This window comes from Muscardinus avellanarius, assembly GCF_963383645.1.
Source record: "Muscardinus avellanarius genome assembly, chromosome: 7".
Classification (NCBI taxonomy): Eukaryota; Metazoa; Chordata; class Mammalia; order Rodentia; family Gliridae; genus Muscardinus; species Muscardinus avellanarius.
In genome coordinates, this window is record NC_137793.1 from 85,866,110 (window position 1) to 86,131,908 (window position 265,799).

Below are 265,799 nucleotides of genomic sequence, written 5' to 3' on the forward strand. Positions count from 1 at the left end.
AGCTACTTAGACCCTATGCAATTTAGTGAGACCCTGTTTCAAAATAAAGAATAAAAAATGGGTCTGGGGGTGTAGTTCGGAGGTAGAATGCTCCTGGGTTCAATCCGTAGCACCATAAAAATAAATAAATAGCCGGGCGTGGTGGTGTACGCTTGTAATCCCAGCACTTGGAGGCTGAGACAGAAGGATCACGCAGGTTCGAAGCCAGTCTTAGCTACTTAGTGAGGCTTTCAGCAACTTAGTGAGACCCTGTTTTTCAAATAAAATATAAAATAGGTCTGGGAGTATAGCCCAGAGGTAGGAAGCCTCTGGGTTCTACCACCAAAATAAATAAATAAAATAAATAATAAATAAAAATAGGTCTGGGGGTACAGATTGGAGGCAGAATGCTCCTGGGTCCAATCTCCATTACCATAAACAAATAAATACATAAATAAATAGTTAACCAAAATTATAATTACCTTGTATATTGTTAATTAACCCTTCCAATAAGTACTTTAAGGAAGACAGATATAATAGCTTGAGAAACCTACAATTTAGGGGATTTTCCAGCATTATTTATTTGTCATACAATGGAGGAAGATGATCAGACCACCATAAACCATATTGTGCAGGGTGTGGTGGCGCATGCTTGTCATCCCCGGGCTTGGGAGGCGGAGATAGGAGGATCACACAGGTTCGAAGCCAGCCACGTTGGCTTAAGAGACCCTGTTTCCAAATAAAAATATAAAATAGGTCTGGGAGTGTAGCCTGGAGTTAGAAGGGCTTCCAGGAACCCCAGTACCACCACTAATAATAATAATAATAATAATAATAATAATAATAATAAATAAAAAAGAAAAAAAATTAAAAAAATAAATAAACCATATTGTGACCAATGAACTGATGCCGTCCTCACAAACCTTCCCATGCCCCTCCTTCACCAAATTTTGTTTATTTTATTTTTGGTGCTGGGATTGAACCCAGGGGTATTACACCTCTGACTATACTCCCAGTCCTTTGTAATTTTTATTTACATTTCCTATTTTTTATTTTTTGCAGTACTGGGGATTGAACACAGGGGTATTCTACCTTCCAAGCTGCACCCCCAGTTGTTTTATTTTATTTATTTTTTTATCTTGAAACAGGGTCTCACTAAGTTGCAGAAGACCTCACTAAGTTGCTAAGGCTGGCTGTGAATCTGCAATCCTCCTATTTCAGCCTCCCAAGTACTAGAATTACAAGCATGCACCATAATTCCTGGCTCTAATTTTTTAAATTTTGAAACATGGCCTTGCTGAGGCTGTTCTCGAACCTGTAATCCTCTTGTCTCAGCCTTCCAAGTCCTGGGATTACAGGAGAGTGCCACCTCACCTGCATGATTGCCATATTTTCCTCTTTCTTTCTTTCTTTCTTTCTCTTTCTTTCTTTTCAAAACAGGGTCTCACTAAGTTGCAAAGGGCCTCACTAAGTAGCTGAGGCTGTCTGCGAACTGCAATCCTCTGGTCTCAGCCTCCCGAATGCTGGGATTACAAGTATGTTCCATCACGCCCTTTCTTTCTTTCTTTCTTTCTTTCTTTCTTTCTTTCTTTCTTTCTTTCTTTCTTTCTTCTTTCCTTCCTTCCTTCCTTTCTTTTCTTCCTTCCCCTTCTTCCTTCCTTCCTCTCTCTCTCCCTCCCTCCCTTTCTTTTTTTCTCTTTCTCCCTCCTTCCCTCCCTTCCTTTCCTCTTTCTTTCTTTCTTTCCTTTCCTTTCTTCTGTGATACCGGGAATTGAACACAGGGGCATTCTATCTCCAAGCTACACCCCCAGCCTTATTTTATTTTTTATTTTGAAACAGGGTCTCACTAAGTTGTTGAGGCTAGCCTTGAACCTGCGATCCTCCTGTCCTGCCTCCCAAATCCTGGGATTACAGGCAAGCACCACCTCACCTGCTTGACTGCCATATTTTCTGGCACCCATTTCTGAGCAGATTCTCTTCCCCAGAACAACCTCCCCAAATCACTCCTCAGGTGGCCTGGGGTGTCAGCCATATTACCTGAGGGAAGGGACTGTTTTAGAGGAAGTAGTATTGAATGACAGCAGAGAGTCCAGCTGGGAAGGCAGAGGTAGAAGCAGGTGCACGCTCTTCCTCTTAATTCCCCATGTTTCCAGTGGGGTGCCACGTTATGTTAGCTTCCCTCATGCTCGGCACAGACCCCTCAGAGTCCTTTGGAATCATTATGCACAGCACCAAGTTTTTGGTTTTGTTTTTCCCTGCGGTACTGGGAATTGAACCCAAGAGTATTCTACCTCCAGGATACACCCCTAGTCCTTTTTATTTGATTTATTTTGAAACGGTACTACTAAGTTGCCAAGGCTGGCCTTGAACCTGTGATCCTCTTGTCTCAGCCTCTCAAGTATTGGGATTACAGGCATGGACCAATACACCTAGAAGTTTCTTCTAGAAGAAGAGCCATGCTGGGTGTTGTGGCACACACCTGTAATCCCAGTGCTTGGGAGGCTGAGGATAGGAGGATCACAGCTTCATAGCCAGCCTCAGGAAGGAAGGAAGGGTGAGCAGGTTGGGGGTGTAAGCAGCTCAACGACAGAAGACTCCGGAGTTAAATTCCCAGTACCCCCCCCACTGCCACACACACACACACACACACACACACACACACACACACACACTCACACACTACGGTCAGTTTCCTAGGGGCTGCCTTAACAAAGCACCACAAACTGAATGGCTTCAACAAACAGAATTGTCTCGCAGCTCTAGAGGTGCGGAGTCCAATACCAAGGGGTCAACAAGGTTCATCTATCCTGAGGTCTGCAAGAGGAGTCTGTTCTCGGCCTCCCTTCCAGTTCCTAGGTATTTGCTGGCGATCTCTGACGCCCTTGGCTTCTAGAGACATCACCCTGGGCTCGATTTTCTTGTTCATCTGGCATTCTCCCTGTGTGTGCATGTGTCTCTGTCCACTTCCCCTCTATAAGAATGCTGCCACATTGGAGGAGGGACCACCCTAAAGACCTCATCTGCAAAGAACTTATTTCTAAGTGAGATCACATTCAAGCCGGGAGTGATGGCGCCTGTCTGTAATTCCAGAACTTGAGAGGCCAAGACAGGAGGATCACAGGTTCCAGATCAGTCGCAGCAACTTGGTGAGACCCTGTTTCGAAATAAAAAATAAAATAGGGATGGGGCTGGGGCTTGGGGGTAGAACATCCCCTGAGTTCAATCCTTAGCACTGCATACATACAAAAACATAGGTGTTATTAAACTATATTAATGTAAATGATCTATTAGGGAGAAACTTGTATGTCATAGAAGAGAAAGGGTAACAGAAAGCAGATTCCAAAGGGCTGAAAGCCTGGAGGCTTCTTAGATTGTGCTGAGCTTGAAGGTTCAGTTAGTGGGTTCAGATGCAGGTGGATTTGGTGGAGGAAAACTGAGGCTGTTATAATTGGATCTATTTTCTCAGTGAAGTATGAGGCGGGGTCCTAAACCAAGAACGTGTGTTTATGGGAGATACCGGAAGTCTGAAAGAGGAGGCATTGTGAGACTCAAGAGTGTGGGTGAGCCGGGTGTGGTGGCGCATGCTTGTAATCCCCACGCTTGGGAGGCTGAGTCTGGAGGATCGCGGTTCGCGGACAGCCTCAGCTACTTAGAGAGGCCCTCTGCAACTTAGTGCGACCCTGTTTCAAAATAAAGAATAAAAAAATTGGGCAGGGGGTGTAGCTCCGAGATTGAATGCCCCTGGGTTCCACCCCCAGACCCTCAAAAAAAAAAAAAAAAAAAAAGAGTGTGGTTAAAGCAGAGTTATCGGGGAACCGAGGTAGGAGTGCCGGCATTGATGAGATCAGCGATCACTGGCAGGTGGGTCGTAAGCACGCCCGAGTGATTTTCTCTAGCAGAGATTCACAGCATGAGTGCAGGTACGGAATGAGTGTAGTTGGGTTTAATTAACTTAGGGCTGGAATGGTGCCAGAGAAGAATGCTGCGGTAGAGAGGGGCCAGGGAGAAAAGGGTCTTTATAGGGGACAGTTATTTATTTATTTATTTATTTATTTATTTGTGTGTGTGGTACTGGGGGTGGAACCCAGGGGCTTTTCTACCTCCGGGCTATACCCTCAGACCTATTTTATATTTTATTTGGAAACAGGGTCTCACTAAGTTGCTGAGAGCCTCACTAAGTAGCTGAGGCTGGCTTTGAACCTGTGCGATCCTCCTGTCTCAGTCTCCCAAGCACGGGGATTACAAGCGTGTGCCACCACGCCTGGCTCTAGGGGACAGTTTCAATACTGGATCAAGGAAGGAAGTGAAGGAGGGGATGGGCCACAAAGTGCCAATGGCAGTCAGCGGCTGTGGCCTCCGAGGGGTTAAGCAGCTAATAGGGCCATCAGGGCAAGTGAGCTGGAAAGACAGGTTGAGGGATACTTGGAAATCAGATTTTGGAGGTGGTGCCAGCTTTGAAAAATAGGTAAGGCCGGGCGTGGTGGTGCACGGTTGTAATCCCCGCGCTTGGGAGGTAAGACAGGAGGATCTCCCTGGTTCGAAGCCAGCCTTGGAGGCTGGCTTAAGAGACCCTGTTTCCAAATAAAAATATAAAATAGGTCTGGGAGTGTAGCCCGGAGGTAGAAGGGTTTCCAGGAACCCCAGTACCACCAAAAAAAGAAAAAGAAAAAAAAAAGAAAAAAAAGAAAAAGAAAAGCTATCTTTTACCTTGGGCCTGGCAAACTTCTTTTAAAATAAACACAGTGTGAATTGAGGTTTCATTGATCCGGCCAAAGTGCCAGTCAGCTTGCCAGTGCAAAGGCTTCCTGTCTTCACCAACTTGCACGGGGCCATGGCGACATGGCCTTATCGCTGTGTACAGAGCTGCCCTCCCTCCAGCCCTGGCTGGCCGCAGGCTGGTTCAACCTTCACCTTCAGTGAGACTGAGAAGGCAAAGTCACACATTCTTACAGCTTTCAAATGCTTTGTGATTGTACCTTTCCCCCTCTAGAACAGCTTCTAAGGTAAGGAAGACAGTGACTACATAGGAGAGAAGCCCATTCAAATTTCAAGTTAGTTTTTAAGGGCATGTGGTGTCACTCAGTGAAAAAGTGGAATTTATTGGTCATAAAGAAGATGCATTATTTAAAAGTACTTCTCAGCCGGGTGTGGTGGAGCACGCTTGTAATCCCAGCATTTGGGAGGCTGAGACAGGCCAGCCTCAGCTACTTAGTGGTGCCCTTTGCAACTCAGTGAGACCCTGTTTCCAAATAAAGAATAAAAAATAGGGCTGGGTTCCATCCCCAGTACCTCACACAAAAAATACAAAAAGTACTTCTTGCTGGGTGTGGTGAGTGACACATGCCTATAATCCCAGTACTTGGGAGGCTGAGATAGGAGGGTCACAGGTTTGAGGACAGTCTCAGCAACTTAAGGAGACCCTGTTTCAAATTTAAAAATTAAATAGAGCTGGGGTTGTAGCTCAGAGGTAGAATGCCCTAGGTTCGATCTCCAGCACCCCCCCCACCAAATAAATATATATATACATATATACATATATATAAATACATATATATATAAATACACACACACACATATATATATATATTTTCCCTTCCATTCATTCAACAATTATTGGAAACCTGTTTTGTGCCAGTCAACTAATTAGATGAGTCATTTTAAAATTTTTTGGTCTTGGGACCTCATGTTATTTTTTTTTTAAACAGGTGTGCTCCACCACACCTGGCTAAAAGCTTAGAATTATTATGAAAAAAGGTATTTGGCCTTAAGGAACCCCTGAAAGGGTTTCAGAACAGGAGCCTCAAGAGTGCCTAAACCATACTTTGGGAACCCTATCACTTGAAGATCTTAGGCCAGTAGGAACAAACTTTTGCAGGAATGTATATTGCAATGTATTACGCTCTCTAATAAAGTATAATTGTATAAGTGCTGGCAGGGATCAGTTGATTCTGAGGTCAGCAAAGGCTTCAAGCAGAGGTTGACGTCTGAGTTCCTTGAAACTCGAGTAGACAGATAACAGGGAAAAGTGAGGACTTTCCTGGCTGACAAAGGACACCGGGAAAGGCAGGAAACCAGGAGCCCGGATAAGTGCAATGTTCTAGAGTATAACATTTGTGAAGAGAAGCGGTAGGAGGTTACAGAAGTATCCTGGAAGGACAGGCTGAATAGAGCCTTTCTATTTTGCCAGCAGTGTGGAACAATTGAAGATTGTAAAGTAGAACAACATCAGAATATTAGCTAATGTGTGTGCTGCCACTCTGCCTGGGCTAGGCACCGTATTAGGAATCTCCTGTTCTCTCACCAATCTGCTGAATTACAGTATTAACTTCACTTTCAACAGAAGAAACTGTGGCATCCAGAAACTAATTTGCATACTTGGATCTCTTTTTTATTATGAAAACGGACTCCTATCATTAAAACACCTTTCTAAAGTTCTTAGGATTAAGAAACTAATTTTTTTGTTGTTGCGGTGGTGCTGGGATTGAACCTGGGCGACCTAGGAGCATTCTACCTCCAAGCGACACGGCCAGCCAATTTATTTTTTATTTGGAAAAAGGGTCTTGCTAAATTGCTGACAGCCTCCCAAGGTGCTGAGGCTGGCTTGGAACCTGCAATCATACCTCAGCCTCCCAAGTACTGGGATCACAGGTGTGGGGCACCATGCCCGGCTGAAAGTAAATATTTTCAGATATAGATAATAAGGTGTAGACAATAGAAACTGAGGGCCTCTTCACTTCCTAGACGTAGCTGTTCCTTGAATAGGCCCAACAAAGCACAAGAAGTAGCTGGCCTCCCCTTGGCCCCCCAAATAGTTTTCTGCACCCCAAATTCTCATAACTACTATCCTTCCTCTGTAGTAACCCCTTAACTTCAGGGCTATGGAAATATTTCAGGAAAAATAAAGAAATGATTTAAGATCAAACTCGCAAGAGCAAATCAAATACAGCAATTAAAATTACAAGCCAATTTTTTTACCCAAAGGATAAAGGTCAGCTTGGCGTGGTGGGCACATGCCTATAATCCCAGTACTTGGGAAACTGCGACATAAGGAACACAATTTCGAGGCCAGCCTCAGCAAGTGAGGCCCCAATTCTAAATATAAAGTAAAATAGGGCTGGGGGTGTGGCTCAGAGGTAGAATGCCCCTGGGTTCAATCCCTAGTACTATACAAACATAAATAAATAAAAATAACCCCAGTATGGCAGCGCATGCCTGTAATCCCAGTACTTGGGAGGCTGAGACAGGAGGATCACAAGTTTGAGGCCAGCCTCAGCAACTTAGGCCCTCAGCTTCTTAGGACCAATAAAAAAAAAAATAGGGTACGGGTGTAGCTCTGAGGTAGAATGCCATTGGGTTCAATCCCCAGTCACTGCCTCTCCCCACCCCACACACACCCAAACTGAAAAGATAGTGCTGGGTGTAGCTAAGAGACAATCGCCAGTACCAATAAATTAAAAAAAAATAAATAAAAGCCGGTGTGCTGGCATACGCTTGTAATCCCAGGACGATCCCAGGTTCAAAGCCAAGCCTGGGCAATTGAGCGGGGGTCTCAGCAACCTAGTGAGATCCTGTTTCTAAGCCAAAAATAAAATCGGTTTGGGCTGTAGTTTAGAGGGAGAATGCCTCTGGATTCAATCCCTAGTACAAAAAACAAATACACAGCTAAACACGTAATTCAGTAATTAATTTAAAAATAAAAAGTTCTGGAGAGAATTCGCCCGGAAGCTTGAGGCCCCGCCCCTCCTCCGAGTCCTTGGCCTTTACCCCAAAGCGCGGAGGGCGCGGTCTCGGGGCGAGCGGCCGCGCATGCGCAGAGCCCGAGCGGGCTGACGCAACCTCCCGCGTGCGCGCTCCTTTGCGGAGAGTAAGGAAGCCGACGGGGAGCCCGGGCGAGGCCAATCAGCGGCCACCGGAAGTGTGCGGCAAGGCCCGCCCCCCGGGGCTTCTAGGGTGACGCCGGGCGGCGCGCGCAGGTGGCGTAGACGCCGGCGGTCCTCCGTCTCATCCGGTCGGTGTCCGGTGTCCTTTCTCGGCGCCGGCCCTACGGCCATTTTGGGCTTCGCTTTGGTCCGCGCCTGCCAGTCTTTCCCGGCGTCGCGCTGCACTGTGGCTTCGGAACTGTCCGCGTCTCCGGGGGAGTCGCCGCCACTGTCCTATCCATGGTGGAGAGGCCTCGCGCGAACTAGGTCGCCTCCCTCTGCGCCGGGATGGATGTCGCCTCGGTCGTCGCCTCCCGCGCGGGCCGCTCTGCTCAGTTTGCTGCCGCCCGCCGCGGAAGCCGCAGCCCTCTGTGGCTCTCCTGCCGGCGCGGAGATCTACCTGGAGCCCCGACTCGGCCGCTGCGCGAGGCCCAGACTGTGTAGGCCAGCGCGGGATCCCGGTCTTCCCGCGGCTGCCCAGCTCCGCGAACCTACCCGAAAGACTGCCGGAAAGGCGATGGAGTCGGAGACCCTGGGATCGCGGAAACGGTCCGCCCCGCGGGCGGGCTCCTGGTTCCGGCTGCCCTTCTTCGCTCGGCCATCGCAAGTAGGCTCTTCTAAGTTCCCGAGACCTCCTGGCCCGGAAAACCCCGGGGACCCCATACTTGCTTCCTCTGCTCAGCCCAAGGCTCGAACCGGCTACTGGGCGAAGCTGTTTTCCCAGGTCCTTGCACCGCTCCCGATCTTGCTTCAGAAACTGCTGGTTTGGAGCCAGCTTTTCGTTGACTTGATTCCGACCAGATGGCTAGATTTCGCCGGAGGCCACAGCACTTTCAGGGCCTTGAGGGGACGGGAGGAACCAGCCACCTCCAAGGTGCAGAAATCTTTGAGTTCGCTGCAGCATGATTCCTCGGACGACTTGGTTGTCACCCCCTTTGATTGGATAGAGGAGGGGATCCGCCTGCAGTGCTCATCCCCAGACCTAGAGTTGGAATTTAAGGCCAAAGGAAGGGCTTTAGATCCTGCAGCACACGCTTTTCTCCTGGAGCAGCAGCTGTGGGGAGTGGAGCTGTTGCCAAGTAGCCTTCAAACACGTCTGTTTGCCGAACGAGAGCTTGGCTCATCGCCCTCCGGGTCTCTAAACATACAGCGTTTAGGCAATTTCAACGTAGTCTCCTATTTCCTGAACCCCTCCTACCTGGACTGCCTTCCCCAGCTAGAGCTCAGCTGTCAGAACGGCGCTGGAAGTGGCGAGCTGGTTGATTTCCAGACACTAACCCCGGAGAGCAGCTGTCTTTCTGAGGGCCGTTGTCATCCCCAGCCTTTGCGTGCAGAGATCTCTGCAGCTTCATGGCAGGGATGTCCACCTCTTTCTAGAGAAGGCCTGCCCGAAATCCACCATCTTCGAATGAAACGGCTGGAATTCCTTCAGCAGGCCAGCAAGGGTCAAGAGTTACCCACCCCTGACCAAGATAATGGCTACCATAGCCTGGAGGAGGAACACAGCCTTCTCCGGATGGATCTGAAACACTGCACAGCTTACCCAGCACAGTCTGTTCTCCCAGCTGGAGCCACTCCTGGAACCACCCAGGAACCCACCAAGGAAAAAATAGAGTTATTGACTAAAGAGGTTCCATTTGCTCTGGAAAAACAAGGCCCTTCTGGAAGCTGTCCATCTTGTGAGATACCTGTGGATAAAGAGCCTGAGGGGGACCCAATCAATGTAGTTGACTCTGACCTAGAAGATGACCACCTTCCCATTTCTACCAGACCAGCTTGTAGTAACAAATTGATAGATTACATTTTGGGAGGTGCATCCAGTGACTTGGAAACCAGTTCTGATTCAGAAGATGAAGATTGGGAAGAGGAAGCTGAGGATGATGGTTTTGATAGTGATAGCTCATTGTCAGAATCAGACCTTGAACAAGACTCTGAAGGGCTTCACCTTTGGAATTCTTTCTACAGTGTAGATCCTTACAATCCCCAGAACTTTACAGCAACACTTCAGACTGCTGCCAGAATTGTGCCTGGAGATTCTGATGCAGGGAAGAATTTGTCTGATGTAGGGAGTTCTCCCCAGGCTGGGATCCTTCCTGACACCTCTGACAACAGTTCTGAGGAGGAAGATGACTGGGAATCTAGTGCAGATGAGGCAGAGAATCTCAAGCTGTGGAACTCTTTCTGTAATTCTGATGACCCCTACAACCTTTTAAATTTTAAGGCTCCCTTTCAGACATCAGGGAAAAATTGGAACAGCTGTCATGACTCAAAAAGACCATTGGAGTCCACAGTGGCCGTTTCTGAGTGTCACACTTTACTTTCTTGTAAGGTACAACTATTAGGAGGCCAAGAAAATGAATGTTCAGACTTTGTACAGTGTGAAATTCTTTCTGGAGAAAGACACACGCATATGAAAAGAAAAAAGGTTTGTTCAACATGTCTCTTGATTTGTTCTATTTTGATATGGTTTAACAGCATGCCTTTTTTATTTTTTTCTTTGGAGGCATAGTTGTGCATATTTTTGAGAAAGGTTTCTAAGTTCATAGCATTGGAGTGAGAAATGTTCAAATGCCCTTTCTTCCTCTCCTATGTTTCTGTCAAAAGGAAGGTGTCAATATATAGATGTTAGAAGAAAAATGTTATTTTCATTTGGGTTGGTAGCTCTGGGCTGTGCTACTTGCTTCTACTTTTCAGTCTTTTGGATAACAAATATTAAATCTTGTATGTGCATGATTACGGAGGTCCTGTTAGAACCATAGGGTTTTTCAATGATTTTATATCTGGCATTTACTTTGCAAATATTTAATGTTTTATTTGCATGACAATGTCTTTATTTCTGTCCATTAGATCCCAAAGAGATGACATCAAATAGCAAGTCAGAATTACCTGAGTGTTTGCCACAAGAGAAAGCACTAATTTGAGTATTTATTTTTTTTTATTTTTATTTTTTTGTGATGCTAGGGGTTGAACCCAGGGACATTCTACCTCTGAGCTACACCCCCAGCCCTCTTTTATTCTTTATTTTGAAACAGGGTCTCAGTAAGTTGTGGAGGGCCTCACTAAGTCGCTGAAGTGACTTCAAACCTGTGATCCTCCTGTCTCATCCTCCCAAGTACTGGGATTACAAGCATGCACCGCCATGCCCAGCTAGTATCGAAAGTTTTTGACATTACATGGTTTTGATTGGCAGTTAAAAACAATACAGGAAATAATTGCCGTTTTTCTTAAAAAATTAAATACTAGCTGGGCATGATGGTGTAAACCTGTAATCCCTGTAGTTAGGAGGCTGAAACAGAATCACTGCTTCAAGGACAGCCTCAGCAGGTAATGAGACTCGTCACCCCAGTGAGTCCCTGTTTCAAAATAAAAATAAAATAGGGCTCTAGGTGTAGCGCTGAGGTAGAATGCTCTGGGCTGGTCAATCCTCAGTTACACACACACACACACACACACACACACACACACACACACACCCCTATTATCAATGTCCAGTTGTAGGTTAAAAAAGTAAACAATGGTGGTCATTGTTTGGTTTATCTTCAGTAGTTCCTATGCCTCGGCTAATCTTAAAACCTCAGGGAGCATTTTACTCTTTAATTATATTGTAAGTTTAACCTCATTTATGAGAGCTTTTTTGAGTTGTTTTATTCCTTCTTATTGTTTTTTGTTTTTTTGACTGAAGTTACTAATTGAAAAGAATCCTTCAAAACACAAGGTGTCTGTTACTGTAGAGAAAGGATTCCTTTAGTTTTGTGTATTTTCATTCGGAAAGAGTAAGTAGTGGGTGAGTGGGTGAGTTACTAATGACCTCAAATTCTCTAGCATCTGGGAGTTTTAAGTGGATGGTGCCATAATCTGTTGGCTCCAAAATAGCCAGCCTAATTTTTTTTTTTTTTTTTTTTTTTGTATTGAGGATTGAGCCCAGGGGCATTCTGCCTCCAAGCAACACCCCTAGTCCTTTTAACTTTTTTTTGTGTGTGTGGGTTTGGGGGTGGAACCCAAAGGTATTCGACTCTGAGCTACACCCCCTGCCCTATTTTTTACTTTTTACTTTGAAACAGGGTCTCACTAAATTGTGGAGGGCCTCACTAAGTAGCTGAGGCTTGTCAGCGAGCCGCTATCCTCCAGTGTCAGCCTCTGGAATGCTGGGATTACAAGTGTGCACCACCACGCCTGGCTTTTTTTTTTTTTTTTTTAAACAGGATTTCACTAAATTGCTAAGGAGCTTACTAAATTGCTGATGATGTCTCTGATTTTTTTTTTTTTTTTTTTTGCGGGTCTGGGGATGGAACTTTGAACCTGTGATCCTCCTGTCTCATCCTCCCCAAAAATGGGATTACAGGCTTTGCCCACTGCACCTGGCTCCAGTCACTGCACCTGGCTTCAGCCTAATATTTTGAAACTGTTCTTGGGGTAGCAAATATCTTTTATTTTTAAATGTTTCTAAACTTATGTCTGTCCTACAGAAGCAGAATAAGTCATGTTAAAAATTAAATTTTAGCCAGGCATGGTGGCATACACCCTTAATCCCAGGACTTGGGAGGCTAAGGCTTGTGGGTTCAGAGCCAGTCTCAGCAAGTTAGTGAGGCTGTCAGTAACTTAGTGAGACCCTGTTTCCAAATACAAAACAAAATGGGCTAGGGGTGTAGCTTGGAAGGTAGATTGCTCCTGGGTTCAATCCCCAGCACCATACATACAAAAAAAGTAAATTTTAGCCAGGTATAGTAGCACACACCTGTAATCTGAGCAGGGGGATTGAAAGGTCAAAGCCAGCCTAGGGAAACGTAGACCCTGTCACAAAATAAAAAGGGCTTGGAATGTAGTTCAGTGGTAGAACACCCCTGGGTTCACGCTCCAGTACTTTAATTTTAGTTAATACTTTGTAAATGATGTGATAAAAGGCCTTTTCTTTATCCTTTTAATGAACTCCAGACAAAATGAGCTGTTTAGAATGAATAGGCAAGAAACAGAGTGGGGCAGTGGAATGACACTTGGCATCTGGAGACCTGCACTCTCTTCTCTTGAGTGGTTAGGGTCAAGAGATTTGGGGATGCCCGCCAGACCTGGCATGTTTCCGGCTCTCTTGGCCTTTATCCACTCTACTTGCCTGATGGGAAAAATAATATATGTTTATGGATAGTGCAAGATTTACTGTTGATTTTTGCTTTTGTGATGTTGGGAATGGAACCCAGGTCCTTGGTCATGCGAAGCTCAAGCTCTGCTGTGAAGCTCCACCTCCAGTCGAAGTTATTGCAGGATTTAACTCAGATGAGTGTCATACACTTGTAATCCCAGAGAAGCTGACACAGGAGGTTTGAGGCCAGTCTTAGCAATTTAACAAGACTGTTTCAAAATTTAAAAAAAGGGCTGGGGTGTGGTTCAGAGGTAGAATTGAACACCTGGGTCCAATCCTTAGTACCAATAATTTAAGAAGTCACGTCGTACTTTAGCTTGTTTATTAAGTGAATGTGAGACTCCTATGAATTAAAAGCAAAACATAAAGATTATACCTAAATATGGTAAAATTATTTGGCAGCCTTTGACCACCTGTCATTCTTCAGGTACATGAAGAAATAGGTAGTGCCTGATTCTTAGAAAAGGCTTTCAGATCCAGGAGTTTAAAATACCACATGTACTGGTGAGGTAGGTGTGGAACCAGACAGAATCAGTGTTCACATCCGCGTCAATGCTGTGTGATTAGGGCGTCGTTAACCTCTCTTATCTGAATACATATAGGCTCTATCTCAAAGGGTTGATGTGAGGATTAAATGAGAAAAATGGTAAAGTTCTTCAAAAAGAGCCTGGTATATGGTAAACTATGTAAGTGCCTTTTACTATTTGTTTTAGTGACACAATGAATGAATAAGACTAGAATGCAATATCTAGTAAGGTGTTACATACCTGCTAATTGTCCTCTGGGGCATTCTTTAGCCTGATGTAAAGGGAAAGAAAGCAGGCCTCCATGGGATTAGCTGATGTAACTTAAACATGCTTTAAGGTGGGTATTTACTTTTCAAGTTTGTTATCGTAGAAACTTCTTTATTGGGGATTAAATAGAAATTACTAGGAACAAGTAGGGAGTGTTACTCATTACTTGCCATCATGTGTACTATAATATTCACAATTTCACGTACAGGTTGAGCCTCCTTAATCTGAAAATCCAGAACCTGAAACTCACGTCATGCTCAAAAACTTGTGGATTTTGGAGCATTTTGTATTTCAGATAAAGGATACTCAGCCAGTAAAGTCTATACAAATATGCCAAAATCTAAAAAATTCTGAAGTCTGAAATACCTGTGGGCCTAAGCATTTCAGAATAGGAATATCCAATATATATAGTGATAGTATATTGAATACAAAGAAGTGTTCTTTTTTCTTTTTTTTTTGAGGGAGGTCACTGGGATTGAACCCAGGGATATTCTACCTCTGAGCTACACCCCTATTCCTTTTTATTTTGAAATAGGGTCTAACTAAATTGCTGAGGCTGGTCTCAAACTTGAGATGTTCCTGTCTCAATCTCCCAAGTACTGGGATTATAGGCATGTGCCACCATGCCTGCCTTCTCTAATTATAAAAGTAATGCAAAAATAAATTTAAAAATTGGAAAGCATGGAAAAATGAAAAATTTTTTAAAAGAGAAAGGAGTAGAAATAAAAATATTGTTAAAGCCTTTGATGTGATTAAAATATTGGCTTCCAATGATATAGAGGTTAATACTTTGTCATTTGGGAGAAAACTATCACAGAACTAAGGATTCCTTAAGGATTAAAGAATAGCAGGGATTAAGAACAGCAAGAGTTTAAATAGTTCCCCATTTGGATTCATTTTAATGACACCAAAGCCAAGGACTGGAGTTAGGGAGTGGTAAGAGAGAGACTGAGTATGTGTAGATATATAAAAGATAATGAGGCCGGGCATGGTGGCACACGCTTGTAATGCCAGCATTCGTGAGGCTGAGACAGGAGGATCATGGTTCGCTGACAGCCTCGGCTACTTAGCAAGGCCCTTCTCAACTCAGTTGAGACCCTGTTTCAAAAAATAAAATGACTAAAAAATAGGGCTGGAGGTGTAGCTCAGAGGTAAAATGGCCCTGGGTTCCATCCCCAGTACCGGGGCGGGGGAGGGGATATTTGAAAGTTTCGGGCATTTCTTCGCTGTTTTATCCAAATACCATCCTTAAATCCTTTTTTCCTTTAACTTCAAATATAGTTGGAAACAAAGATTTCTGTAAGATATTTGATGTTAAGAGTTAGTTGCCTAAAGGGCTGCTGACCTCAGTACTGATGGACAGATTCTAGAGAGCTAATAAAATGTAATCTTTGTCTTTATAGGTAACCTTCCTTGAAGAAGTTACGGAGTATTACATAAGTGGTGATGAGGATCGCAAAGGACCATGGGAAGAATTTGCAAGGGATGGATGCAGATTCCAGAAACGAATTCAAGAAACAGAAGATGCTATTGGATATTGCTTGACATTTGAGCACAGAGAAAGGATGTTTAATAGACTCCAGGAAACATGGGTCAGAGGACTTAATCTTTTTGAGCAATGTTAAAATCAGTTGACAGTCTGTAGCCCTAGCATACACTACCTCTTACTTAGAGGTTTCTTTTTAAAACAAATATTGTCAGCTGTCCTCTGATTTTTTTTTCTTAAAAGATGTCATGTGGATTGGGTGTGGTGGTATGCACCTGTGATCTCAGTGACTTGGGAGACCAAGGCAAGGGGATCGCAAGTTCAAGGCCAGCCTGTGCAACTCAGTGAAACCTTGTCTCAAAACACAAAAAGGGATTGGGGATGTAGTTAGGGGTAGAGCACTTCTGGGTTCAATTCCTCGGTATACACCAACCACCCACACCCACCCACCCACCCACCCACCCACAAGATATAATTTGGATCCAGTGATCTACCTTTTTTTTTTTTTCTTTTTGCAACATACCCTGGTTAGAAATGTCTAGGTTTGAAACCAGCCCTGATAATGAAGGATATGTGATTTTTAACCCTCCCTTATTTTATTTAGTTGGTGCTTTTTTGTGTGTGGGGAGTGCTGGGGATTGAGCCTAGGGGCATTCTACCTCTGAGCTCCACCCTTTTATTTTTTTATTTTGAAGTGGTCTCACTAAGTTGCAGAGACCCTTGCTAAATTGCTGAGGCTGGCCAAAAATCTGCAATTCTGTCTCGGCCTCCCAGGTACTAGATGGTCGGATGTGTTTTTAAACATCTTTTGCCTGCTTGAGTGAAAGGGGACCTTTGATTTGTCATTTTGCACTTTCAAAACTTATTTTCTTGGAAAACAAAAAAGGACTTAAAGTCCACTTTCAAGTTCTAATTTAAATTGTGTATACTTGTCTAAAATCTTTGGACTCATAATTTTTCAAATACTATAAAATTACTGGACTTTTGTTTTTATTTCAGTTATATAGCCTGTCTACTTTAATGCTTCTATGTATTATCAGCTTAAAAGTACATTATCTTTTCTTTTAAATGACTTTGGTAGAAATAATATGATGTATTTTCCTTTACTACACTGAGTTCTACTTACGATATTTCCAGGACACTGCCACAAGACGTACATGTGTGATACTCTGCTACGTTGCATCTTTCTGCCAAACTTTAGCATCTAGTATATTTGACTTCTTAGTAAATTGTTCTTTGGAGGCCGTTATTGTAGCTCCCAGTTGAATGTTTTCTGTATCTTTCAACAGGTAGAAATTGTAAAACACTCTAGACATATACTTGCACGATAGGTGTTGGTCTCTGTAAGCTGAAAAGCCTAGAATTTTCCTAGGAGGAAGATAGGAGACTTCTCATCTCATCTCAGAGTAACTTGGTTTTGTCGTATGTTTTCACCAGAAAACCAGTGTTAACAATGTCATGCCTCAGCACTGTCACTTTTAAAACCTGTCAGGGTGATGCCATAAACTTGGAACTGGGTAGTCCTGAGTTTGAAATGTAAGGTAAAGTTTCAGTCAATATCCAGGTTTATTGTGTTCTGTTGTAATAATGAGAAAAGCAATGGTAAGGCTTATACTTTTAGGAAAGGATAAACTGTGTTTCACAATTAGAAAGTCATATCTAGCTCAAAGTTTGCTTCTAAGTGAGAGTAATTGAATTGAATTAATTGAATTAATTGAATTAATTGTGCTTGGTTTATTGATGCATCTGTTAGGTTGAAGGAATGTTCATCAGCTCTTTAATGGTCTATTTTTATTCCATGTGCCTCTTACCACAGGTGATAGAAAACATAAGTAGAATAGATGACTATTTAATTTTGGGCTAGTGTAGGGATGAGTGTTTTATTAGAAGTGCTTGCAGGTTTACTACCTCAATTTCTAATCTACCTGGTCATTATTTTATTTCTATCTGGTTTGCTCTAAGAACTGCCTCCAGTGTTTTATATGTGTATATTCACTTACACACTGAGAGTGCAGCACCATGAAGTTGTCACATTTTTGCAGAGCGCTTATTCTGTGTTTTGTTCACCTCCCCTCGAGGTAATCATAGAGAGTGCATTTATGGAGTCCAGTATAATACCGTGAGAACAGGCTAGTTGGGGCACAGGCTGAAAGGCAGGCATCATTTGCCGGAGACTTTGTGACAAGGCACAGACATTCTTTTAAAACCCGACAGACACTGTTTTGTCAGAAGTCCAGCACCTCTGCTAATTTGAAAGTAGAGAGACATTTTTATATTCATTGGACTTTAAAACACTATTACCTTGGAATTCTACCTTCACTACCAAATGAGTAAAAGCTTGGTTACAAAATGTCTCATATAGGGCCTTCCATATATTTAGAAGGGACCAAATGGTAAGGACAGAAGGGACCATTTTAAAATTGCTTTGAAGGAGAAAAAATCCAAGTCCATTTCATCCCAGTCCTAGATGGTAGTGTAACCTCCCCCATCATACAGTCCTGGGAAGACTTAAGTGAACATTTTATACGTTCAAGTCTTGTAATGGTGCTTTAAGTGTCAATGTAGCATGTGAAAGGCTTGTACAGACAGGTAAAATTTCCATTTCTGATTGATGAAATGTGATAACACCTCTTCCTCTGTAACTTGAAATAAAAACTATCAGATTTTATTTTTTTATAATTTAAGGATGTTGAAGTTTAAGATCTAGAAGACTTCTAAATTGGCTTATTCAGATACAGTGATTTAAATGTAACCAGTTTACTGGGATTTTATAGCTAAAATTCTATTTGTATATATAACTTAACTAATCTGTAAATTGTAATAAATATATTTGCAAATATTAAATGTTAAATGATATTTTGGTTCAACTTTATGTTGTATATTTTACATTGGTTTTGGAATTACTGAGCAGGACTTTGAGGGTTAAGTCATTCTTATACAGAAGCATTGTAGGCTTAGAAGGCTGGACAGAGTTCTGTGACATGTAAATTGCACTTCAGCTAACTGAGGGGAGCGACAGTAAGGAGACAAATAGTTGCAGACTGTACCCTAGTAATGGAAAGGAAAATTGGGTTCTTAGAGTATGAAAGTTTTTTATTTGTTTGTTGTTTTTTTTTTTGCGGATCTGGGGATGGAACCCAGGGGCATTCGACCTCCGAGCTATGCCCCTGCACAGTTTTTTATTCTTTAGTTTTGAAACTAAAGTAGCTGAGGCTGTCTGCAAACTGCGATCCTCCAGTCTCAGCCTCCCGAAAGCTGGGATTACAAGTGTGCGCTTGAAAGTCCTTTCTAAGAGACACAAATTCTAAAATTGGCTCTAGCTCTCCAGTTGTGCTACAACAAAAACAATAAACAGGAGTTATTCACAGAAACAGGATTCGTCTGATGGCTTTGCATAGCATTTCTCCTAAGGAACCGAAAAATCTCTCTTTTATGCAGTAATTTACGGAAACAATTTTATAAATCATGCTGTTTTCCTCCTTAGGAAACTGAACAAATGTGATGGTGACATGAGAAAATACCCAAACTTTATTCGGGGGAGGGGAAGGGGGAGGCATTTGGGTTACAAGAAAGCCATTAATGGATTAAAGAATAATAGCAATAGCTTTTTTTGGTATTAGGGATTGAACCCAGAGGCATTCTACCTCCGAGCTACACCCCCCAGCACTATTTTATTTTTCATATGGAAACAGGATCTTGCTAAATTGCTGAGATTAGCTTCAAACCTGCGATCCTCCTGTCACAGTCTCCCAAGTTCTGGGATTACAAGTGTGCGCCACCACAGTGGAAAGCATTTTTTTTTTTTAGACAGAGTCTCACTAGGTTGCTGAGGACCTGGCTAAGTGACTGAGGCTGACCTCGAACCTGTTCTGTGCTTGTGCCGCCATACCTGGCTATTTATTATTTTTATTGTTTTCTGATGTTAGGGATTGAAACCAGGGCCTTCTACATGTTAGACAAGCGCTCCGCCACTGAGCCGCGTCCCCTGCCGTATAGCATTCTTAATTCAAGCATTTTGATCTTCCTAGCTAATGAGGAAAAGTTATTAAGTTGTACTTCTCATCCAGAAAGAAAGAAGACTAACATTTAGTTGGAAAAAGTAGTGGCTAGTTCAAATTGAATTAACAACCTTAGGTTATAATTCTATTCCATTTTGAAATTTAAGCTTTTTTTTTTCCTCTCCAAGACAATACATGAAAAAGCCATGTTTATATCAAGCTAGATTTATTGCCATGCCTATCCTGATATCCTATAGGAAGTGTGCTCTTTTTCTTTTTTGTCTTATAGGAAATTTAAAGCAAATATTTAATTGTTGATCTTAGAAATTTTGATAGTTACATGTGGATTTGGGAATTTGGTAGTCTGGCTGTTCTTTGGAGACTTTGTTTGGACTCGCCTATGTATCTTGAAAATAAAGATAGAAGACAGAAGTGGCAGCACATGCCAGTAATCCCAGAATTTGGGAGGCTGAGACAGGAGAATTGCAGGTTTGAGTCCAGCCTCCACAATTTAGGCCCTCAGCAACTAAGTAAGACAGACCTGTTTGAAAATTTAAAAAATAGGGTAGAGACATAGCTCGGTGATAGAGTGCCCCTGGGTTCAATCTCCAGTACCACAAAAACTTAATATATAAAGAGAAATGTGCCAGGCATGGTGGCGTATGCTTATAATCCCAGCATTTGAGAGGCTGAGATGGGAAGATCACAGTTCCAGGACAACCTCAGCTAGTGAGGCTCTTTACAACTCAGTGAGACCCCGTTTCAAAATGAAGAAAAAATAGGGTTGGGGGTGTAGCTCGGAGGTAGAATACCCCTGAGTTCCATCCCCAGTACTGCAAAAGAAAAAAAAAAAAAAAAAGAAATGTGACCCTGGGTTCAATCTCCAGTATCACAAAAAATAAAGATAGAAATATCTTCATTTTTTCTCATAAAAATGTGTTATTTAAAGCCGGGCATGGTGGCGCACGCTTGTAATCCCAGCATTTGGGAGACTGAGACCAGAGGATCGCAGTTCGCAGACAGCCTCAGCTACTTAGTGAGGCCTTCTGCAACTCAGTGAGACCTGGTTTCAAAATAAAGAATAAAAAAATAGGGCAGTGGGTGTAGCTCAGAGGTCAAATGCCCCTGGGTTCCATGCCCAGACCCCCCAAAAAAGTTTTATTTATATAAGTAGTACAGAAATATACAGGCATTCTTGGTACATTTTTTTTTTAAAAAAAATATGCTGCCTAGGTGCTTTTTATGTTTAAAAGGAAGTATTGATATTTTTTATATAACTGATTAGGACATGTTAGCTGTTTGTAATCTTTCTACATCGATAGTTAGGATCCCCTGCTTATGAACTTGGCTGTGTGCTTTGTAGTCAGTACAAAACACCAGTCTTTCCTGGTTTTGCTTCAGCAGGACTAAAGCTTGCATCAGTCAGTTATGATTTTTTTTTTTTTTTTTTTTTTTTTTTTTGGTGGTACTGGGGTTTCTGGAAGCCCTTCTACCTCCGGGCTACACTCCCAGACCTATTTTTACATTTTTATTTGGAAACAGAGTCTCCTAAGCCAGCGCGGCTGGCTTCGAACCTGCACGATCCTCCTGTTTCTGCCTCCCAAGCGCGGGGATTACAAGCGTGCGCCACCACGCCCGGCCGTCAGTTATGATTTTAATATACAGAGGCAGGACCGAGGCTGTCGCTCGGTGGAAGGGTGCTTGCTAACCATTCACAAGGCCCTGGGTTCAATTCCCAGTACGGAAAAAAGAAAGTATATATACACACACGCACAAAAGTAGCACAGCATGGAGATCTAGAACAACAGTTAAGACAAACAGATCTAACACTGCTCACTTAGGACCCATCGAGGAGGGCCTGTGATGCTTTCAACTAGTATGTTCCGTTTCAAGTTTGACGCCAGGGAACTGGAAGAGAAGCCGTTGTTACAGGTGGAGAGGGGCCTGCAGGTCGAGGGTGGGATTGTGTACTTCTGCGTAAGCAGTTTGAGTTACATCACTGTGTTAACACTGGCAGATCCACCAGGGAAAGGAGGGGAAGTGGTTTGTGGAAAGTGGGTTGTGTAGTCCGTGGGAGGAAGCCCCGGGGAGCCAGGGAGACTGGCAGGCTCTCTGCTGTAAGAGGCAGAGACGTGAACTAGACAAGCGGCAGCTCTGGAGCGATTTTTCAGGGTTTTTTCTTTTGATCTTGTTCCCTTCCTATACTACTACTGTCTTTCCAGTTTCCTTCTGCCTTTTTGGCTGGATATTTTATTTTCAGTATTTTGTAGCTCCTTACCTATGAGGAGGATGAGGAGACACTCATAGCAAAAACACAGTCACAGATACTGTCCTGCAGAAGAAAGAACCTCAGAGATCATGATTGTTGAGAGTTTTGCTCACCAAAATGTTTGTGCTTCTGACAACTTTCTGAAATTCCAAAAATGTCAAAGGAGGAGATGGTAGTAAAACTATTAATACTGTTTAAGTCTTTTATTTTATTTTATTGGTGGAACTGGGGGTGGAACTCAGGGGTTTTCTACCTCTGGGCTATACTCCCAGACCTATTTTATATTTTATTTGGAAACAGGGTCTCACTAAGTTGCTGAGAGCCTCACTAAGTAGCTGAGGCTGGCTTCGAACCTGTGCGATCCTCCTGTCTCAGCCTCCGAAGTGCTGGGATTTACAAGCGTGCGCCACCACGCCCGGCTCTGTATTTTATTTTTTACAGTACTGGAAACTTAACCCAGGAGTACCCTACCACTGAATTACATCCCCACGCTTTTTTTTTTTTTTTTTTTTACTATGAGACAGGCTCTAAGATGCCCAAGTGCCGGAGCCAGCCGGCAAAAGTACGGGTTCCAAAGAGAGGCGTGAGGATGAAGAATTCATCTCTTAAGAATTTGATTCCAAGAATTTTTTTAATTCTAACGTGGGTTTAATTCTAACCAGTTCTTTGTCCAGAATAACCAAAAGTTTCTGCAATGGTGTTAAAATTCAAAGCAAGAAGTTCCAGCAATCATGAGTTGTTACTGAAGACAGTGATCTCCCGTTGTTCCCAAACGGCTGGATGAAGTATGGGATGATCTGGAACGTAAACCCATATTTCAGCCATCAGCATTAATCTGAGAGTCTTCTATTTTTCTTTGATCCATTTGTCACACCAGCTGCTCAGGTATCCACCGTGCATTATCTTCATCCTGTGAAAAAACACAAACATTCCCTCTTCCCCATATTAGAACAGGGGCGGGACCTTTCCAAATTCCTGTACAAGGATCTTTCCATTTTACTAGAGCAAAATTGTTTTTGGAGGATGGATGCCAATATCTGTCTGCTGCTGTGTGACCAGTTTTGTCAGCATTCAAGAAATTAATAACACCTCCTTGACCCGGTTTTGTCGGCATTTAAGAAATCTAATAACACTTCCCTGACCATCAGGGTCTTCAGTAACCAGGAAAACTCTGAATCCCCTAGTATCTTCTCCATTTTCTGCAGCCCAATTTATAGCTGCCTGAAGCAGCAATATTAAAGATAACTCATCTCTATGGTACTGAGCAGCAGTTTCCTCAAGCTGCTCCTCTTTTTCAGTATCTAAAGTATCCTCATCTTTCTTAGGAAGCTTAACACAAAGCATATCTTTTAACATATGTGCAAAAAACGAATTTTTTGATCCACTGTATATTACAACATTTTTTGACCCATTGTATATTACAACTCTTACGTTAGGCGCCTTCGTGTTCTTAGTTTCTCTAGCACAAAGCATCTCTTTTAATTAATCTCTCGTATATTACAATTCCCACGTTTTTCACCGCTACTGCAAATCTTCGAGCGCGCTCCTTTTCTCTTTAGCGGCGTCCTTCACTGGATCCTCAGTTTCAGAATCTCCCTGTACGGGCCACCACCTGCCAGAGCCAGCCGGCAAAAGTATGGGTTCCGAAGAGAGGCGTGAGAATGAAGAATTCAACTCTTAAGAATTTGATTCCAAGAATTTTTTTAATTCTAACGTGGGCGGGGAGGGCAGCCTACTATTTCTACTGGCCGACCCCTGCTCCTGGGTCAATATTTCCTACTGACCGACGACTGCTCCTGGGTCAATATTCTCTATTGGGCCGACTATGGGTTTATTTCTCTAGAGGTATTTATACAGTTACAGGTCAGTCAATATCCTCGTGCTATCACCACCAGAATACAATAAAGACCAACCCAAAGCACATACATTACAGGTAGATTAATCAGTACCCTCGTGCCATCACCACCTGATCTTCTCCCAGACCTTTTACTTTGAACTTTCCATGACCCCAAACCTTGTTGACTCTGGGTGAAGGACAGTCAGCTGAATCAGAAATATTTTTTTAGGGGAAAACCTTCATGGCTTCCCACACTCAAGCTGGCCTGGAACTTGTGATCCTTCTGCCTCAGGTTTCCAAGTCATGGGATTACAGACCCAGTGGAGTTAAGCCCATTTTCTTAATTTTTTTTTTTTTAATATTGGCTCTGAAGGCAAAAACCAAAGAGGAGTCCCAAAAGAATTTTGAAAAAGACTCATGGGGATGTATGTTCTGAAATGATTGTTTTAAAAACAAATTTCATCATGAAAAGACTTGGCCCCTCCTTGGGTCTCAAGTATCACCTTCAAGAGACAGCTTGGAGTCCCCTCTTTGGTCTCAGATATCACCTCCAAGAGACACCCTATTCCCCAACCTGTCTTTTCCTTCTCACATTACCACTTAAAGTCACATTCACCCTGACTCAATCAACTAGATAACATTTTTAGTTGTTTCTTGTCTATTCCCACCTTCAGTAGTCTGTAAACTTCCTAAGAGTAGAGATCTTGTTATGAGCCAGAGCCTTGTTGTAGTCAATAAATACTTATTAAATGAGTTTATAACTTTCTTAAAGTCACCTTTTTATTTTATTTATTTTGGTACTGAGAATTGAACCTGGGTCTCTGAGCTACATCCCCCAGCCTTGATTTTTTTTAAACAGGGTCGCACTAAGTAAGTTGCTAGGGCTAACCTCGAACCTTTAATCCTCCTGTCTCAGCCTCCCAAGTTCAGAATTACAGGCCTATACCACCACACCCAGCTTTTAAGTCACTCTCACATAGCTTCTATTGAAGTTTCATAAACACAACCATGTCTGATCAGAAACAAATGTGTCTGTAGATGATATAAACTCACAGAACTTAAAGGTCCTTAGAGAGAAAGCTACAGCAAGCTCTAACTAAATTTGTAGAATGTAATTACAAGTTTCACTGCAGCTGGGGATATCACATCAATTAATTTGAGTGTCATTAATAGACTGCATGTTAATTTATGAATTTAATATGTGAGCAAATCAGCTGAGGCCTTTCTTTTTCAGAATTACATATTAATGCACTAGAGTATTTTTACCGCACCAAAGGGGTTTAAGTTCTACTTTTTGACTAGAGATTGGCTTTGGGTTCCCAGCCATTCTCTCTTGAATCCGCCAGATGGCGCCACTGCCCACGTGGGGCGTCTGACGGAAGACTGCCTGCTGTGGAGTATGCGATGGCCACGGCTCCTTGGAGGTCTTTCAGTACCCGGGCAAGCTGGAAGGCTGCCCAGTCCTGCCCATCCCTGCCCATCCCAGGCCTGCCTGGCCCATTGTGACTCTACTTTTTTGTGGTAACTCCCCAGAAGTGGGGGCTGTTCTCTATGGGAGGACCAAGATTTCTATTTGAACTCAAAACAAATGAACTGATTCTTCCTCAGCTCCGTGAATTGAGGGAGGTGATTCCGGAGATGGGGGGAGATCTAAGAGGCGGACAGAAGGGGATTTGCTGGGCTTTGTGGATTAGATTGTTGCTTTATCTCCCGGGTTTGCTCAGCATTCCTTTTGCTATTGCATTCCTTTGTGTCTGGGCGCAGTCGCTTCAGTGGGAGGAGGGAGAAGGTGCCATATTGTTTCTCTGCATGGAAAATCACTGTGATGGTCTGGAGGGGAGGAAGCCTCGGGAACCACTGGGCTGGGGTTTCCTTCCGGGAGCTCACAGCCAAGGCCAGGTAAATATCTAGGACTGCCCTTTGGTAGCTTGGTATTGACTCCACAGAGCAGGCCTAGGCGAGGCGGTCCCCAGCTACTTCCAGGTGTGCAGAAAGGAAGGCGGCGGTATTTGCATTTGATTTCCCTCAGCTGCCTCCACGGGGGCACTGGGTGGGAGCAGAGCGGGAACGTTGTCAGCTTGTTACTGTGGTACTTTGACTTGGTAGGGACGGTGAGAGTTTATTTCTCTCCCTCTAGAAATTTTCATAGGGGTTTTTTCTTGTTTTTGTTTGTTTGGGGCATTCTACCTCCGAATTCTACACCCCCAGCCCCTTTATTTTTTATTTTGAAACAGGGTCTTGCTAAATTACTGAGTCTGACCTTGAACCTACAACCCTCCTGTCTCCGCCTCCCAAGTACTGGGATTCCAGGCAAGAGCCACCACACCCAGCTACTTATTCTTATTTTGAAACAGGGTCTCACTAAGTTGTTGAGGCAAGCTTCAACCCCGCAATCTTCCTGTCTTGCCTCCCAAGTACTGAGATTACAGTGAGCACCACCTCGCCTGCTTGACTGCCATATTTTCCGGCACCCATTTCTGAGCAGATTTCCTTCCCCAGAACAACCTTCCCAAATCCATTGGCCTGGGGTGCCAGCCAGTATTGTCTGAGGGACGGTGATGAGGTAGTGTTGAATGACAGCAGAGAGTCCAGCTGGGAAGGCAAAGGTGGGAGAAGCAGGCGCACGCTCTTCCCGCGAATCCCCCGTGTTTCCAGTGGGATGGCACGTTACGTTAACTTCCCTCGGGGTCCTTTGGAGATTTCTACCTTCCTGAGCAGGTCTCCTCTCCCCTCTGAAGGCTTCCCTGGTGATGACTCCATCTTCATATCTAGGGAGTTCTTCATCTTGCTTTCATCATCACAGCGCCCTGTGCACCTTTTATCCCGGTCATATCTTACTGAATTGTCATGAGGGTTTGCTGTTCCATTTCCTCCTGTACACTGTGACTTCTTTGGGGGTCACAAAGCACAGTAGGTCTTCAGCACAATGACCAGAATATATTATGTGTACAATATACTTTGCCTTTTTGTTGTTGTTGTTTGTTTGTTACTGGGGATGGAAACCTGGGGCATTCTATTTCTGAACAACACCCCTAACCCTATTTTTTATTTTAATTTTTGAAGCAGGACCTCACTAGGTTGATGAGAGTCTCACTACTTGCTGATGCTGTTTCTCAGACCTTTGATCTTCCTGTCTCAGCCTCCCAACTACTGGGATTGCAAGCATGTGCCGCCACACTGGGTTTACAATACACTTTTCTTTAATGCAAGTTTCCATCTTCATAGCCTCCTTCTTCTTCCTCCCACTACAACATAATTTATATACAGTAAATTTTACCACCTTTAAGTGTAAAGTTCAATGAGATTTGATAAACATGTAGCTATGTGCACACTATCACAATCAAACTTTCCATCACCCACAAATGTTCAGCATACTTTTTGGTATACACTCCCCAACTTGTGATCCTCCTGTCTCAGCCTCCCACTGAGATTACAGGTGTGTGTCACCACACCCAGCTAACACTTATTGTTTCGTTTTGAGATCCCTGATATTTTAGGGAGGTGATTTTATTCAGTTTTACATTTGATTTGAGGGGACTCCTGGGGATTGAACCCAGGGGCACTCAATCTCCAAGCTATACCCCCAGCCTTTTTTATTTTAAAATAAAAGTTGCTGAGGCTAGTTTCAAACCCATGATTCTCCTGTCTCAATCCCAAGTAGTACTGGGATGAAAAGTGTGTGCCACCATGCTTGGAGATCAATATATATATATATATATATATATATATATATATATATATATATATTTAAAATATATATTTTTTGGGGGAATGGAACTCAGAGACCTTCTACCTCCAGGCTATGCTTCCAGACCTATTTTATATTTTATTTGGAAACAGGGTTCTCACTAAGTTGCTGAGAGCCTCACTAAGTAGCTGAGGCTGGCTTCCATCCTGCGTGATCCTCCTGTCTCAGCCTCCCAAGTACTGGGATTACAAGCGTGCACCACCACACTCAGCCTTTATATTTGTTTTTGATGAGAAGGATTTGAGAATCTCTTCATGCCACCATGGCTAGAAGTCTGTCCGTCTTTTAAACTTTAACCTATCTACATCTTTATACTTCTTTATTTTTTAAAATTTTTTGTGGGGCTAGAGATTGAACCCAGGGACATTCTACCTTTAAGCTACACCCCCAGTCATACTTAATTTTTTTTTTTTTTTTTTTTTTTTTGCGGGTCTGGGGATGGAACTCAGGGGTATTCGACTTCCGAGATATACCCCCTGTCCTATTTTTTATTCTTAATTTTTTTTGAAACAGGGTCTCACTAAGTAGCTGAGGCTGTCTGCAAACTGCGATCCTCTGTTCTCAGCCTCCCGAATGCTGGGATTACAAGCGTGCGCCACCACGCTCGGCTCATTTTTTATTTTGAAACAGAGTATTGCTAGGTTGCTGAGAGGTTTTTTTTTTTTTTTTTTTTTTTTTAAGTTGGTGAGACTGTCTTCAAACCTGTAATCCTCCTGTTTTAGTCTCCCAGGTACAGGGATTACAGGTGTGTGCCACCACATCCAGAACTATCTACCGTTTTTTTTGTGTGTGGTACTGGGAATGGAACCCAGGGGCTTTCTACCTCTGGGATACACTCCCAAGCCTATTTTATATTTTATTTGGAAACAGAATCTCACTAAGTTGCTGAGAGCCTCACTAAGTAGCTGAGGCTGGCTTCGAACTTGCGCGATCCTCCTGTCTCAGCCTCCCAAGTACTGGAATCACAAGCGTGCGCCACCATGCCTGGCTCAAAATATCTGCCTTTTAATTGGGAATATTTATACCATTTACAATTAATATAAGTATTGATAGAGTCAAGTTTAAATACAGTCTCTTGCTTTTTGTTTCCTATATGTCTCATCTGCTTGCATACCTTTTCTCCTCTTTTCCTGCTTTCTTTTAAATTGAGTACTTTTTGATGATTCCATTTTATCTTCACGATTGGCTTATTACCTATACCTCTTTATTTTGATTTTAGTGAGCTATGTACATTTAAATACATAGCTTTAGGCTGGGTATGGTGGAGCCAGGTTCCCCTGGGATCCATCCCCAGCACCACATACACACATGGGGGCACATGCATGCACATGCACACACACACACATGCACACACACACACACGCACACACACACGCACACACACATGCACACACAAACGCGCGCACACACGCGCACACACACGCATGCACACACGCACACACACACTGCTTTAACTCATCACATTCACAGTATATTTAAAGAACACATTAACGATATACTATTTCATATATAATATCTTATAGAAGGCACTGTAGTATATCTTTTGTGTTTACAGAAATTCTAATACATTGCTATTATTTCTGCTTTCAAGAGTCACTGGTATTTTCACTGGGCATGGTGATACACTCCTGTACTCAGGCGGCTGAGTGTATTTTACATTGTTGAGGACAGCAATCAACAACCTAGTGAGACCTTGTTTTATAACAACATAAAAAAAGGGCTGATGCTGTCATTTGAAAATAGAATGACCCTGAGTTCAAACCCCAGTACCACAAAATAAAACAAGTTAATGCAGCACCTGTCTCTTCAAGTTAACTGTTTCAGGAACACATTTACCTTTTCCCGTAACAAATTCTAGTCATGCTGTTGGGATTATGTGCACGTGTGGTGCTTTGGAGTTCCGCACTGGCCTGACACCTGCCTTTGACTCTGACCTTCTCGTCACTCCTGGCTGTGACTCCATAGTATTTACCAGGGCAAACATTTTCCTTTGCATACTCCATTTAGAAGGACATTTGACAGATCAGTCCTCTCTGCTTTCCTTTCTAGGGCTCTTTCAAGTGCTGTGAAGAGAACCTAGGCATGAGTCCAGAAAAACCAAACTAGGGTTCCAGCTTTCCATAGCTACCACTGTGTGCCCTGAGTAAATTACTTGAATCTTAGGAGGCCATCTGCATTTTTTTTTTTTATACTGAGGATGGAACCCAAGGGTGTTCTACCTCTGAGCTATACCCCCAGCCCAGGGACAGCCTACCTTTGAGCTACACCCCAAATCCTATTTTACTTTTTATTTTGAAACAGAATCTCGCTAAGTTGCTGAGAGCCTCATTAAGTTGCTGAGGCTGGCCTTAAACCTGAGATCCTCCATCTCAGTCTACCAAGTACTGGGATTACAGGTGTGCGCCATCACCCCTGGTTTTATTTTTTTGTTCTGAAACAGAGTCTAAGTTGCTGAGACTGGCCTCAAACTGCAATCCTCCTGTCTCAGCCTTCCAAGTACTGAAATTACAGGAGTGTGCCACTACACCCTGCCATCCATAAATTTGAATAGTATACCTCAGAATAGTTGGGAGGATTAAATTAGATAACATATGAAAAATGTTTAATACTATCTTTGGCATATAATATCAAACATGTAAAGTTGGGGGCACAGTGGTACGCACTTGTAGTCCCAGGCTAAGGCAGGAGGATTGCAGGTTTGAGGTCAGCCCCAGCAATTTGTGAGGCCCTCTGCAAATTAATGAGACCCTGTTTCAAAATAAAGAATAAAATAGGGCTGGAGGTATAGCTCAGAGGTAGAATGTCCCTGAGTTCAATCCCCAGTACTCCCCTCAAAAATTAAACATGTAGTGTATCTGTATATTATGAGATATAAGGATCTTCCAGTTTACATGCTGAGGGACTGGAAACATGGTATCCTACCCAAGCTATGCAACTAGGGAATGGCAGAGAAAGGAGTCAAGCCCAGCCTGGCGCCAGAGCCCAGGCCTTTAGTACAATGGTTCACTCTTTTTCTCAGTAAATGTTAATTCTGTCTCCTTGGATTAGATGGAATGAGAGTGGGACTTTGTAACAATTAGTACTGTTAGCCTGGCATAGCGGTGCACTGCACCCTTGTAATCCCAGTATGTGGGAGGCTGAGAAAGGAGGATGGCAGATTTGAAACCAGCCTCAGCAACTTAGTAAGGCCCTCTGCAACTTAATAAGACCCTGTTTTCAAATAAGAAATAAAGCCAGGCATGGTGGCATATGCTTGTCATCTCAGCATTTAGGAGGCTGAGACAGGAGGATCGCGGTTCACAGACAGAATCAGCTACTTAGGCCCTTTGCAACTCAGTGAGACCCTGTTTCAAAATAAAGAATAAGCCGGGCGTGGTGGCGCACGCTTGTAATCCCAGCATTTGGGAGGCTGAGACCTGGAGGATCACGGTTCGCGGACAGCCTCAGCTACTTAGTGAGGCCCTCTGCAACTCAGTGAGACCTGGTTTCAAAATAAATAATAAAATAGGGCAGGGGGTGTAGCTCGGAGGTCAAATGCCCCTGGGTTCCATCCCCAGACTGACACACACACAAAAAAAAAAAGAATAAAAAATTGGGCTAGGGGTGTAGCTTGGAGGTAGAATGCCCCTGGGTTCCATCCCTAATACTGCTCCCCCCAAAAAAAGAGAAGAAATAAAATTGGACTGCATGTATAACTTGGAGGTAGAATGCCTCTGGGTTCAATCTTCAGTACCAAAAAAAAAAAGGAATACTGTTGATCAGGTGGATATTGGGGCAATGGGGTAGAGGAAGGTAGCGAGGCAAAGAACATCTAAGAAGGAAAAACAGAGGTGTAGAAGTACTGATCGGGGATGTACGCCTGTAACCCCCATAATTGGGAGGCTGAGACAGGAGGAATACAGTGATTTAGCAAGACTCTACTAACCTAGTAAGGCCTTGTTTCAAAGTAAAAAATAAAAAGAGCTAGGGGTGTAGCCTGGAAGTAGAATGCCCCTGGTTCAATCCAAAGTACTCAATACACACACACACACACACACACACACACACACACATACACGCACACATTGGAGGATAGGGCTTGTTAAGGTCTAAGTGATAGAGTACTCTGAATGCCATGCTAAGAATTTTACCTTAATGTGATAAACCATAAGGGATGTGACATGGTGAGAATAGTTCTTTTTTTTTTTTTTTTTTGGTGGTACTAGGGGTGGAACCCAGAGGCCTTCTACCTCCGGGCTATACTCCCAGACCTTTTTTATATTTTATTTGGAAACAGGGTCTCGCTAAGTTGCTGAGAGCCTCACTAAGGCTGAGGCTGGCTTTGAACTCGTGCGATCCTCCTGTCTCAGCCCCCCAAGCACGGGGATTACATGCGTGCGCCACCATGCCCGGCTTTTTTTTTTCTTTAATATACTTTTATTTGTGGGTGTGGAGATGGAACCCAGGGTCATTCAACCTCTGAGCTACACCTCCTGCCCTATTTTTTATTCTTTATTTTGAAACAGGGTCTCATTAAGTTGCAGAGGCCTCTCTAAGTAGCTGAGGCTGTCCGCGAACCGCGATCCTCCAGTCTCAGCCTCCCGAATGCTGGGATTACAAGTGTGCGCCGCCACGCCCGGCTCTGTCATAAACTTTTATTAGTGCACTGTAGCTTTGCGTCATGATGTAGTTCAGAGTGTTGGTGACGTACACGCACACAGTGCTTGGTCATCATTCCCCAGCTCCTCCCCTTCTCCATACATGATATTGAGATTGGCATTGACAATTTTTTTTTTTTTTTTTTGCGGTACTAGGGATGGAACCCAGGGGCATTCTACCTCTGAGCTACACCCCTGCCCTATATTTTATTCTTTATTTTGAAAAGGGTCTCACTGAGTTGCAGAGGGCCTCACTAAGTAGATGAGGCTGTTTGCAAACCTCGATCCCCCTGTCTCAGCCTCCCAAATGCCGGGATTACAAGCATGAGCCACCACGCCTGGCTGCCATTGATAATTTCACATATGTATATAACATCAATGAAGTGTTTCCTTAATTAATTCTCCTTCCCTGCACCACCGCGCTCCCTGAGACCCCTTCATCGCTCCACTGGGGCTTCTCCATTGTCTGATGTTCCTTTTGTATCTCTATTACTCTTGAGCTTCATAGATAACTTCATATGAGAGAAAACACATGTGTTTTGTGTGACTGGCTTATCTCATTTAACGGGCTGTTCTCCAGGTCTCTCCATTTTTCTGCAAATGACAATTTTATTCTTTCTGGCTGAGTTGAATGCCATTGTGAATATACCCCATAACTTTATAATTCATTTGTCTATTGATAGACAACAGACCCTAGGTTGGGTCCATGGCTTGGCTATTGTGAATTGTGCAGCTATAAACGTGTACACGTGTGTATCCTATAATACAGAAGGTTTCTTCAGAATAGCTCTTGGATCATTTGGCTGAACCGAGGAGCAGCTAGAATAGGAGATGGGGTAGGATGTGCTTGTCCCAGTGTAGGTTTGAAGTCATGCGCTCAGCCAAAGTGGTGCTGAGGCCTGGAAGGGGAATCACAGAGATGCCATTGTTGGCAGGATTTGGTGGCTTCTTAGATAATGGAGGAGTCACAAGTGATTTACTCTGCTTGGTGACACTGAGGGACATGTTGTTATTAATTAAGATACGGAATTATGGAAGAGTAGGTGGTGGAGGTGGATGAAAGAGTTCTGTTTTTTAGAGGCAACTGGCCGTTTTTCAAATATACTCCCTTTTTTCTATGTGTAGGAAGCAGTGAGGAGGGCCACGTGGGCAAGATTTTCTAGGTTAGTCTCCGGAGACGAAGGAAAGAAGGGAAGGGCTGAAGTCAAGATAGGTGGAATTTGCAGACCAGAGGCAAATTCGGGGCTATTTCCCTAAGATAAAAATAGTCTAGGGACCTGGGGCTTGGATCACACTTTGCTCCCCACAGAGTCCCCCACCAGCCTCTCTTACCTCTCCTTTCCCCAAGTCCAAGCTTGGCTGCAAAGCAGGTAACTCTTCAAGGAATTGTAGAGAGTAGAGCCTGGATCATATGGGACTGAAGATGGAGGGCCCTTCCTGAACTTTTGGACTCCTGGTACCTCCTATGACACTAGAGGTTGCAGAGAGACTCAGTAACAGTCGAGATCGAATCTATTGCCGCCCAGAGGGATGGGACCCATAGCAGACCCCCTTTTACTTAAGAAAATAAAAGAATATGACATTTCCTACTCCACAACAGAGTCATCATCGTTAGGTATAATTTAGCTTAAAAGGTCAGTGCACAGACTCCACAAGATCCAGGTATCAGTTGGTAAGGCAGACCTAATGCCTAGCGCGGAGCTGGGTTGCCTCTCATTAATTTGTTCATTCAGTATAATTTATGAGCAGAGCAGGAGGCCCTGTTCTATATGCTGAATATTTATTTACTCAGCAAATATTTACTGAGCACTTACTGTGTGCCAGGCTCTGGGCTAAGTGTCTTGAACACAGATTAGAACGAGACTGGCAGGGGCTCTGCTCTCAAGGAGCTTACAGGTTAGCAGGGAAAGTAAAAAACAGAACAAAACACAAAACAAAAATAATTAACAAAAAGGCTTCTGGTGGTGATGTATGCCAGAACAGAGTGATGGGACAGGGAGGAACTTGGGGTGACTTGGGGTACAGCGAGAGGGAAGGTCTCCTGAGTGGTAGGAGCGGGTAGATAAGGAGAGGACCAGGGGGGAAGGAATAGAAGGATGCGGCTAAGCCATAATAAACAAGGGACAAGAACTATGAGTTAATTGGGGCTTGGTGGCACCCCCCTGTAATCTCAGAACTTGAGAGGCTGAAACAGGAGGACTACAGGTTCAAGGCCAGCCTCAGCAATTTAGTGAGGCCTTGTTTCAAAGTAAAAAATGATAAGGGCTGGGGATGTAGACTGTTCCTGGGTTTAATTATTGCCAGTAACACACACACACACACACACACACACACACACACACTATGAAATGACATTGGTCAGGCAAATGGGCCAGATCATGTGGGGCCTACGGGAAGGAAAGTTAGATTCATTCTAAGTGTCATTGGAGGATTTTATCTGGTGCAGATGTGGGATACTATAATGATATTTTTTCTTTGAAAAGTCCCTTCAGCCATTATAATGGGCCAAACAAGGAGGAAGGGAGGCCAGATGAACAGGGCTGTTGACCATGGCATAGGCAGGACATGCGGGAGGCGTGGACCAGGTAGCAGTGGACATTTGAGGTATAAGTGGAGGGAAATCCACTTGGGTAGATGTAGAAGGAAGGGGACAGGAAGGACTCTACAGAGTCCCCCAGGTAGGATGACTGATGATCCCAGGTAGGATGACCGATGATCCCAGGTAGGATGACCGATGATCCCAGGTAGGATGACCGATGATCTCAGGTAGGATGACCGATGATTCCAGGTAGGATGACCGATGATCCCAGGTAGGATGACCGATGATCTCAGGTAGGATGACCGATGATCCCAGGTAGGATGACCGATGATACCAGGTAGGATGACCAATGATCTCAGTTGCTTGACACTGAGAGATTTCCTAGGGCATGGATTCGCAAGGCTAAAACCAGGATAAGTCCTAGACAAACCAAGACAGCTCCTAGGTTTGGGGGCCAAGCAGTGGGGTAGGCAGTTGACGGTACTGTCACTGGAGGGAAAGAGAGAGAGACAGAGATAGAGACAGACAGACAGGCACACACACACACACACACACACACACACACACACACACACACTCAGGGAGAACAGATTTGGAGATGTGAACCACATATTCTATTTTGGCTATTTATTTATTTATTTATTTATTTATTTATTTATTTATTTTGGTGGTACTGGGGTTCCTGGAAACCCTTCTACCTCTGGGCTACACTCCCAGACCTATTTTTATATATTTTAATTTGGAAACAGGGTCTCTTAAGCCAGTGTGGCTGGCTTCAAACCTGCGCGATCCTCCTGTCTCTGCCTCCCAAGCGCGGGGATTACAAGCGTGCGCCACCACCCCTGGCTGTTTTGGCCATGTTAAGTTTGAGATGCGTGTCCAACAGCCATGTGGAGATGGAGTAGGCAATCAGATGCACACACATCTGAAGCCGGAGGTGGGGAGGGGATCAGATTTAGGTAGGGATCTGAAAGCCACTGATATCCAGATGGTATTGAAAACAACAGGGAAAGCCAGGTGCAGTGACACGTATCTGTAATCCCAGGACTTGGATCACAGGTTCGAGGTCAGCCTCAACAACTTAGTAAGACCCTGTTTCGAAATAAAAAATGAAATAAGACTAAGGGTGTAGACTAGAGGTAGAATATCTGTGGATTCAGTCTCCAGCACCAAAGGAAAAGGAATGAAGGGGAGATTGCCTAGGAAGAGTAAGTAAATGAAGCCGAAAGGGCCAAGGGTGGAGATGAGATTCAGTGTGGAGAGGTTTGGTAGAGGAGAAGCAGTTACCCAAGAAATTAAGAAGGAATAGTGAGTGATGTGGGAGGTGACCTGGGAGAACATCAAGTCGCTGAGGGCCAGAGAACAATGAGTTTCCTGAAGAGGGAGTGGACAGCCGTGCCAGATACTGCTGAGGAAAATGAAGATGAGGAAGTCTATTTAAGCGTCGCTGCAAGGCGTGGTGGCACATGCCTACAATCCCAGCTGTTTGGAGGCAGAGGCAGGAGAATCATAAGTTCAAGGCTAGCCTCGCCACTTAGTGAGGCCTCTCAAAATAAAAAGGACTGGAGTGTGGCTCAGTGGAAGAGTGCTTGCTTAGCAGGCGTAGAGGCTCTGGATTTGATCCCCAACATCTCCCAAAATAAACAAACAAAGACCAAAACTAACAAAGAAAAAGAGTACCTGTGCTCCCAGGAGCTTCAGTGTGGCAGGAGATGAGCAGCTGCGCTCTCACCTGGGGAGGAACTGCTGCCCAGGGACAGCTCCTTCCTGTTCCATTTGGAAGGAGAATTGAGTTTGTTTGTTTGTTTGTTTGTTTTTGTGGTGCTGGGGATTAAGCCCAGAGGCATTCTACTTCTAAGCTACACCCTAGCCCTATTTTATTTTTTCTTTGTAAACAGGGTCTAAGTTGCTGAGGCTGGCTTTGAACCTGCAATCCTCTGTCTCAGCCTCCCAAGTACCTAAAACTGGAAAATGGAGAAAGATCTCCAGGCCACGCAGCCACTAGCACAAAGACACAGGTGTGGACCACTAGTGTTCAGGACAGCTAGGGCCTCGTGGAGGTATGAAGGGCAGGGACAGGTTGGGCAGAGCTATCAAATCCATCCAAGATGTCTCCCGGGTTGAGAATTAAGATGTGTTGGATTTAGCAACCTGGAAGTGCTAATCTTTGCTGGAATAGTGCTGGCCATTTTCAAGGAACTGTGGCGACAGAAACCAGATTGTGGGTAACTAGGAGATAAAGAATAAGATGCTGAGTGCATAAATCACTCCTGTAAGAAACTTCAAAAAAAATAAACTCAAAGTGAAAAGAGGGAGAGTAGGTGATATGGCTGCGAGGGGTAGAGATAGGACTAGGATTGGGTGAGGGTTTTGCTCTTTTGTTTTTTGGTGTGTGTGGTACTGGGGATCGAACCCAGGGCCATTCTACCTCCAGTCCTACTTTCTTCTTTCTTTCTTTCTTTCTTTCTTTCTTTCTTTCTTTCTTTCTTTCTTTCTTTCTTTTTCTTCTTTTTTTGGTGGTACTGGGGTTCCTGGAAGCCCTTCTACCTCCGGGCTACACTCCCAGACCTATTTTTACATTTTTATTTGGAAACAGGGTCTCCTAAGCCAGCGCACGCGGCTGGCTTCGAACCTGCACGATCCTCCTGTCTCTGCCTCCCAAGCGCGGGGATTACAAGTGTGCGCCACCATGCCCGTCTTATTTTTTTCTTTTGAAATAGGGTCTCACTAAGGGTCTCACTAAGTTGCCAAGGGCCTCTGTAAGTTACTGAGGCTGGCTTTGAATCTGTGATCCTCCTGTTTCAGCCTCTCAAGTACTCTGGTAACAGATGTGCACCACCATTCCTGGATGTTGTATATTCTTTAATGGTAGAATTGTGTGTGTTAGGGGTATTAAGGATCAAACCCAGGGCTTTACACGTGCTAGGCATTCACTCTACCACTGAGCTACACTCTCAGCAACTGGTAGAAAGATTGGTCTTAGTTATAGGCTTGAGGAAAAGAACAGAGAGGGAGAGAGAGAGAGAAAGAGAGAGAGAGAGAGAGAGAGAGAGAGAGAGAGAGAGAGAGAGAATATAGGGGAGAGAAGATAATATAATTGGTGGAACAAAATTTCCTAGGAGCTGGTCAGTGATGGGTACTCACAGGGATGGGAACAAATACAAAGCTTAGCGTAGCTATGGATAAGTGGGCAGGCAGAGGACAGGCAGAGGACAGGCAGGTAGAAATGGAGATGAAGTCATTGGCAGCGGGCACGGGGAGACTAAAGTCAAGGTGTAACTGATTAAAGCTGTGGCACTTGGAGGATTGAACCCAGGGATATTCTACCTCTGAGCTACAACCAAACCCTTCATATTCTGGTTTGAAACAAGGTCTTGCTAGGTTGCTGAGAGTCTTGGTACATTATTAAGGCTGTCCTCCCACCTGAGATCCTTCTGTCACGGCCTCCCAAGTTGGGATTTTAGGTAAGCACCGCCCGACCTGGCTGTTCTTTTCTGATGTCTTTTTTACTTTCTCTTGGAATAATGATGAGGTCAGCTGCTGAGAGTGACTGTAGCCACAGCAAGAAGTATGAGGAAGGCCGGAGAGTGCAAATTTATTTGGGTGTCAATTTGTTTCATCCCACAGTGGCTTGGCATGTCATTTTTCTGGGCATAGGAGCAAAAAAGTGGGCAGATTAATCCAGAGTGGTGCTTTGCAGTGTGGTTACAGCTGAGGACAAAAATGTAGTGTGGGGAAGAAGTGATAGGTGTGCACTGAGCCGGTCATGCAGGGGTGAAATAATGCTATCAAGGCTTTGGTTGATAGAGTAGGAGGAAACTCAAGGGTCTTAAGGGGAGCTGGGCATGGTGGCACACACCTGTCATTGCAGTACTTGGGAGGCTGAGACAAGAGGCTCACAGGTTCAAGGCCAGCCTTAGCAACTTCAAGAGACCCTCAGCAAATGAGTGAGACTCTGTTTCAAAATAAAAAGTAAAATAGAGCTGGGGGTGTAGCTCAGAAGTAGAACACCCCCAGGTTTGATTCCTAGTACCAAAAATAAAGAAACAAAAATAATGGTACTGTAGGAAGGCAAGAAAAAGAAAGGCGTGAGGGTGTTAGGACGACCGAGGGTTTGATTGAAGAGTGGGACAGTAGAGTTTATGTTTTCCAAAGAGTTTATGTGTATGATTTCCAGGGCAAATCTGAGTGGTGTGGAAGTCCGATGTGTGAATGGCCTGGGGTGTGAGTAGCTCATGTGAGGCTGGGACAGTGGATCGTTCAGTGCCCTCAGCACTGAAATCGCCCAGACTAAAGGGGAGAAACAGGCAGGAGAGGAAGGTGTGGGGTTTGGAGCCCAGCTCTTTGATGAATGTGGAGGACTGAGCAGCGGCCAGTGTTGGCAGCGACAGAGGACATGAAGCTGGAACCATTTCTACATAGTGACGGAGACATAATGGTGCCTCATAAGTTGATTGAACTAAACTGAACCCAAGCAAGTGCTGTGTTAGTTCCAGGAAATGCTAAAGTCAGCACCAGCTGCCATTTTCTAGAAAAAAAAAAAACCTAGGACAGATGTTAAAATCGGCACAGAAAGAGCATCGCCTACCTACGCTGGAGAGCCAAGGAGAGACCCAGAGAAGACATCAGCAAGTTGGCGATGGGGCCCTTCTCAGGGCTCCACCTGGCCCAAATCTCTTGCTCTGACTGTTTTGGTCCTCCCCTCCCCCTTTGGAGAGCTGCCAGTGCCAGCTCTCTGCTTCAGGACACTGTCCTGGCAGAAAAAGTCAGCCAGCCATCTTGGGCTGGCGTCATTCCCAGGAGGAGCAGGAGCAGAGGCTCCGAAAGAGAGAGAGCTGAAGGAAGCACATTTGTAGGGTGCGCTTCCCTCGGGTGAGCAAGGGCTCATTAGCCAAAACCATCATCTTCCCAGGCCCCTGCTCAGACCAACTTAAAAATAACCTGAGCCGCCTCTCCACCCTTGCACGCGGGAGTACAAGTCGCTTCCTGCTCAGACAGAACCCACCCTGACCTCAGCCCTTCCAGGACGTAAGCGTTGCTGCGTCTCATGGGGGATGTGACTACACCCACCTTCCCGGACACCGCGCTCTCCTTCCACCTCACCAGCTCGTTATTGAGACTCCTCTGCAAGTTCCCTCTCATTAACTTGACATCTAAACGTTGGAGCACCCCAGTTCTCAGCCCTTGATCTCCGCCTCCTCCCTTCCTATAGTCATTTCCTTGGGGTAGGAAGGGAGTGCTCCTCATGGCTCTCATACCATCCAGCCACTGACAAATATTAAATGCATGTCTGTCCTCCTGAGACCAGCCCTACGCTCCTGTGTCTGGTTGCCAATGTGGCATCTCTGGGCAGATGGCGTATGGGCGGGTGTCACCTCTGCAGGCTCACAGTTCCTCTCTCCTGCCGCACCTACTGTCCGTCCTCTCCTTCTAGTTACTCAGGCCCACTCCTTGCAGTTATCTAACTGTCCCCTTCTGCTCAGAGCCCAATTATTGTCCGTCAGATAAGTTCTGCTCACCAAAGACAACCAGAATCTGACCATTTCTTATGGCCTCTCCCCGCAACGTCCTGAACCAAGCCCTCTTCGAGTCTTGCTTGGATTCTTGCAGTAGCCTCCTCCCTGGAATCTGCTTCCACCCTATTCCAAACAACAGCCAAAATGAGCCCCTAAAAAACACTGTCATGGCCGGGCGTGGTGGCGCACGCTTGTAACCCCCGCGCTTGGGAGGCAGAGACAGGAGGATCACGCAGGTTCGAAGCCAGCCGCACGTGCTGGCTTAGGAGACCCTGTTTCCAAATAAAAATGTAAAAATAGGTCTGGGAGTGTAGCCCGGAGGTAGAAGGGCTTCCAGGAACCCCAGTACCACAAAAAAACAAACAAATAAAACACTGTCATGAAGATCATGTGCTCCTCTACTCCTTCCCATCCATTAGGACATGGTGGTGCATGTCTGTTATCCCAGTATTTGGGAGGCTGAGACAGGAGGATCGCAGGTTTCAAGGGTAGCCTCAGCAACTTAGTGAGACCCTGTTTCAAAAAAATAAATAAATAAATAAGCCGGGCATGGTGGTGCATGCTTGTAATTTCAACATTTGGGAAACTGACACCAGAAGATCCAGGTTCATAATCAGCCTCAGCTACTTAGTGAGGCTCTCTGCAACTTAGCAAGACCCTGTTTCAAAGTAAAGAATAAAACGTAGGGCTGGGGGTGGAGCTTGGAGGTAGAATGCCCCTGGGTTCAATCCCCAGCATGACTAAATAAATAAATAAATAAATAAATAAATAAAGGGACTGGGGTGCACCTCAGAGGTAGAATGCCCTTGGGTTCAATCCCTAGTACCGTAAAAGCAAACACACAAACACACTAACCTGGGCTGAGCTGGCCTCAATCCACCTCTCCATCGCCTGCTTTTCTCTCTTTGCTGGCCTCCTGCAGCCACGCTGGCCTCCGTGCTGTTTGTCAGCGCTTGGAGGACACTCCTGCCTCCAGCCCCTTTGCACTTTCTGTATCCTCTGCCTACCACCTGCTTCCTCAGCGGCCACAGCTTTGCTCTCTCTCTCTTCCTTTAAGCCTGTGTTCAAATGCCATTCTCTTAGTGATGCCTTTCCTAACCACCCTATATAAAATACACACGATAAGATAGCAGCAGCCTCTGTTCTCCTTCGGCACCCTCTCCCTTTCTCCTCATAGCTTCAACACCTTCTAAGACTACATACTTATTAAACGTGGATTTCCCAAGAGCAGGGATATTGCTTTATTGGCTCTTGAGTCTCCTGTACTTAGAATAGTACCTGACATGCAGAAGGACCCAATAATTATCTATGGAGCAAATGTAACTAATTCAGCTGTTTGTGGGAAAACTGCAGAATTCTACAATCCCAGGGTGCCATGAAGACAACAGTTTGTTTTAAATAGCAAAACCCTCTTCTTTGAAGCCCAGCTTCAGGCGAGGAGTGTGTCTGGCCGTTGCGTATTTATGCAGTCACATCCCTAACGCGGGCAGAGGTGGTTGTCGCCTTTCTTTCCTTTGCTTCCTGCTTCCTGTAAGAAAATCAGCCAGGCTGGTGACCTAGCCTGCAGGTAAACATAGCTATTAAACAGCAGCACTCAGAAAAAAAAATCACTGATGGTTTAATCTCGTGTAGAACAGAAGGATATGTTATGGTCATATAACTGTGTCAGTCTCTTGGCCAATTATGTTTCAATTTTAGAGCAAAGGTCTCCAAATGGAGCTTTCTACCGGTCAGGTTCCCCCCATCCCCCATGGTACTGGGGATTGAACCCAGGACAGTCTACCTTCAAGCTATACCTCCAGCCTGTTTTTTATTTTTATTTTTATTCTGAAACAGGGTCTTGCAAAGTTGTTGAGCGTCTCACTACTGGCTGAGGCTGTCCTTGCACCTGCAATCCTTTGGTGTCAGCCTACCAAGTACTTGGATTATAAGCATGTACCACCATGTCTGGCTACTGCTCAGGTGTTTAGGGTGAGTCCTAGTCCTAACTCTACTGCAGAATTGCCACAACTCTGGGTGTTTCCCTGGAGTTCTCTAGTATCCTCTATGGGAAAAAATGTGAGCTTTGACCATCCAGACTCTTTGGATCTAAAATTGTGGTTTTCTTGAAAGAGAAGGGCTTCCATTCCGGAGTCAGCAGAAACTCTTGTGATTCTTGCATGGACTCTCCCAGCACACAAAAGAAACAGGTGTGTTTTTACTGTGACCTTTGTCTTGGCTGGGACTTTTTCAGCTGTTGGGGGGGAGAAACACAACTCAAATTGTCTAGAGCAAATAAAAGATATTTATTTGTACCCATGACTGGAAATCCCCACAGCTGATGGGATATATGGAGGCCCTGATCTCCATCATCTGGCTCCAACTCTCCTGTGTCAGTTTCACTTTCCGGTTGCTTCCCCCCCGCCCGCCCCCGCCATGAAGACCCCAGCAGCATCAAAATGACACCTGCCGGCTTCAAATCCAAGAGAAAAAGGGTGGGCTGTGGATGCAGCTCAGTGGTAGAGCACTTGCCTGGCATGCAGGTGGCCCTGGGTTCCATCTCTAGCAAAACACACACACACACACACACACACACACACACACACACACACACACACACACACGCTCCTGTATTTAATTATATGTGCAAAGACCTTTTCCCAAAGAAGGTAACATTCATAGGTTCCAAAGATTTGCCTCTGGGAGGAGGACACATTTTCTAGCCCATCACAGGTAGCAAACCAGAAGCAAAACAATACTTATGTGACAAATCTAAGACCTCAAAATGTATAAAGGAATCGGAAAAAACCTCTAAAGATTATGGATATATTTTAACGACATGCTTTGTGGATTTGTTTTGTTTTATTCTTTTTGTTGTACTGAGGGCTGAACTCAGGCTCATTCTACCTCTGAACTACACCCCCTAGTTCTATTTTATTTTTTACTTTGAATCAGGATCTCTTTAAGCTGCAGAGGGCTTCACAAAGTTGCTGAGGCTGGCCGTGAACCTGCAACCCTCCTATCTCAGCCTCCCAAGTAATTACAAGTGTACGCCACTGCGTCCAGCTTTGTGGCCTTTTAAAGAAGTAAAATAGCATTTAATCCAGGTGTTGTGCTGCGCTGCAGCGATCCCAGTACTTGGGAGGCTGAAACAAGAGAATTGCAGGTTCCAGGTTAGCCTGAACAACTTTTCAAGACCCTCAGCAACGTAGCAAGATGCTATTTCAAAAAATAAAAAGACACCAGGTGTGGTGACGCACGCTTGTAATCCCCGCGCTTGGGAGGCTGAGACAGGAGGATTGCACAGGTTCGAAGCCAGCCTCAGCTACTTGGTGAGGCTCTCAGCAACTTAGTGAGACCCTGTTTCCAAATAAAGTATAAAATAGGTCTGGGAGTGTAGCCCGGAGGTAGAAAGGCTCTGGGTTCCACCCCCAGTACCACACACAAAAAAAATAAAAATAAAAAATAAATAAAAAGAGCTGTAGGTGTAGCTCAGAGATAGAATGCCCCTAGATTTAATTTCCAGTGCCACACAAAAACAAAACAAACAAAAAATATTTGGTATGGGTCTGGGGAACAATTAAATTTACGACTTGATTGTTAAGCATGTAAGATTTTCATTTTATCTTATCAACCCCCCTCCTTCTTCCAGGCAATTGTTGAGCCAGGAGCTGTTTTTAGCTGAGTTTTATATTCTTCTTCTGCATATCTGTGGCTCTTTTGCTAAAATGTCATTGCTAGTTATATCAATGTTGTGATGGATAAACAAGAACTAGAATATTAAAAGTTACTACTACAGTTAGAAAAAGATTTTCAAACTTGATTTTTTATTTCAAATGAGAAAAAATAAATCAAAATATCCCACCACTGACCTTTTCTTGTTTAGGTGAATGTTTGTAGGAAGCCCAGGCTAGATTAGCGGTTAAACAAGACAGCAATGCGGAGGTCCACAGGAGCCCCTACTCCTCCAAGAAGACAGGGGTCACACGTGTTTTCAAACACATATCATGCTGTCCCCTACTTCCACCCACATGTAGCTGCCCTTACTGGTTGCTCAGGTTGGACTGGACTCCCAGTCCCAGCCCTGCTTGCTGGTATTTTCCCTTGAGGCATCTTGGCAAAGATTCTCGTGGTTTAGATCTCCGGATATCACAGGGCTGGGCAGGTGGCTGTGCTATCAGTGGGATGAGTCTTACAGGTGTTTCACAAGGCTGGGACTGGTCCTGGCAAGGAGTCTGCTCCCTCGAGCCTCCATCGTTTCCCATTTAGGGAACTAAGGGGCACCAAGGGCCTCATCTATTCTTTTCAAATGTGGCTGGAAGCTGGACACAGTGATGGAGGCCTGTCATCCCAGTACTTGGGAGGCTGAGGGAGGAGGATCACGGGTTCCAGGCCAGCCTCAGCAACTTAGTGAGACTCTCAGCAACTTATCAAGACCCTGTTTCAAAGCAAAAATAAATAAATAAATAAATAAATAAGTAAATAAATAAATAAATAAAATCAGGGGCATAACTTGGAGGTAGGATGCCTCTGGGTTCAATCCTCTGTCTGTCTGTCTGTCTGTCTCTCTCTCTCTCACACACACACACCTTTGATTTATTGTCAAATGCAGCTTTCTCTACTAGAAATGCGTAGAATCTTGGAAGGGAGAGACAAGTTGTGTACTATGGGTTTCTGCTCTGTTTCTGCCTCTTCTGCATCTGGAAAATGGACTCAGACCTGGCAGCGGGGAACCAGCCTGTGTATGTTGGCAGATTTAATTTCTAGTGGTGGAGGCAGAATGATGTAATGGAAAGAGCCCGGGCCTGGGACATTAGCGGGCAGATCCTTCTCAGCCACCACCTTGCTCGGTGACCTCGACCGGCCCCTTCTCCGCTCCTCAGTTTCCAATCTTTAAGACAATAGGACGGGACTAGATGTCCTCTGATACATCTTCTAGGTTCACAACCCCTCTGATTATATATGCTGCACCTTCCAGGTTAATGGCTTGGAATATCTGGAAAGGCTCCCTGGCTATTTATTTTTTCCAGAAAGCTCTCCCCCACACACCTGGCCATTGCTGATGGTTAAATTCCCCATGCCCCTGAATAAAGTCCCAAAGTACAGGATTACGGCTGAAGCGAAGAGTAGCTCCCAGGTGTGACCGTATCCGGCAGTCATCAAACATTACTTGTGTACTCTGGGCAGGTGCTGGGTTATAATATAAAGGTGAGTAAGATGGAGCCCCTGCCTGGAGGAGGAGCACAGAGGCAGTGACGGAGACGGAGAAGTAAATCAATCACTGCATTACAGTGTGATAAATGTCACTACAGGATTATTCACAAGGCACCACGACACACAGAAGACATAAAAATCTGGGGCGGAGTCCAGAATAGCTTCCTGGTGGCGCATGGACAGACACTAAAAGGACGAGTAGGAGTTGTCTCATAGAAGGGGGATCAAGTCCCTTAGAATGATCACACAAAAAATACCTTCACTTCACAGATACTTTGCAATGGTCCCGAGACACACTGCTGCCTTTAAAGATAGGCATCTCAAACCTGGGTGTGGCAGTGCATGCCTGTAATATTAGCACTTGGGAGGCTGAGAGAGGAGGATCATGGGTTCAAGCCCAGCCTCGGCAACTTAGCAAGGTCCTAAGCAACTTGGTGAGACTCTGTTTCAAAATAAAAAAATAAAATAAGGCTGGGGGTGTTGCTCAGAGGTAGAAAGCCCCTGGGTTCCATCCCCAGTACCCCTTCCCCACACACACTTCTCCCATTGCTTAATTAATTATTTCTTTGAGCCTGGCACAACAATTAAAACAGTGGGCACCTAATGGGATCTCCAGGAGCAGGTGCTGAGTATGTTGGGCATGTGGGATGGACACCAGCTTTGATACAGATCCAGAGACGGTAGCACTACCGTCTCTGGTGATACTTTGATTTTTATATCCTGGTACTGAACGCTTGCAACCTGCGTTCTGTACACGGACACCCCAACACACCACACAGACACCCCACCCCACCACGCACACACCCTGGCAGTCTTTCCTTTTTCCTTTTCCACTTCTGGTGCCAGTTAGGGGGAATGGAGTGTAAGGGTTTGAAAGCTGTATATTTCTATGTGTTTGTTAGTTTGTTTAAACTGGGGATTGAACCCGGGTCCTTCTACCTCTGAGCTACACCCCCTAGCCCTACTTACTTATTTATTTATTTATTTATTTATTTATTTATTTATTTTACCTAATCCCAGCAGGCTTCTCAGAGGAGGTGCTCAGAAGCAAAAGTAAGGAAGCAGCTTGAGCTGAGCTAGGTTGGCTTCTCAGCCAGGAGAGGCTCCAGGGCCCCTCGGCTCCCCCGGCGCGCCAGCCTTGGGTGCATCTGACCTTTGTTCGGGCGCTAACCCCCCACCCAGTAGAAGCAGGTTTGGCCTCCTGCGGACACGTCGCGCAGGTGGTGACTCAAGGCTCGGGTCTGGGTGGCCGCGCTCGGCTGCGCTCACCTGCGGCGGCGGCGGCGGCGGGCCCCGCCCCTGGCCTGGGCTCGGTGCGGGATGCGATCGCGCCGACACCGGGGCTCGCTCACTGCAACCTGCTCCCTCCCGAGGCTCCGAGGCTCCGAGGCTGGCGGGCAGCGGCGAGCCGCAGGGGCCGGGGCCGGGGCCGGGACGCGGACGCACGCCTCCCGCTGCCCGCTGCAGCCCGGGCGGGAGGAGCGTCGTAATTACTCTCCGCGCTAATTGCCCGTCATTAAAGTTCTGGAGACGGTCGGAAGAGGAGCTGGGAGGTGGTGTCTGGGGCTGCGGCTGCCGGCCCCGCCAGGGTTAAGCGCTCCGGGTTCCCCGCCGCCCGGCTCGCGGCCAGCTCGCCTCCAGCGAGGCCCGAGTCGCTGCCAGGGACCCCGGAGGTGCGCGGCCAGCCCGGCGGACCGCGCCGACCCTCCCCCGCCGCCCCGCGGCCGAGAGCGGGGGCGCCGGCCGGGGCTGCGGGGACACCGCGATGGCCGATGAGATTGACTGGCTGGACTTGCCCGGCCGGTGGACCTACGGAGTAGACGGCGGTGGGAGGATCTTCTTCATCAAGTACGTAGGTCTCTCTCTCTCTCCCCCCTCCCTCCCTCTTTTTTTTTCCCTTTTCTTTCTTTCCCTCGTTTGTTTTCTTTAAAGTTTTCCAACTTGAAAGGTGGCAGGGCTGGGGGTAGGCTGGAGGGCGGAGGGAAAGGGTAGCCGGAACAACGGGCATGACTAATAAGTTTATCACGATGCCTGTTTGAATGAGTCTCCCGCCTTTTCCTCAATGGGGCAAAGTCCAGCAGAGGCCAGGCAGGGCAGGGCAGGGAGGTGCTGGCCTTTCCCCGGCTCCCCTGACCACAGGGCCCTGCGGGGGAGGGCTAGGCCAGTGCCCAGCCTGGAGTTCCTTCAGCTACGGGCCAAAGGTGGATCTCTGTCATGTCCCCCCACCCGGACTTTCCTGCGGGAGACCCCACATACCAGCCTCAACCTACCACCCAGTTCCTGGCGCTTCCCAGACTCAGTGTCCCCAGGTCAGCAGCCTTCCTCTGCTTTTTTCCCAGACTACTCGAGGGGCAGTAGAAGGTAGATGCCCACTGTCTGTGCAGTGTTCTTTAGGGAAGAGAGCAGCTTTGCTACTGTCAGTAATATATCTGCACTGGTATATTAATTTCATAAACCAAAATGGCTGTGGCCTAATCTCATTATAACAAAGTGGCCCCACTTGGCTCGCTTCTCCCAGACTCATCTTTTGCCAGCATAGAATTCTCCCAATGATAGAGCAGGTCTAGAAGCACAGCATTCTGGACCTTTATCTGCACTTGACAAGCGTCCCCTTCCTCCAGAGAGTGCTCACAGAGCCTTGGAGCTGAGAGGAGTCCTGAAGCAGCCCCTGCTTAAGCCAGGTCAAGCCCCTGGTCTAGAAGGGGCAGCCAGGTCCGGAGAGGCCAAGAGTGCTCGGCTAAGATAAAGCCACTAGTTAGTTCCCAGGAGCTGGGGCTCGGCCTGGCATCTGCAGACTCCAGTGCCCCACTTTCCCTGATACCAGACTGCCTTTGCGGGAGCCCCGGGGCAGGTAGAGTTTTCCCTTTGGTATTTCTCAGTAGCCACACTTGCTTAAGTCCTTTCTTCTGTAATTATCACCACATTATCATAATTGATGCTGTCATTATCCTAGAAATTAACTTCAGGAAAGTTTTTTACCTTAGGTCAGGTTCTTAAATAACAGAACTTCTCTAGGATTAAAACTGGAGAAGCCAGGGGTGGTGGTGAACATTCGTCACCCCAGTACTTGGGAGGCTGAGACAAGAGGAAGGCAGTTCATGGCCAGCCTCAGCTACTGAGAGGGGTCCTCTGCACCTCAGTGAAACCCTGTTTCCAAATAAAGAATAAAAAATCAGATTGGGGCTGCAGCTCAGAGGTAGAATGCCCCTGGGTTCCATCCCCAGTACTTGAAAAATAAATAAATAAAGCAGGCAAGCAAGCTGGAGTCCCCTCAGTGGCTGCAGACTTTAGAGACCATCCAGGACTCATGGAGGCTGGGTGTGATGGGTCCAGTGTGACGGGCTCCTGCCTGTGGTCCCAGGTACCCTGGAGGCTGAGGCGAGAGGATCAGTCGAGCCCAGGAACTTGAAGCCAGCCAGGGCAACATAATGAGACCCAGTGTGGGGAAAAACAACAACAAATATCGTCTAAGGAAGTTACTAAAGAGGCTGATTCCTGAGTGCTCCGTTTGGAGATTCCTATTGAGAAGATCTGGGGCAGGACCTGAGCTCCAGAATCCCAGCGAGCCTCTCAGGCCTTCTGACGAAGCGGCCATTTGGCTCCTCTCCCCAGCTCCTGATGGCCTTCTCGCTTCTTTTGGTCTTTATTCTGCAAACACATGTGGAGCGTTTCTTATCTGCCGCAGTGCTAGGCACTGGAGAAAAAAGCAATAAGCTGCAGGTTTTCCCTCTAAGGTAGTAGGAAGAAAGCACAAATACTTGGGAAACAACAAGAGACATTCTAGAGGCATGTATTTGCCCAAGGCTGTAGAAACAAGACAGGGGAGCACAGCACGTGCTGCGCTGGGCCAGGGAGGAGAGCAAAAGGGCCCTCGGTAGCTGGGGAAGGGCAGCACTGATGGGCGTGGGCACAGAGTGGGCACATGGGCGTGGGCACAGAGTGGGCACGGCGCCTCTAAAGCCATTCCTGGGGCTCCGTAGAGATGCATAGGGCTGCTGGGGGGCTGCAGAGGACACGGCTGGAAAGTAGGAAGGCGCAGCTTTCGAGGGGTTTGAACGTGATCCTTTACAGGATAAGACCCCAAAGGAGACTTCAGACAAGGGCTTGACTTGTCACATCTGTGTTCTGAACAATCCCTCTGGTAGCTCAAGGGATGATGATTTGAGGGGGAGGAACTCGAGGTCTGGAAAGTGATTGGGAAGCAGTTGTGAGGGAGTTGTCAGCTGATGGGACTGAATTAGAGTAGGGAGAAGGGGGTAGAGGGAAAGAGAGAAGGGAGAACCCTTTAGGAACCGGATAGAGTGTCTGTCTACTGCTGAACATTGGGGAGGGCAAAGAGAGCGCTCAGAATTTCTAGCTTGAGTTTGGCAGGGAGCAGGAGCAGGAGAAGAGGAGCCTGTTTTAGGGGGAGTGCAGGTTTAGCAAGGAGATACTGAGTTTGAGGTCCCGAGGGACATCTGGGGGTGAAGCCTGGGGGACTGCTGGAGCGAGCAGGCTGGGCTGGAGACAATCCTCAGAGTCACCGTGCAGAGGGGGCAGAGCATACGAGGGAGAAGATGGGAGGGCAGCTGGATAGTGCCAGCGTTTAAGGACATGTTAGCAGAAGAAAGGCCGGGTGGAGGAGGAGGACGAGGGGTGACAGAGGGCAGCAGCACCAGGCCAGAGTGCTGCCCCGGGAGGCAAGGAAGAGAGGGTTTGAGCAGGAGGAAGGAAGGAGTAGTAGACAGTGTTGAGTGCCCCAGGAAGACCAGATGGGCCCAAGACTGGAAGTGTCTCCTAGGTTCTGGAATGTTGGGGGCAGGCAAGTGTCTTTAGTGTAAAGAGGTTTCAGGGAAGGGCTGGGAGGCAGGAAGTAGAGAAAGCTGGGAGGGACTCATTTCCAGGAGGGATGTGGGTCAAGGAGGAGAGGGGTTTGAGACAAGAAGTTGGAGGGGAGGTGGCATTGACAGGGAGGGGAAAGAAGAGGGAAAGCGATGGAGCCTGTGGTGAGGACAACGGTGGCGATGCGAGTCTGGGAAGCTAGGTAGAATGAGGAGAGATAGGACAAGATGGGGCCACAGCCCTAGCACAGCAGTTAGCCTTACATGGGAGAAGGCTACGCATCTCCAGTGCAGAGAACAGGATTGAAAGATGGATGAGGATATGGGGAGGGTGGTTGGATGTATCAGGGAAACCTATGAAGCTCAGATGGGTGTGGTAGTGCACCGCTGTAATTTTAGTACTTGAGATGCTGAGACAGGAGGATCACAGGTTCGAGGCTAGCCTCAGTAACTCAGTGAGACCCTCAGTAACTTAGCAGGGCCTTGTTTCAAAGTAAAAATAAAATAGGGATGGTGGGTGTAGCTAAAGATAGAATGTCCCTGGGTTCAAACAGCAGTAAGTGACAGGGAAGTCACACACACACACACACACACACACACACACACACACACGATAAACTCAGCTATTAAGAGTGGAGGGATCTTAAGGGGGATGGTGGTGGTAGTGACAGGTCTGGAAATGAGACTGATGGGAAAGCCATTCTGCAAATGGCAACTGACCAGAGACTGAAGAAGATTCTAGATGGCACTCAGGGCCCAGCTGAGCTTGGACACTGTGTGGCTTTGTAGTGACACCAGTCCTCCCAGGTCCTGTTCCCCCATCAGCCCAGTGCTGGTGTGGCGACGGCCTGTGGCTGCATTGTTCGTGGCCAGGGGAGAATAAGGGAGAAAGAGGGCTGTGGTGGGAAGTGGATGGTGTGATGGGGTTGTCCAGGGCATCCCTCTGGGCTGGAGGTGGCTGGGAAGTCTGAGGGAGCCAACAATGTGAGAGAAAAGCATGGTCAGGCACTGGAAAATCTTAGAACAAAGTCAGTTGTGGTGGTGCAGACCTTAATCCCAGTACTTGGGAGGCTGAGACAGGAGGTTCTCAGGTTCGAGACCAGCCTCAGCAACTTAAACATAAAAAATTTCAATACAAATTTTTTTTTGTGTGGGTCTGGGGATGGAACCCAGGAGCATTTGACCTCTGAACTCCACCTCCTGCCCTATTTTTTATTCTTTATTTTGAAATAGGGTCTCACTAAGTTGCGGAGGGCCTCACTAAGTAGCTGAAGTTTTCCGAGAAAACGTTCCTCTGGTCTCAGCCTCCTGAATGCTGGGATTACAAGCATGCATCATCACACCCAGCTTATAAAATATTTTTTTAAAAAGGGCTTGGGCCGGGCATGGTGGCGCATGCTTGTAATCCCAGCATTTGGGAGGCTGAGACAGGAGGGTTGCAGTTTGCAGGCAGCCTCAGCTACTTAAGTGAGGCCCTTTGCAAATTAGTGTGACCCTGTTTCAAAATAAAGAATAATTTAAAAATAGGGCTGGGGATGTAGGTTTGAGGTAGAATGGCCCTGGGTTCCATCCCTAGCAATGAAAAAAAAAAAAAAAAGAAAAAAAAAAAAAGAAGCCAGGCGTAGTGGCACACACTTGTAATCTCAGCATTTGGGAGGCTGAGACAGGAAGATCAGGTTCGCAGAAGGCCTCAGCTACTTAGTGAGGGCTTCTGCAAATTAGTGAGACCCTGTTTCAAAATAAAGAATAAAAAAAATACACCGGGCGTGGTGGCGCATGCTTGTAATCCCCGCGCTTGGGAGGCAGAGACAGGAGGATCATGCAGGTACGAAGCCAGCCGTGCGCGCTGGCTTAGGAGACCCCGTTTCCAAATAAAAATGTAAAATAGGTCTGGGAATGTAGCCCGGAGGTAGAAGGGCTTCCAGGAACCCCAGTACCACCAAAAAAAAAAAAAAAAAAAAAAAAGAAATAGGGCTAGAGTGTAGCTCAGAGGTAGAATGCTCCTGGGTTCCATTCCCAGTACCTCCCCCCCACACACACAGGGCTTGGGGTGTAGTCCAGAGGTAGAACAACCCTGGATTCAATCCCCAGTACCAAAAATTAAAAATAAAATTAAAAAACAAGAAAAAAATTGTCAGGACAGCTGAAAAGCAGACGTTAGGGGCTGAGGACATTGGCTGACTTTCACGCAGCCGTCCCCTTCCTCTGCTACCTCTCCACTGCATCCCAGGACCAAAGTTCAGACCAGAGGCCTTGTAGTGAGACATCTTTCCCAATGGCTCCCAGTGGCTCACTAGAACTGTGACTCTGGTTCTTCTTGGCTCATCAGAGGGGTGGGACAGCTGAGAAATCTTTTCCTGTATCGGATGTCTAATCTTGGAGAAAAGTTAATGGAGTCAAGAGAGGAAAAGGGCCTATGTCTACATAGTGTACACAAAAGCTTATAGCAGCTTTATATATAATGACCCCCCTAGTGGAAAACAACCTGTATGTCCATCAACAGGTGAATGGATGGACACACTGGTGTATCCTACAGTGGAATACTACTCAGCAATAAAACGGAATGAAATACTGACACGTGCTACATGGAAGCTGGAAGGAAGAAAGGGCAAAGAAGTCTAGCATGCACTATTCCATTCAAAAGTGCAAACAAACCTTTAGTGATAACAGATTGGTGTTGTGGGGGAGGGGGCCAGGAGAGCTAAGGGGAAGAATTACAAATGGCACAGAAAAAGTTTGGGGGTGCTTCCTGCTGGGTCATATCTGGCTCTGGAAAATCTATGTCACTTGAATGATGGGGCTCAAGAAATATCGATGGGTTCTTGTGCCCAATAGATATGGAGCCCAGAGGGCCTGCGCTATTGGGGATCCTGCCCTGCTGGCCATTAGGTGTTAGAAAGAGTTTGGGATTTGTGGGGGCAGGCCTAGGCCTGAATTCTGGTGTCATCACTTACTGGTGTGACCTCAGACAAATCACTTAACTTCTCTGGACCTCGGTCGTATAATCTGTAGTTTCTAACATGAGCAAATGTCGTAAATGAAGACCTTGTTTGCAGATGCTGAGGTCTCGTTCTGCAGCCTCCTCTGGTCCTCATCCATCAGAGGAGCGGCCAGTGGGGGACCCTCCTTGCCGCCCCTACCTGGCTTCCACAGTCACCTCTGGTGCAGCCTCTTCTCTGAGGGCTTCACGCTCCCTTCCTTAACCCTTCCAGGGAGCGCCTCTTGTCTGGGATGGCTCCATGCCTCCCGGGCATCACCAGAGCTGGGATTGCAGCTCCTGTGCATTGTATTGCAACCATTCCTTTCTGCATCTGTTTCCTGGGTGGGTTATAAATTCTTCGAGGCCAGGGATCAGACATTGTTCAGCTCTGAATCCTCAGGGCCTGCTCTGCAGATAGGGTGTGAATGTGAATGAACACAGGGCCTGGCTTGGCTGGTCAGGCCACGTGCATCTGGAGACAGGAGCCCACCAGAGAAGCCTTTCTTGAACCTGACCTTTTCTTATTGGTCCTTCCATAGTGATGAGGAGAAATCAACCAGCTGGCTGCACCCTGGTACGGAATCACCTATCCAGAGTGGATACTCCTCCAGCCCAGGTAAGGAGCCCATCTGCCCAGCTCTGCGCCAACTTCCCCTTCCCCATGGAGAAACCTTTGGGCCACCTGGGCATTTTGCAGGATGTCAGTGCTCATGTCCAGGTCTCTCCAAGCCTCCACCTCCACCATTTCTGTCTGGGCAGACCTTAGAGGACATGCTTGTAATCCCAGCACTTGGGAGGCTGAGACAGGAGGATCGCACAGGTTCAAAACCAGCCCCAGCTACTTAGTGAGGCTTTCAGCAACTTAGTGAGACCCTTTTTCCAAATACAATATAAAAATGGATCTGGGAGTATAGCCCGAAGGTAGAAAGCCTCTGGGTTCCACCCCCAGTACCACACACAAAAAAATAAAAATTAAAAAAAATTAAAAATAAAGAAAGTCCCCTCCAACCCGGGCATGGTGGCACACACCTGTAATTCCAGCACTTGAGAGACTGAGGCAGAATTACAGACTTGAGGCCAGCCTCGGAAACTTAGTGAGACCTTGTTTCAAAATAAAAAATAAAATAAAGCTGGGGGTGTAGCTTGGAGGTAGAATGCTACTGGGTTTAATCCACACTATAAAAAAGAAAGAAAGGGAGAGAGGGAGGGAGGGGAAAGAGGAGGAAGGGAGAAAGGTGCAAAGAAAGAAAGGAAAAGAGAAAAAAAAAAGAAAAAGCTCCCTCTATCCGAGGCCCCCAGCCGGGGCAGCCCCCACCGCGTCCCCTGTGCTCGCCATGACTCTTCTCCATCTGCTCTGCCCAGTGCAGCCACCACTAGCCCCATGTGGCTAACGGGCAATGGAAATATGGCTAGTGCTACTAAAGATCTGGATTTTTTAAAAATCAATTTAAATGTAAATATCCCTTTGTGGCCAGTAGGAATTCCCTCCTGCTGGGAAGAAACTTAACATAGAAGAAGAGGGGCCAAGCTGACCCTGACCTTACTGGGAAAGGAGGGACATGCACAGGCCAGCAGGACACACGAAACAGACACTAAAAAGGGTTTGGTGTAGCCGGGAGTGGTGGCTCACACTTGTAATCCCCGCGCTTGGGAGGCTGAGACAGGAAGATCACACAGGTTCGAAGCCAGCCTCAGCCACTTAGCGAGGCTCTCAGCAACTTAGTGAGACCCTGTTTCCAAATAAAATATAAAAATAGGTCTGGGAGTATAGCCCGGGAGTAGAAAGCCTCTGGGTTCCACCCCCAGTACCACCAAAAAAAAAAAAAAAGGGGGGGGGGGTTTGGTGTATCCAGGCATGGTAGCACACGCTTATAATATCAGTACCTGGGAGGCCGAGACGGGGATCACAGGTGTGGGGCCAGCTTCAGCTACTTAGCGGAGCCGTCAGCAAGTTAGGGAGACCTTGTTTCCAAATAAAAATAAAATAGAGTTGGGGGTGTAGCTCAGGTAGAATGCCCCTGAATTCAATCCCCAGCATCATAAGAAAAAAACGGGGCGGGGGGGGGAGAGGTCTGGCCTGAAAGGCAGTGTGGAGACACCAGGCATCAGCACCAGGGTAACTTCAAAGGAGCCACAGGCCAAGCACCCAGAGGCCAGTGGGAGGAGGGGTGTGGACCACGTGTAGGGAAATCTCCCTTCTCCTCCTCCACCTGAGGGACAGCCAGGATGGGTTTCAGGAGCCTGGTCACTCGCGGGGCACAGCCGGTCCTGCTGGACACAGCAGGTAGGGTTTCCACTTGCCCGGAACCTATTTCTTTTAGCTTCTTTGCTGGAATCATCATGTTTGGGAGCTGGAAGACTCCATGGAGTCCAACCCCTTTCTTTTAGGGGAGGAAAGCTGAAGAGCAGAGGAGGTACCTGGCTGAGGCCTCCTGGCTAAGGAGCCCAGTGGCCCTGCGCTTCAATGGAGACGCTCTGGGAGGAGAGGCCCCACTCCCACCTTGGCTCTGTTCGCCATCCGCGGTCTCCTGAGTGGTAGCTCTGTTCTCCTAGGACTTAGCTTCTGCTCCTGTAACTGGGAGAGGGTTATGAACCTCATAAGGAGGAGGCCAGGGCTGCACAGAAAGGGAGGTGACTGCTGCTGTTACTGCCACCACCATCTTTGAGTGTGTATAAGGTACTGGGGATTAAACCCAGGGGCATTCTACTCCGAGCTACACCCCCAGCCCTATTTCTTATTCTTTATTTTGAAACAAGATCTCACTAAGTTGCAGAAGGCCTCACTAAGTTGCTGAGGCTGGCTAAGAACCTGCAATCCTCCTGTCTCAGCCTCCCAAGTACTGGATTACAAGCGTGCACCACCATGCCGGCTGTCTTGTCTTTGAACCTGAGGCTGGTCTCCTGCCACCTGTCTGGGGCTTTTTGTCCCAGGACCTCAGGTCGTTGCTGCCTTCAGGCTCTCAGGTGCCCACGGTGGAGTCTGTCGTCACTCAGGGGAGGGCTGGAAGATGAACAGCCATTTCTTTCCTGCTCAGCCAACTGGTCACTTAAGGCCAGGAAGGGGTTAAGATGCCCCAAGGCTTGCCGGGCGGGCAGCTGCCTCCATGGGCACACCGCCTGGACAGGAATATAAGCGCTCTTGGTGTTGCCCGGGCAGAGAGGGCAGTGTGGAGGGAAGTTGCTAGAAAAAGGCAGGGGACAAAATCCACCTTGGCTTCTTTCCCAGGCACCTCACAGTAGCAGGATTATTTATGATTCTGACCCAATGGGGATCCCTCTGCTTGGGGAGGCTGCCAATCCACGCCCTTCTGAATGGGAACGTCCTCCCGCAGGGACAGGGGGGACAAGCAGCATTCATGGAGACGCACAGAGGAGAGAGTGTGGGCTCTGGAGGCAGTAGACCAGCAGCGTGTCCTGGCCCGGGCATTTTCTGGGTGACCTCAAGCAAGTTGATTAACCTGTCTAGGCCTCAGTTTCCTCATCTGTAAACATGTCTGGGCGGATACCTGTGTTGTGGAATGGAGCTCCGTGGATTAATGCGCTAGCACAGGTAACATGCAGGGCTCAGAGGAAGGATGCGCTGCACCACATGGCAGTGCTCATTATTTTTCTGGGCTGAGTCTTGGGCAGAACCTGGGCTCACTAGCTGCCGTTCTGCTGAAGCAGCAGCTGCAGCAGCAGCAGCAATAATTATGGATAAATACAAACAAATAAATACAAATGAGTAAAATAGATGAAGAAAAACCAAACAGGCCACGTTACAGAACCCAGGCCATGCTCTCTGTAACCTGTGCCCCATAGCAATAAGATGGCAGAGACGCTCAGACCAACAGAGAATGGCTGTGTGTCTTGTAAAACCTCAGAAACCCAAGACAGGTATTTGGGCTGATCCAGAAGGTGGTAGTGATTGTCATGAGAATCCCTCCTGTTTTCCAGTGTCATCCAGGGGGCTCATGCACGCCCAAAAGGAATTAACTTAGCCAGTTCCCTATCTACCTCTACCTCTGACTGAGAGCCCCTCTCCCTCTCTCTCTCTCTCTCTCTCTCTCTCTCTCTCTCTCTCTCTCTCTCTCTCTCCCCCCCCCCCTGGGGATTGAACCCAGGGGTGCTCTACCTCTGAGCTGCACCCCCAGTCCTTTTTATTTTTTAAATTTTTAGATTTTTATTTATTTTTTGGTGGTACTAGGGATGGGACACAGGGGACTTCTACCTCCGGGCTACACTCCCAGACCCATTTTATATTTTTATTTGGAAACAGGGTCTCACTAAGTTGCTGAGAGCCTCACTGAGGCTTTGAACCTGCGGGATCCTCCTGTCTCAGCCTCCCAGGTACTGGGATTACAAGCATGCGCCACCACGCCTGGCTATTTTTTATTTTGAGATACAGTCTCGCTAAGTTCCCCAGGCTGGCTTTGAACTTGTGATCCTCCTGCCTCAGTTTATCAAGTAGCTGGAATTACAGGAGCATAATGCCAGCCAGATGGTAGATTCTCTGGGGTTCTCAAAAGCCTCCTCCTCTGCCAGGGAGTGGAGGGGGCCTATGTGCGGGAAGCTGGGACAAGGCCAAATGGCTGTTTTGGAGGGTGTGCAGGGTGCCCCACGGGCTGCTCTTTGGAGGTGGAGAGCTGCGCCTACCTGGGGATGGCTGGGCACCTCCCCGCCAAGGTCAGCTCCCCCCTCCAGCCAGCCCTTGCCTCTCAGACTCTGTAATGCTCCTCTCTCAGCATCTCCATGGATACGCTTTTGACAGAGATGCTATTGAAAATTAAAAAGCCAACCTCTCCATTTCTGGACTGATTTCCCCGGCCCTTGCTGTCTGGTCCAGGTTCTGGAGCAGCAGTCTGTAGGTTGTAGCACTGGCCTGGGATCTGGAGACCTGGGTCTCAGTTCAATCTCAGGTGCTATTTACCTGTGAGTCCAGGGTGAGTGGCCTGCCCATGGCTCCAGCTTCGATGTCTGTGTTATAAGGGGGCTGGTAGTATGATCCCGAGGACCCGTCCAGGACAACTACCTGTGTGCTCACTGCCATGTCTGGGTGCTGGCCCAGGACCTGGCCAATGCAGATGCCCAGACAAGGTTTGTTGAGTGAATGTGTGATCCCATCAGGCAACTGTCCCTTGAATCACTTAGCTTATTTACTTGGCCATTGTCAGAGGATGTCACACCCACGGCCACATATCTCATTATTTGCTGGAAACTCAGGTGCTAGAAATAATAAGCAAAAGAAGGGGAACGGGTCTCTCTGAATGCTGCGGCTTGTCTGTGAACCTTCCGCCTCAGGGGGGCTGAGCTGGAGGAGACGCTGGTTCCACACCTTCTCATTCTGTGATTTGGCTTCCTCCAGGTCTGCCCAAGGGCTGGGAGACGGATTCCACCCCGGAAGGAGCAGTGTACTTCATCAAGTGAGTGGGACACCGTTTCCTTTCTGATCTCTGTCGTCGCTCCTGCCTGGTCCTTGTCTCTGATGTCACCTGGGACATCTCTGGGTCTGTGGATGTCTAGGGAGTGCCGAGCCCTCGAATTCTGCGGGTAGAGGCGTCTGTTTATGTTGGCCTGGGCGCTGGCCCTCCACGTCAGTGCAGAGAGCTTTCTGAGGTGGGGTGGGTGGAGCACTGGGCTGGGCTGTATCGGTGAGAAGGAGATGGCTCAGCCAGATGGAGGAGACTCTTCTAGACACCCCAGCCAATGGTTAAGAGGAAGGGAATGGAGCGGCGCACGAGGCAGACAGATGCGGAGTTGTCGGGAGGGCAGGCGTGGAGGGCGCCCCCAGGCCCCCTGTTCTTGGTCTCCTGGATGGGGCACCTGGGATCCTGGGCTGGAGGTGTGTGTGAGTCCTCTGAGGGGTTGGCCAGGCCCCTGGGGGCTGGAGCAGTCCTGAGTTTTACAGCTGAAGCGGACCTTGGGAGCAGGCCCTGGATCTCACGGGGACGCACAGGCCCCTGTTCCCTGAGCTGGGTGGTCCACAGCTACCCACTGGGACTCGTTCCCTTCGTCTCAGCCGTCTCCAACCAGGCTGGGTCCTGACTCCCTTCTCATGGGTGAGGCTCGGCATGCTCAGGCCTGTGGGCTCCCCGCCTGGTCCGGCCCCCAACCTGTAAGGGTGGCAGAGCCGCTGCCTGGCTGGCTGAAGCCCTGGCACCGCCAGAGGGAGCTGCAGCTCTGCCCTGGAAAGAGAACACTGGTCTATCCCCTTTCCCTCCAGCAAGGTCTTCTCTGGAATCCTCATCCACCACCAATACCATGAGTTTTTTTGTTTTTTGTTTTTGTTTTTGTTTTTTTAATTCCTCTGTCTCAGGACCAGCCATATTCTGTGTGTATGTGTGTGTTGTGTTGCTGGGGACCAAACCCAGGGCCTTGTACATGCTAGGCAAATGCTGAGCTACAAGACCAGCTGTGTGTGTGTGTGTGTGTGTGTGTGTGTGTGTGTGTGTGTGTGTGTGTGTGTTGCTAGTGATGGAAACTAGGGCTTCCTGAATACTTGGTAGATGCTTTATCATGGAGAGACACCTTTTCCCCAGCCATATCCTTAAAACAAAAATGGAAACCTTTTTAAGCCAGGAGTGGTGGCATGCCCGTAATTCAGTACTTGGGAATATGAGACAAGAGGATCACAGGTTTGAGGCCAGTGCTTGTGAACATAGGGAGACCCTGTTTTAAAATAAAAAAGAAAATAGGGCTGAGGTATAGGTCAGAGATAGAGCATCCATGGGTTCAATCCCTAACAATACACACACACACACACACACACACACACACACACACACACGTGAAAACCTTTTGATACAGTATTTGTTTTGGAAACTGTTCTTCTAATACATGGCTCCTACAGCCTGAGCTTTTCCTAAAACTGAATCCAAGTTCTCCTTGCTTCAGTTAAGGACTATTTCTTCTTTTCTCCTTATAGAAGAACCTCTTACTATTTCTCAAGATACATTTGAATCTTGAGATGGTTTACTAAGCACTTTTTCACAGTTGTTACCCGATTTCATCCTTCCTTAAAAACTTACCTGAGGTGGCCTGGTCCCACCCACCTGCCTGGACTCCTCTCCCACAACTGGCCAGCTGTTCTGACTTTTGGTATTCCTTCCTTCCATTCTGTGGAGTCCAGCCCCACCTCAGGACCTTTGCACATGCTGTTCCTTTTGCCTGAAAGCATTTTCATCCTATTTCCACCCATCTGGCTCCTATTTGTCAGTTGGTCCAGTGTCATCTCCTTAGGCCTTTCTTCATGACTCCCTCTGAGGTTTCCCACCTCCCTTTGGGTTTCTTTTTATTGTATTGAACACTACCTGGAACTTTTATTGGGGGGGGGTCTGGGGATGGAACCCAGGAGCACTCAACCTCCGAACTACACCACCTGCCCTATTTTTTATTCTTTATTTTGAAACAGGGTCTCACTAAATTGCAGAAGACCTCATTAAGTCGCTGAGGCAGTCCGAGAACCGCGATCTTCCTGTCTCAGCCTCCTGAATGCAGGGATTACAAGCGTGTACCACCATGCCTGGCCTACCTGGAACTTTAACAAATGCATTTGTAAGCCAGTGTGGTGGCAAACACATATATTCCCAGTACTTGGGAAGCAGAGACAGGAAGGTCGCAGGTTCAAGGCCAGCCTCAGCAATTTAGTGAAACCCTATTTCAAAATAAAAGTATAAAATAGAGCTGGGAGTATAGCGCAGAGGTAGAATGCCCCTGGGTTCAATTCTCAGTACTGGAAAAAAAAACAAAGCAAAACAAAAAGCACTGAGCTGGCAGTGGAGCTCAGAAGTAGACACATACACACGCACGCTCACGCGCGCACGCACGCACACACACACGTTTACTTTTTCCCAACTGGCATGTTGTCTTTGAGAGCAGATTCTGGCTAATTTTGTCTTCTAGTCCACGTTAGGAATCTAATATTTGCAGAAATGAATGAATGAATGAATGAATAGCATTCAGAGGTAAAGGACAGAAGCATAATTAATTCCTGCTTCAGCCACCAACTGGGGGCGTGCTCCCGAGACGCCCACCCGCCCCATTGGTCAGAACTCTCCTCACTGTCCTGGGCCTGCTCCGTGGTTGCCGGAGACCTCTGCTCTCCCAGCCCCAGCCTGGGATCCCTCTCTCCTCCACACCTCCCAGCCCCCATTGGACACCCACTTGGCCATGTGTGTCTCCAGACCTGGTGGCCATTCTGTGTGTCAGCAGCAACAGCGGCCACTCAGAGCCAAGTGCTGTACCACGGGATCTGGTTGAGTCCTTGCAACTCTGTTAGAAGGAGCTACTGTCATCCTGGTCTTGGAAAATGAGAAAATAGCCTAAGCAGGGCGTGGTAGCGCACGCTTGTAATCCCAGCATTTGGGAGGCTGAGACAGAAGGATTGTGGTTCGTGGCCAGCCTTGGCTACTTAGTGAGGCCCTTTGCAACTCAGTGAGACCCTGTTTCAGAATAAAGAATGAAAAATAGAGCTGAGGGTATAGCTTGGGGTGGAAGGCCCCTGGGTTCCATCCCCAGTACTGCAAAAAAAAAAAAAAAGAAAGAAAGAAAGAAAAGAAAAGAAAAAAGAAAGAAAGAAAGAAAGAAGGAAAATAAAAGAAAAGAAAAGGAAAAGAAAAAGAAAATAGCTCTACATGGTAAGTAACTTGTTCAGTGTCGCGAAGCTGGTAGGAACCAGGCTGGGAGACAGTGAGTGTCCGCGTGGTTTCCCAGGCTGCACTTTTAGCATGATGCCACAGCCTCCTCGGGGCCTGGACGAGGGAGCCTCTGTACTCTCCTGAGCCCGTGAGTTCTTGAATGACCAACCCAGCCCATCTTATTTTCAGTTTCTCGCAGAATCAGATCCCACCCAGGTTTATGACATTTTTCAGGTGGGTGAATTTAAAACTCTGAGGACCCCAGATGTGGATCCCAAGAGGTAATAATAAAAGTCAGATATCCAGACAACTTGGGGAGCTATATTTTTTTCTTCTTGTAGGGATGCATCAAATTTGAATGAGCCAACACCAACATTCTCTTGGGATCAAACAAGTGTAGTTGTGTGTTAGTGAGCTGTTTCCTTCATGGTGTTTGGGAGGTGATTCTTATGGTACCCAGAATGGACATGTGCCTGCAGTTTTGAAAGTGTTATTTACCAGGAAGAGGGTGTGGGGAGAGAAGAAAAAGTAAAAGGTTGGGTAGAACCCATTGCTGGCCTTGTGCACGTGTGACATGATTCCACTAGAGGGCACCAGAGCACGCATGATTGGCCCGAGCAGGCCTTTAAGGGGTTGGCTCGGTGGGAACCCACAGACTCACTCCCTAGGCTGACAGGGCCTTGCAGGAGCTGAGCTGCCACACCTCAACCACTGTGCGCCTGGTGGACTTCTTTCTGAATCTTAAAGATCCTGCTATGGAACATCTTATCCCCGACCACTGGAAATTCTCTTCTTGGCCCTCATCTCCTTCCCTTGTTCCCCGCTCCAGCAGCCCATGTGAGTCTTTCCTATTCTGTCCCTAAGAGCATGTCTGTCTGTCTGTCTCTGTCTGTCTGTCTGTCTGTCTGTCTGTCTGTCTGTCTGTCGTCTGTCTCTCCAGAGTCAGCAGGGAGGGCGACATGGCTGGGAGGTCTTGCAGAGGCACACCCAGCCCTGTCGCTTCTTCCTTGTTCTGATGTGAATGCCTCCTCCAAGAAGGTGCCAGGATGCGCAGGCAGCCCTCCACCCACACCTAGGGAGCATCGTGAGCCGCTCAGCATCAGGCCAGGGGGTCCCAGGGGGAGAGGTGGGGGTGCTCAGGGGCTGGGTAGTGAGATGCAGGGGACCCCTGTGAGGCTGGGCTGGGTCACAGAGAGTCTCTTCAAACCCCATGCTGTACCTGGTACAGTGGCCCTACCAGCCCTGACCTCAGAAAGACAGCGGGCATGCCAGGACAGTAAAGAATGAGACAGCCCAGGAGAAAAGGGACCGAATGGGCTGAGATTCAGGGAGACCCCATTTCAAGTGAGGAACACCAAGCTGGCCAGAGGCCCTGGGTTAGCGAGGGGTAGAGCTGGGGCTGGCTCCCAGAAAGCTCCATTGCTGGGCTCCCTTTTAGAAGGTGGGAGGCCTGTGTGGATAAGGCCCCAGGGCGAGGAAGGTGCTAATGGACAGTAAGTCGTCATGGGGTGGGAGAGTGTGTGCTGTTCTGCAAGACCTCAGCCCTTGCATCTTTGCTTGGAAAGCATTTAAACAGGAAGTACAAAAGGGGTCTATAAAAGGTTTTTATTTTATTTTATTTTATTTTATTTTAGTGTGTTGATGAGGATGGAACCCAAAGGCATTCTACCTCTGAGCTACAACCCCAGCCCTGTCTTATTTTTTATTCAGGGAGTTTATTTAGATAGTATGTGATAAAGGCCACGGAGAAAACGGGGTAGGGGTCATGCTCCAGAGGGAAATGTCTGAAGCTGGCTGTTTTCTGGGGTTAAAAGCAATCTGGGTTGGGAGGCTGAGACAGGAGCATTGCAGGTTCGAAGCCAGTCTCAGCAGCTTAGTGAGGGTCCCAGCAACTTAGAAAGACCATTTTCCAGATAAACTATAAAAAATAGGTCTGGGGTGTGTCCTGGAGGAAGAAGGCACCTGAGTTCCCTCCCCTGTACTGCAAAATAAATAAATAAATAAATAAATAAATAAATAAATAAAGCAAGCAGCCTGAGTGCTGGGCATGGCATGGTGGGGCACACTTGCAATCCCAATACTTGAGAGGCTGAGACAGGAAGATTGCAGGTTTGAGGATAGCCTCAGCAACTTAGTGAGGCCCTCCACAACTTAGTGAGACTGATTCCAAATAAAAAATAAAATAGGGATAGGGATCTCAGCAATAGAATGCCCCTAGGTTCAATTCCTAGTGTGCGTGCACACACACACACACACACACACACACACGTACACACACACATAGGCAGCCTGGGGCAAAGAGGTTATGCGGCAGAGTCTGGAGTGGTGTGTTTCCGGGAGTGGAAAGCAGTGTGGTGTTTTTCACGTATTGGGTTTTACTCCCTCTGGACTCCTCTGGACCCTTTTTTATCAGAAGTATTACATTTGGGAAGACTGACTGACCTGTGTTGTTTCTCCCCCTTCCCACGGGGAGGAGGTCCAAGTAAGTGAGGCTTTGCCGTGGGCTTCAGGTCTCAGCTGACCCTCTCAGGAAATGTCTAGCTAGCCACCTAACAGGGTCCCCCAGTCAGTGGCCACCAGAGCCTGGGCACTTGTAGGATATTCAGGTTTCAGAGACTAACTAGGGATCAAGAGGTGAGACTGCGCCCATTGAGCAGAGGCAGGACTGCAGAGAAGCTTTCTTTAGACTCCATTCTCCCCGGCATCTCCTCCTCCTCAACACGTCCTGCATCCACATCCTCTGGGCTGACAGGAAAAGAACAGAGCTTTGGCAAAAAGAGTGTGCCCCCTCCACTTGGCCTCACCTGTCCTTGCTGGAACCTGGGGACCCCCGTGCTGCATCTCCCAGGACTCCCCAACGTGAAGGCACGGTGCCCACGCCAATCCCCGATTCCCCATTTGGCCTCAGGTGGCCCCGGAGCCCCCAGGCCCTGCAGGAGTATTGTCTGGCTAGTCTTCTGCAGCCCTTGCCCTCTGTCTGCAGCGAGGAAGCTGCCCAGCAGGCCCGTCTGTCGACTCTCTTCCCACGCCTGAGGATCATGTGGGAGGGGGCTGAAGTCCTGTCCCCTTCCCCACTTCCAGGGGACTGAGGCTCTCCAGTCCTGCTCTACTTCACCAGTTCCTCAAGGCCAAGGACCCTCAAGAGTCCCCCCGCCCCACGTTCTTGGCTGTCTGGAGGCAGACTCTTCCCGCCTGGACTGGGCAGCCTTGCCAGGTCCTGGAGAGCCAGGGCAGGGGAGTTGGGTTTAATCGGTCCCGCCAGGAGCTGGGCCCTCACTCACAGCTCCCCTGCCCCTTCGAGCCAGTGGCTTCCCCAGGGCCAGAGAGGGTGCTCAGCAGTTCAGCAGGGCTGGGGAGGGGGATAGCTAAGGGCCCCTCTCCCGTGAGAGCTGCTGGGCCAGCTGTCCTGACCTGACTTCCCAGCTCTGCCCTGCCTCAGAAGGAACAGTGGTCCCTTCAGCACCTCTCCAGCCACTGACTTCACTCCACTCTTGTGTGGGGTGCTGGGGTGTGGCTCCGACCCCAACTAACCTCCTACCCCAACTAACCAGGCTCCTCCTGAGCTCTGGGAAAGAAGGCATCTCCTTCTGAAGCAGATTTTTTACAAAGAATAGAACTCTGATTGGTAAAAACGATACTTATACCAGATCATGGTAAGAGATTCACTTGTATTTGAGTGAACCGAGGCTTGATTTTTTTTTTTTTATCGAGTCATTCTATTGGCGAATAAAAAGGGTAGAATTGCCATGCAGGTGGGGCCTGGTGGACACCCCTCAGCTTCTTGGCACATTTCTGTGTATTCAGACGCGACCCCGGGAGGTCACGGGGCTGGCCTCCAGCTCGGGGTCTCAGGGGCAGACAGGCCTGAGTCCAGTGAACCTGTTTTACCTGAAGACCCTCCATTTTCTTCCCATCTGTGGAATCTGTCTCTGTTGTGCTTGTCCGTCACCACAGAGATGTGCAGAGAGGGAAACTGAGGCAGGTGGGGAGTGAGTCAGAGAGAGACTCTTTGTCTGCAGCAGTAACCATGCTGCGGTCCCCATTGTCTGATGGTCTTTTGTCTCTGACCATCAATGTGCAGAACCCAGGTGCCCCTGGCTTGGCGGTCACCCTCATTCAAGGTCACTGGGTGCCAACTGGGCTGAGGACCAGGAGGTCCTGGCTCCTGGCAATGGGCTCCAACCCTCTCTAAATGTTATTTCTTTAAATTCAAGTGTTGGAGGAGGGGAAAGGAGGCCCCAAGGCCCCAGCCAGGCTCTTATAAGCCCTGAGCCATGCCCCTCTCTGGGGTGGGCAGTCAGCGCTGAAAGGCCACCAGAGGCCGCCGGGTGCGCCGGGTCCCTGGGCAGCTCTGGCTCCCTGCAGCTGTTGTGGGAGGGCTCTGATGATGCAGCGTATCCAATGCTGGCCCACATCCCCGTTGGGGGGCAGTCTTGTCCCTGTGGTGGGAGGCCAGGGAGGCTGGGCTGAACCCACCCCATCCTCTCCCTGGTGGGTCGGGCTGCGAGGGTGGTTAGCAGCTTGTCGCTGGTGTGGATGGAGTTAAACCTTTATCGGGGGACTATTTACTTCTGATCCTAAGTGACAGCTTGGGGAGAGAGAGTCACGTGGCACCAAAATCCCCGCGGGAGCCGATGGAGCATGCCCAGCTGCTTCTGCCTGGGAAAGATGCTGGGTCCTGCAGTAACCACAACAGCATCCTCTCCCTGCGCCAGGGCCCTGCCAGCCGGAGAGATGACTGATTAGATCAGATTAGATCCAGGGCCCTGCTCTTCGGAAGGGGCCCCCGGGGCGGGGGAGGAGGACCCCAGCTGGCCTGAGCTGGGGGAGGGGCGCCTTAGAGCTCGCAGAGGTAGCGCTATCCCCTATCTGCGCACTGGAACACACCTCCAAAGCAAGCCAGCAAGCCGGTGAGTCTGTTTTGATGCATCAGAGAGATGAGGCGGGAGGAGGAAGGTTGGGCTCGGGTTGGAGCTGGCAACCGCCAGCCTGCTGGGAGCTGGGCTGCCTTCCCCACCCCTCATCCTTGGCAGCGTTACTTAGGGATCTCGGATGCTGAGAATGCTAATTATAGTCCTCTCCATGCCCCCAGCCCCCTCCAGAATCCCTGTCAGCGCCTATGCTGCCCTTTGAATTGATTGCATCTGAATCGCATCTTCGGGGAGGGTAGCTTTGGGGCCCGACCTCCTGGGGTCCAGCTGGGCCCCCAGCCTGGCTAGGGTGGTGGAGGAGGCAGCCCCACCCTGCTTCTAGAGCAGAAGGATGAGACGCAGCAGGAAGGGGGACGTGTGGGGTGGCCCAGGGGTTGGGCTCAGGTCAGCCCCAGGGACTCACCTTCCTGGGTGGAAGGGGTCAGAGTATTTCTTTCTCATGGGTCACAGGCTGGGACCTGGGGCCACAGAGACTCAGATTCCTAGGGGCTTCAGAGGGCAGCGTCTAAGACTCAGTGGGGAGCTCCTGAAGGAGTTGGAGTCTGGAACATGCCCAGAGTGGTGTACAGTCGGACCGGCTGCCCCCAGCCGAGAACCCCAGGATTATTGTGTGAGAAGCCCCGGAAGGGAGGGGAGAATGGTGGGGAACTGGCCAGAGAGGGGTGAGGGTTGCTGGGGTGAAGGGGCCAGGAAGGGGATAGAGAAGGAGGATGAAGAGGCTACTGGGAGAAGCCCTTGGAGACCGCCGGCAGGGGAAGAGGAAGCAGAGTCAGGATGGAGGGAGAGCTGGCATGCAGGGGGCCGGCCTGAGGCAGGGGTGGGGAGGGTGAGCTGCAGGAGGTGGTGGGGTGGAGGACTCAGTGCAGTGTCCCAGGAGGTGTGGCCTTTAGGGCTGGACAGCTCTTCTCAAATCCCTCTAGACCCCTGGCCCGCCATCTGGCAGCTCGGGCAGCTTGGGCTGTGAGCTGCACCAAGGGTCTCCCGAGTGCAGGGGGAGCCCTGGGTGGCATGTCTGCCTGAGCCCCTGTCCAGATGGCTGCGGGGACAGTGCAGGTGCCTGCCCTACAAAACCCCGAAGCTGCTGTGGGGGACCGTGGAGTGGAGTTGGGAGGTTTCTGTGTGCTCTGCTGGTCCAGTCTCCAGCTTCCACCTCAGAGCATCTGCAGTTTAGCCAGGGCAGGAGATGACAGATCCTGTTGGTGGAGAGGGTAGGAGCGAGGGGCCACAGAGAACCGGTCCAGACGGCGGCCCCAGGCTCGGGCCTGTCTCCTGGCGGTGGTGGCAGGAGGGGCCCAGGACTCCTGCCTGGCATGGCCACGGGGCTTTCCTTACGGAAACAAGCGGGCTTCTGTGTCTCCACACAACGGTATGGAGAGCTGGGCCACAGATATGAATTATTAAAAGTCCTCGGTTTCCCAATCACCAGCGAGGTGATAAATGTGTTAGTGTGTGTAATTAATCCTGGCGGGCTCTGCACGGGCTGGAGACAAAGGGGACTTTTTTTTTTTTTTTTTGCATTGGGGCAGGACGCATTACATAGATAATTGCTTTGAGTGTGTCTGCCTGGATTATTGAGTTGGATTCTTCCTGCTTGGTGTAAATGAAGTAATTACTGAGGAAGGCGGCGAGCCGGGCAGCCTGCCCTGGCTCCTGGGCTGACATCACAGCCCAGCCCTGCCGCAGCCCAGGGCTCGGCAGAGGGAGCTGTGGTGGCCCAGACAGGGTTGAAGTGTCAGCCTGTGCCCAGCAACCTGCGGGGCTGCATGCCAGTCTCCTGGCTGGCCTGTGTGCACTCGGTGAGATCATGAGGGGGGGGATCTCTGCACGTCCACGTGGCCCCCAGGCGGGGTTGGGAGGGAGGTCAGAGCTAGGGACTGGGAGGACCTAGCTTGCTGCCTGCCGCAGGGCTCAGCTGATGAGCGCTCTGGGACTGGCTTGGTAAGTGACATGAGCTCTGCAGCCCAGTCTCCAAATAACTAGAAAACTCTTAAGAGTGAGCTTTACTTGGGAAATTAGAATTTAAAGTGGGAAGCAGAAGGAAAGCTGATTCCCTTGGTTCAGGTAGGGTTCAGCTCAATACGGCACCTGGAGATCATCTCAGCCAGCCTCCTTCCAAGCCCAGACGAGCCTCAGCCAGCCTCCCTTGGGGAATCCCAGCGACAGGGAGCTCAGCACCTTCCTGCAGGCAGGTCATTCTTCACTTGTGGCCCCCAAATCTGCCCTGGTCTAAGTTCCATCCGCATGGATCAAGTCAGTCCTGTCTTTCCCTTAGTGATAAAAATGGCTTTCTTGTCAGCCAGGCTCCCATACTTGGGAGGCTGAGACAGGAGGGCCACAGGTGTGAAGCCAGCTTTGACATCTTAACAAGGCCCTCCGCAACTTAGTGAGACCGTTTCCAAATAAGAAGTAAAATTGGGCTGGGGGTTTATAAATCAGGCTGGGGGTTTATCTTAGAGGTCAAATGCCTCTGGGTTCAATGCCCAGTGTGGGCGCGCACACACACACACACACACACACACACAGATGGCTTTCTCCTTAAAGTAGCAACTAAGAGTCAGCACGTAGAGGCGATGAACGTGTTCTACATGGCCATTTCTGTTTTAGACACTGGGTTGTTGGCCTCATTTTTCTTTTACAAATAATTTAATACAAACATATTTGTTCATTAAGTTTTTTTTTATGATTTCCTTAGGACAAATCCCAAGATAGCCTGGTGCAGTGGTATATGCCTGTAATCCCATTACACACACAAACACACACACACACACACACACACACACACACACACACACACACACCATGTAGAAAAACACATTAAAAAAAGTTTAAAATTACTCATTCTCTCAGACTTGGTATATAATCCTAACATTTTTGGTATATTTATTTTTATGAATATATACACAGACATGTGACTAGATTAATTATCACAATATACATATACATATCATTATTTTTGTGTGTGTGGGTTTGGGGATGGAACCCAGAGGCATTTGACCTCCGAGCTACACCCCTTGCCCTATTTTTTATTCTTTATTTTGAAACCGGGTCTCACTGAGTTGCAAAGGCCTCACTTAAGTAGCTGAGGCTGTCCACAAACCACGATCCTCCTGTCTCAGCCTCCCAAATACTGGGATTACAAGTGTGCGCCACCATGCCTGGCTTATCATTAAAAATTTGAACCAGATGTATATTGTTGTCATATAAGCATTTCTTTCTCTCTTTCTTTCTTTTTCTTTTCTTTTCTTTTTTTTATTCTTTATTTTGAAACAGGATCTCACTGAGTTGCAAAGGGCCTCACTAAATAGCTGAGGCTGTCCACAAACTGTGATCCTCTTGTCTCAGCTTCCTGAATGCTGGGGTTACAAGTGGCGCCACCATGCCTGGCCATTTTTTCTATGTAATTAATTTTTTTTTCTTTTCTTTCCTGATACTGAGGATCAAATCCAGGGGCAGTCTACCACTGAGCTACTTTTAATTTTTAATTTTTTAAATTTTGAAACAGAATCCGTCTAAGTCACTAGCACTGACCTTGAACCTGTGATCCTCCTATCTCAGCCTCTCAAGTACTGGGATTACAGGTGTGTGTCACCACACCTGGCTCATTAAATATTTTTTTACAACATCATTTTAAAGTAGCTGCCTATGGGCTGGGAATATAGCTTAGTGGTAGGAAGAGTGCTTGCCTAACATGAGAAAGTAGCTTCTTAGTATTTCATTAGATAAATATTTACTTTTTCGTGGTGCTGGGAATTGAACCTAGAGCCCTGCACATGCCAGGCAGACACTGAGCCATAGCTGCAGCCCTATGTTTTTTTGTCTTATTTTGTTTGTTCATTTATTTTTGTAGTGTTGGGGATGAACCCCAGAGCCTGGATCATGCTAGGCAATTGCTCTTCCACTGAACTATACTCTTGGCCCTGTTTGTTTATTTATTTTTATTGTTATATTAAATTAGCTAATTTCTCTTTTTTACTTTTATAAACAATGTTACAACAAACATATAAATATCTGAATCATTATACATGTCAAGAGTTCTCTTCCTTGGGTTACATTTCTCGAAGTGGAATTGTTGCATTTTTTTTTAGTAGTTAGACATATTTTGCCAAATTTCCTTGTTCAAAAGAAGTGGTTTACATCCCCAGTGGTTGTGTATGAGAGTGCATTTTGTGTCCCAAGTACCAGCATTGAGCACTAACTTTTTGCATGGCTTTAACTCCTTGTTCTTCATTGCTTCAATCCCTTTATTTGATTAGTAGTAAGGTTTAACATTTTAAAAAAGCACGAAGAGCCAGGCGTGGTGGCGCACGCTTGTAATCCCAGCATTTGGGAGGCTGAGACAGGAGGATTGCTGTTTGTGACCAGCCTCATCTACTTAGTGAGGCCCTCTGCAACTCAATGAGACCCTGTTTCAAAAATAAAAAATAAAAATATCAGGCTGGTGGTGTACCTCGGAGGTAGAATGCCTCTGAGTTCAATCGCCAGCACCACGCACATGCACACACAAAAATGAACCATGAAGAGCCCATATGTACACCAATATGTAATATATTCATTTAACAAACACATTTATTTATTTATTTATTTATTTATTTATTTATTGTACTTGGGGTGGAACCCAGAGGCTTTCTACCTCCAGGCTATACTCCCAGACCTATTTTATACTTTATTTGGAAACAGGGTCTCACTAAGTTGCTGAGAGCCTCACTAAGTAGCTGAGGCTGGCTTTGAACCTACGCGATCCTCCTGTCTCAGCCTCCCAAGCGCTGGGATTACAAGCGTGTGCCACCACGCCTGGCAAGACTGGCTTTTCTTGCACTTTGGTGCAAGATCCAAGTTGACTTTGGTACAAGATCCCAATTGTGGGGTCAAATTGAGGTTGAATCAGGGCTCTGCCACTTACTTAATAGGACTGGGACCATGATTTGGTTTCTCTATTTCTGCTTCTGGAAAATGGATATCACGTTACCCATCTTAGTTTTCTTGGAAAGATAGATGAAGTCATATATGTAAAGGATGTAGAATAGTGCCAAGAAGAAAGTGATGTGTGTGCTTGTTGATTTGTATGAGAAGCATACATCTCTGAAGTCAGGTGCGATGATCTCCCTCCCTCCAGACCTCTCAAGTCCCCTTTTCAAGGCTCAATACTCCAGTGTTCCTCCAATTGCCCTCCTTCCTCCCTCAAGCTTTCCTGGTGCCTCTACACCGGGCATGGTCTTGCTGTCCCCGAGTGTGGTGAGGTGACTGCTCCATTTCCAGAACATCTACTTCCTCCAGAATGATCCCTGGGATGTCACTCCTGGACCTTCCTCTGGCAGGTGCATGGATAAAGGGAGTTTGGCTCCTGTAGCATCCTCTGGCTTGTGGGGCGGGCCACTGCAGCCCAGCTGTCCGCTTCTGCCCACCCTGCCCCAAACACTGCCTCGTACACATCCTTTCTCCATCCTCCCCTGTCAAATCTGTGCACAGGCTTTCTCATTCCCGTGATCCCTCTGTGCACCTTGCAAGGTAATACAAGCTGAGCTGATAAACTAACTCTGGTATGTGTGTTAGTAAGACAGAATTTGAAGAAAGAAGGCTTACCTGGAATTTGAAGATGTGGACTCAAACCCTGGACCAAATTTGCTGTATAACTTGTAGCAAGTCAATCTCTTTGAGCCTTTGTTTCCTAGTCTGACAGCTGGGGTTTGTGGTTAGTAGCTCTACCCACCTACCTCACTGATAGCCAGATGATTTATACGTGTGGAAGGGTTTTGTAAACTACAGTGATCACACAACTGCCAGTTATTGAATAGTGTATACCAAAAGGCAAGCACTTCCACTCAATGGCCATACAGATGCCAAGTAGGCTGGTGAGACATGTGTTCATGGCAGGTGGCACTGAGGGCGACTGTCAAATCCTCTTGGTCATCCATGTGGTCTCTTTTGGCCTCTATTGTGCGAATTCAGGAAGCAGAGCGGGCGCTGGTGCTGATCTGGTGATAAACACACGTGGCCCCAAGGCTCCAGGCTGGTTCGTCCGCCTTGGTTTCAGCTGTGTCTTCCTGGGAGTTTCCGAGCTTCAGGGAGATGGCCTGGAGCCCTTGGAGGACGTGAGGCTACCTGAGCTTTGGCAACACCATGTCCACCCAGTCTGGCTCATCATTACCTAAGAAGAACTTGCATCCATAATTACAGACACCAATTTGCTTTTAATTAGCCAACTGCTTGCAATTAAACTGTTAAATTCAACCAGGCCTTGGGTGGCAAGGTCATTTTTCTGATTTTTCTTGGTTCTTAGGCCCTCAAGAACATCAGTGGCTATCCAAAGACTGCAGGCAAAGCCTGCTTACTTTATCCCAAACTGGGGCTGCCTGTCTGGAGCACTGTAGAGGCTGGTGTTGGAAGAGAAACCTGCTTTGGTTGGTGGTAGGCCAGGGTATGGTGATGGGGTGCAGTGCTCAGACTTGTCGGAGCCACAGTGAGCTATAGAACCCAGGTTCCTTCCTTCTAATTCCAGTGTCTTTCCCCTTCTGGTCCTGCTTCTTCATCTCCAAAATGAGATTGAGCTGGACACAATGGCACATGCTTGTAATCCCAGTACTTGGGAGGCTGAGACAGAAGGATCTCAGGTTCAAAGGCAGCCTCAGTCACTTACCGAAATGCTTAGTAACTTGGCAAGTCCGTTTCAAAATGAAAAATTAAAAAAGGACTGGGGGTGTAGCTCAGGGGTGGAACGCGCCTGGGTTCATCTCTGGCACTAATAAATAAAGAAAAAGGGACCGATCATTCTTGCCCTGTCCTCCTGACTGAGAGTCAAGAGAATCAATGTTGGAAGTGGGTGTGAATAGAAAGTAATGCGGCACCAAGTTCCTCAATCACATGTGAGTGAAAAGCTCTTCGGCCTTATCCCCGTGCCCCCAACGTCCTTGGCCACGAGTTCCTGGCCCCCCTGTACCCTCTCAGTCAGCCCTGTGCTCTCCAGTAATTCTCAATTCCATTATCTCCTCATCTGCCCATGCTCCCCACACTGCGAGCGAGCCGAGGGCAGGACCTAGCATGTGATAGGTGCTCAATACACACTGGCTGGCTAGCTGTAGTGTGGGCACGAGGGGTTTCAGCTGCAAGGAACAGACACCGAGAAAGCCTTTGGGGGCAGCAGGAGGGGGGCACTGACTCTGTTCTCCGTGGCCTCCCTCCTCTCTCCACTGTGCTCTTCCAGGGCAAGAGGTGGTCCGATTTGTCTTGTTTGTATTGGGGATGTTTGGCGCAGCCCCAGGCGTGAGATAGTGGTTTGATAACTTTTTTTTTTTTTTTTTTTGACTGACTGAATGAGATGGGGTCGTGTAGTACATGGAGCACAGAATTCAGAGTCAATGGATAGGGCTTGGAATCCTGGCCCTACTGCTTTGTTTTGAGGACTATTTAGTGTGTGCTTATTATGTGCCAGGCAGATCCTAGGCTGCAAAAATAAATTTTGATTTTTATTCTTTTTTTTGTGGTACTAGGAATGGAACCCAGGGGCTTTCTACCTCCAGGTTATACCCCCAACCCTATTTTATTTTTTTATTTTGAAACAGGGTCTCCCTAGGTTGCTGAGAACCTCACTTAAGTTGCAGAGGCTGACTGCAAACCTACGAGCCTCCAGTCTCAGCCTCCCAAGTACTGGGATTACAAGCATGTGCCACTACGCCTGGCTCTATGAGACAGATGCTACATATTGGTGGTTAAGAAAGAGACAGGTTCTCTTGGAAGGGTCAGGAAAAGATTTCCAAGGCAGAAGCCTTACACTGGGTCTCACTGGTTTGGGAAAGTGACTTAACTTTCTGGGTCTCAGTTCCATAAGCTACATGCGAGGAGACTAAAGTCTCCTTCAGAGAGGTGAGGACAAAATGAAATACAATAACATGAATTAAACATCTGACACTGAGTAATCACTTAATAAATGTTCAGAATGTTTCCTTAAAGCCAGGTCAAGTGGTAGCTTGGAGGGGGAGGGGCAGGAGCCAGCAGCTCCAGGAATTTCTGGAGGCCTGTCCATACCCTTCATTCTAGCTCTGTGACCTTGAAAAAGATCCCTTAACTCTCTAGATCCAAGTTGCTGTGTCTGCCAAGTAAGATGATATGTTTGTTATGTGGATCAGTTGAGAAACTTCACATGAAGGACCTAGAACATGTTAAGCATCATAATTACTAGAAAATATTACATTAGCTCTTTTTGGAGGGTCCTAGGGATGGAACCCAGAGGGAATCTACCTCTTAACTGCAGCCCACCACCCCCAGCCCTGTTTTATTTTCATTTTGAAACAGAGTCTCACAGAGTTGCTGAGGGCCTTGCCAAGTTGCTGAATTGGCCTTGAACCTGCACTCCTCCCGTCTCGGCCTCCCAAGTATTAGGATTACAGATATGTTCTGCTATGCCTGGCCTTAGCTCTTCTTTGATTATTATCAATGTATTTCATGGAAAGACTACATCTGTATGCAGAGACACGCACGTTGTATGCGTATTGATGGAAGGGAGGAGGGGGGTGAGGGCCCAGGTTAGGCGGAGTGACAGCCAGTGCTTGCTACGTTGGTGATACCTTCCTTAAGAAGAAAGGATGTTGAAGAGGTTGGAGGGATCGGGTTTGGGGACAGAACCAGGGAGGTCAGCTCGTGGTTCCATGCTCCAAGCTGAGCAAGCCTGCTTCATGAGAAACTAAGAGGTCCCCTGACAGCAGCAACTTAATTCCCTCAGGCATGTAGGCCTTCTGGCCTGGGCCAGTCCTGCCAGCAACATCCCAGCTGCTCTGTAGCCTGGCTGGTCCCCTGACCTTCCCATGCAAGGCAGCCTGGCGGCCATGCTGGGTTACCATGGTAATTGGCAGCCTCCCAGCTGGGTTGCCCCGGTAACCAGTTAGCTGGTATTTGGGAGAGGGGGTGGTGATCTGGGGGTAATCAGCCTCAAAGGAGACAGAGAAGGACAAGGGCAGGACAAGAAAGAAGACAAATTTCAGATGCCCCCAGCACAGCCTTCTCCTCTCTCCCTCAGGGGACTGGGAAAGCCAGAGAAAGGCAGGTAGGAAAAGATGCTGTGTTGCTTCCGCCCTGTGTGTGTTTCCCAGTATATCATGGCTGATGCAGGATGTTTGGAAGATTTGATGGGTGGGGGGAGAGCTCTCCTTAGCAGGGAGAGTGACAGCCAGGTCCCAGGGGAGAGCCACGCACCATCCAAACCAGAGCTCAGCCCCGGCCCCCTTCTCTTCCCCTGGTCCGTGTAACCTCTGTGAACTTTAGTTTCCTCGTCTGTAGAATGGAGGGGCTGATAGGGACCTCCAGGGCCATTGTCTGCACTGTCCGAGGTGGCCTCCCTCTTCTCCTTCCACGCTGCTTTTCTCTTTGCAAAGTGGATGCCCTCCAAGCCCATGGATGGCTTGTGCAGGAGGACCAGCCTGGTCGGAGCCCAGCCCGAGGCAGGGGTGGGATGTGTGGAGAACTTAGAGACCTGGCTCTTATTCCGAGTTTATGGCCCCATCTGCCGAGGGCAGAGAGCAAGTGCCACCGGAGAGAACCTTTGCAGGAAAGTTTGAAAAGACAGAATTGTAACTGTTGACTCAACCTGGAGAAATGCCCTGTCCTTATGATCCGTGACACACTGGCTTCCTGGGGGCAGTGTTGTCTGGGCTGGTTTCTCTAAAGGTAGTCTTGACTCTGCAGCTTGATTCACACCCACTGCTGAGTCACTTTTTTTCAGCTGGAGCGAGAGAGAGAGAGAGAGAGAGAGAGAGAGAGAGAGAGAGAGAGAGAGAGAGAGAGAGAGAGAGAGAGAGAGAAGATAGAAAAACGCCTCAGGCTTTCTCTGGCCTCCTGCAGCTCACCTTACTTACCTGTTGGATGCTTACAGCTCCCAACTGCAAGGTAACTGAGGCTCAAGGTCACACTTGCCCAGGTCACAGAGGCAGCAGGTTGTAGCCAAGGCCCAAACAGGGTGTCTGTCATTCAGGCTCACAGTCGGCCCCTTCGTTTCCCCAATCTGCTGCCCAGTTTGATTCTTGCTGTGAGAATAATTTTTATAGAGAGAGAATCAGAGATCTAAAGATACAAAAGGACCTGTCCTGGTCACCTCAAAATTAAGGGCCTGGCCGGGCGTGGTGGCGCACACTTATAATCCCAGAGCTCGGGAAGCTGAGACAGGAGGATCGCGCAGGTTCGAAGCCAGCCTAAGCTACTGAGTGAGGCTCTCAGCAACTTAGTGAGACCCTGTTTTCAAAATAAATTATAAAAAATAGGGCTGGGGTGTAGCCTGGAGGTAGAAAGCCCCTGGGTTTCACCCCCTAGTACCAGAAAAATAAACAAATAAATAAATAAGGGCCTGGAGCCACGCTGGGAACTCAGGTGCCTCTTGTCTGTTGTGTCACGGACTGGGACCAGGCTGGGTGCTGAGGGTGTGTGTGGAAGAGGAGGCGTCAGGGGAGTAAGTTGAGGCTGGGGAAGTGAGGGGGCTGCTGCGTGAGGCGAACCCCTCCAGACAACTAGACTTCCTGTCAGGGTCCTGGGGCCCTGCCCAATTGTCTCAGGTTTCTGGGAGTTGTTTCTGAAAGAAAAACCTTAAATCAGTCCCCAGAGAAGCCAGTTTACTGTCAGACTCTGGTAGGACAAGCGAGATGTAGTCAGCAGGAGACCGCCAAGTGTGGTCGCAACTGTGGCTGCCTTCTCTGGGGGAGACCTTTTCTCTGGGGGAGACCTTGGTGCCCAGAGGCCCAGGTGAGCAGTGGCTGGAGGAGGAGGGGTGGAATGATTCTAGAATATCAATACTTATCGCGATGGAAAGGGGGCCTGAGGTAAGAATCAGCACACAGAGGAATGTGAGCTACTTGGCGGGTCCGTCCTTCCTTCCTTCCTTCCTTCCTTCCTTCCTTCCTTCCTTCCTTCCTTCCTCTTTTGACACTGGGGATTGAACCCAGAAGCTCTCTACCACTGAGCTACATCCCAGTCTTTTTTTTTCTTTTTCTTTTTCTTTTTGTGGCACTGGGGATTGAACCCAGGGGAATTCTACTTTGGAGCTACACCCCAGCCCTATTTTTTATTTTGAAACAGGGTCTCACTAAGTTGTGGAGGGGCTCACTAAGTAGCTGAGGCTGTCCTCAAATCATGATCCTCCTGTCTCAGCTTCCCAAGTACTGGATTATAAACATGTGCCACCATGCCTGGCCCCCTGCCACTTTTATTTTTTATTTTGAGACAGTGTCTCTCTAAGTTACCCAGGCTGGCCTCAAACCTGCCATCCTCCTGCCTCAGCCTCCCAAGTAGCAGGGATTATTACAGGCGTGGGCCACACGAGGCCTGGCACCTGGTTCCGTTTTCAACCACATGGTGTGCGTTTACTTGGTTTCTCAGTAGGTCTCTCAGGACCTGACTTGTCTGTGTGTGCATGCGTGTGTGTGTGTGCGTGCGTGCGTGTGTGCGTGTGTGTGTGTGTTTGTGTGTGTGTCTGGGTGGGGGTACTCAGTAGATGGTGCCCTCCCTCCCTTCCCTCAGGGACTTTGCCCTTTGCAGCAAACAGAAGGGACTAGGCGTTTCCAGCCAGAGGCATTTCCTCCTCGCCAGGGTGTCTCCCGTTCAGCTTCAGCTGCCCGGCACTGCAGTGGGGCAGTGAGACCCTGTTTCAAAAATAAAGAATGAAAAAAATAGAGCTGGGGGTGTAGCTCGGAGGTAGAATGTCCCTGGGTTCCATCCCCAGTACCGCAAACAATAACAACAACAAACAAACAAACAAACAAAACAGGGTCTTATTAGGTTGCTGAGCATTGCTATGTTGCTGAAGCCATCTGTCCTCAAACCTATACTCCTTCTGTCTCAGCCTCCCAAGTCCTGGGATTACAGGCATGCACCACCACACCCAGCTCTTATTAAGCCATATTTTTAAAGTGACCTTTCATTGACTGAAAAAGCTGGTTGGAAATAGAAGCTGTTCTGTAATATTCTAAGACATCTACACATGTCTTTCTGTCTGATAAGTTTGTATCTTCCCACAGCAATTAGCATAACTGCATAATAAGTGTCAAAATATGCAGTTCTTGATAAACCCCTTCCCTTCCCCTTCCCAGGCTTGGGGATGGGCTGACTTACACGGGGTGAGAGCACTCTGGATATCCTGCTCTCATATCCATCCTTTCCTGGGCTGGCATTTCAGATACGTCTTCATCTCTGAGCCAGGACCGCTGTTTCCCCATCCCTGGCTGAAGCTCTGCGGGGTAGAGTGGGAGTCACGTTTCATCTTCCTTCTCTGCCTTCCTCCTCGGGGACACCGCTTTGCCACTCACTGACCTCGGGGGGGGGGGGGGTGCTCGGATGATGTAGACAAGGTGCTGGTCCACAGGAGAACTTGGGGTGGGAAAGGCTGAGCCTCTTCCAACCCTTTTGTAAATGACTCTCTCTACCTTTAATATTTCTTCGAGAAGGAGCGAGCTATTTTCAGCCAGCTTAGAGGAGCGTGTCACTCCCACAAGAATCTCTTGAGGTAACAGGTCAGGAGAACAAGGAGGTGTCAGCAGCACCTCATTTGCATATTTCCCACAATCCTTTCTATGGCTCAATTTATAGGCATCCTGGTCAGGTTTAAGCCTGGTCATTGCTGTCCCTTTCTCTCCATTGCATGCACCAGAATCAGTGCCCCAAGGGTCACGGTCTGTCTTTCTAGGTAGAGGGTCCGAGGCAGGAGAGGGGTTTAGACTCTCAGCCTTGGAAGTCATCTTTCCCTTGGCTCAACTTTCCTCTCAAGTAGCCATCGCCTTCCCAGAGTCCAGGCCCCTGGCCAGCCCCCGCCCTCTCACTCTGCCCCGTGCAGCGGCTTTTCCCCTGCTGGACAGCTTAGCTTAGACTTGAATCTCTTCTGATCACGGAACTTGGACATTCCCTGTAACTTCCACACTTTGCTTCTAGTTCAAGGTTCCAGGCCTCCTTTTCTGGGCTCCCCTGTTTGTCCTCATTTCAAGAGTCAGATAAGTGTCGGGAGAACATATAATGCAGTGAGAAAATACGGCCTGTGGCCTCTGACTGCTTGGGTTCGCATCATATTTGCTAGCTGTGTGACCCTACTTATAATCCTTAACCTCTGCTAGCCTCAGTTTACCCATCTGCACTCTGTGAGTGATGATGGTACTTACCTCAAAAGGTTGTTGAGAGTTAGTGAATTGGTAAATGTAAAAAGCTTAGAGCCGGGCAGGCGTGGTGGCGTACGCTTGCAATCCCAGCATTCGGGAGGCTGAGACAGGAGGGTCGCGGTTCGCTGACATCATCAGCTACTACTTAGTGAGGCCCTCTGCAACTCAGTGAGATCCTGTTTCAAAATAAAGAATAAAGGCCGGACGTGGTGGCGTGCACTTGTAATCCCCGCACTTGGGAGGCAGAGACAAGAGGATCGCGCAGGTTCGAAGCCAGCTGTTCTAAGCCAGCCATGCTGGCTTAAGAGACCCTGTTTTCAAATAATAAAAAAAAGTATAAAATAGTCTGGGAGGTAGAAGGGTTTCCAGGAACCCCAGTATCACCAAAAATAAATAAATAAATAAATAAAATAAAAAATAGGGCTAGGGATGTAGGTTTGAGGTAGAATGCCCTGGGTTCTATCTCCAGTACTGGAAAACAAAACAAAAACAAAAACAAAAACAAACTTAAAACAGTGCCTGGCAACTAAGTACATACATGGTAGCTTTAAATTCTCTCTCTCGGTCTCTTTTGCAGTATAGGGGATTGAACTCAGGGGCATTCAAGGTACACCTACCCCCAGGCTTTTTTATTTTTAATTTTTAATTTTTTTTATTTTTGGTGGTACTGGGGGTGGAACCCAGAGGCTTTTTACCTCCGGGCTATACTCCCAGACCTTTTTTTTTTTTTTTTTTTTTTGGAAACAGGGTCTCCCTAAGTTGCTGAGAGCCTCACTAAGTAGCTGAGGCTGGCTTCGAACCCGTGCGATCCTCCTGTCTCAGCCTCCCAAGTGCAGGGATTACAAGTGTGCACCACCACACCCGGCTATTTTTAATTTTTTAAAATCTTTTTGATGCTAGAGATTGAACCTAGGGGCATTCTACCTCCAAACTATACCCCAGTCTTTCTTTCTTTCTTTCTTTCTTTCTTTCTTTCTTTCTTTCTTTCTTTCTTTCTGGTACTAGGGATGAAATGTAGGGGCTTTCTACCTCTGGGCTACACCTCCAGACCTATTTTATTTGGAAACAGGGTCTAAATTGTTGAGAGCCTCACTAAGCTGCTGAGGTTGGCTTCAAACCTGTGATCCTCCTGCCTCAGCCTCCCAGGTACCGGGATTACAAGTGTGCGCCACCATGTTCAGCTTTTATTTTTATTTTGAAACAGGGTCATGCTAAGGGTTAGGTTGCTGAGAGCCTCACTAACCTGCTGAGGCTGGCTTCAAATCTGCAAGCCTCCTGTCTCAGCCTCCCAAGTACTGGGATTACAGGCATGAGCCACCACACCTGGTTTCCCCAGCACTTTTTTTTTTTTTTCTTTAAAACAGGGTCTCACAAACCGGGCATGGTGGCACATGCTTGTAATCCCAGCATTCGGGAGGCTGAGACAGGAGGATCACGGTTCGTGGCCAGCTTCAGCTACTTAGAGAGGCCCTTTGCAACTCAGTGAGACCCTGTTTCAAAATAAAGAATAAAAAGTAGGGCTCGGGGTATAGCTCGGAGGTAGAATGTCTCTGGGTTCCATCCCCAGACCCGCAAAAAGAAAAAACAAAACAAAAACCAGGGTCTCACTAGGTTGCTAAGAGTCTCACTACACTCCTGTGAGACTCCCAAGTACTGGGATCACCACCACACCTGGCTTAGTTTTTCTCTTAAAATAAGCAGTCTAGAATTGGACACAGTAGTGGGACTCTGATGCCTTCCAATATTTCCATTATATCAGACCAAGTTTGCAAATCACTGGTGTTTGAATGAAGTTTGTTGTACTGAAACCCCCAGCTTATTTTCTCTTGGATGGCTGTTGGCCTTAGATCTCCCTCCCTATCCTACATAAAAGACATGATCTGAGTTAGAGGGCAGCTTGGTGTCAAGGGAAGCCCAGAGCCTCCCTTCACGTGGGTCCCAAACACGGCGAGCCCTCGCCGGTGCAGTTGAGGCCTTTCCACAATGCTACTCTGTGATCTGGCGTTCTCGTTGAGAAACCTCCTGACCCAAACTGAGCTGCGCTGAAATTCTGCTCCCCATGGGTCTGCTTTCTCTTTCATGGGCCTCTTCCACTCTTCTCTGCTCACTGGCTGCATTTGCTTATCAAGCGCGCCGAGTGCGTACTGTCAGACCTTCCGCACCTCCAGTTCTAGTCCCTCCACTTCTCAAAGTTTCCCGGCTTTAGGTGAAAGGACACGGGCGCTCCATGTTGTGTCCAGAAGGCGGGCTTCATGGCGGCTGCTGAGGCGAAGCCCTTGCTCTTCCTGGCCCAGGAGCAGCTGCATCACTTGGGAGCTTGTTAGAAATGTGGAATCTCAGGCCTCACCAGACCTAGGGAACCAGAATCATTGTTTTAACATGATCCCCTAGGCAATGCATATGCATATTTAAATTTGAGAAACAGGAGTCTAATTATTCAACTAGAGGGGAGTGGAAGTCTTTCCAAGGTTTTTTTTTTTTTTTTTTTTTTTTTCTTTCTTGATGGTGTTGGGAATTAAACTTAGTGCCTTGCTAAGCAAGTGCTGTATTACTGAGCAACACCCCCTAGACCTCTTCCAAGGTCTTGAAATCAGTCCTGCTGACTGGGTTCTTGGGGGACAGACATAACACTGTTTCCAGAATATCTGACGACAATCTCCCTGTTAACCTCTTAGAATGCCCATCATCAAGATTTTACAAAACACTCACACATTCATGTTTAAATTTTTGGCACTGAGAATTGAACCCAGGGACATTCTACCTCTAAGCTACACCTCCTGCCCAATCTTATTTTTTATTTTGAAACAGGGTCTCACTAAGTTGCAGAGGGCCTCACTAAGTTGCTGAGGCTGGCCTTGAACCTGTGATCCTCCACTGTCAGCCTCCCAGATACTGGAATTATAAGCATCTGCCACCACACCCAGCTTTACTCACACATTAAAAAAAAAAAAAAAAAAAAAAAAAAAACTAGATTGTGGTTTTCCCCCATTTTATTAGTAATATGTTTCTGAGCATGTTTCAGACCTCTGGGTTCTATAAACAAATGGAACATTTGTTTTTCAATGTTGAGCTGGGCGTTGTAGTGGTAGCAGGATCACAGACAGGGTCAAGGCCAGCCTCAGCATCTAGCCAGACTCTGGAAATTAAAAATAAAATAGGTCAGCCAGGTGTGGTGGTGCACGCTTGTAATCCCAGCATTCAGGAGGCTGAGACCAGAGGATCGCAGTTTGTGGACAGCCTCAGCTACTTATGAGGCCCTCCGCAACTTAGTGAGACCCTGTTTCAAAATAAAGAATAAAAAATAGGGCAGGGGGTGTAGCTTGGAGGTCAAATCCCCCTGGGTTCCATCCCCAGACCCGCAAAAAAATAAAATAAATAAAATAGGTCTGGGTGTATAATTTAGAAGTGGAAAGTCCCTGGGTTCAATTCCAAGTTCCAAAAAAAATTTTTTTTCAACGTTGATTTTACTTTTCTGATACATTTCATTGGGTAAAATCCCAGGCCCAAGGAAGGGATGGGACAGATGATAGGGACACAGCAGAGAGGGGCCTCCTGCATCTCAGCAGCACAGCGGGAGCTGAATGTTAGAACACAAATCCACCTATTTGCTGACCCATAGCAAGGAGACAGACTCCAGTGGAACAGACCCCTGCAGCGCACCATGCAAGTTCTGTCAGTCACTCCTGCAGGATGGGATTCCAGAGCCCCACACTACAACCAAAGGTCTGGTTCTAGCTCCAGCTCTGCTCCTGGCCAGCTTTGTCACCTTCTGAAAATTATACTCTGACTCCTGGTTCTCCGCTTGGCATAGAGGACTCTGGAGTCATTCGTATCCCCTCTGGTGCTTTAAAGAAATGTTCTTTCCCTCCTTGAAAAAAAAACGGATCCGGTTGGTTGGTGGTAGGTACCCAGGCATCCTATGGGTCCAGGATTGAGACCCACTGGATCACAATCTGCCTCTCTGGTCTCAGAGGAAGCCACAGTCTCCGGGGCCTCTTGTCCTGTGGCCTGCATCTCCGTGGCTGGGGTCCCTGACAGGAGACAGGCCTGTCTTGGCGCAGCACCATGGCTAGGTACCGGGCGAGCTAGGCAGGACTGTAGGGCACCCCTGTCTTCTCCAAGTGCCTGGAGAGGAGTTGGGATTCCTCCTATCAGCGGCTTGCTCTCTGTCCTTCTGAGGACAGGCGATCATCTCTGACGTCTCTGGCATTGTCTCCATCTCTCCGTGTCTGAGCTTGCTGCTTAGGAAGAGGCTAGGGAGTCAGCCAAGATGGCGCCTTGTCTGATTCCTCTCTTTGCCCCTCCTCTCTCTCTCCTGTAGCTCAGAGATGAGAGTCCCTCTGAGGCCTTTTCTTGCCTCTCTTTCCCTCTATTCCCTGCTGCAGACTGAGCTGCTCTCGGGACCATGAGCACATCCAGACCCCTCTGACTTGGCATGCGGGGTCAAAGCACCAACGTGCCCAGCATGGCTCGTTCGCAGCAAGCCTGGCTTCTACCCTGGGGCCCAGGATGTCTCTGTGAGCATCCTGGGATAGGAGTGTGCCAGGATGTGTGTTATCTCCTCTTATCCCTTTTCTCCGTGCAGTTGCTGTGGGGACCGGCAGTGTCTCTACAGTGGGCTTGGTAATTGGCGCTTCAGCTGGCTGATTGACTCTAATGCGGGTGAACATTTATTTACCCCAGCAGCCGCCTCTCAGACAGCCGTTAATTGCAGGCACGAGACAGAGACAATAATTATGGGATAACGGGTGGCTTTTGTATAGGTCCTTCTCTTTGCTCTGTGTCAGCAAACATGGCAGGTTTGTTTTCTAACATTCAGCTTCCCCACTGCGAAAATGTGGCAGCCCCCTCCCCACTCACTCCATCTCTGTCTTCCTGCCCATCCTGTCCCTTCCCCCTGCCCTGGGCCCCGGGTTTTACCCAAATTCCCTGGGTGACAGAGAGAATGTTCATCTTCCAAAATATCATCTCCTAATTCTCATGCAGCCATGACTCCATTTTTAGAGTTTGTGAGGTTGTATTGGTAGCTATATTTAGTTTATATTTTTGACATAGTGTGTCCTTATGTTGCTCAGCTCCTGGATTCAAGTGATCCTCCTGCCTCAGCCTCCTAAGTAGCTGGGACTATAAGTGCATGCCATCTTGTCCCACTGAAGAACTTCTTCCTCTTTTTTTTTTTTTTTTTTTCCTTTTCTATTTTGTAGTGCTGGGGGATAGAACCCACAGCCTAATCAAGCACTTTATCACCAAGCTACATTTCCTGAATTGGTACTTTTCAAAGTACCTTTAAAAAAAGGTTAAGTAGCTAAGTGTGGCAGTGCATGCTTGTAACCCCAGTACTTAGGAGGCTGAGACAGGAGGATTACAGGTTCAAGGCCAGCCTCAACAACTTAGTGAGACCCTGTTTCAAAATAAAAAATAAAACTGAGCTGGGGGTAGAGCTCAGAGGTAAAATGCCCCTGAGTTCAATCCCTAGTACCACACACACACAAAGGATAAGTAAATATTAAACTATATGCCTATTCTGCATGTCCTTCTAATCTTCCTTAATGTTTTTACATACTTATAATTAGTGTGTAGCTATTGTCCTGTCATGCATTTCTTTTTTATTTAGTGTTTTTTTTTATACAAACACTCCCAGCTATGACAATGGCCTATGAATTCGTCATCTTAAATTGCTATAAATAATTCTGTCATGTTACTGCATTACTGTAGTGCTCTTTTCTTATTACCAAGAATTTGGGTGGTTTCCAATTTGCTACTATTATGAATAGCTCTGTTCTAAACATCTTTATGTATACTGATTTCTTCCCCAGTTATTTCCCTGGGGGTAAATCGAATTATGAGTTGTATTGATCTGGCATCGTGCTGGGAAGAGGTGAGAGACTGGAGAGCTGGTGGTTACTGGGAGAGTTTTGTGGATTCTTTCTTCCATCACACAACTCCTTCCCTTTTCCCCATCCATTTTTAGTATGATCCTCGCTCCAAATTTTCTAATAACAACCTAGGTTAGTGAGATAGAAGCTCGGCAAGGTTAGCAGAGACTTGTCTCCAGTTAACTACTGCTGTGAAACAGATCAGCCAGAATACGGCAGCTGAGAACAAGGTCAGCGAGACTCAGGGAGCTGGTCCTTGCCTGGGTCCTCTCCTGACCTTGCAGTCACCTGAAGGCTGCACTAGCTGGACAGCCACACGCCTGGGAGGTGATGCTGGCTGTCGGCCTGTCAACCTAAGCAGGTGCCTCTCCAGGGGGCTCAGGCTTCTCAGCAAGGCAGTGGTTCTGAAAGGGAGTGTCTCAAGAGCGCATCCTGGAGCCGGACTCAGTGGTGCACGCGGCTGGGAATGTAGGTTGGAGGTAGAATGTCCCTGAATCCCCAGTACCAAAAAAAGAAGCATTCTTGGCTAGTATGTAGCTCAGTAGTAGAGCACCTGCCTAGCATGTGCCAGGTCTGTATTCAGTCCCCACCAACACACACACACACACACACACACACACACACACACACACACACACACAGCATTCCAAGACTCTCAAGTGGAAACTTGAAGGCTTCTTATGTCCTTGCCTCAGGGTCAAGGAGTCCTATCTGTTATGTTCTGCTAGTCAAACTCAGAACCCCCCAGATGCAAGGGGGGGGGGGATAAGCCCCACCCTTTGATGGGGGCAGCCATCTTTGATCCTTCAGGAGTCCGCTAAGAGGCCCCACCCCTTCACAGCTCTGCTTGCCCAGCTTGCCCTCGTCCACTCAGCTCGCCCAGCATCCCGCACGCCATGAAGTCATGTGACCTCAGCCCCTTCCCTGCTGCCCACTGAAGCCAGAGCTCTCCTCCTACCTGCCTCCTCCCCCTCCTCAGTTCCCAAGGCTCCCTGTCTTTGTCTGCCTGGTCTTACATGATTTTTATCACACATTACCAGTTATTCCTGGGCTTAGCATGCTTGGGTGCAAACTCCTGAAGGCAAGGATTCTGTCGCAATCTTCTTGTTAAGCTCTACACCCCGCCCAAGTAAAGTGCCTGGCATAAAAGAGGGCTTCCTTAAATCCCTCCTCCCACCCCGCTGTTGCAAACATTTAACACTTCACTATCTATTGAACTAATGGGTAAGCTGTGTGTGTGTGTGTGTGTGTGTGTGTGTGTGTGTGTGTGTGTGTGTTTGCGGTACTAGAGATGGAACCCAGGAGCATTCTACCTCCGAGCGACACCCCCTGCCCTATTTTTTATTCTTTATTTTGAAACAGGGTCTCACTGAGTTGCAAAGGGGCTCACCAAGTAGCTGAGGCTGTCAGCGAACCGCGATCCTCCTGTCTCAGCCTCCCGAATGCTGGGATTACAAGCGTGCGCCACCACGCCCGGATCCTTGATGTGTGTTTGCTCACTAACAACCACATAACTACTCTGGGACGCGCTTCCCAGCTGCTCTACCCTTGCCCTGGAACTCGGGGGAGGTTGGGCTGGGGACTCCTTCCTCTGGCTCCCCCCACCATGACAGGCCTCCCTGTTCTTTTGTAATCACAGTGCAGACTGCCAGGTCTCCAGCGACCCAGGCTTGTCCCCTAGAGCCGCGAGCAGGGGACTCCGCCCTCCCACAGTAATTGCTTTTGTTTGCTCTTTCAAAATTAATTCCAACAAGAGCTCCTTAGTTCTCTTTCTTTTTCCTCATCTTCATACTCACAGATGTCTTCATCTCTTAGTTCCATTTCCATTTTCTGTCCCAAAGCATTCGGGGGCCACCCCCATTCAAAATGATGCTGGGGTGCTGGTGTCCCGCGGGGTGAGCAAGGATAAGGGCTAGGAAGGCCACAGCAGCCATTGTAAGGCTTCCTTGGTGCAGCTGGGTGGAGCCGACCTGTCTGTCCTCCCACAGCCCTTCCCTCTTATTTCCGTGGCTCTAGCCTCTGCACTCTCTGGCTCCAGACACTGGAAAGAAAGGGAGTTGCTGTCTACTTTTAGGCGTCCCCGGGTCTGGTCTGGTCGCCTGTCCCTTTGTAGCCCAGCTCTATGCCAGCTCTGTCTCTCCAGCCTGGCTGCTAATATAGCACCCCAGGGCCAGAGTCGCTGAAGGAAGAAGAGGCTGGAGTATTTTCCTTAACTCATCTTGTTGGGGTGAGTCCTCAGCTCAGGAACTCAGGGTCTGCAGGGTCCTTGGCTAATGTGACAGAAAAGAATTTCAGCACACGCCAGTTAGAGACAAGACAGAGGTTTATTTGGGGAAAAGGGGAGGAAATACACATTCAAGAGAGAATGCGGGCCACCTCAAGATGAGGAAGACCTTTTGGGGAGTTCAGGGTTCTCTTCTTATAGGGGACTTTCGTGAGGGGTGGGCTAGAGAAGGTATGTGAGGAAGAGCTCAGTCCGGTAGTCCCAAGGCGGTTTATGGTGGGCAGGTGGTCTGGCAGCCTTAGGGTGGATGAGCTCAGTCCAGTAGTCCCGAGGCGTTTCCTGATGGTCTGTGGTCTGGTCAGCCTTAGGGTGAATGATCTTGGGTTGATTGGGGTCCTCATTAGTTGATTGATGGATAAGTTAGCATATCCTAAATTATAGGTTTTCTTGGAAATATTGTTAACTCTAGGATCTACAGGTTTCCCAAGAATTTCTGGGAAAGTCAGGCCTGGGAAAGAGAACTGGTTTGTGGACTAGAGGCTGAAGCATTTCACTCCAGGTTCTTATATTCAAGTTATATTTTACTTTTCCTTCCTGTCTGTCTCCTTTCTACCTGCTTATTTCTTCTATCGCACATCAGTCTCACACCCTGCCCTCCAAAGTTCCAGACCAAGAAGTCCCAGATCCAGAAGGAGGCGAATGTCTTAACATCCCTTCCTCCCTGCCGTCAGGTGCAGCCTCCCTCCGGGCTGGTCCTCTGGTGGCGCAGCAGGGCCCGGGCAGGGCAGCAGGAGCGATCCTCCTAGGAGGTCGCTACAGACCCAGCTTCTCTATCATTCTGGTCCAGCTCCGTCACTCTGGGCTCAGGCCGTTCCTAGCTTTTGTGATTCTGTCCCAGTCGGGTCATTGACCTGAGGCCTGGAGTTTGACAAAGCTTCCAGTACAGAAAAGCATTTCCTGTGTCTATGGGGATTTGCAAATACATGTCCTTTATGTTTACAAACCCATGGGGAGAAGGAGAGGGGGACAGTATGCCAGCTGGCCCAGCACATGACTCTGAATCAGGTCTCCCTGCACACACCTGTCCACACATCCCTGCATGAGGTCTGCGCTGAGTACCTCAGCCAGAAGTGGCCTCTCCTGCTGCTGAATTTCTGTGCCACTGAAGACTCAAGTGTCATGCATGGTGATCCATGCCTTCAGATTTGCTCTGTAGAGTGGTAATGGAGGATCGTCTTGGATCAATACATTGGAGCTGGATTATAAAAGGCCTCACCTTTCTTTCTTTACTTTTTTTTTTTTTTTTTTTTTGGTGGTACTGGGGTTCCTGGAAACCCTTCTACCTCCGGGTTACACTACCAGACCTATTTGGAAACAGGGTCTCTTAAGCCAGTGCGGCTGGCTTCAAACCTGTGCCATCCTCCTGTCTCCGCCTCCCAAGCGCGGGGAAAGGCCTCACCATTCAAGAGAAGAAGTTACCCTAGAGATAGCTGAGAAGCTCTCCAGGTCTGTGAACCAGGGTATGACCAAACTGTTACTTGGAAAAAGCAGGTTGACCACGGGCTCTGTCATCTGCAGGACAATGGGACAGGGAGGACAGGGTCCAGGCAGGCGCTGGGCTTTGGTTGATCTGTGGTCTACTACAGGTTTCCTAAGTGGGCAATACTGCCCCCATCAGATGCTGGAACAAAATACAGATATATAAAGTTATGTAAATTTGTCATTGTATCTTTCTGTTTATTTGCTTAAAGAAGGCAGACTGGGGGAGCCATTGGGTAATTTTTCTCTGGAAAGGGAGAGGTAAGCCAATAAGTTTGGGGATCTCTGGTAGTAGCATCACAGATAGGTATTAGGGGTTTATGATCACATGCAGAACTATTTTGGGGGCTCAGAATGGGGCTGACAGTTTAAGTCTTAGGGTAAACAGATGGTAACTGGAGACAGGGGGTGGGGCTTAAGAGATAGGGGACCTGTTAGGCACAAAAGGTCCCCTTAGAAGGACCTTCTTGACTTTAAAGAGAAGTTTACACTGAGCCACCCCAAATGGAAGAGCTTTGGCCCCAGATATCTTGGAAATACCTCGTGTGTGTGTGTGTGTGTGTGTGTGTGTGTGTGTGTATGTGATGTGTGATACTGGGGATTGAACTCAGGGGAATTCTACATTCTACTTTCAGCCCTATTTTATTTATTTATTTATTTATTTATTTGTACTGGGATGGAACCCAGGGGCCTTTTACCTCCAGGCTACACCTCCAGACCTATTTTATATTTTATTTGGAAACAGGGTCTCACTAAGTTGCCGAGGGCCTCGCTAAGCTGCTGAGGCTGGCTTCAAACTTGCAATCCTCCTGTCTCCCAAGTGCTGGGATTACAAGCATTTGTCACCACACTCAGCTTCTTATTTAATTTTTCATTTGGAAACAGGTCTCGCTAAGTCGCTGAGGCTGGCCACAAACCTATGATCCTTTTGTCTCAGCCTCCCAAGTCCTGTGACTACAGGTGTGTACCACCTTGCTCAGCTCTGGAGGCTCCTCTTGAAGGGGACCTGGCAGACTTCTTTGCTGGCCATCGACTTAGCAGAGATGAGGTGGCACGGAACAGGCCGTGGTAAAAAGAGCAGGTCTGACCTGCCCACATCTCCTGTGCCCAAGTCCCTCGTGTAGGGTTCAGAACAGCCTGCCTTTCCACTTCCTAGGGGATCAACATTTAACTGCCCAGGCAGGAACAGGAAGTGGGTGGCTCCTGCCCGTCTGCTTTCTCTCAAGGGCACTTTGTTTGGTTCTGGGGATTGAACCCAGCGGCTCTCCACCACTGAGCTATATCCTAACCCTAATACGTAAATATATGTACCAAGGATTGAACCCAGGGACATTCTACCTCTGAGTTACACCCCCAGCCCTATTTTACCTTTTTTTCTTTTGAAATAGGGTCTCACTAAGTTGTGGAGAGCCTCTCTAAGTTGCTTAGGCTGGCTTCAAACCTGCAGTCCTCCTGTCTCAGCCTCCCAAGTACTGGGATCATAAGCACATGCCACCACCTCCGGCTCCAACTCTATATTTTATTTTGAGACAGGGTCTAAGTTGCCTGGGCTTGCCTTCAACTTAAATTCCTCCTGTTTCAACCTCTTGAGTTGCTGGGGTTACAGGCATGTGCCACCACATCTGGTGGCACTTTTGTTTTTGCTCATTAAAACTGGTTCTAACTTCTTGTTACTGCCAGTCCTGGAGCTGGGGTCTGTGTGTGTTCCCCACTATCTTCTTGTCTTAACCCAGGTGCTCTGGCAAAGAACAGAGAAGGGCACAGCTGCCCAGTACAGCCTAAATAAGCCTCTGAAAGAGGGGATCCCCCTTCAGACTCAAATCCTGAAGTGCAGCCTCCCTCCCTGCCTGCCTTCCAGAGCTGCCTTCTCTACAGCCTGTCTCTGCTGGGGAAGGAAGAGAGGGGCTTAGACCAAAGGGGCAGCCTGGTGTCTGTACAGTTAAGTGGGACTGTCTGCAGTGCTGGGCTGAGGCCAAGCTAAACGCCCCCTGCTCCACTGCCCATCCATCCTGCTTTCCTGACCTGGCTTGGAATGGGGATGGAGTGATATTGGGTATCATCTGTTGATCAGAACTTGGGAGGCCAAGGGGAAGGAACCATTCAGCAGGGAAGTGCCTCTGTCCATTTCCTGGGTAGGTGACCTCATCAAGACCAAGCCAGGCAGTGGTTCACACCTGTAATCCCAGTGGCTTGAGAGGCTAAGCCAGGAGGATCACACATTCAAGGTCAACTTGAGCAATTTGGTGGTAACCCTCCCTGTCTCAAAATAAGAAATAAAAAGGGCTGGGGATGTAGCTCAGTGGTAGAGTGCCCTTGAGTTCAGTCTCTTAATACTGCTAAAGAAAGAAGAAAGAAAGAAAGAAAGAAAGAAAGAAAGAAAGAAAGAAAGAAAGAAAAGGCAAGGCCAAGTCTCTGGGAGGGAGGGATGGAGAAGGGGAGATGTCAGGTAGTTTCAGCAGGATAGGAGGAATGAGTTCTGGTGATCTCACACAGCCTGGTGACTATAGTTAATGATAATGTCCTGTGTATTTCAAAACTGTTAGATGAGTGGATTTAAATCTTCTTACTACAAAGAAACGATATGAATGTAAAGTGATGGAGATGATTTTCTCACTCCACAATTCAGACATGTATCAAAACAGCATCACACTGCACCCTATAAATATGAATGGTGATTATTTTTCCATTACAAAGAAAAAGACTAAGTCCAGACTGGTTGGCCTGGAATCTGCCTCGATGGTGGTCTTACGGGGATCTCAAGTGTATTTCACAGTTAATTAGAAAATTGGAAGGGGTTCCTCTCAACGCGAAGATCTGAGATTTCACTGAGAAGGAGACAAGGGGAGCCTCACCTCTCCGTCTTGTCGCCTGCTCCCTCTGAGATGGAGGGTCAGCTCTGCCGTCTGGCCAGTTCTCTAGCCCAGGAGTACATTGGCCTCAGAAGGGCTTTCCTAGGCTTCTGAGCCTGAGCACGATGGGTCTGCACTGAGTGTTCCCTCCAGCCCCCCAGGCCTGCAGTGGGGCAGGATCTGAGGGTGGCGCTCTCTGTCCCCCTCCCACTGTATTGCTTTTGGTCTTTTTGTGTCCAAGACAAGAGAAATAGCTCATGACTGGATCTCCTCAGAACTCATCAACCTCAGAGGGACCTTACCACTTTATTTATTTTCTTTTTTCATACTGGGAATTGAATGATGTTCTATCTCTGCGCTGTAGCCCCAGCCCTTATTTATATATTTATATATTTATATATTTATATATTTATTTATTTATTTATTGGGGATTGAGCCCAGAGGTGTTTTACCTCTGTGTTATACCCCCAGTCTTTTTTACTTTTCGTTTTTGAAACAGGGTACCTGTAGGTTGCAGTAGGGCTCTCTTAAATTGCTGAGGATTCTCCTGTTTCCACCTCCCAAGTACTAGGATCACTGGCCATCACCTCACCATGCCTGGCTGGGAACTTACCATTTTAAACAGGCTCATTAGGAAGACTTGTCAATGATCAGGAGCAAAATGATTGGACATTTCTAGGTTTTTGTTTTGTTCTGCAGTGCTGGGGATGGAAGCCAAGGGCCTCGTGCATACTAGGCAAGCACTCTACTACTGAGCTACACCCCTGGCCCAATATTTCTTGCTTTTAAGGGAGTTTATTGCCAGTGAAACCCTGAGTGGAGGCCCCTGAATACTCAGTGATAATGCAACACTAACTCTGTGTAGACTGTGAGAATGAGCTGTCCCCAGAACGCTGGAGAGTACAGGGCCCGGGATGCTCTTCCATGGGGTTGGAGCAGGGCTGCACCTTGCTGGCAGGCTGGGGCTGGGGGGCTACTGCCAAGAGGTCTGAGAGCCAAGCTCAGGTGAGGAGAGGCCTGGCTTCCTGTGTGGCTCTGGCTCCTCCCTAAGGATGTGTAACTTGAGATAATTCACTGCCCCCTCTGGGCCCTGGCTCTTTATATCAGCTGAGAAACAGGGACCATAATATAGGGCTTCCTCCTTTGGGTTATTGAAGGTACAGTGGAAAGTAGACAGCATGTATAAAGCGCTAGCCAAAGGTGGTTTATTTATATGGTTATTGTTCTTAGGAGAAGCAGACAACTCCCAGAGTCCTGGGAGGCCAAAGAAGGTGCCACTGGGGTGTGAACTGCCTGCTCTTCCAAGCCCTAGAGGGCTCAAGAAAAACAAATCCCAGGCCAGACCTTCTCTCCTCTGTCCCATCTTCCTCCCCCTTCTTCCTCACTCTGTTCAACAGGCCAGTTTTTATTTCTCTCTCTTGAAGAAGCTGGGGGCTCTGGCTCCCTGGGCAGGGTGCCCGAGGCCTGGGGACCTGGGTATTCTCTGGCTGGCTTTGCTATTTGCCTAATCCTTATATGGTGGAGGCATCACAGAGCCTGACAGAAACCTGCCTCCTCCTTTCGCGGTGGAGTGGGTCTTCTTTACGATAATGATACCCCGTGTTTATGGGGCGTCGCGGCTGCTCCTCCCCTGCACACTCCCAGGGTTCGGGGTGGGGGGGTGGAGGGGCAGGCCGAGGGAGAGGGTCACAGCAACTCTGTGACTGAGGCTCCAGGCATTTGGTGACGTGCCTTGAGGTCACACAGGAAGTGGCAGAGTCAGGATTTGAGTTTCAGAGTCTGGACCTCCACCAGGATTAGCTGCAAGGTCGCTTGACTTGCTGGATACCTCCTTAGTGGCCACTTGCCTGCCTTTGCTGGAGGTGAATTCGGACCTCTGGCCCTGTGATTCCTGACGAATACAGAGAGTAGGGAGTTGGGAAGTGGACATGACCCAGAGGCTGCTGTGCCCTGGTCATCTTGTGACTGCCCTGCATGGGCATGAATATGGAACGAGTACCTTGGTTGAATACCAAGTGAACCCTCTGTCCCTTACAGCAGCATGCCCCAAAAGGGCGGGCTCCTGGCAGGCTGCTTTGATTGGCCCCTTGCTCTGGGGTGGAGCCTCTCTCCTGGGTAGAGAGGCTCCACCCCCCAAAGCAGGTGAATTTGTGCACTTGTCTCCCTTCCCGGACAGGGCAGGCTGCTAGGAGGGGGCAAGGGAGTCTTAGAGCGCACAGTGTGCCTGTGCCCTGAGCCCTGCACATCCATCCCAAGGTAAGGGCAGGCTCACTTTGAGCAGGCGGGCTGCGGGGTGTGGGAGCAGAGTGGGCTGTCGCTGGCTTGTCAGTTCAGTTTATATGTTCTGGGTACTTCTCTGACTCTCCCCCTCTATCTTTCACTCCTTACTGTTACTTTTGTTCTTCTTTTTTTTTCCTTCTTTTTCCTTCCTTTTACTCAGTTAGGTACCTGGCAGATTTGAGCTCTGAGATGTGCCAGGTTCGGTACTCTCTCCTGTTTTGTCCCTTGGCAAGGACCCCTCCGGATACCCCATGATCCTCTTCTTCCTTAGGTTTCTCCGTCGCCTCCTCTCTCAGGCCTCTTTCTCTAGAATACTCTTTCTTCCCTCCCATGAGCTCTGTGATCAGCAGCACCAGGAAGTGCTAAGGGCGGGAACAGCCTGGGAAGTGCCAGCTGTTTGCCCAAGGTGGGGTTGGCCGCTGCCTGGCCGTCTGGGCTGGGGCCGGAGCGTGGCCTGGTTCTTCCTACACCTTCTGCCGTCTCCCCTCCTCCGTCTTCTCTCTCTGGCCACTGGCAGAGGCAGAGAGGAGACAGAATGTACCAGCCAGCTTCTACAGAAGCTACTTTGCTGAGATGCTCCTTCTTTTCCAACCCCACGTCAGGAGAGCTGGACTCTGCCTGGGCCTGAGGATGCTCTGAGAGCCAGTGTGGTCCAGGGAGGAGGAGTGCTGGACTTCTCCTAGCAAGATAACGCAGCTCCACTAGAATCTCACGGTGGGGCCTTGGGAGGGTCGCTTTCTTTGGCATACACATTGGCCTCCCTCAAAGGCCTGGTGGATGGAGCTGTAGACAGCAGAGGGTCCATTCGTTGCAGTGATTCTTCTGGAAAGGGACATGCAGCCTGGGCTCCTCCTCACTGGTGCCCCGGGGCCAGTGCTGGTGGCTTGGCTGGCTCTGAGGAATTTGCTGCATATGACCATAGTAAAGAACATGGAAGATCTAACATATTTTAAAGAGATTTTCATCATAGACTGTTTCAAACACATGCCAGACTAGAGAGAATAACGCAATAACCCAAAATGATTAAACCCTAAGCTTTAATCCTTTTGAAGTGGTCTCATGGCCTAAAATCTTATTTTAGAATTATCTCCAGTTCTTTTTGCCCTCTAATTATTTTGAAAAAAAAAAATAACCTAGAGGGCTCATCATCTCATTTCTAAAGAAAAGGACTTATAAGCAAAATGACAAAATATCCTTATTACGCCTTAACAAAATTAACACTTCCTTAAAATAAATAAACTATCCTGTTAGCATTTGTATCTCCCAGGTTATCATGTTAACTTTTCCTGGTTTTCTTTTTAATTTGGATAAAAATCCGGCCCATATATCACCATGAGACGCATCCTCGTCGTGTGGTGAAGCATGATCTGCTCTCTCGGTATTTCCTGCAAATGTAGTTCGATGCAGAGCCGGGTCACATTTAGATTTCTTTACTTACCTGGGGGACTGGGGCAAGAATCTGTTGTTGAGTGCGTGATGATCAGGGGCACATGATGTCAGTGTTTTCTCTCTCTTTGTGAACCCAGGAGCGTTGATGCTCACCACCTAGACCCATTAATTTATTACAGGCTAATTGCCTATTAATTACTCCCTCTAATGAGATGCTGTTTCTTTGATCTCACGGTAAGTGATCTCTTGCTGTGGAAAGAGGCTCTCTTCTCTGGGAGGTCCCTGTGGAGGCCCAGGCCACAGGCAATGGGGTTGCCCACTCCCACCCTTCTTGTCTCTCAGCGACTCCACAAATGCCAGTTTTGGGGTCCTAGAAAGAGCGCTTAGCTTCACCATTCAGTCACGTTTCAAATCTGTGCCGAGGGAGGGAGGCAAAGCGGAGACATTCTAAGTCACTTCTATTTAACTCTAAACTGTGGTTCAGTCATATTTAACCAGATTAATGCTCAGACACAAAGCTTCCCTGATTGAACCCTCTATTGACCCCCCCTGCCTCTTTCTGCTATCACTGACCTAGTAAAAACTCTTTCTATTTGCATAATAGTTTATAGTTTACTAAGCAGTCACACACCTAAGATAAAGCCCAGCAGAGAGGCTGGGGTGGGAGCAGGCTTTAAGGTCAGCTTGCTTGGGTCTGGACTGTCCTCCTGCCACTTTCTGGTGGTTTGGCCTTGGGCAAGTTAGCTAACTTCTCTACCTACTTTAGAGGGTTATTATGACTACTGAATCAGATTAGTAAATAAAGAGCTTGGTGCAGTGCATGGGATGTAGTATGTTCTTAATATGTCTTTGCTATTTTGAATGTTTTATTTATTTATTTATTTATTTATTTATTTATTGTGGTACTGGAGGTGGAACCCAGGGGCTTTCTACCTCCAGGCTATACTCCCAGACCTATTTTATATTTTATTTGAAAAGAGAGTCTCACTAAGTTGCTGAGAGTCTCAATAAGTAGCTGAGCCTGGCTTCGAACCTGTGTGATTCTCCTGTCTCAGCTTCCCACTACTGGAATTACAAGTGTGCGCCACCACGCCTGGCTCTAATGATCTACTTATAACAATCCAGTATGTAACTGTAAGAGCCTGCAGACCTGTACAAGAACAGCACAGTGGCAGACTATTGAAAGTTAACTGGAGTTGGGTGTGGTGACACACAGCTCTAATCCCAGCGTGTGGGAGGCTGAAACAGGAGGATCACGGGTTTGGGACAGCTTCAGCAACCTAGTGAAAACTTGTTTCAAAATTTAAAGACTGAAAAAAATAAAGACAAAAATAAAAAGGTGCTTTGGGTATAGCTTGGAGATAGAATGCCCCTGGGTTCAATCCCCCCATACTTCCCCCAAGAAGAGCTGACTATTTCTGATAGACATGGAACTATTACTTTTCTCGTATCCATCAATAAGGAGATCTGAGCAGCATTTAATATCAGTGACTCTGACCATGGTCAGGAAAATAGCCAGGGCTCCAGCTCTAAATCTGAGGGCGATGAAGGTGTGTGTAGAGGAGTTAGGAGGCTTGCTCTCAGGACACAGCAAGTCAAAGATGATATGCCTAAAATGGGAAAGGAAAGCCGGCCACCGGCGCTCCGGTAGCTGCTCTGTCCTTAGGAATGGGAACAGGCAGGAGGCAGAGGACCCGGGCTTTGGCTGAGACCCGCTCTTGTATTTTTCCCTTTCAGAGGCCTGGGCTGTGTCTTGCCCTTGAGGAGGGCCCCCTGAGGCCTGGGGACTAGAGAGCCAGGTGGACGTGGCTCCTCCCCGGGAGCTGGCTCCCCTGGGGCCTGGCTCAGCTGCTTGCCCATCTGCCCATACAGATCTGAGATGGAAATCTGCAGTGAGACAATTAGACACAACAGCCCGCCTGGGCAGAGGAGGAAGCCTACTTATGAGGTGCCAATCAGCCACGAGCTCCCAGCGCTCTCCTGGGCCTAAGTGGGCCAGAGCCTCCCAGCTGGAAAGGCTCTGAGAAGGGGCCTGGAGGCATCACAGTCCCTTTGCTGGGTGCCAGCTCCTCACTGTTGAGTCCCTGCGCCTCCGTGTGCTGGCCGTAGAGATGTAAGGCACCCTTGTGGTGCCTTGAGGAGGAGGCAGTGAGGCTCGAAGCCAAATATAAATAGGGAGGCGGCTTACCCCCAGGTGGGAAGGAGAGGAGTATGTGCAGATGAAAAGGCACGAGTGTACACTTAGCTCCTCTGTCCCTCAGAGGAGGCCCGGCCCCTTCTAGGGCCAGAGAGAAATCAGTCCTGAAAAGTCAGGATGAGCAAAACCCAAGGAGGGGCAGGAGAACACAGGACCCCAAAAGATACCAGGTTCCCGACTCCCCGCTCATGGCTCTGTGGCCGTCTGCCCGCTCCGCCCCCACTCGTGAGAGCCACAGGGGTGCGCAGACAAAGGACTGCTCCCGGGGAGGAGCCACGTCCACCTGGCTCTCTAGTCCCCAGGCCTCAGGGGGCCCTCCTCCAGGGCAAGACACAGCCCAGGCCTCTGAAAGGGAAAATAAAAAGGGAAAATAAATAGGGAGGCTGGGCATCCGGGAAAAAGGGGTGCCACTTTCTTGGGCATCTCGGGAGGGAGCGTGTGCGCACTGAACAAGACACGAAGCTTATTTCCATTTTTCTGGGCTCCTGCCAGTGAACCCTCCAGCTGCTGCTTTTGCAGGGCGCTCGGCCTTGTGACTCAGGCATGTGAGCGGAGGGTGGCAGAGGTGCTTCTCCCCAGTCTCTCCCTTCACCCCAGGCTGAGGAAGTGGAGGAAGAGGCCAGGGAGATGCAGAGGCCCAAGTAGCTGCTTTGCCCAAGTTTCCTGCTTCCTGGACAGTTCCCTGCCTAAGCAGAGAGCACCAGGGTTGTGCAATGCGCAGATCCTGTTTACTTATTTATTTGTGCTACTGGAGATGCAACCCCAAGGGTGTTCTACTTCTGAGCTATTCCCCCCGCTGTATTTTACTTCTTATTTTGAAACAAGGTCTCGCTAAGTTGCTGAGGCTGGCCTTGAACCTGCAGACCTTCTGTCTCAGCCTCCCAAGTACTGGGAGTGCAGGTTGCACCACTGTGCCTGGAAGCAATGAGCAAATCGTTGACCCGCTTCAACCATCTGAGAAGGAGGGAGCCAGAATCGGGGTGATGAGGAGAGTGAACGTTGAATGGGGACAACTTGAACTCTCTCCTGAGTCCCAGCCCCCGTACCTAGCTCAGCCCCAGAACACAGAAGGCCTTCATACTGAATTGAGTTGCATTGTATTGGATGGATGAATGAATGAGTGAATGAATGTACCAGCCAAGGAGAAGGAGAAAGGGTTCAATTATATTTCTCCTTTGACCCTTGTACTTCTCCAGCCTGATCGTGCAGGCTCAGGCAGCAAAAGACATTTGCCAGCCATGCGTGTGTGTTGAGGTAATCCTTGACGGTGGCGTGGAGCGCGGCTTTGTGAATCTGGGGCTCCGAGCTGCTTTTCCTTTGTCTGCACACCCCTGTGGCTCTCACGAGTGGGGGCGGAGCGGGCAGACGGCCACAGAGCCATGAGCGGGGAGTCGGGAACCTGGTATCTTTTGGGGTCCTGTGTTCTCCTGCCCCTCCTTGGGTTTTGCTCATCCTGACTTTTCAGGACTGATTTCTCTCTGGCCCTAGAAGGGGCCGGGCCTCCTCTGAGGGACAGAGGAGCTAAGTGTACACTCGTGCCTTCTCATCTGCACAAACTCAAGAGCTCAGTTGGAGCCGGGCTCTGTTTCAGCTGGCAGGAAGGGGGCATGGAACTAGAGCTGCCCGCGGCCGAGGAGAAAGTCGGCCACAGCAGGACTGGACATGTTCCGTGCTCAGAGCCGGCTTTGCAAAGCAGCTTAGCAGAAAATTAAGTGGACTCAGGCCAGGGGGAGCACGGGGCAGTGTTGGGCTCCCTAGGAGAGGTCTGGGGGGCGAGGAGCAGGGCTCACCGCGTCTAAGGGTCTATGTGGTCAAGGCAGCCCAGTGGTGTCAGCAGTAGCCTAGATAGCTGTTACTGCGTCTCCTCAGGCCTGTCTTGTGAACCTGCTCACCCAGGTCACTGAGATTCTTGCAGAACTAAGCTGTTGTGGGACAGCCCAATCGGTGTCCTGCTCCATCGCTTCCTCTGAGCTTGTTCACAGGCTGCTCTAACAACCACCAAAAAGGGACTTCCTCAGAGCTCAGAGTCCTGAGCACCTGCAGTTGTTTCTAAAGATATTTGTTTTCTGGCTAGGAAAGCCAACCCATCCATCCCTGTCAGGCGGGGGCTCGTACACGGTACGTGTGCTGAGGGCCACTGGGATGGGCAGCTGGGCACCTGGCCTTCCAGCCCTGGAACCTGAGCTCTCCATGTTTCTGAACATGAAGATCTCATATGGTGCCTTTGTCAAAGTAGAAACTTTATCTACTTGTAAGTCCTTTGATAGGGCTCAATGTTTTTTTGTTTGTTTGTTTTTTGTTTTTTAGTACTGGGGATGAAAACCGGGGACATTCTACCTCTGAGCTACACCACCAGCCTTATTTTTTATTTTTTATTTTGAAATAGGATCTCACTAAACAAAGGGCCTCACTGACTAGCTGAGGCTGTCCGCAAACCGCAATCCTTCTGTGTCAGCCTCCCAAATGGTGGGATTACAAGCGTTTGCCACCACGCCTGGCTCGATAGAGAGGCTAATTTGACCCACTTTGTTTAGGACTTTTCCTGCTTTTAGCACTGAATATATATTCTGGGAACCTCTCAAGTTTCAGGAAAATGAAGACACCATCTCCCTAGGATTCCCAGTTGCTTTCAACCTAACACCAAAGGATGAAGATGTATACTGAGGATGCAATAGTGTTTTATTTATTTATTTATTTACTTACTTATTTATTTGTTTGTTTGTTTGTTTTGGGATTGAACCCAGGGACATTTTACTTTTGAACTAAACCTTCAGACCTATTTTATTTTATTTTTTGTTTTGAAACAGGTTCTTGCTAAGTTGCTGAAGGCCTCGCTAAGTGGCTGAGGCTAGCCTGGAACCTGCAATCCTCCTATCTCAGCCTTCCAAGTACTAGGATTATAGGCATGAGCCACTATGCCCAGGTACAATAGCATTTTAATAAATGGAGAAACTGAAGTCTATGCAAACTTTGGTAAACTGCTGGCCTTAGGTCGTATAGAAATACTGGGATCAGAATTGACTTCAAATTTAGCATCCTTACACAAAACCTTCAGCCTTTGCAATTTCTGGGATAATCTCTTCACTCCAAACCGTTTATTCTACATTTTACTCCTCAGTGAACTAACTTTCTTTCTTTCTTTCTTTCTTTCTTTCTTTCTTTCTTTCTTTTTTTTTTCTGTCCTGGGGTTCTTTTTTTTTTTTTTTTTTTTTTTTTTTTTCTATCCTGGGGATTGAACCCAGAGGCACTCTACCTACAAGCTACACTTTCAGCCTTTTAATTTTTCATTTTGAAACAGGGTCTCACTAGGTTACTGAAGCTGGCCTCGAGCCTACAATCCTCCTGTCTCAGCCTCCCAAGTAATGGGATTACAGGCATGTGCCACCACGCCTAGTTCCAATGAAGGTTTTTCTCAGAGAAACTCAGTCTCAGAGAAGATTATTTCTTGTTCTCTGTGCTTGGCTCCTTTCTTTGTCTTATTGATGGTGAGTCTCTCTTGTCTCAGCATCAGCTGCCTCTCTACTGGGGGTCAAAAAGTAGCCAGAGCCGAGTTTCTCACTGCCTGGCTCCGCCCTTCCCATCCCACCCTATCCTATCCCATAAAGGGGTTATTCACAGAAGGCTCCTTTCTTCATCCTATTTATAAATCTTTACAGTGTGTCTTTGTCCCTAGTGATAAACACTGTGCTACCCCCCTTAATCCTTCTTCCTATTTCAGCTTTTGAGATACTAAAAATTTCCTTCCATCTTCTCCCCTTCAAAATCCACAGCTCTAGAGGCTGAGGCTGGGGCTCAGTGGTAGAGCACTTGCTTGGCATCACGAGGTCCTGGGTTTCATCCCCAGCATTGCAAAAAGAAAGAAAAAATGTCACCAGTCCCACCTCTGCCTGGCAGTCTCATTCAGAGAGAAGAATCCCCCGCATGGGACAGGTCTGTGGGTGGCAAGGGCTCTGGAAAGTGGACTCTGAAGAGGACTCGGGAGCCTCTGCAGCAGAAGCACATCGCCATGGGCTAGGTTTCCATACTGCTCGTGAGAGCTGGGCATGACTCACGTGGACCCTTGGGCTCAGGGCGGGAGATCATAGCTCTGTGTGCTGGAAGTCAGAATCCAGCAATGCCCTGCAGCAGCAGCCGGTGCACTGAACTTGGCGGCCGCAGCCCAAGCGCAGCTTTGGAGTCAGCCTGCCGGGCTTCCATCCCGGGCCTGCCGCCTGTCTTTGAGCAGGATATTTACTGAACGTCACTTTGTCTCCGTTTCTTCATCTCAAGAGGCGGCTAACAATTGTCATCTTAAAAGGTAGTTGTGAGGATTAAGTGAGCTGCAATTAGAATGATGCCCGACATAAGTACTCAATAAACAGGTGGCTTATATCCTCTGCCATTTGTACCTGTAGGAAGATCTTCATTCATTTGACAAATAGTACTGAGTCTACCATGGTCTAGGAATACAAGAATAATCATGTCGAGGCTTCCTAGTTATGCAAGCATTTTTGCTCGTGTGGGTGCGGTGCTGGGGATTTAATCCAGAGGGGTTCCATCACTGAGCTACACCCCTAGTTCTTTTGATTTCTTTTATTTTGAAACAAGATCTTGCTCAGTTATCACACACGGGCCTCGAACCTGTGATCATCCTTGTCTTAGCCTTCCAAGTGCCAAATCATAAGCGTGAGCTGCAGCGCCAGGCTGTGCGAGCATTTTATAGCACCCTCTATTTTCACATCAGCTTTCTTTCTCAGTGTTCACTTGGCAGAGATAGTGAGTGAGAAACAGGATGTCACGCTGGTCCCTTCCAGCTCTCTGCGGTCCTGGTTTGCATGGTGTTGGGGACCAGGGGACCAGAATTCTATGGGTGGCCTCACTGGCCACAGGCTGGGAGTCCTTACACAGGTGGCTGCATTTTCCTGGGCTCAATGTTCTCATATTTCAGATGGAAGAATTTCTGTCCATCCCACTTCGTAGAGGTGCTATGTAGATAAAAAAGAGAACCCTGCCAAAGCACTGCACAGAAGCAAAAGTTCCATGTAAAAGGCAAGTGTTGAACCGGGCGTGGTGGCGCACGCTTGTAATCCCCGCGCTTGGGAGGCTGAGACAGGAGGATCGCACAGGTTCGAAGCCAGCCTCAGCTACTTAGTGAGGCTCTTAGTAACTTAGTGAGACCCTGTTTCCAAATAAAATATAAAATAGGTGTAGCCCAGAGGTAGAAAGCCCCTGGGTTCCATCCCCAGTACCCCCCCAAAAGGCAAGTGTTGGGGTGAAACAAAGAGGAGACAGTTCTTGGGAGAGTGCCCAGTGCAGAGCTGTAAGAGGGTCTGCAGGTCACTAACATGGCACAAGCTGCCCGAGGGCCCTGGAAGTCCAGCACCAACCACCGACTTGGTTCATAGTAGATGCACCATGAAGGCCTGGCACACGGCGGCGTATACCTTAGATAATGCTCTGCAGATGAGCACATTCCTCATAAATGATTCCAACCATTGCAGTACAGGGGAGGGGCATTAAGCTCCCAAGAAATGCAAAGCGAAGGCAAGATCAGGTGCAGCCTGGTCTATCAGGGAGGGATTCTGGGAAGAGATGGTTTAGATTTAGAATGGGAAGCAGAACTTGTGTCGGTGAGTCAACACTCGGCAGGATGGATGGACCTGGGCAAAATCCCTGGGGCCGCTTGGCTCCGCTGCGGGGAGAAGAAAGGAAAGAACAGAGAAAGGACTGGAGTGTTCGTGGGCTGCAGCCACAGCCGGGTGTTGAGGGAGGGCGGTGCTCGATGCGGTATGGAGGCGCAGGTTGGGGAAGTGTGACTGTGGTTGGTGGGGCAGAGACCCCAGGAGACTGTTACCTGCTGTCTCCCTGCCAAGGGAAGAACGCGCCGGTTCAGAGCCACATAATAGCGACCCGGTGGGACCATCTGCCCAGCAGCCAGCCTCTGTCATGCACTAATGGCACTCTGAAGTGACAAAGGCTGAATGTCAAGAGTCGATGTGCCAGCCCGCCGCCTCCCTCCAGGGGCAGGGTGAGCTGGCCTGGCTCCCTAGAGGTCTGGGAACTCTCTTACAATGGGAAAGGAGGGGATGGAGAATTTCCAGGAGATGCCTGGGAAGCTAGAACTAAAGCCATGCAGTTCAGAGCTTGTGGTTAATAGATCATTATTTCTTCCTTTTAAACAAGAAGTCTGAGCACACCTAAGTGTTCACTAATGGTGCATTTAAGCCAGGCAGCATGAGGCTGAGGTCTGATGGTCAGACAGAACTGAGGCCCCATGTAAGTGCTTCTGCCTACTGTGCGGTTTTAAGCAAGTTTCTTAACCTCTCTGGGCACCACTTTTCTTTTTTTTTTTTTAATCTATAAAGTCAGAGTCACAAAGGCTTTTGCCAAGGAGTTAATTTGAGGATTAAAATATTGAGAACAGTGCCTATAGCACATGGAAAAGTGCCCAGTAGGTGGGGTGGTTTACGTTTTAGTTTCTTTTTCCCCAATACTCTTTAGACTTCTGCCTACGGAGAGGGGGCAGAGCAGGCCCTGCAGAGCCCCAGGCAGCTCCTGACCACAGCAGGCCGGCCGCCCCGTGTCTGCACCGTCCCAAGCACTGGGCACACCGAGGCGAGACCGCCCTTCTCCCCAGCACCCTACACACAGAGCCGACATTTATTCAATGTTTGTTGAATGAAAGATGAATTTGACACGGTCTTTTTCCTTTAGAGTCCAGCGGAGGAGACAGGCCTGTAAACAGAGGAAACATAAGAATAGACGCAGGCAGAGTTCTTTGCGGAGACAGACGAGGGCGGGTGCAGGGCAGAGGGGACTTCACGCAGGCAGGCGGTGAGATGCGTGGGGATGCCTGGGAACTGGAGCCCACGGAACACTTCTTTTTTTTTTTTTTTTTTTTTTTGGTGGTACTGGGGGTGGAACCCAGAGGCTTTCTACCTCTGGGCTATACTCCCAGACCTTTTTTTATATATTTTATTTGGAAACAGGGTCTCACTAAGTTGCTGAAAGCCTCACTAAGTAGCTGAGGCTGGCTTCGAACCCGTGTGATCCTCCTGTCTCAGCCTCCCAAGCGCAGGGATTACAAGCGTGCGCCACCACGCCCGGCATTCACATTCACGGAACACTTCTGGGGCTGGGGGAGGAGGCCTGAAGGCGGGCCAGCTCTCCCCGGGAGTTTGGAGTTCACCCTTTGAAGGTTGTGAGCAGGTGTGAGTCAGTCAGTTCTCTTCCTCTCCTTGCCCCCACCCTCCTGTCTCTAGGAGCAGCGTGACCTGGGGATGGGAGGCCGTGGCCTGCCGGGGCACAGAGCACCTTAGGCCTGGGGTCAGATGAGCCATCACTACCCTTGGCTGCCATCGAGTGGTGCTTTATGGTGGGGACAGTCCTAACCGTATCACTTGGCTCCTTCTGGCCTCGTGGGCAGCCCTGGCCTCCGGTGGACAGTAAGCAGCCCACACTCTGTCTTGCAACAACAGCTTTGTCTATTTAAAGAGCCCAGTGCAATTGAGCCTACCCCCAACCCCCAGTTCTTTGGCACAAAGGAGAAGCCACAAGATCCCCTGGAGCAGCTCCCTTCTTCGCTTCCAGGTGCCTGGCTGCCTGGCATGTGCCAGATTTGGCTTAAGGACTTGTTTTTCTAAAGAGATGGGCAGGATTTGCAGAGAGCAGTGGTGTTATTTGGGTTTTAGGAGGAAGTCAAGAACCTTCTCTGCCCCCTCCCCGCCAAGCCCCCTTCTCGCTCCCAGTGCCTGGGCCAACACAGCAGGTTACAAACCCCCATCAAAGCTCACCTCACGCCAACAGTGACTCAAGTAGCAGCGATGGGCCATGTGGGCGGAGGTGGGGATCTGACACTTCCAGAAGGGGGGGAGCAGCAGCGGCGGGCCTTGCGGGGTTCAGTACCACGGGGCTGATGGGAACATCTCCCTACCTCCTCGCCCCGGGGGAAATTCCAGAGGGAAGCAAGCGGCGAAGTTAGGGTGTCTAGTTGCTTTCCTGAGTCATGCCAGCACAGGGCCTGCTGGAGCCCCTTCCTATAGAAGTCACACCTTCCTCCGCCTTCCAGCCTCCGCAGGGAGGCTGAGCCTGTGTGCGTGGTGGGTCCAGGCTCCTAGCTCAGACTCCTGCTGGCACCAGAGACAGGACGCCCAAAGCTCGCCTGTGCTCTGGGGTTGGGGCTCTGTGGCGGGGCTTCTGGGCTGCTGTGCCCCAAAGTAAGTTCCGTGGTCCAGGGTGGGCGGAGCCTCCACTTGATGGCTGAGGTTTGAGGGGGGTGGCAGGGCCCAAGGGCAGGAGGCAGCAGGCTCCTCACTCACTTTTCTGAGGTGGAAAGGGGTGAGGATGATGAGCAATGGGCCTCGGCACCTGGGGTCCTGGGGAGGCCACCCGGCCCCTCCATAGCTGGAGGGGACTCTGTAACAAGTGCTCTTGTTGTGGACTTTGGGAGGGCAGCGTGTGTCTACTAGTTCCAGTTAGAGTTAGACCAGCAGAGGCCATATGCTGTGTTCTGGTGTGTGTGTGTGTGTGTGTGTGTGTGTGTGTGTGTGTGCGCGCGTGTATGTGTGTGTTGCTGGGGATTGAACCCAGAGACGTTTTACCTCTGAACCTCACCTCCACCCCTATTTTATTTTTAGTTGGATACAGGGTCTCCCTAAGTTGCTGAGAGTCTAAGTTGCCCAGGCTGGCTCTGAACTGGAGATCCTCCTGTTTCAGCCTCCAAGTACTGGATTACAGGCATGTACCACCACACCCAGCTTATTCTGTGCCTTTGATTTGAGATGACCAGTATCTCCTGGTGCCTGTTGGCCCTCTCTCTCTCCTCAACCTTTCTCCTTTTTCTCTGTCTCTCTCCTCATTCCCGCCTTCCTTTCTTCTCTTCTCTCTCCCTCAACTTTCTTTTATGTCTGTATTTCTTCCCCCAAACATTTGTTGAGAAGCATTCCAGGACTGTGAAGATGTATAGAACATAGCTGCTGTCCTGGAGAAGCTCAGGGAGAGACAAAGAGCTGCCATTGTAGGGCCCTGAGAGCCACCCAGAAATACTCTTGACTTAACAGAAAAATTCAGAGGAGGGAAGGACAGCGAGTGAGGCCTTACAAGAGAATCTGACCGTAACAAGGCTCTCCTCCCCTTGCTTGTATCACACAGTGTGTGACAACGAACATGTCCTTACCTTCTCTTGATCTCAGTTTCCCCATTTGTTAAAAAAAAATGTTCGAGAAGCCGGGCGTGGTGGCGCACGCTTGTAATCCCAGTGTTTGGGAGGCTGAGACAGGAGGATCGCACGGGTTCGAAGCCAGCCTCAGCTACTTAGTGAGGCTCTCAGCAACTTAGTGAGACCCTGTTTCAAAATAAAATAGAAAATAGGTCTGGGAGTATAGCCCTGAGATAGAAAGACCCTGGGTTCCACCCCAGTACCACCAAAAAAATAATAATAATAATAATAATAAAATAAAAATAAAAATAAAAATAAAAAAATGTTTGAGGCTTGCCACAGACTGAGAAGATTCCAAGAGCAGACATGGGTTTATCCAGTCGGAGGAGGGGCTGGTCTGCTGTGGTTCCAGAGGAGGTGAATAAGGGCGTGAATAAGGGCGTGGGAATTTCAGGGAGAGGACGTATAAAGCTAACAGGATGGAAGGCCCACTCCTCCTCTTGCTCCTAGTGCTTTGAGATTTTCAGTAGCAAGCAAGATACAAAGACTACAGTGCCTCTTGGGAGGGGAGAGCGATTCCACTATCACAACCTGCTGTCTTCCTCCTCCTCCCCTCCCGTGACAAGGACCAATGGGGTTCGATGCACCGTGTGGTCAATTCCAGGGGCAGACAGCACCTTGCACTGCTGGTGCTTTGCATTGATGTTACGGTGGGAAGGAAGCCAGAGCAGACTGGGAGCTCGAGAGAGAAGCCAGGGACCAGGAGGGGCGTGACATCCCAATCTTCCATCCACCTGCCCTCGCTCCCTTGAGAACTCACAGAGTGGCCCCCGGCTTAAAACGGGAGATTCTTGCTCTCCTAATATCTCTGGACTATGGAGAAGATAAACAGACATGAGCAGAAAGAACCCGAGTCTTCCAGAATGAAGGGCATCGGAGAAGTGTACGTCCTCTAGTGGAGTCTGCACTGCCCAGATTACTCAAACACTTAGTGCGTTGTGTGGTTATGACCTCTGTTAACCAAGTTCATTATCTCCAACTATGGAAGCACAGCTCTCTGGACTTTATGTCAGGGCCTTACAGGTATCATTTCCTGAACTGGAGCCATTAGGAAACAATGTTGCTTGTATGCAGGGAAATGCATCAGATGACTGTGCAGGTATGACTGTATCACTTTGAATCTCACTAGGATATATAATTACAATGCACCCATAAAAGTATATAAAAAAGAAAATTACATTGCTTGGGTCTGAGGGGAAGGCCTCTGAAGCCGCCTCCGTCATCGACAAGGCCACCTTCTCTTAGGTGCAGGGGAAAAGTTGGCAGCAAGACACGCTGCGGTCCAGTGGTGCCAAGGCCAACTCTGGGCGGCAGGGTTTCAGGCCCGGCCCTGCGGCTGCTTAGCCGCGCACCACCTCCACCTCTCTGCGCGTCGGTCTCCTCGCTTGTACAGCAGGGATAGTAACACCCACCCCACTGGCTCGTGTATGGAGGAAGTGAGCGGATGTGCCCAGGGCTCAGCACCGCGCTCCCTGACGCCGCAGCAGCTTGGTCTGGCCCCTGTTCCTCAGATCGCCTTTGCCATGTTCTCTAAAGCCAGACACTTGTGAAACCTTCTGGGCAGTGGGAATTTGACTCTATGCAAACAGAGACTTCTTAGCCTCTCCCATGTGGTGGCTTTCAGTTTTTCTCTCCATTGTATGGAGAGATATTTGCCTTGTAGGTGATGATATTGTGTGTAAGTGCACACGCCCAACCATGGCAGATACTTTTCCAAATGCTCTGTGTCTATGAACTGATACAGTCCTCGCCACAACCATATGAAGGGGACACTGCTATTGCCCCCATTTTTTTTTTTTTTTTTTTTTGTACTGTGAGACCTAGAAAGCCTAAGAGGTTGAGTCAGGATTCGTGTGTGTGTGTGTGTGTGTGTGTGTGTGTGTGTGTGTGTGTTTATGTGTTAAAAGCATCACAAAATAGCCGGGTGCAATGGCCCAGTCAGAAAATAAGACTTATTTGTACCAAGTGTAGTGGATATTAATGTTTTCTATTTTGTTCCATTAAATTAAAAATATGTCGATTATGATTTACTAATTTCCCAATCCATAGATGAGGCAAAAACCAGTTTGAAGCTGGGCATGGTGGCACATGCTTATAATCCCAGTACTTGGGAGGCTGAGACAGGAGGATCACAGTTTGTGGTCAGTTTCAGCTACTTAGTGAGGCCCTCCAAAACTTAGTGAGACCCTGTTTCAAAATGAAGAATAAAAAATAGGGCTGGGGGTGTAGCTTGGAGGTAGAATGCCCCTGGGTTCCATCCCCAGTACCCCCCCCCAACCCAGTTTGAAGGACACTGTCCTACAGAGGCCACTTGGAGAGTTTGTGGTGTGTGTGTGTGTGTGTGTATGTGTGTGTGTGTGTGTGTGTGTGTGTGTGTGTATGTGTGTGTGTTGGGGAGAGAGTTGGGGACCCCTGAGAAGATAGCAGAAGTGCAGTTTAAGCCTGTTTTTTTTTTTTTTTTTTTTTTTTTAGCAGCAGAAAGAGAGGACCTATGGAAGAGTGGGGGCTGCTGGGAGATGTGCAGGAGGGTTCTGGGGTGTGCAGGGCCAGGAGCTAGAGGCTGCAGTTTGACCCTGGCATTAAGCCTGGCCACAGGGACGTTGCTGGTCCTCATTTTATCCCTTTCAACTTGGAGCCCGTGCCTGGAATTGAGGACTGGGGCAGGAAGTTCCTAAGGCTATTTATTTATTTATTTATTTATTTATTTATTTTTGAGTGCTGAGGATTGAATCCAGGGGCATTCTACGTCCAAGCTTTCTATTTTTAAATTTTAAAACAGGGCCTTGCTAAGTTGCTGAGGCTGGCCTTGAACTTGGGATCCTCCTGTCTCAGCCTCCCAAGTAGTAGGATTATAAGTGGCACATACCTGTAATCTCTCATGGGGCCTCTTTATGAACCGTCCCGTCAGTCATACCGTAGGTTTTGCTTTTAGGTTTATCTTTCTGACTCTGAAGAGAGGCTTTAAGGTTGAGAGGCATGGGGTTGGTCCCTGCTCAGAAGAGACTGCAAAGCGGGTCTATGTCAGCTGCCGGCCCCAAGCTGAGGATGGGATTCTCTGCTCACCAGGGAGATGTTTGGGAGAGGCGACCAAGAGGCCGCTTCTCCTCTAGGGCTCACCATTTGCTGCCTCTGTTCTGCAGCTGCAGGTGTTCACTGGTGGAGCCTGGCAGGCAGATCCCAGCCTGGGGTATCCTAAGGCCCAGGGTGAGGGGGTGAGGACGGGGCTTCCTTCCACCGAGCGGTCGTACTGTTCTCACCTAGCCAGTCCCATGCCTATACTGACATCTAGGCAGCCATGGGGCTAAATTGGTAAATCATTTCTCCGGTGGAAAATGGCTTTAAATCCCAGTTGTCCAGATAAAAGTTAAACCAAGGATTGAGAAGCTAGGAAAAATGTAAATCCTCCGTCTGTCTCAAATGGGTTAGCTAAGCTCTGTCCTTTCTGGCCCAGGGAGGAAGGACTAGCCCCGCTCAGGAGGCTGCGGCAGCTCTGGGTGTTGTCGAGGGAACCCCACAGCCCTGGTCGGGAGCAAGCGGCTGCGAGAGGCTGGGTACCCCCAGGCTGGTCCAGGCAGAGCATTTCTCTAGCGTGACCTCCAGCCGTCTTTCACCCAGCTGCCTTCCAGCCCAGCTTGGGTTTCTCCTGGGGCTGGGAGTGCTCCCACGCCCACCCTCTGCATCCTGTGTCAGGAAGGCCAGGTTCTGCCCCACGCGGGGCCTCTCTCTCCTCCCCGCATCAGTCCCCATGTTTCTTTTCATAGTGTAAAAAGTTAGGAAAATATTTTTCAGACCTATAGCTGCTCCTGAAGGATCTCAGCCGCTTCCCGTTGGAAGCGAGCCTTCAAAGACCGTGCTATCTGCTGATCCAGGAGAAAATATTGACTGAGCAGGGGCTACTTTGCATAATATGGGTTATGGGGCTCCACAGTCTGGACCCCCAAATCCGAGAATAAATGAGATTATAAATTCAGAGCATTTTCAACAGTGCACACAACAAACACATTAAGCAATCACTTTCCTTTTTTTTTTTTTTTTTGGTGGTAATGGGGATGGAACCCAGGTGCCTTCTACCTCCGGGCTACACTCCCAGACCTATTTTATATTTTTATTTGGAAACAGGGTCTCTTACGCCAGCGCGGCTGGCTTCCAACCAGCGTGATCCTCCTGTCTCAGCCTCCCAAGTGCGGGGATTACAAGCGTGCGCCACCACGCCCGACAAGCAATCACTTTCTACTGTTATCAGTATTATGTGGTGTTGTGTGTGTGTGTGTGTGTGTGTGTGTGTGTGTGTGTGTGTATTGAGCTACACTCCCAGCCTACTTTTTATTTATTTATTTATTTATTTATTTTGAATTTTGAAACAGGATCTTGCTAAGCGGACAGTCTTACTAAGTTGCAGAGGCTAGCCTCAAACCTGTGGTCCTCCTGTCTCAGCCTCCTAGGCTTGCACCACCACACCCAGCTCACTATTACTTTTTGACCAGACGGTGCTCTCCTACCTCTCCTCTGTGGTCTCTTTGTCATACCCACCTCCTCCTCTTGGATGCTGCTTCCCCCACCCCCACCCCCACCCCCCCCTGCCCGTTCCTGCTGTCCTCGCCTGGACTGCCTCTCCTGGGAGGAGAGCTCCGGTGGTATATTTTGTCTGGATCCTGTTTCTAGGTTGGGGGCTCCTTCCTGTGGGTACTCAGGACGTTTCATGGAATGGAGACTGATGTGGCCTCTTTGTCAGGGAGGGGCTTTCTGCCGGCTGAGGCTTCCCGGAAGAAGTGGCATTGCTCTCAGCCTCCAGCTGGGGGCCACTCTGGGACATTAGGATTCTGGAGACTTCTGGGATGGAGCTGAGGAATCCTTGGGTTATAAGATGATTGGGTGGGGAGGCGCTGAGCTTTGGGATCCACGGAGATGGGAGTTGAGTGGAAGGCAGGGAAGGGGCCACCACTGAGAATCTCTGAACAAGAAGGATGACATGATGTAAACCTGGATTAAGTCACACCCCACAGAAACAAAATTAGCTTCAGATTTGAAGCCCACAGGCAGTGTTCTAAACTTCAGTGCTTCTTGGTGTCTTACCTAAGTCTTTCCTGATGTCATTAAAGCCTCATTTGTCTCATAGGAGTTGGAAAGCAGTCGGACAGGGCCCCGTGATTGCAAAGAAAAGTCACACTCCCATTTCTGCCAGGAAGAACCTAAGCGTCGTGGTGGCATGGGAGCGCGTGCCAGGGTCTGGGCCAAGCTGGGGAGCTGCAGGGCACGCAAGGGCACTGGGCCTACACTGATACCTCTCGGGGCGTGGGTTTGGGGTAACCGGAGCCCCTGTGGAATTGGAAGCCCTGGACTTGTCCCTGAGGTGCTTGACCCCTCCTCGGGACCAGCGCTGGCACACGTGCTGCCCCTTTGAAGAGCTCCTACGTATCAGGCGTCTTGTCTCTCTCCTGCTCTGCCGCAGGGAGGCCTCTGAACAGGGAGATAAGGAGAGAGGTAGGACTTGATCAGGAAGGGGCACGGGAGCAGGGGAGCAGGGCTTCGCTCCTTTTCACCCCAGCTCTGTGAAGTCTGCCAGGAGCTGGGGGCGGGGGCAGCAGGTGTCTGTTCCCCTTAGGTCAGCTGGGCTAGGCTGTCCCCAGGCTAGGGGGAAGCGGTGGCCAGTGTCCCGTCGGTCTTGTCCTTCCTGGGGCCTCTGTGTTGGCTCTCGGCTCATTCCCGTCTCACATCATTTGCAGAAAGGTTGGATGGAATTTCAGAAACCTCAGTCTCTAAAACAGAAAGCCTTTTCTCGAACAGGGAATGTCTCCCCCCCCCCAGGCTTCCCTGGCAAGTGGAACATTCCATTGACAGGGTGAAGCAGGAACAGGTGAGCCCGCTGCAGTTGAGAGGACACAGTTGGAGAGTGTGGCTGAGCCGCATCCGCCGCCCGCCTGCTGCCACCTCTGCCATGTCTCATGTCTGTTTAAGGCCACCTCGCATCCTGTGTCCTGACCCCAAAACACCAGGACAGGGAGCCAGGGCTCTGGGACACCTCAAGAGTCCAGGTAAGAGGACATCCTCTCAGAAAGTTGACTCTGCCCCTTATATCTGGGAACCTTCGCTTGCCCACCTGGCAGGGCTCCTGCGTCCCACAGTTCTGGGGTGCTGTTTACAGTGTGCTCTACAGGAACAGCACCCCCTGGGGTGTGCAGAGGCTGGGAAGTCTGTGCTAGCAGATAAGTTGGAGGCAGAATCGGACACTTTTCTGTGTTCTAGGCAAACAATAGGGACCTTTCCAGGGAGGGAGTTGCCTGTAAGAGGATCCCCAAAGTGGATGCTCAGTGGGGTGGTTTGAACAGGTTTCTGCATTTGCTGCTGATTGCTTAATTAGACACCTACATGGTGTTCCCTGGTAATGACCACGTCTCCCAGGGAGATGACAGATAAAAGGGTGGGTAGCGTCGGGGTGCCAGGTGAAGGTCTCCAGGACAGCCACCCGAGGATGAGGGTGTGGTGCACCACACAGCGTGACTCCCCCGCAGTACAGACTGTGGACTGTTAAGGAGGGTGGGCGCTGAAAAGAGACGCAGTGGGCTCGGGCTCGGGTTCTGTCCCCAGTGTTAACTTGCTCTGTGAGCTCCAAACTCCTGGCTGCTCTTTGCCCTCTTGAGAAATGGGGATGTCATCTCCTCTGTCCAGGGACTCATGGAGCCAGGAGCCCGGGAGTGGGCGTATTTTGGGTGGTAGGTACATGGGATGTTATGCAACTAGGTGTTTTCCGGGCACCCTGCAGATGGGGTTGGGAGGAGAGGCAGGTGGCGAGCTGGGGCAATAGCGTGGAGTGTGTCTCTGCGACTGTGGACTCCAACTGGACAAGTCAGGAGCCCTTCTGGGATTTGAAGCTGAGTTTTGGAAAATAGACTAAAGGCCCTGCTGCAGATGTCACGGAGCTTCTCAGAGCGTGCACTCGAGACACACCGATGCCGGGCCTTTCTGTTGTTTGTGATTCTTCTTGCCCACCCCCAGCCTGTCTTCCTAGGCCTGGGGTTGTTGGGATATGGGGCAGGGTCTCTTCCCTAGCCTCCCTGGCCTCCTCTTATATGAGCCAGCCAAATATTTACCAAAAAGCAGGGCTGCCCAAAAAGGTGCCGACACCCGGGTAAATGTTGTATTTGTGCTGCCCAAACAATGGCACGCTTCACGGGCTCCTCAATGGGACAGCCCATCGCAACGCCCGGAGTCAGGCCCTGCAAAGGCGGGCTGGGGAGACGCAGGGCTGGCGTGATGTGTGGACCAGGGAGGGCCAGGCTGTCCTGGGAGCATGGGACACTGAAGCCCTGGTCTTGTGTCCTCCATCATGGGAAGGCATGAATGCTTCATGAGGGCAGAAACTAGCAAAGCCCTGTAGGCTCTCAGGCTCTTTTTCTCTTCCATGTTTTTCTGATGGAAATAGCCACATCAGGGGCCGGATGAGGTTGGTGGGAATGATCGACTCTCCCAGAAGCTTTTGAACTGTAATGAAAAGACTTTTTTTTGGTGCTGGGGGTTGAACCCAGAGGCATTCTACCTCTGAGTTACACCCTCAGCCCTATTTTACTTCTTATTTTGAAACAGGGTCTCGCTAAGTTGCAGAGGGCCTCACTAAGTTGCTGAGGCTGGCTGCGAACCTCCTGTCTCAGTACTGGATTTACAAGCGTGCACCACCAGGCCCTGCTAAGACTTACATTTTGAAGTTGGGCAGGCCTAGCTCTGAATTTTGACTTTGCCTTGTAGTCACATGACAACTCAGCTAACTCCTCTAATCTCTAGTTTCTTGTGCTGTAAAATGGGACTCCTACCACCTAATGCATGGAGTTCCCGTGAGAATCAAATTAAGAAAATATGTGTAAAGTACCTATCCACCTGGTACTACCTTAGTGCCTAGTATATGAAGTGAGGTTAGGCTGGGCGTGGTGACACATGCTTGTAATCCCAGCATTTGGGAGGCTGAGACAGGAGGAGGATCGCGGTTTGCGGACAGCCTCATCTACTTAGTGAGGCCCTTTGCAACTTAGTGAGATCCTGTTTCAAAAAAATAAAAAATAGGCTGGGCGTGGTGGCACAGGCTTATAATCCCCGCGCTTGGGAGGCGGAGACAGGAGGATCACACAGGTTCGTAGTCAGCCTCGCTGGCTTAAGAGCCACTGTTTCCAAATAAATAAAAAATATAAAATAGGTCTGGGAGTGTAGCCCGGAGGTAGAAGGGCTTCTAGGAACCCCAGTACCACCAAAAAATAAATACATAAATACATAAATACATAAATAAATAAATAAATAATCGGGCTGGGAGTGTAGCTCCAGGTAGAATGCCCCTGGGTTTTATTCCCAGTACTGAAAAAAAAAAAAAAAAAAAGAAAAAAGTGAGGTTAAGTAGGGGGGTGTGGTGGTGCATACCTGTAATCTCAGTACTTGGAAGGCTGAGACAGGAGGATCACAGGTTTGAGGACAGCCTCAGCAATTCAGTGAGGCTCCTATTAACTTAGCGAGATTCTGTTTCCAATTAAAAATAAAAAGGCCTGGGAGTATAGCTGGGAGGTAGAATGACCCTGGGTTCAATCCCTGGTATCCCCCCCCCACCAAAAAAAAAAAAAAAAGAATTGAGGGCAAGGAGTGGGCTGGGGCCAGAGGAAACACTTTGGCATGAGGGGCTCAGTTAGATCTCAGGATGTATTTTCTTTTTTTTTTTTTTTTTTTTTTTGGTGGTACTGGGGTTCCTGGAAGCCCTTCTACCTCCGGGCTACACTCCCAGACCTATTTTATATTTTTGAAACAGGGTCTCTTACGCCAAGGCTTCGAACCTGCGCGATCCTCCTGTCTCCGCCTCCCAAGCGCGGGGATTACAAGCGTGCGCCACCACGCCCGGCTCAGGATGTATTTTCTAAGTTTCAAGATTTTAGGTTCCACATGGCCATGGATGATTATAAAATTCCCTTTTATAAAGAAATAAAATGATTCTTTTCACAGCATAACCCGAGTGCTTTCATGTTGGGAAGCCAGAAAAGGAACTATATTCAATTTCAGTCAATAAACATTTTTGAGCAAAGGTATTTTCAGTTCCCAAGAGTCAGTGATTTTTGTGTCTTTAAAAACCCTTTGAACATCTTGGAAGGAAGAAATATTTGAGAACTCTATTATATTTGGCAGTTTTCATTAGTTTTTTGTTACCCTCTCAGGAAGTCTTAATCTGTTTAGTTTCAGAACTAGATACAATGGGTGGATATAGAAAAGCTTTCTAACAGCACGCTTTAGTAATGGCAGGGGTACTTTCCAAACTGGTGAGCGTCCTGTCCCTGTCCAAGCAGCATGTGGCCCTTTAGCCTTATCTTTCACAGTTAGTGGAAGGGCTCTTCCTGCATTTCACCAGAGGACAGACCGCTTAGCGCTGAGGCCATTCCCCAATGCAGGAGGCTCTCATTACCGAAATCCCCAGCTGAGTTTGGGGTGAGGGGCTCCCTTTCTTGTAGGCTAAAGCACCAAGGTTGGAGTTAGGAAAAAATTCCCCCTGACTTCCCTTTCCAAAGCAAAGCCCCTTTTCTTCGGATCCGGTTTCTGTACCTTTCCTCTCCCCGGTTGTTCTTGACTGTGATCTTTTTCCAAAGGCTCTGAGTTTTTCTCGCCCTGTTGCATGCGCGTCTCAGAACCAGCTTCTTCTGGGTGGCTCTTCACCCTGTGTTCCTGACTGTCTTTAGCAGGATGGGAGATTGGAATCAAGCAAGCCATACTGCATTCCTACAAGGGACAAGTGTAGGAGTCAAGTGGAAAGGCAAGGGATTGCAATAAAAAGTCCAGTCCTTCAAGAGCTTCTGTCTCTTTTCTGGAACTGAGCTTTCCTCAGGTATAAGGCAGGGAGGGAGTGAGGCTGCTGTGGATGCCTGAGCAGCACAGACAACAGAGTTGCAGGAGACTTGCAGGTGGTCGGCAGTAAAGTGCTTGGGTGAAGTGGGCCCGCGACTTTTGGACCTGATGCTGTTGAGGTGAGAGGCTGGCAAGGGCAGGAATCAAAACTAACCTGGTAGTTTTAAGCCCATCTTCCCAAGAGATTTAATATTAACACCGATGGAAATAAGCACAGAGCTGGGGGGTCCACTAATTGTTCTTAACATGGTTAGATTATAGTATTCAAATAGTACAGAAAAGTATCCAGTGAGAGCCCCTCCTGCCTGTCTGATCTACCCCACATCCCTACCTGGAGGTGGTCACTGGACCAGTGTCCACTGCGTCTTTCCTGCCAACTATGAAAACTGGGCCCACCACCAATTTGTGGGGGGGAGCTATGAATAAAAGAATAAATTCAGTATTTTTAACAATGTTTCTCTCATTTAGAAAACAATAGACTTTTTTTTTTTTTTTTTGGTAATGGGGGATGAATTCAGGTGCATTTTACCTTGGAGCCACAACCCCCAATGTTTTTTTTGTTTTTTTTAGTGGTCCTGGAGGTATACCCCAGGGGCTTTTCTACCTCTGGGCTATACTCCCAGACCTATTTTATACTTTATTTGGAAACAGGGTCTCATTAAGAACTTGCTGAGAGCCTCACTTGCTGAGGCTGGCTTCAAACCTGTACGATCCTCCTGTCTCAGCCTCCTAAGCGCTGGGATTACAAGCGTGTGCCACCATGCCTGGCAAACCCCCAATGTTTAAAAAACCCCTTTTTTTTTGTGGTACTGGGGTTTCTGGAAACCCTTCTACCTCCGGGCTACACTCCCAGACCTATAGACCTATTTTTATATTTTTATTTGGAAACAGGGTCTCTTAAGCCAGAAAGGCTGGCTTCGAACCTGCGCGATACTCCTGTCTCCGCCTCCCAAGTGCGGGGATTACAAGCGTGCGCCACCATGCCTGGCAAACATTTTTTTTTTTAATTTTGTAAGAGTCTCACTAAGTTGCTGAGGCTGACCATGAACCTGCGATCCTCCTGTCTCAGCCTCCCATGTACTTGAATTACACGCATGTGCCACCATGCTTGGCAATAATACACATTTTTAGCTCTTAATTTTGGAAATAATTAAACAAAAATTTGTGTATAGTACAGTGTATTTCCTTAGCACTATCTAGGTCCATAGGGATATATATATATATATATATATATATATATATATATATATATATATTTTTTTTTTTTTTTTTTTACTTTTTGTGGTGGGGCATTGAACTCACCAGGGGCATTTCTGTCTCTGAGCTACAGCCCTAACCCTATATATTTTTAAATTTGGTAACAGGATCTCCCTAACTTGCTGAGAATCTCGATAAGTTGCTGAGGCTGACCTTGAACCTGTGATCTCCTGATTCAGCTCCCAAATACTGGAATTACAGGCATATGCCACCACACCTGACTCTAGGTTTATAATATTTTACATATTGATTTGTTTGTTCATGCACACTCTCCATATTATATATAATGCATATCTATACATAAGTACACACACATGCACACATATACCACCACCTAATTTTGTATGACCTAGGAGCTAAGGATGGTGTTTTTTAAAATTTATTTATTTTTTATTTTTGTGGTACTGGAAATTGAACCCAGGGGCATCCAACTTCTTAGTTACGCCCCCATCCCTACATTATTTTAATTTTGAAACAGAGTCTCGCTAAATTGATGAGAGTCTCACTACTTGCTGAAGCTGTCCTTGAACCTGCCATCCTCCTGTCTCAGTCTCAAAAGTACTGGGATTACAGGCATGAGCCACCAAACCCAGCTTGTGGTTATATTTTAAATAGTTGAAGAAAGTCAAACAAAGCCGGGCGTGGTGGCACACGCTTGTAATCCCAGCATTTGGGAGGCTGAGACAGGAGGATTGCAGTTCGCAGACAGCCTCAACTACCCAGTGAGGCCCTCTGCAACTTAGTGAGACCCTGTTTCAAAATAAAGAATAAAAAATAGGGCAGTGGGTGTAGCTCGGAGGCCAAATGCCCCTGGGTTCCATCACCAGACACCCCCCCCACACACACACACACAAAAGAAGTCATTAGAAGAATATTGCTCTGTGATACGTGAAAATCATATGGCATTCAAAGTTTAGCATTCGTGGGGGTGCTCCACAACCACGCATGGTCACGCGCGTGCGCATTGGTATACCTGTCCTCGCGCTCCACAACCACGCATGGTCACGCGTGCGCGTTGGTGTACCTGTCCTCTGCGGCTGCTTTTGCACCACAGTGCAGAGCAGAGCAGTTGCCACAGAGGACTCATGAAGCCGAGGATCCCCGCTATCTCACCCTTACCTAAGAAGTCTGTTCTAGGCAAACGTGACCATATTGGTAGTTATAAATTATTTAACCTGCTGGGCGTGGTGGCGCGCCCTTGTGATCCCAATGCTTAGGAGGTTGAGACAAGAGGATCACAGGTTTCCAGACAGCCTTAGCTACTTAGTGAAGCCCTCTGCAATTCAGTGAGACCCTGTTTCAAAATAAAGAATAAGAAAAATAGGATTGGGGGTGTAGCTCGGAGGTAGAATGCCCCCCGGTTCCATCCCCAGCACCACAATAATTAATTAATAATTAATTTAGCCTAAATGGTCACAGACTAAACGCTGCCTTCATTCGCTGCCTTGGAGTCAGTGCCAGGGCGGCACGGTGATATCTGTGGTTGGTGGGTGGTCAGTCTCAGTTTTATTCTAGATGGCCGGGTACAAGGAGAAGACTGGTAATCCAAAGACTGGTTGGTCCTCCTGGAAACGTTCCGTCGGTGATTGGGCTCATGGGATGAGGCGTGGAGGCGGGGGACAGAGATGTGAGGGGCAGCTGCAGGGAGGTCTTCAGTGTGAACGCCTGTGACATTGGCCTGTAGATAAAGATTTCCCTCAATAGAAACAAAGCACTGCATCCTGAACACTGTTCAGAGTAAACCATGGAGGTTAATAGTCGGATTGGCAGAAAGGCAATGAAGGAGAAGCATTAAACCAACCCCCAGGAAACAGTAAATACTGAAGGCAATTTACAGTTCTCTTTTTGTGTCAGAAATAATTGGGAAAAAGGAAGTGTTAGCTGGGCCTGGTGGCACATGCCCATGACCCCAGTACTTAGGAGGCTGAGACAAGAGGGTCACAGGTTCACAGGACTCTCAGCAACCTTTGAGACCCTGCTGCAAAACACAACAGCAACCATGGCAAAAAGGGCTGTGGTGGGTATAGCTTGAAGGTAGATTGCCTCTGGGTCTAACCCCCAAGACCGGAAGGAAGGAAGAGAAAGAAAAAGGGAAAGAAGGAAGGAAGGAAGGGAAGGAAATGAAAAAAGAAAGGGAAAGAAGGAAGGAAGGGAGGGAGGGAGGGAGGGAAGGAAATGAAAAAAGAAAGGGAAAGAAGGAAGGAAGGAAGGCAGGAAAGAAAGGAAGAAAGAGAGAGAGAAAGAAAGAAGAAAGCAAAGATTGTACATGCCCATAATCCTCATATTTGAGAAGCTGAGTGAGACAGGCGGATGGCAGGTTCACTGAGGCCCTGTACGCATCACCTTATTTGACCAGTATTCTCCGAGGTGACATTACCTCCGAGGAGAGCCTGGGACTCAGGGAGGTTAAGGGGCTTTTTTCTCACAGTGATTTGAGTGTGTGTCTGGTTGCGTTCAAGCGTGACGTTGGAAGCCTGACATCCCGGGTACAGCTAAGGTGCCAAGTGGCACTGGGAGTCACTCCCAGCTTTGCCAGCCAGTTTCGTCGTCCTGGCCTCAGCTCTCTTGTCAGCAAAAGGAGGCCGTTGTCACCGTGACTGCCGCCGTCCATTCCGTCCTCACCTAGCCGGTTTCTGAATGGAAACATAAGGGAGAGGACCACCTCTCCCTTATGTGATTTGCAGAAGATGGGAAGACGGGAGGAGGGAAAAGCAGGTTTAGCAAATTGTGTTTTAAGACCCAGTTATCTGAACCTGATCCTTAGGAGACTATTATTTCTTGCTATGGAGGAAGAGTTTTCAAATCTCGTGCCTAGGCTGGGAACTTGCCCATCTCTCTCCTTGCCAGGACCCTGAGAGCCACTGAAGTACTTGGACTTGGACTGCTGGCGGGGGTTGGGGCTGGGAGAGCGGAGGACGCGCCTGGCAGGTCCCGTCCCTGTCCCTGCATTCAGGAGGAGCCGCAGCCAGGGGCCTCTCTGATGCTGGGAGTGAGGGCGTGAGCCATCAGTAGGATGGGGGTGTGAGCGTGTTTGTGGAGGACCCGGCCAACCTGCAGTTTCAGATTTCAAACCCAGCTTTATTGGGAGACTCTCCCTGGGTTTTCGGTCAGTGTGGAGCGGGGAGAGAGCTTGCTGGAAGGCTGGGGACATTTTTCGCAGGTTCTCTCAGAATCTCTCAGAAGGAAGGAGTCGCCTTCCTTCTCACAGGAGCTGGTCTCTCCACTGGCTGTTTTCTCGCCTCCTGAGTTTCGCTTCTTCCCTTCACAGTCAGCGGTCTGCAGAGCCCTTGCTGGGTTCTGATTTTCAGCATGAAAGGTAAAACCAGGGCTGCTGGGGATCTCGGCTAGGAAGAACTGGGGCTACCTGAACCTTTTGTGGAAAAGACCAGAAAGAAAGATAGACAGGCACAGAGGAGCATGTCTCATTAAGAGGGGAGAGAGAGAGAGAGAGAGAGAGAGAGAGAGAGAGAGAGAGAGAGAGAGAGAGGAGTTGGAGGGATTGCCTTTCATAATTGGAATGCAAATCTCCTTTTCCCTCTTCTTCTTGTGCTTTTTTATCTCGTCTTTCTCTGCTAGCAAATAAGAATATCCCTTAAAATCTCTGTCTTCCTTGGGGTCTCCCATCTAAAAGTTAAAGAAGCTAGACACTGACCTGTCTGTAATCTCAGCTACTCAGGAGGCTGAGGCAGGAAGATCACAAGTTCAAGGGCAGCATGCCTTCACTTAGCAAAACCCTGTCTCAAGATAAAAATAAAAAAGGCTGGGGGAGTAGCGGAGTACTAGAGTACACTTGGGTTCAATGCAGTGGTAGAGTGAGTGCCCCTGGGTTAATCCCCAGTATCACCAAAAAAAAAATGGGGGGGGGGGAGAAAGGTGGGAGGGGAGAGAAATTTTTTAATTTCTCTAATTTCTGGAATGGAATGTGAATTTTCTTCCCTTGGGGGTAAGGGGTTTTAGAGGGAACTTAGAGGCTTGGGTCTGTTCTGGGACACGTGTAGAGGACTCAGGCCTTTAGAGTGAGCTCTGGGCTTTGCAGGCACTTGGTATACTTCTGGTAAAGCTGACTGTAATCATGGATCTCCTTTGCAGTTAGCCTGAACCAGCCTAAGGCATCAAAGCTGGGAGAGACAAGTACCAGGAACACTTTCTCCTCAGTGCTGAGGACTGCGGGCAGGAGGCCAACGCCTCGGGTGGGTGGGGCTGGCATTCTGCCACAAAACAGAAATTTGGGTGGGGAGGTGATTGGTGGGTGGCGGACAGGCAGGAGAGGCTGGCCGGACACCACTCCGTCTTCTGGGGGCTTGTATTATCAGTTGCAAGCATGCGATCTGAGAACCAACCCACACGGGGGTGTGGGGGGATGTGGGTGGGCAGCCTGGCCTAGCTGCCAAGACCCCTTTGAGCAGGGACTAGCCCGTGGCAGCACATGCTGTGAGGCTGAATCCGACAGGAATGGTGGGTGGGCTGGGATGAATGGGACTCAGTGAGAGGCTGGAGGTGGTTTTTGAGAAGCAGATTTGGGGTGGTGAGATATGCATTGGAAGGGGATTGTCCTGGAGAGAGCTAGAAGCAGGACATGGGGTGTTTGGAAAGGAATTAAAAAGGGGGCTAGGGAGCCCTAGACTCTGATGCATTCCAAAATTGCAGCCAGTCAAGAGATCTCAACTCTCTGTAGAAATGTAATCCATAATAGGTGAAAAAACCAGGGTTTGCCTACTGACTTCTGAATATAATGAGATACATGTATGGAAAGCATTTGGGCTGGGCAGAGGCTTAAGTAAAGACACCGTGTGTGTGTGTGTGTGTGTGTGTGTGTGTGTGTGTTTTCCTGGGGATTGAACCTCGAGGCATTCTACCTTCGAGCTATACCTTCAGCCCTTTTATTTTCTATTTTTTGTTTTGAAACGTTGTATTGCTAGGTTGCTGAGAGTCCCACTAGTCGCTGAAGCTGGTCTTGAACCTGTGATTCTCCTGGCTCAAGCCACCACGCCCAACTAAAAACACATTTTGAACATAAGAAATCAGGTAGTAGAGTTAAATTTGGTAGGCAATCACACAACTACTGGTTAGACAATATAATTAATAGGTCGTAAAGTCTGCTTAATTTTGAAACTTTTGGCATTAAAAAATTATATCACCAACTAATTTCAAATAGAATTTCTAGCATCATCGCATATTTGGTAGGGGTGCTGCGTATAATTTTGGCCAATGGATAATAAACACTGCATTGGATTTGGAGCCTTTAGAGGTGGGCAGGAGGCACTTTGTGGGCAGGAGGCACTTTGCCCGCAGGATCTCACAGTCTAACTGCAGTCCTGTAAGGAAGATGGGAAGAATGTTATTCCTGCAGTACACATGAGGAAACGGGCCAAAAGATGCTGCTCTGGTTATTCAGTAGAAGAGCAAGGATTAGAAATAAGAGCCAGCTCCTCACCCAGTGTGCCACAGTACCAGCGATAGTTCCCTCTACCCCATGACACTACTATATATTTGTTCCTCTACCTGGTCATCTTCGTGTTTTATCCATCAGACAAACGAGACAGAAGCAATAATCTATGAAAGGCAGAGTAGAAACGCTGTGCCCTGGGGTAGAGCTGGTCCTCCCCGAGATCCTAATTACACAATTGAGTGGCATCAGTGGGTCCACGCCTGTCAGAGTGGGCAGTTGATATTCTCTACCGCTCACCACAAGCCCTCATTTTATCTCTTGGATTTTTCTCTTCTTTTTTCAGGAAATTATTTAATTAGCAAAGTATAGAAAACAAAGCAAATGGTATCTGCATTTCCCTCACTTCAACAACAACATCATCATCATCATCATCTTTTTCCCCCCTTCTCCTTCTCCTTCTCTTCCTCCTCCTCCTCCTCCTTCTTCATCTTCTTATTATTTTTACAGTTCTGGGGATATAACCTAGGGCCTCATAGTTGCTAGATAAGCACTTTACCACTGAACTATATCCTCTGTTCTCAGATAATTCCTGACTTGAGGCAAATTTTATTCCTCTTTTTTTCCTCCTGAATTATTCTCTCCTTAATTATTTAAACAGATAAGGTACAATAAGATTCAGAGGCTCTCAGAAACTTGGGAGGTCTATTAAGGAGAAAGACGCTCACTGAACACTCGATATATAGAATAACCAACATTTGTTGGTGCATTGTAATCAACAGAGTGTCTTTACATAAGCAAAGATGGTATACTTACTGGTTTTCTCCTCCCTTCTATATGTGTCCAGCTCTGGTTCCCTGGGAATGTCTAAATCCTCAAAGACTAGAATCTTTCTCTCAATTTTTAGGCCCAAGCTAAAATGGGCATAGGTGGCCGAGTGTGGTGGCACACGCTTGTAATCCCAGCATTTGGGAGGCTGAGACTGGAGGATCGCGGTTTGAGGACTGCCTCAGATATTTAGTGAGGCCCTCCACAACTTAGTGAGACCCTGTTTCAAAATAAGGAATAAAAAATAGGGCCGGGGGTGTAGCTCAGAGGTCAAATACCCCTGGCTTCCATCCCCAGACCCGCAAAAAATAAAATAAAATAAATAAATAAATAAATAAATAAATAAAATAAAATAAAATGGGCATAGGTCCTCTGGCTCAGTAATGCCCCATTTTGACTTGTGGCCGAGTTTTTCAACAGTCTGAGACAAAATAAGGGAAGTAGGGGAAATGTACAGGTTTTTTTTTTTTTCCCCCAGAAAGTAAAGTGTTTTCAGTTTAAAGGACTTCCTTGGTGGTAGGAGATGTTCTAAAATATTCGGTTACAGCTCTCTGATTCTTTTTATAAGCCGATGATGAGAATAGATGGTAGTCAGGCCTTTAAATGTCCTTATTTGGCAAAATAAAAAGTTGGCAACCTTATCTTGGTTCCTCAAATTTCATTTCTTGACATTTTGTTGGTCCATGAAATCCAAAAATTTTGCCTCTAGAATCTTCTCCAAAAAGACTCCCTGATAAGCCCTCTTTGGGGCAGATTCCTGAATATTTGGATTCTGACCTTGTTACCATGACTCTTTCCCTGTGGGACGTCAGAACGTGAGTTCACATTGCGGCTTGGCTTCTCCAGTCTGAAGCTTTGAGAGAGTCCTACTTCTTGAGAAATCCATTAGTGAAGAGACATTCCCTTACTTCTTCTTCCACTATGCCAATACCAGGGACCAGAGACTTCCTTCTGAGAGGATATGAGCCTAGAATTTGCCAGTTTCCATTCCCACGGTCATTGGTGATGGAATTGATGGAAGTCATTTTCTATCCTTTGAAAAAACTGAGAGGATGTGTAGATTGTATTTTAGGGACTGCATGATATGTATTTTACATTTAGGGTCATGGTAACCAGTGCTAATTGTTAAGAAATATCCCCCCCAATCTCTCTTCCTCTCCTCTCCTCTCCCCCCCCCCCCTGTGTATTATAGGGAATTGAACCTAGGGCATTCATTCTTCCTCTGAGCTTAAAAACTCAGCTCTTTTTATTTTTTATCTTGAAAGAGGGTTTTGGTAAATTGCTGAGGCTAGCCGCTAACCTGCGACCTTCCTGTCTCAGCCTCCCAAGTCCTAGGATTATGGTGTGTGCTACTGTTCTTGACTCAGAAACACTTCTTTAGGTAAGCAAGAGGCAAGAGCATTTAAAAATCTCAGTATCAGCCGGGCGTGGTGGCGCACACTTGTAATCCCAGCATTCGGGAGGCTGAGACAGGAAGATCCGGGTTCGTGGCCAGCCTCACCTACTTAGTGAGGTTCTTTGCAACTCACTGAGACCCTGTTTCAAAATAAAGAATAAGCTGGGTGCTGTGGCTCAAGCTTGAAACCCCAGCATTCAGGAGACTGAGACCGGAGGATCGGGGTTCATGAACAGCACCAGCTACTCAGCGAGGCCCTTCTCAACTCAGACTGTTTCCAAAAAAAAAAAAAAAAAAAAAAAAGACTTAAAAATAGGGCTTGGGGTGTAGCTCGGAGGTTCCATCTCCAGTACCAAAAAAAAAAAAAAAAGAATAAAAAATAAATCTCAGTGTCAGGCTTTGAAGTGTTGTGTCTTCTTTAGCTCTTGAGAGTATAGGTTAGAGTTTTTCTAGATTGAGAGGCTGGAGTTGTCTTCTTTCTGAGGACTCAGACTGGAATTGCAACAGATAAAGGGATTCCCGAGGCGCATCCCCAGTGCCAGAACCAGAGACACATGGTTGGTGTGTACATATATGCAGACTTGCATGAGCAAAATTTTTTAGGGGAAAACTAGTTTGAAACAACCCTGCAAATTGAACCAGCTGTTCTTTTTTTTTTTTTTTTTTTTTTTTTTCTTTTCTTTTTGTGGCACTGGGTGTGGAACTCAGGGGCTTTTCTTCCTATGGGCTATACTCCCAGACCTATTTTATACTTTATTTGGAAACAGGGTCTCACTAAGTTGCTGAGAGCCTCACTAAGTAGCTGAGGCTGGCTTTGAACCTGTGCGGTCCTCCTGTCTCAGCCTCCCAAGCGCGGGGATTCCTGGCTCTTTTAGCTGTTCTTTTTTGAGGTTTACTCCTGGGCCCTTTTTTTCTGAAACCAAATCTCCAAGAGCTAATTTTTCACCCCATTTCTATGCTCTGAAACAAAGAGTCCTACTGGCCCAGGAAAGCAGTTGAGATTCCTAAGTTAGGAAGGTTGTTAAGTTTGGGGGGAACAGTCCTTCAAGCTATCCTGGGGTAGAGAGGAGCACTGGGCTGTGACCTGGAACACCATGCTCAGGTGCTGGAGCCTAAACCTGTGACTGATGACAAACACCGTGTAAACTAGCTGAGGGGAAACCAAATGAAAAAGCATGAAGAAGCTCACTCAGAGCTTCTGCCACTCGTCAGGTGTGGTGGTGCACGCCTATACCTCTAGCTACTTGGGAGGCTGAGGCAGGAGGATCACACATTTGGAACTATTCCAGGCAACTTAGTGAGAGTCTATTTCAAAATAAATTTTTAAAAAAGGATTGGAATGTAGCTCAGTGGTGGATCACTTGTTCAACATGTGTAAGGCCCTGAGTTCAACCTCCAGCACTATAAAAACAACCACAGAAAACTCTGCCACCTGAGGAACTTTGGCACATTGGCCCCCGTAGACTCTCCCTGGCCCGTCTGATGGTCCACCTGGCTTCAGGTAGGCGAACCATGGTGACAGGCAGTGGCTCTTTCAGCCTGACTCTAGTTACCTCCTTCGGTGGCTTTCTCCAAGCAGGTCTTGATGAGAATTTTCTCCCAACTTTGAATAGATCTAGGATAGAGAATCAGGGAGACCAGCCAATTCCTTGTGATTAGAATCTCATCTGAGATATTCAAGCCCGAGGGTAGGGGGCAGAAAATGTTCACCACTAGGCATGGCTTTTTCTGAATGCAAAGGTCAACAAGGACGCGACTGGGATCCTTAAAGACATCAGTCTTTATCAGGGATCATCTGTGGAAAGCAGTATTTAGTGTCTGGGGCTAGCTTCGTCTCTACTTCATTTGTGGTCTTGGGCGACTCAGTCCTGGCCTCTCTCCTGGTCTCAGATGCTGCCATCTGTAGGGTCAGGGGGTTATGTTATTCGATTCTGCATGCCTTGGCTCTCCATTTGGCAGTGAGGACTCTCCAAGAATTTCAGGTAGACTTCACCTTCCCCAGAGCAGGAGTTTACTAGCTCTGTCAGAATTGCAGGCCTGCTGTATGTTGGCTGAAGAAGTGGTTCAAGGAGGCAGGATGGAGCCAGGTGCCCGGCAGGTCGGGGATTAGGACTGAGAAGCCTGCTGGGATGACTGTGCCTCAGAGGGGGTTGAGTCAGTAGCAATCATCCGTAAATGCCCCAAGCGTATGAGTAGAGCCAAGAGACCTGAGAAAGGCAATTGCCCAACATCGTTCACTGTTATTGACCAGGGCGGTTTTCCCATTTTAAAAGCCTCCTGGGGCCATGAGATGGCATCGGAAGAAACACGCCAAACCCGTTCCACCGTATGTTGTGAGTGTCCGTCCCCTGCCACCCCAGAGTGTCCCGTTGTCGTCATCCCCTGGCACTCGGGGTTTTTCCTTCCTTGGTCCAAGACCCTTGCAAACTCAGCTCCCCCCTTACTTCTGTCTGCGGCTGGGTGGTTTATTCCTCTGTGGAAATGTAGGCGGTGTGAATGAAGCGGTGGTGGGGCGGGGAGAGGGCTGGGAGCGCAGTGAGGTGGGAAGTTTGGAGGCATCTTTGGAATCTCCAGGCATGTCTATACCTGAGGTCCAACCAAATAACAACACATCACATCTACCAGCCCTGCACAGGGTAGACAAGCGGCAAATTTTATGGGTTGGTCTTTGGATTTTCTCCCCTGCACCCTGCCAACTTGCATTCCAGGGAGCCGGTGCCAGGATGTAGGAACCCAGAGACCCTCCCCAGGTTGGTGATGAGGCAAGGGTTTGCAATGGCTGTCAGATTTTTTTTTTTTTTTTTTTTTTTAGGTGCTGAGGATTGAACCCAGGAGCATTCTACCTCCAAGTTATACCTATTAGTTATTTATTTATTTTGTGATGCTGGAGATAGAATCCAGGGGCATTCTACCTCTGAGCGACACCCCCAGCCATATTTTTGATTCTTTATTTTAAAACAGTGTCTCACTGAGTTGCAAAGGGCCTCAGTAAGTAGCTGAGGCTGGCTGTGAACTGTGATCCTCCCGTCTCAGTCTCCCAAATGCTGGGATTGCAAGCGTGCGCCACCGCGCCCGGCTTTTACCTATTTTATTTTTTATTTGGAAACAGGGTCCTGCTAGGTTGCTGAGAGTCTTGCTAAGTTTATAAGGCTGGTCTTGAACCTATGATCCTCCTGCTTCAGCCTCCCAAGTACTGGGATTCCAGGCATGTGTCGCAGCATCTTTAGCTTTAACAACTCTGGTAGCTGTCCTGAATTCCCTGTCTCAGGGCCTGAGAGGTAGTTATATCACTGCACACTTCATTATCTGAAACTCGTGGGGCCTGTGGATTTTAGAACAGTCGCGCGGCACATACTGTGTGTTACATAAAACCTCCAGCAGGGACCGGAGCGGCTCCATGGTGGAGCACTTTAATAATGCTGCAGTAAGATTTATCTAAAGAGTCACACAAATGGGATAAACAAAGACTCTGAAGAGTCTCATGCCAGCTCAGGTCATGATTTGCTGCCAAATAGGGTCAGGTCTGGTTGGGTTTTGCTGCCAGTTAAGTTAGAGGAGGAAAAAAAAAAAACACTTTGTTTTCAGATGTGGGTTTTGGAACGCTATGAAAGAATTGTGGTTCCATATTGCCTCATGTAATCTTACAAGGTTGGAATTAGTCTTCCCATTTTACAGATGAGGAAGCCCTAGATCCCCTCTAGGGCTCAGAGAGGATCAGTAACTTGTCCAGTGCTATTCAGCTGGCCAGCGGCCAAGCTGTAGCTGTGATTCCAGCCCGGCTCTGTCAGCCTGCAGAGTCAGGCTCTTCCCTCCGAGGCATGGGACCCGAGCTTTTAGCAATGAGTCAAAGAGAGCGGTAATCCCCGCGCTTGGGAGTCAGAGACAGGAGGATCGCGCAGGTTCGAAGCCAGCCGTGGTGCGTGCTGCCTTAGGAGACCCTGTTTCCAAATAAAAATGTAAAAATAGGTCTGGGAGTGTAGCCCGGAGGTAGAAGGGCTTCTAGGAACCCCAGTACCACCAAAAAAAAAAAAAAAAAAGAGAGCGGAGAGTGTGGGTGGAGAGCTCTGACGCCGGCCTCTTCCCTGCTTGGGAGGCGCTTTCTGCATGTTTGATGGAGACCATTTATTGGCTTGCTCTTATTTATACATTGACTTGTGAGATCCTAGTAGACTAAAAGCTCAGATGAGAGGAAGCTAAAGTTCAGCTAACTTTGTGGCTTGTAAGAAGACTCCAGCTGGCTCTGTGGGGGCTGTGAAAGCCAAGAACAGATGGGGTCAAGTTGGGTTTAGCGAGGGGAGCATCATCCTCAGTGGAAATAAACTCTGTGCAAAACTGATGAAGGCCCGTTGCTTCCTGCTTCCCCACCCAGCCCCTGGCTCGAGACGTCTTGCTCTGAGTACAGACCATCTGGAGAGGAGGACTGTCCGCAAGGATCATAATACCCTGGATAGATGAGAGTGATCTGCAGCTTGAAATGGGGGAATTCAATTAGGGGCTCTCAGTGGTCTTCATTAGTGATGTGAAAAAACCATGAGAGGAAGTGCTAATTCAATCTGCTGCAGAAACACCAAGCTTTTAACACTCATTGGAGAGATGGACGCTGGCCTGTGGTCTGGGCAATGGCACAGATAACCTCCCTCTCCTCTCTTTCCTCTAAGTGCTGTCAGATGGTGACTGCCATGTCTGGATCACGTCTAAGTCAGGCACGATTTGGACTCCATATGCAGGCGCGCCTATTCATGGTGCTCCTCTGTGATGAGGCTATTGTCAGTGAACTCTAAGCAGTGTTAGGGCCAGCAGATGCAGAGGGGGAGTGGCCTGTGCTGTGTCCTTCACTAGGAAGAGCACCCATTAGAAAGGGTGGTGGGTTAGTTGCCATAGGAACAGGGAGCATCTGCCTTAGCCAACTAGAGAACAGATGGGGGGGTGGGATGTGGGGAGGATCTTCTTAAAGAGACCATTAGCTCCTGGAATCAGAGCCAGGGAAGTAGACTTTCCTAAAGAAGACTGGAGGGACAGATTGGACCAGTTGGCCTGAAAGAATTGTGAGGCTCTGAGATAGTAGGATCCACGTACTTCTGAAAGTACAGGAGAAAGGAGGCAAGACTTTCTCTCTCTTTCACAATAGCTGTCTTCTGGGGATATGTCTCAAGGCTGGCCACCAGCTCAGTGCTCCGAGTCCTTTGACTAGCAGGAGTCAATGATAATGTGCATATAAGTCTTCCTTAGAGGCTCTGCTTCACCATCATGGCCACGCCCACTTCTGTTGCCGGCTCCCTCTTCAGTGCGCCAGGAGCTTTTCCCCACTGTAGTAGTGGACTTACCAGCATCCTCTGACCCTCACCTTTAGCTAAGACTCCCAGCACTCCTAGGTCTTTTCTTTCTTGCTCCTGTTGGACTTCTGTTTCTCCTACATACCAACATGTATGCCATGTCTAGATGACTTCTAGGTCCTCCAGAAGTCACCTGGTCCCTCCCTGGTATTAGTTGGGATTCCTGGGTACAAGTTACTGAAACTACTCAGAACATCTTAAGTTCCAAAGGAGATTTCATTGTAAAGGTACTGGAATGTTTCTCAGAGCTCAAGGTCAGAGAAATGGCTGGACCGTAGGAATGAACTAGAACCAAGAAGCCAACAGCCACAGGTATGGCCTTCGTGCCTCTGTGCCTTCGTGCCTCTGTGTGCTGGTTCATCCCTTTCTCACACTATAGATTTCTGGAAGATGGAAGACTGTCTTCCCATATACATGTGTCCAGTAGAGTCACTTGGAAAGGATTGGTTTCTCTTTTCCCTCAATCCCAGTTTTTATTTCTGGGGATGAGATTTGAAGGACTTTGGTTGAGCTGAGAACAGGTGAGTAACATGCCAGGTAACCAAGACAGCAGCAGCAGGTTTTAGGAATATGGTTATTACCATGGTAACTGTGGATGCTGAATGGGGACAGTTTCTAGAAAACAGACTCTAAGCCAAAGGAATTTGGAACCAGGCATGGTGGTGCACAACTTTAATCCCAATACTTGAGAGGCTGAGACAGAAAGATTGCAGATTTGAGGCCAGCTTCAGCAACTAGTGAGGCCCTCAGAAATTTAGTGAGATCTTGTTTGAAAATAAAAATAAAAATAGGAGCTGGGTGTGGTGGTGCATGCTTGTAATCCCAGCATTCGGGAGGCTGAGACAGGTGGATCGTAGTTTGCAGACAGCCTCTACTACTTAGGGAGGCCCTTTGCAACTCAGCGAAACCCTGTTTTAAAATAAAGTACAAAAAAAAAGGGCTCTGGGTGTAGCTTGGAGGTAGAATGCCCCTGGGTTCTATCCCCAGTACCGCAAAAAACAAACAAACAAAAAAAATTTAAATAGGGCTGGGTGATATAGCTCAGAGGTAGAATACCCCTTTTAATCCACAGTGCCATTAAATGAATGAATGGATGGATCTGGCCTAGAGAGTTTACATAGCTCTAGCCTCTCTTGATCAGCTCTTTCCCTGCCTGACCATGAGCACTGGCCTCGTGGGCAGCATTGCAGAATGATAGAGGGAGCCCTGGACACGGCTGTCATTGCCATTCCCTGTGGGTGCAAAAGGATGGAACCTGGACCTTAAGGACCATTCAGTTCACCACCCTACTCCCTGGCAAAACTCTATCCTTCTAGAAAAGTCCTTCATGACAGATTGTATTGTTGCACCAGACACTAGGGAGTCTGCAGCTCAGAGCTTCCCAGTTGGAAAGCTCATCACTTTTGTTTTCTGAACTCAGTTTTTTTTTTGTAATATAATTGGATCTACCCATAGTCCCTCATTCCATCTTGGGCTCCTGAGGAGGACCGAGGCCCCCTGTCTTATTTAGGTTAGAATCAAATCAGTGAATATAGAATTGTTTATGCATGAGAAGACAGATGTTTGGGCCAGGGAGATTGAATTTGAAATCTTTTCTTGCTGGCTGGTGCTCCTCATCTAAAGAAATCCCAGAGAAGAGGCAAGCATTTGACCACAAGCAGAAATGGCAGAGAATGTTCTTCTAGATTTCTCTTTCCCAGCTTACAAGCTCCATGAAGCCAGAGCCAACTTTGGGCCACAAGAAAGGTATGGAGGTTTAGGCAAGTAAGGAGGGGGCAGTTATGAGGGATAGGAGGGCAGAAAGGGGTCCCAGAGCTAGACCAAGATGCCATCTTTCTTCTCTTACCTATACCAGTGGACCTTGGGGCGGGGGTGGGGGGCTGGCTGGGTAGCACAGACCTGCAAAGAATCCCAAGTCCCTTTTGGTCTTTGATAATGAACAAGTCACAGCTAGCAATGTAGCAGGGGCTGGATTTCAGCTTCTATGTTTCTGGTGGTCCTGTGACCTGGGAGGCTAAGATGACTGTGACCATGAACTGTGTGACAGGCATTGTTTAAAGCATTTTATGTGTACGAAGTTAGTAAATCTTCACGACAAATTCTACAAGGCAAAAACTACTATTCCCCTCTTGTTGCGGATGGAGAAAGTGAGGCAGGGAGAGGTGGAATAACCTGCCTAAAGTCCCAGTGCTGGCAAGGAGCACAGCAGGATAGGGATTTTGGTGATCTGGCCCTCCTTCTCCCTGTCTGATGGGGGAGGAAGCCCCTCTCCCAGGTGAGTCGGGAGGAAGCCCTTCCTCCAGGCCTAGGGACTTGTCCTTTGCAGCTATGTGCTGAGCTCCTGGCCTTTGCTATAGTAGAAGTTCTTATTAGAAAGAGAAAAATTGGAGAGGAAGATTAATCTTTGTTCTGAGATCTTCAACAAGAGAAAAACAATTTACATTTAGAGGAAACGTGTGTTCTGCTACCAGAAGGCCGGGCTTAATGGTTCAATGGAGCACCACAGACACATGTCGTGAAAGCAGGGGACTTTTTATAGGAAAAAAGATGTGTTAGTTGGTCAGTGACTTTCTCCATCTGAATCTGTCCTTTTTTTTTTTTTTTGGTGTGTGTGGTACTGGTGATTGAGCCCCAGGACATTCTACCTCTGAGCTACACCCCAGCCCTATTTTTATTCTTTATTTTGAAACAAGGTCTCACTAAGTTGCTGAGGACCTCACTCAGTAGCTGAGGCTGGCTGCAAACCTGAGAGCCTCCTGTCTCAGCCTGCCAAGTACTGAGATTACCAGTGCGAGCCACCACGCCCGGCTGAATCTGTCTTTATCTCTACCTTGGCCCTAAATGGTTTGGCTTTCTCTCAGTGGAGCTGGCCGCTGGGCTCTCTGGGAGAAACCCAGAGGAGTCCAGGGTGGTAATGGCCATATGCCTACCCCCCCCCCCCCAAGCTTCTAGGGTGCTGTGCCCTTTTGCTTCATGCCTTGCTTCTGCTCATCTCCACCACCTGTAAGCAGACACGCAGCAGGAGTCCTGGGGCCGGAGGGGCCGTGGGGGGAGGTAGGGGCCTCTTGTAGACCTAGCCCTTCCCTGGAGCTAGCGAGGTGGAGTGTCTGCGTGGAGCAGCAGGAAGGCTGCAGAAGCCCAGGAGCTGGACTATTTCTGTAACACAGAACACATCTGCAGCCAGCCACAGAGGAGGTCAAACTCTGGGCACTGAGCTGGAATGCACGGCGGCCAGGCAGTGGGGAGAGCTGCGGTTCTGCTTTCTGGCAGCTTGAAGGGCTCCGCTGAGCCCTTTGAGGACGGTGGGGCTACTGGCAGCCGACTTGTGCATAGTAGAGAGGGACTCCGCCCTGGTGGCGAGGGCACCCGCGCTTGCCTGCTTGCGTGTGTTAGGTGGGGTGTTGGGGAGGGGCACCCAAAATCCAAAGGAAGGAGATAGAGGAATCTAATTCCAAGGTGTGGGGTTCTAACTCATGCTCTGTGCCATTAAAAAAACAATCAGGTCAGGCACAGAACTGTGTGAGAGGAAAGAGAAATAGTGCTGAAGCAGGGCCAAGAAGCTCAGTGTGAATGTGGCGGCGTTCACACATGCAGAGAGGGCATTTGTGGTGGCACACGCTTTTAATCCCAGAGTTTGGGAGGCTGAGACAGGAGGATCGCACAGGTTCGAAGCCAGCTTCAGCTACGTACTGAGGCCCTCCCCAACTTAGTGAGACCCTGTTTCCAAATAAAATATAAAATAGGTCTGGGAGTGTAGCCTGGAGGCAGAGAGCCCCTGGGTTCCATCCCTAGTGCCATACAAAAATAATAAATAAATAAAATATAATAAAAAATAGGGCTGGGTGTAGCTCAGAGGTAGAACACTCTGGGCTCCATCCCCAGTGCTGGGGGGGGGAAATGGAAAAGAAAAGAAAAGAAATGTAGAGAGGGGCAAGTTGACAGGAAGCAAGGGGCTCAGAGTCTGGGTCCCTCACTGCACCAGACCCTCCAGGATTATGACACAAAAATTTACATTTATAATTTTGTTTTTGTGGTACTGGAATTGAACCCAGGGACATTCTACCTCTGAGCCATACCCCGGCCCTTTTTATTTTTTGTCTTAAAACAAGGTCTTGCTAAGTTGTTGAGGGTCTTGCTATGTTGTTAAGGCTAGCCTCAAACTTGTGATCTTCCTAGCTTAACCGCCCGAGTATTGGGATTACAGCTCTGGGCCACCACACCCAGGTAGGTATATAGTCTTTTTCTTAACAGGGACCCAAACTGCATTAACTTTGGGCCTCATAAAACCTGGATTTGCCCCTGCCTCCTTTACACCGACACCCCACCCCACCTCTCCCTCCTCCTCTACACAGCCCTTCCCTCTCCACGGGCTCACCCTCATCCCCTCATGAGTGCGCGTATGGTTTGGGACTTCATGAGTAGCTGTTTATAGTTAGAAAATTGCCCTGTCACAGAAGGACCTTGTGGCCACATCTGGCTGCCGCTTGACCTCCAGCCACCCTGCCCATGGCCTGGCCCTCTCCAGCCCCCTGGACACACGATCCAGGCATTTATCCTCCTTCCCCGTGCTGTGGGGCTACAGCAGGATCAACCCTCCAACGTGGGGAGAGGGTCTCAGGTGAGAAATTAGCCCTCAAAGAAACGTTCCCTGAAGAATCGCAGCTCCCAGGACCCAGTGTTCTCTTTTGTTCTCTCATTTACTCTAGGGACAGAGCCATTCCCTCTCTCATGTCCTGCGGGCCCCAAGGGAACAGACCTCGCCCACATGGTGCAGCTGGGTGGTGCAGTGTGAACGCTAGAGCTTGGGACTTTGTGGTCAGTTCTTCTGCCCAGTGGTGATACTCCAAGAATTGACTTGCATTTCAATGTCTAAGTAAGATATGACACAGAAGGAAGAGGAGGAGGAGGAAAAAAACAAAAGCCCAACTCCCTGTTCAAAGGAAGCTAGGGAGCTGGGCGTGGTGGTACACACTTGTGATCCTAGTACCTGGGAGGCTGAGACAGGAAGATCACAGGTTCACAACCAACCTCAGTTACTTAGTGAGGTCCACTGCAACTTAGTGAGACCCTGTTTCAAAATAAAGAATTAAAAAATAGTACCAGGCATGGTGGCGCACGCTTGTAATCCCTGCGCTTGGGAGGCAGAGACAGGAGGATCCTGCAGGTTTGACGCCAGCCGCACTGGCTTAAGAGACCCTGTTTCCAAAAAAATAAAAAAGTATAAAATAGGTCTAGGAGTGTAGCCCGGAGGTAGAAGGCCTTCCAGGAACTTCAGTACCACCAATAAATAAATAAATAAATAAATAAATAAATAAATAAATAAATAAACAAACAAACAAACAAACAAATAAATACTAAAATTAAAAATAGGGCTAGGGGTGTAGCTTGGAGTAGAATGCTCCTGGGTTCAATTTCCAGTACCAAAAAAACCAACAATAACAATGGATGCTAGGAGGAGCCTCCCATGTAAGATTTTTAGGTGAGACATGAACAGAGGTGCATGACCATAATCCCTGTACTTGGATGGGTGAGACAGGAAACCCTGATTCAAAATTAAAAGAGCTAGAGCCGGGCGTGGTGGCGCACGCTTGTAATCCCTGCGCTTGGGAGGCGGAGACAGGAGGATTGCACAGGTTCGAAGCTTGCCTCAGCTACTTAGTGAGGCTCTCATCAACTTAGTGAGACCCTGTTTCCAAATAAAAATATAAAATAGGTCTGGGAGTGTAGCCCAGAGGTAGAAAGCCTCTGGGTTCCACCCCCAGTACCACACACACAAAAAAAAATTAGAAGGGCTAGCCAGGTGTGTTGGCACATGCTTTTAATCTCAGCATTTGGGAGGCTGAGACAGGAGGATTACGGTTCGAGTACAGCTTCAGCCACTTAGTGAGGTTCTTTGCAACTCAGTGAGACTCTGTTTCAAAATAAAGAATAAAAGAGCCAGGCGTGGTGGCGCATGCTTGTAATTCCAGTGTTTGGGAGGCTGAGACATGATGGTCGCACAGGTTTGAAGACAGCCTCAGCTACTTAGTGAGGCTCTCAGCAACTTAGTGAGACCCTGTTTCCAAATAAAGTAGGTCTGGGAGTATAGCCTGGAGGTAGAAAAACCCCTGGGTTCTATCCCCAGTACCATACACACAAAAATAAACAAACAAACAAACAAACAAATAAAAACTAAGGATAAAAACTAGAGTTGGGGGTGTAACTCAGAGGTAGAATGCCCTTGGGTTCCATTCCCAATACTGCAAAAATAAATAAATAAAAAAAAGGGCTGAGTATGTAGCTCAGAGGTAAAATACCCTGAGGCTAAATCCCCAGTGCCAAAAACAAAATAAAAGATTCTCAGGTATTGATTATTCTGGTATCTGAACAGAAAAGAGGGGACCAGCTGAGTTCATTTCTTTGTCTTAGGTGCCTAAAGGTATTACAAATTAGATTTATGTGTCTCTGGGTACCTTTTTTTGTATTGGGGATTGAACCCAGAGTCATTCTATCACTGAGTTACACTCCAAGCCCTTTACAATTTTGAAACAGGGTCTCACGAAGGTGCTGAAGCTAGCCTTAAACCTGTGACCCTCCTGTACAGCCTCCCAAGTACTGGGATCACAGGCCTGCCCTACCAGGCCTGGTTCTGGGTGCCTTCTTGATGGATGACTTCGTGTGTGTGTGTGTGTGTGTGTGTGTGTGTGTGTGTGTGTGTGTGTGTCACTGGGAATTGAACCCAGAGGTATTTTAATTTTACCTCTGAACTAAACCCTCTACCCGATTTTATTTCTTATTTGGAAACTGGGTCTCACTAAGTCGCGGAGGGCCTCACTAAGTTGGCTTCGAACCTGTGATCCTCCTGTGTCAGCCTCCCAAGTACTGGAATTACAAGCATGCGCCACCATGTCCAGCTGATGGATGCCTTCTTTAGGGACATTTATTCAGCATCCATCTTTATGTGACCAAGTGCTGAAGGTTTTTTTTTTTTTTTTTTTTTTTTTTATAGTCTGAGGGCTTTCTTATGGTCAAAATCAGGCCCATTGTCTCCTAGGGATGATCAATTGGAGGCCGACGCAGGCAGATAATAAAGGTTACTGGCATTTATGGAACATTTACCAAGTGTCAACAACTCTCTGAAATTCTCCACCAGCATCATCTCATTTAATCCTATATCATACCCAGGAGGGAGGCCCTATAGATCCTCTTTCCAGCCTGGGGAATGAAGCACAGAGAGGTTAAGTCACTCACGCAAAGCCCCTTCAGTAGAAACTGGTGGGGCCAGGATTGGAAAGGGGACGGTCTGACTCCAGAGCCAAAAGTCCCAAGACTAATGCAGACCCAACTCAGTGAAAATACTCAGAAGGATTAGCTGGTAGGATGATGCATGAGAAGGGAATTTCAAGTTTCACAATGAGCATCAAGTGGGAAGGGAGGCGGCTTTGGACTGTGTCCTGGGCTCTAATCCCAGGTCTCTCACTTCCTAACTGTCACCCAGGGCTGACTACCTGACCTCGGCTTCTTCCTCTGTCTCTGGAGGCTGAGCCGAGAATTTGCTAGCATCTTGGCTTCGGGGGAGGAGGGTGTTTATTTCCTTTTCCTTTCTGTGCCAGTTGTCAGGTTTTCCTAGGAGGTGAGGAGTGATTGGGGAATTCAAGGTTATTTCTTGCTTGGGGAGGAAAATGTCCAGCTGGCCCTCCATCCCGTCTTCTGGACAAGACTTCCTGCCATCGCCATTTCCCACTGTCCCCTCCTGGGATCCTGGGGAATTGGACAGGCTGTAGAGGGAGGAGCATTTGGCTTAATGCAGCTGTCAGGCAGCTGTCACCCTCTGGGCCTTCTTTCTTCATCTTCTTTTTTTTTTTTTCTTCTTCTTCTTTTTAAAAACAAGGACATTTTCTTTCATGACCACAGTGCAGTTAGCAGATTCTGGAAACTTAACATGAATACATTTAATATACGGTCCATTTTTAAAATTTGGCCAGTTGTCCTAATAATGTCATTTGAGTCCAATCCAGGCTCTTGTCTCTCTGTTCTCCCTTAGTCTGGAAGAGCTCCTAAGTTGTGGAGGGCCTCACTAAGTAGTTGAGGTTGGTTGAGAACCTGTGATTCTTCTGTCTCAGCCTCCCAAGTACTGAGATTGCAAGTGTGCACTACCACACCTGGCTTGATTTTTCTTTATTTAAAATGTCAGTGTTGCTGGGCGTTGTGGCGCACGCTTGTAATCCCAGCATTTGGGAGGCTGAGACTGGAGGATCGCGGTTCACAGACAGCCTCGGCTACTTAATGAGGCCCTCTAAAACTTAGTAAGACCCTGTTTCAATTAAAGAATAAAAACTAGGACAGGGGTGTAGCTTGGAGGTTGAATGCCCCTGGGTTCCATCCTCAGACATGCAAAAAAAAAAAAGTCAATGTTGTCGTCCTCTTCTCCTTCTCCTTCTCCTTCTCCTTCTCCTTTTCCTTCTCCTTCTTCTTCTTCTTCTTCTTCTCCTTCTTCTTCTTCCTCCTCCTCCTCCTCCTCCTCCTCCTCCTCCTCCTCCTCCTCCTCCTCCTCCTCCTTTTGTAGTGCTAGGTACTGAACCCAGGGCTTCATGTATACTATGCAAGCACTGAAGTACACCCCCAGTTCTTTTTATTTTTTATTTTGAGAGAGAGTCTGGCTATGTTGCCCCGGATCCTCCTGTCTCAGCTTCCTGAATAGCTGGGATTGTGGATGTGCACCAATGTGTCTGGCAAAATAGCCCAAGTCTTGCTTACTGGATTTTTGGATGCCCCTTACACCTCTGTCCTTGTGCCCTGCAGGATGCATTTTTCCCTTTCCCCATTATCTCATCCTTAGAATGAGGGAGGGAGAGAGGTGGGGCTCCCAGCCAGCTACTGTACTGTGCCTGCCCAGAGGGGAGGAGGAGGGAGGGGAGGAGGGCGAAGAAGGGTATGGAGGCCTCTGGCTGGGAGCTCTCTAACAGCTTCCAGCTGCTTCCACACCCACCAGACTTCCGCCTGGGGAGTGGTGTTTTGTTGACTTCTCCTCCCTCTTCCCACCAAGTGTGCTGTCTAATCAGGTCCTTGGATCCCCTTGTAGCCACCAGAGCTTCCTGTCTCAACACCGCAGCTCCCCTACCTGGTCCTCTTCCCTGCTGGGTGGCTGCTGTTCCCATCCTTCCTGGGAGCCCCAGGGTTCTGTCCCTCCAGGGACCCCTGAGCACCGTGATGCTGGCTCACTGTCCACACTGCTTGGGGAGCTGAGCCAGGCGTAGGGACACAGCCTGCCTCCAGCCTGGTTTGGGATGGTCCTGTGGCAAGGAAGAAGGAACGCTGGACTGCACTTGAAAGACCCAGAGGTGGGTTATTTTACCTAAGTCCCTTAATCTTCCGGAACTTTGGGATTTTTTTGTTTTTTTTGTTTTTTGTTTTTTTAGGATGGAAGTATTAACACTTATGCCTGCCTCAAAAGACCTTAAAGTATCAAATGAGCCTGGCATAGTGGCACACACCTAGAATCCTAGTACTTGGGAAGCTGAGACAGCAGGATCACAGGTTTGAGACTAGACTTAACAACGTAGGGAGACCCTCAGAAACTTAGCAAGACTCTTCTTCAAAATAAAAAAAATAGGAAATAAAAAATACGGGGCATAAATCGGAGGTAGAAGGCCCCTGGGTTCCAACTACCAAAACAAAACAAAATCAAATGTGATATAATAATGAGAGCGTGTTTTGTCAACCACAAAGGGTTTTACTTTGAAATTCCCCTTGTGTAAACAAACAAAGTTTTGTTTTTATAAAGACCAGATCCAGGCCTGCCACATTATTCGATCCAGACTTATGAGGGATGCCCAGGACCTTGGTTCTGCCCAGGGAAGCAGGTATTAGGAAGGCAGAATTCCTGCCCAGCCCCTCCCATGTCCACCTAAAACATGATGATGAGCCCAGGCCCCAAAGTGCTTGGTTGTTTTTTAAAGGTCTCAGGGGTGAGATTTTTATTTTTTAATCTTTGTTGAGGTATAATTGATATACAATGGATGACATGTATTTCAAGGCTTAAAGTTGATGTGTTTTATAAAACTACAACCACAATTAAGATAATGACCATATATCTCCAAAACTCCTCAAAGTTTCTTCTTTGTGATCCCTTCCTCCACCCTCTCTGTCCCCAGGCAACTGCTCATTTGTTTTCCATCGTCATGGATTAGTTTGCATGTTTTAGAGTTTTATATAATAGAATTGTCCAGTATGCATTGTTGGAGGGGGAGGGATGTGGCTTGTTTCACTCAACATAATTATTATTTTGAGCTTCATCCAATGTTGTTGCATATATCAATAATTTATTTCTTTTCTCACCGAGTAGTATTCTGTGGTGTTGATGAACCACATACATTGTATTCGTGGGTTATGGACATTTGGGTTGTTTGCAGTTTGGGGCTATGACAAGCAAAGCTGTTGTGAACACTGGAGCATAGGTCTCCGTGTGCGCACAGGCTGTAATCTCTTTTGGTGAATACCTAGCTGTAGAATCAGTGGGTCGTATGGTGGATGTCTGTGTGATTTTTTAGGAGACTGCCAACTGTTTTCCAGAGTGGTGGCACCATGTATACCCTCAGCAGCGTATGGGAGTTCCAGTTATGTGTCATATGGTTGGTCTGCACGTTAGTTATTCTACCAGGTGTGTGTGATGGGATCTCATGGTAGCTTCAATTTGCATTTCTCTAGTGATGTGGAACGCCTTTTCATGGATTTTATTTTATGTTTGTTTATCTTGTTGGGTGTTGTTTGTTGTCTAATATTAAATTGTGAGAGTTCTTTATAGGTTCTAGATAAAAGTTTTGTTAAATGTTTTGGAATGTTTTTTATATTTTTTATTATAACAATGTCTTTTTTTTTTTGTAGTACTAGGGATTAAACCTAGGAGCATTCTACCTCTGAGCCCTTTTTATTTCCAAATAAAAAGCCCCAACCCCTATTTATTTTTTTATTTTGAAGTAGGGTCTCACTAAGTTCCTGGGACTCCTGTTAAATTGCTGGGGCTAGCCTTAAATCTGTGATCCTCCTGTCTCGGCCTCCTAACTACTGGGGTTAGAGGTGTGCGACACCATGTCTAACGGTGTCTTTTGAAGAACATAATTTTCTCACTTTGATAAAGTTCATTTTATTGAGTTATCTTTAGAGTTGGTGTATTTTGTGTCATCTTTGCCAAACTCAAAGCCATTAAGACATTTCTCCCATTACACTTAAGTCTGTGGTCCATTCCGAGTGACTGTGTGTGTGTGTGTGTGTGTGTGTGTGTGTGTAGTACTAGAGATGGAACCCAGGGCATTCTACCTTTAAGCTATACCCCCAGCCCTATTTTCTTTCTTTTCTTTTCTTTTTTCTTTCTTTCTTTCTTTTTTTTCTTTTCTTTTCTTTTTTTTTTTTTTTTTGGTGGTACTGGGGGTGGAACCCAGGGGCTTTCTACCTCTGTGCTATACTCCCAGACCTATTTTATATTTTATTTGGAAACAGGGTCTCACTAAGTTGCTGAGAGCCTCACTAAGTAGCTGAGGCTGGCTTTGAACCTGTGCGATCCTCCTGTCTCAGCCTCCCAAGCGCAGGGATTACAAGCATGTGCCAGAAACAGGGTCTCAGCAAGTTGCAAAGGGCCTCACCAAGTAGTAGCTGAGGCTGTCCTCGAGCCAAGATCTTCCTGTCTTCTTGTCCTAGCACCTCCCAAAGGCTGGAATTACAAGCATGCGCCATCATGCCCAGCCTGAGTAACTTTTTAAATAGTAGAGTCAGAGTTTTTTTTTGGTATTTGTCATTTATTTGGCATACAGATCCCCATTTTTCTAGCACCATTTTATTCCTTTGTTTCAAAACAGGGTCTCACTAAGTTGCAGAGGGCCTCGCTAAGTTGCTGGCGCTGGCTGTGAACCTATGATTCTCCTGTCTCAGCCTCCCAAGTATTAGTATCACAAGTGTGCGCCACCACACCTAGCCAAGTAGTGTTTTTAAAGTTTCAATTTTTCATTGTTGCTAGTATATAGAAATGCAATTGAAGCCGGGCGTGGTGGCACAGGCTTGTGTTTTTAAAATTTCAATTTTTCATTGTTGCTAGTATATAGAAATGCAACTGAAGCCGGGCGTGGTGGCACAGGCTTGTGTTTTTAAAATTTCAATTTTTCATTGTTGCTAGTATATAGAAATGCAACTGAAGCCGGGCGTGGTGGCTCACGCTTGTAATCCCCGCGCTTGGGAGGCGGAGACAGGAGGATCGCGCAGGTTCGAAGCCAGCCGCGCTGGCTTAAGAGACCCTGTTTCAAAAATATAAAATAGGTCTGGGAGTGTAGCCCGGAGGTAGAAGGGCTTCCAGGAACCCCAGTACCACCAAAAAAAGAAAAAAGAAAAAAAAAAAAAAAGAAATGCAACTGAGTTTTTCTGTTGACTGGGCATTCTGAGCCTCTTCCTCCTCACTTCAAAACTCAATTTAGGTGGGCGTGGTGGCGCACGCTTGTAATCCCTGTGCTTAGGAGGTGGAGACAGGAGGATCACGCAGGTTCGAAGCCAGCCACGCTGGCTTAAGACACCCTGTTTCAAAAAACAAAAACAACAACAACAACAACAAAATATATATATATATACATATATATATATATATATGTATATATATATATAATAGGTCTGGGAGTGTAGCCCGGAGGTAGAAAGGCTTCCAGGAACCCCAGTACCACCAAAAACCAAAAACAAACAAACAAAAACTCAATTTAACTGAGCAGGAACTAGAAACACTGAGGTGTAGGGTGTTTGTCTCACGATAGGCATTTAAAGTGACATATGAACTAGGCATGGTGGTGCAAGCCTTTAATCTCAGTACTTTGGGAGATTGAGACAGAAGGATTGTAGGTTTGAGGCCAGCCTCAGCAACTTAGTGAGACCTTGTTTCCAAGTAAAAAGATAAAATTGATTTGGGGGTATAGCTCACAGGTAGAATGTCCATAGGTTCAATCCCCAGCAACATGCACGAGTGAACACACACACACACACACACACACACACAGCATGCGAAAACCTCAGCATCTTTCCCTGTTTAAATCAGTGGATCAGCCGGGCGTGGTGGCGCACGCTTGTAATCCCCGCGCTTGGGAGGCAGAGACAGGAGGATCGCGCAGGTTCGAAGCCAGCCGCGCGCTGGCTTAGGAGACCCTGTTTCCAAATAAAAATGTAAAAATAGGTCTGGGAGTGTAGCCCGGAGGTAGAAGGGCTTCCAGGAACCCCAGTACCACCAAAAAAAATAAAAAATAAAAAAATAAATAAATAAATCAGTGGATCAGATCCAGGTGTGGTAGCGCACGCTTGTAATCCCATCATTTGGAAGGTTGAGATGGGAGGATCGCGGTTTGAGGACAGTCTCAGCTAATACTTAGTGAGTCCCTCTGCAACTCAGTGAGACCCTGTTTCAAAATAAAGAATAAAAAATAGGGCTGGGGGGTGTAGCTCGGAGGTCAGATGCACCTGGGTTTCATCCCCAGACCCGTAAAAAAAAAAAAAAAAAAAAAAAATCAGTGGCTCATCTCAGTGGCAGCCCTGTAGCAGCCAGGCCATAGAGGGTGGAGAAGAGGGAGGGGTGACCTGACAGACCGTGCGTTTGCACAGGTAGAATGCCCCCCCCCCATCTCTGGGCTATTATTCTTGAGGGTGAATGGAGCTGGTAGGAACGCAGTGCAGCCCCTTTAAGAAACTGGGCCCCCTCAGTCACCAGTCCTCTGGGAAGGCAGCCTGGGAGATAAGATAAGGCCCCCCTGGCTAGTTTAAACCAGGGTCCTGAGCCACGGGTCCTGGCTGCTGATAGGCAAACAGGAACCGGCGGTGATAAGGAAAAGGTGCCAGCTAAAGCCAGGCTGGCAAGAGGTAAAGCAGCAAAATCAAAGGCAGCAAAATCAAATCCCTGCATCTGGGGCCTGGAAGGAGAAGGAGGTGGTAACTGTGGGCGGGTAGAGAGAGGCCATTTGTATTCTTCTGTGTATCCTATCATATTTATGAGCATGGCCTTAAAAAAAAAAAAAAACCAGTCGGAACTGAAAGGTACTCTGCTTTTTGCGGAGTGAATGTTGAGTAAACGCTTACTAAACTCTCTATGCTCTCGGGTGATGGTAGGTGCAGGGCTGGGGACCACCTCATTTCTTTTCCAAACCAGGAACATCCTGGCAGGGATGGCAAGCCTGGAGCTGCTCATTTGCGCCTATCTGCATAGATTTGCATGTGTCCTACATGTAGATACTTTTAGGCTGGATTTAGATTTCCCCCAATCGGTTGCCTATTTTTAAAGGATAAAGAAGGGATTTGTCTCTGCGCATCCCTGCCCACTTTTCATCTCCATCTTTCAAAGATGCAAAAGTGGTTTCTGCAACTTTGAGAGTGTAGAGAGTGCCTGTGGTTGCACAGTTCATACAGTTCAATGGGAGGTCGAGCTGTTCTTTGCCTCTTAATGTGCTTCTCCTCTTTCTTCCTTTCTATTTTTGTTTTTGCTACTGGGGACTGAACCCAGGGGCATTCTATCTGAACCCAGGGGTGTCTATCTTTGAGCTCCACCCCCAGCACTTTTTTATTTTTATAATTTGAAATGGGGTCTCACCAAGTTGCTGAGAGCCTCACCAAGTCACTGAGGCTAGTCTTGAATCTACAGTCCTTTGGTCTCAGCCTCCCAAGTACTGGGATTTTTCAGGCCTGTACCACCCTACCTGGCTAATCCTCTTAGTTTCTATTACCATTCCCACTTCCCCTCTCCAGACTACTGAGTGGGACAGGGAGATATTAAGGCACAAAAGTCCTCTAGCTGAACAGCCAGGAGCTCACACTGTGCAGCGCCTTCCACCTGGATGGAGAAGTTGGGGGCAGTTCCGCGTATCTGGAGTCGGTCCTCCCACTCCTTCCCGTCTCAGGGCTGGGGATGCTATGACTACCTTTGTCTGCTCTTCCTCCTCCAGGAATAAATAAAAATATCATCCCTCCCCCAGATCCTGGCTTCTCTATTGGCCCGCCAGGCAAATATTTCATAATGTGGGCTCATCCAGTTGGGCATTGTGCCAGAGCCAAGCGCCTCAGGTTGTGAGCGGGCTCCAATCAGGCGGGGCGGCCTGGGTGGGACTAAAGTGCTCTCTCTCTTTCCACATGGGAGGCAAGGGCATTACTCAGGTGGGTGACTTACAGGGTGGGAGTTTGTCCCTTTTCGGGGCTGGGTGGTCCACCGGCCGGCTTGAGGCAGCCTGGCACTGAAGGGGTTAAGGCCAGGCCACATGTGCGGCTGTTAATGATTGCTCCCCACCAGGGACCTGGCCGGTGTTAAAGGAGAACCTCTCCCCGTTCCTGAGTGTGTACGGAGGTCTAGAGGCAGTAGAGGGGATGCAAGGAGAGCCGGTGAGTGAGTGGGTGTCTTTCTGGGGTCTGTCTGTCTGGGTGGCTCTGGAGCAGGTGAAGAGGCAATAGGGGCGCCCATTCCATCTGCAAGGATGGACCTTTTCACCGCCAGATCCAGGGGCTCAGTGGGGGCCAGCTCACAGGCACATTCTTATTAATAAGAAGACAATCTTCAGAATCATCCTAGTCCAAGGGGGCAAACTCCTTGGTCCTGAAGCGGAGGTGCACGTCGGCATTGTCTGTCCTGGGCCGAGAGACAATGGCTCAGGCTGCCACCCTCCACCAAGCTGGCGCTTCCCTGCCTCTGAGCCATTGTCTCCAGAGAGGGGCTCGGGAGCTCCGAGCTCCGGGCAGAGCAGAGGCAGCTTTGGTGTCTCCGGAGCGTGGGCTGATCTCCTGGGATGCGGCCACCGCGGTGGGGACAGTGTGTTCCTTCAAAGCCACTGTCTGTTGGCTGTGGAGAGGGGCAGGGTGCACAGTTGGAGGGGAACTCGTCACTCGCTAAGAGGATAAAGTTGTCATTCGGGAGCAAAGAGAACCAGTCTTTGGAGTTACAATTTCTGCTGTCCTTACCCCTTTAACTTCCCCCCAGGTCCCCTGTCCCCTCGCCCCCACAGCTTCAGGGCTCTTTGGCCCAGGCACCTTCTCATGACATGCCAGGCTCGGGTAGGAGTGTGTGCAGGAGTCCTTGGCTGGGACGCGCTGTCTGACTTTTCTCAGCTGATAGTATCCTGTGTGTTCCTGTGTGTGCACGTACCCAACGCATGCTCCTGTGATTAAAAAAAAAAAGAGAGAGAGGCTGTCACCAAAGAGAAATGTTGACTTTACCCCCTCCGGTAGCTGGGAGCCCTTTTGTTCCCCTATCCCTTTCTTGGGAGGAAAAAATTAGATGACATAATGGTGATGTTTGGCTGACCTAGGCAGGGACTCTGGCCCCGGGGAGCGTTGGGTAGGAATGGGGTGCTCCCCAGAAGGTAGATTTGAGAGCTTCCAGTGAACCCGGCCCCCTGGCCCCCTGGTGGTATTTGCTACCGTGCTTCTTCTGGCCGTGCTGTGCTGCCGATAGGCAAACAAACCAGGCACAGTTAGGGGGAGGTGCCAGTCCGTAGACCCAGCAGGGCAAGAGTGGGAGCAGCCAAGTTTCTGGGCATCTGAGGCCAAGAAAGAGGGGGAAGTAGAGAACGGGAGAGGAATGGGCACACTTCTCCTGCGAGCCTTGTATTGAGAACCAACCACAAAGGAGACTAGCCAGCCTCGACCTCACACTCCCAGGAGAAGTATGGAGGAAGCGCAGTCCCCAGGCGGGCAGCGGCATCGGGGGCCATCTCTGCAATTGCCCCCCACACACTCAGAAGGGCCTGCTGTTGTCATCCTGACATGCTTAAGTTGTGAGTAAGGGGCCCTGGGTTTTATTTCACACTGGACTCTGCGGCTTAGGTATCTGTTCCTCTTTCTGGGCCCAGCGGGAGTCACAGTGGCAGGAAAGCTGGGCTAATGGGTGTAGGCAGACTCACCTGTGACTCAGGTGTCACTTGCCAAGCTGGCTCTGTCCGCGCTGGGACCTACACAGCAAGCATCCTACCCCTGCCCTTCTCTCCCAAGGCTCATCAGCCCTTCTCTCTGCAGCTCTCCTTCCTGGCTCCTGTGTGGAAAGAGAAAGGGGGGAGGCAGCAGCATCCTTGCTGATGGCTTTCGTTCCTCCCCAGGCCCTCTCTCCCTTTTGGGGGCTGTGGCCAGGGGATGCTCTGGACCAGATCTAGGCCCAGGAGCAACCCTTCCATCCCTCTGAGATCGCCTTCCCTCCCTCCGTAAGCTGTGGTTGCCTATGGCATCTGCTTCCTGGGCTGTTTGTTTCGAACAGGTTGCTTCTCTGTGGCTAGCGCAGGCTCTGGGTCTGGGTAGGTGCAGGCCTGAGGACCAGGAGACGCTGATCGTAAGTTGGCTGATCTTGGTGGCAGCTCCTCTGTCTGATCTCCCCACAGGCCATCTCTATTCTGGACCAAAGGCCCTGCAGGAAGCCTCCCTTTCTCCTTCCTCCCTTCAGCATCTGTCAGAGGCTGGCCAGTCCCATAAGGAAAAGGAAAGCTGGAGGGAAGAACAAGTCCTCTGTGTTCTAGATTCCCCTGGCTCACTTTCCACAACCCTTGAGCTCCTCCAGAACCCTTTGCAAGTGTCTCCCATGGGGCCTGCATCCAGTATGGCTGTTTTTGACAATACTTTTAAACCCTGGAGAGGAATCTTAATGCATGGGATTTAAAACCCAATGGAAAGCTGAGTGTGGTGGTGCTCATCTGTAATCCCAGTACTTGAGAGGCTGAGATGGGAGGATCGAAGGTTCAAGGACAAGTGTAGCAATTTAGCGAGACTCTGTTTCAAAATAAAAAAATAAAAAAATAGGCCTCTGGGTGTAGCTCAGAGGTAGAATGCCCAGAGTTCAATCCCTAGTATCCCAAAACAAACATGGATTATCTCAATTACTTTTGTGTGTGTGTGTACGATACAATGTGGCTAAAATGAATTAGGAATGGAAACTTTAATTTTATTTTATTTAATTAGAATTTGAATAGCTATATATGACTAAAGGCTATCAAGTTGATGGCGCCAATTCGGGGTAGTACTGCTTATTTTATTCCCTTGTCTTATTAACGATTATTATATCAAGCAGTTACTGAGCAGCTCTTATGTGCCAGACATTATCCTTGGTGCTTTAAATATGTGATTCGTATTTAGTTCTCACAACAACCCTGATATTATGTGACATTATAGATGGAAAAACTGAAGGCTAGAGAGGTGAAGGGACTCATACTGGTCACTGAGATGCTTGACTCTGGCCACTGACCGTCTTCCTTTAGGAGAATCCATACGCTGCCCCACTCTTTGGGTCACGTGACAGCTTCCTTCACAACTTCTCCATGTCCTTTGGATCTCCGTGGTCTCTTGGGGATGTCCGGGAACTCATGAGGGACCACCTCAGTCCACACAGAGGGAAGACAACAGCACTCTCCTGGAGGGAGGAATTTCCTGGCTGTTCCATGGGTGGCCCTGGATCCCAGGCTCTCTTTGGAGCCTCCTGACAGCAGACAGCAACCTGGGGAGATTCCTCTGCCCTTGGGAGCCCTTGGCAAATGCCTCAAGTACATGGGACATTCCAGACTCCTCACTGGCAAAAAGAGGTCTTCAGAATTTCCCACTGTCCATCTGTGTCTTAGCTGCCCTGGTCTCAGGCAAGAGACCAGCCGAGCCCTCAGGGAGCAAGACAGACTGGATCTCCCTGGGCAGGCGAGGAGCAGTACGCACCTACAGCTTAGCCATCACCCCACCTGCCTTAGCCGCCCCTCTCTGCACAGCCTCCCCAGGTAGGGGCTCCTTCCGCCAAGAGTAGCTGTCAGCTTCCTGCTTGCCTGCTTTGGGTGATTTATTGTTCTCCTGGTCCCCAGAAAAAGCCTCTGCTTTGTAGACTTGTATCAGAGTTTGATGGCCATGGAGGGACAGGAGCCTCCTATCCATCTTGGTCCCAGGTGAGAGGAGTCTGAAGCTGGGTTCGCTTCCTTGAGTCACTATACGACACCCCAGCCAGCGCCCCCTGCTCCTTGCGAGTGGCTCTGCAGCTCAAAGGGCTCCTCAGTTCTGGGTGGGGGTCAGGATGCAGCCATAAAGAAGGCCAAGGCTGCAGGCAGTCTGTACATAGCTGGCTTCTCAGATCGCCCCACCCAGGCACTTTAGTCACTACATTTATGGGGACCCCCACCCCATATCACACACAGTCCCCAGATCTGCAGCCCACAGGAGTTCCCAGGGAAAAGGTTTGAGGCTTTCATAACTGTGTTTTTGTAGTGGGCTTTGGCAGTCTGGCCTCTCTCACTGACCGGAAAGCTCTCCCTGCTTCCTGGAGATGAGGAACTCAGAAACGGAGGAGGAGAGGTGGACTTTGCCTTCTCTGTGCTGTTACTGTGGCTGAGGCAGTAAACCTCAGCCTCCAGACTCTGCCTGGGGCTCCCTTGCTTCCCTGCCTGCGTAAGGACCAGAGACCGCATGAGTTTTATTGCCCTTTGTTCCACAGCTCTGCAGAGCATCCTACTCTTTCTGCTGCTGTCTGGTGTGGGGGAAATTTGTGTTGTCTGCTGAACAAGTCACTGAGTCCATTGTTTTGTTGTTAAACAGGAGCACAGGCACCCAGGGCAGGTCTTCCCTGGGTCAGAAAAGAAGAAGCTCTGGCAGTCAGGGTGCGGAAGGAAAAATTACAGGCACTCCGTTGCTCTCCCTGCACTCAAGCTGTAAAAATCTCCCTGTGGGGCGGCTGGGTGGGGTCACTGCTCTCTGGGGGACTCCAGTTCTGCTGAGTTAGGAATGAAGAGAGATGGTTCCAGTGACCTTCTGTCCACGCAGAGGCAGACAGTTGGACTGCCTCAGCTTCTGAAGGGCGGGGGTCTGAGATTCAACTCAGGGCAGGGAGGAGGCGTGATTAATCATTGCCCTGCTGTCAGCCTTTCCTGCAGCTGACTGTCAGGAGAAGGCACCTGGAGGGCAGCCCAGGGGAGGTGACTGGAGCCTTGTTTTCTGGGCCTCTGTCTGGCTTAGCGCTAGGGGAGACGGAGGCAGCTCCCTCCCCTTTCATCTCCCTTTCCCTTTGGCAGGAACAAATCAAGAGCAGGCAGCTGAGGGGTGTGGGGAGCCAGAGCTGGCTTGCCCCCACCCAGGAGGGGAGATGCCTGCCATCCTGCTCCTGATGGCTTCTGGGCCCTAGACCACAGTCCTGACTAACTGGAAAGGGCACCAGTGTTCAGGCAGTGACGACTGGGCTACCCCTCAGGAATGGTTTTCAATCATTTATTAGCTAGAAAGGACACCAGCCTGGCCTTCTGGTGGAGCCTGTGGCCCAGGCTTAATTTAACCCCTTAGTTCCCGGAGAGTTCCTTAGAGAGGTGGTGGTCTCTGTCCCCAGGCTCTGGCCAGAGTGGTTGGGCAGGGGGGTCTAGGGAGTCTTAACCAACCACTATGGAGGAATTTTAGTGTTTTAATAACTGGCATGGTTGTGTTGACTGCCCTGGTTTTTTTTTTTTTTTTTTTCAGAAGACAAATGGAATTCCATAAAGTAAAATAATCAGGTTAAAGATAAGATAATTCAAGGTAGAGTGGAAGGTCAGCATGAAGTTCCCCTGTATGATGTCCATATTCATATTCTCTACCTCTCTCTCTCTCTCTCTCTCTCTCTCTCTCTCTCTCTCTCCTTTCCTCCTTTCCTCCTGTCTTTCCTTTCCCTCTCTTCTTTCTTCTCTTCCTCCTCCTCCTCCTCTTCTCTTCTTCCTCTCTCCTTCCCACCTCTCCTTTCCCTCTCATACACTGCCTTGGGCTTTTCTATCTCTCTTTGTGGGAGAAGGAGACCTTGGAGGCCCAGGGCAGGGGCTGGGAGATGGTGTGAGAGGCTAGGAATGGCAGCCATGGGCCGGCAGGGAGGAAACTGGACCCGGCCCCTGTATGTGATTCCCAGCCTGGCCAGCCTGGCCCACTGAACCAGCTCTCAGCTGGGGGCTGAGCTCAGGCAGAATTCCCCTGGCGTTTCATAACTGACCAGAGCAGGTAAGGATGATCTGTTTGCCTCTTTAAGTCGGGGACCAGGACTGTGTCTGGGCATTGGTAAGGAGAGGGAGCAGCCTGGCTCTCACCTCTTGGATACTTGGCCCCGTGGCCTAGCATTTGAGGGTGTGGTAAATTTACTTGGGGGAGGGCACCTTATTCTTGCTATTCAGGAAATGACTATAGCATCAAATAGGGGGCGGGGCAAAGGCAGAAAAGTAGAAAGTGTCAAGCCAGGTGAAGCTGCTGGCAGCTGGCCCCCACACCTGTGGAGCTGATATTTTGAGGTGCAGGAAGCCAGGAAACACATGGAAGAGCGGCAGTGTTGAGAGGGCTCCTTCCACCTGCAGATACCCAGGAACGCCACCAGCCCCACCGCCTCGACCTCGTCTCTGTGTGCAGCAAAAGGAAGAACATTACAGAGGGGCTTTGGTAGGGAGAAGTTGGACGGGGACGTGCACTTTCTCTCAAAAATGGCTGGAAGAGCTTCGGGAATCTGGCACCTCAAGCTGGTTGGAAATGTAAACAGAGGAGCTGGCTTTTAATTGGGACAGAATGCCGGAGCAGATAAGGCTCCTTGACAGTAATGATGAGATCCAGAGGGGGAGGCGGGAAGCAAGAGCCAGGCCCTCGCCTTCCCTGCCTCCGTGGCAACAGAAGCCCTCCCTGAGTGTGGACAGTCTTGGCTCAGAATTTGTTAGCTGGAAGGAAGAAGGAAGTGGGAAGTGGGAGGGTTGGGTCATGACAGCCCCCCTTCCCGCTCACCCTGCAGTCCTCTCTCCACTTCGGGAGCTGTCCTGCCAGAAGCCAGGGCGTCCTCCCGCAGGGGAAGCCAGGCCAGGGCTAATCCCCTGTCAGCAGATTCTCAGGAGCTATGGAAATGAAGCAGCTTGGTACAGGGCAGATAATCAAGAGGGGCCCACAGAGTGGAAGGAGAGGAAGATATCCCTTAGTTCAGTATTTATCTCAGTGCAAGTCCTGGGCAGCCAGCCTGGGCACGTGTGTGTGTGTATGTGTGTGTCTGCAAAGGCCCATGAAGACTAGAGATTTTGCTGTTTGGTAGTGCGCAGGGTATGCCATGTGGATGCTGAGGTCTCTAGAGCTGTACGGGGTGGAGAGCCCTGCCTCTTTTCTTGGTGATTTACCAGTCTAGGTGCTTCTGGAATGCTTGTCCCCAGCCCCCACCCACAGCCAACCTTCTCAAGCTTGTGGCTGTCATTTTGTAGCTCCTGAACTAGCCATATTTCTTGATTTGTTGTTAAGGAGAACAATCCTAGCCACTAGAGTCTTATGCATAAAACATTTCACATTTTGAAAGTTTGGAGCTATTATTTCATAGAATTAGAAGGTACCTCATTTGCACATGAGAAAACTAAGGGCCAGAGAAGCGAAGTCATGCTGCTATTTCATGCAGGATTTTGCACAGAAAGCTCTGTCCTGCTGAGTTCTCTTTCTACCTTTGGGGCCACCTTGTAGGTACAGTGGATTAGTGACTTCCTGCTTACCCAGATTTTGGGGGTGCTCCTACTTACACCACAAAATCTCCTGTACTTCTTGAATTTCTCTCTCTCCTTGGGTTGAATTTGAGAGGTCTACTTGGGTCTGTATTCATAATCATTTGTCCTTGAGAGAAAACTGATTACTTATTCTTGCCCAAGCCTCTTTTTTTTTGGTGTGTGTCTTATTAGGGATTGAATTCAGGGGCATTATACCTCCAAACCACACCCCCAACACTATTTTATTTTTATTTTGAAACAGGGTCTTGCTAGGTTGACGAGTATCACTACTTGCTTAAGCTGTCTCAGGCTCCCCATAATCCTTCTGATATTACAGGCACGTACTACCACACCCAGTTCCTTGTTTCTCTTTTTAATTTACTGCATCTAGTCCGTTCGTTCGTTCTTTCTTTCTTTCTTTCTTACTTTCTTTCTTTTTTTGCGGGTTTAGGGATGGAACCCAGGGGCCTTTGACCTTCAAGCTACATCCCCTGCCCTGTTTTGTGGGTTTTTTTTTGTGGTACTGGGGGTGAAACCCAGGGGCTTTCTACCCCATTTCTACTCCCAGACCTATTTTATATTTTATTTTGAAACAGGGTCTCACTAAGTTGCTGAGAGCCTCACTCAGTAGCTGAGGCTTTATTTTGAAACCGGGTCTCACTAAGTTGCAAAGGGCCTCACTAAGTAGCTGAGGCTGTCCGCGAACCGTGATCCTCCAGTCTCAGCCTCATGAATGCTGGGATTACAACTGTGTACCACCACACCCGGTTCTGGTCAGTTTTTGATGTCTAACCTACAATGAAAATCTGTCATGCTGGTACAGTTGGCTAGGTGTACTGTGTGCTGACTTTACCCTGAGGATTTCGGAGCTTCCCATGATCAGGGGAAGCCCTGGGGCCTTCCTTCATTCCTACTCCCTGGTATTGTCTTCACTGGGCATGAGAAAAGTAATTTAACTTGCAACTTAAGCAAAGGCTGTGGGAGGGCCCTGAGCTCAGCTTCAGGAGAAAGGGGATATTTTTGTCTCCAAGAGGAAGAGAAGTCATTTTTCCAACGTACCCCACCCCCTCCTTCTGTGCAGATGAGCTTAATTTTCTTCCCTTCCTAATGAAGATGGATCAAAGCCAAACTATATATTCAGGGGGGAGCCATAAAGGGAAGCTAAGGGGGGGGGTTTGTGAGGGGGCAGAAGTGAAGCTTCTCTCACAGAGAGGAAGTAATTAATTTTAAGAGAGAGCTCAGATAGGGAAGCCCTTGCTAATAAAATGTCAAATTCCAAATTTAGATGGCTAAAAGCTAGATCAGAGCCTGGAGAGTGTCTTTTATTTATCTATTCACTTACTCAACTAATATTTATTGATCAACCACTATGAACAGGCAGGGACCTCGAACAGCTGTCAAGAGAAGGCCTGGGCACTCCATAGCCTCAGTTAGGGCCTAAGTAACTGGATTAGGGACAGGAAGATGGTTCGCTCTGAAAGCCCAAGGCCTCCTGTCACCAGGATGAATCATTTGCAAAAGGCCCATTAAATGGCTGAATATATTGACCTTTTGGATTTAGGATTAGCTGTTTAAACATCGACAGCTGTTGACCCCACTTATATCCAACCAGCCTGTCTCTTCATGGGTTAAATAATAATGATGTCCATTTGCTTTTCCGTTCACTAATTGCATTGTTCCCTGACCAAGTTGTGTCTTCAATCCAAAAAATTAGATTAGGCCCTCCTTTTCAGTGTCTGTTGTGATATCACAGAGTTGCCATAGCAACAGACTATGATGTCAACAGAATGCCTGGTGCTGCTACAAAGAACCACGTTGGTCAGAAAGGAACATACCACCTGAAGACAAAATGGAATAATATAGACGGTCAGAGGAACTGAAATTTGATATCAAAAGGAACATCTTGGTGGAGTAGGATAAGAGTGGGCCTGGGGCCTCTTCTGCTAGAACCCTATACACTCCATCCAGGCAACTTCATTACGATGTGGAGTGCTTAGAGAGCGGGCTTGCCTGGAGGCTGGGGCTGGAGGAGGTGACCTTCAGAAGGCTGTGCAGACCAAGAATCCTAAGACTTGGAGGACACTTGAAAAGGGACAATTTGACCAGCTTTAGCCTCTGGAGAGTTCAGGGGAATTAACACGAATGCAAACCTTGCCCGTGAGCAGATCTGACAGGCACCAGCTGGAATTTATCATCTTGCATCTGGGAAGATTTGCAGCAATAAACACACAGTGACCCCTCTCTGGAGCCCTGTGTACTGCCCCCTTCCTTGGGAGGAAGCTTTCCTTCCACTTTGCCCAAGCAAAGAAGCCCTGTCCTTGCCACCAGCTGCGGCTCCACAACCTCTCTGGCTATCTACACTCTGGCTGCAGGGTTCCCCTCAGCAGGGTCACCACACTGCGGGCAGGCGAGCTGCTCGGAGTCTGAGGGCTACGTGGCAGGGGGCTGCTGAGAAGGCTGCATTTTGCTCCTGTCTGTACAGAATGCTGGGCAAGCAGAGAAGAGAAAGGAGACTTCCTCAGCTAACTTCAGCTTCTCAGCAGTGGCAGCAATAACAGCAAAGGAACCTGGAGCTTCCTTTAACTCTTGTACCCTCGGCTCTGAAGGGTCTCTGAGAAGCGAGTCTGTCTTGAGCTCTGGAGCCTGTGTCTGGGCTGGGCGTTGGGAGGCAAGAGCGCCGTCTCCCTGCAGGTCGGGCTGGCATGAGTTTCTGCCGTGCAGATGGGAATGCAGCCCCGCGCTCCTCCGCCCGCCCGGCTACTCTGTGTCCTTAGCTCAGTGAGGTCGCACTACCTGGAAATGACACACCTGCTCCGTGCACGCCTGTCTCACCATTTCTGCATTTTCTCCTTGGGAACCTGCACCGGGAGGATGCTGCCCCTCCTCGCCTATCCCGTCTCCGGGCCTCTGACCAGTCGTGTCCCAGCTGAATGCTAGGAAGCCACAGGCCCATCAGGGCACCTGGGTCACCCCTGCCACCACCCAGGGAGAGGCCCCTCCCTGTTCTCCAGTGCCAGAGCCAGGAAGAGGGGCCACCGGCAGTCTCTGCCACCACTCACCCTGCATCTCTGCCACAGCAATACGGGTTGGACCGGAGGACTTACTTCTCAGAGGGATGGTAGCAGCAGGGTGGCTGGTGGGTCCTCTGAGGCTGCCGAGCTGGGGACCAAGCCGCCAAAAAGATGTTGAAGTTCCGAGCCGATCGGAGGGTCAGGTAGGGATTTCTTCCACCAACTGTGTGAGCCTGGTGGAGTCAGCATGGGCCACGCTGGCCCTCTTGCTGTTCAGATCTCGGGGCTTGGCGGCGAGGGGTCTGCCAGAGATGACCTGGGAGGAGAGTGTAGTTAGGTCAATGGCTGCTGCATTGCAGTGTCTTTGGAGGGGAAGCTATTTTGAAATTGGTAGCGTGGGGCTGAAGAGAGGACGTCATTTGTAGGGGCTGCTGGGTAGGAGGCTCCGGGGCAGGGAGAACTGTGCCGTACCCTGGAAGACTTAGGCTGGCTCACAGCAACTGTGTGTGTGCTTTGGTGTGTGTCTATCTGAGCCGGTGCCGCTAGGAAGCTCCCAGCAGTTACCACCAGAATGTGCAGAGCAAAAGGGACCCAGAGGAGCAGGGTGGGGCAGGAGGGGACAGGTGCCCATTGCCACTGGGCAAAGGCAGAGAAGTTGGCATCTCAAGGACCCTTGTTGTCACAGACTGCCTGCTCTCCATACTTCTAGGTGCCAGAGCCAGGACAAGGCACCCTTCCTTACAAAGATTTCCTGTGATGAAGTGGGAGGAAAGGAATTATTGGATCTGGGAAGGAGGTGGGACCGTAGTTTGGGACGTGGGGAGTGGATTCTCAATAATGTCAGGTCCGAATCCAGACCTGGGGGAAACCGGTTCGATTTGGGGTCCTGGCTAGCAAGCCCATGCTGCAAACCCAGATTCTCACAACACACTGTAGCCACTCCCTGCTGGGCACCTGTCTCCTGCATGTCCTTAGATTAGATCTGAACATGACTAGTTGAAGCCGAAAAAATATGCTTTGATATTATCTTTAGCTTCGGCAGACAGCTGAGGGGCTGGCTGTGTCCCGGGATATTGAAAGAGGGTGTCCAGAAGGTCATTTCCCTTCTGTCATGCAGCTGAAGGGACTGAGCTTTCCTTCCTCCAATGACCCGCATGTCAGCAGAGTGCTGGCTCTTTGCTGTGTTGTGCTTAAGTGGCCCCGCCCCGGCGGTCTCTGTCTCTGTCCTTGCTAATCTTAGGGGCCACTGGAACCTGTTCTGGGCTCTCACTGTATTTCTCAAGAGGGGTGGGAGAAGAGGACCTTGACACTCACCTACCCCCACCCAGGCTTGGAGGCTTGAATGTCCCCTACTCTGTTCTTGCAAGTTGGTCTCTGCTTAGAAATAAAGGATCAGAGGGCTGTGGTTTGTGGCTCAGACCCACCCCGCCCCTGGAGCTCTGTCTGCTGCCTTTCTCCGGTGTCCCTGCAGGCTCCCGGGGAACTGGCCTGACATGCATTGGTCAGAGGAGCCCCAGCAGGCCTATCCAAAGGAGCCCCCACATACCGCTCCCCATCTGCCTGGTGTTTACCCCGCCTCTGCTTCTTGCTTTCCTCCTGCTTCCTGGCAGGCTGTCCTCATAACACCCACCCCACTCCCAGCCACAGCCCCCCTTAATTAGATCTGACTGTTCAGCCAGCACTGACCTTGATGCCTGTCAGCTCCCGAGGTCCCTGCATCCAGCAGCCCTGAGACAGGAGACCCTGGGCTCAGACGCCAGTGAGCCCCAGCCCGAGCCCCAGGATGGAGTTTCTGGGTCTCCATTTCATTTAAAGAACAAGATGAAGCATAAAGCAGGAGAGAAGGAGTCCAAGGTCACAAGAGAGTTCTTTCAGCAAATAATGAGGGAGTGCTTTTCTGTGGAACACTGGCAGGCGCCTTCCCTGGGAGAGAGCCTGCCATGCACAAAATCCCGCCTGCGTTGATCTGTGATGGGAGTGCCCGCCTCCCCCACGCCTAGGGTGACCACTGACAGTTCCCTGTGGCTGCTGGCAGCTGGGCATCGCTAGGAGTGCTCACCACTGACTAGTGCGAGACGACCAGGGCTCTTCTTCCCCCGCCCCGCCTGCAGCGCCTCCTACTGGGGATGGAGGCACTGCTCCTAACGTGGCCACCTGCCCTGTCCCCACCCAGGGCCTGTCCCCTTTGGCTTCTGCCTCTGCCTTCTCCATCTTTACCACAGCGTCACCCTCTTTTTCCTCTGCAGCCACAATGAAAGACGGAACACATTTCGACACCCAGTGACTGGCCAAGTCCCAGAGGAAAACAAAAAGTTCGACTTGAAAACGTGCGTTTGCCTTCTACTTACCGTCTGGTCTTCTAGTGCGCCACTACCTTCCCGACTGCCACCGCGCAGCCAGGACAGGGAGGACAGTGGGGAGGGAAGGAGGAGAAGGGACTGGGGGTCATTGGCCTTAGATCAGAGGATGGAAGTTTCTGGGGACCCATCTCTGGACACCCTCATCCGCTTTCCCCAGATCTAGCAGAAGTCAGTTTGTCGTGCCCCATAGGTTGAATGGAAGGAGTAGGAGCCTGTTCTGAGGTTGGTAGAGCACCCAAGGGCCCTTGGGAGAAGAAGCACAGGGGAATGTGATAGATCCATGAGGGCTGACTGCTAATTCCTCTTAGTCTGGAGAACTGGGAATGTAGCTTGGAGGTAGAATGCTCCTGGTCACTGAAAAAAAGGAGAGAAAAAGAACAAGAGATACTTATTGACTGTCATAGGCCACTGAGTCATTGTGCCTTTAAAATTAGAAGGCAAAGGAATTCTGGAGCCCCCGGGTCTAATGTTTAAAATAAACGAACAGGGCTGGGCCTGGTGGCACATGCCTGTTATCCTTGTATTTGGGAGGCTGAAACAGGAGGATTGCAGGTTAAAAGCCAGCTTTAGTAACTTAGCAAGGCTCTCAGCCACTTAGGGAGAACCTGTTAACAAATAAAAAAAATAAAACAGGGCTGGGAGTATAGCTCTGAGGTGGAATGCTTCTGCTTTAACCATAAAAACAAATTAAAAAAATGAACGGGAAAGACAGTAATCCTGTATACCCAGGATCACTGGCATATGTAAAGGCTGAAGGAGCTGCTGAGATGTCTTCCTGATGGGTTGGAATGTCTGTGCTGATGCTGGGACAGTGGGTAGCAGTGTGGGGAAGAGGAATGGCACTTTCCCATTGCTTCTTGGTCCTGACTAGTCTCTTTCTTCTGGTTATTTTGAAATCAGATCGGCCTTGGACATGTCCAATAAAACAAGTGGGAAACGCCCTGCTACCACTAACAGCGACATTTCTAACCACAACATGGTGTCTGAGGTCCCTCCAGAGAGGCCCAACATCCGGGTAAGTCTATCTCGCAAAACAAACTTTAGGGCAGGAAATGCTTCCAGTGTACGTTTACCAGGGTCTCAGGGACTCCTAGGAGATCCTTGTCTGCCCAGCTCATTCTGCAGGCTCCAGTGGCCGGGTGAGGTGGCCCAAGGAGACGGTGCAGAGTGGGAAGGAAGAAGGCTCAGGCACAACCTCATGGGGACCAGCATCTAGACCTGGGCTTCTCAGCCTCAGCCCTGTCAGTGTTTCGGGCTGGGTGATTCCTGGTGGTGTGGAACTTCTGTGCATTGTAGGATGTAGAATCCCTTCCCCTCTAATCGTGACAACTAGCAATGTCCCCAGAGACTGTCAAAGGTTCCCTAGGAACAAAATCACTCCACGGATCTGATCTCACTGATAAGGGGGCAGCAAAATAAAATAAAAAAAAAATCTCCTCATGAAGGACATGGTGATTGAGTGAGAGAGAGAGAGAGCAAACTCAGGAGGAGGAAGTAATCCAGAGAAGAATGTTGCAAACAGGCCATGCAGAATCAGAGCTGCCGGACATGGCCTTTGGGTTTATCAACAATGTGGGTAACTGGAGACTCTGACCAGGGCAGTTGGAGAGACTGATGAGGGCGATCTCTCCCTATAATGGGATGCTCTCCAAAATGACAATGAACTGCTTCTGTATGTACCAAGGATACATCTCAAACACATGACTCTGAAAGTTGCGGGATATGAAAAATATATCACTTGTATAAAATAGCAAACATGAAAAGCAGTACTGCAAATTTATAGAAATATTTGCAGTCCAAGTGCATAAGCGTGGCCAGGAAGACTAATTTTGGGTCAGTGGTTGCCTCTAGGGAAGAAAAAGGTGATGGAGATGGAGAAGCCGTCACGGGAGTGTTAGTTCTGCTTGCCTGGTTTTTTCAGGGAAGAAAGAGTGTAAAGGGTGATTGTCATATTACTCCATACTTTTCTGAAATGTTTGAAGTATTTTTAAAAGGTATTTTTAAGGAACTTTTTGTATGTCTATTTTTGTTTTGAAATGGTCTCTCTAGGTCGCTGAGAGTCTAAGTTGCTGAGGCTGGTCTTGAACCTGTGACCCTCCTTCAGCCTCCCAAGTACTGGGATTAACAGGCATGCACCATCATGCCTGTTTTTGTTTTTGCTTTTTGATTAGCATGTATTAATTGTGCATATTAATGGGGTTTGGCGTGATTTTTCAACACATGTGTACAACATGCACTGATCAGATCTCAAGATAATTAGCAGTCCCTCATTCCTTCTGCCTTTTCTTCTTTTTTTCTTTTCTTTCAATACTGGGGATTGAATTCAAGAACATTCTGCCACTATACCTCCATCCCCCTAACCCCCCCTTTTTTTTTTCCAGTACTGGGGATGGAATCCAGAGGCATTCTACCTCTGAGCTATACCCCAGCCCTATTTTTTATTCATTTTTTCTTTGTGTATGTGTGTGGTACTGGGGTTGAACCCAGGGGCTTTTCTACTTCCAAGCTATACCCCCAGACCTTTTTTATACTTTATTTGGAAACAAGGTCTCACTAAGTTGCTGAGAGCCTCATTAAGTAGCTGAGGCTGGCTTCCAATCTGTGCGATCCTCCTGTCTCAGCCTCCCAAGCATGGGCATTACAAGTGTGCACCACCACACCTGGCCTATTTTTATTCTTTATTTTGAAACAGTGTCTCACTGAGTTGCAAAAGGCCTCACTAAGTAGCTGAGGCTGTCTGTGAACTGCAATCCTCCTGTCTTGGCCTCCCAAATGCTGGGATTACAAGCCTGCGCCACCACACCCAGTTCCCTTTTTATTTCTTATTTTGAGACATTATCTCACTAATTTGCCCAGCCTGGCCTCCAGACTGGTTTCCAACTTCCAATCCTCCTGCCTCAGCCTCCTGAGTCTGCTCCACCCTGTACCTTTCTATTTCTGTATGTTTGGAGTCCTCGAGCTCTTCTCTTCTAGATCTTTATAAAATAGTTAACAGGCTATTTATTGTGAACTAGAGTCAGACTGTGAGAGAAAATACAAAATAGAAGACATATAAGGTGGAAGCAGGACTGGTTGTGTGTTAGGAGGAGGAGGCGTGAGGGAAATGGACAGGTTCAGGAGAAAGAGAACGGCTGCTGAGTCGGGATTCAGCGGCGGGAGAAGAGTCGGATGCTGCTGATCTGGATGGGGGAACGGGCGCCTCTTCCTAAGATGCATTAAAAAAATGATATTTGAAGCTGGGAATGGGTATTTAGGAAATTAAAGACCTCCCCACCTGATGTTTTTGACTTTTGCAAGAAAGTAGGAGGTGGGGTGTTCTGCTGAGAGGAGGGGCGGCTGGGGGTGCGTTGGATGAGCGGGGCGAGAATTTATAGTGCAGGCGTGGGGAGCAAGAGTAGTGGTGAGCAAGGGGCCCTGTGACTTCAAAGGGCCACCTGAGGTTGTAGACTGGATCTGTGTGCCCGATGCATATGTGGTAAGCCGGCAGTGCTCAGTCTGGCAGCGAGGGCAAGACAGGCAGGGGTGGACTGACCGATGGCTGCCCGGAAACTGTGGCAAGGGGACGAGGAGGCTGCCTAATAGAGGGCTGCGGGGAGCATGGCTGCGGGGCAAGCTATGGGAGCAGCTGCTGGGCCGCTGAGAGGAGGTGAGAACATGGAGATGAGACACTGAGAGAGGAGGGAAGGATTTCTGGATTCCCACATCCTCAGGAGGTAGATGACTTTAGATGGTGAATCTCAGCCACGATCCGTGAATGTATCCTAGTAGTGTCCAGAAAAGCACCTTATTTCCTCGTTGTGGGGGTACTTCATAACAAAGCCCAAGTTCTTCTTTCCTTCTGTCTATAAGTATATACGCTCAGTGCCTATCATGGCTGGGCACCTTGCCGGCTCTGGGGATGCACAGATGAACAAAGCAGAAATTTTCTCCTGCGAAAAGCTCACCTGTGTAGTGGAGGAGACAGAAAGCCAGCAGTTACATTGCAGTGCGACAGGTTTAGACTATACACACGACCAGAGGGATGGGAGTCGATAACTGCTCAGGTGAGTTAGGGAGGTTTTGTAGAGGAGGGAGATCCTATGCTGGACTTTAGAGGATGGGCTGGGAGTTGCTGGTGGAGAAGGGAGGGGCCTTCCTCCATGGGGGAGCAAGGGAGAGTGGTGAACAACACAGGGAGGGCCAGAGGCGAGCCAGGTGCTGACGGGTGGAGGATGGGTCCTGATCTGGCCAGATCTCATAGGCTCTCACTTGTGCTCTGCCGAGAAATCTGAACCCTTTCCTAAGTAACAAGAGCTAGTAAGGCATTTTAAGTAAGAGAGTGATAAGATTATATGCATTTTAGAAAAGTCACCTAGAACCTGGTGTCTGCATGCTTGTGATCCAGGTATTTGGGAGGCTGAGACAGGATGGTTGCAAGCTCAAGATCAGCTTTAGTAAGCTAGTGAGGCCCTGCACAACTTAGTGAGACCCTGCTTTTGTTTTGTGTGTGTGTGTGTGTGTGTGTGTGTGTGTGTTGTTGTTGTTGTTGTTGTTGTTGTTGTTGTTGTTTTGGTGGTACTGGGGGTGGAAGCCAGGGGCTTTTCTACCTCCAGGCTATACTCCCAGACCTATTTTATACTTTATTTGGAAACGGTCTCACTGTTACTGAGAGCCTCACTAAGTAGGTGAGGCTGGCTTTGAACCTGTGCGATTCTCCTGTCTCAGCCTCCCAAGCACTGGGATTATAAGCATGCACCACTACGCCTGGCTTAGTGAGACCCTATTTTAAAATAATAAATAAAATAAGGCTAAGGGTGTAGCTCAGAGGTAGAATGCCCCTGGGTTCAACACCCGGTACTACAAGAACAAAAACACCCCCCCAAAATCACCTAAGTTTATCACCCAGGACGGACTGCAAGAAGAGATGAGGACTTAAAGGACAAGAGTGGAGAAGAAGCAAGAGAGTTGAGGCCCCCAAGATAGGCTGGGCCTGGTAGTGCACACCTATAAGACAGATGACTCGGGGTGGCTGAGGCAAGAGGATCGCAGGTTTGAATCTAGCCTGTGCCACTTAGCAAGACCCTGTCTCAAAATAAAAAATGAAAATGGCTGGGACTGTAGTTCAGTGGTCGAGTGCCCCAGGTTCAATACCCAGTACCAGAGGGGAGAAAAAGAAAAGATAGAATAAAGTTGGGGGAAATCTTGTCTAGCATGTACCAGGCCTTGGGTTCCATGCCCAGGACTACAAAAACAGTAACAATAAAGAAGACAGATTCTTCAGCCATCTATCATGACTGTGGAAAGGAGCAGACGAAGGCGGGAAGAGTGTGAGGCATCTCAGTTCCGATGTGGGTGGCTGGGTGGATCAAAGCACCACTCACCAAGGTGAGGAACGCAGAGCAACAGGTTTGGGTAGAAGGAGAATGCGTTTGACGTGGCACTTATTTAACCCTGGTTGGACAACCAGTCATAAATGGACTAGAGGTACAAGAGAGGCCCTCAGTCTTGATCATGTAGCAATCATCATGTTGCTGGTAGTTGAAGCAGTGGATATAGATGAACTTACCCAGGTGTGACGTGTGATAAGAAAACTCGAGGGCTGTGGTGTAGCTCAGTGGAGAGCATCTGCCCAGCACGCACAAGGCAACACATACGAAAAACTCCTAAGACGATAAAGTTTTTTTTTTTTTTTTTTGGTTTTTTTTGGTGGTACTGGAGGTGGGACCCAGAGGCTTTCTACTTCTGGGCTATACTCCCAGACCTATTTTTATATTTTATTTGGAAACAGGGTCTCACTAAGTTGCTGAGAGCCTCACTAAGTAGCTGAGGCTGGCTTTGAACCTGTGCCATCCTCCTGTCTCAGCCTCCCAAGCGCAGGGATTATAAGCGTGCGCCACCATGCCCGGCAACAATAAAGTTTTGATTGAGGTCTATCAACACTTAGAATGAAGGAGACTGAGAAGGAGTGGCCAGGGGCAGAGGTATTGAGAGAACAGGCATGTGGCAGGGCCAAAAGAAGGGTGCCGGGAAGGATAGAAAGTACCATCACTTCTTTAGAGGGGTCGGGGGCCGAGTGGCCATTATCCAATGTCATTACGAGAGCCAGGAGGTAGAGGCAGCTCTGGAGTCAGAGGAGGAGAGGATAGTGGACGCTCCTCAGCAGCCTCGCCCTCAAGAAAATGGGAGGGTGCGTGCTGCCTAACAGGATGGAGTGGGGCTGCAGGGGCATGTGGGGGTTTGAGAGATGCTATCAGGTGGAGAAACCGAGGAGGCCAGCAGCAGGGGACACCGGGGAGGCGGGCACCGAGGCCAAGTCTCAGAGATGGCGTGTCAGAAGGGTTAACTTTGGAGAGGGGGCAGCCTCTCTTCTTTTGACATTGGAGGGAAAGAGGCAAAGATAGTGGTGAGAGCAGTAATTTTCTAGGTAAAAGGGTGTGAAATTGAGGATGTGCATGTCCAATCAGTTCTGTATCCTCTGTGGCAGGGACCATGTGTAGGGAGGGCGAGGCTGGAGGCTGGAGGCCTTGGGAGGATGGGGAGGCAGAGTGGCTGTCCCATTTCAGCCCAGCTGGGGCCAGGGACTGTGGGGTTTGCAGTGACCTTGTCTGTACTGCAGTGGGATTTTTTTTTCCTCCAGCAATACCATATTCTGAGTGCGAATACAGGGAGGGAGAGAGGGTAATTTGATTAATTTGGAATACTGAGTTTCAGAGAAGATGAAGTAGAGAAAAGATGCATGAAGTTTTGAGTCTTGGTTTGGAAAGAAATAAGGAAAACCAGGGGATGATGCTGAGTCCAGAAAAAAAGGGAAGAGTCAAGGAGCTAAGGATCTTTGTGAAGTAAAAAGAAAAACTTGTGTTAAGTAATGGGGGGGGGGGAGGAAGCTGAAAAGGATGGGATGTAGTGACCTGAGGTGGGGGATCTAGGATGGAAGATGACCGTGGGAAGGAGGCATGTGGAGCTGATGGAGGCCGAGGGAAGCCCTGGGAAAGAGTAGCTGGATGAGCGCAGAGGGTTTTAGAGTCGAGGACATCAAAGTAGTATAAAATTAAGGTACTGGATAGGTGGGAGGGTATCTGGTACCAAAATCCTTAGACTTCAGCCAGGCACACACATGTAATCCTAGCTACTCAAGAGACCAAGGCAGGAGGATCTCAAATTCAAGGCTATCTCAGGCAACTTAATAAGACCCTGTCTCAATAAAAAGGGCCAGAGATGCAGATCAGTCATAGAGCACCCTGGGTTCAATACCCAGTACAGAAAAAAAAAAAAAAATCCCAGACTCAAAAGGAATGATCTAGAAGCTGATTGTGATGAGAAGGGTCAAGGCAGTGGGAGGTCAGACAGTGGTGCTTCTAGGAAAACAGACCATTGCCAGGATGTGGAAGAATGACAGTAAAGCCGGGCGTGGTGGCGCACGCTTGGAATCCCAGCATTTGGGAGGGTGAGACAGAAGGATCATGGTTCGTGGACAGCGTTAGCTTACTTAGGCAATTTGCAACTCAGTAAGGCCCTGTTTCAAAAAAAAGAATAAAAAATAAGCTCAGAGATAGAATGCCCATGGGTTCCGTCCCCAGTACCAAAAAAAAAAAAAAGTGTCCGGTCCGCCTGGCACTAGGAGAACACCCATCTCTCCTCCCCTCTCTGCGGTCTGTTGTACACTAGACAAGCAGGATTTGGAGGAGATGTGATGTTGGGATGGAACTTATGGTTGGATGGATTCCACAAGGCACTGGGAAAGGGAGTATGGAGAGTCGGGAACAACAGCCCCCCGGAATGAAATGAGATGTTTTGATGAAGGAAATAGTTAAAAATAGCGCTATGTCTATATACAAAGGTATCACCACCAATTTCACTAACATGTACAGGGCAGGGAAGGAAGCGTGGCGAGATCCAGAGGAAAACACACCAAGCGCGGTGTGCGTGTATGTCAAATCACTCTGAACATGATGTACAATTACAGTGCACCAATAAAAACAAAACAAAAGTCAGGAGACAGGTAGTACTGTTATTTTGAGATCCATTTTAGAGCCGAGGAAAACAGCCAAAGAATTGAAAGATCGTGCCCTCGAGGGTGCAGGAGGAGATCAGAGACTCACCCCTGGGTCTCTCACATGCGGAGGGACCAGCTAGAGGGACGCAGCTCCTCACAGGAGGCGCTCCCTTGCAGACAGAACAGAAGGAAGGAAGAAATCAGCCCAGCTCCCCTCTCTGTCTCCCTAGGCGACGCGAACATCCCGCAAAGCCATCGCCTTTGGTAAGCGCTCACACTCCATGAAGCGGAACCCTAGTGCACCTGTTGCCAAGGCAGGCTGGCTCTTCAAACAGGTGAGGCTGCCCTGCCTTCCGCCCACCATAACCGCCACTCTTCACAGTCTTGTGACTCCTCTGTGCCATGGCAGTCTATGCATTTGGGGGGGGAGGTTCTTCTGTTGTTTCTGTTAATTGAATCTCCTGATTGCATAAAGGCTGAGAGAAGTTGAGCATCTCCCTAAACTCACATAGAATAATTAGTGTCAAATTTGGGAATCCCAGAGCAGATGCAGTGAGTTTGAAATGCGCTGGGTCACCAACCCCCTTGGAGCAACTCCCTGTCTAGCACTTTCTCTGCAGGTCTGTCTCACAGTGATGGGGATGGGGTGTCTCTTTCAAGTCCGGGCTCCACCAACGCTCTCTAGCTGATCCTTTCCATGTCCTTGCCTGCCCTTCCCCTCTTTTCTTTCTGGCTCATCTCTCTTGCCCTTTTCATCTTCCCCGGGGGAAGCACCGAACCTCAGAGTGGCAGAACTGGAAAGCCACCAGCAATCTTCTAATGTCAGCTCCTTGCATCTGAGGTCTGGGGAGGAGGAGCCGCCACCAGAGCCAGCATCTTTTCCCTGCACCCTCTACCTCCTGGCACGCCCCTTCACCACCCCTCATGCCCGTCTCCCCTCGCGTTCCGCAGGCCAGCTCCGGGGTGAAGCAATGGAACAAGCGCTGGTTCGTCCTGGTGGACCGCTGCCTCTTCTACTACAAAGGTGAGCTCACCCGGGGGCTGGCGGGAGTGGCCAAGGTGGGGCCACTCCCATCCTGCCTCATCCTGGGCTCTTTTTGGGTGGGAATCAGAAGGCAGGTCTCCCCACTACAGCTCGTGGCACCAGTGGGGTGTGATACACATCTACTCGTGCATTGGATTCCGTTCCTATTCAGCAGCCTTTGTGGAATGGCTACGAGGTTGCTGAAGCTCTGTGTCCTGGTCGGCAATAGCATAGGAGCAAGGCAGTTGCAGGGATGGTGACGTGGGGAGAGGGGAGAGAAGCGGTGACTATTTATTACAAGGAGGTCCCATTGAGGCTCGTGTGCTAGTCTTCCTCTTGGCCTGCTAGAACATACAGTCTGCTAGGAATGTCTGCCAGTTCACTGCTGAGTCCACAGCACCCACACTGTGTGTTGGGCATAGTAAATGTTCAGTCAATACCGAATATACAAATAGCCCCTTGGCTTCTGTGCTCTGACACCCCCACAGTCATCCCTGTCCTCCCAGAAAAGAGGAGGGCAGAGATCTGATAACTTTAGTGTGTAGTTTCCTCTAGAAAGTTGTGGTTGTTATTATTTTGTGATACTGAGGACTGAACCCAGGGCCATTCTACCTCTGACACATCCTAGATCTATTTTATCTTTTATTAGAAACACTACATTGCTGACCTTGAACTGCCATCCTCCTGTCTCAACCTCTCAAGTCCTGGAATTTCAGGTGTGTGCCACGGTGCCCGGCTAGGAAGTTGTTTTAAATGTAAACAGCAGTATGTACAAAGGCAGCCGCTGAGGGCATGAGTGAGGGCTGGTGGGTTAGTGGTGACATCGTGTCAGGCTGCAGCAGCAGAGGAAGCAGGTTCCGGATCCAGGAGAGGGGGTAAAATGACACAGAAACAGGGTGCTTGCCGGGCTTCCTCGCCTCAGGGTGGTGGAGCCTGGTGTCCTACGGCCTCTTGGGAGCAGCCTGGTGAATCATTAACTGTGGCAAACAAAGGTTGTATCCACTGACTCCCTCACCCAGACTGCTGCTTCCCTGGGCTCTGAGTCACAGCCAGCTGAACCCCAAGGAGAGCCAGGCGTGGTGGCGCACCCTTGTAATCCCCACACTTGGGAGGTGAAGACAGGAGGATCGCGCCGGTTTGAAGCCAGCTGCGCTGGCTTAAGAGACCTTGTTTCCAAATAAAAATATAAAATGGGTCTGGGAGTGTAGCCCAGAGGTAGGAGGGTTTCCAGGAACCCCAGTACCACAATAATAATAATAATAATAATAATAATAATAATAATAATAATAATAATATATATATTTATACAAACCCCAAGGAGAGAAATCAGGAAGAGGCTGCAGAGATGAGCCCAGGATTAGGGGAGAAGGAGCTACCCAGGCCTGAGCCCCCAGTGCTGAGCCCCGGGAAGCGGGCTGCCCTGGCTCCAGAGTAGGGGCAGATGGAGGGGCAGAGGAGGGGCAGGTGAGCTGGAAAGGGGTCATCCCACTGAGTGGTGGTCTCAGGACACCTCCCCAGCTTGGTCTGTTTTCTGCTGCTGGGTCATTTTTAAGGGAGAGAGCTTCATTTCGGCTTGTGGCTCTGGAGGCCAGGAGGTTTCAGAGCAGGGAGCTGGCATCTGCTTGGTGTCTGGGAAGGGATTCTGCTGTTTCAGCTCAAGGTGGAAAGCAGAAGGACAAGCAGGCATGTGTAGAAAAAGCAAAACACGAGGGCAGCCTCGCTTTCTAATGGCAGAGGCCCACTGTGGAGACGGCCTTCCTTCCCTTCCAAATCCCACCTCTCAGCACTCTACAGTGGAATCACATTTTAACATGAGCTTTGGCAAGGACAGACTGCATCCAGACCACAGTACCCCTGACCGCGGCCTGCGCTCCGCCAGGCAGGGGCCCTTTTGCTCCAGAGGATGGCAGCCTCAGTTTCCCAGACCCAAGCCCCCCTCTTCCTTTGCTTGCCCCTTCCTCTGGCGCCATGCTGAGGGCTCATCTGAGAAGCTGAATCGCAGACCAGTAGCTTGTGGGAATGAAGGGGAGAAGCAGAGGTGTGAAAGTGTATAAGCCTGCTTGGATTCCTCCTGAACCTTTGCTGAAGGTTTTTCAGGGTCCCAGCCCCTGGAATGGGTAGCAATCCTGGGGAGGAGGGGAGGGTCCTGCTGCAGCCTCCCCTCTTCCCCAGCCTGTCCCACAGGGCACTGCGCCCTTTCTGGCCTCCTGCTGACAGCTGGGCCCTGACCGACTGGCTAATCCATCAGGCTCTGTGCAGATCCAGGATGAATTATGTAACAGCTCAATTGTTCACAATTGTGAGCCTGCTCCTGGGAGGAGAGGGCCGGGGCTCCTTGTGTAGGAGCAGGCTTTCCTGTGGGGAATGGGGCCCTAGCAGGGTCTGCAGCAGGAAAGAGCAAAGCATTCTGCTGGGGCCTGGGGAGACCCTAGAAAGACTCAGAGGAGCCAGAGAGGAGAGCTGGTCCACCCGCCACACCTATCTTATCCCCCTGCTCTGTGTACTATTAGAATTATCCTGTCTAATAGTGAGGCAGGATGGATAGGGTGGGGGTCAAGGCTGGCTTTAGAGCCTGGCTTCTTGAGTTTAAAGACCAATTCCAAACTTGGGCAAACTCTGTAGCCCCCCTGTGTCTCAACTTCCTTACCTGCCAGTGGGGTGATAACAGTGCCTCTTCCTGGGGTCCTTGAGAGGGTCAGGTCCAGCAAAGCATCTAACGTATACTACTTGTGGGAATGAAGGTAAGCACTCCAAAATGTCAGGTGTCATTTACTTTTTTTAATATATGGTGCTATAGGTTGAACCTAGAGGTATGCTACACCTAAGCCACACCCCTAGTCTTATTTAACTTTTCCTTTGAAACTGGATCTCACTAAGTTTCCGAGAACCTCGCTAAAGTTATTGAGGCTAGCCTCAAACCCATGATCCCCCTCTCTCAGCCTCCCAAGCACCAAGGTGACAGGCTTGTTTATTTGTGCACTACCATATAAACACCCAGAGGGTGGACGTTACTTCTTTCTCATTTACTTCTTTTTTTTTAATTAATTAATTAATTTATTTATTTTTATTGGTGCACTGTATTCATACATCATAGTGGGATACAAACTTTTGTAGACATACATGCACACATCGCCCAGTCAGCCCCCACCCGATCCCCACCCCATTCTCTCCCCATCCCTCCCTCCCATGCTTGGCTTAGTGGTTGACATCTAGTATTATAGCAATTTATCCAAAATTAAAAATGATAATCTCACATAACAGTTTCATTTGTCTGATACCAAGCTTTTGATGACTTAAAGATAACATTTCAATATTTCTTTTTACTTTCTTTCTTACCAGAGAATATTTTTTTTATATTTTTTTAGGTGAAACTATCATATATTTATATATTTATTTTTCAGAAAAAAACTCTATCCTAATATGGAATATGGACTCTAGATACCCAAAACGATCTTGAAAAAGAACAAAGCTAGAAGATATATATTTTCTGATTTCAAACCATATAAAGCTACAATAATTGAAACAGTGTAGTACTATTCTAAAGGCAGATATATAAACCATTGGAGTTAAATAAAAGCCTAGAGCTAAATTCTTCCCTATATTGTCAAGTTATTTTTGACAAGGTTTCCACGAACATTTGGTGGTAGAAATAATAATATTTTAACTAAATATTGTTGAAACATAATAATTACATGGAAAAGAATAAAGTTGGACCCTTACCTAATCCCATATACAAATATTAACTCAAAATAGATAAAAGACCTAAATATAAATCTTAAGACTATAAACTTTTAGGAGAAAATCTGGGTCATAAAACCTCACAACACTGAAACTGGCAGTGATTTCTTGGATATGATTTCAATGGCACAGGCAACAGAAGAGTATACAAACTCCCTAAAAAATAAAAAAAATATTGTATATCCAAAGACAATGTAAACAGAGTTGACAGTTACTAATAGAATTGGATAAAATATTTCCAAATGCTATATCTGAAGGTATATTAATATTACAACTAGAAATCCTAAAAATTAACAACAATAAAGGCAAACAATACAACTTAGAGATAGGTAAAAGACTAACATAAATAATGAATCTCCACAGATAACCAATCTTAGTTGTCTGTTGGATGGAAACTCTTGTTTCTCTGGTTCTGGTGTGTGTTACCTATTTCTTCTTTGTAGTTAATCTCTTTGAGTATTTTCTCTAGTGCTGGTTTTGAAGACATAAATTCCTTCAGTTTCTGTTTGTCGTGGAAGCTTCTTATTTCTCCATCTAATTTGATAGAAAGTTTTGCTGGATAGGAAATTTTTGGCTGGAAGTTGTTTTCTTTCAGAGTTTGGAATATGTTACTCCAAGCCCTTCTGGCTCTCATGACTTGGTTTGGGAAGTCTGGAGTGATTCTAATTGGTTTGCCTCTGAATGTCACTTGGCCCTTTGTTTTTGTTGCCTTTAAGATTCTCTGCTTGGCTTCCACATTGGTCATTTTGACAATTATGTGGCGTGGGGATCCTCTTCTCCGATCCTGTCTAAAGGGAGTTCTATAAGTTTCCTGGACCTGTGTATCGACCTCTTGCTCTATGTTTGGAAAATTTTCTGCTATTACTTCCTTGAAGAGATTGTTGATCCCTTTGGTTTCACTTTCTTTTCCCTCCTCTATTCCAATTATTCTTAGGTTAGCTCTCTTAAAATGGGCCCATATTTCTTCAGTGTCAGATTCCTGCTGTTGGATATTTTTTTCTAGATTAGAAACTATGTGTTCATTTTTGGATTGCTCATCTTCTAAGAGCGAGATTCTGTTCTCCATGTGGTCTAATTGGTTGTGCTTTGAATTGAGGCCTTTACTTCATTAATTGCATCCTTTATCTCTTTTTGGCTCTCTCTGAGTTTTTTTCGAAGCACCTCTGTTATTTCTACAGTTATTTTCCTGATTTGATCTTCTAGAAATCTCTGATTTTCTGTTTTATCGGGTTCTGATGTTGTGGGGTTGTGGGTATTCATTGTTCCAGTGTTATTTCTCTTTCCCATGATTTTGGAAGTTTGTGCCTTCTCTGGGTTCTTCCCTTGGGTCACTATGACTTCACTTAAGGTGCTCTGGATCTCAAGTCTGTAGTATCTACTCCTTTACTGGGTTGTATCACAGAGTCTCCGACCCAGAGAGTCGATAGAGGCTGCTTTAGACTGTGGGGGGTGCCAGGTTGCACGTTCTCCTATGGTGTGATATCTCTGCCACCGCCCCTCCCCCACTGGGTCAAGTCCCAGGGAGTACAGTACTGGGATTTCTCCTCTGTGGCCAGCACTTTGACTCACTGTTCTTGAGTATGCAGATGTAGCTGTACTGGATTCGGTGAATTCTCTGCTGCTGCCGCCGGTGGCAATATGGCGCCGCTGCCACGCCCTCGGCCGTGAGGCTGGCGTATCTCCTCTTGGTTTTGATTTCCACTCTGAATCCCTGCGGCGTGTGCTGAGCTCAGCCACTGGGAGCTTTAGATTTTACCTGCGGCGAGAAATCCCGCCTGGCTGTTCCGCAGCGGCTCACCTCGGCTTGCTGTAGCCGTCCGGTGAATTTGCCGCTGCCGCCAGCAGTATGGCGCTGCTGCCGCGTCCTTGGGCGTGATGCCGGTTATCTCCTCTGTGGCTCTGAGCTCTGTTCTCAGTCCGCTTTCTCTCTGGAGCCTGGTGATTTTTTTTCCCCCTCTGGTGATGGTGTTTTCTGGCTATGAAAGGCGTTGATTTTGTGGTAATGGAGATTGGTTGTTAGTGGGGCTCTTAAGCCCCGCTTTTCTCGGTCGCCATCTTCCCAGAAGTTGACCTCTCATTTACTTCTTTGATTCAAGGTCTGAACAGCGTCTGTAAGGTCCCCCGCCCCCCAACTCCAGGGAGTGCCTCTCAGAGTGTGTGTAGTAGCCTAGATTGCCCAGCAAGCAGTAGGTGGCGACAAGTGCTCCCCGATATTTGCTTCTGTAGAGCCGACCTGCCCCTGGCTCTCCCTCTGCACAGGCGCAGGCGGGCACTCATGAACGCACACACCTCTGTGCCTCTGTCTCCCTGACAGATGAGAAGGAGGAGAGTATCCTGGGCAGCATCCCCCTGCTGAGCTTCCGGGTGGCGGCCGTGCAGCCCTCTGACAACATCAGCCGGAAGCACACGTTTAAGGTTGGTCATCCTTCCTCTCCCAGGTCAGGTGGGGAAAGAGGTCTGTTCTAAAACATCCGGAGTAGAGCAGGGTCAGGAGCATCTCTCCACGAAGTCCTGGGCGGTGGTGGAGGAGGAGGGAGTAGGCACTGGCTCCTGAGCTCAGGGTGGGTGACTGAGATGTGGATGAGGCTGTGCTGGGACCCTCTCCTCTTGGGGATCATGTCCCCTTACTTAGGTGGGCCAGTAGGGGTGTGCCTCAGTGGTACCACAGTTTTTGCTAAGCCCTCAGACCTGCCCCTTGGGAAATCTCTCTTGGCAGAGGCAGAGCTGAGGCTGGTGGGGTTCTGGGGTCTTTTCTGGAAAGACTTCCTCCCCGCCTTGGGCTCAGGGAACTGGACACTCCATTCCCCCCGTCAGACTTATTCAAATTTCAGTCCTTAGTGAAAGGGAGGAGTTGAGTTTTATTCCGATCCAGAGCTGCAAACCTTATGTAGATAGCAATTGGAGAGAACAAGTACACAAGAAAATGGAACTGCTCCGTGTCCCTCCCTCAGAACCCCGGGGGATCCAGCCGACAAAGACCGCGCTTGCAGCTGGCTCGACCTAGGCCAGTGTTTTTCCACATTTAAAAATTCATGACCCATTAAAAACTATAAAAATCCCATGCCCTTTTTGTGCTTTGTGATGCAAAAGCCATAGGTTCCTTTTCATTTTCCAAATATAAAGGTATAGCACACCCCGTGTATTTTCTTAGTACAAAGCCCTCTCTCCCCCAGTTGAGAATTGCTATCTAAGACCCTTAAAACCCAAAGTTCTGGTGGCAGGCGGTAGGAACTGTGGGTCACACCAGGCCAGTGCTCCAGCTCCCAGGGCCCTTTCTGTCCCGCAGATTCTGGTAACCTGGCTACAGGAAAAAGGTGGGCGGCTTACACAGGCCAGGGACAAGGAGGGACTTAATTGGCACATAATTGGTTTCCAGCCTCCCAGGGTCTCGTGTGCCAGAGGTGTGAACGGAAAGAACAATTAATAAAACTCTAACTGCAGGGAGCCAGGTCCTAGCTGGGGAAATAGGAACAGGCTGTTTAGCCAACAACAAACAGTCCTACTGTACACAGATACACACACACACCCACACACAATCAAACAGCCTGTCTTGTCCTCCCCCCCAGACCTCTCAGAGACACACTCCAGCTCGGAACTGTGCCAGCCGCAGGCGTCAGATAGTGTCATGGAATTACTAGCACACACCCCCGCCAGAGAGCCCCGGGATGGCTCCCGCACCCATCCGTACCCTCCCCCAGGACGCGCATGCCCCTTTGAGGCCTGGCTCTAGGGCTGTGCTCAGTAGCCCACAAAGGGCTCCAATTGTGGCCCTTCCCCAGGGAAGGGAGGGGAGCTGAGACAGACAGGAGGCTTGTCCTGCTGTGGCCACCAAGCAAAACTCTTGAATGGTAAATAATGAGTAGTCAGGAGCCACTCCTGCCCTGAGCCCCAGCCGAACACTTTAACCTCTTCCTTGCCAGACCCTTGGAGGGCCTCCCCTGCTGCAACACCCCCCAGCTCCCCGGCCCCTTTCATGGTTTCGGCCAGTGCGCCTCCCTGCCCCTCATCAATGGCCCTCTGCCTTCGCCACAAGTACTTGTCCCTGGGCCTGTGTCCGCTCCTTGTTCCGGGGGCACGTTTTGTCCTCAGTGTAACTGTGAGCTCAAGACTTTGCCTTCCTTGTGGCCAGAGCCCAGAGCCAGCCACACACACAGGCTGCTCCCTGGACACTCACTGAAGTGGTCAGTACCCACGCTGCCCACCTGCCTGTGCTAGTCCTCTACTCTGCGCTCACCTGGCCCCTCTGCTCCGGTGCAGTCTCAAGTCGCAGACAGCTGCCCTGTCTGCCAGCCCCTCTCCTGCCCTCTCCCACACCCTGCCTTAGCTCTGCCCTCGTGCTGGGCCCTCTGACAGAGCGTGGGGACCGGCCATCCGGATCCAGAGGAGGGAGGCCCGGCCGGCCCCTCATTGGGTAATGGCTTCTGTCTGCAAGAATGCCAAGGCTGGAGAAAGGCAGAGGGGAGGCTGGGCTTCTTATAGTCAGGGGACCTCATGAAACTGGAGTGGGTGCACATCCTCCATCCCAGCTCTTGGGAGGCTGAGACAGGGGGATTGCAGGTTTGAGACCAGCCTCAGCAATGTAGTGAGAAAGACCCTGTCTCAAATTATTTTAGAAAAGGGACAAGGGTGTAGCTTGGAGGTAAAACATCCCTGGGTTCAATCCCTAGTACCACACACATATATACAGAGAGAGAGAGAGAGAGAGAGAGAGAGGGAGGGAGGGAGGGAGGGAGGGAGGGAGGGAGAGAGAGAGAGCGCGTGCGCAAGCGAGCTTGCTCATGGCTGTTTGGTTTGGCAAAGCATTTAAATGATGTGGGTTTAATGTTGCTGCTTAACAGAGACCTTACTTAGACGAGGAGCCCTTGCCCCTCTCCTACCCCAAACCCCAGCCACCGAGGATTAGCACCAAAGGCCAGAACGGGAGACTGTTTCTCATATCTGGATCCCTCTAGATAAGTGAGATAAGCCAGGCTACCTGCTTTTGGGGGGAGATTGAGCATATCACCCATGGAGTATGCTGAGGTCCCAGAAAGGATCTAGACCTGTGTCCTCTTCTCCTTGTGGCCTCAGAGCCTGGACTTTTACCAGGAAGACCCTCCCCATCAAGTTGAAGCAAGTTAAGGCCAGAGCAGAAAAGTGTCTGGTCTGCGTGGTAGGGCTGGCCGGCCCAGAGCTGGGATTAGCCCTGGGACTCCCGCCCCACTGCCTGCCCCGTGGGGACTCCCGTAGTGCACACTCCCACGCCCTACCCCTGGGTGGGCTGAGCGAGGTGCTGCTGGGTGCTGTCCTTCCCAGTGGTGACGCCGAGTACAGGGAATAGTCCCCACCACCCCGCCCTGCTCCTGTGCTGCCTTCCGCGCCGTCCATCGTCCACCGTTTGTCTCTCCTTCTGGTGTTGGTTGACCTGTTCTCTGCTTCTCCTCCTTCTGCGCGTGAGGACCCCTCCTCTGACAGGAGCTCTCTTCTGGGTTCCTGCCCACTGTGCCTGCTCACGGCCGCCAACTAGGTAGTGTGCTCGTCTGTGCCAGTGCGCGCCTGCCCTTGCATGCCCATGGATAGGGACCTGGCCGCTTCCCCGCGAGGAAGTGGCAGGGCCAGCTTCTCCACAGGAAGCTGGGGCTGAGATTGGCATGTGCTCAGGGGGCCATCTCCCCCAGACCTCAAATAATTGCCTTTCAACTTAAATGTGGAATTGGAGGGGAGCGTGGGTGCGGTAATTGCCCCACCTGCTGATAATCACCTGGGGGGTGGCAGGTAGGCTTCCCTGGCTGCTGGGCCACCTATCCCAGGCACGTACCTGGATGCCAGCTGGAGCACCAGGTAGCCAAGGGCTGCCCTCCTCATTGGCTACTGACTTTACGGGGGGAGGGGATGAGCAGCAGGCCCCGGTGTGGCCCTACTAACTGCCCCTCCTGTTGGTCTCCTCTCCCTACAGGTGACTGTGTGCTGGGTGGATGAGGCCGGGGCCAGTCCCACGCACTGCCTCTCTCCACAGGCTGAGCATGCTGGCGTCCGCACCTACTTCTTCAGCGCCGAGAGCCCAGAAGAACAGGAGGCCTGGATCCAGGCCATGGGGGAGGCTGCCCGTGTGCAGATCCCTCCAGCCCAGAAGTCAGTGCCCCAGCCTGTGCGTCACAGGTGAGTGCCAGGTGCCTGGCTTGGGAGTGAGGAGAGGGAAGGAGGCTGCAGAAGAGGTGCCCAGCTCTGTGCCAGTGCCAATCCCGGCGTGCCAGGCTGGACCTCTGGAGAGCGTGTGAACCCCATCTCCTTGCACCCGGCCCGGGTCTGGCTAAGTGGCTGCAGAGTCTGGAGTTCTTTCCCCATCTGGCCCCTCTTCTCCCTGAGCTGGGGGAGGCCATGGAGGGCCTGGCCAGGAACCAACGGTGAAGGTCTTTTGCTTGTTTTTCTTGGCTTTGTGTGTGTAATGCACAGCTTTTGGAGGAAGACGATGCGGGTTTGAATCACGGCGTGGCCTCTTGGCCACAGCATGACTTCATTGTAAGTGACCTGACCTCACTGAATCGAATCCTAGTTTCGTGTGTGTGTGTGTGTGTGTGTGTGTGTGTGTGTGTGTGTGTGTGTGAGAGAGAGAGAGAGAGAGAGACAGACAGACAGACAGACAGACATGAGATTGAACCCAGGGGCATTCTACCTCCAAGCTATACCTCCAGCCCATTTTGCTTGTTTGATTTGAAACAGGTTTCTCACTAGGTTCCTGAGGGTCTTAGTAAATTGCTGAGACTGATCTTGAACCTGCGATCCTCCTGTCTCAGCCTCCCAAGTACTGAGAAAGTGCTGTTTTCTCTCCTGAAAACCAGTAGCTGTAAGCCTGCCCACAGGGCCGGTGTGGGCAGGTGGGGTGCATATGAAGTGCTGGACACATGGTAAACGCTCAGCACGTGGCTGCTCTTGGCAACCTCGTCACCTGAGGTCTCAGCGCCCGCCTCCTCTTTAACGGGGGGAGGGGGGGCTTGAGCTGGTGTTAATGGAGATCCAGAAGAAGGGGGTTTACAGTGTAGAGTAAGTCACATGTCTTAGGAATGTTTACCCAGCAATGCTTTGACAAGGATGCTTGAATATGTCAGCCTTGGGAAGCTGTGAGCAGGAAACTGTCAGGAGATCTCATCTTTGTATATTTCCAGTTCATTCATTCATTCATTCATCTCACAAGTATGGACTATGAATATAAAAGTGTTAGGTCCTATAGCAGGTGCTAGGAGTCCGAGGGAGGAAGGTCTGCCATGCTCCTGCCCTGGTGGAGCCCACATTCTAAGGGATGGTCAGCCCTGGAAGGAACAGGTTTTGGAGAGGGGAACTGGCACACTTGCGTGCCCATGGATTTGCAGGCAGCAGCGTCTCCTTCTGCTGCCATGTACCTTCTCACGCAGTCATGAGAGGATGTGGTGCTATACCCATTCTGCCAGCAAGATTCATGGAAGTTCAGTAGCCTTCTGTAGGAGAGAGAACAGACCTGTAACAAGTGTCTGTTGCTAAGGATTAGGACTGCTGTGAAACTTCAGTGCAATGCCAACCAAGTTGGGGAGGCCATATCAGGGGCAGATGACAGAGGAGACCAAGATTAGGTGAGGCTGGTCTTGGATAGCTGGAGGCTGGGCTTGATGCAGGCAGTGGCGGGGAGTGGCCAGAGACCTGGGGTGATCTTTGGACATTGCATAATAATTGCCCAGGCTGGAGCAAGCAGGAAAAGTCTGGGATATAGGAAGCAGAATTGGAAGTCTCTGCCTCCTGATTCCATTGCTACCTTCCTGATTATTCCTCTCTCTCCTTTTTTCCTTCTCAGTCTGCTACCCCCCACCCAATGCCATGATCAGTTCAAGTCACTTACAACCTCTCCCTTGACATCCTGCAGCCTTGAGAAGTCAGACTCAGAGAACATCCTGCCCAGCAAACACCACCACCAGCCACCCCACAACAGCCTCCCCAAGCCTGAGCCAGAGGCCAAGACTCGAGGGGAGGGTGATGGCCGAGGCTGTGAGAAGGTGGAGCGGAGGATGGAGAGGCCGGAAGTCAAGAAAGAGCCTCTGGTGAAAGTCAACGGCATTCCCGCAGGACCGGAGCCAGCCTCAGAGCCCGGCAGCCCCTACCCCGAGGGCCCAAGGGTCCCCGGGGGTGGGGAGCCCCCTTCCCAGCCCAATGGCTGGCCATACAGCTCTCCAAGCCGGCCGGGGAGCACAGCTTTCCCCCCTCAGGACAGCGAGAGTGGGGGGCACCGGCGGAGCTTCCCCCCACGCACCAACCCCGACAAAATCGCCCAGCGCAAGAGCTCCATGAACCAGCTCCAGCAGTGGGTGAACCTGCGCCGGGGCATGCCCCCACCTGAAGACCTTCGGAGGTGAGGCCTGGCGGGGGCCAGGACACGGGCAGGGGTGGTGTTATGGTTAGGATGTAGGCTGGAACCCATGACACGTCCTCTACTGAGAACCTTCTAGAAGCCAGGTTTGCCCCTGATTCTTGCTTTCTCTGTCTGCTTCTGTCAGAAGGAGGCACAGAACACCTCAATGTCTCTCCAGAGGTGCTGGGTAGCCCAGGGGTCAGACAGGCCTAGGGAGGGGCCTCGAAGTGGTCCTGGTCCATGGATATCCATCCATGCTGCAGATGCTTTAACATCCTCTACTCCTCTGCTTCAGCCAACTGTAGCCACCAAAGCAACTCAGTCTGCAGCTCTGTTGTTTGAAAGTCATTATTATTGGCGAGAGCAGAGGTGGACATAGGCATGGTAGTGCATGCCTGTAATCCCAGTACTTGGAAGGCTGAGATAGGAGGATCACAGGCTTGAGACCAGCCTTAGCAAAACCTTGTTTCAAAATAAAAAATAAAAAAGTGTGGGGCTATATCTCAGAGATAGACTGCCCCTATGTTCAATTCCTAGTACCAAAAAGGAAAAAAAGGGGGGGGGGAGAGTAAAAAGAAAAAGAAAACAAAGCAGTTGATTGGTCCTAGTAGCAGGTGAGTTGGCCAGTTCCTTTTCTGGGGTATGGACAGCATTTGGGCCTGGGAGAAATCCGCCCTCTAGTGGCCAAGCTGTAGTTCTCTGTAGCTGGTCCAGCATCTGTAGAATCCAGTCTACAGAGATGACTTCCTAGAGTCTACTGGTTCTGTCTTGACAAGATCATACAGTCAGGAAGTTGCATTTTTCTCCCTCCTCTGTTTCCTCCTTCAGGTGCCCGGTAAACTCAGATTTTTCTCCTCTTGCCTCTCCTTGAGGATCTGATAAACTGGTCCACATTCGATGGAGATGACCGATAGGAGTGTTTCATTTAATTTCCCTCCCTCCCTCCCTTCTCTCTTCCTTCCTTCCTTCCTTCCTGATTGAATCCAGGGACATTCTAACTCTGAGCTACACCCCCAGCCCCATTTTATTTATTTTGAAACAGGGTCTTGCTAATTTGCCAAGGGTCTCCTTAAGTTGATGTGCTGGCCATGAACCTACAATTCTTCTGTCTCCACCTCCAAAGTACTGGGATTATAGGCATTTACCACCATGCCCAGCTAGGGCATTTCATTTTAAAGAGAAAAAAACTGCTCCGGTGGTGCAGTCTCCCGCCCAGGGAGCTAAGTGGGGATAGGGCAGTCCCATACCTCTGCAATAAACCTTGGCTCCTGCCTGGAACGTTGCCTCTTGTGTGTATCCACAAGGCCAGCCTGAACAGGCTCACCTGTTCAAGCACCTGCCCTAGGCTCAAGGTCATGAAGGTGGGGCTAGGGCACAGTGGATGGGTAGAGATATTCCTGGTTTATCTCCTCTTGCAATGTCCTCTCTCCTCAGTCCCTCTAGGTTCTACCCTGTGTCCCGCAGGGCCCCTGACTATTATGGGCCCTACTCCTCCCAGTACCCCGACGATTACCAGTACTACCCACCAGGGGTGCGGCCGGATAGCATCTGCTCCATGCCTGCCTATGATCGGATCAGCCCCCCCTGGGCCCTAGAGGACAAGCGCCACTCTTTCCGCAATGGGGGTGGCCCTGCATACCAGCTGCGTGAGTGGAAGGAGCCCACTGGCTATGGGCAGCAGGACAGCACCGTCTGGATCCCCAGCCCTTCCCGGCAGCCGATTTACTATGACGAGCTGGACGCCACCTCCAGCTCCCTGCGCCGCCTGTCTCTGCAGCCCCGCTCCCACTCGGTGCCCCGCTCACCCAGCCAGGGCTCCTACAGCCGCGCCCGCATTTACTCCCCCGTCCGCTCACCCAGCGCCCGCTTTGAGCGCCTGCCGCCCCGCAATGAGGACATCTATGCCGACCCTGCCGCCTACATGATGAGGCGATCCATCAGCTCCCCCAAGGTGAGCCTCCAGCCTGCCCCCCTCATCCCCCAAGGCCAGCTGCTGAGAGGAGGTGGATAGCTGGGACATCTGGGCCACTGGGCTGTGTCACAGGACCAGTGATCTGCTCAGGGAAGTCACTGGCTCACAGTTCTGTCCCTAGGAGAGCTGCCTTGAGGAATCGCTTGGTTGGACCCTGAATAGGAACGTTGTTCTCTGCGCCTGTCCCCAGGTCGTGCCAGCGATTGCTTTGTCTATAAGAGGGCAGAAAGATCTGTATTTTCCACTCTTGAGGACTTGGACAGATTATTGTGAGGGGGCTGCTGTTTGTTTTAGTTTGATACAGACGTCCCTAACCTTGAACTTCAGTTGGTGGGGAAACCCATGTCCCAGCTAGACCCTCTCACCTCTGCAATACCCTTTCTCTTCCAGTATGATTACCTGGGAGACAGGCGGCCAGTCCCTGCAGGACTGTTCCCCTACAACTACCCACCATCCCCCACGGTCCACGATAAGATGGTACGTCCTCTCCTCCCCTCCACTGCACCCTAGGACCTCTCCACTTTCCTCCACCCAAGGTGGAGCTGAGCTGGGGCAGGTGCCAGGGATGCTCTGTGCCCAATGCTTGCCCACATGACCTTAGCAGCCTCTGGATGCCTCCTCCATCCCGGCCAGGACTCTAGCTCCAGTTTAGAGTTTGGTGCTGGTCACCACTGTAGGCCTGAGAGGGCATGTGATAGCCTGGCCATCTCCACCTTAGCGCCTTTCTTCTCTCCAGCATGCAGGAGAAGGGGCTAGGGCTATGAACTGGGGCCAGAAGTCAGGCTAGGACTCCTAGCAAAAGACAAGAGCTTCTAGACCCCTGCCCCCAACAAGTGCATATGCTGTTGATTTGTCCTTAGCCTGGAATGCACTTCTGGGGAGAGGCACAAATGGTACAATTGAGGAAGAAATCTCCCACATCATGACTGCTCCTTTTTCTCTCCTTTTTCTCCTTGTATCTCTCCCTGGAGTATGGTCCCCTGAGAACATTTGCCTCCGCCTGGAGGACTAGACGCAGATGTTCTACTTGGGTGGGTTGGGTAGAAACTCAGGGACCTCAGGGTGGAATGTCTTGGCATCAGGAGGCCAGCTGGCAAGGGCCTGGACAGGCGTGGAGGGCTGCCACTTCCCCTGTACCCACACTGGTGTCCAAACTCAATAGCTTTGACCCACAGCCAGCCTACCCACCAGAAACAACTGATTTTCCAGAAAACTCAGAAACAGCTGCTGAGAAGTGCTGGTTAGATTGCTTTGGTGGCACACAGCACTCCCAGAGAGGGTAAGCAGACCTAGGAGAGGTGGCGAAGCTGGGGTCTAGAGTGGTTCTGTCCTCTGCCCAAGGCCTTCAAGACCTGCAGCCTTGTCCCCTCCCCTCCCCAGAACTCCTCAGGAGCCGAGAGAAAGGCTTCTTCTGGTCTTTGCCCAGCTAACTCTTAACTGCTTTGCTTCTTTTTTTTTTTCATTGTTTTCTTTTGTGTGTTCCTGTTTGTTTGTGTTGCTGGTTGGCCCCTTGGCCTCGGGCTCCGGGTAGGATGAACTTTTAGATCTTCAGTTGCAAAGAAACCTAGAGTATTTGGACCAGCAGGTAGGCAGAGCTGGTGCCCCCCACCATCCCACCGTCCTCCTGTCCGTCCCCACTCCCCCGCCTCCTCATCCTCAGTCCTTCCTTCGCAGCCTTTGTTGGTACAACAGGACACAACAAAGTGGCTTCCGTTTTGGTTTGCTGCCCCACACCCCGCCTCTTCAGAGTCCTTTAGGGCAGCTGGGGGTTTGCAGCAGAAAGAAGCATAATAAATGGGCACATGAATAATTAATGCCACCTTGTAGTTCTCCAGCCAGCCCAGATGGAACTGCCCCCAGGGGACAGGTGGGGATTTGCATCTTTGCTGGAGACTGGGAGAGAGCAACAGAGAGAGAGAGGCTGAAGCTCTGGGTATGGGTCTAAGATGTTAAGGGTTTAGTTTAGCACGAATCTGGAAAACCATATCATATCCCACAGGTTGAGGTTAAATACCATACTGTTTAAACTGAGGCCTATACAGCTGCTTTAGAATGACTCGGAAAACCATATCTACTCAGTCTATTTGTTAGTTCCTCCACAAAGCTCTTTTGCATACACAGCTCATGGTTCTGAGAATTCAGTGTAGTAGTCAGAGGCAGAGGAACCCACCCAGGTTGACAGGTGAACAAGCAGAACAGGCAGCGGGTTTGCATGAGAACGAAGCAGATGGTTGCCTGGGCCCCCTGGCTCCAGGCCTCTGACCCTTGGCTATCTTTTTTGGTACTGGGGATTGAACTCAGGAGCCTTCTACCTCCAAGCTATACCCCCAGCCTTTTTTTCCCCTCTTTTTTATTTTGAGGTCAGCTTAGGCTGACCTCAAACCTATTCTCCTGTCTCAGCCTGCCAAATACGAGTAGTACAGGCATGCACCACCATGCCCAACTGCTGTCTTGCCTTTAGAGGCTGAGGGGGCTGGGATGCTCATTTGATTCAGGCAGGCTTGAGGTCATCATGCTGACATTTCTATGAGCACGTACTCTTTTGTTCATCTCTGTGTGATAAACCACAGAAGACCTGGAAGTAGACCTCGTTGTCTTCTGGAGGCAACCCGGGGTGGTAGACATGTTAAGAGGAGCAAAAACAGTGGCAGCCGCCATCATATTTGAATGCTTCTTCCCAAGACTCACACCGTTCTAAGCAAAACACAGATCCTAACTCATTTAACCTGTATAATAATCCTACTGGATGTTACTGCTGTTCTCCCTTTACAGCCAGGGAAGTAAAGCCACAGAGAAGTTAAATAAGGTGTCTAGGACACACAGCCCATGAGCAGCACAGCGTGAACAGAATGCTGAGGTTTTGACCTAGTTTGTAGCTGAGGAAACATCTAATACAGGACAGAGCTGCAGTCAGACGTCATCAGGATGATTTCATGCTCTTAACATTGCAGAGAGAACCGCAAACTTGAAATGGGAGGACACAGCTGCCACTGAGTGTTCTTTTAGTCTCAAGCCCTGTGACCCCTCATCTCCCAGGGCCTCTGTGTCCCGCTGAGGTCCTCCTGGTAGAAGACCTTGGGCACTGAGACCTGCTGATACCCACAGCGCTGCACCCTGGAGGGGAAGGAGCAGGGCTCGGTGTGCCCCGCCTCCAGGCTCCTGAGCAGGCTTCCTCAGGTGACCTGTGGCTGGCTCTCTGTTCTGTCCACGTGCTCTCTGTCCATGCAATCAGTGCAGGCCTCTTCCTGGAGGCTGCAACCCTTGCAGAGTGACTGGCCTGTTGGCCTAGGGGCTTCAGAAATAACCTTGCAGAGGCCCCTCCTGGATGAAGGGCAATCCCCTCAAGAGGCAATCTTGTGTGTTCAGGAGAATGCACACGTAGCCAGACATTGCCACCCTAGTCCCTGCCCCATCATTACAAGGATGTTTTTAAACCTTAGGCAGGGCACTTGGTCTCTCTGGGTTTTCTTCTCTCAGCGGCAGGATGGACACTGGACATTGCCCTTCGTGCCTCTCAGTAATACTGAGCATCACATGGGAAGTGTTCGAGAGCCGTCAAGCCCACGCTGGTGGAGCAGTGATCGCTGCTACTGCTGCTGCTGCTCCACTGTTCCTCTCAAGACTGACAAACTATTCATTGAACACCATTTGCTACATGTCAGGCACAGGGTTAGGTCCTTTCTCACACAATGTCTAACACGGCAGAGACAGCTTGTGTACGGGGGTCCTCTCAGAGGAGAGGCCCTCATGAGCTCAAAGATCCCCAAAGCCACAGCACAGTGGGAGCAGGCCCGGGCAAGGGAAGCCCGCGTCCCGCCTCTCGTGTTAGACCCGCTTGTGGGGAAAGGATGAGGTCAGTGCGGGCTCAGGAAGAGCCTCGGTCTCCTCCCTGGTCCTTGTGAAGCCTGATGTGTTGGTAGATCTGCCTTGTTCCCAGTACACTCACACATGTGTGCACGCGTGCACACACACACACACAGAGTCTAGGAAGATGTGGATAGACTTGAGTTTAGACCTTCAGAAAGGATGTGGTTGGTGGCATCCTGTTGATTTTTTTAATTCTTGCAGAAACTCAGCCCCATATTACAAGTGCTCTTCTGAAATCCTCTTAAAGCACACTTTTTTCTACAGAGAAAACTCCCAACTGGGCTAAAGAGGAAGAAAAAACAGGTCCTAGAAAAAGGCTTTTGAAATGCTGCAGGCCCTATGTTGGGGGTGGCGGTGCTGGCCCTGGACACAGCAAGGCTGCCTTAGGGGGCAGCGAGTCCAACCAAGATTGGGGAGACCACAGAGAAAGCTGAGACCCCAGAAGATCTTCCCTCATGTAGCTCTGTCTTCCTCCCCTCGTTCACATTTCCTTCCCAAAAGCTTTTCCTGCTCACCTCCCTCTGTCCTCTCCCACCTCCGCTGTAGAACAGAGTTAAAGGGACACAGCCGAGGACATCTGTGCTAGGCCTCTCTTGATCCTCTCTCATGGGGAAAGGACTGCATTTCTGGTTGATTCGGGTGGTTTGCCCTCCCTCCCTCCCTCCCTCCCTCCCTCTGTCCTCCCTTCCTTTGTCTTACTCCCCAGCCCCTCCCATCTCTCTCCTTTTTGTTTGGCGAATTACTTTCCCTTCCATATTCCCTAGGATCCTTGAAATGTAAAGACAGTGTGGTGGAGAGCAGCCTTCCGATATCTGGTGTCCCTTTAACGCAGCTCTCTTGCCTCCGCCTCCTTATTTGCTCCTCAGTGCCATCCCAGACCCTCTGGGATGCTGCCAGCCCAGCTCTGGAAACCGTGCTGAGCAGTCCTTCTACACTAGTGCTGGGGAGGGCAGGGGCGACCGGGCTGTGCTGGTCATTAGCACAGGCCACGCAGGGGACGGGCTCCAGATGGACTTCTTCCTTTGTTTCGTTGAGTGTCGATTTGGGGAGTCAGCTTTTGCAACTGTGTGGTCTTTCCCCAAAGTGGCATGGGGAGTGGGAAGGAGATGCTAGCCCTGGCCAGTGGGGATGAGCCACGGCCGGCAGGCTGCTGGGGAGGAGTCACCGGGCTGGGCCTCTTCTGGGCTGCAGCGAGGATCCGGTGGTCTCCCAGTTCCCCCAGTGGCCTTTCCTTCAGGGCAGTGTCAGCGCTGGCCCTGAAACAAAGTGCACTTGGGGTGAGCAATGGTGAGGCCGAGCATGGGGCGCTGGAGGCCCTGAGAGGAGCTGCGCTGTCCTGTTTCTGGAGACGAGCAGAAGGGGGCGCAGGGAGCAACCCAGACGCGGGTCTGAGTGTGAATCGTCCGTTCCTTCCTCTGCTGCAGATGAGTGAGAGTGAGACTTTCATCAGTATGGTGAACCGCATGGTGGAGAACTCCTCCCCCAGGGCCCAACTCTTCATGCAAGTAAGACCTCTGCCTGGCAGCATGGTCCCTGTCCACGCCATCTCAGCTGCTTGTGCATGGTCGGGTCACCCCACTGGGATGAGGCTCACTGTGTCCCACCTGCTCATCTGCCAGGCCTGGCTCAGCCTGCTCTCCCTCCCCTAGCACACCGTGTCGCCTCCCATTCTTCATGTTCAAGGACCATTTCCCAAACCATCAAAAGAGCCAGCGCTGACATCCCATGGCACGCTGGGGACTGCAAACCTGCTTTTCGGTGTCCATGACTCCCGATTCATATTTGCCGTCTTCTTGACAGACACTGTTGGGGATAAGGGTATCAGGGGTGTAACGTAGAACCATCCAGTGTGCTGTGGTCACCTGCCGTGTCATCGGGGCTAGGCAGTAGTAGCCGGAGTCCAAGATGCTTCTGGATTCCTGCAAGTCTTCATTTAGGCTCGAGGCCTGTGATTAGTGTTCAGTCTACTAGGGCAGCAGTTCTCCGATGTCTGCAGTGCTCGGTCCTGCCTTGCCCCTGTGACCTGTCCCCATAAACAGCCAAGGGGTTGACAGCGTTTCTCCTGGGTTGTTATCAGTCATCCATCAGCAGTTCAACCCCCTGCACCCTCTTCAGCAGATCATAGAGTCTGGGGGAGAAGAGATCCAGAGCGTGAGTTCAGCAGAGGCCTGATTTCTCCAAGCTCAGCCAAGGACAATGGTGACGGAGTCTGGTCTGAGCCATCACTGGCTTCCCAGCTGGGGGACGGAGAATTAGCTCAGGTCCCCAGGACAGAAGGCAGCGGAGGTGATGGACCACAGGGACAGAGCAGGGTCGTGATGTCAGCCCACAGGCCCTCGCCAGCCCTGCCGCAGTAACCGACCTCGTGTTCCTGCAGGTCCCTCCGTACCCAGAAGTGTTCCGGGACGGCCTCCACACCTACAAGTTAAACGAGCAAGATACGGATGTAAGGGCAGCTCTCCCGGCTCCCTCTGTCCACCGCAGCCACCTCCTGCTGTCGTCCTCATCCTCCTTCCTCTGTGGGGGCTCTTTCTCCGTCCATCTCTCTTTCTTCTGGTGGCTCTTCATACATTTGACTCATGTCCTCTCTCACCACAAACACGACATTCTACTGCCTCCTCCTCATGCCCCTCTGTCCTCTAGCTTCCCGCTCACTCGCCCACACCTCCTAGGCGGCCTCTGAGTTTCTTCACCGAGCTCCAGGCCCACTGGTCCACAGCACTGGGCCTGCTTAGAGCAGCACACAGGCCTTGTTGGGAGTTAAAACAGTCAGTCAGCTCTGCATCCAGCATGGCACGAGTACCTGTAGGTACCTATGAGGAACATGGCCTACTTCTGACCTCAGGGAGCTTCAGGTGGTGGGAGAGCCCACCAGCAGTAGGTGGCAACCTAGGATTTATTTACAGAATGGGACCCAACAGGATACAGGAAGGTGAGACCTTGGAGAATGATGGGTTGGGGCAAAACAGGTGGTATATAGACCGAAGGAATGGATGAACACCGGTGTGAATGTAGAAAGCACACGTCTTTCCTGAAGAGAAGGTTGGCCCAAGCTGCCTCCCCATCAGCACTGGCTCTGCTTGGCGCTGGATCCGCACAACCTCGGGGAGGCTCCAGCCAGCCAGGGACCAGAACTAAGAGGGGATGCGGGGCTAGCCTTCCTGAGGCCTCGGAGAGAGGAGGGGAGAGCAGGGTCTCAGGAGAGAGAAGTGGGGGTTCCTATGGGAGCGAGAGACAGTTTACATTGCGTATTGCTTTTTCTGAGACTGCTTATTCCAACACTGGGCCTGGCCTCCCATCTTCCAAGGAGGTGAACCCAGGCTGTGAATTGTATGGGAGGATGGGGTGTGGGGCCTAACACTTGGCTCTCAGCCCTCTACCCTAAAATTTTGACCCACCTCCTCAGTGAATAAATACATCTGCCTCCCAAGGTGGAGACCCATCTTCCTCTTCCTGGGGGCCTTCAGGGTCCAGGTGCAGGCTCAGGGTTCCTCAGCAGGGGAAAGGAGGCGGTATCCAGAGGCCAGGCCCCGCCAATCCAATGCCCAGCTCCCCATCAAACTATGTCCTTCATCCCCTTCTCTCTCCCTCCCCTCCCCTGCTCCGGGCCCCCAGAAGCTGCTGGGCAAGTTGTGTGAGCAGAACAAGGTGGTGAGGGAGCAGGACCGGCTGGTGCAGCAGCTTCGAGCGGAAAAGGTGAGAGTGCACGGCGGCCTCCTGCACGGCGGCCTCGCGGGGGCAGCTTGGAGAAGCTGCGGGTGTCTGTCTCCATCCTTCCTTAGATGTCTGTCTCACCTTTACCTAGAACTGCTGATGGTCTCCCCAGAACTGTAGCCAGCCAGGTGCAGACAGCCTGCCTTTAGCAGCCTGGTTGGACCATTTGGGGCTCAGGCCTCTGTCCTTACAAACCTCAGAGAGGAATGATCAGGGTGACCCATGCCATCCCCCCCTGCCTTTCTTCAGGAGAGCTTGGAAAGTGCCTTGATGGGGACCCACCAGGAACTGGAGATGTTTGGAAGCCAGCCTGCCTACCCGGAGAAGCTGCTGCACAAGAAGGAATCACTGCAGAACCAGCTCATCAACATCCGGGTGGAGCTGTCTCAGGCAACCACGGTAACCAGGGAGCGACGCCTGAGCATCCACCACCTCCAAGTTGTGCTGCCCAAATCCCCATTCGCCTGGGAGGACAAAAGCGGGGAGCTGCTGCCTGGGAGGGGCATAAGCCAAGGCCCTAACACTGCCTTGCAAATAGATGGAAAGGATGCCAGCCTGCTGTTCTGCAGAGCCTCCACCCAGAAAATGAGCTTATTCCCACAAGCCAGGGCCGTGCCAGGATTTGTTCAGGACAGCATCAGCTGGGGGTTATTGATTTTCTTGGCCTCTCCAGTACCTCTGTTGCCCACTGCCCTGGAGAAGTAGGGTTCTGGCAGAATGCCATGGTCTTGGCCATTTCCCAAGGGTTACAAGGTTGATCCTCCAATACAGGCTGTCTGAATAGTAACGGCTCTGACAAACAGCAAAGACCCTAGGAAAATGTGGCCCAGAGAAGAGGAAGCTCCAGATAATAAACACCCTCTGCGAGGCCCTTTTCTCTGCCCTCCCCTTCTTGACCCCCCCAACCTGGGCAGAATGAGACACTATAGAAGTGATACTCATCCCCTTTCAGCCTGTCCACACGCCTAGAAGAACTCCACTATCTCTCTATTCAGGGTGCAGTGGGACGTATCCCTGCCCCTCTTGTAAGGCTCCTGTTGGCTCTCATCAGAATGTCTCAGCCTTGTGCCCCTCTCCTGTCCCTCTGTGTCATCCTCCTCTGGCCTCAGGCCTCAGGCCTCAGGTACCCTGTCCCCAAGCCCCATCACAGGACAAAGGGAGCCTTTGGTGATGGCAGCTTTTGCAGTAACCCTCTGCCCTGCAGGCGCTGACTAATAGCACCATGGAGTATGAGAACCTGGAGTCCGAGGTCTCCGCCCTGCACGAGGACCTCTGGGAGCAGCTCAACTTGGACATCCAGGTGAAGGAGCCCCCCCAGCAGGTGGGGGAGGGTGCTGCTCTGTGCCTTCCCTGGTCCTTTTGGGCAAATAAGACCAAAGCGGCCTCCTTTCTCTCTTTAAGGATCTCTTTAAGGGACTTAGGGTGAGGAGTTGGTTTTGAAACAAAAGGGAAGGAAGGGTCAGGCTGTCTATAACAGACTCTTAAGTTTCAGGAAGATGACAAAGTAGAATTCTTTATCCCCACGAATCCATGGGGAAGAAGATAGAGTTGAAACATGGGAGACTTAGGTCATACTTAGCGTATCCTGTGGCTAGAAGAATTTAAAATGCACATGTAAATATAAATATTTGTCATATTCTCAGAAGAATAGGCAGAACAGGAGAGATCTCCTCAGGAGTTTTACTTAGTAATGAGGCTTTCCTTACTGGGCTAGGTTGAAAACAGCCGCCCCGGAGGCAAGGAGGATGGCTAGCCGGCCTGGGGAGTTCCTGATCTTTTCTTCCCTGCATTCTCCCCACCCAGGTCCTGCCTCTATTCTAGCTAGTTTTGCAAACTCTGTTCCTCGGATGCAGTTAACACCCTGGTTTCCCCCCATTTTCCTCCTTTTTCCTTCCTGGGAACAAAACTCACCTTGGTTGTTTTCCAGCTGGTCGGCAGGGTGAAGGGAAGACCTTGGTCCAGAGGACCCAATCCTGCTGTGTCCTGTGGGCTGGTCGCACTTTAAACACGTGTATTTTAGGAGGTAGGGGAGGGTCGTGGTCAAGAACGCCAGCATCTGAGTTGAATAGACCCATGTTCAAATGGTGATCGCGCCACCCACGAGTCTCCTCATCTCTGGAATGGGAACAGAGCTGCCCTTCAGGCCTAGAGTTGCCCCAAAGCCAGAATAAATTAGTATATGCAAAGTGCTTAGCGGGATCCCTGGTACTGAGAGATGCTGATTAAGTTGTGTCTCTTGTCTTTCAAAGAGCATAACCTGTAACTGAATATAATTCATGACATAGACATATGCTAGGTGTGGGTATTACAAAAAGGTTGTTTGGATGCGAAGAAAAACACCAAACTGGAAGCTCTTGCCCTATGAAAAACAGGCTGCCACTTATAGGCCATTTATTCCCAGGTACCCCGATCCCTCCTGGGGGAGACCAGAGAGGTGGGTCTCACTCTTGGTGCTGAGGCTTTCACAAAATTCCAGGAATATAACTTTATATAAGCTGAAGAGGCAGAGGCTGCCCACGAGGAAGATGGCTGTGTGGAAAGGGCTGTGTATGCATGCGTGTGTGTGCAGGGCTTCTATCTCCTCCTGGTCCAAAGGGGTCTGGTCCAGGGCTCTGGGCTGGAACATACAGAGCCATTTCCTCTGACCTGCTCTGTGGATTTTTCAGAATGAGGTGCTTAACCGGCAAATCCAGAAGGAGATCTGGAGGATCCAGGATGTGATGGAGGGGCTGAGGAAGAACAACCCGTCCCGGGGCACAGACACCGCCAAGCACAGAGGTGGGAGTCCCCAGCCGTGTGCCTCTGGAAGTGCACCAAGATTCTGGCCTCCATCCTGAACCTACCAACTCACACTGTGCTCAGAAACAGTCAGGGCCTTCACTGGGATCCAGAATTGTCCCCTGAATACTAGGCAGGTAGAAGGACTCCCTTGACCCACCAGAATAGACCAGTTAGCTTGGCATGGTGGTGCAGGCTTGTAACCCCAGCATTTGGGAGGCTGAGACAGGAGAATCACGGTCCTCGAACAGTCTCTGCTACTACTTAGCGAGGCCCTTTGTAACTCATTGAGACCTTTTTCAAAATAAAGAAAAAAAAAAAAAAAGAGCTGGAAGCTGGGTGTAGTGGTGCACGCTTGTAATACCAGTACTTGGGAGGCTGAGACAGAAGAAACTCAGGTTTGTGGCTACCCTCCGCAACTTGTGAGGCCTCCACAACTTAGTGGGACACTGTTTCAAAATAAAGAATGAAAAATAGGGCTGGGGGTGTAGCTCAGAGGTAGAATGCCCTTGGATTCCAACCCCAGTACCGAAAAAAAAATAGAGGGTTGGGGGTATAGCTCAGAGGTAGATGCCACTGGGTTCTATCCCCAGTAGTGAAAAAAAAAAAAAAAATAGACCAGTTAGACCACTCAGAAACACTGTTAACCTGAATATTCTAGATTCCTCTCCAGAAAAGGTCAAAGGGCACCTGAGCTTTCCAGGCCTCCAAGCACTTAGCCCTGCTGATAACCTGTGACCCTTAGTATATTTCTTGAACCCTGGATCCTTAGGCTGGCTTTCTTTAACACCTCAGAGGCCACAGTATCATCTTCAGCCCCCTCGTCCCCTGCTCAGCAGCCAGCCTGTGACCCCAGCACCCTCAGTAGGTCCTGGCCCTGCGGCACGCAAATCTTCCGCTCATAGTGGCACCCAGGTAGCCCCAAGCTACTGTCCTCTGTCTCTTACCTCTCTCCCCTTCTCTTTCTCCCCAGGAGGACTCGGCCCCTCAACCACCTACAGCTCCAACAGCCCAGCCAGCCCTCTCAGTTCCGCCAGCCTCACCAGTCCCCTGAGCCCTTTTTCACTGGTGTCTGGCTCTCAGGGGTCCCCCACCAAGCCAGGGTCCAACGAGGTAAGCTGGGACCTGACATATGAGGGAGGCAGGGGAGGGAGGAGCAAGTCCTCATTCACCTAAAGCTGCGCCAAGTCTGAGCCCAGAGCTCTGGTCCTCGCGCTTCAGCTCTGGGTCCAAGGGAGTCCTCCTCACACCGGTTGTGTGGCCTGCTCTCTGGACTTGCCTGCACCTGTTCTCACCTCCACCTGTCATCTGTAGCTCCCCTTCAGGGAGCAGGTTCCTAGTCAGCAAGTGTTCATGAGGCTCCGTGTGAGCAAGGATGGGATTAGGTCCAGCCGGGAACCTGGAGCATCCAGTGGTCCAAGGCCCTTCCCTTCAGTCAGGGAGCCAACATCGATGCAGAGTAAACCGCCGGCCTACAGGGCGTGATGGTGGTCTCAGTACTGAACCACAGGGTTCAGACTGCAAATGTTCTGATGCCCAAAGAAGGGGAGAGATCTGAAGGAAGATGGAATTAAACTGGACCGGCGAGCATTTGGGAGGGTTGAGAAATGAGGAAAGGAATGTTAGGGACAGGAGAAATGGCAGAAACAAAGACAGGGTGGGATAGTGCCAGCAGGATGGAGAGGCAGTGAGGAGAGAGCACTGCAGAAGAAGCAGAGGCAGTGGGCGGTGGGCAGGCGAGGAGGGCCTGGAAGGGCAGGCGCAGCAGCTGTGTAGTTGGGGCCTCCTCCAGGCAAGAGTGGGAGTCGGGTGTCGGGGCCTGGTCCACACTGTCTGTGAAGATGTTGTCTGGCTCCTGCTAACACTCTTTTCTCCTGCTCTCACAGTGGCTGCTCTTGTTCTTCTAATGCTCTGGCTTCTCTCTGCCTCAGGAATCCGGCCCGCCTCGGCCTCCCCTCCCCAAAGCCTACGTCCCCCTGGAGTCTCCTCCCACCGTCCCTCCACTCCCTAGCGAGAGTCACTTCTGGCCATACCCCAGCTCCCCTGCCTGGCATCACAGTGGCGAGACAGCCCGGGGGCAGGTACCCAGCACTCTTGGGGTCTGGAGGGTGGGGATGGGGAGAACAGGGCACAGGCCAGGCAAGGAGGCAGGGCAGGGCCCTGGAGCCATTTTGCCCATGCGTTTTCCCTGAGGTCATTTTCTCCCGGGCCGTGCCCAGCTGGACCCTACAGGTGAAGGAAGGATGTTGAGGCAGCCTCAGAGGCTCCTCTTCGGGTCCTCTGTGGACGACGGGGAAATGAGTCGCTGCCCCACCCCAACCCCAGGCTCGTGGGCCGCGGATGGCCGTGGATACTGGTGTTACATCCTACTCCCGCCTACCAGCATGTCCAGCCCGAGGCAATTGAGTGACGCCCAGCCCCAGTGCCATTCCGACCTGTGTCTCCCTCAGACCCCTGCCCTCTTGTGTTCTCTCCGAGTGTCTCTCATCTGCCATGTGGTCATCTTTGGGGCTCATGAGCCCCTGGTATAGTGAGGACACAGGCCCTCCTCTCCCCTGTTCGGGCTCCTCCTCTGGCCTGGGTCCCTAGCCGCCATCCAGGAGCTGGGCACTTAGGCTTGGAAGAGGTGGTGTGGTGAGTAGAAATGGTCCGTGCCTCACATGGGAAGTTCACATGCTCATCTAGGTGCAGTTATGTGTCATGTGTGTAACTTTGAGGATTTGCCAGCAAGCTGGGCAGAGCGGGTAACATTATCAGTATTAGACAGATGGCAAGAGGGGATGGGACTTACTCATGCCCTGCAGGTGGGCTAGAGCTGAGGTTTCTTTTCTTTTCTTTTCTCTTCTTTTTGGTGGTACTGGGGTCTCTGGAAATACTTCTACCTCCGGGCTACACTCCCAGACCTATTTTATATTTTTATTTGGAAACAGGGTCTCTTAAGCCAGCAAGGCTAGCTTCGAACCTGTCTCTGCCTCCCAAGCGTGGGGATTACAAGCTTGCGCCACCACGCCCGGCGCGAGCTGAGGTTCCTGACTTCTAGCCTGGTTGTCTTTGGATTCTGGTTGTCTTTTGTATGCTCACTGAGACAGATTCCAGCTGTACCGAGGGAGGAGGGCTCAGATGGTGTCTGAGGTCCCACGGAGCCGCACTGTTCAGTGAGCCTATACGCTTATTCTCCAAGAGTCCCGGTACCAAGGGCCACTTGGTTCTGTTTGCTTAAGTCTTGAGTGAGATCCCCACAGAATCCTCAGAGACCCTAGGCCCTGCCGCCCCCTCTTCTAGCCATTCCCGACTCTGGTTCACAGCAAGCCTCTGCTTCTCAGAGCTTGTCAAGTTTGATGGGTGTCTCTACTGGGCTTTGACAAGCCCTCTTGGAAACTCTGAGCTCTCGTACCCCAAGATGGCCCAGCACTGACCAGCCTGACGGTGTATGAGTGGGAAGCTCCGATGTGCCTCTCTCCACTTCTCAGCTGGTACACATAGAATTAATTCCCTGCTCCTTGTGTCTCCAAGGGTTGGAGCTCCAACCAGTGTAAAATAAAGAAGCATCGCTTTGGGCAAAATTTCCAGCAGCCACGCTAACATCAACCACCCTCTCATCCTTTCTCCCCAGCCCAAGGCAAGCTATGAGCAAAGCAAGAAAGACTCCCACCAGATGTCAGCCCTGGACACCCCCAAAGACATCAGTCTGGTGCCCACCAGACAAGAGATGGAGGCAGAGAAGCAAGCAGCTCTCAACAAAGGTACTTTCTGGTCCATCTTCCCCTAGAAAGAAGGCACAGGGTCAGAGGGGGGCCCTGAGTGCTCACTCACCCTGAAGAGTGTACTTATCTCCCTGGGCCTCTAACCTTGGTGGTGAGTGGGACTGAGCCTCTCCCTGGGAAGCAGGCCCCTGCCTTCCTGCTTCCCATGAGGCCCCAGCTGATCTTCTCCCTGCAGTTGGCATCGTGCCCCCTCGGACAAAGTCACCTGCCGATGAAGAGGCAAACCCGTCAGCGGTGGTGAGAAGGACCACCAACGGACTCTCCAATGGACTCTCCTCCAGGGTGAGTCCATGCCTGCAGGCTCTGAGATCTCACAGGCCTGAGCTGGGCTCTGAGCCCAGGTCCTAGAGCATGGCCACCCATCTGCCATTACTGTTCCAATGACCAAGGCTAGAGGAGAAAGGGCAGGCGGGATCAAGAGTTCCCCTTTACAGAGACTTGTCAAGGCGCAAGGAAGAGGAGCCTAGTAAAGGTAGAAGAGTACTTAACAGTTATTATAACACTGGTGAAATATAGTGAAGGAAAACAGCAAAAATCAGTGGTCAGAGTCAAACATGCTGACCTAAGGCAGGGTATTAGTGTCTAGGGCTGCTGGGAATTAAACAGTTATCCCACTGTGGGTATCTTAAGACCAACATTTATTCTTTCAATTTGGAGGCCAGAAGCCCATAGTCATCGTGTCAACAGGTTGGCTCCTTTGGGGCTCTGAGGGAGAGTCCGTTCCATGCCTCTCCCCTCGTTCATGGTGGTTCCTGGCAATCCTTACCATTCTTTGTCTTATAGATACATCAATCTAATCACATCAATCTAATCTCTATCTCTTCCTTCATTATCACCTTTCCTGAGTGTTGCCTCCTTTTCTATATCTTATAAGGACAGCCCCCTTTGATTTAAGACCCACCCTAATTCATGATGATCTCATCTTGATCTCCCCCCCACGTATGGGGGATGGAACTCGGGCATTTTACCTCCAAGCTAACCCCCAGCTCTTTTTTTTATTCTTTATTTTGAAACAGGGTCTCACTGATTTGCAAAGAGCCTCACTAAGTAGCTGAGTCTGGCCGCGAACCCAGAGCCTCCAGTCTCAGCTTCCCAAATGCTGGGATTACAAGCCTGCACCACCATGCCCAGCTTCATCTTGAGATTCTTAATTACTTCTGCAGAGGCCTATTTCCAGCTAAGGTTTTAGTCAGAGGTATTGGGGGTTAAACCTTGGACTTTTGGGAGCTGCTAGTCAACAAATGCAGTCCTAAATTTCATGCCCATTCTACTTGCAAAATATGTTCATCCCATCTCATTATCCCCAAAAGTCTCAACTCCTGACATCAACCCTAAGTCTAAAATCTCATCTGAGTATCAACTCAGAAGTCGAAATCTCATCTTAATCATTTCCATCAGGTATGTGTGGGACTCTATGTATGACCCATCTTGCAAAAAAATTCCTCTCTACCTATGAAACTAGAAAATGAGTGAATCTGCTTCCAAAATACAATAGTAGGATGTTCTTGTCCCCAAAAGGAAAAGTTGGAAGGAATAAAGGGGTCATCAGTTCCAAGCAAATTTGAAATTCAACAGGAAAAGTTTCATTGGTAGGTTTTTTTTTTCCCCCATTGCTGGGAATCAAACCCAGGGCTCTACCACTGACATATACCCCCAGCCCCATTATATGTTTAAGGGCCTGAAAATAATCTTCTGGGTCACTGACCTGCTCTGTGGGTTCATTTGGGCTCCACCCTTGCCGTCAGGCCCCCTGTCTAACCTCTGCCTCCATGGCTTGGATTCCAGAGTCATTCATCCTTTTATAAAGTGAAGGGTAGCACATGTTTGTAGCCAAGTAGCTCTGACAGCCCATTTATGGCCTGTAGAGTACCAGAAATCTGACAGCCCACCTCGACATCTTCTCTCTTTCTCTTTTTTTACAAATTGGAAGTGCTTTTGCTGATACAACATTCTCAAAAACACATGTAGGGCGCCGGTGTGGTGACACATGCTTGTAATCCCAGTATTCGGGAAGCTGAGACCGTAGGACCACGGTTCGTGGACAGCCTCAGCTACTTAGTGAGGCCCTCGGCAATTTAGTGAGACCCTGTTTCAAAATAAAGAATAAAACCACGCACACATGTAGGTTGCTTATGTATTTCAAGGGAATCCTTGTCATTAGCAGATTCTCTGCAGATACTTTAGGAATAACTTCATCTCTATTTCTGGCTCCTTCTGAGATGGTTGATTGGTCCCCAAGTCACACACCTAATCTCTTAGCAAAATGTTGTCCAGGCACATCCTTGGTTCTTTTGGGGATAAACTTTTCCAACAGTGAATTTCTGGATTTACATAACAAACTCGTAAGTGATAAAGTGCAGGTTTCCTTTGGTTTAACATCACCATCTTCAAAGTTTATCTCTTTTTTATTTTCTCTTGTTTTACCACAAGTATAAAGAGAAACAGGTCATACCTTCACTGTTTTGCTGGGAAAGCTCAGACACAAGTTCTACTTTCCACAACTTCAACAATAGAACACAACTCAGCCAAGTTTCTGCCACCTTTTGTGTGTGTGTGTGCGTGTGCGTGTGCGTGTGCGTGTGCGTGTGTGTGTGTGTGTGTGGTACTGGGGATGGAACCCAGGGGCATTCTGAGCTACACCCCCATCCCTGTTTTTTTCTTCTTTTATTTTTTTTATTTTTTATTATTTTTTTATTATTTTTTATAATCATACATCACTTTGGAATACAAGACTTGAGAGGATATACAAGCACATATCATCCAATGAGCCCTCATCCAATCCCCATCCCATTCCCTCCCCCTCCCTCGATCCCATGCTTAATTAGTGATTATCTTTGATATATTTGTTTATACACCTCATGAGTTTTAAAGAGATTTCATCCTCCCCCATCCCCTCCCCTCTGATTGGTCACCTTAATTGCTTCTCAATAGGGCCCTTTCTACTACTCAACCTCCTCCTGTTACCCCTTTCCTCCTAGTTCTTGCTAATTAGGGGAAGCATCTGGATTTTATTTTCTGTGTTATTTCTCTGTGCATGCCGCATTGCAAGTTCTGATCCCACTCTTGATGGTCCCAGTAGTGGCCTGGCCACCCGGAGGACTCTGATCCCCACCTCGCTGGCTCCAGCACCGGCCTTGGCTCATGGGAGGCCCTGATCCTGGCCTCGCTGGCCCCCGCACTGAACTAACTCCTTGGCTGGCTCCTCTCCCGGCCTCAGAGGCCCCAGCACCAGCCTAGCCTCATGACAGGCTCCAATCCCAGCCTTGCTGACCCTGGCACCAGCCTAACCCCTCGGCAGGCTCCTATCCTGGTCTCGCAAGTCCTAGCTCCATCCTTGCCTCACAGCAGTTTCCAATCCCGGCCTCGCTGGCCCCAGCACCGGCCTTACCCCTCGGCAGAGTCTGATCCCAGCCTCGTAGGTCCCAGCACCAGTCTTGCCTCACAGCAGGCTCCGATCCCGACATTGCTGGCCCTGGCACCAGCCTAACCCCTTGGCTGGTGCCAATCCCTGCCTCAGAGGCCTCAGTAGTGGCCTTGCCTCACGGCAGGCTCTGATCCCGGCCTCGTTGGCCCTGGCACTGATCTCACCCCTTGGCAGGCTCCGATCCCGGTCCCGGAGGTCCCAGCACCGGCCATACCTCAAAGCAGGCTCCGATCCCAGCCTTGCTGGCCCTGGCACCAGCCTAACTCCTGGCCCCGGCACTGGCCTAACCCCTTGGCAGGCTCCAATCCCGGCCTTGGAGGCCTCAGCACCAGCCTTGCCTCATGGCAGGCTCCAATCCTGGCCTTGCTGGTTCCAGCACTGGCCTAATGCATCAGCTGACTCCAATCCTGACCTCAGAGGCCCCAACACCAGCCCTGCCTCACGGCTGGCTCCGATCCCAGTCTCGCTGACCCCAGCACCGGCCTAACCCCTCGTCAGGCTCTGATTCCAGCCTCAGAGGCCCCAACCTCAGCCTTGTCTCATGGCAGGCTCCGATCCCGGCCTCTCTGGCCCCGGCACTGGCCTAACCCCTTGGCAGGCTCCAGTCCCGGCTTCGGAGGCCTCAGTAGTGGCCTTGCCTCACAGCAGGCTCTGATCCCGGCCTCGCTGGCCCCGGCACCAGCTTCACCCCTTGGCAGGCTCCAATCTGAGCACCCTCTTCACCCAGCAGGTTGTCCCACGTTCCTAAGGGTACGTGGTGGTAGTATTCTGCCTCTGAGGTTATTTCTTCAAAAGTTCCAGGTGTATTACGTCAGATCTCTGCCTCCCCTGAGTACTTGCCACTGCCAATGCGACTTCCTCCACCATTTCAAATCTTTCCCAAGCTCTTTTTCCATACCGCATAATGTCCAGTGTTCCTAAGCATGCACGACAGTAGCATTCGACCTTTGTGGTAATTTCTTCAGAGGATCAGGGTGGGTTGGATCAGATGTCTGCCTCTCCCAAATTCAAGTTTCTACCACCATCTCGGCCACTGCTGCTGCCACCACCTTCCTCCTAGGTCTCTGCTAGACTCTCTCCTTACATGTGATGCCCAGGATTCTTAACGATGTAGAGAAGCAGCAGTCCTCCTTTGCGAGGAATTTTTCCAAAAGTTCTAGTTCAGATGGATATGTTTTGTCCATATCTCCAATATTCTAGCTGCCGCCGGGGCCATCTTAACCCCTCTCAAATATTTTCCTTTTTTCGTTTCCCTTTTTTTTTTTTTAATAAGAGAAGAGAGTATGTGTGGTTTGGGGAGGATGTGCAATCAGGCACTCGGTAGCGATGAAAAATTTTTTTTCTTTCTGAGTGGGAAGGGGGTCTCCTAAGGGTGCCCTGCCCGCACCAGGGGCCTTCCAAGTGGGCGGGTCGCCTGAGGGTGCCCCGCCCGGGGTTGGGGCCATGTGGCCCGGACCTCCGGGGTATTCTTTTATTTTGAAACAGGGTCTTACTGAGTTGCAAAGGACCTCACTAAGTAGTAGCTGAGGCTGTTCTCGAACCGTGATCCTCCCATCTCAGCCTCCCAAATGCTGGGATTTCTTTCTGAGACTTCACCAGAAGCACCATTAACCTTCATCTTTTTACCAACATTCTGTTTGTGATCATGTGCATATTATATCAAACAATAAAACTTTCTCTTCTCTTTGCTGACCCCTCTCCAAAATAATCTTTAAAATCTCTATTTCTTAGCTGGACATGGTGGCGCATGATTGTAATCCCAGCATTTGGGAGGCTGAGACTGGAGGATCATGGTTCATGGACAGCCTCAGCTACTTAGGCCCTCTGCAATATAGTGAGACCCTGTTTCAAAAATAAAAGAATAAAAAATAGGACAGGGTTTGTAGCTTGGAGGTTGAATGCTTGGAGGGTTGAAGCTTGGAGGTTCCATTTCCAGACCCACACACACACAAAAAGAAAACCTCTATTTCTTTCTGGTTGTGATGATGCGTCCCTATAATCCCAGTACTTGGGTGGCTGAGACAGAAGGATCACAGGTTTGAGACTATCTTCAATTTATCAAGACTTTCATCAGCTTAGTGGGCCCCTGTTTCCAAATAAAAAATAAAATAAGGCTAGGGGTGTAGCTCGGAAGTAGAACACCCCTGGGTTCAATCCCTAGTACCACACAAATAAGTAAGTAAATACTTATTCATTTTTTATTCCAGTCATCTTTTGACGGAAATCTAGGCTTTTTCTATTGTTTACCTCAAAACTCATCTAGCCTCTATCCATTATCCAATTCCAAAGTCTCTTCCACATTTTTAGGTATTTTTACACAGCACCCATTTCCCAAGACCAAAATCTAGGTTACTTAGCCGGGCGTGGTGGCGCAAGCTTGTAATCCCAGCGCTTGGGAGGCTGAGACAGGAGGATCGCGCAGGTTCGAAGCCAGCCTCAGCTACTTAGTGAGGCTCTCAGCAACTTAGTGAGACCCTGTTTCCAAATAAAATATAAAATGGGTCTGGGAGTATAGCCCGGAGGTAGAAAGCCTCTGGGCTCCACCCCCAATACCACCAAAAAATAAATAAATAAAATAAAAATCTAGGTTACTTTCCCAGGACTTCTATAACAGCTCACCACATGCTACCTGGCTCAAAACAACAAAAATATATTCTCTCATATATGTGGAAGCCAGAAGTCCAGAATCAAGATGTCGGCTGGGTCGGTTCCTTCCGGAGGCTCCGAGGGAGAATCTGTTCTGCACCTCTCTTCTAGCGTATGGCTATGGCTGGCGATACTGCGCATTTGTTTTCTTGTACAGGATCACTCAGAGCCCTGCCTCCATTTTCAGCTCAGTCTCTACTCTATATGGAATAGATATAGAACCCGCTCTAATTCAGGATGATCTCGTATTTCCAAATAAAGCTCCATTCACGGGTACCAGGGTTTAGGACTTGGACGTGTCTTTCAAGGACTACTATCCCCCCTTCTGCATCAAGCTTCCCACAGCAGGGTCGCTGCCAGGTCTTGCGGTGAATGATGAGCCTGGGCAGGGGACGAAGCACCTGTCAGAGCTCCTCATCTTCCCACCACAGCAGGAACGCCCCAAGAGTGCCGTGTTCCCCGGCGAGGGCAAGGTCAAGATGAGTGTGGAGGAGCAAATCGACCGCATGCGGAGGCACCAGAGCGGCTCGGTGAAGGAGAAGCGGAGGAGCCTCCAGCTCCCGGCCAGCCCAGCCCCCGAGCCCAGCCCCCGGCCTGCCTACAAAGTGGTAATGTCCCCGAGCTGCCCTCACGCCCAAGCCTCACGGCCACCCACACCAGCCGCTCCCCAGCCATGGCCAGCCCGTGCCAGGGAGGAGAATGCAGAGAACCCGAGCTGGGCTCCTGAGATAACAGGGCAGGAGACTTCCTTCCATGAAGGTTTCTTCTTTACGTGTAAAGAAAAATAATGCACAGAAAGAAAATGGCTTTTTTTTCTTGCCAACATGAATTTTACAAAATCGAGGTAACGGGGAATAGTACAAAATCTACCATGCAGAAATAGCCATTGCTTCTATGTGTTTCTGTAGCACTTTCTCTGTGCTCAGTCAGCATCCAGTTGGGCATCCTGAAGACAGCTATGATAGCTCAGTACCACGCATTTCACAAACCCTGTTCATGTTATTTTGTTTAACCCTTTCAACAACATTGCATTAGAAATTTTTTCCCTGTTTTACAGATAGGGAAACAAATTCAAGAGAAATTAAGGGATTTCTGGGCCACACAGCTATTAAATACAGAGCTAGGACTAGCCCACAGCATCTATTGAACTTTTCCTTCCACTAAATTTTAGAAATACAGAAAAGTTGTACTTCATAAGCCCTTCCCTCAAACAGTTTAGATTCTAGCTGATATATGGGAACTTCTATAATGTGAAACTATCTGAATTGATACAAGAAGCCAGGCATGGTGGCACACGCCTGTAATCCCAGTACTTGGGAGACCGGAGGATTGCAGGTTCAAGACCAGCCTCTGTAAGGACCCTGTTTCAAAAAAAAAAAAAAAAAAAGGCTGGGAATGTAGCTCAGCTGGGTGTGATGGTGCAGGCTTATAATACTAGTACTTGGGAGGCTGAGACAGGAGGATCATAGGTTCAAGGACAGCCTTAGCAACCTAGTTCTTATTTGAGACTCTCTTTCCAAATAAATAAAATTGGTATAGCTTGGAGGTAGAATGCCCCTGAATCCGATCTCCTATACCACAAAAGAAAAAAAAATTGATACAAGACATGCTGACTCAATGACCCAAAATAGATGGTGCAGAATGTGAAGACGGGGAAATAGCAGGACGGGGAAGACGGTGTTGCTGATGATGAGCTCTTGCCTCTGGGGCCTCGCGGGTGGGCAGGTTTGGGGGAAGCAGGGGCGCCTGTGATGGAGGGCCGTGGGAGCATCTGGATCAAGCATGCTGGTCAGGGCCAATGAGGATATGGGCATGGCTGGAGCTACCTGGAGACGCAGGTAACACAGGAGTGCTGTCCCCTAGGTGCGCCGTCACCGCAGCATCCACGAGGTGGACATCTCCAACCTGGAAGCAGCCCTGCGGGCAGAGGAACCTGGTGGCCAGGCCTATGAGACACCGCGAGAGGAAATTGCCCGGCTTCGCAAGATGGAGCTGGAGCCCCAGCACTATGACGTAGACATCAACAAGGAGGTGAGCAGAGCCCAGGGTGCTGCGGGGCAGAGACCCTGCGAGGGATGTACGTAGTGACCTCAGCCCCTCCGCAGCTCTCCACCCCAGACAAAGTCCTCATCCCTGAGCGGTACATTGACCTGGAACCCGACACTCCCCTGAGCCCCGAGGAGTTGAAGGAGAAGCAGAAGAAGGTGGAAAGGATCAAGACGCTCATTGCTAAATCCAGGTAACAGGCCCGAGCGAACCACTACTTCCTCTGCCCTCCCTGGCATCTAGGACACCTGGGCACTAGATGTTGTGGGGCACTGAGATTCCCCCAACAGTAGAGCTATGGAGGTAGCAGCTTGAGGCAGCAGGCTGGGCCAGGGACCCTGGCAGGGCAAGGACCTGCTCAGGCTGGTGCACGTCAAACCGTGAGCACAGCGTGGCCCTCTGCACATTTCTTTCCCCTTTCAAAGCTGCCCTAAACGTTCACCTGAGCCTTTGAATTCAGCTGATAACATTGAGGGTAGGGGTCCCACCTGTCTTGCCAGGGTCCCGCTCATTCCTAGGGACAGCCTTGCTGGGCAGCAGAGGCTGCAGGCTCACAGGCCCCTGGACCCCGGCTAGCCTCAGTGTGCAGGTCACCCCAAGCCAGTTGGACCATGCTGTCCCCCCTCCATGTCTGTGTGTCTGTGCCTCTTCAGTATGCAGAACGTGGTGCCCATCGGCGAGGGGGACTCTGTGGACGTGCCCCAGGACTCAGAGAGCCAGCTGCAGGAGCAGGAGAAGCGGATTGAAATCTCCTGCGCCCTGGCGACCGAGGCCTCCCGCCGGGGCCGCATGCTGTCTGGTGAGAGGGGCTGGGCCTCGCTCCACCAGGGAGCCCAGCTGGCCAGGTGTAGGGGAGGAAGCAGAGCTGCAAGGGGGCAGGGACGGAGAGGTGCGAGGCTAAGGGATGTCCTTCCAGGTCAGGGTGAGCATTTATTGGGCAGCAGGCACTGTGCTGCTCAGGAGAGCACCGGGGGCCAGAATTGCTGACCCCCAGGAGCGCAGAGCCACGATGACCCTCACAGCCGCTTTATGGAGGAATGATCAGGGACTAGAGGGAACACGAGGGTCTCCCTGCTGGGAGGTCAGGTAATGGCACGGCAGAGTGATAACCAAGCTTGCCTGGGGAAGCCAAGAACCTTTGCCTATTGTGGAAAGAGGACCAGGTATTCCAGGGTGCGCCTTTGCTTCCTCTTCTTGCTATACGCAAATAGGAAGAGTAAAAGAAGAATAAAAAGAGAAGGCAGCCAAGGAATGGAAAGTCATACAGTCCCCACGTTGGCTGCTGACCAAACCCTCAAGGAAAGGTGAGGATGCGGAAGTGACTTCCCACCACTACGCAGGTCCCAGGTAGACAGTGGGGCCAGAGCCACCAGGTCCCAGGTAGACAGTGGGGCCAGAGCCACCAGGTCCCAGGTAGACAGTGGGGCCAGAGCCACCAGGTCCCAGGTAGACAGTGGGGCCAGAGCCACCAGGTCCCAGGTAGACAGTGGGGCCAGAGCCACCAGGTCCCAGGTAGACAGTGGGGCCAGAGCCACCAGGTCCCAGGTAGACAGTGGGGCCAGAGCCACCAGGTCCCAGGTAGACAGTGGGGCCAGAGCCACCAGGTCCCAGGTAGACAGTGGGGCCAGAGCCACCAGGTCCCAGGTAGACAGTAGGGCCAGAGCCACCAGGTCCCAGGTAGGCAATAAGGTCAAAGCCACCAGGATTGACTTCTGCTTGGCCAAAGACAGCATCCCAAAATAGATGAGAACATGAGGAGGCTTTGAAGAAGGAAGAATTACATGTGAATGGGAGGGTAAAGGAGAAGACAGAGTCATTAAGTCATGGGGGCTGGAGACCGTTGTCCTCATCCAGACAAAGTAGGGCTTTGAGGGTCACAGGGGGGAGCTGCGGCTCCAGGTAACTTCAGTCTAGGAGAGAGGGACCAGGTGTGCAGGCCACAGCTTCAGTAGCCTGTGCGGAAGGCAGGCAGGCAGTGAGCAGGTAAGAGGCCGGGCAAGGGACACAGTGGAAGGGATGGCCTTTCGTGAAGGCAATTCAGAGGGTTCAAGTTCTTGTGCCCCGAGGCTCTATTTCCTCATCTGCAATATTCCAATCAAAAATGCCTGCCTTCAGCTCAAGCAGCGTGAGGGTCAGAAGCACGTGTGCCAAGCTCCTAGCACAGTGCCCCAAACTGAGTGCTCAATAAATGCCAGCCAGCCATGGGATCTGCGGCCGTGTCAGTGAGGCTGGCAGGGGTGCTCAAGCAGCCACTGCCGAAGTTGAAATGGAAACCATTTGTCAGTTTTCTAATTATTTTAAATATGGATAGTTTCAGAGGCCAGAGGGGCTTAGGCCTCAACAAAGGGTATGTAGTGAGGCTCAAGGAGGAACCTGTCATCTGTGTTAGGGAGCAGTGAGCTTTAGAAATGGTGACCGGGGGGTGGGGGGGCCCAAGGTACTTGGGAGACAGGCCGTCCAATGGGCTGGAGTGAGGGGAAGCGAAGGATGGCCTCAGAGAGCCCCTTCCTGCAGCCAGAAGGCAGCAGAACCAGTTTGGCTGCAAGCAGGAAGGCCTCTGTTGAATCTCCCTGTAGTTTAGTTGCAAAATGAACTTGAACCTTCCAAAGATCAAATTCCACACACTCTGGGCAAAAGGCAACTTCCTATTTCAGGAGGGCAGCGTGTATAATGCTGTTTAAAAACTTCATGCCAGCCCTGGCTCCCTCTGCTGCCGCTCCCCAGCCCAAGGTTCCATGAAAACAAACCCACCCAGCCTATCCGATTTCCCCCTCCATACACACGGGCTTACATTTCAGGGTCTGTGTGCTGAAAGCAAACGGTCAACTTGCTTTTGCCAAAACCCCAACTATGTAAAAAATGGCTGTGGAAGGGCCAGACCTCAGACCTAGCCCACTGTCTCCACCACCCCTGGCCCACGTCCCAGATCCCCCAGAGCCAAGGTTGGTCCGGACACACGCAGTGTGAGACACTTTCCCCCCAGGATCAGGGGAGTGCTGGGCACAGGTCACAAGAACAGTGTGCAGCAGGCACAGAATGAACATTGAGCACCCGAGTGGGGTGTGGTGCAGATGGTGTAATCAGTGCTGAGTGTTGTAATGTTTGCACACCCACCCAGTCTGAGCAGACTCGAGGATGTTGTGAGAAGCTGTGGCATTTCTGAGTTCATACGTGTGGCATGAGTGTTATACGTAGTGTCTGTACCTGGCATTGTTTAAACACATATATTTGCTTGTACTCAGATGCGTGGAGGGAATATTTGAGTGTGAATATATAGGATGATGTATGTGTGTGTACAAATGTGCAAAATGTCTATGGGTGTGGTGTGGGGCCCGGTTTTGATGAGTGGTTGGTAAGCTGTTGGTGTCCACGCACAAGAGTATGTGAGATTCGGGGAGGTAGTGTTTATGAATGAACATGTTTGTGCGTGATTGGTTTTTTGTGCAGTACGTGGAACGGTAAAGCATGTTTGTGCAATGCATAGTGCAAGGTTTGCGAACGTATGCCTGTGTGTGCAAGATGAGAAAGCATACAGTCTCACGAGTATATGTGTGATTGACCATTTATGCATGCGGATGTGGTGGTACTTGGGACTCCACACCTTATAATATCACATCTGTCCAATATGCATCTGCCACACATAGAAATTATAACTATTTCAATGGATATACATCTAATAAATACTTAGTAATTTCTCTGCCTGCTTAAGGAGGTTATAGTAACATAATTAACCTTTCTTCTTTAGTATCATTGAAAATATTTTATTTTCCTGACTTGTATTAAAGGGACCCCATTGGGGTTGCTATAGATATAGATCTACTGTACCTATGTTCAATGTTCCCAGCTGTTACATTTTTTAAGTTATTCTGTCTACTTTCTACAAAACTGTCTCTTTGTACTTTCTTGTAGATTCAGTGGGCCTTTCTCTCTCTCTCTCTCTCTCTCTCTCTCTCTCTCTCTCTCTCTCTCTTTCTCTCCCAATTTTCCTGTTTCTAATTTCCTGTGGGGCCAGGACCCCAGTAATTCAACACCTATTAGAATTGTATATAAGACTAACTGGACTCCACAGGCTCTCTGAGTACGTTATAAGAGCCATACTACATGTCTGTTGTAACCCCTACTTGCCTTCCTTGAGATAGCCCTTGCTTAGTTGTTGGCTTTTTGACTCTTTAGTCAAGGATGCCAGATAACTAACCACGGGGTCAGTGATGTGGGAATGCACACAAATGTGTGTTTGAAGGCATTTGTGAATGTATTTGTACGTGACGTTACAAGTGTGTGGGGTCACGTGGAAAGACACGGGCTTGCGAATGCACGGACGCTCACATATCTGAGATGTGGTGTTGCTGGTTGCAGGCTTAAGCTATGCAGTGTGGGTAGGCAGACACAACTTCAGGTCTACACCAGAGCAACGAGGATTATGTCCACTCACAGCCGTGTGTAGACATGCACTGACAAGCCATAGTGGCCCTTTCTTTTGCACGGAGAGCAAGGAAGGTCCGGGCTAGGGTGGGGAGCAGGGACTGGGAAGTTCAGCCTTGCATCCTTCTCTGCAGAAATTCAGTGTGACCCTGGCTGAGGTCTGGTTCTTCTCTGAGCCTAAGCAAGGACTTTCTCTCTGCCACCCTCCTTCCTCACGGCTACACTGAGGATCCCTGAGGGTCTGGTGACTGCACAGAGCGCGTCCCCAGTGACGTGACTCCTTCTCATTGTCTTCCCACGTTGCTATTCTCAACATGGAATAATAATGATGATAGAGTAAAATCTCATTAATCCAAATATCATCATTTGGAGTTTGTAATGACTTGTACAAAAGTGAACTGAAGTTGGCCTTTACTGAGCTGAGCTGACGGAACGAGGGTCTCCACTGATCACGGGGAACTTGTACCTGAGCCCTCAGCCACATCTTCTAAGTAAGCGTGAAGGCTATTCCGAAAACTCCAGATGCGTGGAACTGGAGGTGGCCCCTTCACTTCTGCTTGTACACAAATGGGGGCATGATGACTTGGGTTAATGTGGCTTTACTGTACTATTGATCATTATCAATAAAGTCCTGCACGCTCATTCTAGCTGAACAGTTGTGGAGAGCTGGATGAATCTCCACTGTGTGGCTGGCTGGGAAGGGAGCCTTTGGCCAGAGGGGCCCTGCCCCACCCACAATCACACTGGGTCTCAGCAGAGCCTGGATTCAGCCAGGTCTCCTCTGGGGCCTCACTTGCTCCATGGCGCCCCGAGACAAGGACAGCTCCGCCTCAGCTTGAGCGAGCCCAGCTCTTCTGTCTGCTTGCTGCTCTGCCTTGCTCCCCACCCGAGGAGGGGCCTCGCTTGCTCTGGGTGCTCAGCCTCCCCCACGTGGCCCCTCCACCCCTATTCAGTTCCCTGTTCATTTCTGTTTCCAGTGCAATGTGCCACCCCAAGCCCTCCCACCTCCCCTGCCTCCCCGACTCCACCAGCCAACCCTCTGTCGTCTGAATGCCCGCGGGGCGCCGACAGCAACCACGCCATGCGGGTCTGAGCTCGGACGTAAGCACCTTTCTACTGTATTTCGTCCACACCAGGGAACGGGTCCCCCTTCCCACACCACCACCCAGCCATCTCTGCCCTCATACAGCATTGCTCCTCCCACCCAACCCCCTGTGTGTGCTCCCCCATTTGCTACCAGCATCCCCGTGCAGCGCTGGCTGCAGCTGCCTGGAGTGCTGCTTCCAGGATGGAGTGAGGCCAGTGGGCTTTGCTCCTCCAGAAGCAGACAGAATGGCGCTAACATCCGACAGGGCAAGGCGCTGCCCTGATCGCCACTCCTATCCCGTTAGCCCTAAACCTCCCGGCCCTATAACCTCAGCCTGACGCCCAGCCCCACACCTCCCACCCTTTATCTTCCATCCCATACTTCCACTACCCCATACCTCCTGCCTCTGTACCTTCAACCCGTAATCCTCAGGCCCCTAGAACGACCACCCCTACATCCCACCCCTGAAGCCCTTGGCCCTAATATCCCCAAAGTTATTCCTCCCACCCCTAAACCTCCAGCCACTATACCATTATTCCTACCATCCCGCCCCATCCCTCCTACCCTATATCTATAACCCCATAACTCCCTCCTCTATGTCCTCCGCCCTAAACCTCCTGCCCTTAGCCTTCTCCCCCATATCTTCATACCTTCCTCCTCTGCCTGCCTGCCCTGGTCACGTCCACCTTATACCTCCCCACACTATCCCACACCTCATCTTCAAGCCCTATAGCTCTCAATCGTAGGACTGAAGATATGACTTGTAACGTCACTTCATATACCTCCTAGACCCCTAACATCCCTCCTGTCCTTCCCACCCATGTTCCTCCCCTAGACCTCCTCCCCCTATTCCTCCCACCTATCCCTCCAGGCATATGCCTCCCTCTATCCCCATCCCTACACCTCCCACTCCATGCATCCTGCCCTGTGCCTTTCATCCCTACTCCCCAACCATATAGCTCCCATTCCTATATGCCCACCCTTATATATGCCACCCATCCCGATACCTCTAGCTCCTGTGCCTCCTGCCCCATCCTTCCACTTCTAACATTCGGCCCCCATTCTTCCTGGCCCTCCACCCCCACCCCTATACACCCCACTCCGTGCCCTCTACCTCATACCTGCCACCCCTCTCCTTCTCACCTACATCTCCCGCCCCTGTACCCTCAGCCCCTGGGCCTCCCACCCCCACGCCCCCTGCCCATATCCCTCCCACCCCATTCCCCTGCCAGCCAGCTTTCCTTCTCTTGAGATCCACAACAGTCCTGCCACAGCACCCTCAGAAGCTCCAGCAGCCGTGTGCCCCCTCCCAGATCTTACCATAACTGGAACTGCTACTGGATAACCACGGGCTGAGGCAGCACCCACCCTGCCCCTGGCCCGGAGCCGCCCAGTGCCAGACAAGCGGAGAACCCGCTGGCTTCTGGCCCTGGCTTCCCTCCTCGGCCTGGCCTGGCCGGGCCGTGGGGCGACTCTGGCAGGAGGGCCGGAATCAGGCAGAGGTGCTCTCTCTCACCGCATTCTCTTTTCTCCAGTGCAAGCCCTGGCCGAGGCCAATGCTGGGAAGCTCCACAGAGCCGCGTTCTGAAGTGCCCTCCACCTGCAGCCCCGGCCTCCACCCTGGCCCCCTGCCCCATGCTCCCTGGGATGCCACAGGGGGCCAGGGCTGCTGCCGAGAGCCGCCGCCTGGGTGCCTCAGGGCCCACGCCACCGCGCCTCGCCCAAAGCCTGCTGTTCCCACCAAGGCAGAGCCTGGGGTGGTGGGAGGAGGGTACCATTCTCTCGGGGTGCCCGGTGGCAGGGAGCCCCAGCCTGGCTCTGGCCGGCATTGTGGTGGCCCTACTAGAACATTCCCTGGTGGAGATGTGCCCCGGCGGAGCGCTCACCCCATCTGGCTTAGGTGAGCACTGGAGGTGAAGAGGAGACGCACCCTTGTAGCCCCGCTGGACGCCGAGGACGGCATCTGCCACTGCCCCTCCCCAGCCGCGCCAGCAGGGCCCCAGCTGTGGCACGGCTCTGCTGATGGGGCTTCTCGGGGTTTGGTGGAAACTAGTCACCCTGCTAGAGCCAAAGACGAGAGTGAGAGACGGGGAGAAGGATCCTGGGCTCCTGGAGGGGACAGTGCTGGCCGTGGAGAGAGGACAGCAGGTCTGTGCAGTGTCTGAGGACAGATCAGGAGGGGGTTGCAGAGAGGAGGGAGAGACCCTCAGAGAGAAGGGAAGGGAGGCAAGTGTGTTCACAGGTGACGAGGAAGGAGGGAAACAAGAAGGAAGGCCAAGATTGGCTTCCCCATGGTGGAGTCTTAGCTTAGTGCCTGGCAGGGCCAGATGGTCACCTCTGCACCTTCCACCTCACCCCCAGGAGGCCCCACCAGCAGAGCACATGGTGGCCCCAGCTGAGGTGCTTGCAGGGGGGCCAAGGTGTGGGGCGCAGGGGAGTCAGGGAGTAACGGCCTGAGGGATGGTTCTTTCTGCCTCTCCCTCCTGGGATCAGAGGCAGAGAGAGGGACATGTCCTGTGTAGGATGTGGTCAGCCATGGGGCCTTACTTAGCCAGTTTTTTTTGCCCCATTCCCCTCCTAAAAAGTGCTGAGAGTTTGCCCCAGGATAGGAAATGAGGCTAGAACCCAGAACCCCACCCCTCATCCCAGCCACCTTCGAGGGAGGAGTGGCAGTGGCTGAGCTCACCCACAACCACCTGTCCAGTGTGGCCAGTGGGAGAGAGGCAGAGGCCAAAAGCAACTTTCCTCCACTCTGCCCACCTTAAGATGAATGTAGCCAGAAAGAAGGAGGAGGGAAGAGCTGGAAACACCTGCGCCTTCTCTGCCAGAACTCCTGCTGGGGACTTCAGCCTGACCTGTGGCCACCCCAGGAACAACTGCTTCATCTTCCACCAATTCTTCTCTGTTTTCATGGCTGGGACACTTACTGGTTCATATGCAAGTAAAGATGACAGTTAACTCAACAAATATTGATCGAGCACCTTCTACGTACCAGGCACTGTTCTAGGTGCTTAGGATAAACTCATGCTTCAGAGAAACTACAGACCAGGAGAACCCGCCCATCTTCTAGCAAGCTTTTGGAATAGGACCCTTGGCTACATCTTCCATCTTTGCAGTTCAAGCAGCCTGGATCTGTCCTTCCTCCTCTACAGACTGGCAGATGGAATTAGCTCCCAGGTCACCCTCTCTCCCTATACCCTTCTACAAACAAACAACAACAAAAACAACCAGATTTTTCAGGGCCTTTCATGCCTTCTCTTTTGTTTCTCCTTTTTTTAAGTGTTTTTTTTTTTTTTAGAAATACATGTAAAATACCAAGAAATAATGTCTGCGCCTCCGCCCCTCTCTCTCCCCACCCCGTTTCATAAAGCTGGCTCTTTATGTTGCTTTACATGCCTTAATATATGTTTGATGGAGATGATACATGTCATAGGTATCTGTGTAATACGTGTTTGCTTGGACGTCGACCCTTTCCTCAGCTCCTGCCCAGGCCTGTTTTCTCTCCACGCCATCCCTAGGACTTTAAGGCCATACCCCTTGCCTTTTTGATCCAAAGAAGGGGAGAGGAAAGACTTGTTTTAAGACAGATCTATTTTACGCTTTTGTTTAAAAAGCAAATCTATTTTCAAAACGTGCAATGTCTGAGTGGGATCGCCAGTGCTGTGAGGAGGCCAGGGTGGTTGCTCCAGATCCCAACCCTCTTTCCAAATGGCTTCCTGCCTTCCCCTTCCCCACTTGGCAAAGGGCTGGTCCCCAGAACTCCCTGGAGTGCACCTTGCAAGAGCAGGGCGTTCCCTCGGAAGTCCTGGTCTGAGGATGACCCTGTCAGCCCTTGGTGGCGCTCCGAGGGTTGTCAGGCGTGTGAATCCAATTGAAGGAAATGTTTACAGCCGTAGGCACAGAAGGACATCCGTGCAGGCACGCATGCTCAGCTGGGCTCCTGGACCACCTCCGCTCGCCATGCTGCCTGAAAGGGCAAATGGCTTAGTGGCAGCCTGTGCTAAACAGCACAGGATGTTTACTCCACGATACGGTGCAAAGCCCAGAAGACGTGGCTTGGGATGCTCTGTGCCACCTCTGGCATCACCTTCAGTGCAGACATCAGGCCCTTGGGCTACTCACACTTTGGCTTGATCCTGCTCTGGTCTGGGTGACATATTTGGCATCTGTCTCCCTCTGTGACCTGTCTGGAGGCTGTTCTTAAGAGGATTGTACCTCGGTCTGGCATCCAGACTGTGGGATCATCTTCTTTGCTGGGGAGGGTCTCTTGCACAATGTAAGATCTCAGCCTTGCCTGAGACCTCCCCTCCCCGAGCTTTGGTAGGCTGCTGCTGGGGCGCTGAACTCTTGGCTTAGCCTCCCAAACGGCTTATGGGTCATCGAAATGAGCAAAGAGGCTCTTACTGTGCAAGAACCTGGGCAGGATGGAAGTCCATCCGGATCTGAAATCCAGAGTTTGGGAATTTTGCACAGAGCTCCTGGCTGGCATTTGAAGCCTGGCCTCCAACTTTGATATTTGCTGGCACCCCAAATTCAGCCTAGAACATCTTACTATGAATGAACAGGGCCCAAGTGGAGGCCCAGGTGATAAGCAGCCCTCCTGGGGAAAGCTCTGATCATTCATATCGGGCCTTCCCCATTGGTACATTACCACCCTGGTCAATAACCAAGAGGCTGCAAATGAATACTGCTACTGTCACTTTAAAGATTTTCCTGAGGTTGCAAGCTATGAGCAGCATTCTCCTGGCTTTGCAAGAGGCATGTTTTTGGGGCAGGGCTAACTCTAGCAAGATGGAACCACTTTCTTTCCCCTTTAGATATTCTCCACCTGGCAGCTCTTAAAACTAAGGGAAAAATATATATATATATACACATATCTATTTATGCACATATTGGGGCCAATTTGATTTGCTAGTATTAGACAATAAACCATACCAGGAAATGTATGATCTCAGTGTCTTTATTTAGTATAAAAGTGACCTTAGATGAAGAGTTAAGGTTAGATCAACAGAGAGCATCTCTGTCGGGACCAAACAGCTGTAGCATCCCCTTAGCATCTGTCTAGCCGATAAGCCCCCTTCCCAGTAGGAGGCCCATCCTGACTGAGGTGGGTGAGAGTTCTTTCTCACAGTTCAGCAACATTCTCATTAGATTTAGGCACTGAAGACTCTCAGTGAGTTTTGCATTTGTATCTTGCAAGTTTGTATACACTCAATACAGGAAATAAAGTGAACGATTTGTATGTGTGGTATGTGTCTCGCCCTCCGCGCCCGTGCCAGCTTCTGGCTGCCCTCGGAGTCCCCGGCATCCTAGGGGCTTGGCAGGGGACCCTGTTTGAGGGGCCAGAATGGGCTCAAAGCCTCTGAAGCCCTCCGTGTCCTGCCCCAGCCTCCCTCCCAGGCAGGAATCTCAGAGTTCATGATACCAACGTCAGAGGTGTCATTTGAACTCTACTGCGAGGAATCAGAGTCAAGAAGTCCAGTAAATTCCACAGGGTGGAGAGCAGAGAGAGTGAGCTCGAGACTGTGGCAGGCCGCAGCTGGGCTTCTGAAGGATGTCCGAGGACGGGGCGACTCAAGAAATAAGAAAATTGCTGGGTGTGGTGGCGCATGCCTGTAATCCCAGTACTTGAGAGGCTGAGACAGGAGGATCGCAGGTTTGAGGCCAGACAGAGCAACTTAGAGAGGCAAGACCTTGTTTCCAAATAAAAACTAAAATAGGGTTGGGGGTGTAGCTTGGAGGTAGAATGCCTGAGTTCAACCCCAGCACCACATACACACACACACACACACACACACACACACACACACACACCATTTTTAGAAGCTCTCAAGAAAGTCAAATGGGAAAATGGGTGACAAACTCTTTAAAAACTTGAATTCAATTTCCAATCATGCAGAAGCAGTAGTGGGAGTTCTGTGAAGGCCCTGGGCTGCCTTCTGGGGCTCCATGACAGGTCACCAGGGCCCGGCGAGTCAGGGGAGGGGTCCTTCCCTGTGTGTCCTCTGCCTCCAGCCCCAGGGATTGAGAGCACCACCCTCGCCCTCCTACTGCAGCCAGGCCACGGAGGACCAGCCTCAGCCTTCCACAATGGACACGCTTCTTCCTAGGGTCAACCCCATGAAGGGCCTGCTCCAGGAAGATGGGCTGTGGGCTCAGAGAACCAGGCCAGAGGGCCCCATTCCAGGATGATCCAGTCCTGAGCTGACAGGTGGGCCCCAAGCCTGGGAGTGCACTGGGTTTTGTGTGCGGTATAGGGGATTGAACCCAGGGTTTGTGTATGCTAGGCAAGTACTCTACCACTGAGCTACATCCCCAGCCCTATTTTTTATTATTTATTTTGAAACAGGGTCTCGCTGAGTTGCAAAGTAGCTGAGGCTGGCCGCAAACTGCGATCCTCCTGTCTCAGCCTCTCAAGTACTGGGATTACGAGCTGCTGTTTTATATTTCTAAGAATCACAATTTGAGCTAAGAGTAGAAGTCTTTCATATATCAGCAATATTAATTAACATAACTATACTATAATAGCAATAATGATAGCATATTAAGTGCATACCGTGTTCTGTGCACCTCAGATGTAGTTACTAATCTTCACAGTATCTCTCTGTGACAGGTATTATTTTTCTCCGAGAAACTGAAGCACAGAAAGGATAAATAGAGTGCCTGAGGTCTCACAGAGGAAGAGGAAGCCCAGGACCCTTTGACTCAGAGCTCAAACTCAAAACCTTCCAGTGGCCTCAATGGGCATCAGAGCAACCCCTAAAGGACAGATTGGCAATTTGCAAAAAGTCTTAGTTGTCTCAAGGATTAAGGGCACAAAACTCTTCCTGGCGCTTAGTGACTGCAATACACAGGACAGATTTCCAAAAGAGAATTGTCCCACATCCTGCACAGCTTTGCAATGTCCAACTGAACTCATGCATGACTGGACAACCGTATAAGTCAGTCATACTTCAATATACTGCTAAACAGGTTCTTACAAGTTTTTAAGTTTTAAAAAATGTTTCATGTCAGGTGTAGTGGTGCATACTTGTAATTCTAGTACTTGAAAGGCTGAGGCAAGAGGATTGCAGGTTTGAGGCCAGCCTCACCAATGTAGCAAGACTCTCAGCCACCTATTAGGACCTTGTTTCCAAACAAAAAAAGGGGGGGATGTGGGTGTAGCTCAGAAGTAGAACGCCCCTGGGTTCAATCTTCAGCACCACACACACATGCACACACACATACATACCCACACGTTTCAGGAATATTTCAGTTAAGAGATGATTATTGTGGAGAGGAAGTTAAAATGGAATAAAAATTGTTTTAAAATGAGTAGGATGTTAGCCGGGCGTGGTGGCGCACGCTTGTAATCCCCGTGCTTGGGAGGCTGAGATGGGAGGATCGCGCAGGTTTGAAGCCAGCCTCAGCTGGCTTAAGAGACCCTGTTTTCAAATAAAATATAAAATAGGTCTGGAAGTGTAGCCCAGAGGCAGAAGGCCTATGGGTTCCATCCCCAGTACCCAAAAAAAAAAAAAAAAAAAAAAAAATTAGTAGGATGCGAGCCAAGCACGGTGGCGCACACTTGTAATTCCAGCATTTGGGAGGCTGAGACAGGAGGATGGTGGTTCACAGACAGCCTCAGCTACTTTGTGAGGCCCTTTGCAACTCAGTGAGACCCTGTTTCAAAGTAAAGATTAAAAAATAGGGTTGGAGGTATAGCTCGGAGGCAGAATGTTCCTGGGTTTCATTCCCAATACCACACACACACACACAAAATGAGTAGTAATCTGCTGTATACATTGGCTACACAACATAGTATAACACTTCAACTACTGTGTGTTTGGTTGAAAATGATTCCAGTGAAGTAGGGCATTGCTGACCTGGCAGGGACTGGCTGAAAATACGTACAGAATTGCTGAGAAACCCCAAATTATTAAGATAGGCATACTTAAAATGTAAGAGATCTTATTGGATTTCCTGAATAAACATTTTCAGAAATTGTTTCATATTCTTGGCATCTTTTATATTTTTTAAGCTCTTATAGCCACAGAATGAACACCTATGTTGTAACAATTACATGTGGAAATGTTTGAAGGACTTGTCTGTTCTTTTCTTTTCATTATTGGAGATTGAATACAGAGACATTCTACCCCCAAGCTACACACCCAGCCCTATTTTATTTTATTTTATTTTATTTTATTTTATTTTATTTTTTGAGATAGGGTTATACTAGGTTGCTGAAAAATCTCACTAAATTTCTGAGGCTGCCCTTGACCCTGTGACCCTATAGCTTAGTGAGACCCTGTTTCAAAATAAAAAATGAAAAAGGCCAGAGGAAGGCTGAATGTTTGTGGCAGGTGCCTGTTATCCCCGTACTTGGAAGGCTGAAACAGGAGGATCACAGATTCAAAGCCAGCCTCACCAACTTAGTAAGACCTTCAGCAACTTAGTGAGACCCTGTTTCACCCTTAAAAATAGCCAGGCATGGTAGCACATGCCTGTGATCCCAGTACTTGCGAGTCTGAGACAGGAGGATCGCAGGTTTGAGGACAGCCTCAGCAAGTAGAGAGAGACTCATCAACCTAGTAAGACCCTGTTTCAAAATATAAAATAGGGTTGATGGTGCAGCTTGGATATAGAATGCTCCTGGATCCAATCTCCAGTACCAAAAATAATATATACATGAATTCAATCTTATTTATTATATGTAGATACAAGCAATCTGGCTATTTCATTTATGTCTTCTGGTAAGCCTTGCCTAAGCATTTAGATATTGAGAGACGTATATTATTATATAATATTCTTGGGTTCCTTTTTTAGTGAAGTTAGCTTTGTTTAAGCTTGTAAATGATGTAGGAGATGAGGCAGCACTTTATGAAGTTCGTCTCGGGATGGAAGGCCCATTTCCAAGGGAGAGTTGGCTGTATCAGTGTTGAGAACCACAGCTCTGTGACAGGGAAAGGGATGTCAGCAGCTGTCTGCCCCCTCTTTCCTCGGGCTCCTGAGCAGAAAAGGATGCACCCCAGTCTACATGGCTGGTGGGTGGGCTAGAACAGGCCTCTCCATTGTCCAGCCCTACCCTAAGCCCAAAGGCAGGGCTCTGCCTTCCATAATCCAAAGCTGGACCCTGCTAGGGAAAAGAAGGCCCAAGCCCCTGCAGTCACACCCGCACCTGCTTTTTGACCCTGTATTTACCCAGGTCTGGCTCTCCCATTAGGGCTGCAACAGGTCTTACTCGGTTGCTTATCGCCCCCTAGCGTCTAGTATGTGTACTAACATGAGATGATTTAGTACATTTCTGGAGTCCACTGATTTCAATACTTTGATACTCTCTACCAAACCAGACAAAGAACCTAAAGACCTCACCACCACCACCACCAAGACTCCAGTTCTTCTTACACAAAGCAGTTTTGTGGAGGAGACAAGAGCTGCTGAACTCAGCCTCAGGGCTGGGGTGGGACACAGAAAGGTTGATGTGGGTGTTGCTTTCTCTGGAACTAGGGGGAGCCTAGTTTTCTTGTTATTGTTGTGGTATTTGGGGTGGAACCCAGGGGCATTCCACCTCTGAGCTACACCCCCAGTCCTATTTTATTCTTTATATTGGAACAGGGCCTCACTAAATAGCTGAGGCTGGCTTCAAACATTCAATCCTCCTGTCTCAGACTCCCAAGCGCTGAGGTTACAGGCATGCACTGCCACACCTGGCTGTTTTACTGTTTCAAAACCAGGTCTCACTAGGCTGAGACCTAGTTTGAGAGGCTCGTGACATTGCTGAAGCTGTCCTGGAACCTGCGGTCCTCCTTTCTCAGCCTCCTGAGTACTGGGATTACAGGTGTGTGCCACCACGCCTGGCTTGAGCCTGCATCTTTAAGGTCTTTGAGCAGCAGTTTGTGTGTGTGGAAAGGGAGGGGTGGGGAGTTAATGTTTTACCAGAGGCCCCATGCACAATTACCAAGGGTCAGCCTCCCATGAGCATGCACGGGCTAGGTGTTCTGGGCTCTCACCACTAGCCGGAAGGCCCCCCAGCTGACCGCAGCATGATCTCCATCACCGACTGGCAGAGTGAGTGGAGGGACCGGTTTTGGGGAGCTGGGCTGGGCTGAGGGGTCCAGGCCAAGGAGGAGTGGAGAGGTGCCCCTCCCAGCCTGACTCCGACTGGGGAACCACAAATGTGACCTCTGGAGCCAGCATCTGGGAGCTGCTGTGTTGGCACCGAGGCAGCGGGGCCAGGGCGGTGTGGCCCCCGCCTTGCAGGGGGTGGGGGCAGTCAGGGCGCACAGACAGCCAGGGCCCCGGGAGCTGCCAAGTTCACCAGGCAGGCTGACCCTTCCCATTCCCATCTGGAGTCCCAGAACTGGGCTATCTCAAAGGTGCACTTGGGAACCTCTGTCCATCCAGACATCTTCTGCCCACAAACCCTCAAGACCCCCCGTGACCCAGGTTCCTTGTTATCAAAAACTAAAATTCTCCCTCCCCTACCGTTACCCCTGTATCCTCACTCCTAAACATCCCTCCTTCCCATTTGGGGAAGAAGGTAGGGAGAGGCCCTCAAGGGGGTCTAGGGAGTCTGCAGGGTGGGGAGGGGGAGAGCGGTGATTATTACTCATAGTCATTTACCGAACACATCTGTCTCACTGTGTGTCAAGCAACAGCTAAGGAAACAAACCCAGAGAGAGGGGGCAGGCAGTCGGCCAGTGAGGAAGGAAACAGCTCTTAGGTCAGATGGTCGTGAATCCTCCAGATGAAACCAACACAGGAGGAGGCTAGGGAGTTTGAAGGGGAAAATGGACTCTATTTTATACAGAGTGGTCAGGAAAGGCTTCGCTGAGAGGAGCCCTTTATATAGAGACATAGGAAGCAAGAAAGCAGAGGCATCAGCTATTGGGAGAGACTATGTTCCAGGAAGAAGGGACAGCCAGTGCAAAGGCCCTGAGGCAGGAGAATGCCTGGTGTGTTTGCAGATCAGCATGCAGGGTGTTGCAGTTGGAGCAGAGAGAGTAAAAGGGAGTGTGTATGTCAGGGAGGTCACCGAGGGGCCAGCTGGGGCGGAGGCTTTCGGCCAGGCTCAGGACCTTGCTTTTATCTGCATGAGATGGGAAACCACTGGGGTGGGGGGGTTGTGGAGAGGACTGAAATGATTTATTGAGTTATTCATTCATTCATTCATTCATTCATGGTCCTGAGGATTGAGCCCAGGGGAATTCTACTGCTCGGAGCTATACCCCCAGCCCTTTTTATTTTTTATTTTGAAACAGGGTCTTGCTAAGTCGATGAGGGCCTTGCTAAATTGCTGGCCATGAATCCACGATCCTCCTGTCTAGCCTCCCAAGTACTGAGATTACAGGCACGTGCCACCCCACCAGGTTATGTCTATTTTTAAATAGAGTTGATTGAAGAGGGAAAGTTGGGAGTTGCCAGCATATAGGTGATAGTGTTTAAAAGCACGAAAAGACCCAGAGCTCAGCTTCCCAGCCTCCACTACAGACCTCTGGGGCGGGGGATCATTGTTGTGGGTCTGTCCTGTGCGGTGTGAAGGTTGTGAGCAGCATCCACTGCGCAGCATCCCCGGCCTCTGCGCCCTGGATGCCATTAGCAAGGGCTCAAGTTCCATGGTGACACTCAAATGCCTCCAGGTGTTGCCAGATATATGCTGGAGGACAAATTTGCTTCTTTCTGCGACCCCACTTTACCCAGTTGAGAATCACTGACCTCAGGAAGAAACATACAGAGAAGAGGGCTGAGCCCTGAGCTCAGGGGGTGAGCTGACATTTCACTTAGCCAATTATCCTGCAAGTAAATATGCTCTTACCAAATGTGACAGGTCCCATGAAGAAGTGCTGTCCTGTGAGAGGAGGATGAGGGGACCAGATTGGGGTCAGGGAGCAAAGGGGACCAGGTCTTCACATTCACACACACCTCAGGGCTTTTACACCAGCGCCCCTTCTTCCTGGAACACATTTCTCTAGATAGTGATGACTCCGCTTCTTTGATGCCTGCAGGTCTCTGCATGAAGGGCTCCTCTCAGCGAAGCCTTTCCTGACTACTCTGTATAAAATAGGGACCCTTCCTTCTTTGAACTCCATAGCCTCCTTCCCCTGTTTCCCTGAGAAACTGACAAGAGTTGAGGCCTGAAGGAGGAGGGGTGTTCCCGGCAAGGAAACCAGCATACAAAGCCCTGGGGAGGCAGGAAGGCCCCTGGGGAGCAGTGAGGAGCAGGCGGTCAGGTGTGTTGGGTGAGCAGAGAGAGGGAGGAGGGAGGCCCTGGCCCCGCGCAGGGGCAAGCCAGGGTGTGGAGCAGGGTCTGTTTCATTCTCGGCTGGCGGGGTCCTAAGCAGTGGGTCCTAACCATCTTAAGGATGTGATTGATGGTATGTTTATCAAGATCCTGAACACCGGGGCAAGAGGACTAGAAGGGGCAAAATGGTAGCAAGAGACTCTGGGGGCTGCAGGAGTCCAGATGGGGGTGGCTGGGAGTGAGGTGCCAAGGGAGAGGAAGGGTCAGCTCTTCGGGAACCTACCGGAAGAAGCAGCAGTGCACCTGAGCTGAGGCCTGAGCAGGGGAAGGGCGAGGGAGACTCGGGGTGGCCCCTGGGCTCTGTCTGGTGGGCGGCTGGTGGGGGGGGCATTTTTACACAGGAAAGGTGAGGGCCGAAGGCGGATGAATGGATCGCTCTGCTTGGGATGTGTGGCGTTCACCTGCCCAAGAGAAACCAAGCCCTCGCGCCAAGCAGGCCGCGGGATGCAAGCTCAATTGTGGCCTGGGCTGGAAGGATGAACACCAGTGCCGTCAGCACACAGGTGATATTTAAAGGCTCAGCAAGATTTGTGAAAACACGGGAGCAAGCCAGGCATGGTGGTGCACGCTTTTAATCCCGGCATTTGGGAGGCTGAAAAAGGAGGATTGCAGTTCGCAGACAGCCTCAGCTACTTAGTGAGGCCCTTTGCAACTCAGTGAAACTCTGTTTCAAATAAAGAATAAAAAATAGGGCTGGGGGTTTAGCTCAGAGTTAGAATGCCCCTGGATTCCATCCCCAGTACTGCAAAAAAAACAAAAAACAACAACAAAACAAAACCAAAACACAGAAGCAAAGGCCCCAAGGGAGTCAAATCCCAAGAGGAAAAGAGAGGTGGGAGCTGGAAATAGAGACAAAAGAACACTTAGACATCAGGAAGGAGGGTGAGAACGTAGTGTCCTGGTGGTGAAGGATATTTCAACAGGGAGCGGCCACCCGCTGACCACCATGACTGACCAGCCCATTGGATTTGGTAACATGCAAGTCATTCGTAGCCAAAGCAAGAGCGATTTCTGCAAACGTGGAGTAGACTGGGTGGGTCAAGGGCACTTTTCAGAGCCAGACAACTGGGTTCAGACCCTGGTTCTGCCAGCTGCGGGCTGTGTATCCCCGGGCAAGGGGCATCACCTCTCTGTTTTGGTTTTGTGAACCGAGGCTAACAGCAGTACCTGCCTCGGAGGTAGTTATGAAGGCTAGGCTGGTTAAGGTGCTCTGATGTTTAGAGCGCCTGGCAGGTGAGCGTCACTTTTTTTTTTTTTTTTTCAGATCTGGGGGTGGAACCCAGGGGCATTCGACCTCCGAGCTATTCCCCCTGCCCTGTTTTTTATTCTTTTATTTTGAAACAGGGTCTCACTAAGTTACGGAGGGCCTCACTAAGTAGCTGAGGCTGCCTGCGAGAGGCCTCCCATCTCAGCCTCCCGAATGCTGGGATTTTGCAAGCGTGCGCCACCACGCTCGGCCGCCGGTCACTGTTGTTAACTGCGGGGCATGAGTGGAGCCTCCTCCCCTTTCATTTCCCTCCTTTGGCTTCTGGAACAATCCCATCATAAAGTCATTCCGTGGGACATAAAGGGGGTGCCCAAGCCAGGCGTGGTGGCGCACACCTGCAATCCCAGTGCTTGGAAGGCTGAGAAAAAAGGATTGCAGGTTTGAGGCAACTTAGCGAGACCCTGTCTCAAACTAAAAATAAATAAATAAAATAGGGCTAGGGGCATCGCTCAGAGGTAGAATCCTCTCAGAGGTAGTTCTTGGGAAGCTGAGACAGGGTTGCAGGTTTGAAGCCAGCCTCAGCAACTTAGTGAGGTCCCTCAGCAACTTAGCTAGGCCCTGTTTCAAAAATAAAAATAAAGTAGGGCTGGAGGTGTAGCTTGGAGGTAAAAGGCCCCTGGGTTGGATCCCCAGGACCAAAATTAAAAAATGGTAAAGGTACACCATCAATAGTGGGTTGGGTTGGAGGCAATGGGAGGAACACGGTGTCACATCTGGTGGCTATTTCTGCCCGTGACACAGAACCAGAACCTAGTCGCAAGACCGCATCGGACCAACCCAAGGAGAGGCACGATCGATCGAACTGGCTGAATCTCCCAAAGGGCCAAGGCCTTTTCCAGGAGAGATGGAGGAACTATCCCAGACACGAGGGACTGAGGGCGGGCTCCACAGCGCGGCGTGTGGTGGCCCACTGCACAGCTGGTGAACCGGAGTGGGGCCCGAGGGGCGCTGGAATGATTCATTGTAATCCCCCAGTTTCATGGCTGTATGGTGGCTACCTAGGAGAACAAATGGAAACCACACCCAAGTGCTCAGGAAAGGACTTCTCCCAGGCTCGGGTCCGTTCAGCACCTGCTCCAGGAGACACTGCTTCCCCTAAAGCTACAGCTGCTTTCTGGAGCGAGAAGACATTGACGGTGGTTTCCACTAATGCGAACTGCCAAGTGAAGTTGGGGCAGCCGGGCCCAGCTGCAAAGGCTGCGGGCTCTTCTTAGCAGAGGCCTGGGAACTGCGGTGCCTGGGTCTAAACAGGGCAACTAAGGCCAATCGGTCACTCAGATCTGGGAAGAGCTCCACCTCTCACGGCCTTAGCCTCCAGGCTGTCTGCTCCGCGTAGCGTGTGGCCGTCCCGGACGCCTCCAGCAGGGGGCGCGCTGCCCCCTCCGGATCGTGGGACCCCGGAAGGCCGGCTCCCGTCACTCCTGGAAGGGAGCATCTGTATGACATACCCGCCCCCACCCACAGCTCCCTCTGGGCCAGGGTTGCTGCCCTGAGAGGAACTTCAGGAGCAATCTCAGGGCTGGGTAACTTGACTGAAATCGCTAAGCTACTCCAGAAATACTCCACACTTTCTGGCCGGGCTTGGAGGAGCACACCTGCAATCCCGGCATTTGGGAGGCTGAGACAGGAGAATCCAGGCCATCCTCAGCAACTTAATGAGACCCTCAGAGGCTGACTACCCCTAGGTTTAATTCCTAGTACCACGATAATAAAAGAAAAAGAAAAAAGAAAAAAAAAAAAAGAAATATACTTTCCAGCCTTATTCTGTGAGGTTTGGTGCCCAGTGAACACTGGAAGCAGCCGTGTGATCCATAAAGAAGACAGTTCCCAACAGGGGAAAGTTCTGGAATTGCAGCATCCCTCGAAGAAGGTTGATAACTATGCAAGCTAGCAAACATTGCAAAAGATAAAAAAAAGAAAAAGGAAGGAAGGATCATATAGGCAAGAAAACATAAAGCATAGACTTTTTTTTTTTGGTGGTACTGGGGTTCCTGGAAACCCTTCTACATCCAGGCTACACTCCCAGACCTATTTTATACTTTTTAAATTTGGAAACAGGGTCTCTTAAGCCAGCGCGCTGGCTTCGAACCTGTGCGATCCTCCTGTCTCTGCCTCCCAAGCGCAGGGATTACAAGCGTGCGCCACCACGCCCGGCAAGCGTAGACTTTTTAACAACTGATTGTCCATTTGTTGACATCAGTGAATCATCTGCGGTGGTGACTTCAGCCTTGGCACTGACCACAGTGATGAGGACCATCTGCTCAATGCTCTCGGCAGGCCCGCAGTCAGGGAGCCGCTGCTGGGGGCTCACCAGGATTCTCTTGTGGGTGCACCTTAAAGTCTCCTGAGTCTTGGAGCTTCACCACAAGGAGTTTTCCCAGAGTGCTTCTCAGAATCAAGGTAGACTCTGAGCTGGTCCTGTGCTTTAAGATTCTTTTCCTTTGTGTCTCTGATCAAGTCAGTATACACCATCACCCCCCATGGCTGCCTAGGGTAATTCTTTGTGTGTATGTGGTACTGGAGGTAGAACCCAGGGGACATTTTACTTCTGAGCTATATCCCCAGCCAAATTTTCTTCTTCTTTTTTGAAACAGTCTCAGTAAGTTGCAGAGTGCCTCACTAAGTACTTGCTGCTGCCCATAACCTGCCATCCTCCTGTCTCAGCCTACCAAGAACTGGGATTACAAGCATGAAATTGCAATACCACGCCCAGCTGCTTAGGGCAATTCTGTCTTGCTGAATCTGCTGCCACCTCTGCGTCCACTTGGGTATTTTGTTTTTGGTGGTACTGGGGTTCCTGGAAGCCCTTCCACCTCCGGACTACACTCCCAGACCTACTTTTTATATATATTTTTTAAAATTTGGAAACAGGGTCTCTTAAGCCAGAGAGGCTGGCTTCGAACCAGCGTGATCCTCCTGTCTCCGCCTCCCAAGCGTGGGGATTACAAGAGTGCGCCACCACACCCGGCTGATGTATTATTTTTGGGGGGGTTGGTCTGTGGTTCTGGTGATTGTACCCAAGGCTGCTCTACCACTGAGTGACACTGCCAGTTTTTTATTTTTTATTTTGAAACCAGGTTTCACTGAGCTGCTGAGAGCCTTACTAAGTTCTCAGGGCTGGTTGTGAACCTGAGATTCTCCTGTCTCAGTCTCCCAAGTTCTGGGGTTACTGGTATGTGCCACCACACACTTGGCTTATTTTTTATTTTGAACTAGTCTCCCTAAGTTTCTGGGGCTGGCCCTGAACCTGCGATCCTCCTGTCTCAGCATCCCAAGTACTGGATTGCAGGTGTGCACCACCTCGCCAGGCTTGACCCTCACTTTAACGACTCTCTGTGAAAGCAGAGCAATACCAATTTCCTAGAGGTTGTGGGAATCGAGTCTGAGATGTTAGTTAACGAGTCTGGTAATTTTTTTTTATGAGTCAAGACCTTTCAGTGGGGAAAGAACAGTCTTCTCAACAAATGATGATGGGGAAACTGGGTATTCACATGCTAAAGGACAGAGCTGGATCTTCACGCCATATGTAAAATCAACTCAAAATGCATCAGAGACATAAACAGAAGAGCTACTGCTATAAAATTCTTTTTTAAAAAAAGCACAGCTGGGCATGGTGACACATGCCTGTAATCCCAGTAGTTGGGAGGCTGAGACAGGAAGATTGCAGAGGCGAGGGCGTGGGGGTCCCCAGGCTGGGAGGAGGAGGTGAGCGGGTGCGGGCGGTGGGAAGGGAGCGCGTTCCCTACCGATGGCTGTGTCAGAGCTCAGCGCCTGAGAGCCAGAACGAGGCCTTTAGTAGAGAGGACTGTGAAGCCATTCAGAGGTCAGCCTGTGGAGAGACCAGGCAGGACAACGGTGCTTCTGAGGCCCTGGGGCTGCTGGTTGGAGCTCCCAGGGGCACACCCCTGCCCGCTGCTCCAGTGGGTCTCAGCTGCACACACACAGGGACAGAGTAGGCGAATGGTCTGGGCACCTGTGCTGCGGTGTGAGGAAAGCCTCAGGGTCTCAACAGCTCCCTGAAGCCCAACCTGCCACAACCCCCTCGCCCGTTGCAGAGATTGGTGTGGGCATCACCGGCTTTGGCATCTTCTTCGTCCTCTTTGGCATCCTCCTGTACTTTGATTCGGTACTACTGGCTTTTGGAAACGTGAGTCCTCCAACCCCGTGTCCCTTTTCTGCCCCAATTTCATCCATGTCACGCTCATCCAGGGGTCAGACATCAGCAAGCCAGGCAGGGGAGGGGCCCAGGGGATGGACACCAGGGCTGGCTGGCTGGCATGGCAAATATGAGGACCTGGATTCTTATGCCATGGTCTGGGTGAGAGCAGCAGGACTCCAAGATGAGGGGGTCCCTGTCCCTGCCATCGGAGTCCCAGCATCTAGAAATAGGGCTTATCGCAGGCACCTATATGGCTAGGGAGGATAGAAGTGGTGAAATCACAGTAAGATGCACATTTTGGCTGGGTGTGGTGGCACACATCAGTACTTGGGAAATTGAGACAGGAAGATCACAGGTTCGAAGCCAGCCTCAGCAACTTAATGAGACCCTAGGCACCTTAGCGAGACCCTTGACAACTTAGGTTCAGAGGTAGAACTCTCCTCAATCCCCAGTACTACGAGAGAGAGAGAGAGAGAGAGAGAGAGAGAGAGAGAGAGAGAGAGAGAAGAGAGAGAGAGAGAGAGAGAGGGAGAGAGAGAGGGAGAGAGAGAGGGAGAGAGAGAGGGAGAGAGAGGAGAGAGAGGGGGGAGAGAGAGGGAGAGAGAGGGAGAGAGAAAGAGAGAGAGGAGAGAGGGAGAGAGAGAGACAGAGAGAGAGGTAGAGGGAGAGAGAGAGGGAGGGAGATTGAGGAGAGAGAGAGATTTACTATGAAACAGGGGCTTGGAGGAGAGTTGGATGAAACGTCTCTGGGCTTGGAGGTGGTTGAAAGAGCAGGAAACGGTGTAGAGATGGGGAAGGAAAGCACAGAACATTCCAGAAGAAAGTAGGACTCTTGAATTTGACGGAGCCTGGACACTCATGAGGGACAGTTCAGACGGCGGCGGGGCCGTCTAGTGGAGGGCTTGGTGTACGATTCTGCAGGCAGTGGAGGCCTGTGATCCCATGTGATGCTGGGCAAGGCTCCCTAACCTATTTCAGGGCTCAGTCTTCAACTTGTAAGACGAAGAGGCCCTGTTCCCCAGCGCCTCCTCCCTAGGAGGCACCGTTACAAATGTAGTCACATGAGAAAGTGCTTGGAATCCGAGGGATTGGAAGGCAGAGCAGAGACCAGCAGCACCCGCCCGGTCCATCCCCTGCCTCTGGGTGGCTCTGCTCCTGACCAACTGGAATTACTGCAGGCTCCGGGCTGGGCCACCCTGCTGGACCGCCCCTCCTAGAGTCCTGTGGAGTTGGCGGGCCCTTCCTTCCCCGGGTGGCTCCGTCGGCCCTGTGTCTGTCCTCACGCTCCTCCGTGAACCCTCCCGCAGCTGCTGTTCCTGGTCGGCCTCTCCCTCGTCATCGGCCTGAGGAGGACCTTCTTCTTCTTCTTCCAGTGGCACAAGCTCAAGGGGACCAGCTTCTTCCTGGGGGGCGTGGCCATCGTGCTCCTGCGCTGGCCCCTCCTGGGCATGTGCCTGGAGATCTACGGCTTCTTTAGCCTCTTCAAGTGAGTACGGGGCCCCGGACACCTCGGGAAACCAAGGCCAGAGGAGAATGGCTGTGGGACTCAGACGTCCACTCATGCTGTCCAAGATACACAAGGCTCCCTTCTCCTGCCAGGCTTGCTGCCTCCAGCTCCTTCCCACTCAGGCCCTGCCGGGCATTTGATGGGAGCGGGACACCAGGCACGAAGATGTCTGTGCAGGGGAAGGCCGAGGCACGAGCAGTGCCAACGTGAGCCTGACCTTCAAACACCATCCATGCCCAGGGTCAGCGAACCCGGAGCAGGTGCTCCTCCCTGGAGGAGGAAAAGGCATCAGGCCTGAGGAATGATAGTAATAACTATCATAAAAACAAAAATTTCCCAAGTATAGCTTTGTATGAAGCCCTATGATATGGTTGCCAATATTGTGTGTGTGTGTGTGTGTGTGTGTGTGTGTGTGTGTGTGTGTGTGTGTTTGGTACTGGAGATTGAACCCGTGTCTTCTACCTTCAAGATACATCCCCAGTTCTATTTTATTACTTATTTTGAAACAATTCCTATTAGGTTGCAGAGGGCCTCGTGTTTCTGAGGCTGGCCATGAACCTGGATCCTCCTGTCTCAGCCTCCCAAGTACTGGGATTACAAATGTATGCCACCACGCCCAGTTTACTAATATATTCTTTGCAGTACTGGGAATAGATCTCAGGAACATTCTACCTCCAAGCTACACCCCCAGCCCCATTTTTTATTCTTTTTGAAACAGGGTCTCACTAAATTGCAGAGGGCCTTACCAAGTAGCTGAGGCTGGCCGCAAACCGTGATCCTCCTGTCTCAGCTTCCCAAATGCTGGGATCACAAGTATGCGCCACCACGCCCAGTTGTAATCTCATTTTTATAGCTGGAAACAGATTCTGAGGAGTAAAGGAATTTGCCCAAGTGTATACAGTAAGCACCAGAAACTGGCAGGGTCAAGATCTGAATGCAATAAATCTGACCCCAGACCCTTTATTCTGAACTGCTTACCCTGCTCCCTCAAAAAAAAGAGGGGTGCAGAATCACCTGCCCCCCACCAGTGCCCAGAGTCCTGCAGACCTGGGAGGCAGAGCCTGAGCATCTTTAAGTGGGCAGACCTCCCTTCTCCCCTCCCGGGCCATCACCGACTCCTCTCTTCCTGCTTTCCTCCTAGGACCTTTTTCCCCGTGGCCTTCGGCTTCCTGGGCAATGCCTTTAACATTCCCTTCCTGAGCGCAGTAAGTAGGTTATGCACTTGGCAGCCATGCCAGGGAATGAGGGCGCACACAGAGTTGGTAAAACCGCTGCCCCAGTGCAGTGGACCGTCCCATCTCCCCTCAGACCGCTGCCCACTCTCCAGCCCTCAGTCCTCGTCCCCTCCTTGTGTTCTTTCCGTTTGATAAGAGTGAAGGAGGAGAGGGGCCGCTGTGCCTCAGGTGTGGGTGCGCAGGAAGGCAGCGGTTAGCAGCTGCCTTTATGAGAGCCCAAGAAACAGGGACTCAAAACACCAGGAGACCCAGCCAGAGAGTGCCTGACGTTCTGGGGAGCTGGCTAAGCCTGGGCCCCAGACGTGAAGAGCAGACGTGACAGCGGTGACAGTGGGAGAAGTAGGAGGCAGATCTTGCTCTGGCCTCTGAAGCACCTGACAGGGCACGAGCTCCCTGCGAGGCCCATAGCTGTCCTTGGCGTGCCTGCTAGCTGGCTGCGTCCCCACGCCCCTCTCCACGCTCCCAAGGCCGGCTCTGTAATCGCCTGCGCACTGAGTCTGCTCGCTCTTTGTCTGCAGTAATGATTCTTGTCTCCCACAGCTGTTCCAGCGGCTTCAAGGCACCAGCTCAATGGTCTGAACTGCAGAGATGAGCTCCTTGAACTTGGATCATTGGCTGAGGGGGCTGGAAGGGAAATGGGGGCCACCTCCGCAGCCCCCCACCCAGCACTGACTCACTTCCTGTCCTATGCCGCCTTCACAAGTGCAGAAGGATGGAGCCGAGTGACTGAGCTTACGCCCCAACTCCGCTCAAGAGGCCGCCAGGACTCTTGGAAGCAGAGGTCCGGGCCCCATGGAGATCAGGGTGGCATTCCAGCCTCACCCTATATTTATCCGGGGGTGGGGGTGTGAAGATTAAATCCCCAAACTGTGAGTGTGTCTGAGATGCAAAGTCCATGTCTGCAGTGAAACCTTCCCAGCCTGGGGGAGCCTGAAGGCAGCGCAGCACTCAGAGGGCCAGGCCCGCTTTCCTGATATAACCTTCATCCTGAGTGACATAGTATGTTTGTAAGTCCCTGCCAGCAGCAAGCATTAGACAGTGATGGATACTAGGAAGTGCTTCTTAGCTGTGGGGCATGGCTCTGTGCAACTGCCAGACAGAGCCACGGCTGGACAGCCAACTTCCTGTCTGGGGGCAGACGCAGCCCTGCCTTCAGGGGGTACTGCCTGCCAGAGCAAACAGCCCCAGCCCTGGGAGCCTGCAACACAATTCTTGCAGGCCCAGAGAGAGACAAAAGCGGGGCATGGTGGCCCATCCCTGTAATCCCAGTATTTGGGAGGCTGAGACAAGAGGAACTTAGGTTTGAGGACAGCCTCAGCAACATAGCAAAACTCAGGAACCTAGCAAGACATTATTTCAAAACAAAAAAGTAAAAAGGGCTAGGGGTGTAGCTCAGAGGTAGAATACTCCTAGGTTCAATTCCTAGTCACACACACACACACACACACACACACACACACACACACACACACCAGAGAGAGAGAGAGAGACAGACGATGGAAAGACAGACAGACAAGAGTCATTTAGAGGCTCTCTTCTGTGGGCCCTCTGGTGTAGGTGGCAGGGTATGAGGTAAGGCTGTCCCTGCACTTACAAGCAATTACAAAATGGTGCCGCGTGGGTGTCACGGGAGGAGGAGGGGTCTCTCTGGGTGCGCTGACACCTGAGGTCCCTTCTCTGCACCTTCTAGAGCTGCCATTTGACTCTCCTTTCTTGTAACCAGCGCTTATATAACCGTCTCACCCACCTGACCGTATCATGTATTCATCTCAACAAGCTGCTCAGTAATTAAAGGAAGAGAAGGAAGGATGCAGAAGAGAAAAGGCGCCTCCTGCCCCGGGGCAGATGGCGGCCCAGGAGCCGCCTTCAGGTCAGGCTGGAGCTGCCCGGCTTTCCCTGAGCGTGGTGGCAGTAGGCGGGCAGCGAGGAGCCCCTAGGTCAGACTGCACCCTTCCCCTCTCTTCCTCCTGCCCCACGCCACCGTTCACTTCAGACAGGGTGTGTCTGTGGCTCTTGTAAAGAGGGGACTAGACATTCACACAAACACACGCACGCTCCTTATTGTTTGAGGCCAATGAGCTGAGCGGGTCAGGGCGGGCAGAACTAGTAAGAATTGGACCCTGCGCCTTGGAGAGCCTCTGGAGTGGGAAGAGGCCACAGCTGGCGGGTGCTGAGCCCTCTGAGGAGGGTCTGACGAGGAGGGAGAGGGGGCAGAGGTGGGCTTGTGTCTGGAGACGTCACCAGGCTTTATAAAAGGGGATGTGACCAGGGAGCTGAAGAGCGAGCCCAGGACCAGGCAGCCTTCCCGCCTCGGAGACCCTGGGAGCTCCCGGACCAGGACAGAGCTAAGGTAAGAGCGCTGCCCAGCCTCGCTTGGTGAGGGGTCTCCACAACCCAGGGAGCTCTGGAAGGGAGCAGGGGATGAGTTACAAGACTGACAGATGCATCCAGGTAGGCAAAAGGTAGGCAATCAGGTATCTTCCCTGATTGCCTGGTTGGCCATTGTTCTGGGGTTCCCGGGTGAACACATCAACCTGCATTCCGCTCATGGCCAGCCCGGACCCTGGGGATGCCACGGGGCTCTCTTGCTGCAGATGGAATTAAGGGAGGGAAGAAACTCTACGGCTGGGATTTGAGGTCACAGAAGCTTCTGGAGAAAGCTGGGAATCCCTCAGGATTCATGGGCTCAATGGAGTTCCCCAAAATACAAGCCTGACCACATACACGCTCTGTAGCCCCTTGCTAAGAACCAGGGAGCAGGCCAGGAAGAAAGCCGCCCCACTTCAGAAGCTTTCCAGCTATGCTTGAATGTTCTTTTTTTTTTTTTTTTTTTTTTTTTTGAGGGTCTGGGGATGGAACCCAGCGGCATTTGACTTCCGAGCTACACCCCCTGCCCTATTTTTTTTTTATTCTTTATTTTGAAACAGGGTCTCACTAAGTTACAGAGTACCTCACTAAGTAGCCGAGGCTGTCTGCGAACCACGATCCTCCAGTCTCAGCCTCCCAAATGCTGGGATTACAAGCGTGCGCCACCACGCCGGGCTCCCATTCTTTACTAGATTCAAGAGTCCCGGGCGGGCGGAGGGAACCATACAAATTGTCCACAGCAGGTCAGCCCCTCGGAGCTGAGGATTCTCTCCCAAACAATTCAATCCACCACGTGTTTTAAGCGCCCCTGTGGAGCTGGAGTGAACCAAGAGTTGGGGAATGTGTACTGTATGTGGTGTGTGTCTATAGGTGGGTGTGTCATACGTGTGTGGTATAGGTAGAGATGGTGTGGATGTGTGGTGTGACACTGTGTGCATAATGTGTAGATTAGAGTATGTGTAGTATACGTGTGTGGTACACACATATATATATGTAGTGTGCACTACATGTGTGGTGTGTGTTGCATATATGTGTGGCATGTAAGGTGTGTGCGGTCTGTTGTATGGGTGTATAGCATGTGAGTGTGTAGTGTGTGCTGTGCAGGGCTCCTCCGTGGTGTGCACGGTCAGCGCTGTCCATGAAGGGTGAGGCGCTGCAGTGGAGGGGTATAAAGCAGGACCCCACCTTCCCACACAGCCTCACTGCCCCCGCTCACCCGCCACGCTGCACAGAGAAGCCGGAATGTCCCACCTGTGGTGCGCACCGACCCACATTTCTGTCTGGCTCAGACCCCTCCAGAACGAAGCCCTGCGTGGCTCTCCCCGGGACGCTCTACCCTCTTGTCCTGGGGAGGGCTCAGAGTTCCCACCTCACCCGTCCCCTCCTGCCTCTCTAGTGCCCCTCCACCCAGGCAGCGCCCTGCGGGGCCTGCCTTCTGCACATCCCCACCTGGTCTGGGATGCACCCATCGCCGGAACCTGCCTGGCCCCGGGGGTTGGGCCTCCCCAGCTCCCATAGCCCCTGGGTGTTCACAAGAGTCCAGCGTGTCATTGACCAGGTTCTTGTGATCCCTTGGGAGTCAGTTTCTCGTGCTAGGCTTGAGGTCTTGGGGCGGGTGGCAACCTTCGTCAGCACGCTGGCGCACCCCAGCCCTCAGTCGGCCTGGCTCTGCCATTGGTCTCTCTGGCGGCTTCATCCTGTCTCTACTCCGTGCCCCACCCCAGGCAGGACGCAGGTGCAGAACGCTGCAGTCTGGGCTTCAAGGTGTCACAAAGTCAAAGTCTGCGAGGACAGCTGAGTGGGCGGCTGCCGGCCAGTGGGATCCAGTGCCGATCCTGGAGATGAGGGCGACTTGCTCGTTTCCCATAGAACAAAGGCAGAGCTGGGGTCAGCTTCAAGTCGTGACCCCACATCAGGGTTCTTATCCTACACACCAGGCCTGAGTCCTGCCCTGGGGGAAGGGCCAGGGAACGAGCAATATTAGAGGGTGGGTGGGGCTGAGTAACCTTTGGGAGTCAATGGTTGCGACTAATACTCCCCCCATGGGCAGAGGCTCTAGACCTTAGGATACCCTTTTTGCTCAGCCTGCGGTCCCCCTGCCCCCCAAACCAAAGTTTGTCTTTAATCATGTCGGTAGGATAATCTCAAAGAGCCTGATGACTTTTTCAAAAAGCAATTGGACCTGGAAGCTGGAGCAGTGGGCCGGGGGTGGGGAGCAGGGAGAGCAGGAGAGGGGAAAGGAAAGCAGGCAGATGAGGCTCGGGGCTCACAGCTCTCCTCTCCGCAGCCAAAAAGATTCAATTCCTATCTTCTCAGGGTCCACAGAGACTAGACTGTGGAGACAATTGACCTGATAAATCAGGAAAAGGTTTTGTCGCCCCTGAATTACAGGCAATGAGACAACTTAATGACAGTTTTCAAGGCCACAAAGGGCTCTGCGAGAGAGCGAGGTGATTGCCTCTTTCCTCCTTTTTTTTTTTCCTAGAAAAGATTAAGAATTAGGTTTCTATTATAGTAGGAGGGAACAGAGCCAGATTCAGGAAGGCGCATACTAAGGGGGGAGACGGGAACACAGAAAGTGGCCGATTTGTTCAGAGCCCAGCATGAGAGGAAGAAGAGCCTGCATCCCAGCTCCAGAGAGGGATGCTCCTGCTTGAGTCCCTTCGGTGCCCTGATGCCTTCGCCCCACTTCCTTCTCTCCACCCCACTGTCACAGCATCTCAGCCCTCCTTTTCCCAGCTCTCCCTCCACGCTGAGATTCAGAATCCTGGCCATTCTTCAACTGAGCCACCAAATTGAATCCTTCCTTCCTAACCATACTGCCCTCGCCTCCTCCAGGAAGCCCTCCCAAGGACTCTCACCTGGCATGGATTCAGTGTAGACTACACACCTGGTCTCAATTCCATTTCTCTGCTGTGTTTTTTCAGGTTCGCCCCTCCGTGGGGCCCCAGGGGCTCTTCCCTTCACACTGGGCTCTCCCCCGACACGCACACTTCACTCAGAGTTGGTGGCTAATGCGGTTCTTGTTCTCCCTCTCCCTCTCCCTCTCCCTCTCCCTCTCCCTCTCCCTCTCCCTCTCCCTCTCCCTCTCCTTCTCCCTCTCCTTCTCCCTCTCCCTCTTTCTCTCCCTCTCCCTCTTTCTCTCCCTCTCCCTCTCCCTCTTTCTCTCCCTCTCCCTCTCCCTCTCTCTCTCTCAGCTTCAGGGTACTTCCAGGACCTGCCTCTTCTCGTCAGGATGAATTCGCTGACCTCTTGGCAGCTTCTGCTTCTCCTCTGTGCCACCTCCCTCGGGGAGCCATGGGCAAAGGTGGTCCCTGCAGATACTCCTAGACCCATAGGTATGCGCTGCCAGAGAAAAGGGTCAGGGGAGCAAGAGTATTGCTGCAAAATGAAATTTGCCATACTTTCCCGATTGCAGCTAGTCTACTGCTAGGAGTTTAACACTGTTTAATGGTCACCTAAGACCAGCACGTGTGCATTTCATAGAGAGGAGGGATGGGTCCCACTGCTGTGGGCAGCAGGAGACTTGTTAGGCTCCTCACGATTTCCTCACAGTGTTCCCTGCTCTACACCAACCACTCCTCTGCACAGGTGTTCAATAGAAACTTAACTCTAGCTGGGCACGGGCTTCTGTGATCTTATGAATTGGGCCCGGATGTTCCAAATCCCTTCCACCTGGTCCCTCGGCTAGCGGGGAGCAGTGGGGTCTTCTCCTCCGAGTGTGGAGTGCTGGGGCTGCACACTGTGGCCTGGGACAGCTCTGTGCCACTGTCCTCTGCAGCTTGGGATTTCTTCTTCCTCAGTTTAGGCTTGTGATTAAGTAAGGCATGTGTTCCATAGCTTCTTGAGAAAGGGTCAGGAGAAGCCAGGTATGGAGGTGCATACTTGTAATCCCAGTACTTAGGCTGAGACAGGAGGATCGCAGGTTTGCAGCCAGCCTCAGCTACTTGGTGAGACCCTGTTTCAAAATAAAGAATAAAAAATAGGGCTGTAGATCTAGCTTGGAGGTAGAACACCCTAGGATTCAATCCCTAGTACTGACAAAAAAGAAAGAAAGAAAGAAAGAAAGAAAGAAGGAAAGAAAGAAAGAAAGGAACTTAATATGCAATTTTCTTCTACCAGTGGCCTCAGGTCCCTAATACGGGATATGGAAAAAAAAAAAAAAAAGAATCTACACACAAAGGCAGATCCTTAATACCTGTCAGTCTTACAGGTTCACTGAGGAACTGATGAACTGGGGAAACTGAGGCCACAAAAGGTAAAGAGACATCCTATATTCAGCCAAATACTGCAAGAACCCCACAGAGCTGCCAAGAGGGTAGGCACAAGAACATGAGCTACGCAGGGCCAGACCCCAGTCAGGGGCACGGCCCGCCGCGCGTCTTAGTGGTTAGCCTACTAAGCCAACTAGAACCCATCGCTTAGCTTCCCTGGACTTCAGTTCCTAGCTCCGGAACTCGGGGCATACTCTGCATATTTGATAGCACTTTATGAGCCTGTAAACTACCCCCAAAGCAAAGAGAACACCGCCCCGGTGGCCTTTGCCAGAGGTGTCTTTTGTCCTGGGCACAGAAGGCTGCTACAGAGAATAATCCTACTGCTGCCCAGGGACACTGGGCTCTTCTGGCAAAGGCTTTAGGGGAGGCTCACACAGTAGCCTGAGCAGTGGTCTTTCTGCTGGCTTAGCACTGTAACTGGGATCATCCCTCAAATCTCAGCCCAGCCTTGGACGAGGAGGGAGGAGCCTCCGAGACAGTTATTATTAACTCTGGACCATGTCCACGCTCTTTCAAAGTGTGCCAGGGCATTGAGGCACCAGGCTCAACGCCAAGCCCAGGTCCCAACCCTCCCACTCACACACCAGGCCTCGTTTCCACTAATCCCCTGCCACAATTGGCTGGGCGTATCGTCTACACAGAGCTGGTTGCCCTATTTTACTGCCAAAAAGCACAGTGAACTTAATGAGCCCTGCATGTGAAGCGCCTTCCAAATGAGCTTGGTTAACCCTCAGCGTGGAGGGGAGAGATGACACTGGGGTGGGGAGGTGGCCAGTAAAGGTGACCTAGATCATGTCCGGTCATTTGGGCCCTGATGCAGCGGCCTTTAGGGGTTTACAGTGATTGGTATCAGAGACCCGGGTAGGATCAAGGTGTGTGGAGGTACAGGCCTTGGCTATGCTGTCTTCGTTTTATTACAAGTTTTTCATTAGCTTTAATATATTTAACACTGATTGAAGCCATGCTACATAGGAGACACTATTTCAAGCATTCTGAGAGAAAGATGAGCGTGGCTCCCACCCACCCTAAAGACTTCTCAGTTGAATGGGGAGCCAGATAAACTCAACTGAGCCCAGAAGAGGGCTTAGCTGCCTATACCCCCAAATACTTTGGTTTTCTTCTTTCTTTCTTTTTACTTATTTATTTACCTATTGTGGTACTGGGGATTGAACCCAGGGGCATTCTACTTCTGAGCTACACCCCAGCCCTTTTACTTATTCTTTATTTTGAAACAGGGTCTCACTAAGTTGCCGAGGGTCTCATTAAGTAGCTGAGGCTGGCCATGAATCCAGATCCTCCTGTCTCAGCCTCCCAAGTGCTGGGATTACAAGCACATGCCACCACACCTGGCTCCCTCATCCTTATTATTATTATTATTATTTTTTTTTTTTTTGGTGGTACTGGGGATGGTACCCAGGGGCCTTCTACCTCTGGGCTATACTCCCAGACCTATTTTATATTTTATTTGGAAACAGGGTCTCACTAAGTTGCTGAGAGCCTAAGTAGCCGAGGCTGGCTTTGAACCTGCGTGATCCTCCTGTCTCAGCCTCCCAAGTGAGGGATTACAAGCGTGCGCCACCACGAACAGCTCCCTCATCCCTCTTTTATTTTTTGTTTTGAAACAGGGTCCTGCTAGATTGTCAAGAGTCTTGCTAGCCAGGCATGGTGACTAATGCTTGTAATCCTAGCATTTAGAAGGCTGGGTTCGAGCACTGCCTCAACTACTACTTAGTGAGGCCCTTTGCAACTCAGTGAGACCCCGTTTCAAAATAAAGACTAAAAAAAAAAAAAAAAAAAAATCGGGCTGGGTGTGTAACTCGGAGGTAGAATGCTTCTGGGTTACATTCCCCAGTACAGCAGAGAGAGAGAGAGAGAGAGAGAGAGAGAGAGAGAGAGAGAGAGAGAGAGAGAAAGGGTCTTGCTAAGTTTGTGGGGCTGGCCTCCAACCTGCAATCCTCCTGTCTCAGCTTCCCAAGCACTGGGATTAAAGGCATTCACCACCAACCCAGGCAATACTTTGCTTTTCTTGATTTCCAAATTCTACCTATCCTGTTAGCTTCCTGAAAGTAGGTAAATTAGGGTGAAATTTATTTAAAATAGTTCTGGTAAACGTTCGGAATCGAAGCTATGTTGAACAACAGAAGAGCTAGCTAAGATGGTCCAGCCTGCCATGCCCGCCTTTAGCGCTAAGCATCGTGGGGGTCAGAGGACCAAGGAAGAGCCCCGCAGCGGGTGAAGAGAGCCATCGTTCCTGGGCCTGGGCCTCAACCCCCTGTACTCTGTCCTAGGCCAGCGGCTCGGAGCTCTGGCTCCCCGGGACACTTGGGGGCAGAGCCTGCGGTGCACCGAGAGGAAGCCCGTCCCGGCCGGGCCCAGCCCCCGCGAGGCCTCGCTGTGCCCCGCGGCCCAGAGCGCTCCAGGGAGCCAGCGGCCTGGACAGTGCGCCCCGAGCAGCCGCCTGATCCCCGCACCCCGGGGCGCTGTGCTCGTGCAGCGGGAGAAGGACCTGTCTTCTTACAACTGGAATTCCTTTGGCCTGCGCTACGGCAAGCGGCAGACAGTGCCTGGGAGCCGCGCGGGAGGCGCTGGGCGGGGCTGAGCGTGCAGGTGCCGGAGTGAACTGAAGGGGCCAGAGCCGGGCCAGACTTGAGCACCCAGCTTGAGGCAATAAACGCAATGCTGCGATTAACCATTTCCGGCTGATTTTTGCAAGCAGCGCTGACAAGATTGTGCAGTCTTTCCTCCATTGGCTTGATTGATTGATTGGCTGGTTGATTGATATTTGTGGTGCTAGGGAGTCAACCCAGAGGCATGCTACCTCCGAGATATATACCCAGCCTGATTTTATTGTTTTATTTAGAAACAGGGTCTTGCTAAGTTGCTGAAAGCCTAAGTTGCTGAAGCTGGTTTCAAATCTGCAATCCTCCTGTCTCGGCCTTCCAGGTACTGGGATTGCAGGTGTGCATTACCATGCCTGACTATGAATGTGTGTGCGTGCATGAGTGTGTTACGGAGGTTCAAACCCAGAAGCATTCTACCTCCAAGATACACCCCTAAGCCCTTTTCATTTTTTGTTTTGAAACAAAGTCTCATTTAGGTTGCTGAGAGCCTCACTAAATTGTTGAGGCTGGTTTTGAACCTGGGATCCTCCTCCTGTCTCAGCCTTCCAGGGAATGGAATTACGAACATGCACCACCACTCCAGAATTGGCTGGTTTTAAGATGTCTCTGGCTGGGTGTGGTGGCATATGCCTGTGAACCCAGTACTTGGGAGGCTGAGACAGGAGAATCATAGATTCAAGACCAGCCTCAGGAATTTAGACCCTCAGTAGCTTAGCAAGACCCTATTTCAAAATGAAAAATGGGGCTGAGAGTGTGGCTCAGAGGTAGAATGCCCCTGGATTCAATCCCAGTAAACACACCACACACACACACACACACACACACACACACACACACACTCTGTCTCTGGTGTCCTCAAGATCCATCCTCCTCAAAGTAAATGTGATGAAGAACCACATTGTTGGTTCCCTGGTCTGTTGCAGCTCAATACTTAAAAATAAAAAATAAAAATAAAAACAAATTACTGAAAATCCAAGCAATTTAAAAGCAACTAAACCCAAATCGGATGTTTGAATGCTTGGATGTTTCAGCCATATCATATTTTTATGAAATGTTCTGAAGCCATCCTCTTGATTCCTAGCTTTTTCCTCCCTACAATGGGTCACATTTTGCCTAGAGACACTGTCCACGACCCACACTAAAGTGTGAGGGTGGGGACAGGCCGTGTAAATACCTTCCCTTCTCCCAGGGCCGTTATCCACCAGTGGGACCGCTTGATCCAGAAGGTGATGTCCAGCACTGCCCTGTTCACTGAGGCTTAAGCCTCACAGGAGGCCACAGGCAGGGCCTGTGGGGTGCTTGGCCCCCAGACACTGAAATGTGAGGGCATCACAGTGGACTGGAGCCCAGCATGGTAGCATGCTTGTACTTGGGAGGCTGAGACAGAACGATTGCAGTTTCAAGACCAAACTCAGCAACTTAGCAGATGCTCAAAAACCTAAGTAAGATCTTGTTTCAAAATAAAAACAAAAAGGGCTGGGGAGGTAGAATGCCTCTGTGTTCAATCCCCAGTACCACAAAACAACAACAACAACAACAACAACAACAACAACAACAACAAAACACATAGAAAGCAGCCACTGGGCCATTTTTCCTCCCCCAGGGAGGCCCAGGATGTGTCTGGTGTGTTACACCATCACCTCAATTCATTCTCAGAACTACCCAGGGCCCCATCTTTACAGGTAGAACCCTGATATCCACAGATGTAAATAACTCACGCTGGCAGACAGCCAGTGAATGTCAAATCTGACGGCTCTGCTGACACCAGAGTCTGGCTCCTCGGTGTCCCACCATGCCTCTCTCAGATGGCAGAGTTTCCACTGGAGACAGCCAGGTGTGGATCAAGAAAGGGCACTGGGCCTCACAGGGACATTCCTCCAGGCCCGATAGCTGGGGAGAAGAAATTTCAGTAGGAAAGAGTAGTAATTGTCACTAGGAAAATCTCCTGCCTACAAGACTACTTAGCCCAGTTTGACACCCTCAGGGTCCCCCCATCCTGCTTGGTTCCCAGAGGAATTGTAGGACCCACCCCCCAGACTGTGAAGCACCACAGCTTTCTACCCATTACAGAAACCAGGACTCTGCAGGATGGAGGCAGAGCTGTGTTGCTATGGCAACGAGATGGGCTGCCATGGGAACCTGACAATCTATCCCACCCCCATCTTTACCCTTGAAATCGCCCTCCAGGATCTATCTAATTATCCATACCGCTGTGAGCTCATGTCATAACGTGTCAGGACAGCACCACGCGACAGTGTTGCTATTCGGAAGGCCATTTCATCTCTAAACAGCCTGGGGTGTGTTTTTGTACCTCTCGGAGAGGAGTCATAAACTCAACACCTATTCCAATAAGTGAGTTACTCTCCTACTCGCTGGAAATAACCTTTCTCTGGTGAAGCCTGTGGGTAGAAGATGCTGATAAGTATCTGAAATTGGCTTTTAACCGGCTTCATGTTTACAAAACTCCCTGTGACCTCCTTCACCCAGTCCTGGCAGCCTTAACTTTAGGCCTGGGAAATGCTGCTCCAGGCGCAGTACAGGGAAATGTGCTGTCAGTGAGGCCTGTGGGGTGTAGGGGGGCAAACGTGGGAACCAGCTGCATGTTGAACACAGGTGCCTGCCTGGCCTCGGGTGCGGTGTGCACCCCTCCAACACACACAAGCCTTGCCAGCTCTCACCGCGACCAAGTGTTTCCAGGATCCTGGCAGACAGCTAGAAGGGAGCTAGTTGCCTGTCCCAGCCTCCTTGCCCCAGAACTATCCCTGTAATGCTCTGGCTTTCCACTTCTTGGCCCCAAGCCTTGAGAAAGGACACGTCTCTGTGGGACAAAAGGGATCTTTGGTTTCATCTTTCTCTTCTTGAGCTCTGAACCTGCTCAACTGATCAGAGAGTAAGTACAGGAAAGATTAGAGACCCTGAAGGGCTCTACTATTTCTTGCCTCAGGGACTTGAAGCATCCTTCCACCCCGCGCCAGACTTTCCAGGTGGACACAGCGAGCTGGAGCACAAAGACTTGGAGGCAGAGCTTCATCGGGCACCCAAGTCTCCTTCTGCTCAGGGTCTCTGGACAGTGCCCTAGGGGTGAGAAACCAGGAGGGTGCAGGCATCCTTTGTTGGGGCAAGTGAAAGGGTCTCCTGCCAGGCCCCACCCCTTTTTGATAAGTCTTCTATAATAGCAGTGGGCTGGTCTCTTGCCCCTGTGGAAAGAAGTCTGGGGAACATGGACAAAGGATGCACACTGCATTTTTGTTGTTGTTGTTAAATAAATTTTTATTGGTGCATTGTAGTCATACATCTTAATGGGATAAAAAAAAAACTTGTGGAGATATACACACACACATCACCCAATCAGTCCCTACCCAATCCCTAACCCTTCCCTCCCCCTCCTCCTTCCCATGCTCGGTTTCCTGATTAACTTTGATATGTTTGGGATTTTTTTTTCTTCATTATATGGTCAAGTTATTTTTGACGAGGTTTCCAAGAACATTTGGTGAAGGAAATAATAATCTTTTCACTAAATATTGTTGAAAATAATAACTACATGAAAAAGAATAAAATTGGGCCCTTACCTAACACCATATACAAATATTAACTCAAAATAGAAAAAAGACCTAAATGTAAATCTTAAGACTATAAACTTTTAGAAGAAAACCAGGGTCATAAAACTTCACACCATTGAAATTGGCAGTGATTTCTTGGATATGATTCCAAAGGCACAGGCAACAAAAGAATAAACAAACTTCATAAAAAAATAGAAAAATATTGTACATCCAAAGACAATGTAAACAGAATTAAAAGTTACTGATAGAATGGGTTAAAATATTTCTAAATGTTATATCTGAAGGTATATTAATATTCCAAATATAAATCCTAAAGATTAGCAACAATAAAAGCAAACAATACAATTTAGAAATAGGTAAAAGACTAAAATAGATAATGAATCTCCAAAGATTTTTATATGACCAATAAACACATAAATATCACTCATCATTATCATAATATGACTAATCATTAAGGAAATACAAATAAAAACTATAGTGAAATACTACTTCACATTTGTTAGGATGGCTACTTAACATGCATTGCCTTGCTCCAACCCTTTACCTTGAGTTTGTTACTATCTTTACTTGTAAAGTGTGTTTCTTGTAAGCAGCAGATGGATGGATTCTGTTTTTTAATCCATTTTGCCACTTTATGTCTTTTTATTGTGGAATTGAGGCTATTTACATTCAGTGTGATTATTGAGAGATAACTTTTAATTCCTAACATGTTAAGATTCTATTTCTGTTTGAAATACTGTGTATTCTTCTTTGCTTAGTTGTCTGCTGAATAGAAAATCTTGTTTCTCTGGTTCTGGTGTATATTACCTATTTCTTCTTTGTAGTTAATCTCTTTGAGTATTTTCTCTAGTGCTGGTTTTGAAGACATAAATTCCTTCAGTTTCTGTTTGTCATGGAAGCTTCTTATTTCTCCATCTAATTTGATAGATAGTTGTGCTGGGTAGGACATTTTTGGCTGGAAGTTGTTTTCTTTCACAGTTTGAAATATATTACTCTAAGCCCTTCTGGCTTTCATGACTTGGTTTGGGAAGTCTGGAGTGATTCTAATTGGTTTGCCTCTGAATGTCACTTGGCCCTTTGTTTTTGTTGCCTTTAAGATTCTCTGCTTGGCTTCTACATTGGTCATTTTGACAATTATGTGGCGTGGGGAACCTCTTCTCTGATCCTGTATAAAGGGAGGTCTATAAGTTTCCTGGACCTGTGTATCGACCTCTTGCTCTATGTTTGGAAAATTTTCTGCTATTACTTCCTTGAAGAGATTATTGATCCCTTTGGTTTCACCTTCTTTTCCCTCCTCTATTCCAATTATTCTTAGGTTAGCTCTCTTAAAATGGGCCCACATTGCTTCAATGTCAGATTCCTGATGTCTGATTTTTTTCATAAGTTATAAATTATGCATTCGTTTTTGGAGTGATCATCTTCTAGAAGCGAGATTCTATTCTCCATGTGGTCTAATCGACTGTTTATAGTTTGAATTGATGCCTTTACTTCAATGATTGCATCCTTTATTTCTTTTAGACTCTCTCTAAATTCTTTTTGAAAGTCCTGTATTATTTCTACAGTTATATTCCTGATTTGATCTTCTGGAGATCTCTGAATTTCTGTGTTATCAGGTTCTGATATTATGGGGTTGTGGGCATTCATTGCTCTATTGTTGTTCCTCTTTCCCATGATTTCAGAAGTTTGTGTCTTCTCTGGGTTCTTCCCCAGGTCACCATGACTTCACTTAGGGTGTTCTGGATCTTGAGTTTGTTGTAATCTCAGCCGCCACTACTCCTTTACTGCTTTGTATCATAAAGTCTCAGACCCAGGGAGTTAATCAAGGCTGCGTGAGACCGTGGGGGTGCCGGGCTAGGTGTTTTCCCATGGGGAGTTACAACTAGGGTGTGGTATCTTTGCCACCACTACTCCTTCACTGGGTTGGACTGCAAAATCTCAGACCCAGCGAGATTATCAAAGCTGTGCAAGTCCCTGGGGATGCAGTGCTGGAATTTATCCTGTAGCGACCGCAATTTCACTTACAGTTATTGTGCCCACTGATCTGGAGCCATCGCGGGCATGGTGAACTCACTGCTGCCTCTGGCAATATGGCGCTGCTGCCACGCCCTTGGCCATGAGGCTGGCGTATTTCTTTTCTGGTTTTGAGCTCTGTTCTGAGTGCCTGGAAAGCGTGATGATCTTGGCCAGTGGGAGTTTTAGACGTTCTTTGCGCTGAAAGAACTGCTGAATTACAACCTAATGATCCACAGCTGCTCACTTCAGCAACTTGTTTACCTTTCCTTTCTGGAGCCTGGTGCTGTGAGGCATGATGGCGCCAGTGCGGCTCCACAATGCGGACTGGTTTCTTTTCTGGTCTCTGGTTGTTCTTCTAGTCTTCTTTTTCTCTGTCCCTTGTGTTTACATTTTTTAATTTCTCTGCTGATAGTGTTTTCTGACTATGAAAAGGGCTGATTTTGTGGCAATAGAGCAAGTGTTAGCAGGTCTCATAAACGCTGCTTTTCTCAGTCACCATCTTCCCGAAAGTCGACACTGCATTTTTTGATGGTTTAAAAATCACAAAATTAACCTGGTGTGGTGGGGCACGCTTGTAATCCCAGCATTTGGGAGGCTGAGACTGGAGGATCACTGTTCGCAGATAGCCTCAGCTACCTAGTAAGGCCCTCTGCAACTCAGTGAGACCCTGTTTCAAAATAAAGAATAAAAAATTGGGCATGGGGTATATCTCAGAGGTCAAATGCCTCTGGGTTTCATCCCCAGACCCGCAAAAAAAAAAAAAGAATTGCACGACACTCATTCACACTGGAAGATACTAGGGAAGCAACCTCCAACTTCAGAGGAAAAATAAACTGCAATCGCAAGTTCTATTCACAACAAACCTACCTGGAGTGAGGGGGGGGAGAATGGTGTCATTCTTGGGCCTGCTCTGATTAGACGTGTTACTTCTCTTGGCTTTCTTTCTTTCTTTCTTTCTTTCTTTCTTTCTTTCTTTCTTTTCAGAACTGTGAGTTGAACTCAGGGGCATTCTACCTCTGAGCTATACCCCCAGCCCTGTTTTATTTTTTAATTTTTTATATTTCTTTGGTGGTACTGGGGTTCCTGGAAGCCCTTCTTCCTCTGAGCTACATTCCCAGATATATATATATATATATATATATATATATATATATATATTTTTTTTTTTTTTTTTTTTTTTTTTTTTTTTTTAAACAGGGTCTCTTAAGCCAGCGCGGCTGGCTTCGAACCTGTGGAATCCTCCTGTCTCCGCCTCCCAAGCGCGGGGATTACAAGCGTGCACCACCGCGCCCAGCCCCCAGCCCTGTTTTTTATTCTTTATTTTAAAACAAGTTCTCACTAAGTATCTGAGGCAGGCCTCCAAACCTGGATCCTCCCGTCTCAGCCTCCCAAGTACTGGGATTACAAGTGTGTGCCACCACTCCGGCTTCTCCTGACCCTTTCTCAAGAAGCTACGGAACACATGCCTCACTTGAGCACAAGCCTAAATCGAGGAAAAAGAAATCCTGAGCTGCAGAGGACAGTGGCACAGAGCTGTCCCAGGCCACAGTGTGCGGCCCTGGCACTCCACACTCGGAGGAGAAGACCCCACCGCTCCTCACTGGCCGAGGGAGCAGGTGGGAAGGGAGCTGGAACATCCGGGCCCAATTCATAAGATTACGGAAGCCCATGGCATCCGCGATGTGCTCAAGTAGAAACTACACCACAGGAAATGTGATCTTAACACACAGTGACCAATAATCATAATGTAATCACAAATACTGAGCTCATTTTTGTCTAAAACTGGAGGGGTGGAGTACGAGAGAAATCCTTCTCTACTATAAAAAGAAGATCAATTCGCGATGCGTGAAGCTAGACACATGTCGATAAACTCAGAAACTGAAACGCTGAAACAGGATCACAGGTTCAAGGCCAACCTCAGCAACTTACCAAAGCCCTCAGCAACTTAGTAAGACCCTGTTTCAGGAAAAAAAAAAAAAAAATAGAGCTGGGGGTGTAGCTCTAAGGTAGGATACTCCTGAGTTCAATTCCCAGTACCACAAAAAAAAGAACAAAAAGTGTGAAAATAATTTCTTTTTGTACTGGGAATTCAACCTAGGAGCATTCTCTCGCTCTGAGCTACACTACACTCCCCCAACCCTTTTGAATTTTTATTTTAAAACAGGGTCTGGCTAAATTGCTGAGGCTGTCCTTGAACCTGCTATCCTCCTGTCTCAGCCTCCCAAGGTTTGCGATTACAGGCATGTGCAGCCACACCTGGCTAAAAGTATGAAATCTTAAAATTAACAAACGGCAGGAAACACCTGGCCTTCAGGAGTGTGGGTGACCAACGATGGCAGAAAAACCAGGAGAGTTAGTTGAAAGCAGTCGGCCCTGGGCAGCAGGCTGTGGAGAAGGGGAATGGTTGGAGATTGTATAAGATTTTGTGTGTGTGTGTGTGTGTGTTAGTTTCATCATAAGATTGTGTGTGTGTGTGTGTGTGTGTGTGTGTGTGTGTGTGTGGTACTGGGGGTGGAACCCAGGGTCTTTTCTACCTCTGGACTATGCTCCCAGACATATATATATATATATATATATATATATATATATATATATATATATATATACACACACACACACATATGTATGTATACATACATATATGTATATATATGTATATATTATGTATATTATATATAATATACATATATATAAATATGTAAAATTTGGAAACAGGGTCTTACTAAGTTGCTGAGGCTGGCTTTGAACCCATGTGATCCTCCTGTCTCAGCCTCCCAAGTGCTGGGATTACAAGCGTGCGCCACCACGCCCAGCTATAAGCTTTTTTATTTTATTATTTTTTTTAAAAACAGAGCATTTTTTCTGGAAAAAAATATTAGGAAGAAAGGGAGAGAAGGGGTCCATTACCTGAGAAATATGTTTTTCGGGTACAACCCTTTTTCCTAATGGGTGTCACCTGGCCCTAGTTAAGCCTCTGCTCACAAACCCTAGCACCCTGCCAACAGAGCCACAGCCCCACACACCAGGCAGGTTCTTTACCTTCCTCCCCTGGAAGAGACTTGCCAGCTTTTTTTTTTTTTTTTTTTTTTTTTTTGTACTGGGGATTGAACCCAGGGGCATTCTCTCTCTGAGCTACACCTCCAGACCTATTTTATTTTGAAACCGGGTCTTGCTACATTGCTGAGACTCGAGCCTACAGTCCTCTTTCTTGTCTCAGCCTCCGAAGACCTGGGATTAGAGACATGTGCCACCATGCCTGGCTCCTGCCTCTGGGCACAGGGTCTGGCTCCACTATACCAGGTATAGCCCTTCAACTCAGCTGTCCCACCAAACCTCCAGCCCTCCTGCCAAACCTCCCTCCCGTTCCCTGCAGCTCCAGAGACCCAGTGTCCTGCCTTCAGTTTCCCTGGGTCACTGCTTGACAGGCTTGGGTTGGGATCACCCCAACCCTAGGGCTGACTTCCTGTTCCTCCAAGGTCCCCACAATGAATGGCCAAGGACACTGGTCACTCCTCCCCCACCCCTCAGCCCAGGCTCTCCCTCCCAGCCTGCCCCTTCCCCAGAGCTCTGAGTAACCCTTCCTTCCACCCCGCCTGCCACCCACACCAGCGAGGCAGCCCCCCCGGTGCTTATTATCTGGGGCTTTCTTTCCTTCTCAAGGTCCCAGCTGTTCATCTCTGCTGAGCTCAGTTCCCCTGTCTGATTGAAAAATTCCTCCAAGGAGCCAGCTGGGGCCCTCCAGATGATGTGGGAAGGAGGGCGGATGTGTCCACTTCCTCCCACTTGCCCCATCTGCTTCCTTTGTTGAGGGGAAGGGATACTAGGCATTGAACACAGGGGCATTCTGCCTCCAAATACATCTCCAGCCCTTTTGATTTTGGAACAGTGTCTCACTAAATTGTTGAGGCTGGTATCTCAGCCTCTCAAGTGTTGGGATTATAGGCCTGCACCACCACACCCACACCCAGCTCCCCATTTGCTTTTTTTTCTTTTTTGTGGTACTGGGAGTGGAACCCAAGGGGCTTTCTGCATCCGGGCTATACTCCCAGAGATATTTTATACTTTATTTGGAGACAGGGTTTCACTAAATTACTGAGAGCCTAAGTAGCTGAGGTTGGCTTTGAACCTGTGCGATCCTCCTGTCTCAGCCTCCCAAGCGCAGGGATTACAAGTGTGCGCCACTATGCCCGGCTTCCATTTGCTTTTTATAAACAGAAGCAAGGCAGGCGGGAAGATGGTTACCTCTAAACACTGAGTTCAGTGTTTATACCTCTCCCTACCTGAGTGCAGTTTCCGCCTCTTCCTCCCTTCCCCTGGGCAGGGGCTAAGGGAAGAAGTCCCCACTAAATACTGATGGCCAGGAATAAATCCATGCCTGTTGTTGAAAGGCTCCATTTAGAGAAAAAATCATAAGCCCCTAGCAGCTAGCTAATAGTTAAAACAGCCAGCTAATAGTTAAAAAGAAAAAGTATATTTTACTGCAGCTTACAGCTTAGGAATGTAAGATATGCGATAAGCCCACCCCATCTTATCTATACTGTCTGGGCCAGAGCGCCTTGACCCGGGCGCTTACTGACTGCACCTGGTATTTTATCTAACACTTGACTACAGAATGTACTTTTCAAATGATTCTGTAATTTTCTGTAAACGCATGCAATTTAGCCCCAAACCCCCTAACTAATGGTCTTTTCCCTATAAATACCCTCAGTTTCAGTGGCTCGGGCCCGAACTCCTATACGAGTCGGCCCCAGTGCACTGGCTCCTTAATAAACCTTTATCTTTTGCTCATTGCATCAAGGACGTAGTCTCTCGTGGTTCTTGACGTCGCTTATCCCGAGGTTGATTGAGGGTCTCCCCTCGGCGGGGGTCTTACATTTGGTGTGTTGGCTGGGAAACGCGACCACCCAAGTTCCACGAGACACCCCTTGGAGGTAGGATTTTTACCTGTCTGTCTCTGTTTGTCTTGTCTGTCTCCTGTTGCCGGCTGTGTTAATTTCTGTAATTTTTGGTTTGGTTTCTGATATAGTGGTGAGCAGCTGCCTTCTGGTATTTCTGGTATTTGCAGTCGTCTGCACCAGCGGTGCTCGCTGGCGCAGAACTCCTTGTCCGATCGATCGTGGGTTCGGGTCCCACACACAAGGAGGGTTACGACAGACGTGTCCGTGATAACCGACTGCCACCCTGGGAGACGTCCCGGGAAGTCTGGGGACCTCCGAGGACGCTCGGAAACGTCCCATCTGGGTCTGAGGATCGTGGGTTAGAGTCCCACTCTCAGCCATCTGGGTGCCGTCTAGGGTTTGGAAGGGCCACTTGCCAGAGGTGGTCAATTGTGTCTGGTCTTAGGAGTCTCTCGGAGAAAGGAGGGGCTCCATTTTGTGTGCTAATTATGTTTCTTTGACTGGTTTTGGGAGTTTTTTTGGTAAGAGGTGAGGCTTTATTCTGAGTTTGGTTAAGGGCCAATTGTGTCTCTTTGTCTGGTTTGTTTAAGTGATATTTTTTATGTGTTTAATCTTGACTGTTATGGCCATTGTGTTTTTTTTTATTAAAATGTGTGTACCAGCTGGGTTGTAAATAATTCTTTTCAGCCTAGTAATAATATTATTAATAAGAATAATTAATAGTTTGTTAAATATCTGTTGTATAAACAGCTTTAATTTAGTAGATTACAAAGCTTTAATGTTAAAAAGTTGGTGTGCGTATGGATTTGTTTGGTTTGTTTTCTCGTTTTCTCTTTTTTGTGTTTAATTTTGGCAATGAGGCAAGGAACCCCGGCTGTCCTTGGGGGAAGGTAAATATGATGTTCTGTGTTCTGTTTGAGATGGCATGTTTTTTGGTATGGTAAAAGTTTTATGATACTGTTTTGTCTTCTATGATGCTTATAATGTTTTGCTTAAAGTGATAGTATTGAAATAGTTACCCCATGATAATAAAATGTGATGTTTGTTATTAGTTGTATGATGGTTATAATATGCTGTTAAAAAAAATTGATGATATGGATCGGAGAAAGCTTCCGGTCTCTGTTCTGCATTAGATTGCATAGAAAAATATTTTTCAGTACTGTGCATTTATTTTGTATGTTTAATTTGCTTTTTAATCAGACCTTGGACGGTGAGCTGGAGGGAGGCTGAGCAAACTGCCCTGGGGGTGGCCGCTGGAAGATTTCTTCCAGCCCCAGAGAGAAGTTGTCAGCATCCCACTCCTCACTCGTCCAACGAAAAAGGGGGGAAGAACGGGTCGAAGCGAGTCCATCAGCCTTTCTCGCTAGTAAAATTGAAAAAAATTAAAAAAGAACTTGGGAAGTTATACTACTGACCCTGACCATTACATCAAGGCATTCAAGTTACTCAATTCGTTATATGATCTTACTTAGAGAGATGTTAGATTACTTCTTGAACAAACTAACTTCTATAGAAAGGGAGAAAATATATAAAGAGGCTAGAGCACTGGAAAATAAATATTTTGTGGCCTCCACAAGTGGGAAATTGGATAATAGATGGAATATTCCTATAGGGGAAACAGGCAGTGCCACTCGTAGACCCCAGCTCCTTGCTAGAAAAAAAAAACAACTTGCAAAATGCAAAAGTTCTTGAGCCTAGCCATGATAAAGTCAGGCATTCCAGGTACAGCTTCAGCAGCCTGGGATCCGCAGGGTCTTAGTGCTGCCAGATTAGTTTCCAATTGGTTTTGCCTGCAAGCCTGGAGAAAAAAATTCACATGTAATTCGTTAATAAGGATTAAATATAAGGCTATAACAACCTCAAAAGAATAGATGCTGACATCATTAGTTAATTCTTTACCCCAGTAGAGGGGAAGGCCATCCTCAGACAGACTAATACTTCAGGTGCCAATTTGGTCTGACAAAAACTTAAAAAGGGAAAGAGAGATGAACAAAAGCCATTTAAGGATTCTGGCTGCTCGCAAAAGCCTAGGCTCAAGTCTATTTAAGGTGAAAAAGCAAGCGCAACTCTGGAGGAAATGCTCTCAACCAGGAGGCCATAAAGGCCCTCTGAGGCCTGGCTCACAGTGCAAAGGGGAACCATTAAATGGCTGAGCGCCCCCAGTTCCAGAGGGAATCGGGGTCCTCAGACCTATGTTCCCAGTGAGTCCTCCCAATTACCACCACCTGAGTTAAAAGAGCCTTAGGTGATCACAGTGAAATCTCGGAGGCCAGATCGGAGGCAGTGTCCTTCTTTCCCAGCCCAAGGACCAAAAGCTTAGCCAGGGTGGGGAGTCTTTCCAGGCCAGCCCTGAGCCATCTGTTTATTCAGCCTGCAGAAACGTTTAAAATGACCTTCCTTTCTACGTTCTTAGCCACACCAGAAAATTCAGCTCCTCTGATAACAAATTTTTTTTTTTCTTTTGCTGGTTGCACTAAAGTTATTACTCAAAGATATTTTTATCTCAATTAGTCTTAGCTAAAATGGTTACTTCAAAAAATTTGTCCAATTAAACTCCTGTGAGAGGTGATTAAATAAAGTTATTTTCTTTGAAAAAATAAATCAATGTTTTAAAACACTAGGGATGTTTTTTATGATGTCATAAATTTCTATGGTAATTTACAACAGTTTTTAAGGTGTGTGGTCAAATAAAATATACAGTGTTTTTAATATTGCTCCTTTTGCAAAATTAGGGTTTTAAGATGCTATTGATATTTATCTAATGTCTTAATTTTCCTTGTAATCTATAGTTCAATTGAGTTAAAAAAATGCTAAATGCAATGCTTTAAGATGCTCTTAACTTCATGAGGTTTAAAATAACACTTAAGTCTTTTAAATGGTTTTTTAATTGCTGATATGTGAACAACATTAAATGATATGCTCCTTTTTGGGGTTGTTGATAGATAACAACAAAAGGATAAACGTAGAAAGTCTATGGATATATTTCTTTATATGTTGGTAAATACAGAGAAAAAAGGTTTTGTAAAACTAAAAAAGCATATTATAAGGTTTGTCCTAAGGTTGTCCCTAAGGGAAACAAAGGACCAGATAAAAGATTAAAGGGTTAAAGCAAAATATAAAGCATGGATACAATTTGTTTGGTTGTAAGTTTTATCCCAAAATTGTCCCAAATAAAAAAAGTAAAAAACAGGATAAAACAAAAAGGTTAAAGCACGTTGCAAAAGGTGTGTAATAAGTTGCAAAACAATGTTTGTAATATATTTGCATATGTGATAAAAATAGATTATTAAAAAAAAAGTATGTTTCTAATAAGCCTACCACTTGTGTATTCCCAAAGAAAACATTGGGAAAAGATAATTCTTTAAAACTGGCTTCAAAGTTATTTATCAGAGAGCAGTTATGGAAATCAATTAGCTTTTCTTTTCTTGTCATGTTGCTTTGTGGCCCTGTCTGCTAACTATTTTGTGAGTGTTATCTCCTGCATCAGATGGTGTTACAGACGGAACCTGACAGATATCTATCAAAGCCCTTTGGACTGCCATAGAGACATACTCACCCATCTGACTCCCTCACCATCCACCTGCATGCCTGTACCCTAAAGCCGGGCCCCCAACTTCGTCCCTGTTCAGCTCGAAGCAGTTTATGACTGAGTCAGCATCCTTATTCCTTTGCTAAGGGGTACAGGTATGTGGTAAAAATAAAAAAAATTAATAAAAATTGGGCTTATGATTGTTAGCAACAATTATAAAAATCAAAATGTATTTTCTGTGTTTACCTTTGTCCTGACAGATGTCAGGAAGTTACTAAACAGAGAGGAAAATGTACCAGTATTGGAAAGAGGCATCAAAATGTATTAATGTGGCAGTATTGAAAATATAATCAGAGCCTAGGTGTTATGGATACCAATACAAATAACACAGGGTACATGCCCACTTTGGAATTTGGAGCATGTACTGTCCACATGTGTCCTTAAAAAGTTTTGGGCCATTTTTTACCTGTCTGCTAAAAATTGTTTATGAAAATTTCAAAATACAGAGATATATAGTCCTACAAGATATAAAGGCTTTGAATTAAAATTCCTTTGTATAATTAATAATTAATATTGGATTAATATAACTTGCTTTTTATAACAATTTATATAATAATTTTTCTAAATACAGGTATTTATGTTTTAACACTTGGTGTTAACTAAATTGAGGGTTAGCTTTGGCTAACCAAGGTCAATGTTAATTATAACTCTAGCCTGATGGCTCAGAGACAAAGAAAAAGATTTTTTGTCTGGCCTGCATATGAAGGCTTATTCTTGCTACTGGCTCAATCCCCAGCAGCTTTTTGTTCTTAAAGGAAAACTTTGTTAAATGTTTGCTAAATGAGTAAATCAAACAATAATAAGAAGATACCTTGGTTCATGTGGCTTAAATTGTTAAAGGTTTAAGGTCGTTACTGAAAGATTAACATACTTTGTTTTCTTCAGGCTGAGACAACTACCATCATATTGTCTTCCTGGTAATAGATATTTAAATCATAATGTCATTCTATATCTAGAGTTATCTAAATGTGCTAAAAAAATTTCAGAAATCAAAAGTTAAAGGTTAAAGGTATGTGAATTTTATATTTGTATGTGAACTAACCAATAAGATTTTTGTCTTTTGATTCAGAGATTTAGCCTTAAGACCTGGGTTAAAAATCTGTTTATCCTGATTAAGTAAGTGTTTTATTATTGATAATAACATACTTATTTTCATTGTTAATGCTGTCATTTAAAAGATAGAGCTATCTGATTTTTATCAATACTGTTAGCTCACATAAACTTATAGTTACCAATGTAGCCCAATATAAAATTAGGTCAATGAACTACTAGAATGAGGCCAATGTAAATTTAAAATCTGGCTATTATGTTTTATCTAACAAAAATGAGATGCATATCCTACTGTGTCTCTGGGATGAAGGCTCCCATTAATCAGCTTTTAAGTTTAACCTTTGGAGTATCTCAACAACAGAAATAGGGTAAACAAAGTTAAGCATCCGAATGGACAGATGCAGACACAGAGACAAGCCCATTTAACAACCCTGCATTGGGTAATAAGTCTTTGCCCCCTCAGAGATACCAAAGGCTTCTTATACAGAGAGGGAAGGAGCTAAAGGCCTTATACCTGCCAGCATGGCAAAGGTGCCTGGGTGTCGTGTTGAAGACTGGCCAAAAAGTCTGTTGGCACCTGGGGGAAAAAGCATGTTGTCCTCACTTCTGAAGGGAAGTTATGCCGGTTGTGCTCTCAAAGGCTAAAAACTAAGGATGCCCAAGGCTCGGAAAGGCCCCTCTGATCAGCCCTCTGACCAGCTGGAGGAAGTCTGGGTAGTTCTTGAGATGACAGGCAAAATATTGAATTTCTTTAGATACCGTGCTTAGTCCTCTGCTCGCTCTGTCTCTCCTAGAGTTTTATTCAGTAGAAACTTATTTTGTATCTGGGGTTGACAACACTCCAAGGCCAAAGAAATATAATGTCTTGAGTCTATAAAAGGTAATTTAGCCTAGATTTATATGTTAGCTGGTCTGATCCTGCTGATTTGCCTCTAACCCTAACATAAAATAAGTAACCAAAGAAAAATAGCCTCATGAGTAAAAAACTCAGTGATCAGGTTATATTATTCAAGGTTGTTCAAAACAATGCTATTCTAGCCAGTTCTGATTAAAATGTGAGCATTTAGAAAACTAACTCTTTGGGATACAGGCTACTGTAAAACTTAGATTGGTGATGTTACAGCATATTGTTTAAACCCTTAAGATACAGAGTCTGACTGAGAAATGCCAGCCTTGTGCCTAGGTCCTTACAGGTTCTCCAAATGGTCAAAGAGCAAACCCACTACCTGGTGTGAAGCAGATCAACCCAACACCCCAGTTGCACAGCCAGGTAACCTGGTCTGAGTAGCACCCTGGCTGCAGTGAAAATAAAAGAAAACGCCACTGAATTCACCGCTCTCGAGTCAAGCAATAACTGGAGCAGATAACGAGGACATTTGAACCATAGACAGAACTGTTGATGGGACTGAACTTTGAAAGCACCTTTCCCACGTGCGAGAAGCACAGACCAAAGGAATGGAACTTAGATGACATCTTACCAACTCATTGAAGCTGCACCTCATTAGGAAGTCCTGTGATGGCAACAATGACTGCTTATCTATACCTTCTCCTTCTAGGAGAAATGCTGTTTTTATGCTAATCGTTCTGGGGTATTTCAGAAATCTATGGCAAGATTTAAAAAGCGGCTAGAAGATAAATAGTGGGAACAAAACCTGCAAAAAGGATGGTTTAAAAAATAGTTCAATAAGGTCTCCTTGGATGATTGCATTAGTATCTGCTTTTATGGGGCCACTTTTGTTATTACTGCTTTTGCTTACCATAGGACCTTGTATAATAAATAGATTAATTGCCTTTGTTAAGGAACGAGTTAATACTGTTCAGGTTTTAAGGCTACACCAGCAGTACCAAAGAGTTAAGCCTAAAGACCTTAAATATATAGAATCAGAAACTTAGTTCTATGATTAGAACTATTTCCTAAAAGGAGTGGGGAATGAAAGGCTCCATTTAGAGAAAAAATCATAAGCCCCTAGCAGCTAGCTAATAGTTAAAACAGCCAGCTAATAGTTAAAAAGAAAAAGTATATTTTACTGCAGCTTACAGCTTAGGAATGTAAGATATGCGATAAGCCCACCCCATCTTATCTATACTGTCTGGGCCAGAGCGCCTTGACCCGGGCGCTTACTGACTGCACCTGGTATTTTATCTAACACTTGACTACAGAATGTACTTTTCAAATGATTCTGTAATTTTCTGTAAACGCATGCAATTTAGCCCCAAACCCCCTAACTAATGGTCTTTTCCCTATAAATACCCTCAGTTTCAGTGGCTCGGGCCCGAACTCCTATACGAGTCGGCCCCAGTGCACTGGCTCCTTAATAAACCTTTATCTTTTGCTCATTGCATCAAGGACGTAGTCTCTCGTGGTTCTTGACGTCGCTTATCCCGAGGTTGATTGAGGGTCTCCCCTCGGCGGGGGTCTTACATTGTGTGTGTGTGTGTGTGTGTGTGTGTGTGTGTGTGTGTGTGTTACCGGGGATTCTACCTCTGAGCTAGAGCCCCAGCCCTTTTTTTTTTTTTTTTTTTTTTTGGTGGTACTGGGGTTCCTGGAAGCCCTTCTACCTCCGGGCTACACTCCCAGACCTATTTTATTTTTGGGAACAGGGTCTCTTATGCCAGCGCGGCTGGCTTCGAACCCGCGCGATCATCCTGTCTCCGCTTCCCAAGCGCGGGGATTACAAGCGTGTGCCACTACGCCCGGCGTCCTATTTTTTTTTTTTTTTTAATTCTGTATTTTTGAAACAGGGTCTCACTGAGTTGCAAAGGACCTCACTAAGTAGCTGAGTTTGTCCGTGAATGGCGATCCTCTGGTCTCAGCCTCCCGGATGCTGGGATTATCAAAACGGCACAAGCTGGAGCTGATGCTGCCCAGCCTAGCCCTCCCAAGGCCACCCACAGCTTTAGTCTCAACACCCCCATCTCCTCAGTGCTAGAAACAGATTAAAGAAGCTACAAGTAAAATAAAACCTCCTGAAACCAAAGTAATTGGGCAAGGCAATTTACTTCTGTGCAGAAGGAGGCGGGCAGTCCACACAATCATTATCCCCTACACTGTAGCCCCACTGTGTGGGGTGAGACCTCACAATCTAATCTGCCCAGCCAGTTTCCAGCTAGCCATGTTTTTTCCTTAGAACAAAAGAGAAATAGGAAACCTATACCTACTAGATTGTGGAAGAGGTAACAAAAATTACAAAAGGTAGTGTTACAAAATGGATAGGGTCAGTTTTTGTTTTTGCAGTACAGGGGATGGAACCCCAGGGGCATTCTACCTCCGAGCTACACCCCCAGTCTTATTCTTTTATTCGTTATTTTGAAACAGAGTCTAAATTGCAGGGGGCCTCACAAATTGCTGAGGCTGGCCACGAACCTGCAATCCTCCTGTCTCAGCCTCCCAAGTACTGGAATTACAAACTGCGCCACCACGCCCAGTTTATGGTTAGTTTTTGTATGACCTTATAACTTAGATAGAAAAGACCCTGGCCAGGTGTAGTGGGTGTGGTGGCACACACTTGTAATCCCAGAATTTGGGAGTCTGAGACAGAAAGATTGCAGGTTTGTGGCTACCCTCAGCTACTTAGTGAGACCCCATCTCAAAAATAAAGAATAAAAAATAGGGTGTCGCTCAGAGGTAGAACGCCCCTAGATTCAATCCCCAGTACTACAAAAATAAATAAATAAATACATAACAAAAATAGGGCTGGGGGTGTAGCTCAGAGGTAGAATGTCCCTGGGTTCCATCCTCAGTACTGAAAAAAAAAAAAAAAATCAGATCATTTTCTTTCTTTCCTATTTCGGGGCCATTTATCATGGAGGAGGGCAGGAACTGGGGCCATGTGGAGAAGCCCTCTAGCACTATTTGTCTTCTGAGAGATTCCCTTCTCCTCCCAGCCTCTGCCCCTGCCCCCAGCACACTGATCTTGGAATCTGAAGCAAGATGGAGGCCGGGCTCAGACTGGATTTATGCCTCCTATGACTGGTTCTCACGTCCTGCTATGCCACACTGACAGAGGGCAGGGGCAATAAAACCTTCTCCTCTGCCCCCTCCGGCTCCACTTCCCTGACCTCGACCTCCAGGTGACGGCAGCCTGGGCCTACATGTGGCATCGTGGGAGCCTCTGTGAGAATAACTGGACCCCTGGGCCCCGGGAGCCTGGGAGATGACCTGATAAAGATCCACTACGTCTCCTTCCTGTCCCACGATGCAGGATGCTGGGAGGCCCTCCTGAGTCCAGAGGGGAGGAGACCCTCCTGGCCTGTACCCTCCCCAACAGCGGAAATGGCAGGGGACATGGGGACTCCTGACACCAGAACTGGAAGGCCCTGGTCAGCTTGCCCTCTCCTTCCCATGAAGCTCCCTCAGTGCCGTCCTCAGTGTGACTGTCCAGGTGCCCAGGGCACACACTTGACCAGAGAGCAGCTAGCCGATGTCCTCAGAAGGACACTCAAGTCAAGCTGAGTGTGGTGGAGCAGGCTTATAACCTCAGTACTTGGGAGGCTGAGACCGGAGGATCACAGATTTGAGACCAGCCTTATCAACATAGCAAGACTCTCGGCAACCTAGGGAGATCCTGTTTGAAAATAGAAAAGAAAAAGGAACAGGGGTGTAGCTTGGAGGTAGAATGCCCTTAGATTCAATCCCTGTATAGAAGAAAGAAAGAGAGAGAGAGAGAGAGAGAGAGAGAGAGAGGGAAAGAAGGAAGGAAGACACAAAGAAAGACAGGAAGGAAGGAAGGAAGGAAGGAAGGAAGGAAGGAAGGAAGGAAGGAAGGGAGGGAGGGAGGGAGGGAGGGAGGGAGGGAAGGGGGAGGGAGGGAGGGAGGGAGGGAAGGAGAGGCACTAAAGGCAGATGCTCCCTGTCACACCTGAGGCCCCAGCTCTGCACTGTGTGGCTGCACAGAGCAGTCTGCCTTGGACTTTCCCCTTGGACAGTCCTTCGAGGACTTCAGGTTACCCTGGGGCTTCTCTCTTCTCCTGAGCTTCTCCAGGGACCCCCAGGACTTGCTCCTGCTGCCTCCAGAGGCTGCTGCTCAGCAGGTGAGTCTGTGCCAGGACCTCCAGTCAACAGCGCCTCTTTGCAGGTGCCACACTGGGGTTAAAGTCAGGAGAAGAAAAGAAGACATTGTCATTTGGGGACCCTGTTCCTTCTTAGAAGTTGACCCCTGCCCGGGGCTCTCCCCATTGCAGCCTCCTCGTGAGGGAGTAGAGTTTTAGTGTCTACGGCTGTGTCCTGGTGTGAGACCAGGTTTGGCTGAAGAGTGCTGTCTCTTTGCTGGAGTCCTGGCCCTGCCTTTGTCTTAGAAGAGTCCTGAATCTTGACCCAAAATAGATACGAAGATCCTGCCACACTGTGCTGAGCATCTAACCGGTACTGGGACTTTAAAAGGCTCTCTCTCTCTCTCCATGGCTCTGTGCGGCTGGCCTTGCGCCCTGTCCAGTCCCCAGCTCAGCATCCCTCTACTGGATCCCAGTGGCTCTTCCAGCCATCCCTGCCACCTGCAGCCACAGAGAAGGCGTTTGTTTCAAGGTGGCGCCCTCCGCTCGTCCTTCCTCAAGCTCTCTCAGCCTCGTTGTTCTCATCTGGGCAGTGGAGATGAGTCCTGCCCACTGCATGAGAGTGTTCAACACACTCACAGCACGCTGTAGCTGCTCAATAAAGGGGGCTGGTGAGATCCAGATTCTGATGCAGTCCCCAGGCCGGCCCCAAGGCCCCTCCCCAGGAGGGGGCAGTCACCCTCACTGTCCATGATGGGTCACAACCATGATGGGAAAAGAGACAGTGTCGCTTCTAAGCCACTGCCCTGAGACTCGCAATGAACACCACCAGCAAGAGGCTGGAGGTGGAGACAGGAGACTCAGGGCAGGGCGCCCAGCACTGGATGGCTGCACCCAGGAGCGACAAAGGGTCTGGTGCGGGGAAGATTCAAGGCCCCACTGCCCCACTGCCTGTGACTTGGGAACACTGCTTATCCCCCGAGGGATCTGTTTCCTCCGTGGTCCATGGGCCTCCCTGGCTGACGTGGACACTGGGAGATGACCTCCTTCTTTCATCCCATGCCTTTTTGCTGGGACCTCCTCTACTGACTCATGATGTCATTACTGGACTTGCGGGTCCTGCCCCAGCATTTATCAAAGACTTTGGATCCTGACTTAGCCACTTCCTCCTCCCAAGCCCTCTGCCACCCTCCCAGATGACATCACCGACCACGTAGATGGTGACCGGCTGGACCCTGGCCTCTCAGATCCTCAGCCTGCCCCTTGCAGCAGCCTCACCCTGCTCGGCTCACCCCGCTGTCCAACTCAGTACCTGTCATCACTACGACCGCTGCACCCCAGATGGTCTCAAGTGGTTTCTCACGCCCCGCTTCCTCTACTCACCTGCCATGGCCCTTAGCCGTCTTCCAGCTCACCAGCCTGTCCTGACTTCTCTCCTCCACCCACAGTCTTCCATCTAGGAACGGTTTTGTTCAGACCCTACATTCTATTATTTGTCATCCCTGGTCTCCCCAGACTGGGTGAAGCCAGCCCTGCACGCTCTCTGCATCCGGATTCAAGGCACCGAGCGGTATGGTGGTGGTAGGGCAGTCAGAATATAGGGCAGACTGGCTTCTACAAAATCCTGGTCTCAGCAGGCACCGTGGCACACACTGTATCCCAGTACCTGGGAGGCTGAGACAGGAGTAGCACAGGTTCAAGGCTAGCCTCAAAAACTAAGCAAGAGCTGCTTTCAAAATAAAAAAAATATAAAGGGCTGAGGGTGTACCACAGAGGTAGAACACCCCTGGGTTCCGTCCCCAAAACCACATGCAAAAGTAATATAAGATAAAACCCTGGTCTCCAGGCGCTAAATGTTTTTGTCCCTAGAAAAATCCTCTTGGTTTCTGAGGTCAGCTTCTTCTGCCCACTTTCCATAATGACTTCAAACCTTTTTCATTTGCCTCCAAACCCTCTCCCATCTCCGGCTATCACAGAGAATCTTGCTTCCTGCTTGTCAGAGAAGATAACAGCCACGCGGCAGGAAGTCCCCTGGCTTCTAAAACCAAGCAAAAAACCACTCACACCTGCTCTGCCTCCCTTTCTCCCCTCCCAGGAATCTTCCTGTGTGGGCTAGCCCTTCCTCTCCAGAGTCTTTTCTGTGGACAAGTTCTTTTACATAAGACACACGTGCGTGCGTGTATGTGTTACTGGAGATTGAACCCAGAGGCATTCTACCTCCAAGCTACACCCCCAACCCTATTTGTTTTTATTTTGAAACAGGGTCTTCCTAGGTTGACAAGAGTCTTACTACTTCCTGAGGCTGTCCTTGAACCTCTCTCTGACTCCCAAGTACTGGGATTACTGTTGTGTGTCATCACACCAGCACATATAACTTTTGGTTTGGTTTGGTTTGGTTTTTCATGGTACTGGGAATTGAACCCAGGGCCATATACCTCCGACTGCACCCCGAGGCCTTTTTTTTTTTCTGTACTGGGGACCCAGGGCCATTCTACCTCCAAGCTATACTCCCAGCCCTATTTTTTAATATTATTATTCTTTATTTTGAAACAGGGCCTCACTAAGTAGCTGAGGCTGGCTGTGAACCTGCAATCCTCCTGTCTCAGCCTCTCAAGTACTGGGATTACAAGTGTGCACCACCACACCCAGCTATCCCCCAACCCTTCTTAATTTTTGTTTTGAAACTAGGTCTTGCTAGGTTGCTGAAAGTCTTGCTACAATGCTATGGCTGTGCTCAAAACTTCAATCCTCCTGGCTCAGCCTCCCAGGTACTGGATTACAAGCATGAGCCACCACACCCGGCCTTTCTGTCATTTTAGGTACATACAGCTCTTCCTCCAAGCTGGTCCATTGAAGCTCGGAGTCCTGGATTTTCTTGCCATTTACCTTCTCCCCAGCTAATTTCATCTATACCTGTGGTATTAATTACCAATTGTAAATAACACATATATCTTTCACTCATGTGCACCTTTGCTTTTCCTTTTCTGTTTTTACAGTTCTGGGGATTGAACCCGGGGGCATTCTACCTCCGACCTATACCCCCAGCCCTATTTCTTTGTTTTTTTTCGGGGGGAGGGGGTTGGTGGTGGTACTGGGGTTCCTGGAAGCCCTTCTACCTCCGGGCTACACTCCCAGACCTACCTTATACTTTTTTTAAAATTTGGAAACAGGGTCTCCTAAGCCAGCGTGGCTGGCTTCAACCTGCGCCATCTTCCTGCCTCCGCCTCCCAAGCACGGGGATTACAAGCATGCACCACCATGCCCAGCCAGCCCTATTTTTTATTCTTCATTTTGAAACAAGGTCTCACTGAGTTGCAAGGGGCTCACTAAGTCTCAGCCTCCCTAGTACTGGGATTACAAGCATGTGCCACCATGTTCCCGGCTCATCATCTATTTTTCTTTTCTTTTTTGTGACACTAGGATTGAACTCAGGAGCATTCTACCTGTAGCTACACACCCATCCTATTTTATTATTTTTGAAAGAGTCTCACCAAGTTGTAGAGGGCCTCACTAAACTGCTGAGGCTGGCTATAAACCTGTGAACCTCCTGTTTATACACACACACAATAGTCAATCCCCAAAATAAATAGAAATATGGCTGATGAACTGGGCATGGTGGCACACCTCTTTAATCTTAGTACTGGGGAGGCTGAGACAGGAGGATTGTAGATTCTTGGTCTACCTCAGCAGCTTAGTGAGACCCTATTTCTACATAAAAAAATAAAAAGGGCTGGGGATGTAGCTCAGAAGTAGAATGCTTCTGGGTACCAAATTAAATAAAATAAAATAAAAGATGAGGGAGAAGCCAGGGGCGGCATCTGAGAGGAAGTAAACAGCTCCAGTCCTAGCCGGGCGTGGTGGAGCACGCTTGTAATCCCTGCACTTGGTTGGGAGGCTGAGACAGGAGAATCATGCAGGGTCAAAGCCAGCCGCAGCTACTTAGTGAGGCTCTCAGCAACTTAATAAGCTCTGTTTCCAAATAAAATATAAAATAGTTATGGGAGTATAGCTTGGAGGTAGAAGGCCCCTGGGTTCCATCCCCAGGACCATAAAAAAATATATATATAATCTCCATCCTGTCTGGAGGTGTAGGAGGCCCAGTGTGCATTTGGGGAGCAGCCTAGACTGCTTGAAGAGCTACAGGACAGAGGAAGGAGGCAGGGAGGGGGCCCAGGGAGTCAGAGCCTGGCAAGAGGAGGAGCTGGGAGAGCAGCGGCCTGCTCCTTCTGCAGAAGCCTCCCAGAGGATGAGGGCTGCCCTCCCCTCTCACCACAGGTCCATGCAGGAGGGCCGCCCACTCCATCCCCATTTCTCTCCTGCAGAGGGCTAGGTCAGGCACTGCTTCTCTCAGTAAGGAACAAGCCAGGGACATTTTTTTTAAATTTATTTTTATTGGTGCATTGTAATCATACATCACATTAGAATATAAGACTTGAGAGGATATACAAGCACACATCATCCAATTAGCCCTCATCCAGCCCCCATCCCATTCCCTCCCCCTCCCTCAATCCCATGCTTGTTTGGTGATTAACTTTGATATATATGTTTATGTACCTCCTGCTTTTTTTTTTTTTTTTTTTTTTGGTGGTACTGGGGGTGGAACCCAGAGGCTTTCTACCTCCAGGCTATACTCCCAGACCTTTTTTTTTATATTTTATTTGGAAACAGGGTCTCACTAAGTTGCTGAGAGCCTCACTAAGTAGCTGAGGCTGGCTTCGAACCCGTGCGATCCTCCTGTCTCAGCCTACCAAGCGCGGGGATTACAAGCGTGCGCCACCACGCCCGGCTTACCTCCTGCTTTTTAAAGAGGCTCCATCCTCCCCTATTCCATACCCTCTGATTGGTCACCTTAATTGCTTCACTATAGGGCCCTTTCTATAGCTCGACCACTTCCTGTTGCCCGTTTCCTCCTAGTTATTGCTGATTAGGGGAAGCATCTGGTTTTAATTTTCTGCGATATTTCTCTGTGCATGCCGCGTTGCAAATACTGATCCCACTCTTGACGGCCCCAGTTGTGGCCTGGCTACCCGGTGGACTGATCAGACCTTGCTGGCTCAAGCAGCAGCCTTGCCTCATGGGAGGCCCCAGTTCTGGCCTCGCTGGCCCCGACACTGGCCTAACCCCTCAGCTGGCTCTGATCCCGGCCTCGGAGGCCCCAGCACCGGCCTTGCCTCACGGCAGGCTCCGATGTTAGCCAGTGGCCCCGGCATCGGCCTAACCCCTTGGCAGGCTCCGATCCAGGCCTCGGAGGCCTCAGTAGCGGCCTTGCCTCACGGAAGGCTCCGATGCCAGCCAGTGGCCCCGGCACCTGCCTAACCCCTCAGCAGGCTCTGATCCCGGCCTCGGAGGCCCCAGCATCAGCCTTCCTTGCGGCAGGATCCGATCCCGGCCTCGCTGGCCTCAGCACTGGCCTAACCCCTCAGCAGGCTCAGATCCCGGCCTCGGAGGCCTCAATAATGGCCTTGCATCATGGAAGGCTCCGATGCCGGCCGTTGGCCCCAGCACTGGCCTAACTTACCCTCGGCAGGCTCCGATCCGGCCTCGGAGGCCCCAGCACAGGCCTTGCCACACGGCAGGCTCCAACCCCGGCCACGCTGGCCCCGGCACCGGCCTAACCCCTTGGCAGGCTCCGATCCGGCCTCGGAGCCCCCAGCACCAGCCTTGCCACACGGCAGGCTCCAATCCCGGCCACGCTGGCCCCAGCACCGGACTAACCCCTCGGCAGGCTCCAATCCTGGCCTTGGAGGCCTCAATAATGGCCTTGCCTCACGGAAGGCTCCGATGCCGGCCGTTGGCCCCAGCACCGGCCTAACCCCTCGGCAGGCTCCGATCCCGGCCTCGGAGGCCCCAGCACCGGCCTTGCCTCACGGCAGGCTCCGATCCCGCAAGCCAGGGACTTTTACCCACATTTAAGATGGGAAAACTGGGACATAGCCCAAGAGGAGCCAGCCAGGGCAAAGCTGAGGTTAATACAGAGGACACAGTCTCCGCAGGTGTGGTGACATGCAGCACCTATAATCTCAGTACTTGGGAGGCTGAGACAGGAGGATTTGAGGCCAGCCTCTGTAATTTAGCAAGACCCTCCACAACTTAGCAAGATCCTTTCTCAAAATAAAAAATTTTAAAAAGCTGGGGGTGTAGCTTAGAAGTAGCATGCACCTGAGTTCAATTCTCAGTACCAAAAAGAAAAATAAAATAAAGTAGGATGCAGCCTGACGGGCGCAGGGCTGGGGTCCGGGCCAGGGGTTTGGAGAC

The 265,799-nt window shown here is 49.2% G+C and overlaps 4 protein-coding genes across 6 annotated transcripts; all 4 read left to right on the forward strand.

Annotated features, from left to right (window-relative positions):
* Positions 1-8,415: 8,415 nt before the first annotated feature.
* Positions 8,416-15,451, forward strand: PPP1R15B (protein phosphatase 1 regulatory subunit 15B; the record flags this gene model as incomplete). The annotated part of the gene is made up of 2 exons (XM_080699597.1): positions 8,416-10,323; positions 15,230-15,451. The coding sequence occupies 2 exons, from the start codon at positions 8,416-8,418 to the stop codon at positions 15,449-15,451; spliced, it is 2,130 nt and encodes a 709-aa protein (XP_080555723.1).
* Positions 15,452-46,814: 31,363 nt separating this feature from the next.
* Positions 46,815-209,741, forward strand: PLEKHA6 (pleckstrin homology domain containing A6; the record flags this gene model as incomplete). 3 transcript variants are annotated; one of them, XM_080698512.1, is made up of 24 exons in its annotated part: positions 46,815-46,897; positions 53,389-53,465; positions 58,194-58,251; positions 158,815-158,895; positions 159,829-159,943; positions 167,131-167,235; positions 167,852-167,924; positions 173,977-174,077; positions 177,598-177,800; positions 179,533-180,015; positions 181,450-181,966; positions 188,232-188,300; positions 189,470-189,550; positions 189,818-189,967; positions 190,773-190,868; positions 192,235-192,346; positions 193,320-193,459; positions 195,960-196,089; positions 196,286-196,392; positions 202,612-202,788; positions 204,044-204,211; positions 204,286-204,419; positions 204,880-205,025; positions 209,626-209,741. In XM_080698512.1, the coding sequence occupies 24 exons, from the start codon at positions 46,815-46,817 to the stop codon at positions 209,739-209,741; spliced, it is 3,522 nt and encodes a 1,173-aa protein (XP_080554638.1). The 3 variants fall into 3 exon arrangements, with proteins under 3 accessions (XP_080554638.1, XP_080554637.1, XP_080554639.1); XM_080698511.1 differs by lacking the exons at positions 46,815-46,897; positions 53,389-53,465; positions 58,194-58,251; positions 158,815-158,895 and adding exons at positions 182,378-182,464; positions 183,519-183,572; positions 187,279-187,359; positions 194,278-194,427 and having other exon boundaries at positions 159,842-159,943; positions 177,658-177,800; XM_080698513.1 differs by lacking the exons at positions 46,815-46,897; positions 53,389-53,465; positions 58,194-58,251; positions 158,815-158,895 and having other exon boundaries at positions 159,842-159,943; positions 177,658-177,800; positions 202,615-202,788.
* A 10,013-nt stretch (positions 209,742-219,754) lies between these two features.
* Positions 219,755-230,759, forward strand: GOLT1A (golgi transport 1A; the record flags this gene model as incomplete). The annotated part of the gene is made up of 5 exons (XM_080698968.1): positions 219,755-219,779; positions 227,335-227,426; positions 228,746-228,924; positions 230,087-230,150; positions 230,721-230,759. The coding sequence occupies 5 exons, from the start codon at positions 219,755-219,757 to the stop codon at positions 230,757-230,759; spliced, it is 399 nt and encodes a 132-aa protein (XP_080555094.1).
* Positions 230,760-235,782: 5,023 nt separating this feature from the next.
* Positions 235,783-239,423, forward strand: KISS1 (KiSS-1 metastasis suppressor; the record flags this gene model as incomplete). Its single annotated transcript, XM_080699076.1, has 2 exons — positions 235,783-235,885; positions 239,113-239,423. The coding sequence occupies 2 exons, from the start codon at positions 235,783-235,785 to the stop codon at positions 239,421-239,423; spliced, it is 414 nt and encodes a 137-aa protein (XP_080555202.1).
* Positions 239,424-265,799: the final 26,376 nt, after the last annotated feature.